This window comes from Hippoglossus stenolepis, chromosome 11 (assembly GCF_022539355.2).
Source record: "Hippoglossus stenolepis isolate QCI-W04-F060 chromosome 11, HSTE1.2, whole genome shotgun sequence".
Taxonomy (NCBI): Eukaryota; Metazoa; Chordata; class Actinopteri; order Pleuronectiformes; family Pleuronectidae; genus Hippoglossus; species Hippoglossus stenolepis.
The window spans coordinates 11250240-11515938 of NC_061493.1; the positions used below are offsets into that span (position 1 = coordinate 11250240).

At 42.3% G+C, this 265699-nt stretch overlaps 21 protein-coding genes across 30 annotated transcripts in view; 9 read left to right on the top strand and 12 right to left on the bottom strand.

Annotated features, from left to right (window-relative positions):
- Nucleotides 1–304: 304 nt before the first annotated feature.
- Nucleotides 305–3269, bottom strand: gpr35b (G-protein coupled receptor 35 b). Its single transcript, XM_047342044.1, has 2 exons — nucleotides 3192–3269; nucleotides 305–2086 (listed from the first exon to the last, which is right to left on the bottom strand). Exon 2 carries the CDS (start codon nucleotides 2078–2080, stop codon nucleotides 1235–1237), a length of 846 nt encoding a protein of 281 aa, XP_047198000.1. The 5' UTR covers nucleotides 2081–2086; nucleotides 3192–3269; the 3' UTR covers nucleotides 305–1234.
- An 11794-nt stretch (nucleotides 3270–15063) lies between these two features.
- On the top strand, nucleotides 15064–30445 carry LOC118118348 (nuclear receptor ROR-beta). Its single transcript, XM_035171508.2, has 10 exons — nucleotides 15064–15825; nucleotides 22473–22558; nucleotides 22775–22916; nucleotides 23453–23977; nucleotides 24976–25097; nucleotides 25285–25417; nucleotides 25678–25785; nucleotides 26704–26814; nucleotides 27654–27766; nucleotides 27862–30445. Exons 1-10 carry the CDS (start codon nucleotides 15819–15821, stop codon nucleotides 28021–28023), a joined length of 1509 nt encoding a protein of 502 aa, XP_035027399.1. The 5' UTR covers nucleotides 15064–15818; the 3' UTR covers nucleotides 28024–30445.
- A 1460-nt stretch (nucleotides 30446–31905) lies between these two features.
- Nucleotides 31906–41897, top strand: LOC118118349 (endophilin-A2). 2 transcript variants are annotated; one of them, XM_035171509.2, is made up of 9 exons: nucleotides 31906–32242; nucleotides 34906–34974; nucleotides 35153–35369; nucleotides 35598–35731; nucleotides 35955–36113; nucleotides 37388–37491; nucleotides 37871–38004; nucleotides 38156–38212; nucleotides 38977–41897. In XM_035171509.2, exons 1-9 carry the CDS (start codon nucleotides 32198–32200, stop codon nucleotides 39162–39164), a joined length of 1107 nt encoding a protein of 368 aa, XP_035027400.1. In that variant the 5' UTR covers nucleotides 31906–32197; the 3' UTR covers nucleotides 39165–41897. The 2 variants fall into 2 exon arrangements, with proteins under 2 accessions (XP_035027400.1, XP_035027402.1); XM_035171511.2 differs by lacking the exon at nucleotides 38156–38212 and having other exon boundaries at nucleotides 31915–32242.
- Nucleotides 41898–42151: 254 nt separating this feature from the next.
- stap2a (signal transducing adaptor family member 2a) lies at nucleotides 42152–48051 on the top strand. The gene is made up of 11 exons (XM_035169256.2): nucleotides 42152–42406; nucleotides 43380–43451; nucleotides 43544–43663; nucleotides 44071–44127; nucleotides 44223–44374; nucleotides 44458–44589; nucleotides 44695–44764; nucleotides 45250–45352; nucleotides 45445–45540; nucleotides 46605–46736; nucleotides 46823–48051. Exons 1-11 carry the CDS (start codon nucleotides 42299–42301, stop codon nucleotides 46876–46878), a joined length of 1098 nt encoding a protein of 365 aa, XP_035025147.1. The 5' UTR covers nucleotides 42152–42298; the 3' UTR covers nucleotides 46879–48051.
- Nucleotides 48052–49788: 1737 nt separating this feature from the next.
- On the top strand, nucleotides 49789–57451 carry sema4e (semaphorin 4e). Of its 2 annotated transcripts, none has more exons than XM_035169633.2 (15): nucleotides 49789–49914; nucleotides 52001–52313; nucleotides 52453–52598; nucleotides 52995–53057; nucleotides 53140–53238; nucleotides 53329–53428; nucleotides 53807–53917; nucleotides 54034–54185; nucleotides 54348–54526; nucleotides 54645–54801; nucleotides 55104–55326; nucleotides 55483–55598; nucleotides 55719–55876; nucleotides 55961–56013; nucleotides 56359–57451. In XM_035169633.2, exons 2-15 carry the CDS (start codon nucleotides 52205–52207, stop codon nucleotides 56970–56972), a joined length of 2280 nt encoding a protein of 759 aa, XP_035025524.1. In that variant the 5' UTR covers nucleotides 49789–49914; nucleotides 52001–52204; the 3' UTR covers nucleotides 56973–57451. The 2 variants fall into 2 exon arrangements, with proteins under 2 accessions (XP_035025524.1, XP_035025522.1); XM_035169631.2 differs by lacking the exon at nucleotides 49789–49914 and adding an exon at nucleotides 49925–50315.
- A 236-nt stretch (nucleotides 57452–57687) lies between these two features.
- On the bottom strand, nucleotides 57688–63533 carry cactin. Its single transcript, XM_035169630.2, has 10 exons — nucleotides 63189–63533; nucleotides 62156–62810; nucleotides 61944–62039; nucleotides 61706–61851; nucleotides 60742–60904; nucleotides 59932–60046; nucleotides 59630–59822; nucleotides 59108–59230; nucleotides 58562–58923; nucleotides 57688–58379 (listed from the first exon to the last, which is right to left on the bottom strand). The coding sequence occupies exons 1-10, from the start codon at nucleotides 63491–63493 to the stop codon at nucleotides 57889–57891; spliced, it is 2649 nt and encodes an 882-aa protein (XP_035025521.2). The 5' UTR covers nucleotides 63494–63533; the 3' UTR covers nucleotides 57688–57888.
- Nucleotides 63534–64179: 646 nt separating this feature from the next.
- Nucleotides 64180–69572, top strand: cdc34b (cell division cycle 34 homolog (S. cerevisiae) b). Its single transcript, XM_035169634.2, has 5 exons — nucleotides 64180–64929; nucleotides 66156–66242; nucleotides 66364–66461; nucleotides 67504–67638; nucleotides 67721–69572. The coding sequence occupies exons 1-5, from the start codon at nucleotides 64744–64746 to the stop codon at nucleotides 67929–67931; spliced, it is 717 nt and encodes a 238-aa protein (XP_035025525.1). The 5' UTR covers nucleotides 64180–64743; the 3' UTR covers nucleotides 67932–69572.
- Nucleotides 69573–70391: 819 nt separating this feature from the next.
- Nucleotides 70392–79677, top strand: sirt6 (sirtuin 6). The gene is made up of 8 exons (XM_047342138.1): nucleotides 70392–70571; nucleotides 71578–71705; nucleotides 74295–74477; nucleotides 75715–75774; nucleotides 76592–76687; nucleotides 76779–76859; nucleotides 77690–77813; nucleotides 78520–79677. The coding sequence occupies exons 1-8, from the start codon at nucleotides 70392–70394 to the stop codon at nucleotides 78835–78837; spliced, it is 1170 nt and encodes a 389-aa protein (XP_047198094.1). The 3' UTR covers nucleotides 78838–79677.
- Nucleotides 79678–85013: 5336 nt separating this feature from the next.
- Nucleotides 85014–88026, bottom strand: LOC118117966 (relaxin-3 receptor 1). The gene is made up of 3 exons (XM_035170674.2): nucleotides 87455–88026; nucleotides 86572–87015; nucleotides 85014–86476 (listed from the first exon to the last, which is right to left on the bottom strand). Exons 1-3 carry the CDS (start codon nucleotides 87647–87649, stop codon nucleotides 85865–85867), a joined length of 1251 nt encoding a protein of 416 aa, XP_035026565.1. The 5' UTR covers nucleotides 87650–88026; the 3' UTR covers nucleotides 85014–85864.
- Nucleotides 88027–92260: 4234 nt separating this feature from the next.
- Nucleotides 92261–98221, bottom strand: LOC118117369 (cyclic AMP-responsive element-binding protein 3-like protein 3-A). Its single transcript, XM_047341849.1, has 10 exons — nucleotides 98201–98221; nucleotides 97863–97961; nucleotides 97288–97525; nucleotides 96518–96648; nucleotides 96156–96266; nucleotides 95863–95969; nucleotides 94062–94130; nucleotides 93047–93131; nucleotides 92563–92656; nucleotides 92261–92477 (listed from the first exon to the last, which is right to left on the bottom strand). The coding sequence occupies exons 1-10, from the start codon at nucleotides 98219–98221 to the stop codon at nucleotides 92290–92292; spliced, it is 1143 nt and encodes a 380-aa protein (XP_047197805.1). The 3' UTR covers nucleotides 92261–92289.
- A 7791-nt stretch (nucleotides 98222–106012) lies between these two features.
- On the top strand, nucleotides 106013–114984 carry LOC118117437 (elongation factor 2). The gene is made up of 14 exons (XM_035169642.2): nucleotides 106013–106184; nucleotides 107519–107733; nucleotides 108625–108806; nucleotides 108890–109101; nucleotides 109210–109388; nucleotides 109466–109571; nucleotides 109805–110057; nucleotides 110151–110346; nucleotides 110452–110575; nucleotides 111073–111315; nucleotides 112453–112806; nucleotides 112908–113090; nucleotides 113356–113488; nucleotides 114324–114984. Exons 1-14 carry the CDS (start codon nucleotides 106182–106184, stop codon nucleotides 114515–114517), a joined length of 2577 nt encoding a protein of 858 aa, XP_035025533.2. The 5' UTR covers nucleotides 106013–106181; the 3' UTR covers nucleotides 114518–114984.
- Nucleotides 114985–116167: 1183 nt separating this feature from the next.
- Nucleotides 116168–121478, bottom strand: LOC118117438 (BTB/POZ domain-containing protein 2). Its single transcript, XM_035169643.2, has 9 exons — nucleotides 120925–121478; nucleotides 120707–120826; nucleotides 119409–119565; nucleotides 118871–118976; nucleotides 118568–118765; nucleotides 118268–118460; nucleotides 117939–118026; nucleotides 117433–117579; nucleotides 116168–117252 (listed from the first exon to the last, which is right to left on the bottom strand). Exons 1-9 carry the CDS (start codon nucleotides 121440–121442, stop codon nucleotides 117091–117093), a joined length of 1689 nt encoding a protein of 562 aa, XP_035025534.1. The 5' UTR covers nucleotides 121443–121478; the 3' UTR covers nucleotides 116168–117090.
- A 1662-nt stretch (nucleotides 121479–123140) lies between these two features.
- Nucleotides 123141–155564, top strand: LOC118117436 (protein unc-13 homolog A). 3 transcript variants are annotated; one of them, XM_035169637.2, is made up of 44 exons: nucleotides 123141–123479; nucleotides 127939–127968; nucleotides 128217–128316; nucleotides 130369–130486; nucleotides 130626–130749; nucleotides 131351–131421; nucleotides 131633–131687; nucleotides 132103–132132; nucleotides 133618–133831; nucleotides 135553–136644; nucleotides 136759–136861; nucleotides 138351–138394; nucleotides 138976–139054; nucleotides 139239–139256; nucleotides 139480–139485; nucleotides 139582–139656; nucleotides 139760–139979; nucleotides 140664–140891; nucleotides 141169–141310; nucleotides 141523–141692; nucleotides 141862–141977; nucleotides 142613–142776; nucleotides 143003–143156; nucleotides 143385–143453; nucleotides 143765–143854; nucleotides 144179–144313; nucleotides 144428–144555; nucleotides 145250–145335; nucleotides 145518–145644; nucleotides 145740–145836; nucleotides 146841–146984; nucleotides 147112–147189; nucleotides 147694–147771; nucleotides 147855–147943; nucleotides 148043–148186; nucleotides 148672–148795; nucleotides 148955–148960; nucleotides 149366–149422; nucleotides 149508–149588; nucleotides 150242–150389; nucleotides 150797–150853; nucleotides 151356–151442; nucleotides 151571–151727; nucleotides 152401–155564. In XM_035169637.2, the coding sequence occupies exons 1-44, from the start codon at nucleotides 123458–123460 to the stop codon at nucleotides 152687–152689; spliced, it is 5646 nt and encodes a 1881-aa protein (XP_035025528.2). In that variant the 5' UTR covers nucleotides 123141–123457; the 3' UTR covers nucleotides 152690–155564. The 3 variants fall into 3 exon arrangements, with proteins under 3 accessions (XP_035025528.2, XP_035025529.2, XP_035025531.2); XM_035169638.2 differs by lacking the exon at nucleotides 148955–148960; XM_035169640.2 differs by lacking the exons at nucleotides 139239–139256; nucleotides 148955–148960 and having other exon boundaries at nucleotides 123142–123479.
- Nucleotides 155565–156760: 1196 nt separating this feature from the next.
- Nucleotides 156761–165524, bottom strand: LOC118118168 (RNA-binding protein MEX3B). Its single transcript, XM_047342092.1, has 4 exons — nucleotides 164914–165524; nucleotides 163798–164351; nucleotides 161825–162066; nucleotides 156761–161651 (listed from the first exon to the last, which is right to left on the bottom strand). Exons 2-4 carry the CDS (start codon nucleotides 164285–164287, stop codon nucleotides 160434–160436), a joined length of 1950 nt encoding a protein of 649 aa, XP_047198048.1. The 5' UTR covers nucleotides 164288–164351; nucleotides 164914–165524; the 3' UTR covers nucleotides 156761–160433.
- A 1364-nt stretch (nucleotides 165525–166888) lies between these two features.
- Nucleotides 166889–175441, bottom strand: mbd3a (methyl-CpG binding domain protein 3a). The gene is made up of 7 exons (XM_035170970.2): nucleotides 175185–175441; nucleotides 173330–173495; nucleotides 171171–171308; nucleotides 170791–170881; nucleotides 170514–170691; nucleotides 169626–169784; nucleotides 166889–169488 (listed from the first exon to the last, which is right to left on the bottom strand). The coding sequence occupies exons 1-6, from the start codon at nucleotides 175196–175198 to the stop codon at nucleotides 169631–169633; spliced, it is 741 nt and encodes a 246-aa protein (XP_035026861.1). The 5' UTR covers nucleotides 175199–175441; the 3' UTR covers nucleotides 166889–169488; nucleotides 169626–169630.
- A 682-nt stretch (nucleotides 175442–176123) lies between these two features.
- LOC118118111 (cytochrome b-c1 complex subunit 10) lies at nucleotides 176124–179258 on the bottom strand. The gene is made up of 3 exons (XM_035170971.2): nucleotides 179110–179258; nucleotides 178284–178414; nucleotides 176124–176534 (listed from the first exon to the last, which is right to left on the bottom strand). Exons 1-2 carry the CDS (start codon nucleotides 179157–179159, stop codon nucleotides 178294–178296), a joined length of 171 nt encoding a protein of 56 aa, XP_035026862.1. The 5' UTR covers nucleotides 179160–179258; the 3' UTR covers nucleotides 176124–176534; nucleotides 178284–178293.
- A 945-nt stretch (nucleotides 179259–180203) lies between these two features.
- On the bottom strand, nucleotides 180204–203717 carry tcf3a (transcription factor 3a). 6 transcript variants are annotated; one of them, XM_035170966.2, is made up of 20 exons: nucleotides 203234–203717; nucleotides 199713–199809; nucleotides 199315–199387; nucleotides 194140–194213; nucleotides 192950–193025; nucleotides 192252–192292; nucleotides 192019–192154; nucleotides 191198–191247; nucleotides 189722–189821; nucleotides 189264–189400; nucleotides 188981–189131; nucleotides 188789–188847; nucleotides 188580–188658; nucleotides 187148–187224; nucleotides 186838–187011; nucleotides 186557–186665; nucleotides 186276–186408; nucleotides 183348–183661; nucleotides 182938–183084; nucleotides 180204–182817 (listed from the first exon to the last, which is right to left on the bottom strand). In XM_035170966.2, the coding sequence occupies exons 2-19, from the start codon at nucleotides 199764–199766 to the stop codon at nucleotides 182945–182947; spliced, it is 1977 nt and encodes a 658-aa protein (XP_035026857.2). In that variant the 5' UTR covers nucleotides 199767–199809; nucleotides 203234–203717; the 3' UTR covers nucleotides 180204–182817; nucleotides 182938–182944. The 6 variants fall into 6 exon arrangements, with proteins under 6 accessions (XP_035026857.2, XP_035026855.2, XP_035026860.2 ...); XM_035170964.2 differs by having other exon boundaries at nucleotides 183348–183664; nucleotides 203234–203716; XM_035170969.2 differs by having other exon boundaries at nucleotides 183420–183661; nucleotides 203234–203713.
- Nucleotides 203718–208279: 4562 nt separating this feature from the next.
- On the bottom strand, nucleotides 208280–212265 carry map2k2b (mitogen-activated protein kinase kinase 2b). Its single transcript, XM_035169556.2, is given in 8 exon segments — nucleotides 208280–209852; nucleotides 210103–210144; nucleotides 210455–210532; nucleotides 211680–211747; nucleotides 211750–211798; nucleotides 211888–212012; nucleotides 212015–212071; nucleotides 212220–212265. Coding segments are annotated over 7 exon segments (438 nt in total). The 3' UTR covers nucleotides 208280–209852; nucleotides 210103–210129.
- Nucleotides 212266–213966: 1701 nt separating this feature from the next.
- Nucleotides 213967–221191, bottom strand: LOC118118294 (solute carrier family 22 member 5). Its single transcript, XM_035171351.2, has 10 exons — nucleotides 220681–221191; nucleotides 219457–219560; nucleotides 218676–218830; nucleotides 218203–218374; nucleotides 217418–217556; nucleotides 217211–217305; nucleotides 216540–216754; nucleotides 216277–216459; nucleotides 215297–215432; nucleotides 213967–215033 (listed from the first exon to the last, which is right to left on the bottom strand). The coding sequence occupies exons 1-10, from the start codon at nucleotides 221050–221052 to the stop codon at nucleotides 214943–214945; spliced, it is 1662 nt and encodes a 553-aa protein (XP_035027242.2). The 5' UTR covers nucleotides 221053–221191; the 3' UTR covers nucleotides 213967–214942.
- Nucleotides 221192–232095: 10904 nt separating this feature from the next.
- Nucleotides 232096–243181, top strand: onecut3b (one cut homeobox 3b). Its single transcript, XM_035170771.2, has 2 exons — nucleotides 232096–233176; nucleotides 242829–243181. The coding sequence occupies exons 1-2, from the start codon at nucleotides 232096–232098 to the stop codon at nucleotides 243179–243181; spliced, it is 1434 nt and encodes a 477-aa protein (XP_035026662.1).
- A 6661-nt stretch (nucleotides 243182–249842) lies between these two features.
- Nucleotides 249843–265699, bottom strand: part of LOC118117865 (leucine-rich repeat and immunoglobulin-like domain-containing nogo receptor-interacting protein 3) — a 38975-nt gene continuing 23118 nt past the window's right edge. The window contains exons 2-4 of the mRNA XM_035170484.2: nucleotides 259513–260122; nucleotides 257755–258498; nucleotides 249843–257545 (exon numbers count right to left, since the gene is read on the bottom strand). Coding sequence (XP_035026375.1) covers nucleotides 256976–257545; nucleotides 257755–258498; nucleotides 259513–260067 — 1869 coding nt within the window. The 5' untranslated portion in view covers nucleotides 260068–260122 and the 3' untranslated portion in view covers nucleotides 249843–256975. The remainder of the gene's footprint in view (nucleotides 257546–257754; nucleotides 258499–259512; nucleotides 260123–265699) is intronic.

The following is a 265699-nucleotide window of genomic DNA, read 5'->3' on the forward strand; positions in this document are numbered from 1 at the left end:
CCGGACATCGTCTGTCTGTGCAGCTAAGCTTGACTCAGACAGCTGTTTCGTTGAAAGGTCTGGAGCAGAGACGAGAATAGCCCTCGTTCACTGCTCTGATGTAACGCTCTGTCCATCGTGCAGGCAGCACTCACTTGCCGATCAATGCAAATTTAACATGAACCAAAACCTTAACACAGACTGAAAACATGTCTTCACCTTAAAAGTCACTGATTTATGTTATTAGAACTTGCTTTTGTCCCCACAAGGAAAACACGTCCTCATAATGTGAACCAGCTCATACAGCAACCTTGGAATTTAGGAGTCACATGGAAAACTGGATTTTTACTTTAGTAATATACATAACTTACATTTTCTGAGAATAAATCATATCATACAAAAATGTAAAATAATAATCATCACAAGCAAGGCCAGATTACGACAGAGTATTAGGGCCATATGTATTTTAATTAGAAAAGTCATAATATTACTGTGCTTGCCGAAGTTCTACTCCTTCTGGATCCAAACCCGTGGACCATTGTTTTCGTGAGAAGCTACGAACCCTCTTATTTACCTCACAGTCGAACACCGGCAAACATTTCCTCCATCACAAAACAGGCAATTCCCTCCTGGTCTGTGTGGTTCTTCTGTCAGCATAGACTCAGTTTCTTGCACAATTTCTTCAAAGCCCTGATTATGTGATGCCTAAAGATTAAATATTTAATTATTTGTGCTAATTTAATAGGATGCTCAATATTCCTCATTCGATAAGGCGATAAGATGATCCTTTGATATTTCTCCTCTAACATGACACGTGGAATATGACCTTATTCTCATGATATTGCTTTTCTTTCGAGATCTAAGATTTTTCTTCTTTCGTGTTTCACTAATACTCCTTCGTATCAGACACTTATGGCATGGTGCTAATTAAAGGGTTAGCATTAAGCTAATTTAAAGGGCCACCCAAGATTTTTTGTGTTGCATAAATGATAAAATTGGGGATCTCACAAAAGAAAGATTAATTTGAAAAAATGTCTAAATCAAAGCAGTGGAGGTTGTAACATCCTAAATTTTAGACCCTTGACTGTATCAAGCTGCAGAAACACTGGATCCTACAATTCCCATAAATCAACAGTGTTTTTCATTCATCCTCCCCAAAGAGTCTCAAGCCCAAACAGAGACGACCTTGATGACATCATGAAAGTGATTTTTTGATTTTACTTCTGTGGAGCACTTCTTTTATGCTAACACTGACTTATGAATAAAAGTGTTTCAACAAGAAATAATAGCTGATGGAATCAAAGCAGCAGTTTGTGGCGGCAATCCATTCACACACAAGTAAATATACATGTGCAGGCAAATTTACAAGCTGCCAGTTTGGAGGTGGAGTGGAAAAGAAGTTGACGAGGAAGCCAATGTGGATCGGTGTGTAGCAGACGATGAACACGATCATGTTTGCTGAAACCAGACCAACAATGCTTTTCTTTTCCTCTGACTTGTCATCCGTCTTTGACAGAATAGAGATGATTTGACTGGAACAAAAGAAAATGATCACCAGTGGAGTGAGGAAGCCGAGGATGACCATAATCAGGATGGACTGTATATGAAGCGGGAGATTCTTGCATCTTTCATAACACGTCCAGAGTTTCTCCGGGTAGTTCTCCTTTCGGAAAACCACAGATCCTGTCACCATAAGTCCCCAAATAACCACGCACACGGCAACAGCTACCATCTTCTTCCTCCTCCACCATCGGGCCTGCAGGGGGAACCTCACAGCCAGGTAGCGGTGGACACTGATGGCGGTCGTGGTCATGATGCTGGCGTACATGTTGGTGAAGTGAACGTTCATGAGGAAAGTACACAAGGTGGTCTTTGGCAGGCAGAAGTAGGCGTCGAAGATCCTGAAGGGAAGGAAGAGGACGAGGGCAGAGTCAGCTATAGCCAGGTTGAACATGTAGATGTGGGTGTCCGTCCAGGAGTCTCGCTTTGCGATGAAGGCGCGCAGAGCTGCAGCGTTGATGAGGAAACCAAGGAGGAACAAAAGAGTGTAAGCCAAACCCTGGAGGTGCTCTACCTTGCAGCTGGTGTCGGTGATGTTCATGTTTTCCTGAAAGAAGTTATGCCATTGGAGTATGTTAGACTAGAGAAAAGCATAATTATTGAGATACAACAAAAAGCTGAGCATATAAAACATACAACAATAAGTACTAATTCAGTAATAATACTAATACTAATAAAAATAAACGGATTACCATGAAACCTAGTGGAGAATGTGTAAGGAACCAAAGGTAGATTTCTTCCACTTAACATTGAGATAAGCATTGATTTCTTTCGAATAACAACAGAAGACAAACAAACCGGGTCCCGATTCATGTTTCCTGAAAAAGTTATGCCATTGGAGTATGTTAGACTAGAGAAAAGCATAATTATTGAGATACAACAAAAAGCTGAGCATATAAAACATACAACAATAAGTACTAATTCAGTAATAATACTAATACTAATAAAAATAAACGGATTACCATGAAACCTAGTGGAGGAATGCGATATGTGTCAGGGAAGGAACCGTTAAATTCGTGTGTAGATTTCTTTCCACTTAACATTGGGAGATAAGGCATTTCTGGACATTTTGACTGATTTCCCAGGGAATAATCAGTGAATCTTGATGAAAAATAATCAGGCGTATTTAAAGGGTGGATATTTACGAGTGTTTTGGGTTGTTGGTATCACAAAGGTGCACAGTGGAGCCACAGCATTTTACTGTTATTGCACCTGAACATTTAATGCCTCTGGGCAGTTTGGACAAGATCAAAGTTTACCAAAAGCAAAAACCTGAAAATAGGGACATTGGATTGTTGTTTTGCAACAGATGTGGGTGAAAAGAGAAGCTCTCTTGTGGTCAAAGTTATAGTTCCGTAACTTCACAACTACATGCAATTAGTTTATATTATCACAGCCGAACTCAAAATCAACAACTCTGTGAATCTACTAGTTGAATTACTGTGTATATTATAAAACCATTTTGAACTCTCGCTTTTATGAAGCAGGGGGACATCAGCCAATTTACATGGTTGCAAAAGTCTCAGTTTCCTGATAATATTACACACACACACACACACACACACACACACACACACACACACACACACACACACATATAAAGTTTAGGTAAAAAGAAGCAAGCAGTAAAACATTTATGTTGCTGTACTTACCAAGTGAGCTGAAAACCTCACTGCACTTGACACACTTGACACAGACGCGCATCTGTGTCAAGTGTGTCTTTTTATTTGCAGGATTCTGAGTAAACGTCTGTGAACGTAACACCCTTTCCTCTGTGGTCTGTCGTCTTTTTCTATTTCAGTAGATGCCGGAAATTATTATGGAGACTTACTTACAAGGGTAATTTGAAAGTTGTGTAAGCTGGTGTGAACAGAGGTTGTGATAGTGCAGCACTTGGTTGTAGCACATCTGTTTCCTGTTTGCCTTTTTAGTCAATCCTGCTGAATATACATTTTTGAATTTAAAAAAAAACGTGTGAAGTAGAAAGAGAGACAACGTCTCACACGCACACACACGAGGTGAAAGCACAAAGTCAAGAAAGAGCTGCAGATTGGAAAAGGAAATAGCATGATGTCCCTGAGCAGCAGGAGGCACGATTTTAAACACAGAGTAATCACTCATCGACATCTAATGAAGAGAAATGGGTCAAGGTTTTGTTCTGTCGGATGAAACAAGCAAGAAATTTCTGCATAAAGCAACATGAAGGTGCTGGGCTTTTGCTTGGAAAATGTGTGTCAGTGTGTCAGCACGCTGACTGGGAAAATGTTTGTCCCACACAATATTTTCCATTGTCATTCATCAATTGAGGAGCAAAAAATAGCCTGCAATTTCTCCTTAAGCTTGTCGACAACTGACAGCCTCAGTGGAACAGCCACAGCCCGCCGATCGAAACCCCTGTTTGTGGAAGAACCTTTGTAAATAAAGGTCTGGATTCAATAAGACAGATAGCTGGAACAGATTGAGTAATCTTGGAGACATCTGCAGGCCTGTCACTGCCTTCACGCAGCTCTGGCCGATCTGCTCCGTATTCCTGAGTTATTTTGTCAATATCTCCTCAGCAGAGTGTTTCTGTCCAGGCAGACAGATGGGGGCTGAGGGGAGCTGGACTCCGGTTCAGCTGAAACTCACACACACGAGGCAGACACTGCACAATGACACTTAATGAGCACTTAATTAGAAATGACTTAGAACCCGGTCATACGGTATTTCGTATACTGTATGTGCTGATAAACACATGTGAATGAAGGGTGGATAGATAGATAGATAGATAGATAGATAGATAGATAGATAGATAGATAGATAGATAGATAGATAGACAGATAGATAGATAGATAGATAGATGGATAGATGTGTGTAGTTGTGATGGTTTAGGTTAGGGTAAGGGGTTAGTGAATACATTATGTCAATGAGTGTCCTCACAACTATTGAAAGACATGCATGTGTGTGTGTGTGTGTGTGTGTGTGTGTGTGTGTGTGTGTGTGTGTGTGTGTGTGTGTGTGTGTGTGTGTGTATGTGTGTGTGTGTGTATGTGTGTGTGTGTGGTTTTGCTTTGTTTATATCACTGTAACTATGTCTTACAGTGATTATGAGCCTGTGTCTCTCGTGGGGTCTGAATCACTTGTTGATCACAGACGAAGTATATTCACTTTGTGTTCCACGACACAAAACCCTGAATTCTGATTGAACGTTATGTCCGAGTCAACCTTTGAAAAATTCAGTTTGAGTGATATTCAGTTCACGAGTATTTAGGATTGACAACATTGAAATGGATTGGGAGCAGAGGACCTTACTGTCAAGAACAAAGACGAAAAAAACGATAAAGAGAGACTGAAACTGCTTGTCCAAAATAATCATGAACCTTGACCAGACTGCACAGATGAATGATTGTCTGCACTCTTATCATTATCGTACAAACACTGCACTCATACAATCATGTAATAATAAAGAAAGGTACTCTGAGGTTGTCGCACACAGGCCTTCAACTTGGAGAGATGAGGTCATGGTTGCAAAACAACATAAAAGAAACATTGAGAAAATGAAAAAGAAAGACTGGTTCTGGCTCCTGGCGACACTGAGCACAACGACTCTCTCTGTAACACTAACCTTAAATGTTTAATACAGAAGAATGGTTTAGTTTGAGAGGAATAAATTGATTTTAAGAGGAAAAAGAGGTCTGTTTTAGTGAGGGAGGACAGTGATACAAAGATCCACATTGTAGGCTCAGAGCTCTCTGTGTATTTTTCATCACTGATCATAGTTAAAATTAGAATTAAAGTGTCATATGATTAAAAAAAGTGTTGTACAACTAAACCCAAATCTGGATTTTGTAAGTGTTGCTACAAAGGTCCAGTGTTTTAAGCTACTTTCAGTCAAAATACATCAATGTGAGCAAAGTGCAAAGACGATACAAATTTCAGCCTTAAAGCATAGATTTCAGAATCAAAATGCGAAACCAGCCAGCACAGGAAATCAATTGACAGAGAGAAACCAAGCGTGAATATCTGAGGAGCTGTTATTGAAAAAGAAAATGACGGAAATCTGAAAACCTGATCTGTAAAACAGAAAAAATCCTGACGGGCTAAATGGAACAGTTGAGAACACACGGCACAAAAACAGATGTCAGAGAATGAAGGTTTTGGAGAATGAAGTTGCCCTTTTTACTTGTTGTTTGGTGTAGTCAAATCTATTTTTAGTGGATACAATTTGGTTTCAGGAAAGTTTTTGGCTTGGCCTTTCTAGACAGAGGAGTCGACCCGCTCCATTAAGTCTGCGGCCTCTGAACTGTAATGTAGACTATTTAAAGCCAGAGGGGGAAACCATCAGCCCATTAGAGAAAAGGCTGAAGGTTAAGGTGATGCCGCCTGCAGCTCTGGAGATGCAGTGGCTTGTAAATTGTTTGTAATTAACATATTAATGCATGTTCACACTGAAATGATCTTCACAATTAAGACATGTACAAGGAGCCGCCTGCAAGGCAGCGGAAACCATGGATTAAATCCAGTTTATGAGTAATCACAGCTTGTTTTTCTGCCAGTTATTGCATTCTTTGTTTCTGAGATTTTATTAAAAGCTGCTCTTTGCTTTATTCTCTGAAAGTAAAGGCATAAATCTAATATTGAACAGGATATGAAGGGGGTTCAGTGTTTCGGATGCAGCCTGTTGTTATCATTAATTTGTTTTCAATTCTTTTAGGCCGACTCTGTTTTCACAGAGATATTTTCCAGATCTAGCCGGATGTGGTGTGTCGTTGCAGATATGTTTGTGTGCTGTAGTCTTGGTCTCTCTCTCTCATTTTTTCTTGACTCATGTCTGCCTGTCTGTTGGCGTGCACCCCCTCCCCTCCCTCCCCTCCCCTCGCCTCGCCTGTCTCTCTCTAACCGTCCAGCTATCTCTCCTTCCTGCCTCCCTGCATTCATTCCTGTTTGTCTGGTGCTGTTTGAAAGTGCCCTTTACACGACAGTATAGTGAGGCGGGGGCGGTAGGTGGATGAGCATTTGGAAGGTGGCTGTGGTGGTGGTGGTGGAGGTGGCGGAGGTGGGGGGGATTCCATGGCTCTAACTAGGTCAGTGAAGACACACCCCTCTCTCCCCTTGCTGTGCCCCTGCTCTCCACCCTCCTGTCTCCTTTCCCTCCATTTTTTCCCCCTCTGCCCCCCCACTGTGACGCAATGCAGACTTTCTGCACAGGCCTGCTGTTTCTCCCCTCTGATACCTCTGAATCTGAAAAACACACAGTGCACTCTTACACTTCATTCCATGACAGTGATGCACGCTGCAAAATCAGCATATAAGCAAACCAGGCAGCAGGCGTACAAACTTGCACTTTTTCACAAATGTCAGTCAAACTGGCTGAATCAGCTGCACCACATGGATCCAGTGTTCAGCTCAGAGTTCCAGTGATTTGGCCACTGCTTTTTGTTGTGATTACAAAATGCCCACAGCGTTGCATAATGTTTGAGGGGGATGTCAATCTGCAATTAGGCACTTTCACATTCGGAGTGGCGGTGAGGTGCTGCCGTCAGAAACTCTGTCACTGTTACTGTGCAACTGCTTTGGCAACACACTTTTTATTTTATAGACACTCTTCCTGTGTGCTGATGTGTGTGTGTGTGCACATGTGTGTGTGTGTGTCAGAGATAAAAAAAGAACAATCGCCGTATTCATCTGCAGTTTTTTTAAAGCCCATTAAATACTCAACTTGTGACTTATCATGCGTCTGCGCGCTCTTTTGACAATAATTATGAAATGTGCATGCTAAAGAGCAAACTCCAAGTATTACATAAGCCCTGCATACCGTACAACGATCCAAACACTAGATGGCTCTGTTTGTGCCGGCTGTGCTGTGATGACTCATCCAGGCGGTTACATATGAACTGAATGCTAAATCACCAATTCTCACTCATGCTTGATCCTCAGATGCAATGGGGGTACTTCAGTAAACAAGTGGGACATGAGGATGCAGTGATTTATATGTGACGTACAGATGAAAACAAAAATGTGGGTCGTGAATGTGATTAACATGTTCTGAAATTAGCTGCAAGACAAAATCCAAACATGAAAGTGATGCATGACGTATGAACATGAAGCGGTCATCACAAAAGGAGGATTTTGCTATTTCTCTCTTCCCTCGTTAGATCATTTTACACGGAAAAAGGATTGACGAGAAAAAAAGGCCGTGGTGTTCCATTGAAATGAAAGAGAATAGAGGATGTGAGGGAATAAGGGAGGATGAAAATAAAATGGAGGATGAAAGAGGAGTGAGATAAGGAGTGTATGGGTGTCCAGTGCCCTGTGGATGGCACATAGCAAATGTAGGTCATCAGACCAAAGACGGAGAAAGCAAGATGTGCGAAGCGGAAGTGAGAATAATCACAGTTGTACGATTCTGGGAATAACTCTTCATGTGGATAGAAACATCTTGGCTTCCATGTGGGAGTGCATATGCATGTGGCACATATATAACCCAGTGCGTGTGTGTGTGTCCATTCACACTCCCTTGGGTGTAAATGGGTCGGTTCACATGGCAGAGCACGTTGATTCACACCGGAGATAAACACAAACCAGTTGCCGTGGAAACCTCTTTTTTAGTCTTTGCATGGCTCATATTTGTGTTTGCATCAGATTTCTGTGACGATGTCCACACAGAGAAAAGCAGCACAGCTTTTTCCACACTGAGGCAAACAGGCACTTTAAGGCACTGATCATGAAAAGGTTCTGATCTTCAATCTCTCATGAGTGGCTTTTGTTTTGAAAATCTATCAACTATATTAAAGCACTGTGAATGTGTCAGCACCTCGTGGTCCTCCCTCTATTCAAGAGGTTGTGGGAGTGGTCGCTCGTTTGTGAGGAAACAAAGGAGGAGAGATGTAGAAGGGTGGAGGAGAGAGAGTGAGATAATTAGTGACAGGGAGAGAGAGAGAGAGAGAGAGAGAGAGAGAGAGAGAGAGAGAGAGAGAGAGATATTCACTGTCTGTCAAGACAAGACTGGACATACTGCAGACATTTCAGCACAGTTTAAACTCTGTATGTGTCAGCATGTTCCTCACACGCACAAGCAGCCATGAAGAACATTTCAGTGAAGACGTGCAGCCGGAATTGAGCAGCATGTATGAAGTGGAGTTCTGATTAGAGGGTTGCTAAGTTTGATTCATGTGACTATTTGTGCAGGGCAATCTTCCCCTGTTCAGCAGAGTAGAGGACCCTCCAACAGGCAATAAATGTTCATGTGCAATAGCAGTTAAATGCTACGGTTGCATCGTGCAACTCAGTAGAAGGCCGATCAGTAGAGAACACATACCTCCGCCAAGACCAAACAGTCCCCTAATGAAACCACATTTAAATTCACTAAATCCACATTTTTTATTTGGATCTGCACCGAACTGCACACACTTGTAAAAATCTGTCCCCGACATACGCCTGCTTTTTTTCATCAAGATCCATGAATTATTCTCTGAGAAATTTAGGAAAATGTTGAAAAGCGTTTTTTTGAAAGTGAAAAAAGTCTTGGATCTGCACCAAAATGTAATGGCTTCTTGCTTCACCCATACCGCATCCTTCCACTGAGTGTCATGGGAATTGGATGAGTATTTTTTGCGTAATGATGCTTAATAACAAACAAACTGATGAAAACATAACCTCCTTGGTGGAGTTAAATATAATGAATCAATGTTAGTAACTGCGTTTGGAGAGAGCAGGTACAATTATAAGAGAAATTATAAATTCATTCAACCAATATCACACATCATAACCATCAGAATAAAATGTGCCTGCTGCACTCATCACTTCAAACCAGTGATAAGCGCTCAGAGGAAAAAATTATGAAATCTCTCATGTAAAACAACCAAAACTGCTTATGTAGGAGTTTATACAGGATTACGCGTTAAGAAGCGGAGTTATCCAAGAAGAGTTGAATCAAGGACAAAATCCTTGGTTGTTTTTTCAAGTATCAAGTCAATAATCAGGTCCAGTTGCCCTAAATTCAACTCTCCTTGGATGACCTGGATGAGGGAGGAACAAGGTTTCAGAGTCTTTTTTGTCGAGGAAATCCTCATTTCACCGCCGGGTAGTGGTCAGGGGTCAAATTCAGGTGAAAAGATGTTCATGACAAATGATTATTAACAGAGGTCTGACTCTGGAATGCTTCTTCCTTCATTGCATTCAGGTTTTACTTGATTCATCCAGTGCAAGCTGTGCAGAGAACCTGAAACACTTGTTGAATGTCCAGATTTTGGCACAAGCTTCACATTAGCTCATTTTCAGTGGTGTATCGGAGAGTTGGCAGCCCTGACACTACAAAAATACACATTTTTCTTCCTGTAGGACTCTGGGGAGTGCCTATGCTCATCGAGATAAATCTGTACATAATGACCTGTGATTGAACTCATATCTAATTTATACTGCAGAGTTATCGCACTGGAGAGCGGTGCGGTGGGTAAAAAATGAAACTGATAAGGAGAAACTGAGAGTGAAGAAGAAACAGATGTGCTTGAGTGAAGAGAGGCAACAGAGGCTTAAACAATAAAAAAAGAAAGAACATGGAATGAAATGTATAGAATATGGAGATGGTACGTGGATGTGAGGTGAAGCTGAGTGGAGGAGGATGAGCGGGTCGTGACAGGAGGGAACAGTGTTTTCACTCGGTCCGACACACTGACCTAGTGACGCAGCAGAGCTCACAGCTCCGGATTACAGAGCAGTGGCTGCAGGGGAGGGAGGGAGAGGAATTAATTGGGACTTCAGAGAGGAGAAAACAGGGAGATTAACCAAATGAGGAAAGAGGGAGTGGGGGATTACAGCTCTGTTGATGGCAGCCTGAGCTGGAGCCTGAAATAATCTCAGGCACAGTCCAGTAGATTTTTATGTGCATGGATGTGTTTCTGCCTGTTGCGGATGTGACATTCAAATGAGCACAAGGAAGGAAATGAAAGGATACGAGGGTGTGAGCATTATGTGTGATAGTTGCACGTTAAATCAACGCTGTTCGTACACGAATGCATGCAAACCTTTTGTTTTTTTCAACATGCCATGTGAGAAACTTCACTGGAATGTAAGGAGTCGATGCTGCTAAGGCGGAGAGAGAGACTGGCCATGGGGCCCCACTGAAACCATGTGCGGCCAATCAGTTACAGTTGGTCCCTCATCCCCACAAAGACTCTTTGATGTGAGCGAGGCCTTTAAATTCAACCCAGGGGAGTCACAAGGCTGCACTGGCTGTTTGATCTGAGTCAGGAGAAACCTTATTCCGTCCCTGACAACAAGACGTTCTGCAGCACAACAACAAAATGGCCAGACATTAAAGGAGTCAGTGATATTCATCCTCGGCTGGGAAAATCTGAAAAGCAGCCGTGCACTGCACTGATCAAAAGAATGAATATGCTGCATGTGATGGTTCTTGCTACACGATGTTGATGTGTCTGGTCAAGTGACACTGTCAACTAACAGCTCCCATGCCTAATTGTCTCATGCACAATAAGAGAGAAGGTTGAATCTTATCCTTCAAGGTTGCAGTGTAGAAAGAGAGATATTTTACAGATTGTTATCTCAGAGAGCCTCGAGTGATTCCAGGAGGTATGAAAAGGAAATATATCTTTTTTTTTTTACAGGGCAGCCTTGAAGCATACACTTCGACCTATAGTAGAATCTCTTTGCTTGTTGTGCATAAGAAAAAATATGGGATGGAAGCTATAGATTAAAAGTGTCACTTGACCAGTGTTATGCTGGGCAGACACATTAACATATTCCGGACGTCTGTCCTTCAAGGCTGCAGTGTAATAAAATATATATTTTACAGTGGGTTATATCTCAGAGAGCCTAAAGTGATCCCAGCAGGAACGAACAGGAGAGATATGATGATAATGATTCTCTGCAGGGATCATCTCCGTCCTTCCCTGGCTGCACAGATGTGTCACCTTACATGTGCTGCTTTGGTAACATGTTTTTCTAAACCAAAGAGGACTTAAGGCACATTGGACATTCACCCCCGGTGTGTGCGTCGCAGCTCTGCTTGTGGTCAAAAGGCCTATGACGTAAATGTCCGTCCCTTTATATATAATTTCAGCCGGGCTCCCACATCTGCTCCCTCATCCTGTTATGCTGCAGCTGGCAGCCTCCCAAAAAATCTCCTCCCAGCGCCTCTGAGCCGCTCCTTCTTCTTCCTTGGCTCTTCTTTCACCTCTTTTACTTTATCATAAGGCAACAAAATGTCTGCCATATACAAACCCATGCAGAAGACCTCTTCTTCCTCTTCCTCTTCCTCCTCCCGTTTCCCTCTCTCTCTCTGCTCTGGCGTCTAACCGAGTTGCACGGCGGTTACATAAGAGCTAAGGTCAAAGTGTCACTGGCGTTGTCAAGGGAGACATAGAACAGAGGGGCTTTAGAGGAGATGTGTACATGGCGCGAGAGACAGAGAGGGAAAAAACAGCAGACACAAACGGCAGAGCAGGAAAAAAATATGCAGGAAATGCCAGCAAAAATAAGGATTTGAGCATGTGTGCACGAACAAAAACATCCAAATGTTATTATTCACTTCACTGTTGCTGACGTGAAGGAGTGTACAAATAAAGAATAAAGGGGATTATGTATGAAAAACAAGGAGGAGGAAGAGGGGAAAGGGTTCGGAGAGGAAACAACAAAAGAATGTGAGTCTCTGTGTGTTTCTGTGGGGGTGCGTGTGTACGTGTGGGCCTGTGTGTGAGTGTGTGTGTGTGTGTGTGTGTGAGGAACAGAAAAAGAATCTGTGACTGTAGGTGCTCTGTGCTCGCCTGTTCCACTAACCTAGTTTGAGTAATCTCTGCCTTCATGCTGTTTCATAACACCGCTGCTGGAGCATTGCATCATAAGTCCACCCGCTCCAGCACACATACACCCTCCCTAAGAACTCACCCACCTCCCCATCAGCACCAACAGCCACACACTATCCTTACATCAGAACGTCAATCCCCCTCCTATCCATTCATAGATTAAAGCCGCAAAGATGAGCTGAAAACGTCCCTTTTAAAATGCAGGAGATTATTCATATGAGGGGAAAAAACATAGGATAATTGCTGGAAAATTACCAACCGGTGCAGGCAACATACTAATACATAAGTTAAATAGATAAGATGCAAATATCACAGTGTTATTGCTGCTATACTGACGACTGCCAGGTGTCTGCTGGGTGCAACCTCGGGAGCAACGTCCACTCCACAGAAAGTAAACTGAGAGGTGGTGAGCAATCGTTGGGAATGCAGCTGAGGATTATTTATTTTTCTGGCCTATTCTTCCTAGTGCAGCAGAGCGTACAGGAACAAAGCTCGTTGGAGTGCACGAGCTCAAATAAATATTTTACAGGCCCAACAAAGTCCCCGCAGCGGCACTACTTTGTATATTTACTACCAATAAAATTATACTCACTCTCATTTCATCAGAAGACATGTGTTTCTCTTTGTTAACAGCGCACTGTGTCATGAATATTATGACAAACAATCACACTGAAGAAATTGTGTCGTCTTTCATTAATGTGTTGGATGTTTGGGGAGTGGGAGGGGGTGTGTGTGTGGCGGACTTCTGCTACACTGTAAAGAATATAACCCGTTAAATTATAGTAAACTATTGGCAGCCACAATCGCCAGTAAGATAACGTTATTTTACAGTGTACCTACTGTATTCTAAAACAACAGTTCATTACCATAAAAAATATTACAGTGCTATACTGTGTATTTAAATGTTTTACGAGATAATGCTGTAATGTTCTGTTACCGTTATACAGTTTTTTTTATCATACTTCTTACTGTAATTTCCATTTACGGAGTGTTGCCATAAAATGTATTAAAATACTATAAAATCTGATTTTACAATATAACATTTCAAGAAGCTAATGATTAACTAGTTTTACATTTCACAATGATGTCCTTTAAAACTGCAAAAATAAAAAGGGTTCGGACAAGAATTGGCCTTGAAATGTTTTTTTGGCTTCAACTACTGATTCGAGAAGTTATGTTTTTGTCTTTGGTTGTTTGTTAGTTAGCAGGATTACACAAAAACTACTGGACTGATGACCATGGAACTTGGTGGAAGGATGGTTGGTGGCTATGGACCAGGGAAGAATCCATAAATGTTGGTGCGGATCCAAATTAAGGGGCTTTCTTTCTTTACTTTCTTTAACATTGCAAGATAAGGCCTCTCTCCACAATGATTTCTCAAAAATAATTCATGGATCTTGGTGGAAAAAAAATCTGGCATATTTAGAGGCCTTATATATGAGTGTGGGTAATGTGGTGCAGTTTGATTGAATTTAAAGAGACTGTTGGGCCTTGATGGAGGTATGTGTTCTCTGAGTGCCATTCTACTTATAGGTTATGTTTTCGTCTTGTGGGACATGACCCAAGGAAGAACCCATTGAATTTTGATAAAGATCTGGATCAGGGGGCTCCACATTTTCTTCTTGGAGAATAATTAATGGATCAGGACCAGGCATGTTTAAGGGACTGATATTTATGAGTGTGTGCAATTGAAAGAGAATCCAAATAAAAACACAGATCTAGCAAATCTAAACGTGGTTTCATGAGGGGACTGCTGGGCCTTGGAGGAGGTATATACTATACTGATAACCATTGTAGTTTTCTATATTCGGTGAAGTAATGAATCAAATATCATCGCTATAAATTCTACTCACTAGTCACTTTCAACCTCATGTTTTTAGAGGGAAGTTAACTTGTACTCAAACGCTTACACTGTGTTCCAGGTCAACACAATTAAAGCAAATACAGAAAGACACTGTGTTCATAAGGTGCAGGCTCTCTGGTAAGCAAAGAACCTGTTCAACAGCTTCTTCCTGTTTGTTTGTTGGAGATATTTTTTCCAGCAACACCTAATAAAACAAGTATGAATCTTAAAGGGATAGTTCACCCAAAAATGAAAAGTCACTCATTATCTACTCACCACTATGGCCATGGAGGTGGTGGGTGAAGTGTTTGAGTCCACAAAACTATTTCGGAGTTTCAGGGGTAAACAGCGATGCAGCCAAATCCAATACAATTGAAGTAAATGGTGACCAAGTGCCTCCATGCTGCTCCTGTGATGTCATCAAAGTGTTCGTAAGCCCCGACATTCAAATTCAACTCGAAACGGTGTCATTTCAACATGTTTTTAGCCTAAATGTCCACTGAGATCCTTCTCTGCAGCCGCGCTCACGCATGGACCACAGAGGACATTTATGCTTAAAACATGGTGTAAATGACGCTGTTTCGAACAATTTGAATGTCGGGGCTTACAGACACATGGATGACACAACAGGAGCAGCATGGAGCCATTTAATGTTTTTTTCTGGGGTTTTTTTTTTTTACGTTTGAGGAAGTGGTCACGATTTACTTCAATTGTATTGGATTTGGCTGCAACGCTGTTGACCCCTTGAACTCCAAAAGTGTGTTCCCTCCATCAGCATAGTGATGAGTAGATAATGAATTTTTGGGGGGGAACTATCCCTTTAAAGACGGATAAATAGGCTGCGTGCTGCACTGGCTGCATGCTGCTAAGTCAGGGAAGTGGGAGAGGAAGGTGTCTGTTTGAAAGGAGAACTGATTGTGTTTTTTTTTTATCTACCTTCCTGTCGCCTGTTGGAAGTGACAGCAGTTTGTTTCTCATCACTGGGAGAGAAGAAGTGACCAGCACCAGCACCAGCACCAGCACCAGCACCAGCACCAGCACCAGCAGCACAGTCTGGTCACTATCTGCCAGCAGCCACCTTAAACTCGCTCCCGAAGGCGCGCCCCCGCCAGTGATGTGAGCGGAGCTGTCGGCAGTGAGATCATGTGAGAGTCCACGCTTGGAGAAAGTAGGTTAGCAGGGTAGACTGAGAGGAAGGCAGGCGGACAATCACAGCTCGGAGAGAGAGAGAGAGCAGCATACAGAGAGGGGGGGGGGAGTCGCCGATCGCCAGCACTCTGCCACCGTGGGACTATTCTGTCAGAAAAGAAAAACAGAAAGAAAGTTCATCCGAATCTATTCGTCCTGCGCGTTTAGGATGCGATCCAAAGCGACTTCCTGCACTCTTTTATTCTGTTCGGACCCGACCGAGCGATAAAGGCGAAGGAGAAGAGTTACAGGGTTTTTTTTTTCTTCTTCTTCTTCTTCCTCCATCTTCTTGTTTTTGTGAAAGCTGCAGCCGGGACCAGGTGAATACTGACAGAGCCAGCGTCCTCTGGCTCCTGCGCTTTTTTCTCCTCCTCGGTCCTGTCACCTCCAGTCGCCACATGTAGTCGAGTTTTTCTTCGCCCTGATCCAGAGACAAGAAAACACCAACCATGAGGGGTGAGTTGATTCTTGTGTCATAATACAACTGTTTAGTTGAACTTGGGGAGGAAACGTCGCGGGTTTTTGTTGTGCGTGTGTTGTTTGTTTTTTTGAAGTGTCTTGTGCGGCCACATGTGTGAGAACACGAGTTGAAGTGCGTTTTCCTCCCAAGTGCGCATTAATCCCTCATGACTGGATTATCTGTGCACAGAGCCCCTGGGGCTGCACGCTCCACTGACGTCCACGCGATCATAAAGACATGGAGCCACTCTTATCCTCCATTCTGTCATATGTTATTACAACAAAAGTATCGTTCAACTGCGTGCACAGCGGGGAAGTGGCTGCAGAGGCGCACACATGTGTTGTTTGTGGAGACATGGGAGTCACGTCGCACCTGTGGGTCCTGCTGTAAAATGAGCCGGGGGATTCATGTTCGAGTTATGCAATAAGGGGAGGGAGGGGCGTGAGGGGAGCTTGTTGTTAACCCAAACTAGAATTATGTAATCGAGATGATATTCGGGTTTGTCCGGTTTCTTATCAGGTGAATTTTAAAAACGAAAACAGACAACGTTTTCGCACCAGTTGCATAAAAAAAACACACCAAATATAGCAATTTTCCTGGTATTTATTTACACTCAACCATCTTATTTTTCTTATATTTGTTAGAATTAAACCTCCCTGAGGAGTGTTTGAAGTTTGTACCGTAGTGATTTATGAAAACGTGGACGTGGGCAGTGTGGTTGTGAGGCTGCAGAGCTGTTGTTGTGATGTGGTGACTGTGCCAGCATGGTCGACAGTGTGATGGTACAGGGGGAGAGAGGGACCTGGCTGTTCCACTGACCTAGTTGTGTCACCCAGCATTATACAGCACTGGCAGCGGAGGGAGGGGGAGCGACTGTGGGAAGCGCCGCGCGGCCCGGACGTGCAGCGCCATGTGCGGGGTTACAGGCGGCTGAGTGACGGGCCCGCACGTCGACGTGTCGCCCCCTGACACAGGCCGAACTTGAACTTGCGGGCAGCAGATGGGTGTTATTGACAAGGCAGGCTGTTTGTAGACAGACCGTGAAGAACAAACTGACGGATCATAAATCAATGATTCATACAAAATACTAAAATAGGCTTAAATGTCACATGGAAATCACATTTATTTGAAATGTGTATTTTCTGTGCATGCATTAGATCCACATGGCTGCAACCTCTTCAACTTGCATTCACCTGCATCCACTTCTGATTCATTTAAAATTTACAAATCAATTAATCAATCACACTTCATTATAAGTGTTGTATTTTTCAGTTGCTTTGTTTGGTTCGGCTCTCCTGTTGCGTTCCTTGGTTTTTGGTCTGAGCATGGCCAACATTACAGTCCTTTGTTCTGCTGATCAGATAAAGAAATTATTGGCAAGTTGTTGTTTTTTTATTGGGGAGCAAAGAGATGAATGTTTGCACTGAAAAGGGGGAGGGATGAGAGAAGCAGAGGGGGCCTCTGGTGGAGGGAGGTTCCCTTTCTGGCAGGATATCCAAAGGTAAACAAACCTTGGCCCTTTCTTAGCCCTTGGCTTTGAAAATGGAGGTTAGTCACTCAGCTTGCTGTTTCCTCACCCCCCTCATAAAGGAGCGTCAGCATTTTATTTCTTTAAGCCTCAGTTTTAAACACGCTTTGCAATCACGCATCATTTTTTTTATAGAGTCCTTTCAGACATTTTGGCACGTTGACAAGACTTTTTTTGGTTGATGTCTGGACCTTGGACGCTTCCTGGACAGAAGAGCGCACTTTGGTTAGAACGTGTAAACACAGTGAGAGATCATGGGACTCATGTCATACACTGACACCCGCTGCATGGGGCCTATGAAATTCTTAGCTCTCTAATCCCCCCCACCCTCTCTGTGGGCCTCAACTTGGCCTCCACTGGTATTTGCATCTTTTTAAAATAGAGCCTATTGATTTGAATGCTCTGGCAGCCAGACTGTGTACATGCATTTAGTGTCGAGACTCAACACCATTGTTCTGTTTCAAGGAGAACCATCGACAGGGAGGGAAAAGAAAAGATTACTACGACGTATAAAGGGGAATCAGTGAGAAGATCGGATAACAAATAAGCTTTTGTCAAACATCTGAGAATGTAATAGAGGTAACTGAATAATATGGGGATTTAAATATAGAAATAATATAGAACCACTCTCTGAACATGATTTCCAAAGAGAAGGAAAAGACACAACTGCAGTGAATTGTTGTGATACATCTCCGTGCTGAACTGTAGGCCTACACCCAACTGTGAGGCATGACACAACAAGTGCTTCAGACGTACACAGCCCGAGCACACAAGGCCCCCACTCGGAGTGTCTCCACATGCTCAGCCTCCTTATGAGCAGGTCATGAGCAACATTCAAGCACGCCACAGAGAGTTGATCTGTTGCTTGTCTGCATAGTATCGTGACGCACGTTATAAGCAAACACGAACAACCTGTACCTGGCTTAAAACTGTTTGTGAAATTTTAAAGAGAGAAGTCGTGCACCGAGGATTTCTGCGCATGTGGGGGGTTAAAATGCATTATTCTGTTCGTCACGCCACTGTCACTGACTGGAGAGTACATTAGATGCAGAGAATTGAACTGTTGCAAGGTACAGTCAATGATTTTTTTCTCACTGCCTGTCCCAACACCACCTTACTGAATTAGGCTTTCAGAGATAACACAGGTTACACATTTAGCTGGTTGATAAACACACTGGGGGCAACCTGTTTGCAGCAGAGCTTGTAAAGTGTCTCCTCCCGAGTTCATTTTGTGAAAAGGCCTTGGGTGTGCCGCACAAAGTTGTGGTCACGCTGCTTAAACACCTTTCTTTGTTTGCCATTTGAATGCGGAATTACACGTTATTGAGTGCATTTCCTGCAAACACCTTTAAAACGTTAACGTGTCAGTGGTTGATAAATGTAAAGCACTGCATGTATGAGTCTTCATGCATCATGTTGGCAAAATGAAAAAAGGAGAAGTGGGGTTGATCTTCTCGGAACACGAGGTCTCTCTGGGGAGCAAACAGTGAGATGTCTCAGGCTGATGTTTTAGGTCAACAATGATATTCAGGTTAAAGGTAAACGTTAGTGTGGCTCCTGCTGCTGCTATTGTTGGTTGAATTTGACACGTTTGTTTAGTAGGTTTTAATTGGGTATTTACACCTTCACAACAATAGTTGCCAATTAGTTATTTAATAGATAAGTCAATACATACAGCCTACAACTAACTGGCAAATTTTCTGACAATCATTTACGTCACTATTGAGGCAAAAAGTACTGAAAATGCACTGTTGCAGCTTCTTGTGATTTTATTAGTTACAATATGATAATAAACAGAATACAACTGTGTTGTTGACACAGTTGGTCCAAAGTTTAAATATGTTGACTTTGGCTCCAGGACTTTTTTCACGTTTTTTTCAGAGCAAACAATCAATTAATCAAGAAAAAATGGATAACAGAATTCTATCACTGAAATAATAGTTACTTGCAGCCATAGTTTTTCTGTCTCTGCTGGTTCAGCGACACACACAAGCTACCTCTGTTAAATTTCTGCACTATTAATTATTTTTATGTCTATAATTGGTCTAACTGTGTGACAATTTTTCATTCTTCAGGTTATAAAAGATGAAATGACATCAAATGAAGGAACATCAGGGAGATGAATCTCAGTTTGCTGTCAGCGGGTTGCGTTAGAATATCTGCGGAGAGTCAAGAGAAGTGAATGTGTGGTTGTAGCAGCAGGGGTGGGTGGCTGGGCATCTGTGTAATTCTGGCTTCCAGCACAGGACAAGAATAGAACAGGTTGAGGCAGAAGCTCAATGTCAAAGAGAGGGGAGGGGGCCGGATAGCTGACATTCAAGTCCTGAGTTTGTCTGCTTTGGAGCGGACTGTGGCCAGGCATAGAAGGGGCTGTTTGAGTCCACATGAAATATGTTTTTTCTCTCGCAGCACAATGTTGGATTATTGCATAAACATCAGCACATACAGAAATAGACTTAATTGTAAATCAGAGATGTGTCTTGTGTTAGAACTGAACTGGTAAGTGCAGTTCTTCTAGCCTCATCACCGCAGCCTCTCTTGGTTCATTTTGCTGTTACATAACACGGACCAATTTTCTAATGCAACTTATGAGCCTTCAGGGAAATGTTTTATAGGGGAAGTCTGAGCGTCGTCCAGATCCACCTTAAAACTGGTCTGCGGAGAGACCTCCTCCCTCTCCCCCTGCAGTGGGAAAGTGTGTCAGTAGGACAGAATGTCCACATGAGCTGACAGGCCACAGCGCGGACTGACAGATGACTCAGCCAATGCCGAGGAGGCTGGGACAGCGCTCAACCACTATGAAAGGGGAGAGTCGGCAGAGGGCGGGTCCTCGGTGTTGCTAGAGTGAGCCCTGAATGAGTGTTGTGAGGAATGCTCACAGACTAGAGTTATATAATTAAGAGATGAGGGAGGGGTGGAGGGGAACCTGAGAGAAAAAGAGGAAGGGAGGGCGGGAGGGGGAAGAGGGAGATATTTTTCCATTGCATGCCTGCAGCTGCCCTGATCAGTTAGAGTATTTTAGTTTCAGCAGAGAGAGACGGCCGACTGCGGCGTTTAAGGAGGTGGAAATTTGTGTTTTCCAATACCTAAGAGTGCAGCAATTCCTCCTCAATCAGTGGTTTTCCACACATCGTCCCAACACAACCGAAAAGGCACAAATACATATTTTAATAAATCAGATGACAAGGCGAAGAAGCAGCAATCATACGATATAGTTGCTGTTGTTGTTTTCACCTCAATCGAGAAAGAAGGAGTCTTTGTTATATGTGCAAGGGTCATGTGATTCCCTATCTGTTTGTGTACTCTGTTCCCTCATGGGGGCCACATGAAGGGTGCAGACAAACACAGTTCACAGCAAGTTATCGCCTCTTGTACTTGTTGTGGGAGGGTTTTTCTGCAAGGTTGTTATTTTCAAGAGAAAAAGATAAAAAATATATATAAATACACTGTATATGACCTATTTGATGCTATTACATCCTGTTTTAGTTTTTTTCATTGTCACACTCGGGTGCAAAGTGCAGGATTTGACTCAAGCACTGATGTGTTTTAAGTTTCTTAACTGTGTTAATAATTAGATAATAATAATAATAAAATATTTTAGTGCTTTTCAGTTAGTCACATGTTTCACAGACACAACGCAGCAGGGTTCAGGGGTCATTCAGCATCGTAAAAGAGAGACAGGAAAGACATAAGAAATAGTCAAAGATCGGTGGACAAAAGGTTGTATTAAAAGCCTCCAGGTGAAAGAAGTCAGTGCTGTTTGCTATCATGACATTTACAGAAACACATGATCACCCCTGGTCATGAGATAATGTCTTAAGAAGAAGACTGACCTCAGGAGAACAGGAGCTATTACACTGTCAGTAAAATATTACATTAAAATCTGTGAACAGGAGCCTGTGTCTGAACCTGTAACACTGTCAGTAAAATATTAAATTACAATCTAAAAACATAAGGCCTCCTAGGGACAGGAGGCGAGGAGAGGTGCAACATAACAAAAGCCTCGCAGATGCATTTTGTATCAGTCGGAGGCCGGAAATAGACTTCTTATTGAGCCCAGAGTACATGGGGGGATACAGTAGTCTGACTGTGACTAGATAAAAGCATAGGGCAACCTTTTTCAAGGATGACAGAAGATACAAAGGAGCGACTGTAATCTTGCCAAGGCTTATAGCCGGAGAAAACAACATGATAGCGCAACAGAAGCAGGACAGGATCAGAGGGGAGAGGCCTGAAATAATTAGGTTAGGGGAAAAAGTAATAAAAGGATGACAGATTTTATGTGTGCAAGCAAGGACAATCTGCTACATGTCACACTTTAAATCAAATATACAATATACAACACACATAGTGTTTATCATTAGCATTGGAAATTGTCTATTTGTCCAAAGGGCTACAAAGAAATGGAAAATATTAAGGGTTAATAAATGATTCACTGGGTAAGACTAGAAAAGGAAGAAAGAGGAAGAAACAAATAAAATAGAAAAAGAGACTTCAATTTTACGCATCAACACTGATATAAACAACACAACCAGCTGTTTCTAAAGCAGAGCCCAGATCGAGGAGGATTCAGTACATCATTTACAAGTCGAGAACAATATTTATAAAATATATTTTTGGCCATTTCGCCTTAACCGCCAGGACAGTAACTTGAGAGAATGTGGGGAAGACATGCAGCAAAGGGCTGGGTCGGAACCGAACCCATGGTCGCTGCAGGAGGAACCAAGCCTTCTTCGCAAGTTAAGAACAGTTGTAGCGCAGCGTAGACGTGTCACAATCAAAGTTACACAACATCTTGGATTAAATCAGTAGTTCAGACAAGTCCCACTGACTCCCCTCAGAGTGAAGCAGGCACGGAATAAATGCCAAATATGGGCTTCTGTGAAAGTGTTTTGTCTGAATGGATGTATCATGTTACCGAGTTGTGTTAGTGTATAGTTATTAACTATACTTTGGCAAAAGTCCACAATATGACTCAAGCCAAAGAGGTAACTCCTGAGCAGATGTTTGAGACTGACTTTCCAATCTGATGTGCAGCTTTCTATGTTCGTTTGAGTCACATGAGGCTGCAGCTTTCTGACCCCTCTCTCGTCCCCCTTGTTTTGTGTCCTGCAGCTCAGATAGAGGTCATCCCCTGTAAGATCTGTGGGGACAAGTCCTCAGGAATCCACTACGGAGTCATCACCTGCGAAGGCTGCAAGGTGAGGAGGAAACCCGGAGGCTGCCGGACCTAAATTTTAATCAACCTGTTTTATTTAAAATGTGCAGGCACTCATTGTGTGTGTGTGTGTGTGTGTGTGTGTGTGTGTGTGTGTGTGTGTGTGTGTGTGTGTGTGTGTGTGTGTGTGTGTGTGTGTGTGTGTGTGTGTGTGTGTGTGTGTGTGTGTGTGTGTGTGTGTGTGTGTGTGTTTGTCTAGGGTTTCTTTCGGCGCAGCCAGCAGAACAATGCCATGTACTCATGTTCCCGCCAGAGGAACTGCCTGATTGACCGAACTAACCGTAACCGCTGCCAGCACTGCCGCCTACAGAAGTGTCTGGCTTTGGGCATGAGCAGAGATGGTAAACACAACGCACTGTAACCACAACATTTATTTAAACTGAAGCTTTGACTTACAAAGGACAGGTTTAGTGGAGATTTGTGTGTGTGTGCGCCTTTAATTTAAAGCTGATACCTGGAGAATTCGAAGCCCTCAGCAGTAATGTTCCACAGCTGTTGTAGCAGAGCTCGCCACACGTTCCCCTCTCCTGTGGACCGCAGAGAGAAAACAAATATGGTATATGGACTGAGGAGGTGATGGACTGTCATCATTCAAACTGGATATAGAAACTGGAACATACAGTACTTGCAGATAAGGTGGCAGAAGGAATCTCATGTGAGCCAGGAATATCTCACAGTTGGACTGAGGTCACAGCTACAGATGTGAAGGTTTTAGTTTGACGACAATAAATTGCAAATATCCCTGCACAAATGCAAAAACTAAAAATGGACTTAGTTTTATCAAAATAAACACATCTCAACCATGCAGTGTGAAGTTACAGTTGAGATTAGGTTCCATTTTAATAAAAACAAATGCATTTTCTTTTTCTCTCTGCAGCCGTGAAGTTTGGTCGCATGTCGAAGAAGCAGCGCGACAGCCTCTACGCTGAAGTGCAGAAGCACCAGAAGGCCCAGGAGTGTGCGGGCTCTGGAGGCAAAGGCTCCACCACTCTGTCTTTACCCAGGGACGATGGAGTCTGCGGAGGCAGTGGGGAGGACGGTGAAGAGGGCCTGAGCCGGTCCTACAGCAGCGGGGGCTCCAGCTCCACCATCAGCGACCTAGACGACATCGCAGCGCTGCCTGACCTGTTCGATCTGCCGCTGACCCCCGAGGAGGCCAGCGAGTACTGCAGCCTGGAGCTGCTCGGCGGGGGCACAAGCACCGGCAACACCTCCAACTCATCGTCCTCCTCTTCTTCCTCCTCCTCATCCTTGTCCAATCAGAATTCCCCACAGCAGACTGTACTGGACGGGACGGACGGCACTGGGATACAACTCCTGCACACAAACTCTCACACGCATGTGCTGCTGGGACACACACTGCTGGACCATCTGCCTGATGACTGCTCAATAACAGACCTTGGTGAGTAGTATCACTGAATTCTCCTTTTATCCCCACTTTACAAACAGTGTGTGTATTAGTTATTCTCAGTGTATATTAGCAAGCCCTTTGCAACTTAGTAGAAAATCAGGCCCCAATACAAGGTGGCGGTTTTTGTATGGTCTGCTTTTTGTAATGTGTCATATTGCTCACATTTTTCACTTCCTGCTTTGTGCTCTGCAAACTAAAAACTTCTGTAAAATGATTCACATTAAAACTGTCCTGAGCAGCTCAGGGACCATAAATCCTTTATTGTGAAACATTTACTGCAACTGCGTAGTATTTATAAGAGCAGTAAACACGGCAAAACAGAATGAATCATAAATAATAAATCAATGACCGAGAAGAGACTTTCTCTGTAAAGAGACTATGGCAAGGGGATGCTCTACGGGGAACAAACTGCTCTACAAATGTCATATGGGTAGTGTTCATTTACTTTAGTTTCATTACCTGACCATTATCTGAGTACTGGATCTTATTAGGGACCTTACAGTACATTATCAGGGGCAGATCAAGCAATAAAGCTGTAGTGGTATTTATTTTTAAGAGGTTGGAGACATTTTTCAGAGCTGGTGTCTCTGGAGACCTTGAGGGAGAATGCATTTGTGTTTTATTTTACATCTTGTCGGCAACAACAAACCGCAAGGAGGTTTTAAAAGGGTCTCTGGGGACTTTTAAAAGAAGCTGTAGGTAAATATTGCGGCTGCTGGATATAATAAGTGCAGGAGGTGTAGGAGATGCTAACTTCTGCTAAAATAAGCTGATGAGCCAGTAGTACTCTGTATGTCTTTTTCGGGGCCAACAGCATTGCAAAGCTCATTAGTTCCTTACTCAAGATCACACCAATGCCCTGCTCTGTGAATAGGTGCAGTAAACAACACCCAAGTTCCACCCTGCCGCTATCTCTCAAACCTACCACCACCAAAAATAATCTGTGTGAGTGTGACAACACTGATGTTTGTGCTTATTTTGTTCCACAGAGCGCATCACTCAGAGTATTGTTAAGTCTCACTTAGAGACGTGTCAGTACAGCGCTGAAGACATGAAGAGATTCACCTGGGTACAATACACTCCTGAGGAAACACGTGCTTTTCAGAACAAGGTACACGATCAAGCCCAAAGCTGTTTGTCACAATCATCAGTAACATGTATTATTATTAACTCCTGCTTCTAAAACATCTTGTTGTTGGGTAGAGATTAAATATCTTCCACTGAAAATATCTGTTATCTGTTTTGTCTGTGCACGCACTGAAGCTGATTGTGTATTTCCGATTATGTCACTGTTTCAGTCAGCTGAGTGGATGTGGCAGCAGTGTGCCCACCACATCACCAACGCCATCCAGTACGTGGTGGAGTTTGCAAAACGCATCACTGGCTTTATGGACCTATGCCAGAACGATCAGATAATACTGCTCAAAGCAGGTGAGTGCACAGTCTAAAGTACTCCCAATAAATACTTCAGCAGACTTAATCCATACAAAGGAAACAAAGGAATTAATTCTCTGAAACTTGCTAACTTTAGTTCCTTCCTCTGCTTTGTCTCCAACCTTCTATCTTTGCCTTTTTTATGCCATCTTTTCATTTGTTTTAATATGGACCTTCTATGTCCCTCCTCTTTCCTCTTCTGTCTCCATCTCTACATCTCTCCATGTCTGTGCCTCTATCTGTGGCTGACCTTTCAGGCTGCCTGGAGGTGCTGCTGATACGTATGTGCCGAGCGTTCAACGTCAACAACAATACCATCTTCTTCAACGGAAAGTTCGCTCCGGCCCAGTTCTTCAAAGCTCTTGGTGAGGAGCAGATCGGGTGGGAATGTAAATTGTGTCACCTCTAAGACATTCAGATTATTGACGGGGTCACACACTGAAGCATCTTATGCATCTCGTGCCTTATGTAAGCTGGAGAGTCTTTTTCATTCGCACTGTGCCCTAATTGCTGTCAGAACACACCAGCTGTGTATGAAAATGCCAGGGCTCTCACTGTTCTCAATCCATTATTGACACTGATGCCTCTGCAATGACTCATCATTTGAAATAACACATACCATAACTGTGCTTATTCTTCTGAAAATGTTTCTGGAAGAAAGTCGTTTCAGTTTCCGTCTCGTCAACAGCAGTTTGTTAAAGCTGAATCGTGTCGGTTCCATTAACTGTTTAACAATACACCCTAATGGAGGAATTGAAAAAAACACTTGAGCGCACATGAAAACAGTGTGATAAACTAATTTAAGGAACAATTTGCCATGTCTAATTTTAAATGATGAATAGTGTCTGTCAGTACAGCAATTCTGTCTCTGCTGTCGTCATGACATTTCACAACATTTTCATAGCATCAAATTAAATCCAAAGTTATATTTGATGTTTACTTTTACTTTTTAGTTAGGTACATGTCCCATCAATTAACATGGAGGAGGCAGGATTTCTAACCTGTACTGCAGCCAGCCACCAGCTGGTGATTGAGACACTTTGGCTTCACTTTTAGGGAGCAGTCATGCAGTCCATCTTTATAAACACTCTATGAGTCAGACAGACGTTATTGGCATTAAGAAAGACGTGTACATTTGAATTGTGGTATTTTCATTGTCGGCCACAGTAGCTCAGTGATTACACACCAGTATCTCCTACATCAGTTGTCATTTTAAGGACCATTTAGGTCTTCAGACTGTTGTTTTTGACAGTGAATTAAATCAAAATCCTGTGTTTTTGCAGGTTGTGATGACCTGGTCAGTGCAGTGATCGACCTTGGAAAAGGACTCTGCCGTCTACAGCTGTCTGATGAAGAGATGGCTCTGTTAAGCGCTGCCGTCCTTCTTTCCTCAGGTGAATATTCTTCCTTCTATTTCTATTTCTCGCCCACAAATACTTTCATAAGCACAAACATGGTCAAGAGGGAAGCAGCTATTATATTATGGAATAACAGCAGTCCATTTGTTTTGTCCTTGCTAAAGGAAGAAACACTGACTATAAGATGTCCATTTTCAACATAAATATTCTAAACAATATGCTTTTTGTTGTCGATATCTTTCACATGTAGGTTTTCAGTTCACTATTGCAGATTGATATACTTTTAATGAATTTGCATTGTAAAAATTGTCTCTTTTTTTTGGAGTATCAAAGTATTCACATTAGGTCATTTTTAAATTTGTGGGGGATTCCAAAAGCTGTCACCTTAGGTTTGAATATTTTACTCATTGTCAAGATCATATTATATCAATCAAATAAACCTAAATACATAAACACTTTAACACTTAAATACACATGGAATATTTTTTTTATATTATTCATCATACTCATCTATATCAGTCACTTTACTGCAAGTGTGTGTTCTTTGCACCCTTGTTACCTTCGACTTGTGTTTACTTATATTGAAGAACTTTATTTTATACTTCTTTTGCTTATTTTTACATTTTATTAATATTGTTATTATTATTGACAATTTGATTTGAGGATGATACTTTTTAATGGTTTTTTGATTTATGGTAATTTTGTTGTACTTAATGCAGGATGACTTAATGAAGTTCTTGAATGTTGAATGAAGGGCTTACACAGAATACAGACAGCATGGTGTACGGTCATTTGATTTTAACAGCCGTAAAGCTACTTAAGGAGAATTAAACAGAGGAAACTGTATGTTAACGGTAAATGCTTTTCTCCTGTAGATCGACCCTGGTTGACAGAAGGCCAAAAGATTCAGAAACTCCAGGACAAAGTCTACCTGGCTCTGCAGCACAGTCTACAGAAGAGCGGTGCTTCTGACGAGAAACTGGACAAGGTAAAGCCAAACAGTCGCAACTTCTACTTCTTTAACATGTACAGTTTTGTGACAGACCCAGAAATTTACCTTGTGTATCTCCTCTGTCCCCACAGATGATGTCCAAGCTGCCCATAATGAAGTCTATCTGTAACCTCCACATCGACAAACTGGAGTTTTTCCGTTTGGTTCACCCAGAGACTGCCTTCAGCTTCCCGCCACTGTACCGGGAAGTTTTTGGCAGCGAGATGTCTCTGCCGGACTCCACAGACAGCTAGACAGATAGATAAACACACAAGAGAGATGGAGAGAGTGTATTGAGGGGTAGGGAAGCAAAAAGCAGGGACAAAGAAGGATAGAGATGTTGAAGCTCAAAAACCAGCAGTTAAGAGACAATCCAGGACTTGTAATACTTCGTCTCCCATGATCCCAAACTATACCTCCACTTTCCCAGCAGGCAAAGCACCTTACACTACAGACCACACATGCTTATGGTCCTCTGCATATTGTAGCATTAACAACGAGCGGATGGACACCGTAAGATAATGACAACACAGCAGCCCGCTTAGCATGAAACAGCTCCAAGCTCTAGGACTTGTTTTAAGATCAGATCCGCTGTGGATCACCCAAACAGTTATGAATGTACCTCATTGATGAGCACCAGTGCACAAGCCAGAACCCAACAACCGTGAATGTACGATCCCTGCCACTCCAAGACACATTGTGTTAGAATGAAGTCATATTGATCACCAGGTCTCGCAGTTAATACAGCTCTCAGTCAGTAGTTCTCTCTGTAATAAAGCATCTCAGTATGATACACCTGTGTATTCATACAGACAATATCTGACCATTACTTAGGGACCAAGATCACAAGTCATTTTCTCTGCTATAAAACGAAAACACAGATACGATATGACTCGTGGCTTAGGCCGACCTCCCACATCATTCGAGAACCAGTCTCACACACATTTAGACGGTGTTCGGTGCTGCCTTTTTTTGTAGGCTCTTGTAATGCAATGAGAAACCTCAGTCCCACACACCCCTTTCCTTGTAAATGCCACTTAGAGACAGGACAAGAAGAAATTATCTTTAATTTATATACACATTTATAAACAAATATTTTAAATAAGAATGTAAATAGATGACTATATAAGTATATGGAGAGAGTCAGAGTGTGTGTTCAGAGAGAAAGGCAGAGGAGTGGATCGTGAGTTGTAAAGGAGGGAAAGAAAAGATGGATGCGTGAGGATAGCTGATTTTTTTTGGACTCAAATGATTTTTCTGGACTATTTTTCCTCTCTTTGAAGGACTCTCAGGTTTTCGTGACAAAAGACCCCAGCAAACCCAGCTGGGGGGTTACGCGCGGTCATCAGGCAAGCAACGGGGTGGACACTTGTTGCTGATGCAACACAGCAGGGGAGGCAGTGTGCCCAAACAAAGGCAAAACAAAGAGAAAAACATTGCCGTCTTCTTGCATTTGAACTGGGAATTTTCAGTTTGCACTGTGGCTGCACCCGCGCCCCTGCCTAAAGAGACAAGAGGACAAACAGGACACTAAGGAGAAGAGAAAGCGAGGCAAAAGATGACTTCATGAACTGTAAAATAAAAGCAGACACAAAGGGTCTGCCCCCCTGTTTCTAACCAGCAGTCAGAAGAGTAGGTGTAGTATAATTATCTTTCACTCATAATGTTTCAGTTAGTTAAAGGCTGGGACAATGATGGTCCTCAGTGTGTATCATAAACCCTTCCTGCTGGTTGGAGCAACTGTATTATTGTGTACATTTGCTGTTCCTCTCTCCTTTAGTCCGAAAACCCAGCACTTGTCAGAGTACCAAGCACTTATACTTTCCTCTTTCTCACTGGACACTAGTCTAAGACCAGACAGAGCTACCAGCTGCCCCCCTGAGTTGGGCCTCAATGCCAGTAAGACTCAACCATTTTTAGTCTGTTTGATTACTTTTGTGTTTTATTCCACGTCTGTCACACAACGTCACCCGTAACAGTTTAGATTTGTCATGTACATAAAGTAACACACTTCTGGAAGGTTGTAAAAGCATTGAGAAAATTAAAATGTCTTACTTGGGTTGCTGTGAAGTTCTCGAGCAGAGTCCGGGGGGACCTGCCGTTAGCCGCTCAGGGAGCTAGCTGTGATCTCTCGTCCCTTTATTACCAGTGTCGTCTTTTAGCCTTGTACTCCTCACACCTTTGCACCTAAGATGAGACCCATAACCATAATCACTGTGGACGTAAGTTCTATTTTTGTGAATGTTACTCACAAAGTGTCGAAGCCCTTCCCGTTTGTCCTAATATTGTAACATTAAATTTAAGAAGCTGAAATTTTAAAAAAAAGAAATCAGTTAGAGTTCAAAAATGGATTTCATTATTGGGTTTAATGTTTCTTTTGCTGTGATTTTCATTGATTTGTCGGTCTTTATCCACCTTTTTTCTTTACGTGTCCCCACTTTTTGTCTTGTAAATTCTGTGATCTATTTTTTTTTAATTGAAGAAAGATTAGGAAGGGTACAAACAACAAAAGAATAGTTTGTCTTCCTTCTCTTTCTCTCTATGACAAAATGTACAAGAGGTATATTACTAGTCCAAAAGTATCTGAGTCACACAGCTCGATATATATTGTTGTCCAATGGGATACCTTATATGTGGTTTTAAGAATGTAATAAATTGTTTCATTTTCTTTTGAAATGTTTCACTGAGTCTCATTTAATCTTGAGTTTTTGCTTTCATATCAGTAAATATGTAGCTTGTCTCTGCATGTTAACTTAACCGATGGTCTCTCAAATCATTTGATCTAATATTATACTGTGCATACTCTATTCTATCCATGCCATTCATTTTAACTGTTATTGGATTGTCAAAAAATTAATCAGCAGCAATTGATCCGCAGCTCATTTGAGGCATCAATCGATCAAGAACTCCAAGAAGAATGTTTTGACTGCAGCTTCTTATATACTAGGATTTGCTGTCAGGGCTTGGCATAACCAATACCAGTAATTGTTGCAATATCATTTTCATCAGTAGCAATATAACAAAGCTCCAATATCAACATAATGCGTATGCATTGTGTAAGCACAGTGAGGAGGTATAGCACATAATTGATCTACCTCAGATTTGTAATATGTTTTAATGCATTCCTCATTCTCTGAAATATAAAAGAATTTCAATCCGGACTTAAAAGAAATAATGTGAAATGTATCACTATAATTATTGATTGATATGAAACATTTTATCCATGTGATGGGCCTTTTTACAACCATTTTTGACATTTCATATGTTCCTTGGAATAATTTGACATAGCATAGCTTTATTCACACGTTTAGTTGTGTGAAAGAACAACACAAGCAAGAGTTCTTAAGTTATTAGGCGTGTAGACAATTTTGGAGTTTCAGGGGTAAACAGCGTTACAGCCAAATCCAATACAATTGAAATAATGCTGACCACTTCTTCAAACGTAAAAAAAAGGACATCATAAAATGGCTCCATACTTCCCCTGTGGTGTCATCCATGTGTCAGTAAGCACTGAGCACATTTACACCACGTTTTTAGCCTAAATGTCCACTGTGATCCTCCTCCGGAACCGCGTTGGCTTAAAACAGTGTGTAAATGTACTCTATTTCGAGTCGAATATAGATGTCAGGGCTTACAGACACTTGGACACCACAGGAGCAGTATGGAGGCATTTTATGTTTATTTCTGTTGGGGGTTTTTTTACGTTTGAAGAAGTGGTCACCATTACTTCATTTGTATTGGATTGGACTCGAACGCTTCACCCGCCCCTCCATCAGCACAGTGGTGAGTAGATAATGAGTCAATTTTCATTTTGGGGTGAACTATCCCTTTAAGTTGCAGAGCTACATCATTATAAATTGCTAGTTACCTTTTACAAATGTCCTATAAATATAAAATGGAACATTTTTTCAAAAGTCGTTTTGCTGTTTTGTTTATTATAAACATAAAGAAGGTAGTAGCTAAAGACAGAATCAGCAAGTGTGTGTGCGTGTTTCTGTACTTATACCTTTGTGAGGACAAAACTACACTGGACATTTTGATCAGTCCTCACTTTTCCAATGGGATGTTTGAGGGATAAGACTTTTAGGTCTTGGGGTTAGGGTCCGGATTAGGTTAGTGTTCGGCATTTAGTTTGGATGGTTAAGGTCGGGGCTGGCAAATGTGTCATGTCAATGAGTGTCCTCACAAACGTGTGGGTGTGTGTGTGTTGACCCACTTTAGTCCACCAGGATGGAGCCTCCCACACGCAGCCCGGTCCAGGAAACTGAGGTTGCTTAGCAAGTTTTTCTCATCCACGGTGCAAAGTTTGCAGGCGCGCCGCTCTGCTGCTGTTTGTGTTGTAAACCACAGACCCACGTCGACTATTATAAAACACACACCTCGTCCCCTCCGCCGAGCTCCAGGTGGCAACAACACAGACGGTGCAAGATGTCCGTCGCAGGATTCAAGAAGCAGTTTTACAAAGCGAGCCAGGTAAACTAGCCAACCCTCCTAACGCTAGCCGATAGCTAAACAGGCTAGCTGACAGTATCTGGAGTTGAACTGCGCTAGCTTCGGGCTAGCTGGAAAACGTCGTGAAAAAGAAAGCGATAAACGCGGTGTCTTGTTTGAACACTGTGCTTTAACTCGTTGAGACGTAAACGACTAGTTATGGTGTTGTTAAACTCGTCAGTAACTGTGCTGTGTGTGTGTTGTGGCTCACACGTAACGTCAAAGTTAACCCTTCACCGAAACTAGCTAATGCTAATGTGGAGACTTGGCAAGTTAACGTCAGGAGCGTAACAGTCCAAACAACGTTTAAAATACCTATTTACAGCCGACTTCAGGAAAGTACGCACGTATTTACGCATTTTCTTTCCTTCAAGTGTTTTTAATTTAGTCGCAGGTAGGTTAGTTGTTAGTTAGCATTAGCCAGGTTAGTCAAACTTAAAGATGGACGCTAACCTGTTAAAGTTTCTATTGTTATAAACAAGGATCCTCTGATGGTGTGTGTGTGTGTGTGTGTGATTATAGGAGTGTGTTTTTGTTGTGTTTTGCTGTGATCTAAGTGTTAATGCTCTAAAGTGGTGATGGTGTTTGTTATGTGCAGGATTACCCAGCGTTTTCAAAACACTTGTCTGAAGACAAAATTGTGTTGAGGTGACACCATAGTTCTCATGTGACAACATGACACTGTGGCACGATTCATAGACAATGTTGTCATCTCTTAAGTGTTTCCTGTGTTGAAGTTAGCTGACCTGTGGGTGCCCCCGTGTAGCTGGTCAATGTTCATATATCTGAATTACATAAAGATCTATGATGTCAATCAGGAACAAATGTTGCAAACCATCATATGAATTACAAAGTAGTTTTTTCTTGTTTTAAATTGTAAGTGTTTCCGGTTCTCTTTTTGTAATATAACTTCTGCCCTGTGGGTGTGTACCTTTTAGGAATCCTACTTATGTGAGTACTCTGCCCAAACCAGCTTCCAGCTACCAAAGTACACCAGGAGACACAGATGTGGTCAGTCTGTTGACAACACAGCAAGAAAAACACACTTCTGAATCTGAATGCACACGCATCTCACATTCTTTTGTATCTTAAATCTTTCATTCTTTTAGAACAATTTACTCTGGCACTGGTATTGGGCAAATCCCACTATGAATAATTCAGCTATTGGGAGACACGGTAGAGCTCTCAGCTGTGAAATGTAGAACCGTCCTATACAGAACATCCTGCCCTCCTTTAGCACAAGGCCTGGTCAACAAGTGGCATTCAGGCTGTGAAATGATAGAGGACGGGTGAAGGGAGGATAATCAGTTGTGTAAGTTAGTTCAGTCAGACAACTCGCATTCAAACATTTATTGCAGCATTAGAACAGGTTTAGTGTTTTAGAGCCGTCTAGGCTCCAACGTAATCACTCCCCCATATGATTACACAGGAATGATGGGAGTGATGAGCAAATACTTGTAACCCCCCCGTTGGAGCCTACAGGTGGATGCTGGGGTGGTGGAGGGGCTGAAGCAACTGGTAGCAATACTGCAGCAGCAGTGCAAGCAAAGGGGATGATGGGAAATTTGTCTCTGCTTAAATAGACCACCTGATAAGGTGGGTGTGTATTATAGATGGTTGTGGAGAGTGAGGTATGTCACATGATGTACAGTATGTCACATGATTGGCGCAGCGCAGCTCGAGTTGGCTGCCTGAGCTAGCTCGCAGAACTTGAATCTAGTTAATTTAAATGTGTTTTCATTTGGGTAGCTTGGGGCATTGGTGGAGGTTTATGCTCTCTGAGTGCGATTGTAGTTGAAATTAAAATGCTGTACATTAGACTTGATTATTTGGGAATGCATGGTGCTGTATTATGTCCTATGAACCAGGTAGCAGTAGGTACTTTGAACAAGAGCCACTTGCCAGGCCTGTGCATTATATAAAGGGGAGAGATTGATTGATGCATCTGGTCATAGGGTTTTATGTGCAATGTGGTGCTAACAGCTGCACCAAATAAAGAAGCACACTTGCTCAACAAGTCTCTGTATGGCCTGCCAGACAACTGGGCAGGATTTTAGAGTTTGTTTGTCTGATGAGAAATGGAGAATGTATGCGCCATGTGTTAGTGAGCATATGCATTTGTGAGTGAGAGCCAGATGAAGTTACCATCTGTGTTTAGTAAAAGTATCCATGGATATGGTTGAAGTGTAGGAAACTGCAGTGTGTGTGCTGACCTGATGGAAAAGAGGAAAACGCTTCAGTATAATTCCTTATGAATCGAGACTCTCAGTGCAGAGGAAAGTCTAGTTTGCAGAACTCGTTCCCTGATGCAGAATTTAGATGGAAAACATGGGCATGAGCATTCTTGGAAAAAAGAAAGTGGTGGAAGATATTAAATACCCCTTAAAGTTTGTAAACAGCAAAAGGGAGGTATAAGTTTAACCTTATTTGAAAACAAGATCCTGCCGTGCAAGAACCAGAAATTCAGTTCTGAAGAAAAAAGAAGACTAACTGGAAAAAACAATAAATAATTAAGTAAATATTCAGTTTGTCATGATGGAGTCCAAATGCGTGTAATTAATGTGTGTATTCATAATCTTACATTGAGACAAGTGAACAATATGAGTGAAGTCAGCCTCATTGCTCTGTTTGCTCTGTCATCACAGTTGATGAGCGAAAAGGTTGGAGGTGCAGAGGGAACCAAACTGGATGAAGACTTCAGGGACCTCGAGAGGGTAATTCATAACTTTTTAAGACCACGCACATAGTTCATGTGGAGTAACAATATCCTCATATGTTGGGCTGTAAAATCGTGTCCATCACAGCTCCTACACACTTGTAAATAGTGTAAAGGCCATACAACTCCGTATATGCACTCTGGTATCAATGTCTCTCCCCGACTTGTATCACCAGAGAGCAGATATTACCAGCAAAGCAGTGGTGGAAGTCATCAATAAAACATCGGAGTATCTGCAGCCCAACCCAGCAACCAGAGCTAAGCTTTCCATGCTCACCACAGTGTCCAAAATGCGCGGACAGCTGAATAGTCCTGGCTACCCACAGCCTGAGGGCCTCCTGGGGGAGTGCATGACAAAGTATGGACGGGATATGGGCGAAGACACTAACTTTGGTAAGCAAGATGGTGTCGGGGAGAGAAGGAGATCAACTTGGATTACAGTAGTGTAATATAATGGTGCATGTTAAAAATGAATTATTTTCCTATTGTTAGAAATAATCTGAATCGTCACTTGTAGTTTTTCATGTTTTCCACCTTACTCACAGAGCTGGTAATTGTTATTATATCCCACACCGTCTAATGCGGGTGTTTTGCATGTTTGTGCTTGTGTGTGCTCTGCAGGTGGGGCTCTTGTAGACATAGGGGAGTCCATGAAGAGGATGGCTGAGGTCAAGGACTCTCTGGATATCGACGTGAAGCAGAACTTTATTGACCCACTGCAGGCGGTTGCTGAGAAGGATATCAAAGACATTCAGGTAGAATCAAAGCATCGGTATGCTTCTGCACGTAGAGTCCAGGCATTGACCAATGAGCTCCACAGTCTGTGTCAGCTGCAGTAATATGAAGTCCAGATGCATGACAGCTGAACTGCATGTGTGTTTGAATCACACTAATGGCATAGTAATTAAAAAAAGGTTATAAACAAGAGAAAATCTGAAAATCCTCATCCTCCCATTTCCAACTTGCTCTCTCTCTCAGCACCACCTGAAGAAGCTGGAGGGTCGTCGTCTGGACTATGATTATAAAAAGAAACGTCAAGGTAAAATCCAGGATGAGGAGATCAGACAGTCCCTGGAGAAGTTCCATGAGTCCAAAGAGATGGCTGAGAGCTCCATGCATAACCTGCTGGAAACAGATGTGAGTGTCCTGTAGACTAAGCACACTAAGATCTGTCAGACCTGTTTTTAATGCAATAAGTTCATATAAAAACATGTATCAGTTTACCTTCATTACCTTCATCAACAGTCGGTAAACCTGACTGTTATTAATGACACTGAACCAAATTAATATTCCCGTTAGTAATGGAGTCATATACTGAGAGATGCGTGTGCAGTCAGGTTAGTGAGTCTGTCCTTGTTATTCTACTAGGTGAAAGAACACAGGCAACAGCAGTCATATTGAACCATATGTACCAATATTTACATCTCACAATGTTAAAAAAACATATCATTCTTGGCCCAAGTCCAATACTTCCACCGTGTTTCAAGGAAATCTGTTTATTGGTTTTTGCGTAATTCTGCTTGAAAAACAAACAAATCACATTATACAGTTAAATTTGATTGACAGTAATCTGACAGTGTTTTCTTTCCAAAAATATTGTTATTTTTGAATTATTTTAGCCACAATAATCATATAATTAACATATGTTATAATTACACAGACAAAATATATTATTGCTTGTCCGGCCTCCAGAATAACCTTTTTTACCACTGTCCTGGGACCACCCTGAAAAAAACCCACAATTTAAACCATCCCAAAGTAATTGTAAGGTGTCTGGTGGTATTATTATCAATATTGTTATTTATGCCTGTTCCAGAGAGAGAGTGTCTAATTTTAAAAAAGCCTGATCTTCTCTTTCTTTTTTTTTGTTTAATCCATTTTACGTTTTAACCATCATAATTTTACAATATTCAAGTCTCAATTAAGAATTGAACAGTGTTTACACTTTTTCTCTTATATTCCACTCTCCTCTTTTTACCCAACATATTTCTCGGCCTGTTGTCTCTCGGCTTGTCTCTCCCCTGTGTTTGTATCTCGCTCTCTGACTTGACTCACACTGATTTCTGTGACTACAACAATTGTTAACGCATGGTGTTCGCTGCTCTAAGCTTCTCAGTCAGACAAAAGGACAGAATGTGTCAGGCGACATGCATTCTTATTTTCTTAAGTGCTTAAGTGTGAGCCAGTTAAACCTGTTTTATTGTGTTTATGTCATAATGAGGTGTTTCATGGCTTTTGAGTGACGTGATTGACAGAAAGTGCCGTAGTGATAAACAAATGATTGAGATTAGAGACATGAAAAGAAATGGAATGATAACAATTAATCGTTGGATCCTTTTACTGAAAGACCCGAGCTGTTCCAGTGTTTGGTCTCCTTCTAAAATAGTTTCTGTGTGCGTGTGTGTGTGTAGGTGGAGCAGGTGAGTCAGCTGTCCTCCTTTGTGGAGTCTCTGCTGCAGTACCACAAACAGGCCTCGCAGGTCCTGGAGGAGCTTTCCGACAAACTGAGAGAAAGGTCAGCGCCATGACTGCTTTGTGAAAACGACATGCCTTCTGTATGTGTCCTCTGGCTTGTGACGCAGGATGATTCAGCCTTCTTTTCCTGTACTGATCTGATTACAAGTAACGGATGTCAAACAGCAGCAGTGACTGATGCTGAGCTAAAATATTTTTTTTACTGAATCATATCAATTTAGAAAACAATGGGTTTTTTTGGGCACAGACAATTCTGTTATAATCTGTTTTTCTTCCATTAGAATATCAATCTTTCTTTCGAATAACACAAAATAAATAAGGTTGGTTTTGCTTTTAACAATTTACTAGAAATTGTATTAATTGGTGCATCTCCTACTTATAAGCTCAGACATAATGTTTCTTTCTTCTTTCGTATTCAGGGTGAATGACGCTCAGAACCGTCCAAGACGTGAATACGTACCCAAACCCAGACCAGAATTTGACTATGGAGACTTGGAGCCATCCAACGGAGGATACTCACCTGCTGCAATAAACCCTCCGGCTTACTCTCCAGGTAAATTTTACACAGCATATCCTGTGAGAGCTTTGTGAGTTTTCTCGAACATCTGTATGTGTATGTGTGCCAGGCCTGCACCGAGAAGGAATACATGCAAGTCCAATCCTTCTTTACGACTGATGTGTCTTTCCATTGTGACATGAACCAGATCCAGAACAATATCATGGTACTTCCTTCCAAAGAAACTCCGTCAGGAGCAAGCCACGTGAGTGGGTAGATGAAGATGTCACTTAACACAGAACTACAATGCGTCTCTCACCTTCACTCACTCTGTTGCACATGCGTGTGGCAGAGGGGTGCACGCTTGTCTGTGTCAACTATTGCACTAACATTGTTGAAGGGTATTTGTTGGGTCCAGTGTCTGCCAGGATCTCAGAACGAGATGGGGCTCGTCAGTATAAGCATTACTGTCTTACCAAGCTGTAGAGACATACAAGCTTTAGCAAACCATTCTCTTGTTGTTGTTATAAATGATCGGTGACTGTGGTATTTTAATGATAATTCAAAGTCAAATTAAAACAAATGATAACAACCATTTTTACCCATAGTCATGGTTTTGCTGAACTGTATGTATCTTACAACCTGTTCCCAGACTGAAACTTCTGAACCTTAAGAAAAATCACTGCCACTGGGTTAACTTTACAGGGAGTGAATCTAATGTCATTCACCTCTGCAGTCCACTGAAAAATGGTCGTTATGATTGGAATGAATTAGTTCACATAGTATCAGTAGCTTGATTTTGATCTTAAGCTTCAGAAGGATTCTTCTCCTCCACCTCCTACTCCACTGATGACTAACTTCCAAACCTTCCATGTTTCATGACTTCACTTGTCACTGGTCTATACCAGAGTCCTACTGGAAAACATACTGGAGACACACTTCCTCTTATGATCTCCTTTTACGGGAGAATATATTAATTCCTTTTTTTCCCTCTCCCTCCTTGCATCTCTCTACCTTTTCTTTCTGCAGCCGAGCCATGCTGTAAAGCCCTGTATGACTTCGAACCAGAGAACGAAGGTGAGCTGGGCTTCCACGAGGGTGACATCATCACCTTGGTCAGTCAAATCGATGAGAACTGGTTCGAGGGCACCTTGCATGGAAAGTCAGGATACTTCCCCAACAACTACGTCGAAGTGGTGGTGCCGATAACGCACTAAAATACAGCAAGGCAAGAGGGGGACGGCAGAGGATGGAAAGGGGGAATGATAAGAGGGTTGTTGACTCTCATTAACCAAAAAATATCTTTTGTTTATTGTAATTAAAGGTAATCATCTCAAGACAGGGACCTTATTTTGAATCCAGGAGTTATTTGACCAAAGCTTTTTCATTATAAGATTGAAAGGATTTTTAAAGATGGTAAGACTGGAGGGATGTTCAACCAGAGAAATGATCACCTGACATCTGAGTGCATATACCACATCCTGAATCTTTATATTCCATCTCTATGCACCTGTGCACTTTGTACACGACACCTCCAACAAAAGGACTGATGAAGAATGATCAAGATCTGTAATAACCTGTTCGGCAGTATCCACAAACACTAAGAAGTGCAACTACTTTATTCCTATATTACTATTTTATATCCACAATATGAACTGTTCTGTGTATTTCTGATATTGGTACTTCACACATGCACGTATACGCATGTATTTTTCTAAGCACTGTTTTCTACACCCCCACTTTTCACCACTGTGCCTCTGCGTTTGTACTGTCGACATCAACATGGAGGACAGGCCGCCTTTTGTTGATGTCCAAATCTATCCTCTGCTGACACCTGCTGGTGCTACAGATTTCTAGCTGTTAGAGCGGTGTTCTCATGGCTTATAATATATATGTGTAGACATTAGGGCTGCAACGAGGTTTTGTTTTTTTATGGAAAAAAAGTAAATTCTCTGATTTCAGTTTCTTATGTGAATATTTTCTGGTTTCTTTGCTGCTTTAATAGCAGTAAAGTGAATCTCTTTAGTTAATGGACAAAATAAGAAATTAGAGGAGTCCATCTTTGGGTTCAGGAAACTCATATGAACATTTTATGGACCAAACATTGCTTAATCGAGAAATTAATCAGCAGATTAAGCGATAATGAATATAATCACGGCCCTAATATACATATATATTAGCTGAGTTTATTTTAGACCAAAAAGTTGTTTGAGGGTCTATGTCTGAAGGACTGTAAGGGTCCATAAATACACTTCATTTTAATTACATGTATTAGTTAGTTAGTTTATTTACCTAAACTTCAACCATTGTTTTTCAGTGCACGCCACCCTCTTATCTCTTAATACTAGAGAAAGGCTGCACACACTCCCAAACTGTTTATGGCTGCTGCTTGTCAGCAAAAAGGTATTTTATACAGCCTTATTTACAAAATGCCTCAAAGTTTATCATTTAACTATATGTAAACATGTGTTTTCCTTTTTATTTACCTCACAGAAGCAGACATTTGTGTCCATCGCAGTGCAGCTCACTTAATAACGCAACATCATTTTCCCACACCCCGACCTATTTGCATTACACCAAAGCCATAAGCATCAGCCCCTCTGTTTTCTCAGCCTCTAGTGATGCTGCTGGCAGTGTCAGTCACAGTGTTTTGTTGGCTTTCACTCGACTGTTTGTCAGTGAATTTTCAATCATGTGATTTATTTTCTCCCTCAGCATTTGGGATTAAGCTCCTGCTTTAGTGCTCTTAACCTAAAATTCGGAGCATGTAAATGAATTTGATGTGTTTTGGCTTGTTTTTTGTGGCTGCCTCACGTTTCAGGCTGAAACTGCACCAGACCTGACAGAAAACGCTCGCTCCCAACTATTGTGTTCAGAGTTTACTAATAACGAGTGCAGCCTCTACACAATGGCTGGTTTGAGTTTCATTTAAGCCCATTTACGAGCATGACTATGAACTGCGAGGGTTTGTTCTTTTCACCGAAAAATGCCAACTTTCTCCTCTTGTCATGATCGCCTTGTTAGACCGCCCCCACCCCACTCATCTCTCCCATCTCTATTTAAAGTGGGAGCGGAACAGACAGGTCTTTTCAGCAGGGAAGGGCACACAGCAGTGGATTATGCTCCCTCCATCCCCCCAACTAGTCTTTATTCACCACCTGCCCCCTGTACCCCTTCCCCCTTTCCTCATTATCTGCTCCCATCCCTATCCCATGGTGCCTCTGGAGCCCGGTCCCCTGGTCCATCCCTGCAATAATCTCCTTGTTATCATAGTATGTGCCTCCTAATGTTATGTTTGCATGTGTCCTATATGTTAGTCGTGCTATGTTTTGGGCTGAAGTGTTTGGCTGTGCTGAATAATAACCGTGTGGTTCAGGTGTGGCTTCTCATGCCTCATTATACTAAATCAAAAGCCGGGAGTAGGAGAGGGGAGCGGAGGGTCAGGGGCTCAGGTTGAGCTATTATGTCGCTTGTATAATGTTGATGATTAATGTCGTGGAACAAAGGACTAAGATCAATTTTTGTGTGCTGTGGCTGTCACAGCTGAAATAGTTGTCTTGACTGCTGCGTACTGACATTTATTGCGGCCCAGTGATGGTTTGTTAAGCACCCATACCCATAAGTGTCCCAACGATATAAGACTATATAAATGAAAGAAGTATTATTGGCCTTTAAAAGATACCTTTACTATGCACAATCGTTTTGTGTGTTTAAGTGTAACCGCTTTGCATGTGTCTTCATTACAGCTGCTGCGTCTGAGGCAATGCCTTCCTTTTGTAACTGTGACTGTGGGGAGACTAAAAGTGGGATTATCCTGGATTATCTATAGGATATGTGGTTTACCTCTATACTTAATGTAATCATATGTGTGTATTGTATATTTTCGTTATTATGTAAAGGTGAATGGATGCTGTTCATTTGCTTCTTCAAATAAATGTTAAATAATTTGGCTCCCGTGTGTCTGACTCCTTACAGAAAATTACAGCCATGCAACTAAAATGATCTTTTAAATACAATGATAAAATCCTGCAGAAAATATGGTTTCTGTATGTTTATCTATTTTAACATGTAGCCTTCACAGTTCTCATTTAAAATCTCATTTCATTCATCTTTACACATCTGCACAGATGTTCATTTGTGTTCAGTGAACATCTCTATATATTGGACGTTTATCCCCCTGCAGCCATTTTTAATCTGCCCAACCACCCGCCCGCATGACCCCCGAGACACAGCAGGCTCCGGCAGCCAGCTGTTGGATTAGTGCCACAGCACTATCTCATCGAGGAAGGCGTGTCACTCCCCCAGAATCTCTCGGATCCCCTTTGTCCTCGGTGCCCAGCCAGCGACACTCATGGCGGCTGCACCCATCAGACAGCGGCCCGGGCCGGGGGGAGCCCGGGCGCCGCTCCCGCCTTGCTACTACGAGGGATACCTGGAGAAGCGAGGACCGAAAGAAAAGGTAGGCGCTGCCGGTGCCGACGTAGAGCCATGTTGTTCCAGCGCATGCTACTGATAGACAGGATCTGTGTGTATGTATGCACCGGCTGATGCCCCCCCCTCGCATTCCCACAGAGCTGTCAACTTCCTTATTATGGTGGATTGGGCGAGGCGACACTCGGGATCTTTCACATAGCGGATCAGAGATTCATTATCAGTCTGTTTTCTGAAGAGACTGTGAAGCAATCACGACGTGAGAATCGAGGAAAACCCGATTGCTGTCAAAACGATGCGTGTCATTTCAATCACATCACATGGACGATCTGTGGCTGGGATCCACTCACTGTATCTCACACACACACACACACATGTCTGCCAAGCAGTTTTATCTCCCACGATTCACTGCTGACTCAGAGGAACACTCTTCTTTTCACGTTATTGACCTGACAGCCTGGACTGTGCATCTCCAGTATGTCTAATACAAAGTTACACCCAGTCAAGTCATTCATTTTTATGAAATATGAATGTTCACATACAATATCAGAAACACTAAAAGCGGAAGAAAGAGCTGTGTCTTATTTGTTTAGATTAATAATACAATTAGTATAATTCAGCATTGGTTTGGAGTCAGTGGGTCACATGACATGGAAGCTATTGAAATAAAATACTTCACCATCGTTCTTTTGCATGTGTTACATACATACAGATACATATAAGGTAAGAGACAAAGAACGGGACACATGGACTTCCTCCCTCTCATTATGCTCATTTTAATGTATACAGACATGTAATATGAGCCGGGCTCAGGTGCAGGATATCCCAGTGATCCATGGTCACAGATTGACCACAGCTGGGGCTCCCCTCTCTATCCATCTCTTGGGACAGGAAATGTGAGAGTGATAAAGAAGGGAAGGATCCATTAAATTACGGATGTGGGAAACAGCCCAGTTGTTGTCCCAGCTCTCTCTCTATCTGCTTATTTCCATGTGTGACAGGCATCCAGGCGACTGTGGACATGTCTCTGCGGGAATTCACTGTATTTCTTCAATAACCCCAAGGACACTCATGTAAGTGTGTATACCTTGTATACATGCAAGTGTGCGTCATGGTGTGTTGATGCTAACACGCGTTTATGTGTGTGTGTATGGGGGTGTTGCAGTTCGTAGAGAAGATGGATCTCAGTGGATTTGTGTCCCTGAAGGACGACTGCAGCCGGGACAGAAACCTGGAGGCGGCCAGACTCATCCTACGCATGAAGGATGGGGAAACCAAACTTACAGTAACTAGCCCCTTACCTTAACCTTAACCATTACAACTAAATGACTTACCCTTACCCTTAAACCAAGTCTTCACCCTCAAACAGCTCACTGAAAAAGTGCAAAATGTCTTCACTATATAGGGCCTATTCTCAAAATGCTCCTCACAAAGATATAAATACAAGTACACACACACACACACGTCTCCAGTGGAAATTACATAAACTTAAAATGATTTCCTGGAGACTTACTCTAACCATGACCATAATTATTACTTCCATAATCCTAATCTTAACCTTAACCTAACCTAGCATGTCTTCAGCTTATTATGTCATCATTTATGTTATGGGGACATATTATGACGTTATTATAAAAATAATAATAAAATGAACTGTTTTTACCAGGTGTTAAGTGCTCTTGTCTTTTCCAGGCACCTAACCTAGAATCAAGGGAGCTGTGGAAAGGTTTCCTCTACTCTGTGATTGATGTAAATATTCATCTTTTTCTCACCAGCATTCCTCTTTCCAGTGTCTGCCTCTTGAGCCGTGTAATTAAACAAATCTGCCTTCCACCCAATCACAGCTCAATGTGCCGTCCTGTCTGACGTTGCTGCCGGGCCAGCTGCAGATGCTGAAGGAGGTGGTGGACAAAGAGAGGTCCAGGCGGAGGATTCGAACACCTACACGTGCTCCTCCCTCCCCGCTCTCTGTGCCTTTAGTAGGAGAGATCCCAGCGTGAGTCCTGCTCTGTGTTGAGAGCAACCGTTTTGGAGTGTGTGAACATGAGTGTCATCCTCCTCTGTGTGTGGGGCGTGCAGGTGCTTTCGCCCAGTGTCGCGGACAGAGGCTGAAGTCCTCCTGGAGCGACACCCAGACAGTGGCAACATGCTGCTCCGTCCAGGCAGAGATGGATGCTCGCTGGCTGTCACCACTCGACAAGACCTCAACGGGTAAAACACCTGCTGGACATCTGGACACCGCAGCTGCAAATTGACACAGACAGACGCCATCTTCACAGCAAAATGTCTGAACTTTCTATTTGTCTTTGGCTCCAGGTCGGTGTTCAGACATTACCGTGTGACTCAGAGGGACCAAGGCGGTTATGTCATCGATGTAGAAAATCCTGTAAGTGTGTAATAAATGTATAATACATACACAATTCATATTTGACAAAATAAAAAGGATGTGGATTTCTTAAATTCAAAGTTCTTATGATTGACTTATATATGTTCACTGTTCTTATCATAAAACATAATTTCATGGTTACATAATTAGGTATGAGTTTGGTGTACCTCTACCATAGGGTTAAATATTCAAAATGATAGGAAATACACTACATCACATTTATTAAGTGGAAAGTAAAGATTAGATGCTGTTAATATCTCATCTCTCTCTGTCTGAGTGACAATTTGTCAGAACTAACTAACTGTATTCACATTTTTCTTTATGACTTTGATTTGAGTTTTCAGGTTGAGTGAGGACGTGGTTACAGTTGAGCACACAGATGATCTTAAACACTGACTGTAAAAATGAATGACAAATGGGTTTTTAACATCATTAATAATCCATCAGATTTTTTACATATAATTCAACTGTTTTCCTCTTTTCAGATTCCCTGTGCTACACTTCACGAGGTCATTGACGCCCTGGTAGAGAAGACGGCAGGAACTCTTCAACCGTTCCTACTGGAGGAGCCATATGAGGAGAATATCAGTGAGGCACACTTTACTTCTTCTGCTTTTTTATCTTTCTCTCACCATAAATCTATTAGTCCAACATTATTATTACTTCTTTTATGTCACCAGCATACGTTTCTGCCAATGATGAGAATGGAGAAAGGATCCTCCACACTGCCCCCACCAGCCCCCTTCCAAAGGCTCCTGCCCTGCCGCCAAAACAAGGTTTGTCTCTTCAACATGACGCACAGACAGATCATCAGAGACAGTCACAGACAGACAGCCTTAGGGTGCTTCACACCTGCATTTGGTCCAGACTTTTCAGTTTAGTTAGAAACAAAAATAAAAGGTGACTCGGACCATGGTTCTAACCAAATTACCTATATTTATTCCAAGTGGAAATCTCTGTCTGTATCAAACAGATCCATGGTTCGTTTTCCTTCTCAGTGTGAAAACGCTTTTTGGGGTAGTTCAGACTTTCAGACCAATTACAGGAAGTTGAGACATCATTAAACAATGGACGATAAAAAAGGAACAGCAGAGAAGCAGAAATGAGCTGTGGTGCCAAATGGGGGAAGGAGGACATCAAATGTTTAATTTCAATGTGTTCTGAGGAAGTTATAAAAACCCTCATATAAGACATAAAAATGCAGCCCACGTAGATGATGACGATGTTAGTATGTCACACAAAAGTCTAACTTGCAATGTGAAACTACAGACTGTAAAGATGAACGGCATGACAACTTATCAAAAGGGAAGCCAAAGTGTCTCAATCACCACCTGGTGGCTGGTTGCAGTATAGGTTATTAACCTCACCTTCTCCATGTTAGTGCATGGGACATGGACCAAACTATAAAGTCAAAGTACACATCAAATATATATTTTTTAAAGGTGGTCATTTTTAACCCACTGGAAATTTGGTTTCAAATTGTTATTTGATGCTATAAAAATGGGGTGACATCTGAGACTGACTCCTGATTGGTCCAACACGTGGACACGACTGGACCTCCCCCCTGCAGCTCCATCCCCTGATTGCTACTGTGCAGACTCTGGCTCCAAATGTGCAAGATGGCAGCATTTGTATCTGGGGTATTCTAGATTAATTTCTGGAAAGTGGGAGGCAGTGGAGACGTGTCATCCATCTTCATACACAGACTGTGTAGGAAACCAAATCTAACCAGATAAAATGTGAACAACGTAACAAGACATGGATCTTGGTTTGGACCTTCGTCTGGACCTTCAGGTGTGAAAACACTTAGTGATCACTGCATGCTTTCATTCTGGTGCAGATCGGTGGTGCAGCAGTAGTCCCCTGTCCAGGTCCCCCGCCCCAGACCGCCGTATCCTGACCACGTCTGTACCGGCCTCGCCCACCAACCCGATGAGACGACTCATCCTTTCTCCTTCACCTCTTGCACAGAGTGAGTAGATAAAGTGCAGACGTCACCTGCAGCAGTCGATCCTCAGTCGTATCAGCTCAAAGTGTTTATCCTCTGTCTCTCCGCAGCGCTCAACGAGGAACTCAAAATGAAGCTGGAGATGAGACGAGCCAGTCAGGACTGATTTCACTCGGGAGGAACTACTTCCTGTCACAGCGAACTCAATCTTCAGTGCCAAACCCCTTCTCACCGCAGCTATGTACTCATCCTGTGCCTTCTAGGCGGAAGACAAGGGACTACAAACACCGCCACTTTCTTTTAGTGGTTCGTCCACATGCATAAAACTGTTTACAAACCACCGTCCCAACAAATGATTACTTTCCCTTCTCTGAATCAATGTGACTGGCAACTAAAACCTCCAGGAGAAACCATTGACACACTCGGACCACCAACAGAGCCGAATGTTTTCCTGTCTGAGCCCGTGTCTGTTTGTGCTGACCTGCTGATGTCACTGCCGCACCTGAGACACTTTATCTGCTCTGAAAGTAAAATAAACCAGGCGCGCTCAGGTTTCAGCTCAGCGGCCCTCCACCTTCCCCCTCATCTAACATCTAGTAATCATGTGAATACAGTGGAGCTGGCCTGAAAGTGAAACCTGCACAGTCTCTGCCTGCTGCTCTGAGTGTTATATGTGGTTAATAAGCATTGATGACCATTAATATGTTGTCGATCGATACAACGACACCACTGTGGTTCATTTCAAACCCAAATTTGACTGTAATGTCGGTGCTGATTTTAAAGTGTTTCCTTATTCTCTGCTACTGTGTATATGTGCTACTGTATGGTGCTACGACTCACCAGTGCTCAGACCTGCTCGGAGACTCCGCTGTTCCCCTTCAAGAAAATCTATCTGCTGTGTGTGAGGGTGCCCTCTAGTGGAAGGGCTGTAAACTAAAGAGACAGAACACTATTTAAGTATTAAGTACACAAGAACCAGAAACTTGGCAAAGACCAAAAGTTTTATTTTGCAGATTGAACCCACAAAGGGTTTTGGTTATCACAGTATTATACCCTACCTATTTGCCTTCAGTAACAAAATGATAATGTATTACAGATCTGAGGATCGTTTTTTCTACATGGGAAACATTATTTGACATATCTGTCAATTGGCCAGTCCGAGCAGATTTGATATGTGTCTGAGCACTCGTGGAAAACTGTGATCAACTGACTTGAGTCTTCTTACAATGATCGGTTTCTCGTACATGTATGTTTGTACAATATGTGATGTGTCCACTTGATCACTATTGAAGAATAGTGTTTGTTAGATATTGAGGGCATTAAATTGTTTTTGCATGGATCTCAGTCATTCCTCATCTGGAGTTGAAAGTATGACCCCCTTAATTGCTACCACGAGTGGCTGGTTCGGGAGATGATCCATAATCGAGATATTTTACCACAAATAAATAGAAGGAAAAAAGTATTTTAGTAAAAGTTTACTTTTTCTACACTTCAGTAGGGAAGTATATTTCCACATTCCATCTGTGATCTCACAAACTAATACACACATATATACAGATTATACTGAATATAAAGATGGACGACCTGACAGCCTGCTCCTCTAAAGCGAAGCCAAAGTGTCTCCATCGCCCACTGTTGTCTGGTTGCAGTAGATCTTAAACCCTGCTCCTTTATGTTACTTTATGCTAAACTAAACCAAAGGTATATGTCAAATAACTTTTTCTCTGAGATAGTTTCTGTCATTTTAGGTACTTATCCTACTGTTTGTCAAGTGTTACTTTTTCTGGTAAGTTTGGTTTTAATAAGTTATTTTGATGCTATAAAAATGGGGGCCACGTCGTGATTAACAGCAAAGACTGATTTATGATTAGTTGAGTGGTTGGACTCATTTCTGGATTGTGGGAGGAAGTGGAGATGGGTTTGTGTGACAGATTTACACTGATGCTATTTTCATCAGTAAAAGTGTATACTGTCTTACACAGTTCTTCTACTACTTAGCCGAAACCAATCATCTGTAGAAATACATGTTCCTCTTTCATTTCTTAGTCTGCAAACCCCCTGCTATTTCTTTCAAAACCACCTGAACTCAAATTTGAAAACGGAACTAACATGAACCAAAGAAGAACAAACAAAGAACAGTGCATATATGGACGATGTAAGATGGAGGCAGGGGTATTACAAGAGGGGCATAGGCAAAGCATTCATCTGCTGAGCAGAAAGGGCGCCCTAAGAATGGCTGATCCACAGCAACAATCATTTTGTGAGGACCTCCTTAAATTCTATAATTTTGTGTATGTACAGGAGACAATAACTGCACCATAATCCTGAAGAAGAACATTTTCAAGGTTTGGTTGAAGACTGGAATGTCTGTTGTGCATTATGAGTTTCTTGGGCGAGAGGCCCCCATACCCCGAGTTCCTTTGTCTGGAGCCCCCAAGTCCTTTGTAGCGCTACTGGCTTGAGGACCTTGATGTTCACACATAAAAACCTGAGATAAGTAAGATATCCATCCGTCCATTATCTCTACTGTTTTACAGGAAGCTGGAGCCAGTCCCAGCTGACACTGGTCTAGAGGCGTGGCACGCTCTGCACAGGTCGCCAGCGTCTTACGTAATATGTGGCCTGTCAGGTATATGTATATGAATAGGGTGTAATACGCTTAAATCCAATTCTGTGTATTTGTATTAAACACTTTTTGGGAATTCACAACACTGGGTTTTGCTGATATTTTGTAACAGAGGGATGTAATTTGGATTTGTTTTGTTTGTATTGAATTTGGCTGCATTGCACCATAAGTCTGCCCTGTGGGCAAAACAACAAGTAGCTGCAAGTTTGGACTTTTTGCACGATGTGGAAGTTGCATCAACCAAATTCATATGAAAGTGATTATGACTCCATTATCTGTAGGTGATTTTTTTTATGTATAGATTATGTGTGTGCAGGTGCAACAGTATTACACTGGATGTGATAAGAATATGAGAAGAATTGAAATAATGGCTCCTCTTGTGCAAGACAGAAAACACTGGGTTACACCATCTCTCCTGTCTGGACATGTTGGCTCTGTTTGAAAACAGCAGCTTTCATCATTCACCTCGCCCATCTGGAGTCAGCTGTGTCCTCTGCTCTCAAACACTCAGGTGGACTGGACGAGTTTTAATCTGACCAGAGATCAGCGTCTTTCCGCCGCGTCAGCCTGAAGGAGGTAACAACAAAAACACAACTAGCAGAGCTGCCATTGAGACGCTTCTCACCGCGGGCTGAGAGCCGGGGGTCTGTCCAGTGACGGAGCTCCGCAGTGTCTCAGAGGGGACACACAAAGACAGACAGACACAAAGACAGACAGACACAGACAGACGCTACTTCTTTCCTGTTTCCGCACGTTTAACCTTTAACTTACTTGCGCGCTTCTTTCTCGTCAGCGGCTCTTGTGCTGGGTTTATTTCTCGTTTTTGGTTTTTGTTCATCTTCACCCTGAACTCGTCTTCACACCAACCTGCAGCGTAACGTCGCCGTAATCCTTCAGAAAACTGCGCAGAGCTCACAGGTGCTGGGACTACTTTACCGAATGGAGGCGCACACAGTCTCGGGCGTGTCAGCGCGCAGGTAAGTGTTGTGTTGAACCTGCTGAGCGGCTGAGTTTACAGCTTTACTACATGCAGTAAAATAACCACTTGTGTTTTAATTAAAGTGAAACAAACTACTAGCTTACTGCTAAACAGTTTTCTGTGTCGCGTTACTAACACAACAGCGTGGTTCCAACAACCTATTATTATCAACTGGCAGTTTAATGCTTCTAATCGAGCTGACTTTTCATTGCTGGGGGCCATATGGCGCAAAAGTGCAGTGAGTATGTGTGTGGGTGTGGGTGTGGGTGTGTGTTTCAGGTCCAGGTATTCCTCATGTTGTGGGGACCTGAATGTAGTTACACAGTCACACTATGGGGACAAAGCATGTCCGTGTATGTGAATAATACCAGTTTAAGTTAGGTTGAGGCTAAGTTTAGCATTGAATTAGGTTTAGGCAAGTAGTGAGGAAAGAGGAAATCCCCATGAAATCAATGTAAATCAACGCAATGTCCTCTGAAGTCATGGAGACACAACTGTGTGTGTGCACATGTCTATCTATGGTTCAATACCATCATTGTGAGGACATTTTGATCAGTCCTCACAAATGCAAAGGGCTGTTTGAGGGTTGAGACTTGGTTTTAGGGTTAGGCATTCAGTTATGATCGTTAGGGTAAGGGGTTAGAGAATGCATTATGCTAATGAGTGTCCTCACTGTAGAGAGACTTGTGTGTGTGTCCTCATTTTTCCTTTTCCAGCATAAACACAGACCTTATCAGGTCCAGTAAACCTCATGAGGACCTACAGCCCAGTCCTAATTAGGTAAAACATCATTTCTGAGCTCCTGATTAAGGTTAGGGATAAGATGGAACTGGAGGTTAGGGTTAGGCATGAATTGGTCATGGTTAAGGATAAGGTTTTGGCTCGGCTGACAACAATCAATGGAAGTCAGTGCAAAGTCCTAGTAAGGATAGCTGCACAAACCAGTGTGCGTGTGTGTGTTGAGTGAAGCTGGCTATGGCCCCCAGGGACAAATACGTGAAACATCTTATCAGAGCTGCATTCTCTGACATGCTGCAGCTCATCGGTGAAACGCAGCACATCTCTGTTTGGAAAGAAGCCCCTTCATTGGTTCACACCTACTCCGCAGGTCGTAGTAACACTGTCTGCAGGACAAGATCACTTGTGACAACAGCTGTCATTTTTACAGCTCCGTGATCTAAGCAGGCGGAGGAAGCGCAGGATTTCTTATCTGAGGTGCAATGGTGACTCAAACCATAGTGTTTCCTGTCGGTTCATGTAAAACTGCTCTTGCAACCAACTCGGTCCCCGGCGCTCATCTGCACCACACTTTTGGCAGCGTCTGTGCATCTCATTGTGTGCTTGTGTTTGGTGCTGCAGGAGAGCTGAGGTTGACATGCCTGCACCCTGCTGAATGCCTTTCATGGCCCTGCATTAACATCACTATGGCACTGACAGAATTACTGCTGTGCTGACTTTAGCTCACTCTGCTCCCTCTGGCCATTCCTCTACTTTTTCTCTCTTTTTTTTCTTTGTGTCTTTCACTTTGTTTTCAACACATCTTTAAGGATTCTCCTCACATCTCATTTCCCCCATTTGTTTTGTGTCTCTCTTTACACATCCTAAGATTTTTTATTTTTTCATCTTTCAGGTCTCACGTTTGGTGAATTGATTGTGATACCCATCCAACCTTGTCTCTTTCAGCCTTCCTCTGCTTTGTCTCTTTGGTGTGGGCCATCTATCTCACCATGGACAGCCTGCTGAGCGGAGCCAGTGAAGGGGCCAGGGCTCTTCAGCCTGCACAGACCTCACCACGTCATAGATGCCACTTGCTGTCTTTACCTCTGTGAGAGTGACTGTTGGGGAAACAATAAAGCGTAAATTCCTCTCAGCTTGAACAAAGGAGCCATGCATCCGCTGCTCTCCCTCTGCGTCTTTTGGCTGCTGCCCGTGGCCTCGGTGCTGGAAGACGCCTCACCACTGGACTGTGTTCCCCGCAAAACTGTGCCCCATGATAGTGAGTGTTACTGCCTGTCTTGTATAACCTTAGCTTACAGTGTGTCATCCCATATTGGCACACACAGTTACACTAGGGATAGACTCATTGGGAAACAGGGTGGTTGCTCAATGATGAATCAGTCATGTTCTGTCACTAGGGGTCAAGGCTCACCTGTTTCACGAGAAAGGTGTTTTCAACTACTCCACCATGTTGTTGAGAGAAGACCTGGATCTGCTGCTGCTGGGTGCCAGGGAGGCAGTGTATGCTCTTGACCTCAACGACATCTCCAAGAAACATGCCTCAGTAAGAACACCCTTTGTTAACTATGCGGTTCTGGCCAGTTCCATCTTGGAGCAAGGCCCGTTGATTGTTAGCTTTTGGAATTTTCTTATCAGAGATTTCTTGGATGACGGCCAGAATTTTTTTATAACCACAAACTTCTGCGTTGGGCCCGACTCTGTGACCTGAATTTAACCTCTCAGGCTTACGTTGCTCTTGGGTTTTAATCTTGTCCAAACAAACTTTGAAATGCAAGCGTGGAGTTTGGAGGTAATGTTTTAACTTAACACAGAAAAACAACTAGCTTATGGTGAAAATTACCTCACTGATTTCAACTACTGCTAGCATTGCGTTTCTCAACCTCTATGATGGGAAACACATTGTGGTGGAGTGTGTAACAAAAACTGTTGTAACTCCTAGGTGAAATGGGAAGTGACGAAAGAGCAAAAAGATGAGTGCACAAACAAAGGCAAAGATCCTGAGGTGGGTCCCTTCTGGTTTTTCTCACTAGAACTGACTGTGCATTGAGCAGATGTAGTAATTGCTTTTTGATATGTATTTACAGAAGGACTGCATGAACTATATAAGGATATTACATAAGATGGAGGATAACAGGATGTATGTGTGTGGAACCAATGCCTTCGATCCAGAGTGTGATTACATGGTAAGACAAATTCAGAGCCGCTTGTCATTTTGTACAAACTAAACTGCCGTATGAGTTTTCCATCAAATTAAATGCTGTGTGTCAATGCAGTCCTATGCAGATGGGAAGCTGACTCTCGAGAACAAAGGAGAGGATGGCAAAGGGAAGTGTCCATTTGATCCTTCTCAGAGATACACCTCCATCATGGTTGGTGAGTAGCTGTTCAACAACGGATAAAGAAATTAAGATTGTTTAAAGGAGACATATTATAAAAAGCCTAAAGTCCACAGTAAACCCAAAGAAAACACTGCTCCAGGAACGTCCTTATCAGGAGTTTGGTCGTTACTTTTGGGGTCACGTGACATCACAATGCCCTACATTTGCATAATGCATGCCTAGCGGCTAGTGTGGCATGGCCGCTAGCAAAGCCACATTTCCTACATGTGCTGGAGGCTGATGACCAATCACAACAGAGGCGGCTAGCTGGCCAATGAGAGCAGACTGGGCTTTATTGGAAGTGGGGCCTTAAAGAGACAGGACATTAAACATTTTAATTTGTATTTTTGTGTTTTCTGTCTTATTTCAATAGATAACAACCTATACTCAGCCACTTCAATTAACTTCCTGGGCTCTGAACCAATCCTGATGCGCAGCTCTCCTGTCTCCATACGCACCGAGTTCAAGACTTCCTGGCTTAACGGTAAGATGTTACTTTTTTATAATTAATGTTTGGACTTCACTGTCTCTGCACTGAACTTGTTGAGCTTTGCTTGATAGCTGAGTCAAAGTTAATGTCTTTTCTCTTTTATACACCAGAGCCCCATTTTGTTTCTATGGCTCAGATGCCAGAGAGTGACAAAAATGAGGACGGAGATGACGACAAGGTTTACTTGTTCTTCAGTGAGACAGCTGTGGAGTGCGACTGCTACAACAAACTGATGGTCTCCCGTGTGGCCCGCGTCTGCAAGGTGATAAAGAGCTCACCATGCATGTGCTTATTTTAAACAGCTCCATTTACCAACACAATAGTATATAAACAGTGCTTCCTCAGTTATGCTCGTTCCGCCCTGTTCCGTTGTTTGATTGGAGGTTCCGTTTGTATGGAATTAACGGTGTGTCTGTGCCCACAGGGGGATCTTGGAGGTCAGAGGACTTTGCAGAAGAAGTGGACATCCTTCCTGAAGGCCAGGATGGACTGTCCGGTGCTGGAGTCTCAGCTGCCGCACATAATCCAGGACACTTACCTCTGGTGTGACCCCCAGCAGCACTGGAAGAACTGTTTGTTCTATGCCATCTTCACACCACAGTGGTGCGTTTGATTTACCAGACGTGTTAGTGTGTTTGTCCAAGAGGAAGGAGGGTTGCTTTTTTTCTTTAATGGTCTTTGGCACACCGCTTGGCTCACATTTTCTGTGTTTGTGTTTCAGGGGCACATCAGACCTGTCTGCAGTGTGTGCGTACCAGGTGTCTGACATCAGCAAAGTGTTTGCCCAGGGGAAGTACAAGACTCCAGTCCCCGTAGAAACCTCTTTTGTTAAGTGGGTGATGTATAGCGGAGATGTCCCCGTCCCTCGGCCTGGAGCTGTGAGTGTGCCCACTGTGTGTGTGTGTGTGTGTGTGTGTGTGTGTGTGTGTGTGTGTGTGTGTGTGTGTGTGTGTGTGTGTGTGTGTGTGTGTGTGTGTGTGTGTGTGTGTGTGTGTGTGTGTGTGTGTGTGTGTGTGTGTGTGTGTGTGTGTGTGTGTGTGTGTGAGAGAAAAAAAACAAAATCTCAAAAAGCAACTCCTTTTTGTTTTTAACGAGTGGCCCAGCAGGAAGCTGATTCCTTTTGTACTCTGACTCCGTTGTTCTCCCTTTTCTCTTTCCTTGCCCTCCTCTCTCTCGCCAGTGCATAAACAACGAGGCTCGTAAAGCGGGTATAAATCAGACTCTGGACCTCCCTGATCGGACCCTTCAATTTATCAAAGATAGGCCTCTCATGGACCAGTCTATCCAGCCAATAGGAGACAAGCCACTGCTGGTGCGAAGGGGAGCTACATTCACACGCATCATAGTCAATGAAATGCAGGCCGCAGATGGCGAGAAGTATCACGTGATGTTTGTTGGTACAGGTGTGTGTGGTCAGGCTTTTATAAATGCTGCAAACTGCCACTTCCTGTGTGTATTTCAATTTACTGCTTTTAAAAAGTGGACAAGATGAGTGTTACACGTGAGGCCATTTGCGTTAGTGTATAATACGGTAGGTTTTTCTGTTTTTATACGAAAAGACGAGGGCACCATGCTGAAAGCGGTGAACTACGATGGAGAGATGTTCATCATAGAGGAAATACAACTTTTCCAGCCCCCGGAGCCAATCAAGATTCTGAAGTTTTCTAATGTCACGGTAATTTGAAACCCAAACACAGTGAAAAATATATCACTTATTACATTAATGTAACTATTCATGTCCATTGTATATTTCTGCACATACAACAGTGTGATTGTTCTGCGTCTGTGTGCACAGGCTCAGCTCTATGCAGGTTCAGACTACGGAGCAGCACAGATCCCACTGGCCAGCTGTGAGAGGTCCTCATCCTGCATGGACTGCGTTCTAGCAAGAGACCCTTACTGTGGCTGGGACAATGTTGTTCGGAAATGCGTTGCCCTCTCGAGTTCACAAAGGTATAGGCAGCTCTTCAGACAAGCAGTGTTGTGATCTGTTTCAGCCAAACTAAATTTCCGTTATTTTTGCATCTTCTGCTTTAGAAAGCTGATCCAAAGTGTGAAAAAAGGAGACGCCTCTCTTTGCCCAGCTGCTGGTGAGTCAGAGCACAGTTAAACCGACGCAGTGTGATCAGCACATTTATTAGGATCCTGAATAAAACTGAATGTGTCAGGGTTTGCATTTTTTCCTTCTTAAGGCTCATTAATGCTAAACATAAATTACAGCCTCAGTATGTACTCTGCGTTCCTTTCATCTGTATTTGTGCACATCTTCTGAAAGCTTACAGACATGAATGGAGCAGATGAAACAGAGCAGTGCCCTAGGAAATCACAGGGCAGGGGGGCGGCAGTGTAGCCAATAGTCCAAGAGAGACAAGCATTAGACACAAGGAAGATTAACTCATCATAATTGAGGTCATTTGTGTCTGTTTGGTTTTCAGATCCTTTTAAACCAGTGAATCAGACCATCTGGCCTGGTAGCAACACGAAGCTCCATTGCCCTTCGCCTTCCAACTTGGCAGAAGCCAGGTGGGAGCGGGACAAAAAACCTCTGACCCCCTCAGACCGTTTTCAGCTACTGCAAGACGGACTGTTTATCTTCAACGCCTCAGACAGAGATGGTGGTCGCTACCGCTGCCTGTCTGTGGAGCGCTCGAAAACCAACGAGTACACAACCACTGTGGCAGAGTACCAGCTCACAATAGCCACAGCAGGCAAGGGCAAGGGCGTTGATATATTGTCTCCACAAGCCCAGAAGGACGGCCCCTCTGTGGCTGGACTGCAGGCCGTAGTAGTCATCCTGGTAATTTCCCTACTTGCTCTTTTGGCCTGGAACTTTTACAAAGGGCACATACCACTTCCCTGTAAGTGTGGGAAGAAAAATGGCAAACAATCCCACGAGGAGGGGGGGCTGAACTCTGAGCGCTACCAAGAGGCACAGAGGTCTGCGCCGGCAGAGGACAAGCCCATGGTGTCTGTAAGAGACAACGGCAGAAGCAATAACAACCACACCAGAGAGGAGGTGGAGTTCCGTGCTGCAGGGGAGAATGAATAACCAGAGTCAGAAATTGGAAAATGACAAGCAAATCATTCAGTTTACTCTTGAGGGGAGTTTTAAGTTTAAAAATGAGTGGGTAAGGCAGAAAACTTTTGTTTCAAAGCACAAATAGATTCATCGGTTCGTCTGTAATATCTGGGCTGAGACGTTGATTTCCATAAGAATTACATTAGGTTGGAGTAAAAGGGAATTTCCAGGTTAACGAAACCTTATTTTGAGAATCTATGAACTGTGACACCAAAAGTTCCTTTTTGTACAAATGAGTTGCTTGAATTTCAACAGTAGAATGTACATTTTAATAAGTATGTTTTTAGTTTTTTACTAATTGTTGTAAATTCTGTTATGGGTTGAATTTTCTTGTAAAGATTGGTGTGGTTTTTGACAGGGAATGTACAATGACTAAAATTGAGCCAATTAATTCCTAACCACTAAATGCAAAGATTTGTTTTGTTGTATTAAAACCTTTTTCTACCAGATGCATGTGTTGTTGCAGTGAATCCAAATATTAGCAACAGGGTTTTTACTAGTTTTCTACGAGACAGGACTTGACATGAATGTGAAGAACAGATGTGGACGTTAATCACACTTCTAAATCATCTTGGTACTTTTACAGTTTTGAACATAGAATCTCTTGAATAGACACCCAAGTGTTATGACTCTGAAATCTGATGTTGTAAATTGGCAGACAACCATCACTCAGACACAGCTTGCATAGAGTAAAAATCATCTTTAATGTGTAATTTGCAAACTACATTACAATTGACTTTTTAAAACAACAGTACAGAAATTATTTGTAACTTTAACAAATTGGCTTTTCTGAAACGATACAACAATGCAGATACAGCATAAATCATAAACTGCGTGTGTTTAAAACCCAGGGACTGGGCTCTTGGTCCATCCTCTTACGTGGCGTCTATCTCCTGTAGCGGTACCTCTTGAAGTGGAACCACAGCTGGAAGATCCCATTGGCAAACTGACAGCGGAAGCCATGCCGGTGAGAGTACTCCCACTCCCTGTTCACGATCTTGAAGGCGATGTCCTCGTACGGAGGCCCTGCGTGGAATCTTAATATCCCAAAGTCCTTGTTGTCGGGACTGGGCTCGAGGAAGTACTGGGGGGTGGAGCGCTTGTCGATCAGGTCCGGATAGAAAATGTTGAACTTGTATCCCTGGACGATCTTGGGCGGAGGGTTGTCGAAGTCGTAATGCGTCTGGTTGTATTTGTTCCACTCAAAGCCTGTGTGCACCCGATTGAAGAAGCGGGGTTTCCTGGGGCGATATTTGTCTGCCCACAGGTACATCTTCCCCGTGACTGGGAACTCTACACTGAACTGGGCCTCATCATTACCCATGCCCTCTTTGGCACGACGAACAAAGGCGTCCTCGGCGCTCTCGCTTGCTTCGCCTGATGGACAGAGAAATCAAAGAAGCAGCAGTTAGTGAAATATCTGCGCCACATTAACACATATTTTACACTTCTACTGCTTGGAATTGACTCTTCTAGATGTTCTCTTACAACTGGCAACACAATTTATTATCTTAATACACATCTTGTTTTTGTGTGTGTGTTTTTATAAGGTCTCATACCGGTAACTTGGAGCTGTGTGCGTGCCAGCTGCAGTCGGTGTGCGTCCTCCTCCGGGGTGATGGTGTGCGTGTCCAGCGGCAGCTCAGACTGCGTAAGCAGCGTAGGACTGTAGCGGCCTGAGTCATACTCTGCCTGGCTCTGCTGGATCAGGTCCTCCTCTGTCAATACGGCCTCCACCACCTCGCCCTTCTCCTCTCCACCCTTTTCTCTTCCCTCCTCATCTTGTTTTCCTGTTGGGGATTTGGATGGTCCCGCCTCTTCGTCCTTGCCATCCGTTTCTCTGTTCTTATTTTTTGTGGAGGACAAAGATGACGACTGTCCGGGTTCTTCTGTTGCAGTCTCTCTGGTTCTCGCTCTCTCCCTGTGGTTAAAAAAATATATATATATATACATTTCGATGCATCCACAATTAATGTTTGCATACATTTCAGTGAGAACTAATGCAGCCTGATGGGAAATTTGACCCCGGGCCACAGTAACTGACCGAGCCTACGGGTCTCTACAGTTTCTGGATGTGTGCAGCATGTGCTGTGTGGGTAACTTACTCATCTTCGTCATTGTCTGGCTCCTCTTTGATGATGGGGAACAACGGCTCACTTTCCACTCCTTGTTCCTGTTTGAGCTTGAAAAGCTTCTGACGCAGCACATCTTGGTGTCGCTCTCTCAACCTGATACATAAAAAAACACACACACACACACACACAAATAAGCGATTATTTCTACTCCAAATCTGTACAACTCCAAATCTGTACAACTTCTAGCAAAATGTACAAAATTACTATGTAATTACTATGTAATTACTATGTTTTTGCCATTTTAAAATTAGCTCAGTAATTGTATAGTTTAATCAAAGAATAGTGGGGTTCATTTTCAACATCGCACAGTAACATTCAGTCAGGGGTAAGGTTAGGGTCTTGACAACCACTCATCCACTTCCCAGCGTCCTCAGCAACAACAATATCAAGTTTGATGTCAATCGGATGAGTGTTTGCCAAGACAATTTAATGACAGAAAGACAGATTTCTGAATTAATTAGGATTTCAGGAGCAGAGGAACAGTGGGCGTACCTGGCTCTGGCCATGTAGACCCTGACTTGCTGCAGCAGGCTCTCCCAGTAACCAATATCAAGGTTGGATCCTCCAGCCCGAATCTTTGTCTCTATGTTCAGGTGCAGAGCCTGCAACTGGCTGTACGTCTTTCCTTTGAACACTATCTGGACGTCAGTGCTCACAGCTGTGTTGATGCCCTCACGCCGGTCTCCTGGGGTTTCACAAAGATTGCATTAAGAAAAGAAAAAGAATGTGTGGCTGAGCATAGCTTCCTGTGGCATTCACTACTGTTTGATGATAATGTGGGAAAAATCAAGTACCCGGTCCTTTCCCAGAGGCCTCCAGTTTTCTCAGTTTGCTGATCTCGTCCTCAGTGATGGTCGTCATGTCTCTCCAGAAGTCCACGTTTTTGCCTTGCTCCAACTCCATATACACCTGTCGGTATGACAGCACTTACAATGAGAGTCCGTTTTAACTATAAAAGGTGCAAAGCAACAAATAACATGTCCTCTGTTGTGTTTAGGGTCAGAACATCTCTACTGAGTTCACACTCATTCATGGTTAATGTTGTGTCTACATTTGACTGTATTGCGGCACAATTAAAAGTAACAGAACGCTGTGCACCAGATTCACATCTATATGAATAATTAAATTATGGAATTTTTTTAACATATTACAGAGCCTGACATCTCAAATATGAAGAAGCAATACTTTTTGAATATGTGGGCGTTTGGCACCCCTCAGTGGCAATTACAGGAAATAGTCATGAAAGAAAACAGATTGCTGTGATTGTTGGTAGATTTGGCCTTTTTTTAAACATATCTCACTCTTTAGTAAAGACAGGAGACAGACTACATAAAAAAATAACAATGATCAAACCCATGCAAATTCAGCAGAAGGTCCAGTTGCTAAAGAAGTGATGCATTTCTAATCACAGTATTGAGTTTGTTTATTTCAACAGGATGCATTTTATATGAATATGTATTTACTGGGTATTGTTCCTGCAATCTTTATCTTTTTCACAGTACTCTGTTTAATACACTATCCCCCCTTTAAAATCAAGCCTGACTGGAGCTATGCTAAGCTACAGCTATACCAGTTTGACCTTGGAATGTAACATAACAACACACCTTGATGTCCTCCAGCAGGTCATCCATGTCGGTGACTGTGAGCCCATTGAGGAAGGTGTAAGGTTCATGCATCTCCACAGCGAGATCGTCATCCTCCGCACTGATGTACTTCGCCAAAAGATCAATGGGTTTGGCGCGACCATCACGAATTCGAATCTTTGATCTAAAAACACAGCGCACAGGGATTTTCAGAAAATGCGTGCAAGTATTCAGGAACTGGTGCAGGAGCCTGGAACTGGACTGGAATAGTGCAAACAAACTGATACACACATACACATGTGGTAAATCATAGTAAAAGAGAACTCCTCTGTGACATGATAAGGGGACTCTGTCAGAATGTATATTAAATACTAGCAAACTAGTACGAGAATTATTAATACGGCCAGTAAAAAATTCTAGGGGAGTCATGTCAAGCTTTTGGACATTTATAATAAGCAGGTCCTTAAGAGGTCCCATGCTATCTTGGACTTTTAAGACATTTCACTCCAAAAGGGAGTTTCAGTGATCGGTCTGTGAGATTGTACCGTCAAAACATCCCACGTTAAGATTATCTTTTAACATAACTCCATTTCTCTGTGATGTGTTTCTGCTGGAGAGCATGACAACCCGACCCAAACCTGAAGGGACGCGCCGGGTCCGGCCCTGTCTGAACACCTGTCAGGCTTGGGTCGGGCTTGGCCTCTACTCTACCACAGCAAACCCTGACTAATAGGCTTCGTGCGTTGTATAATGGTCTTGTATATTTACAATCTGCAATTTTTCCATTCCTAATTCTATGCACATTTGTACTAAAGCTTACTGGCACTTTTGTACTTGGTGTGAATTTATATTCTATATACCAGCTCTATATTTTTAGTGTTTTTAGTGTTGTCACACTCAATGTTTATTTGTTTAGAGTGAACTCAAGCAGGACAGTAAAGACGACCATGAACCTTAAACCTTGTAATTGTTGCTGGAGACTTACCGTAGTTTGGCCTGGTGCAAGTGGAAGTTGTCTTCCTGTTCGGCCCAGGTCTTGAAATGCTCCGCCTCTTTCTCTCTCTGCAGCATCTCCAGCTCAGTCTCTCTCATGGCTTTCTCTCGCTCCCGCTCCAGACGAAGTTGTTTAACCTACACAATTATAATATTTCATTAAGACGCTGTTTCTCATAACTCTGTAACATTACATGACCACAAACAAATATATAACCTCGTGCTCATACCTTCTGCAGCTCTCTGCGGTTCTCCTCCTGAATATGTTTGTTCCTGTCTTTGAGATCTTTTTCTCCGAGATGACCGATGCCTTTCATATCCAACGCCTGAAAACCACACACACACAAACATATTTACACAATAATCAAGTTTTGGAAAGAAAAGTTCCAAACTACTCTGACTGAGTGGATCAGTAGCTACTGGGCGCTGCTCCCCAACTCACCTTCTGCCATTTAAATGTTCCTAACAAGTTGTTGTCACCGAAGGGATTGTCTGCATTGGTGTACCCCATGTACTCCTCGCTCCAGCCCATCTTTTCTCTCCTTTTCTTCTCCTTTGTTTCCTTCTTTGCCAGTCTTCTGGACCTCTTCTCCTCTGGTGTCTCCAGAGCTTTCAGCATGTCCTTCTGTTTCTTCCTATCCTCCTTCACTTTAACTGCACGGCCCTCTTGATCAGAACCTGAGCTATCAGATGACTCGGGGGAGCTGGAACGCTGCCTCCCTCTATCTCTGTAGACTCTATCCCTGTCGACCCTCTCTCTGTCACTCTCTCTGCTTTGTTCGCTTCTCCCTTGCTCTCTGTCCTCGCTCCTCTTCCTTTGCTCTTGGCTTTTGTCTCCCTCTGCTTTTCTCTCCCTGTCTCTGCTGCTGCTCCTCTTCCTCTCTCTGTCTCTATCTCCATCTCGCTCCTTTCTCTGTCTACCCTGAGCTGGACTCCGTCTGTCAGGACTTCTCCTTCTTCTTCTTTCTCTATCACTGCTTCCATCATGGGAGTCAGAGCTGGACCCAGACTTTCTCCTCGTCCTGTCATGAGATGGTCCTCTCCTCGTCTCCATTTCCTTTCTCCTTCTCATCATTTTAGGATCATCTGAATCAGAACTGGGACAAAAAATATTCAGCTGCAACCTGAAACGTCACCACTAGATGTCTTTAAATTCTACACACGGAACCTTTAAGTACATTTGTGCTCCTTTATGAGAAACCATGGTCTTACGTATTCAGCAGAGATATGTTAACAGGCTCTAATAAAGAACATATTCAGAGATGTATAGATGTTATAGAATATAGATGTTTTAGTATTAAGAAGTTATCCCTAAATCTTTGAAAAGTTTAACTAATGCTCTGGTGACTTTTCTCAAACTGTGACGGATCAGAAACTCTGACAGTCAGTAACTGATCCACCTGATGCGTTGTAACCGCAGGTCACCGGGACTCGATGAGAAGCAGCACTGACAGTGAATAGAAGAAGACCGTTACCTGGATGTCCGACCCCTGGACTTGCTCCTGGGCCGGTGTGCTCCCGGCCTCATGTCGCTCTCAGAGCCGCTTCTGGAGCCGGGACGGTCCTTGTGTTGAGGCCGACGCCGGGCAGGGGATCCGCCGCTGGAGTTCCTGCTGACGGACCGCACGCGGCCACGGGCGGTTCTTTTCGCGTCCGCGGACCGACTGCGGTCTCTCCGGTCCTCTGGAGACCGAGACCTGCTCACTTTGGACCGGTTCCGCGGCTCCCGGCCCCGGCTTCTGGACCTGGAGCGGGACCGACGTCGTGACTTCGAACTCATCGCGAAGTTCTTCTCAGTGCGGGGTCCTGGAAGTCCCGAGTCGCGTAAATAAGAGGTAACAAAGACATCGGTTTACTGACCCCACGGTGTAAATACAACACAGTTTAAATTTTAAAAAACAGTCAATTTGTGACACACATATGTAAATATTCGTGTTGACCGCAACAAATTCCTCAAAACAATATGATATTTGTATGGTTATAAATTAACTACTCAGGCTGTTAAAAGGCCAGCTCAGGGGGGCTTTCTACACTGTGGCGCATATTACTGACGTCAGGTGCATAGCTGGCGAAAAATAAATAACAAATAAATTAGCGTTAAGTTTAAATGCAGTTTTTACAGCACATGAAACATCCGGAGCAGATTTAGCGTCACTTACACGTGGTCCTCTGTTAAAACAACCTGAGAATGAAAATAGGTCAGAGCCGCTTCTCTCAAACACAAACAACATCGCGTTTTGGTGACGTCATGTCATTGATAAATGAAGTTCTCCCAGTTTCCCCTTTAAATAACTATTCAAGAAATAATGGTCGTAACAAAACGATTCACACGTGTTTGACTTTAATGTGATACAACACAGTGCATGTATGTGAAGCCGTGTGGCTTGTCTGTTGTTTTCCGTGGAAAAAATGAAGGCTGCAGATTAAGTTGAACTACAAATACCAGAAGCCAAGGCGGCCATTGCCTGTTTTGATGGGAGAGGGGGGACTTCTTTCAACAACACTGTTCTTCACCCGGTGATGTGTTGGGACATTAGCAGCTTCATATCTGACAGGAGCGAACCAGCGGCTGTTTTCTCTTCCGCTCCGGTGATCTCAGGGAGCTGAACGCGGTCGGTTCCTCGGTGAAGTGGCCTCCAGCTGCCCGTGAAAGGAACAGCTTTGTCGGCTAGCTCACATTAGCCAGCCCGTTACCAGTAGATTTACGGCGGCTTATGTCCGGCGGCTGCCCTGCCAGGTAGATCAACTAAAGCCGGAGGGTCAGCCACCATGGTTCAGCCACTTCACCAGAGACCGAGTGTTGACGTTTGAGAGCAATTCATTTAGATTATTTTGGGGGGAACAAACGCGACCTTTTGCTTGCGTGTGCGCAGCCGGGCTGGTTTGGCCTGTTTTCATTGTCTGCGAACATCGAGAACACACAAGTTGTTGTTGTTTGGCCGGTGAGTGGTTCACTTAAAGCCGCGTTGCTGTAAACAACCCCCGTCAGCTGTCCACTCCTCCACCGTCCTGAGAGCCAGCAGGTCCAGGATGGCGCAACACAACTCCACTCATGTAGCCAGCTCTCAGAAGGCACTCATGTTGGAGATGAAGAGTCTTCAGGAGGAGCCCGTCGAGGGCTTCAAAATAACACTGGTGGACGAGGCGGATCTCTACAACTGGGAAGTGGCCATTTTCGGACCCCCAAACACTCACTATGAAGGGGGCTACTTCAAGGTAAGACGAGGAAGGAATACCATTTTACCAGACATGTTTCTAGACTCATCTAACAGTTCATTAAAACACACACAGCACATCAATCAGTCAAATGTATGTGTATAGCCAATATTCACAAATCCTCTTTGGCTCATGGGGCTGAACAAGGTGTCGAAATCATCTGTCCTCAACCCTCGACTAGACTGAGATAGAAAAAAACAATTTAAACAAAAATCAGAAATCCTTCAAGTACAATAAATGTAGATTGTAACATCAACTAAATAACAATATTTACAACTTTCAAGACAGCATCTAACCTAAATGGAGAGGATCCATGTTTAAAGTATGTATACAAAAAAAAAAAAATTTCAGACACCGAGTAAGGACGCAGTAATGACAACTGTAATGAGAGCAATATTGCCAGTCATAGATCCCACTGCGTTTCATGATCACAATGTGGCCGCAGCCATGATCCTATATATGCAACAAGTAAGCACAAGGACTCCAGAGAAGAAGTTGAGTCAGTGACAAGCTGCACTATATTTCACACACTCATAGATAACAGTCACCTAAATGTGCTTGATTCATTTAATCAAGATCCATCCATTAATCTTGAGATAAGGTTGAAAATGTCGAAAACGCCCTATCTAACAATGTTAAGGAAAGTAAAAAAACCTGGATCCGCACCAATATTTAATGGCTTCTTCCCTGACCCATACCGCATCCTTCCACCAGGTTTTGTGGAAATCTGTTCAGTTGTTTCTGTGTAATCTCAGAAACAAACCCACAAACAAATGGACAGGGGTCAAAGCCTCGTTGGCAGAGGTAAACCGGAGATTTTCTAAGACTTTAAGTCTAACAGTTTCCAGTTTGTTGTGACTGTTCCCTCAGGATACACAGAGACTTCCTGCTCACCTTCTGTTTCCACAAAGCCCACAATTACCTCTGCTACCATCTGATTAGTTTGCTGGACAACCCCTGCAGCTTGAGCCTGTTGTCACTTTCCAGGTTGCTGCACTCATGCAGTGAAATGAGACATTTCCAGGACTCCACAGCTATTCAGTAGTTTGAGCAGATAAACAAACACACCTCTTAAAACCGTATTCAGCGTCCACAGAGGAAAAGGTGTAAAGGTAGAACTCGTAAGGCGCCGCCGTCATTAAAACTCAAGCCTGTTAATGAAAACTGTAGCGGCACAGTGTACAGTTACATGTAAATGTCCTTCTTGTATCTGTTTTGTGCCCCAGGCTCGGATCAAGTTCCCTATGGACTACCCGTACTCCCCACCCTCCTTCCGATTCCTCACCAAGATGTGGCACCCCAACATCTATGAGGTGTGGTATCACAGTCTGGCTCAACTTTATATGAACTTGTGTGTGTTCTCTTGATATTGTATTTGATTTAAATAGCTGCCCTACACGTGAAAATGAAAAGAGTCAATTTCCTTTGTTTCAGAATGGAGATGTGTGTATTTCTATATTGCACCCTCCAGTGGACGACCCGCAGAGTGGAGAGCTTCCTTCAGAGAGATGGAATCCCACCCAGAATGTCCGGTTAGCACCCACCTTCAATATCTCCCCTCCTATATCTCCTGTTTCTGGTTACCTCCCTGCTTTGTGCTCTTGAAAACCACCTGACTCGTACCTTTAGCTCATGACGTTTGTCTTCAGAATATACAATATTCTATACTATAGACTAACAATGAATCCATATGCAGGGATTCTACACCGCATGTGCAACTGGATCTTTTTTGGGCCCGAGCTGTCGATAGGTGCCATTCTTTCGCAACTCATCCATTATTTGTAGAATCGTAAAATTTGTAGAGACTAAAGCTCAGTTTAAAACATATTTTTATTTCTTTGTTGAAACAGCCACCACAAAGGTGGGATATTATTCATTATGGATTGTATAGTTGTACCTTGTAAAGAGGTCAGGGGGCTGTTTTCTCTTCCGCTCCGGTGATCTCAGGGAGCTGAACACGGTCGGTTCCTCGGTGAAGTGGCCTCCAGCTGCCTGTGAAAGGAACAGCTTTTTTCGGCTAGCTCTGCATTAGCTTCAGTGTTCACACTAGAGCTGAAATGATTAGTCAGTTAACTGATTAGCTGGAAACACTTATTCATAGCATTCATAAGCAGAATATAAACATTTAATAAGTAGATTATTACACACTAACATGGAGTGTTAGTGGAGGCTGGTGTATAAACAGATAATACATGACAGTAATACAGTAAAACACAGTTGTATCATGTCTTCAGATGAGACATCATTAATATGGATGAAATCTACACATTAGTAAACATTAACAATGTCCTTATAGTTGGGTAGTTGATAGTAATAAATTTTTTGAAAAAGTAATTGGCAATTAAATAAGTTGTTGAAAAAAATCCTTAGTTGCAGAACAAATTCAGATAGCTCAAAAGAAGCAGTTCCAAGAAAACTGGCATTAAAGACAAAGTTGACAAAATGTATTTTTCAAATGAATAATTAATGTGTTTGTGTTCTTTAAAAATGGGCTAATACGTAATTTCAGGAAGATATTTTTTCACCCTGAATTAATTAAACACATTCTCTTTTAACTCGTGTGTTTTTCTCCAGGACCATTTTACTGAGCGTGATCTCGCTGCTGAATGAACCCAACACCTTCTCTCCTGCTAACGTGGACGCTTCTGTCATGTACCGTAAATGGAGGGACAGCAAGGGCAAGGACCGTGAATACGTAGAAATCATCAGGTAAAATTTCGAACTGTGTTTTCACAGGCTAAGCTCTTCCTGAGGAGTCAGTGTGTGAGTGTTTTCTTAATTTCTCCCTCAGGAAACAGGTTTTGGCCACTAAAGCAGAAGCAGAGCGCGACGGCGTGAAAGTCCCAATCACACTAGCAGAGTACTGCGTCCGCACACGCGTCCCGGCCCCTGATGAAGGCTCCGACCTCTTCTATGACTATTACTATGACGACGACGATGTGGAGGACGAGGACGGTGACTGCTGCTACGATGAGGACGACTCAGGCAACGAGGAGTCATGACATGCTTTATGACAGCAACGCAGTCTAGCTGACATATGCTACCCCCTTTTTTTCTGCCCGGGTTGCCAGATATTCGAGGCCTACAACCAAGAAAGATTTGAAGCTTCCCACTTCTCAACTAATGAAATGAGCTGTTTTACCTAAACCTCTCAGGAGGATTGAATCGATGCGTCGTTGTGGAAGGGTCAGACCTGGTTAAGATTTCCACCAGCACAATAGTCACCAATTTCGCCAGTTTCGCAGTTTTCATCACCACCTCAAACCTTATTTTGAGAGAATAACTTCAACTATCGCTTTATCCCATTGAGTTGTCCAGTCCACTGTACAGTTTAAGGTGTTGTTGGATCCACATCAGCAACATTTGCTCTGGTGCAAACACTTCCAAACGTTTCTCAGCCTCTCTCCTGCATATCTTTATTTCCTTAATTGTAATTAGATAGCGCTGCCCAGTAGTTGGTCTATATGACTGACGAATGAAGAGGACTTACAGGAGCCTGACTGTGTTGAGCAGTTTACTGCAAACACATTGAATCAGACATTTCCGAGTTTCACAGTCTCCTCTCGCTGCGACAGGACGGGATATGATTTGACACGGGCCGTGTTTTCCAAGTTCCTGTGCATGCCTGAACACTTATGGAAGCGTTGTGTGTCTTTGACTGAAGGACGATTCCCCTCCATCGTGATCTGATCTCAGCTTGCTGATGACCAGCACTTGTAATAATGGGGGACGGTGTCGGTGGCTCAAAGTTCTCATGAACATTTTTTTTGCTAACGTTGATCTTTGCCGTGTTTCTTCTGGTTACTGTTGGATGTGTTTCTCTGTCATTTTGAGTGGGGGTTCTGTTATTTGAAGTAGCTCAGATGTAAGAGTCGTGTAGGATGACCATGTTTTTCAGGGTGGGGGTGGTGGTGGTGGTGTTGGGCAGAAATAATTAATGATCCGAGCTGTATTTCTCCTCAGGTTTGTGGCCTTAAAGAGCCAACAACCCGAAACCAGTGTAAAAGGAAGCCCAAAATATTTCATGACTGTTTGTTGTATTCTTGTCTTCTTTTTGTTCTCTTGCAAGCTTTGTTATTTTACTCTCTTTCTTTGGGTAGACATTATGCCTGCAGTCTCTGCTTGAGAATGTTTCTTTTGTTGTGATCAGATTTTTAGCTTTAATTGGCAAAAAAAAGCTTCTGTAGGAAAAAGTGTCTTTCACAAGGTGTTGTTGCAGTTTCAGTCAAGATTATCACAGTTTTTTAGCCCTGGACATGAAGAAGAGGAAGGACATCATGATTTATTTTAATTTCAGTTCTTTGTGTTGGCCGAGAGTCGACAGGTTTTGGCATAATACGTTTTAAAGCGTATGGGTGTCCTCTGTGCATTTTTGCGTATTGATCTTGATTGTTTGCTTAAATGTGGACTTCATACTGAATTTCTCAGGATAATGAATTACATTATGACGAATTCAATTCACTTCAGACAAGCAGATATTTGTCATTTTTTAGGTTTTCTTCATGATTTACAGCTTCAACTGGAACCATAACTGATATGCACATGTAGCTGTATGGGTGATTACCATGTTGTTTTACTCACCTGCGTTTATTTTTTATTTTCTGCTATTAAAAACTGAAAAATAAAAATGTATTGGAAAGAGATAAACAGAGTCTTGAAAGTTTATTAACAGTAACCTGTTATTTTAGGCTTCATCTGGGGATGAGTTCTGTTCTATCAGAAAAGCCTTGAAGACTTCATGAATGTTTTCAAAGAAGATTTAGGGGGTGCACCTTTCAAGTTAGCCTTTCATAAACATAAGTGAATTTACTGTTAAGTTGGTATTTATCCACATTAAATAACTCTTTACATCACTAATAATATATGTTAAGTGCTGCAAATAACTATCATAAATGAACACGTGTTTTTTAAAGAGAAAGGGGTTATCGTACAGTTTATGAGAACACTGACCTTTCATTTGTAAGGCTTCAGCTAGGTAAAATCTGTTAATTCTAAATCAGTATGGATTCCTACAGGACAAGAACGTGTTTCTTTTTCTTGAAACATACATAAAACACATACAAAACTTCCAGAGAGCATTTACATAAAGACAAAGATTATATCAAAGTTGTCAAACATATGAAAGGGGGATATTTAGACTAGAAACTAAACACATGTGGTTACAAACCTCCACCCACTGGACCTCCATAAGGGGGGACATGAATTAAAATAACAAGAATGTACATACATCTTTATACAAATTCATTGCCACAGTGCATTTTCTTTAGTGATAAAAAAAATCATCTAAAATCATTTGAAAGCCAATCAAAAGAGGGCTTTGCTTTTCTCCACTTACTACTATGAAACTAAGTTAAATTCACACATAATTATTATCCTGTTAACAATGTCAGAATATGATGAATTTAGATTGGGCCAATAAAAAGGCATATGTCTGTACTCTGTAATCTCAATGAACGCAGCATATGTCGTCGCCCAGTGATGACGTCAGCCAAACAGCGCCGCTAGCATCCCACTGTGTAGAAAACACACAGGAAGAGATTTCTAAAACCAAAACAACACGGACCAAAACGTCAGTCATGTCTGTGAATTACGCCGCGGGCCTCTCTCCGTATGCGGACAAAGGTGTCTGCGGACTCCCTGAGGTAAATTCACACGCACAAAGCGGAGCTACATCTCATAAAGAGGCGGCTAACGGAGCTAGCATGTTAGCCGAGGATGTCTGGTTCATGCATGTTTGGGATGTGAAGGGAGAAGAAGATTTAGGTCCTTTTATAAACGTTTGAAGACTTTAACACAAATACCCATATTAAAGGTTTTAGGTAAAAACGAGTAGGGAGATGAGTGTTGTTTGTGTCAAGGCTGGGCAATAGAACAATATCAATAATTACTGTAGTATAATTCTCATCAGTAGCAATAAAAGAAAGGGCCAATATAAGTCGATATGATGGTTATGGTTATGCATTGTGTAAACACAGTGAGGAGATATAATCTACCTCAGATTTATAAAACGTTTTTCTCTTTATCAAGTGTTTGTCATTCTCTGCTCATCAGGGGCAAACATCACTCTTAAAACTTCAACGAAAAAAAAAAGTGACATTTTTCGTGATAGGTATCGGTATCTGTTGTTATGACATTTTTAATCTTGATACCATTTTTGGCCATTTTTACCTTGTGTTATGTAACGGTTATTAATTTAATGGATGATGCCCAGATAGGGGGTAAAGCCGTAAAGAAGAGAGTTAAGTTTTTATCTCTCCAAACTGTAGATATGTAGTTATTCTTTAATATGAAAAGCTCATTTGCATTTTTTAAGAAAGCAGCTCCTAATTAAACTAGAAGTTCACACAAAAGAGTTGAACCAGTGACACCACTTCTTGAAACCAGTTGAAATATTTAATACTTTATAATGCCATTACCTTTTGAGATCATGTTTCCTGAAGCAAATGGATGGATCTAAAAAATGTCAAATGTCTTATTTGCAGGCTTCATATCTATCATTAGATACAATATTTTGATCTTAATTTACTGTTCAAGCTGTGTGAAATATAAAGTTATGTCTCGCTTGCACCTTACTATTCTTTCTCAGATACTATATAACTCGTCCCTCATGTAGAAAAGCATCTGATTGAGTATTTTGTGCTGTGGCAGACGTTTGACAGTGCTGAAGAGGCGAAGGTGAAGGTGGAGACTCTCGCCCAGTTGATTAAAGAGTCTCAGTTCTTGGTCGTCCACTCTGGAGCTGGAATCAGCACCTCAGCAGGAATTCCCGACTTCAGGTGAGGCACAAAACCAAGTCATTACCGTTTCTTTTTCACCATTTACTGTTACTGCGCATATTTGGTGGGGAAAAAGCAAACCTCACACCTGCTAAACAACATTCACTGACAAATGATACAACGAAACAACATATGTATAACAATAGGTGATACCTGCGAACATGAACAGGGGCCATCCTGCTATTCTTTGTAACTCTGTTTCAACACAGAGCCCCTGCTGCTGCACATCTTCAGGCTGGACAGGAAACTGACTAAATGGGTCCTCTTATTACAGTGACCTCAGTTTTTAAAGTGAAGGTTGTGTGAAGTTGAGCTGCAGCCTTGTGTCGTTTTAAAGAAAAATGGATAAAGAAATCAGGCATTTTTGCACGTTCCATGCATGAGGTGGTGCTAATTCTCCATTCAGGTGCTATTATGCAACTGCAGCAGAAGACAGTGCGATGAGATGACTTCATTAAAAGAGTGCTTATCAAACTTCAAACTAAGACAAGCCACGGATTTGTTTGCATGATGGAGAGCTTGGTGACAGAGATCACAATATGTTTGTTTCTTGTATCAATTCAAGGAACTTTGCAGTTTCCTCATCGTCCACACATGCCTGATGTTTTCATCTCCTCTGGGGCAGACGCTTGAGTGATATTAACTCACGTGATTTCAGTCCATCATTATTCATTTGTTGAATCTATTTTCTTATTCACGTTTACCTTTTGTCAAAACACAGAGTTTTCCACATATTCCAAGTGTACAATTAATTGTTTTCCACTCGAGTTAGACTTAAACATCTATCAAAGGTTTTTGTGTATGATGAATCAGAAAACCCACTATTCTGTGTTTATTTCATGGACCCACAAACAAATTCAAACACATCCTTTAGTTGTACTCAATCCATAACATTTTCCTAAACAGTTTTTACACTATCGTGGTGTTTCGAGGGTTATCTTCTTCTTCCTTGAACATAAATTATGGGGAAGAGAAAATATTTCTGGGACTCTGGTATTTATTTATTCCTGTCCTATTTGAAATAGGTATTAAATTTCATTCATTATGGCCTTAAAAAATCTTAAATTGAAGTTAAACTTGCAGAATCCCTGGTGCAGTACCACTGTTTGAGCAGATGAGGGTGGTACAGCTTTTTGTAAGATTGAGACTGCTTTGTTTTCGTCTTTTATAGAGTATTAATTTTCTTTGTTTGCCTCCAACAACTGAGCTTTGACACATAAAATAAAGAATCAATGACATTTTATTTGTATAGCCCATATTCCCAAATCACAATTTGACTCATAGGGGTTAACAAGGTGTGACATCCTCCGTCCTTAACCCTCAACAAGAGTAAGAAAAAACTACCAAAACAAAACCCTATTAACAGGGGGGAAGAACGTAGAGACCTCAGAGAGCCACATGTGAGGGATCCCTCTCCCAGGACGGACAGAAGTGCAATAGATGCCGCATGTAACTTGCAAGAACTTATATTATTTTACTCATTCTCTCATTCATTCTTTTTTACTCATGGTTCAGCTAGTGGGAATGACAGATGTTTGCATGTGTGAATTCAGATAAATATGCTTGGCGATGGACACTCGACTATTTAATATTTGATTGGTCGATGGCAGGACGACACGACCTTGGACAGCCTCATCATTAAAGCCCGTTTTTTGCATCAGGAAAACTATCGCAAACCATATTCACACACACACACACACACACACACACACACACACACACACACACACACACACACACACACACACACACACACACACACACACACAAACATGTTCCAGCTGAGAGTAAGACAGTCAGTACCTCCCCCACCTCTGCCTTATTTACCAGCATTACAGATCCTCTGTGGCTTTCATGTCTTTCAACATCTCTCATGGTGATAAGCATGTAATAAATGATGTAGGTGCCTCTCCGTTAATGCTGGTATGTCTTTGAACTGGTGTTGGCAGAGCAGGCAGTGAATCATATTGGCGATGAGAGAAAGGGAGAGATGACACTGTTGTGACTGCATCAGAGGATTCACAGGCTGCGTTCCCTTGTTTGATGCATAGAGATAAGTTGTGTGTCCCTGAAGTAACTTGCGGCAGCGAGGTTGTCATACGGCACCAGCACTGTCAGCAGCGCTGTGTTCATCCTTCATTCAGACGCACAAGACTCAATGGGTAATTGTAGAAGCATGAAGTGAATGATGGTGGATTGTACACCAGATTTAATGTATTTCACCATGAAAACATGCAGCTCTATGCTGTGAGACATTTTTCTGTCATGTTCGATCTTTGTTGCTTTTGTGAAACATCTGTATGGATAATTTTATTTAATATGCTTTCTCCAATTTTCTTTGTCAATCTCAGTTTGTTTTTTTGTCCCTGGTATTGTCAGTGGGCTCCAACTTGCAGCATTTGACAGTGCATTGTCAGTTTGGTACACAAACTTTCCAGAAATCCTCCAATAACATCATTAACACTGTGTGTGTGTGTGTGTGTGGGAATAAAAACCCACACACACACATTAGTTGAAGCCAGATAAAGCCTCCTGTCCACTCACTGCATCCAAACCTTATACTTAATTCATCACTATCCTCCGTTCCAGGGGTCCAAAGGGAGTGTGGACGTTAGAAGAAAAGGGTGAGTCACCTCGCTTTGACATCACGTTTGAAGACGCCCAGCCCAGCCTGACTCACATGGCGCTCGTGGGCCTGCAGAGGGCCGGATACCTTAAGTATCTCATCAGCCAGAATGTGGATGGCCTGCACGTCCGCTCCGGCTTCCCCAGGTATCTCCACTCTGCCTCCTGTCCTGCAGCATGATATACTCTCTTCACTAACACTAAACCACTAGCTTTCAAACCAGTATGAATGTTTATACACAAAATTGGGGCAGGAGAAACTCCAGAGAAAGTTCAAGAGTCCTCTCTCCTGTATGCCAAGGGAGGAGCTCTTACCTGCACTAACAAAGACACACTTCAACTGCACAGAGGCGCTGCTCTTTGTTACAAATTAAAATGTTGGAGAGAAGTGAATGTTCCCAAGTGTGGTTAGACTTCGGTAGAGTCGATGCTCGTTGCCACAAATGCAACATGTAATTTACATGTGAGGAGGGAAACATGAGCGATGTGTCCAAACCATGGACTGTATGGACAACATGGCTGCCCATTAAAAGTGAAGCCAAAGTGCCTCGATCCCCACTGGGTGGCTGACTTCAGTAAAGGTCATAAACCCTGCCTCCTCCAGGTTAGTGAATGGGACATGGGCCAAACCAAAAAGTCAAAGTACTCGTGCAGTAATTTTTTTCTCTCATTTTTGGCCGTTTTCATCACACTGGTCATGTCGAATTTATGAACTCACCCATAAATAAACGAAAGATAAGAATACAGTGTGATGGTGCTGGATCAATAAGCAGTATTGATTGGAGGTGTAGTATTGTTAAAATATTAACGACAACCTTCCCCACTTCAGTTTTGTTTTTAACATTTTCCAAACCAAAGTATGCAGCTTATGTAAATGTGTGAGATCTCACATTGTTTTTTACATGTGTGGTTATGACTCATTGTTTTAATGTGAAGCTGCTGCTGCTTCACGATAACAGCTGCAACAGCGCCAGACATGAAACGCTCTTCAAACGCTGCTCAAATAATTCTCAGTGTAAGGAAAATAATCCAAATTTTCATTTAGTACTCAGACCCACACTTTCCTTGAAGCCACCTTGGCTCTGCCTCTCTCCTCCATCAGTCAGGCAGCAAAGTGGAAACTCACTGAGGAAATCGCAGACTGCAGACTAACTGGTGAAGTAAACTGGTTGACACTTCTACTTGCAGGTGCCAGAACTCAAAAGAACATTAAGTAGAAGTACTCAGAATATTTATATCGCAGGTTGATTTGCAGAGAAGCACTGAGAAAATGCTGGGCTGAAGACTCCTGTTATAACTATTAACTTTAGCAACGATCTAAATCAATGTCTTCTTTCTGATTCTTTTCTGCCTTTGTGTAATTTATTTCCTCTCACTCCGTTAGGGATTTGTTATCAGAGCTTCATGGAAACATGTTTGTGGAGGAGTGTGAGAAGTGCGGCCGGTACGTACCCACACACACACACACACACACACACACACACGTACACACACACACGCTCGCTCCAAACACCAACATTTTTAAACTCTTGACTATTCTCATCTTTACAAGCTTCACTTTGGGGTATTTTCATTAGGCACACTCAGTAGGCAATTTGTTTATTGGTTCTGACACAATAAACATAATAGAAAGAGAACAAATTGGAAAAATATACTGCAGATATTGCGATAGGATGCTACATCTGCACACGCAGCCCTGTCTCTCATAGGAGTGGCTGAGAGGGGATGGCAGAATTGGCAGGTTATTAAGGTAGAGGTATTTTTGGTCATTTTGGATGCTATCCCCCTTCAACCCCCTACAAATTACCAACTGGGTACACTTGAAACAGGAAGAGTTTCTGTCACTGTTCACCACACAGCACACACAGTATCTCAGCTTTCTTGCATCTTGTGGTGTTGTTGGTGCCAGATGTGGTGTTAGCATCTAAATAAATAAAAAAAATAAACCACAGTCAATGGCAACTCTGAAATTGAAAACATCTCATCAATAAGAGAAATCAGAGGAGAAAGGCCAGACTTGTTAAAGATCACAGGAAGTCTAGAAGAGAACAGGTAATAACTTGTGCAGGAGAGCATTCTGAACACACAGTTGTTGAAATCTGACGCAGATACACTGCAGCAGCAGCAGAGAAACCTTTTCACAACTGTAGAATAAGAATAAGGAGAAGAAAACTGAAATTATTCCTGGAGCATGTCAGCAGCCGTGTTTTCTAGTAAACTAAGGTTTCTCTGGTTAAACCGTGTTGTTTTTGGCTTTCCAGGCAGTATGTCAGAGAAAAGGTGATCGGTGTGATGGGCCTGAAGCCGACAGGACGTTACTGTGACGTGATGCGCTCCAGAGGACTCAGAGCCTGCAGGTAACGCGTACGCACTTGGATCATTCGGAAATGATGGTTTACCATTTGTGATTTATTAACCGTGTGTTTCTTACATTCTTTCCTGCAACAGAGGGAAGCTTATCAGCACCATACTGGACTGGGAGGATGCTCTTCCTGACGGAGACCTGGACAAAGCAGAAAATGCCGGCAGGTGAGACAGATACTATTGCTGCAGTTTGTGCTCAATTGTTTCCCTTTTACATTTTATAACTGGCCCTTTTGTTTTCGATTTAGAGTCTGCCTTGATAAACCATTAACAAACATTTTTAATTATCCTGACTTCCTTTCTTTAGCGCTTTGTTTTTTTTAGCTTCCTGACACGCAGCACAGTCTGCTTTATTTTTCCTTTCGCCTCTTTCAGCTTCAACATTTTCTATCCTTTAGCTTTATTACAGTTTATTATTTCTCTACACAACGGCAAGATTAATTGAATTTATGTGCTGCATCTTGATGTATTGTTTGTAGCCCATACCAGGTTAATAGTTACTGTTTAACTGTAGTCACTACTCTAGTAACTACATCACCTGCGATATCCACTGAACATGATGCCTGAACAGAAGGTTCAGCTTTGATGCAGCTTTTAAATGGAATGAGCTGCAATTTGTCCTTCAACTGCAGTCTCACATTCCCCTTGGCAATTTTAAATATTTGTTCTGTGATGTTTCCGTGATTCTTGTATTTGTTTCAATTAAGTCCTTATTGTGTTGCTTTTATTTATTAACTCTCTATTGGGTTTTATTTGCTGATCGTGAATGTCACCACATGTATTTTGAAAAAGAGATCAGAAATCTCAATGAGACGGCCTGATTAAAAGAGATTAAATAAATGATTAAATATAAAAAACATTGTACAAACAACTATATTTAAAGTCTGAATACTTTAGTCATTGGTTTTAATGTTGATTTATGTCTTTCTTCAGTTTTTAAAGAGTTTATTCTGAACCATTTATGTGTGACGTATTTCTCTACTGTTGACTTGCAGACGAGCAGACCTGGCACTGACCCTCGGCACGTCTTTGCAGATCAAACCCAGTGGAAACCTTCCGCTCCTAACCAAACGCAAAGGAGGGAAAATTGTCATTGTCAACCTGCAGCCTACGAAGCATGTGAGTCTCAATCATACGACATAACCTCACCCACATATTTACATGCGGAAGCATCCAATGGCAGTCACTTCTTGTGTGATAGAGTGCAAGGCCCATATTGAACTATACAAAATCTTATATTACAAGTATAACGTCATTATATTACAAGAATCTAGAAAAACATTTCTTGGGGGAAACCCATGCTGGCCGGGGTTGCACTCCTTCTGGATCCAAAATCTTGAACCAATCTCAGTGTTTCTTGAGAAACACAGATGTAACCAACGTTAACTCAGAGTCAAACACGACCTAACATTTCCTCCTCCACAGGCAAATTCACACAAAGTCTGTGTGGTTCTTTCTCCAAAACAGACACTGTTTATTACACAATCCTTTCAGACTCCTGATACTCATGATAACATGGTGCTGATGTGACAAAATATTAATTATCTTGTTATTTGCGAAACCTACACTAAAGTATTTCCTAACTAGCTGCTCCTCATTCCTCATTTTAACGCAGGTGACAGGCTAATCTCCTGATGTTCCCCCTCTGATATGATACGTAGCCTAAAATTACGACTTCCTTCTTGCAATATTATTACTTTTTCTCGTAATTTTGGGACTTTATTCTCAAAATCGCATTTTGACCCCTTTAATTGGCCCTAAAAATTTTGCGGATGCCTTCTTGTTTTTTGTTTCACATTTTTTGTTGTAATATTTTGTCTTATAGGACAAGCATGCGCACATTCGTATCAACGGTTACGTGGACGAGGTCATGAAACAGGTGATGGAGCTGCTGGGATTGGACATCCCAAAGTGGGAAGGGCCGACGGTCTGCGAAAGCTCCACCGGCGCCTCAGAGGCCGCCCAAGATGTCAAACCACCGCGTGCTCTTCCTGCAAAAGGGAGGGTGAAAAAGACCCTTGTTAAGGATGAAAGGAAGAGAGAAGCTGCACAGCTAACAGACAATGGGAGCGTGAAGGAGGAGATGCTTTCAGTAAAGAGAGAGAGAGGAGACTCCCCAGTGGTGAAAAATGAAGAGAAATAGCCTCAGGTATTTTTTTTCTTTCAACTGCGTCTCAACACAAACCCATCCAGAAACAAAGTTTACATGTGAGGCTGCTCGGTTTCATCAGTTTCACAGATGATGGAGGTTCTACTCATCTTACGCCCTCGTGGTTTTGGTCAATCCTAGATTTTGTACACTTACCATCACAGTCACAATGAACAGCAAAGAGAAGTTAGTCTCTGTAAAAAAGACTCTACATGAGAATATGTAGAATGTGGAGGTGAGGGACAAGATTTGGGGGCTGGAAGCCTTCTGGTTTCCTGATTTTAGTTTGACCAATCATGTTGGAGCAGGCTTTGGCTGCACGCAGGTAAACAGTCCGTGTGGAGAACAAAAGACATGAAACACATTGACCACATTGAAAACTGTTCATAGAGATTAGCCAAAATGTCGCCTGGACCCAAATCACCTACAAAAAGTAGAATGCGAAGAATCGTTTGACTCGTGTGATAAAAGAAGAACAGAAGACGGAGTCTAGGCCTGGATATCCACTGTCTACACCAGAAGCTCCCGAAGTACTGGCCGTACGTCCTGCTACTGTAAGAACACGAATGATGTACCTTTACTTTAGGACAATGCAATGAGAACTAGAACACAGTGATAAGTGAAGCTTTTATCGAGGTGTGTAAAATTGCAGCACCCCGTTAAAAGCTTTTCCCATGTGCTTCTACTGATTAGCTGTAAATGGACCGTAATCACATGTTGTGTTTGTTTGTAAGACAGTGTTTTTATCTCAGGAAAAAGCCTTGTACTTTGTCTGCCATTTTACTGTTTTTTGTATATATATATAGGTAAAGGCATTAAAGATAGTAACTACTACCTGTGTTCTGTGCTTTGTTCTATGTGTGCTGTATAAGTGCTGGCAGCCAGCAGTGGCTTAGTTGCAAATGCCAACCTGTTTTTCAAAGGAAATGGAGAAAAGCACGTATGAGTCTTTGTCTGCCGTGTCGCTTCCTCACCATCACTGAGGACAGAATCTATACACCGCTAGTTAAAAGATTCATTACCCATCACTGCATCGTGAATGAAGGTGGTAATCGAACCTGCTGTCTGTAAAGAAAACATGTTGTCAATGGGAAGAGCCTCCACCTTGTAAATACAGATTCCAGGATAAAAAACAAAACCCTGCACTTTAATTGCACCTTAGTTTCCTTTTCTTTAGTAAATAAGATCATTCATTCCCCAATGCCACGGCTGCACAGTGGGACACAGGTGCAGATCACGTCGCTGCATGTCTGATGTTGAATATGCTTCGGCCTATTAAGGCACTTTGTTTTCCTCGACATGAGCAACAGATGGAACAGTCGGACAATGCAACAGCTGTTACTCCTACACACGCTCACTCCAACTGCCTGCTCTGTGAATGGTCCTCATCACGGCTCTGGAGACGACACCGCTTAGTGTTCACGGGCAGAAATGACGTGCGTGTGTTTTTGCATATTGAGTGGGGGAGTGAGATCTCATCACAAGTGGTCACTCCAGACACGTAGAGGTGCATTCTAATGCATGTGTGAACTGACGTACTCTGAGCTTTTCACTGATATTAATACCAGGTCTCAAGTGGACCTTATACTTGTTTGATGTACTTTTTTAGGCCTAATTTTACAAGAGGAAAAGAGAAATTAGAGAAATGTAATATTTGTTTTTTATTTTTATATTTAAATTTGATTCTGTTATGGTAAATTTACTAAAAACACAGTTTCTCAGGCCCAACAGAGGACAGTGAGGATCAGAGCCATGTTCTCGTTGGCGCTTGTGAGTTTCAGTCAGAATAGTGAGGAATGGTTTCTGAAAAGTTCTCAGACTCCATCATTATAAACTGGAAAAGCTCATATAGCAGCAGACTATCTACTGCTACAATGGCACAGAAAGGCCACAGGGAGCCAGTCAGCGGCGGCACGGCTTGAGTGGGCACAAAGGGACTAGACGACTGTTGATCTTGCGGTCTGACGAAGCCATAATCAAGTCTGGAGGAGAGCTTATTAACTATGTAACACTCTGCTGTGGAGCTCCGTGGCACTTTTGAGGAAAGTGAGAACAATGAATGTAGCCAAAAAGGTCAGACTAACCTGTAAAGCAGTGTTAATGACTTCTTAGACTGAAGAGTTTAGGCTCCCTAAAGGTTGTGGCACCAGACCGTTGGAGGAAATCATTAACGGAATCAGACAGCGGGTGTGTTGAGTCCTTGAATCTCATTAGAGTGACTTGATGATGGTTGTTAACAGTGTTTATAGATGCTCCCCCCCCTTCAGCATGAGCGAGCTTGAGCAAGTCTCTGAGGAAGCAAAGTGACGTTTTCATAGGCGTGATACTGCAAATGGGATGAAGATGAAGAACGTGACGCTTCAGGGTAAAATCAGCTTTAAAAACAGTGTTCATTTTGTCTCAATTTTAATGGCCCATAACTGCCTCTCTGGGTTTAAAACACTGTCAACATATCCTCTGCGATGAGTCCAGTGAACCTGAAAACCAACGTTTGATGTCCGAATTCAGAAGAATCTCCTTCAGATGCCAGCAGGAGCAGATTCATAGATTGAATATATTTGCTTTTACGTCAAACGAAATGAAGTGCTGGGAAATTGTAACGAGTAAAGCCAAAAGTTCGGACAATTTACGAGCCATTAGAGACAGTTTTGAGTGGTTTTCCTCGACACCTGAAGGTTTGAGTCTCCAGAAAAGAGAAAAGAGAGATAAGTAGCTGTAATTTACTCGTAAATTGGAAGTAAACATTTTCAAAAACACTCTAAATTGAGCGGAACTGATTTTATCACAAGCTCGCTCTTTGACACAGGCTGATAATGTTTTTTTTTTTTTTAATTAGCAGGGGCGTCGGGAACCTGCTTCTCCACGTGCAGGAACCATTTCCAGGGCAGTCACTCCCACTCTTTGCTCTTCTTGAAGGAGGAACACAACATTATCAATGTCCTTTTAAGACACTTGCATCTTAATTGTAACGTGACTAAGTCGTGCTGCTACAACAGCACTAACAGCTGCATCCGGATTCATCGCCACTGTTCTCGACAAATGATTCTCCAGTGTTGAAAACAGCATAAATTGACTTGATGTTCACTTAAAGCAGTCGACGCTACAAGTCACACACACACACACACATTCATTCTATTTATAGCACTTAACCAATCAAACTGCAGTTCGGGGTTTAGTGTCTTGTCCAAGGACACTTTGAAATATGAACTGGAGGAGCTAAGAATCGAACCACCGGCCTTCTGATTAGTGAACGACCCGTGCTACCTCCCAAGCACAACATCCCGCTAACTGAGGAGAAAGAGTGGTTTTGAATGTCGGGTTATATGATAATTTAACTCTCTCATACAGATGAAGTGTCCTTGAGTAGTGGAGCTCAGGCAGATTCTGGGTGTGAATGTTTGTTACTCTAGGGAAGCCAGGGACATGTTCACAGCTTTCTTCCTCACAATTTAGTGGTGATGAAGAAGACCAGCAGAGGGGATTGAAAGCTGAATATCATGGGACTGTCAAAGACTCTCTCAACATCTCTATCAGACCGAATCGAGAAGGCTGTACTATCTAGAAAAAAAGCTAATAATTAAGAGAGACCATGAGGCGCAGTTGTAATTTGATCTTAAATTAAGAGTTAAGAGCGAATGTGGTTGAATGCTCTTTTAGACCTAAAAGAGGAATTCTGGTATTTTTCAACATGGGCCCTATGTTTATAAATGCTGGTGTGTAAATTGATTTTACTCGCAAAAACGTTTGGAATCGGACCAATAGATCACGTCCATCTTATGGGGCAACTGCGACAGTGTAAGAAACGTCCACTTGTTGTTATTCTGGGTCTTTGCTGAAGCAGTTGAGCTTTCAGCCGGAGCTGTCAACTGCGACTCCTAGTCAGGAAAACTGAGATGCAGTTAAAAGGTTTTCATGTTGGAGACAAAACAGCTGGAATTTCCCCTCGATGAAAATCAATAAAAGCTTTCTGTGTCCAAAGCTTTTCAACTGCAGCGCTTGGTCTTCATGCTGTGACTGATCGAAGAGCATGGGTCTAACACACGTTTTCACGATGAAAACTGGGGGATGTGGCTGAAAGCAGATTGACAATGAGCTTTCAGCTGGAGCTTTCAACCGCGTCTCATTAAGTCTTCATCCCAAAGACTGAAGCTCTGTGTGATCAGCATCATGAGAATCGGTTGAAAGCTCGACATGATGATGACCGTATTAAGCAGTCGAGCCTTCAGACATCTCAGCTGCAGCCTGTGGCATTATTGATGAAAACTGGGAAACGTGGTTACAATCTTCTCATGTTCAAGACCATTAGAAGTGGTTTCACCCATCATGGTTAAGACGTTTGGAAGCAGTTTAAATTGAAAGCTTTCAACTACAACTCTTGTTCTTCAGGCCGAGGACAATGAGCTCATAACAAGAGCTTTAACTTCAAGTCCTGTGGAAAATTGTGAGATGCGGCTAAAAGCACCAGAAAAAGCTGAATTTAGATTTAAGACTAAGTGGAGCTCTGAAAGTGGACTCCTCCTCTTGTAGATTATTTTCTCTTGTACAACATTGACATGTAGTTTGGCATTTGTTGTTCACAGAAAGAGCAGAACTGACCAATCTTTAAAAGCTTGCACATTACAATAGTCAGAAATAATATTGTACTTTTCTTCAGTGGGAGCTTTTGTGCTGTTTTGCAAACATCTTTGCATACTGAGATGCAAACATGCATCATGTCTATACTTAGTGCTTTTCATAGTATCACCTCCAAGTGTGACTGACTTTGACCTATTTCTGTTTCTTTTTATACATCACACGACAGCACGGTGGTGCAGTGATTGGCACTGGGACTTCACAAGGAGAAAAATCTTTTTGTGTGGAGTTTGCTCCCAGTTTGCTCCCAGTGCCTCCATATTCTCTGGCTACTCAGTACACCGACATCAGTAACTTCCTCAAGTGGTTTTCATCAGCGCCAGGATCACTACACCTGTCAGATTGTTTTTCTTTTTAACCAGGCCTAAAAATATGTGATCGAGTTACAGAGCTGACTCTGTAGTTAACTATGTCCCCGCTATGATCTGCAGCAAGTCTATCAGAGGTTCCCAAAATCAGCCGGGGGGAATACAATTCGTAGACGCAGCTTTAATAAATTACACTCGATTACACTCGCAGACAAGCTAGTTCAGTAAATGTCTTTAAAAGAAAACATAAAACTTCTCTCTTTGCTTCCACCATTAACTAGATCTTGCACTTGCCCTCACTCCTTTTCTTTTATATGTTATTTTAACATCTCTACTTATTGCAATTACATTTTAAAACGTTTTTATTGTTATGTATGTATATTGTATGTAAATCCCTTTGAGCTGCATTTCTTGTATGAAAGGGGCTATACAAATATAACTTATTATTATTATTAATACCATACGTAAGTGCATTTTTCACATAGCTGTATTTTACTTAAGTAGATTTAGTTTCAGGTACTTTTCACTTTTGCACCACTGCATATATCAGCAAATATCTTTACTTTCTTCTACTCTCCAGTTTAACTATGGATTGCAGTAATGTTCACAAGTTTTTGCAAAGTAATCAATAATGGGAGGGGGATTTGTCCTACTCAGCAAGTACTATTACTTTTAATACTTCAAGTATATTTAAAAGTAATTACTTACTTCTTGTACTCAAGTACAAAAATTAACGCAGTACTTTTACTCGAGTACATTAAAGTCTATTTTTTTTGTACTTTTACTTAAGTAAAATGTTTGAGTCCTTCCTTCAAACTTGATGCTCTGGATGTCCGTTTCCAGCTTGATAAAATAGAAAACCCCAAATCAGCGGAAACGATAATAGATGTGCGACAGCGACATAAGACTTTCTCCGATATCACAGTGAACATTTCGGGCAGTAAGCTGAAGGAGAACTGACTCTACTTCTTTTGACTGTTTTCTGTTCGTGGCAGGAAGATGCAGGTTCCCTCAGTGACCCACTGGCCCAACTTTGGTGTATGCGTCTGTGTTTGTGTGTGTGGCAGGTGCCCTTATCAGTGTGCAGCTGAAGATATTTATCCATGTGCAGACTATAAAGGTTGCAAAAAGGGCAAAAGTATGGCAGCTTTTGTGCGGCTGCCTAATTTTGCCACGTCTCTGCAGTTTCGTGGCTGCAGGAGAGATTAACTTCCTCAGACGTCACTAGACTCTTTTGTCCTCTCCTTTTATTTAATGTCACAGAACACACGTGTATCCACAAAACATTTCACAGAAGCACAGCAAGGCGGACACAAAGAGACGTGGAAATGGCAGACAGCGTCATGCTCTATCAAACACTACCGACACTGAAAAAAAAATATATATATATCCTGGAGTTAAGTTTAACTGCGAATGACAAATGAAGAGTGACAGATTCCAATGCCCTAACTGAGTTAGCTATAATAACACAGATATTAAACACATCAGTCATAATGGAAATCTGACAATCTCAAATAGTACACTGCACTTTGCTTGATTGTGTGGGAAAAAGGAAAAGAAAAAAACCTGTTTGGAAAAATGGCACCATAAAAAAGGGCACACAAGTTTTAGGTAAAGTTCGACATTTACGAAAATATGCTGCCTGCCTTTCTCACTGAGAGGTAGATGAGAGGATTGATACCACACATGTCTCTGTGCAAATATGAGGCTACAGCAGCTAGTTAGCTTAGCTTAGCATAACGACTGGAAACACAGGGAGCCAACATGGTGACAAGGTTCATTCATTAGCACCCAGTAATTAACACCTAGCCTTATTATTTGTTGAACAAAAACAACCGCACCAGGAAATAACTGGTCCCGTCCAAGAAATAGTCTGACATATAAACCTACGTAAAACAGCGAGCGGCCATTTTGGGGTTTTATGTTAAATCCTGGCTATTTTAGCGCTTGATGCTAAGTTAAGTTAACCAGGTGCTGGCTGTAGCTTCCTATTTCATGTTCTAACATGAGAGGGAGATCAATCTTCTCCTTCAACTCTTAGCAAGTAAAAAGTGAATGAGCACTTTTCCTCCGACAGTGAATCACATGTTGATGTCTTTGTGTATCCCGACCAGGCTGGATGGTGCCTCCTCCACTCGTCTCCCTCTCAGAGCCAGAGTGAGGACGTGTTGGACGGAGTGAGACACCCTGAGCAGAAGCTCCTTCAGTCCAGCTCTGTACTCCCGTCGGATCAGGCAGTAGAGCACCGGGTTGAGGCAGCTGTTGGCGTGGGCCAGGCACACAGTCAGGGGGAAGGCGTAGGCCTGTGCGTTGTAGAAGGCTTTACTGAAGGGCACCATGTCAAACTTGATTAACACCCCCCACATGGTGAGAGCCTGGTTGGGCAGCCAGCAGATGAAAAAGGACAGAACTACGATGGTGACGGAGCGGGTGACCTTGGAGCGGCGGCGGTGGCGTCCCCTCTCGCTCTCTGACTTCTCGGTTTCGCTTCCACTGACCACACTGCCAACGATGCGTCGGCTCAGGATGAACCTCAGGAGCAGGAGGTAGCACACACTGATGATAATCAAGGGCACGACAAATCCTAAGAGGACCTTTTGCGTTTGATAGAGTCCGAGCAGGACTTGTGGATCCCAGTGGCCTGAGTCGGAGTCAGAGAACCGCACCAAGCACAGCTCGTCATCAGCAGATATCTGTAAAAGCAACAACTGCATCAGAGGCTGTTCGCCCACAACAGACAATACACTGTAAGCAAATCAAATCAGGGATGATAGATGAGTCTCAAAACCTGGACTGTGGTGGAGTAGAACGCATGAGGCAGCGTAGCCACCAGTGACACCACCCAGATGGTTAAACTGCCCCACTTGGCCCGAGCAGTGGCGATCCTAGGGCTTTCCATCTTCAGTGAGGTAACCAGGGAGCGGTAGCGGGTCACACTCATGGCGGTGAGGAAATAGACGCTGGCGTACATGTTCATGGTGGTGACCGAGCTGACGATCTTGCACATGATGCGTCCGAAAGGCCAGCGGAAGTCTAGCACCGTGTCTATGGCCCAGAATGGCAAGGTGAGGACGAACTGGAGGTCCGTCAGCGCCAGGCTCATCACGTAGCAGTCAATGGAGGAGTGGTGGTGGCCCCGGCGGCGGGAGTGGAGCAAGAAGAGTGCCAGGAAGTTACCCACAAGCCCCAGCACACACACCACTAGGTAGACCAGGGCGATGAGGACTCGCACCTGTCAGACAACAACACTCGGATTTAGTGTTTTCTCTTAAAGAGGATCAAACAAAAATTGCACATAAGGAAATTAAAGCCAAAACCCGACATGCAGAAAAGAAAAAAGTGTTTGAAGCATGTTTTTCATGTATAATCACAAACTTTACAGAAACTTGTACATTTTATAAGTACAACATATTACATGTATGTTTTGAATTGCATTAAATATAACTGTTCTTAGAGTGTGTTTTCATCTAATTTGATTAAAAATTATAATATTGCTTTTGTAGCTTTTAAAGTCTTGATGGCATCTTGCTGTCCACATTGTTATTCGTGTTGTCTTTTCTTGGCTCATGATTGGGAAGCACTTAGAGCTGCACTATAACCTGCATGAAGGTCTCTGTACAAATATAGTTGGATTACTGTTTGATTGATAAGTATGCGATAATCAAACCTACGGCCAGGTTGGCGCCGTCTCCGTGCAGGTCCAGGGAGGACTCCTTGGAGAGGACGTGCAGCCAGCAGCTCAGGGAGATGTTGAGAGTAGCCAGGTTGGAGGCTGCTCCTGTGGGACTGACCACTTTGGAGAGCTCGCGCTCGTCCTCCTCTCCACACGCGCTCAGGGCTGCGGAGGCGCTGCTGTTGCTCTGCATGATGAAGCAGCTGCGGAGGGGAAATACGAAATAAACGGGGACAAGTTACTTTTTAAAGCGATAAGTTGCGCAGGTTTCCCTCCTCTTGTCGGGCTCAGTCTCGGATGCACAAATCCCCATCGTCCCCGTCCTGCTGCATTTAAGGTTCAAAGTCCCAGCGGGAGATCCCAGCTTTATTCGAGTGGTTTCTAGAAGCTCATCTGCGTTGTTGTTGTTGTTGTTGTTGTTGTTGTTGTTGTTGTTGTTGTTGTTGTTTCCAGTTGTGGAGGAAAGAATAAAAAGCTTAACGATAGGAGCTGTTGAATGTGAAGGAGTCTACTTTGGAGCCTGAAGTGCGACAGCAGCCTCCTCTTCTCTCACTGATGCTCGCAGCATCCACACACTGGAGGCTTTTATAGTCGCGGGGCTCAGCTCCACCGCCTGGTGGCGCTCATGAGTGGCCCTGTCGTGCAACATGCGCTTCGTGAAGATATCAACTACAGGGAAAACCATTTCTTCTTTTCTACTTCCAGTAAAATCAGGTGTATTTTTACAGTAAATAATCAGGGGGGAAAGATGTATGTATGCTGTATGGTAACATTAATTATGTATTATTATTATTATTATTAATAATAATAATAATAATAACAATAATAATCTTTATTGGTATGGCACTTTTTATGACAGAGTTACAAAGTGTTTTACAAGAGGATAAAAACGCAAAACAAAATTAACATAAATAATTGTAAAAAATTAAGTATGATAAATATAATTTCACAGAGAGATTAAAGTCATTTTCTTTCTTTTTCTTTATATTTTCTGTTTTGTAGGAATCGTATGGGACCAGAGGTGGGCAGATAAAATATAAAAAATCAATACCCATTGAATGAATGTAAAATTAAATATTGAAGTAAAAAAAGCATGTTGTAAAAAGTGATTTAAAAACAGTAGAAGACGTAGCATTTCTGATCTCATCTGGAATACGTCATTCCAGAGATTTGGGGGCCCTTATACTGCAAAAGCATGATGGCCTCAGGTCACCAGATGGCGTGCAGGCTCATAGGGAGTGAATAAAACCGTGATATACACAGGGGTTTCAATGCAAAACAAACAGGAGGCCAATGCAGCGAGGCTAGAATTGGTGCCTTTTTCCAATCTTGATGACTTGCACAGTTTTGCCATTCACTCAACCGGAATGATGGGAAAATGGTATCTAACTGCCAGCCTTGTATCTCCTGGGGTTTTCTTGAAGCAGTAATAATCCTAGCATGAGTAATACCATAGCAGGAAATCTAGCCAGGACAAGATAAAGACATCGACAAACTTGAGTAGTCCTCAAATGTGAAAAAAGGATTTTATCTTTGACATTAAGTGTAGGTGGAAAAAAACAGGAGTGGACAATTTACTTTTCTTGGACCTCAAAACGAATTTTCATTGAGGAGGTTGTGTTGTTTTTAACGGAATATATAACTGTGCGATATATAACTAGGCCACTGCAGAACTTTTCCGAGTCATTTTTAATTCTTGTTTACCTCATTTAAAGTTTGCTCAGAGTTTCTGCTTCCTTTGAACTGAGTTGCAGCCGGGCCATCTCTTCCCATCTTACATTATCAGAATGGCGTCGGCTATAACCTCACATTTCATCGTTGTGCTCTGATATAACCGTTAGAAATCCCTGAATATGATGTGCAGCTAAAGTACAAGGGTGGTATTTCCAGGAAAGGTTTGTTTAGCCTACGAGGATTTGATGTTATGCATCAGAAATGCACATCAGAAGAATGATAATTAGATTTCAAACAGCCTGTAGTCTTTGTCAGGGAGCCAGAGGAGGGAGAGAGGGAGAGTTGTTTGTTTTCGATTTGCATTTCTTATAGGTCAGTGTTGGTATTCACATAAAGCAGCGGTGTGGCCACCTGTATACACATCAGAGAGAAAGGAGCAGGATGGGTGAAGCTGGCTCAGACGCTCTGTCATTTTCTCAATCCTCAACAGGCAGGACTGGACTCGCTCGGACGCTCTGTGACTTATCAGTTTCCAAAAATCTTTCACATGCGTTTTTTAAAGAATTTGTCCAAAGGCAGCATCTGACACCTCTGTGATTCAACAACAACACATCAACAGTTTGCCACGAGGGACATCTTCAAATGGTCGGATTTAAAGGCCTGTCAAGACAGCTGGAGACAATTTATTCTCTTCTCTTAGTCCCTATAGCCAGTCAAGGCAACCCTGAAATAAAATCTTATGTAATTACAAATATCGATGGATAATTCTATGTATAACATTCAAACTAACTGCACAACAAACTTAAATACTACACCTGATAAAAACAAGCAAACAACCCATGAATAAAATATAACAAAATAAAATACAATTCAAAGCCACGAATACAAAGCGGAATACATAATAATATTATTTAGTATTTACCAAATTTACCAGATATTGTTGGCATCTTACCCAAAGCTCTCTGTGAACAGTCTGTGTAAGAAGGGCTGAGAGATATGGCCTAAAATTCTATCAAGTCAAAAATATTTCCAAATTGGTCATTATTGCTAATTATCAAGATACACGTCACAAGATTATTTCTTTTAAGTTTAAATTCTCTTCTACTGAGTGAACGTTGTAGTTTTAAACTCTTCTTTATGAGCACATAACACTTGCAGTACAACATATCACAAATCTGCGGTTGATCAATTAGGTGTTAAACCTCATAATGCTTACGAAATGTGCAAACATTATATCAATATATATTGGACTTGTGGTACATGCTATTCGTGGAAACTATATCGATATGATTTTTGAATTTTATTGCATCCCAACAAACACAAAACACATTATCCATTCTTCAGTATATGAAATGAACCATCTCACATAAATAATACTTCATACATGAACCGTCATCATCATTTGCATTCTGCTGAATCTTTAAAAGCTGTTTAAAGATGTTTAATTTAAATCTCATTAGTTTGTCTTTGTGTTGTGTGACACTGAGGGCTTCTTTTTGTCTGCAAGTCCCGATAAAGCCCAGAGGGAAGTGCATGTACCCTGACTTTTAATTCTATCATATTTAAATCAGATTAAATTTACATGAGGAGAGAGATAATTGTTAGAGATTATAATGAATGAGAGAAGCCTGGAATGAACTCGGCCACTGACAAGAGCTTTTCATCATTCGTCATTACCGTTCAGAAGTTCTACTCAGAATCACTTAACTGTGCTCTCTGTTATTCACGTACAGATTCAGGGCTGAGTACATCCAGTGGCCATCTTCTTTGTCAGTCTATGTGGAAAGAGCATCACGCAGACGAAGCCATTTGAATTCACAATCTGAATGATTCCCTTTGCATTTCTGCAATGCAAAACATATAGCAGCAGTGACAGTCAGGTTTTCAAACTGCGCCCTTTTCAGAGAGGTGACAAATTCGTTTTTAATAAAGGTCCTCTTGCGAGTAATGACTTTAGACATCGGTGTATGGGTAAAAATATCACAGTCATCATAAAGGGAGCAACATGTGCAGATTGCCACAGCCACCAGTTTGCAGAATTAATGATATTTCTGCTTCTATCCTCAAAAGCTCATGGAACCGCAGACAAACTGAGCTCGTAGAGAAAAGCAGGATAAATTATCTTTTCGTCCTGTTACCTCTTTTCACCCCCGGCCAGCAGTATCTCTGCTCAGCCCTTACATGATTGTTATTCATATAGAATTTCTACCTACATCCATATCTTTATCACACCACTGCATCCCGCTGCTTAAAGCAACCTGATCAATAATTCATTTCTCGCTCCCTCTGTGGATAGTGTACTTGCATTTTTTTGGTTCAGGTTTGCTTGAATTTATTCTGTTTAGAATTTTTAAGTTTTGTCTGTCCTCTCAGTTTTTGATAATAACTAATAATGACAACATATTTCTTTGAACCAACTATAAAAGGTCTCGCAACATAGATCTAATTTCCACAGACAGTATAGCAATGAATACTTTTAAACAATTTAAACATATATACATATATAACAAATATATAAAATATAATATCTACTATAAAAAACAGGCAGAGTTTCTTTTGACATGAAAGTGAGGCTTGGTTTTATTGAAGTGAGAAGTCATGCAGCAGTTTTTACTTATATATTTGAGGGGACGAAATTGTAGTTTTACGATATTGCCTCATTATTTTTGGGGATGCACATCTCTTCCAAACTCGACTTAAAAGAAATAAAACACAAAGTCACTCAGAAAACATTTTAATCCTTAAATTATGTTCTTGCTCATATACATTAAAGTTAATAATAAAATACAGCAGTAAATTGACATTTGTCTTCTTTTCCAAATCATACTGCAAATACCTATATCATGCAGTAGTACGTCAGCAATAAAGTATCTGCCAGGTCCTTGAGGCTCCGTTCATCCAAAGAAAGGAGATAAAGAAAGAAAGAAAAAATGCATCTGTGCGGATGACCTCCTCCCCGACCTCCATCTGAGTGAGTGAATTCCAGTTAGAAAAATATTTTATTTGTGTGTTAGGGTGGGTGGCAAACACACCATGACACCTCACTCGGTCTCTGAACAGACGCTAAAAAAGCAATAAAATTGCTAATTTGGATGCTGTATCTGCAAGCAAGGCTGCACTGCTTCGCTGCTATCTTTCCTCCTGTGAGGCCCGAGGAGCTCAGTGATTGTCCCGGTGCCTGTGATCCTGGTGGTAAGAGGACTGGACGTCTACCATGGGGAAATCTGCCCAGGTCCAGAGCTTCTCGGTCAGGCTGCTCAAGGCCTCAAAGCCCCTGAAGACAGTGAGGAGTGGAGGAGGAGGGACGTCTTGCACTTCATCCACTGACTGCAGGGAGCGGGATGGCACTGAGGGGGCAGAGGCATGGTGGAGAGGTGTAAGTGTATGTGTGTGTGTTAGAGAAAGACAGTGGGTGTATGCATGCCTACAGACCTTTGGTCTCTGTGTACTCCGCCTGGCTGAGATGGCTGTAAGGGTCTGGCTGAAAATTTGAGGAAATAAGGAGAGAGAAAGAGAGGAGCAGAACCTGGACACGAACACAGACAGCAGGACAAAAACAGGCCAAGCACAGTGAGCAGAGGGAAACAACAGAAAGCACAGGGGTGAGGAAAAGGTGGTATTAAGCATAACCAACACACAACTGTGAACAAAAGATGAGCGCAGGTGCAACTCAAACATTTCATTCGATTAACATCTTAAATATAAATGCAACAGTGGAAAACAGGCTGTGACTTTTGATGATGAACTTGCATAAAAATCCCAGTTTTTTTGAATATATAATTAATATCAGATTTTCTTTAATACATACACAGAACTGAGCCTCTGTCTCTTGTGTATTATATCCACATGTGCCTATTATGGTTGCAGGATATGCCGTCTGGGCAGATGTGCAAATGCAGTGTGTAATCTGTCTCACCAGGATGCAGGTCCCTTTTTGCGTTGTCTTGCTGGAGCTGCTGGAAAGCAGAGCCTGCGCCTGGTTTAACTGCTCCAACAGAGCACTGTAATATAAATGCAGACAGAAAGACGAAAGAGGCTGTGTAAAAAAAGAATTGTTCACAGGGGAGATGCACAGGTTCCTTGATGTGCAGGCATCATTTGTCATGATCACTGGCAACTAAAACAACAAAAAGAAGAGCACGAGCATGCAGCGTCTTCCCACGTTAGTCTTCCCAGCAGCATCAGGAAGAAAGCAGCCTAATGAGGAAGCAGGATGCGGAGGAAGCGGAGCCAAATAACAGCATTTCAGGTTTCAAATTTGTAGAGGGCTTTGTATTCTGGCAATATGAGGAATGTCTGTTTGCCTTTTAAGAGGGGCCAAGGGACAAAATCGATACAGATGAAACACTGACAGATGCATTGCAACTCCCAACAAAAGATACTCAGTGTAGCTGCTTGGAAACGAATCCCAACAGTGAGATAAAAACAGCAAACAAAAAAATGAACCTAAGTCATTAAAGTATTCCAATCAGCATTTAAAGTTGTTTTGTTTGGTTCATTCAGTTGTTTAAGATGATGCCCACAATGGAATCCATATCGATAGGGTGAAGCTGATGTGAGTACTGTTTTTACCGCCACCACTTAATTGGCTCTAGAGCTAAGGATCATTGAGAAACATGTATTTGACGTGTGCTTTGACTTTACAGTTTGATCCATGTCCTATCCACTAACATGGAGGAGGCCGGATTTATAACCTATACTGCAACCAACCACAAGGGAGCGATGGCTTGACTTTTGGGGAGCAGTCATGTCATCCATCTACAGTCAATGGTCAATACCTTGTCATCTTTGGTTGATGTAAAAAGTTTTTTTCAATTTTCTCTCCACCCTTTAAAGTTATAAGCAGAACAACGGGAAATAATCCATGGATAAATCAATAATGAGGGCACATCGTTAGTTGGAGGCCTTGTTTGGCTCATTTGAGGACTCACTGGTTGGTCTCCTCCAACTGCTGGATCTTTCTCTGCAGCTCCAGGTTGTGAGCGCTGCATGCAGACATCCTACGGAGAGAGACAGCGAGGAAGTAAGTGGAAGAGAAAATAAACATATATTAGGAGGATATTAATAGGCCTTAAGCACTGTGTGTTCCTTCAATTCTCCTTTAGCCAATATCCATCTGCTGAGTGTTATCTCGCACCCATTCTGAAATCTTGGGGCTCCACTCTACCCCCCTCCCCCCGACCCCATTCTACTGCTGTCTCTCTGGTTTCTTGAGTCACTATGAGTCACCCTCCATTAAGGCAGACAGACTGAGCTGAAGCATCAATAAGTGATAACCCAGTTGATACACTCTGCTTGCAGTGAGTTTGATTAAAGCAACAACAGCCGACTCTGCTCAATGCAAACTTTTGTGATCCAGGGGAAACAGAGGTCGAGGTGGGATGAGATGTTCATAGCACACTATTAAATGTAAAAAAAACTCCTATAAGATAATGAAGGATTTTAAAAGTTATTGAAATATGCACAAAGGGTTGTTTGGGGATTTTGAGGCACAGAAAGACAATGTGTTCTATGTATTCATTAAGGTATATAACACTAGGGCTTCTTGTTTCTTTTTTTGGTCTCTAGACCACAAACTCTCTGCCAATTTTTTCTTTACCACTCTGATGTCAGATTTGACTACGGTCCACAGCTCCCTCGGTTTAATGACTCCTTTGTTCTGAGATGAATCAATGATGGGGAATTTAAGAGTCCAGTGGTGCAAGTATAACCATCTGAAGCTCAGCATCAGTGCAATCGAGCAGTGCTGAAAATACACTGGCACTGCTTATGAACAATACATTTTTGGAATCTGTCAAAACAGCAACATGCAGGGGAATTGAGGACTGCACTTCTTTTAAGGTGTTATTCGTCATATGAATCAAAGTACAGGCTTAAACATGCCGCATCGTTTGTGGAGGTGGGATGGGTGGAAGAGCCAACGTGGGGGTGGCAGGCAGGATTAATACATCTGGTGACAAAGGACGCCTGGCTGTGTAGTAAGGTTGATTCTCCACCACCTGGAGGTAGCGGAGGAGGAAGAGGAGGAGGACAAGGACTAAACTGAGCTCCATTGCAAGCAAACATTGTGAGATACTGCATCAATGCACCATCTTCAGTATAAAGCCAAGCAAGTGGAATATCACGACATGTTTGGCTATGTTTTGTCACCGAATATCTCGACAATAGACAGCATTTCAGGATTTCTCAACAGTGATAAACAGTCACATTGGTTATGTAGGTGAGGCCTCGACACATCCATGACAGTTTGTTAAAGGGATAGGTCACCCAAAAATGAAAATTCACAAGTGTTCTGATATCCTCCTCCGGAACAGCCTTCGCGAGTGGATAACAACGGACATTTTGAATAAGAACATGGTGTAAATTAATTTGAATATCAGGGCATACGGACCCTTGGATGACACCACAGGAGCAGTATGGAGGCATTTAAAAAACAAAATCTGTTGTTTTTTACGTTGGAAGAAGTGATCACCATTTACTTCAATCGAGACTCAAGAAGTGTTTTGTGGACTCAAACACTCCCCCCATCAGCATAGTGGTGCGTAAGATAATGAGTGCATTTTAATTCTTGGGTGAACTATCCCTTTAAAGTTACTGACAAAATACTCTAATTTTAAAGTGCTTCAGAGTACAACAGATGGCTGCAGATTAAAGCTTAATTTGCCCAGGCCGAGGAATGTGCATGAAATAATGTTGTGCTGAGTGAGGATGCCTGGAGCAGCCGGCTCGTACCTTCCCTCCAGACAATCGACATATTCCCTCTTCTTCTTCCGACTTTCCTGAGCCGAGCGCTTGTTGCGGATTTTCCGCCGGATCTTCTTTAAAACCTTCTCTTCAATCTTGTCAGGGAGAAAAAACACATGGGAGGATAGGGAGAAGACAGAATAAGAAAGAAAAAGGGTGAGTGAGAGGAAACTATGTGTGTGTGTGTGTGTGTGTGTGTGTGTGTGTGTGTGTGTGTGTGTGTGTGTGTGTGTGTGTGTGTGCCCCATATACGTGTTTGAGTGTGTGTCCTGCTCATGTACCTTGGACAGGGGCAGTTTGCCCGGCAGGTTCAAACCCTCTTTAGCCAGAAGTGTCTTCTCATCCTCGTCAAGCTGAAGCTCTGGCAGGGAATGCTGGGGGAATTGTTGTGCCTGTGAACCATGCGGACAGAATATTGGAATATTGGAGTTTAAGTGACTGTCTGGGCAGCTCACCCAGAGAAAGCACTGCAGTGTAGCTCAGGAAATGTTGTTGATATCGTGCAAAGGTGGCTCTTGTGTGGGACAGGTAAGCAGGGGACCATGAAGTGCAATTATCGAAAACATTGAACTCAATTATTTTTAATTAACACCCCTCATTGGTTTAAAAGCTGGGGGAAAAAAATAATTATCTCTCTACTCACTTTCTGTCCCAGGTTCGACAACAGCAGGTCCTTCACTGTGAGCGTCTGACTGGACAACAGAGCAGAGCTTTGGTTCGTCGTGAGGTAGTATGCGATTCCAAACTGCTCCTGCAGGTTGCTGGACTCCCGACCTTGGGATTGAATGAGTTATACAGCAGGTGATGCTTCGCTTAAATAAAAATTTCCACCGTGTGCCGTTCAAAGAAAAACATTAAGTGTTTAGGTTGCTGCCTGCATCTGAGACCGCCGTGTGTGCTGCACCCCGCTGTGCTGCACAGTCCACTGCCACAACAAAATGCATGTCACACTTTTCTCTGTTTGAAATGTCCTTGTGTTGTTGCGGATGTGGTTTATGTGCATAAACCACATCTAAACACATCTAAAAAATGTTTAGCACCGAGGAGGTCAACCATCAGCATTGTGAAAAGGGACATTTATTCAAAAGACTTTCCCCTCAAAAGACAACTTCCTCGTGTTATGAATGACAATTGCACAGCCTTTTATCCTTTGCAGATGCTCATAAATGGGAAAAACAAATTATTTGCTCTTTGAAAGGTGCCTTTAGCCTTTAGAAGCTCACTCAAAAGCCACCATTATTCTGCAGCACAACGTTTTATACCTGGCAGGGCTGCAGTGACCTGGATCACATTGTTCCTGTGGGTTTGTGTGTCTCTAAACGCTGTACTGTTTCATGTGGCTGTAAGCCTCAGAGATGTTCCTTGCCAGTCCAAAATACCAGAATATAACTGTCACTGTTAATCCAGTCTTACTTTGATCAATGGAGGCAGTTTTTTCACTGGCTGGCAGCTGATTTCCTGGAGCCTGAGGGATAGCCGGTGCGTCAAAGGTTGGGTGAGGGCTCTCCGTGTGATCCATCAGGGGGTCCTCATTGATGCCACTGTCGGTCGTGCAAGGTGACCACAGTGGGGACGCCGGCGTGGAGGAGTCACTCCCCCCCAGCAGGGAGTCCAGGAAATCATCAGCAGAGCTTCTCTCTGGACTCTGTGCCTGAGGTGGAGGAAGAGAGTATATGTATACATAATCCCATCATCTTCTTGCCATTGACTTAATCAGAAAATCATATTCTCTCACACGAGCACAGAAAAGAACATTCAATTCCTCCAGCTCATTTCCTTGCGAGTCTCATCTCATCACTGTCTGTCATTCAGCTGCATGTATACATGAAGCTGTAAATGAGCTCACATGCATGCTTCCATTAACACGACACATGACCCTTGTTATATACAGATCCCACTCGGCCATCACACTTTCATAATGAGATTCTGTGTTTGCTTTTGGGATTATTATGTCCCCTTAGTGAACTGTGCACAACGATCATACTCACATCATTAAATGTGATAGTCCACGATTGGTTGCTGTGGTAACCAATGGTTTCATCAGTGTTCCTGAGCAGGAGGTCAATGAAGTCCAACCCAGGGTGCGCCTGAAATGAACAACCAGTCTGAGTGAAGATTGAGAGTCAAGGTTTTTCTCAGTTCTGCCTGATTTTACAAAATATGATTCACATCTTCAGTTCAAATTTCTCTCGCTCAATCCCACACTTGCCTTTAAAAAAGACTCAAATCAATATATATCCATTTTTACCTTCTGTAATAGCTTTTTTCTTCCACTGCTCAGGCGGAATCTTTCTCTTACGGAAATAACGATAGTTGTATGTCTTACCTTCTCTGTTTTCAGTGCCATAATTCTAATAATAAATCAGCTGCTGATGAAATTTCAGTGAAACCTTCCAGCAGGAATTAAAACACAACACACAACTAGATCAAGACGATCCTCTGTGAGGCTCTGTGTCCAGGAGCAAACCTTGAGTCTGTCTCAAGGGACAAAGTTGAAATGTCATAAGCATTACCCCATCCCAGCTGATCACTGTCCAATCCGCTGTTTAGCACACAGCTGGGAGAGCCAATCAGCACAAGACGAAGGCTCTCTGATAGATTTATTGGTCAAAGTTTCTTCTAGAGTGACATTTGATGTCCTCATCACAAGTCGCTGTTGGCTTCACATTGAATACTTTGTTGGACAGGATTGATTTACAGCTCATTTTTATTGCTTTCAAAGGCAGGGGGCGGACTGAGTCATGATTATCTTTATCTGTTAGTGACAATTAGTTCATCAGTTCAAACCACAACAACAAAAAATGTGCCAACACATATTAGCAGCATGGCTGTAAGGATGTTATTTTTGATGGACTGAAAGTTATCATCACTATTGGGATGGGAATGAATATAATTTAAATTAAAGGGGAACCTGACCAATCGTCTACATTATAATCCTACTGCATAAATGAAAAAACTGAATAAAGTAAAGAAAATAAGAATTACAATGATAATACATTTCATTTATGTATCACTTTTCTTAACAATATTACAAAGTGCTTTAAAAGGAAGAAACTATGAGAATAAAACAATAGAACAGGAGTGGAGAAAAAAACTCAACAGATATAATTAATTACTAAAATATATAGATAGTTATAATGAGTGAGGGTATATAAGAGCCAATGTCAATTCTTTATAAAAGCTTTAATATAAAGACAAGTTTTGATAAGGGATTTAAAAGAATCTATTGAATTAGTCTGTCTAAGTTCAACTGGGAGTAACCAGACGATCTCCGTCCACTGATCTTAGCTCAAGAGGGTAAATACCAGGTCAATGATTCTGAAAGGTACGTAGGTCCCCGACAGGGAGCCAGTGTAAGGGGTGATGTGGTCCTCCTTTTTTGTCACAATGAAAAGGCAGTAGCAGCGTTTTGCATCAATTGAAAACGATGTTGGGAGCTCTGGATGATACCAGAAGTGAAATCCATTACAGCAAATCACAGCAAGATGAAATAAAAGCATGAACAACTTTGTGCAAATCAGCAATTGACTTAATTTTGGAGATTGCGCTTGAGGTGAAAGAAACAGGATTGAACAACTTTCTTCATTTGAGGCTTGAGGCTACTCACATAAACACGTGAACACACCTGGAACTCCATCCAAACCGTCTGCGTTTGTGTTGCAATGTGGGTAATGTATGCATCAGATCAGGCCTGTAACTTAGAATCATGTCAAATTTTGACTTTGGTTTGCTCAATATGTCAGGCTATCATTAACAAGGTTTTCAGCTCAGCTGTGTTGTTGTGTACTTATTTGAAAACGTTAACATTCGGACAGGATCAAACACAGACTGTATTTATAGATGGACGACGTGTCTCCACTTCCTCCCACTCTCCAGAAATTAAGGTAACATATTCCAGATCAAAATGCTGCCATCTTGTCTATTTAGAGCCAGAGTGTGCGCAGGAACAATTGGGGGAGGGAGCCGTGGTTGCCATACATGCGCTTGACCATTCGCAACTCATTCTCAGCTGTCAATCGTGACGTTTAACAGCATAAAATAAATATTTCAAACCAAATTTACCAAAAATAATTAGCACTTGAACAATAATCAGGGTTACAAGAACTCCCTAAAATAACAGAAAGCATCCTGTAGAAAAATGTATTTGACGTGTACTTGGACTTTTTAGTATTGTGCATGTCCCATCCCCAAACATGGAGGAGAGGGGATTTGAGATACTTTGGCTTTAGTTTTTGGGAGCGGTCATGTTGTCCATCTTTACGCCTATGATAAGGAGAGGCTCAACATACAATAGAGTTTTGAAGTTTTCTCTGTAGTGTCTAGAAAGCTATAAGCAAACAGACTTTTTGTCTTGTCCATCTCCCATCCACAAACATGGAGGATTCAGTCAAGAGGCTTTGGCTTCGACTATTGGGGAGCTGTCATGTGCAGACATTGCTTTGATTCAAAGGCACAGAAGAAAAACAAAGTTTGGAATAACAACACAATCACACACTTATTAATGAATCTGTCAAACCAAAGTCCTCGATGCAGAAATTGTCAAAATTGTTCCAACTATCCTTTCATCTGGAAAACACTCCCTCTGGTTCTTTGTGTACGTTCATGAGGCACTTGTTATTATTCAGTTTCTGTGAACAATGACATTATTTAGCTTTTCTCTGGCACAACCACCACTGTGCGCCTCACAGTGTCTTATATTTATAGCCATAATTAGAAGCATCTGTTTCGTACCATTACAAAACATACAATCCATAAAGCAAAGGGATTACATAACATATTCTGGCAACAGAAACACAAAATGTCTAGCGATTATCACAGTGGGGGAAGAGATTTGATCAATGGCAGAGCTATTAAACTTCTCCGCAGTTCAGAAAAAAGTAGAATCAACTGGCTGATGAATAGCAACATACTGTAATTCCTCCACCACTGGCTTGACTTCAAAGCACGTCTGAGGAAAGACATTCATTTTCCTTTCTCTTCAGATGAATTCTTTGACATTTTTCCTTCATCAGACACTACATTATTATTTTGAATCTTTTCTTTTGTAAGTTTCTTTTCTCTGGGATGTGGTTGCCTTTACTAAACCATTAAAAAGAGCGGGGAGGGACATGCACGTCAGAATCAGACCTGCTTGGGGTTTGTGTGGCACACAGCTGAGTCCGCAGACTCTCATTTTCTGTACAAACTGTAAAGACGGGGTAAATATTCCCTTTGTTTCCCAGGCGTGTGTGTGTCAGGCGTGTCCCATAATGTTGATAAATCAAACTTGCTGAAGCAGTTTTGATCTTTGATTTCAACCCCGGGGAGACAGACATGAATTTTACAGCTCCCTCAGGCTTTTCAGAAGTACACAAGTCAAGAATCTCTAATGTTCAGAAATAAGGTTATGTTAGGAAAATGAAATTTTGGCAGAGCTGGTGTGAATTATGGTTTCCCTGATTCACTCAGGAAACAATAGATTCAGAGCAATTTTAATAATTGTATTTGTAACCCCTGTACGAAACCTGATCCTTTAATCTTTCAAGAACTTGCCTCTTAACTGTAGCCTATTTGTTGCATTAAACTCAACTTACCTACGCCATAGAGCCCAGTTTTATCAGTACTGTATTACCCCTAATTGCATGGCAGCGGGGCGGCGCTATCTTTATTGTGGCTCTATCTTCAGATTAGAGAGTTTCAAAGTACACGCAGAGGTTATCTAGCCAGAACATTTTAAGCACATCTCTGGATACCAAGAATTTGGCTGCAGCCCAGTACTGATAATTGCAGTGTTATTGCATATGATGTCATACTGTAAATATGCATTATCACGTCCATTTGGATGCACGCTACTTAGGGTTACTGAGAGGTACATCCACTGTTTAGGATTTAAGGAAAAGGAAAAATGTATATATTCTAAAATTCTGTAACTTTATCCAACCTACACATATACAATATGCATGGGTGTGAACAAATATGAACCGTTGACACATTTCCTTGAGAAGACGAAGTATGAAATTGAAAAGGCATGTCTTGAAAACACCAGGCTGAGCTCTTCTCATGAAAAAAAAATAGATCCGCTGGGGGGGGGAACAAAAATAGGTTACACAGCTTCTGAGATCAACCCAGATACTGTTTATCTTTTTATATGGACAGGTGAGAAGCAGAGAGCATGCTCTGAGTACACAGCCTTATCACCACAGTGAAATGCATGTTGGATGGCCCGTATCTGAAGGTCAGTGATAACTATGATGTGCACAAAATGATTCACCTGCAGATTGTGGGAAATTACCAATGCATCACACACGTATAAGAGAAATGAAAGCGATTCAGGGCTTGGTGGAATGAAGCTCATACCGTATTTGCTGCACGTACCCAAACTAGTAAAAGCCAAAATTCAGCTGCAGGAAAGGAAGATGAAACACTACACGAGCAGGTGCCAGCTCAGTATGGCAGCAACTTGGCACTTGATTTTATTTCCTATTACTCTTTAACAACATTGAAATCATCAAAATGTTTCTACATCCTTAGCTGACACATTATTTAATAGCCGGAGCTGATAAATTATTTTGGAGTGAATTGGACAAAGAGCAAAGCAATCAATTTTCCAGCTCCTCTGCAACTCCCAGAGCGGAGAGAGCTGGGTATGACAGGAGTAGAGCTGAGCAATGCGGGCAAAAAATATACCTTTATAAAATCAATAATCATCACGATAAATATCAAGAGGGGGTGGGGGTGTTTGGGGTTAACGTTGTTGCTGTCTCAATGTTGTCACACTCTATCAATATTGTATGAAATAAATAATTTAAATGGGTAAAAAGAAACCAAAAGCTTCTCCGTCAGCTCTGAGCGACAAGTGCCACAGCAAGCTTCGTGTATAGTGTCTTTTCAAATCAGCGACGACGACGACGGCGATGATGATGATGATGATGATGATGATGATGATGATGATGATGATGATGATGATGATGATGATGACGATGATGATGATGATGATGATATCCACATTGCTGACAGATATGTCAACGTACATGTGATACTATAATGTTGTAAATTTGTTTTCATCACTTTCATCAAATCTAATCTTCACTTGTTCTATTAAATTCAGGAATCACTTCTCTACATTTGCAAATCCGTTTGTGGTGACTGAAGGGAGCAGATTTCTCCTCTTTTTATATTTGCATACACAGCTTGTTTTGACAGTCAACAGCCTACAGGGGGGAGCTTCAAGGACACATCAGCTGTACATAGAATATAAGAAATAATTCATGATGCCATAAATCAGGCACAGTTTTGTTTCTTGACGTGAAGCGTAATCTGTGCTCATCTCCTTGAGTGACTGCACACACCTCTAAACAGAGCTGTTTTTAGTAGGTCAGCTCCACTGGTGGAAACGTGACACAGTGCACAGTCGTGTTGCAATGAAATGAGAAAATATCTGTATCTGTTGACACGGCCTCAGAAATGATTGGATTTTGAACACAAACTTTAATATGTTCCTTCCCTTGTGTTTATAAATGTTGTGCTTGTTTCCCTCTGATTCACTTTTGTGTGTTCTCTGTGACCTGTTGAGAAAAAAAGAAAAAGAAAAGACAGTTCCACTTTCTAATGTTCATACAGGGTTGTTTTAAGTTAATGAATGGGATTTTTCATGGTTAAAAATTAATTGATACTTTATAGATCAGTTATCAGTCGATGTTAATTGCAAGCTGGTGGTTTCAGGTAATAAAAAACAGATATGCTTGGTTAATTCCTCCTCCAGCAATAATTAGGGCCTGAGCACCTCCGGTGGGAGGCCCTATTGTATTTCGAAGGATTTGTATTTCCCTTTTGGGGCTTTTTCAGGACCTAGACATGCTCAAATTGTTACCAAAGTTTGCAGGGAATTCAAAACCCCAAAAAGTAATTGTATTCTGGAGTAATTTGAAATGGGCGTGGAAAAATGGCTCAACAGCGCCATCTAAGGAAAAGCTCCTCAGTTAGCTTTCACCGATCTTCACAAAAATTGTAGCCCAGGTGTATCATGACCAGACAAACAAAAAAGTCAGAGGTGCAATTGGAAAAAAGCAACAGGAAGCCCACCATTTTGACTTTAGTGTGACCGTGGCGTGGCATCAAAGTTTGATTACACGCCATCAAAACATGAGGTTCTGTATCTCTGACATATTTGTTCCAATCGAGTTCCAAACTAGACATGTAAGACAAGAGTCCCGGCCTGATGACATCTACACAGAAATCTTGACTTAAAATCACAGCGCCCCCTGGTGGCTACAGGAAGTGACATGTGTTTACTTTGATGAACTGCTCCTGGCTGCTTTACAATATACAGCTCAAAAAAGCTCAGTCAAGTCATTGGATCATGGTCAGAATTGTGACATTTCCTCAAACCGTGTAAACATTGAGGTGCGGCGAAGGATCATCCTTCGCCAAAAGAGACGATGTTGTCATAAGTCCAGTGTGCATAGTCCTACCACTGCCAAACTGATGTCTCATGATCAGAGACCAAGCCTGAACAGCTCTATGTGTCAATATTTCCTCAGTGTCATAGCGCCACCTACTGATTCGCCATGAAACAGGAAGTACTTTGTAAATCCACTCTGCATTATCCAACCGGCTCCGAACTACTGACCTATGATCACAATCCTGACCTGAACACATCCATATATTAATATTAGTTCAGGGTCATAGCGCCACCTACGTTACGTTACTTTACGTTACTTTACGTAACTTTTCGTTACTTTTAGTTACTTTTAGTTACTTTAGTTACTTTTCGTTACTTTTCGTTACTTTTTAGTTACTTTTCGTTACTTTTCGTTACTTTTTAGTTACTTTTGTACTTTTAGTTACTTTTTAGTTACTTTTGTACATTTAGTTACTTTTTAGTTACTTTTGTACTTTTAGTTACTTTTGTACTTTTTAGTTACTTTCGTACTTTTAGTTACTTTTTAGTTACTTTTGTACTTTTAGTTACTTTTTTGTTCCTCTACAGCATTAATCTATGAAGTCAGGAACTCAGCCGCTCTCTTGTGGGCCCATTATGTCTGCGATGCTGCATCTGTGAAGAATGTATATTTCAGAGCAGAGCTGTCTTTCTCCTCTAAGCACGTAGAATTGAGTGCACAGAGGAAACAGAAATCATCCAAGTCCCCTTCACATACATGTTCATATGTAAGTGAAGGTCCCCCCCCCCCTCATTTCAGTTTCTCTCAACCTCCCCTATAGATGCTTGGTGTTGCTCTGCCCTCAGCTGGCAGACAACTGCTCCTGCATCCTGAAGTGGTAAAACCTCAGATGATCTTTGACAAGGAAGAATGAACCCAACCGCTGTGTTGTTGCTGCAAGTGGTAGATGTTCTTTTGGGCTTCTTTCATCTGGTTAAATTTCAGTAACACAAATGATCATTTTCCACCCTCTCACTATTTAATTCAAAAGCGATATAGTGACAAAAAAGCATGGATATCAACAGACATCATTAGATGTATCTGCATTATAACTGTTATTTATTATTTTTGTATGTATAGTGAAGTTTTCTATATTTGTATTTCATCCATAGGAGTCTAGGTAAATATCCCCCGCATTAAGTTTGTAAATTTGCCCCTGAATCATTTTGTGTACAGTTTTATCATTTGCATCTTAATTCAAGAAATAAACATCCGCATAAATAATCCCCTGAATATGACTCACTGATGAAAATGAAGTCTAACTGATGTGTAGAAGTGACTGAGTCAGAAAAGCTGAGTCATATATGAACTGAATTAGTCTATGTAAAGTGTATAAACATTTTGAATGTAGGTGTCAATGTGCCTTTTTTGAATGGTCCAAAACTTATAAAGATCTCGCCACCATGGCAACATAGCCCGATCACTACTGACTGCGATTGTGCAAGATGGCAGCATTCATATCGATTTTGGCTTCATTTCTGTATAGTGGCAGGCAGTGGCGACGCTTCTTCCATCTTTACACACAGAATACGAGATAAACTTACTCAAACTAAAAGGAATAAAGCCAACATTGTGCCTTCGTTCTTCCAAGGAAAAATCAAAGAGAGTTGGGTGTGACGTTGCTATGAAGACTAACTTTTTAAATAATGAAAACAGCATACAAAGAGAATAACGAAAACGCACTAACATTCCCAGCAGGGACTGAATGGTGCAGCAGTGCGTTCGCACAGCCACACAAACACGCACGCACACACACTGTATCTCATCAGCGCCCCCTGCTGCAGCTTCTTCCCTGCAGCAGCAGCAGCAGCAGCACCGGGACTGCCTGTCCTCAAGAGTTCACAGCAATAAACCGTCTCACACGAAGACCAACCACCTGCAGACAAAATGGTGAGTCAACAGTGTTTGTGCGTGTGCTCTTATTGTGTATTTGATATGTTTGAAGCAGGAGAAAGAAAACCAGGCTGTCAGCGGCTCCTCTGGATCTTTATGACGTTTGAGTGCAACAAGCTGCGGAGGCTGTCAGGGGCGAGTGCGGCTCCCACGGATGCCGATGCCCGGTGTTTTGTGACGTGATGAGTGTGTTCAGATGGAGGATCGGGGTGTGTGTTTGTGTGTGTTTGTGTGTGTGTGTTATATACGCAGCAGCTGATTAGAAGCAGGGCTGTGGCCTAAAAGCTGCCTGGGCCTCAGTGACGTTCACAGCACATCTTTTAATATCAAGCTGTGTCAGGATGTGAGGGGACATGGTCCTGACTGCTCTCATGTGAAATGTCGGTGAATCCTGCAATCACCATAAACCGCAGATTTAGACCGGTCTAGAGGGGGCGACAGAAATATGTAGTTAAATATATGTAGGCCTCCAATAAAGACGTCACCTACACAGAGCTGCAGCACTGCCTCACCATGGTGGATGGCTTCAAATGGCCTTAAATCATCTATGACTATGATATTACTCAGCCTGGATATCTAGGATTAGGATCATGGAATTGTTATATAAATTAATGCTAGAATTATGTTAGATATCTATACTATCAATGTTTGGCCCTTGCTTTTCTGTCATATTAGTTAGTAGTTTTATAATAGGTCAATTTAAACCCACTATGGTGATTTATTTTTTAAATAATATTTTCATGGTCTTAAAAGTCCCCTAATTTATGCAAACATCAATTTTATTTCTCAATTTATGCCCCACCTTTATTTTGCCAGATCTGCATGAAATTGTAATGGGTTCTTCCCTGACCTGTACCACACTCTTTCACCAAGTTCCGTGTTAATCCGTCCAGTATTTTTTGTGTAGTCTTGCTCACATACAAACATACAAACCAATCAACAAACAAAGGGACGACTGGGAAAACATAACCTCCAGATCAGAATAAACTGATTATATATAATATTATAAAGCAGTTTAAGCCCTCAATCATTATGCACATATTGAAACACATATGTTTTGTCTGTTAATTAATATTTCAAATCATTATTTGGCGTATTTTTATATATTTGCAACATTTTAATTGTAATTTAAGGTCTAACATTGATAACATTCTGCTCCCTGCATGATTGAGAAATCTAGTGCTAGTGATTCAGTACTTCTGGTGTTGGTCAGAGACCAGAAGGTGAAGTCTTCATGCGGTGTTGATCAGGCCCATGGATTCAGTTACAGACATGTCTTTCTTTTTATAACTCCACTCGGACCCCTCACCCTCCCTCTCCTTCTCCACCAGGTGAACTTCACAGTGGATCAGATCCGTGCCATCATGGACAAGAAGTCCAACATCAGAAACATGTCCGTGATCGCCCACGTGGATCACGGCAAGTCCACGCTGACTGACTCGCTGGTGTCCAAGGCCGGGATCATCGCATCGTCCCGGGCAGGGGAGACGCGTTTCACAGACACGCGCAAAGACGAGCAGGAGCGCTGCATCACCATCAAATCAACGTGCGTTGCCTCAGAGCAGAGGGCTCAGAAACAGCTCCTGGTTTTTGTGCAAAACAGTGAAGGTCCTGAAAACTTGGTTGGAAGTCCCAAGAATTCTTAATTGTTTTGTAATATTAATCAAAAAGTGTGCAATAACTTTATTTCAATTTTGGGTGGGGAAACATACTTAGGTATCATTTATGAATTTTACCCTTAGAAATACATCTGAGCTTCATCAGGACCTTGGCTGTGGGTTGATCAGATTGATTGACAACATGAGAAAACCACTGCACAACTGACTCTCGGGGCCTTTAATTTTCAGATCAATCTGTGTCTACAACATCACAGAAGAAAGAAACATTGACACAGAATCACATTGGGCCTGTTATTAATATGAAATACTATTAATAATATAAATATCGTTTCAGCTAGAGCCCAACAGATTTTTGGGGCTGATGACGATACTAATTCAGTAAATGTGTGTGTGTATACAGATTTATATCCTACATACAGAATTATCTATTAAGTAGAACAATCTCAACTTTGATGTTTGTCCCAAGAAATCATTAATCTAGCTTTCTAGTTCCTTTAATAAAATGTACATTTTAAAGATGTTTAGAGAAGACACATTGGTTTTTATAAAAATTCACCCAAGATGTTTCAATCTGAAGCCAGTAAATGTATCAGCACTGACACTGATTTGCTTTTATAAATACTCACTGAAACAGTTTGAGTTGGGTCAGTGAATAAGACTTGAACTTAGCTCGTCAGCCTCTCTTGACTCACTGAAGAAAAGTATTCAGTTTAATTTATTCTTTTTTGTATTCATTCCTTATACTTATTTTAAGATGAATTGGTGTTGATAGACAAACACATGTCCAGACTTTAAATGACGCCCTCTCTGTGACTCAGGGCCATCTCCTTGTACTACGAGCTCGAAGACAATGACTTGGCGTTTATCAAGCAGAGTAAAGACGGCAACGGCTTCCTCATCAACCTCATTGATTCTCCGGGTCACGTTGACTTCTCCTCTGAGGTCACCGCTGCCCTCAGGGTGACTGACGGAGCCCTGGTGGTGGTGGACTGTGTCTCAGGTAATCGCACAATGTTTCACGTCTTTGCGTCCCCCATCTCACACGTGCCCTTCACACGCTCACCTGCTTGCTTCCTCTGCCAGGCGTGTGTGTACAAACGGAGACCGTGCTGCGGCAGGCCATCGCTGAGCGTATCAAACCGGTTCTGATGATGAACAAGATGGACCGCGCTCTGCTCGAGCTGCAGCTGAAGCCCGAAGAGCTCTTCCAGACTTTCCAGCGTATTGTGGAGAACGTCAATGTCATTATCTCCACCTATGGAGAGGACGAGGGAGGACCCATGGGAAGCATCATGGTACGGCACATGCACCACAGACACACACTTGTGCACTAATACAGCTTGAATTTAAAGAAACAGCATTTTATTTGTGATAGCAAAGACGAATGGGCTCTTCTCTCTCAGATTGACCCTATCATCGGCACAGTCGGGTTCGGCTCTGGCCTCCACGGCTGGGCATTCACCCTAAAGCAGTTTGCTGAGATGTACGTGGCGAAGTTTGCTTCTAAAGGATATGCTCAGCTGGGACCAGCAGAGAGGTGTAAGAAAGTGGAGGACATGATGAAGAAGCTGTGGGGAGAGAGGTAAACACAAGTGCATTGATAGAGAAAGGTTGCCAGGCTGTAAAGCATGGTTGTTAAATATTTTATGCCTCTTCCAGATATTTTGATCCAAGTGTCGGCAAATTCAGTAAGACAGCCACCGGTCCCGATGGTCAGAAACTCCCTCGCACCTTTTCCCAGCTTGTTTTGGACCCCATCTTCAAGGTAACTGAAAATACATCTTGAAAAACCTAGAGTTTAATAAGAGCTTAATTTATCTGATGAATTTTCCAGAGTTCCTGTCTGGAAACGGCTTTAGACTGCACCAGTTTTCATGAGTATTGTTTCATTTCTCTGCCAACAAAAAGTAATCATTAAACTATTACGTCATCATAATAACTAAATAAATAAAAGAGGATGTCTTGATTTGTATTCGCCCTCTCTCATTTTCCTCTTAGGTGTTCGATGCCATCATGAACTTCAACAAGGACGAGGCGGCCAAACTCATTGAGAAGCTGGACGTCAAACTGGACTCGGAGGACAGGGAGAAGGAGGGGAAGCCCCTGCTGAAGGCCGTGATGCGTCGCTGGCTGCCGGCTGGAGAGGCCCTGCTCCAGATGATCACCATCCACCTGCCCTCCCCCGTCACTGCACAGAGATACCGCTGTGAGCTGCTGTACGAGGGGCCAGGAGACGACGAGGTTGCCATGGGTCAGTGCAACATGGATGAGACATCATTTAATTAGGAGCAACTTGACAATTACTTCATTTAGATGTTGAGCTGAACATATTCTCTCTTTTCAGGTATCAAGAACTGTGACCCCAAGGCTCCGCTGATGATGTACATCTCCAAGATGGTGCCAACCACCGACAAGGGTCGTTTCTACGCCTTTGGCCGTGTGTTCTCTGGATGTGTGTCCACTGGTCAGAAAGTTCGTATCATGGGGCCAAACTTCACCCCCGGCAAGAAAGAGGACCTCTACTGCAAACCCATCCAGCGGTGAGCGTGTCTTGTTTAGAAACTAGAGCATCTCTGCTCCTCTTGTGTTTCCAGGTTATTTGTTGGCAACTTGTTCATCAAACGTAATTCTCTTCTTTTATCCAGGACCATTCTGATGATGGGCCGCTATGTGGAGCCTATTGAAGACGTCCCATGCGGCAACATCGTGGGTCTTGTTGGAGTCGACCAGTACCTTATTAAGACAGGGACCATTACCACCTTTGAACAAGTATTGCTTTTTTCCTCCCTCCTTCATGCAACAAACAGTGGTGTGGCCTGTCCCGATTCCTCTCCCTTGGCCCTACCCCTAGATATGAGGGGCCCCTTGCTGGGTAGGGTCCCCTCCAAACAGAGCCACAAGGGGTAGGGCTAGAACATCTTCCCCTAGGAGCTGGGACACCACTTGCTATGTCAACAGCAGCCAACCAACGTTATTACAGTGACAAACAATATCAACTAACGTTATATTAATTCTGGCATTCTTCAGCATGTTTAGGGGGGGTCCTAAATACACTATGTTTGAAAGGGTGTTTGAAGAGCTAGATGGCCACTACCTCTACATCACATAGAGAAGTGAGACAACACCACGCCTTCATGGCCATGTTCAAAACAAAGGGTTTAGACCAAGTGGTAGGGCTAAGGGGTGAACTGGGACATGCCCTTTCTGTACAGTGTGTTTATAATGAGGTATTGTCACAATTGTTAACTTGGTGGCTCTGTCCACAGGCCCACAACATGAGGGTGATGAAGTTTAGCGTGAGCCCAGTGGTCAGAGTCGCTGTGGAGGCCAGGAACCCTGCTGACCTGCCCAAGCTGGTGGAGGGTCTGAAGCGCCTGGCCAAGTCCGACCCCATGGTGCAGTGCATCATCGAGGAGTCCGGGGAGCACATCGTCGCCGGGGCGGGGGAGCTGCACCTGGAGATCTGCCTGAAAGACCTGGAGGAGGACCACGCCTGCATTCCACTGAAGGTGAGACGGCCTGAACAGAGGGACAGAGGTCTTTCAATAAGATGTGCAGGTTAATGTTATTAAGCTGAATCAGAAACGAATTCAACATGTATTTATTTACATGGAACCAGTTACATGAGGTGAAAAACATGTCAAGCTTCTTCACCCGACTGATATCAGATATTTCCGATTCCCCAACAAATTCAAGCACACTACTTCAAATTCAAAAACATCAAATATTGTCATAGCTAAATTATGTAAAGTAGAATATCACTAAATCTGATCTGCACCAAATTACACACTCATAAGTATCAGTCCCCGAGACATGCCTGATTTTTATCATCAATATCCATGTATTATTTGTGAGAGATCAATGAAAATGTTAAAAATCGCCCTATCTCACAATGTTACGATAAAATTCCTGCATCCCGGTTCTTCCTTTGGTTCATGCCCCACCCCTCCACAAAACGTCATGGAAATCTGTTGTGTAGTGTTTGCTCAATCCTGCTTAATCCTGCTAACTAATAAACAAACAAATGCAGTTGAAAGCAATTGAAAGACAAAAATGTTTAAATTCCTAAACTTCAGGATGTTGAACATTTTTTTTTTCTTGTGATGCTTACAAAGTGTTTGAATATAAAGTTTTGTAAAACAAGTCTCATCTGAACACAGTAAATTAAAATAAGAGCCAAGACCTGGCACATATTTGAGCCTCGCTGCTCAGACTTAAAGGTTCAGTGTGTATGATTTAGGTGAAAAGGATCTATTGGCAGAAATTGAATATATAATAATCCTAGTGATGTTTTCACTAATGTGTAATCAACTACATTATATGAATTGTTGTTTTCTTTACCCTAGAATCAGCCCTTTATATTTAAACACTTTATATTTACATCAGGAGCGGGTCCTCTCTATGGAGGCCGCCATGTTTTTTACCTTCAAAACACCTTTTTATGACAACTGGAGACTACCACAGGTTCTCTTTCATGTTTGGAAGGAGAGAGTGTGATGAGGGTTATTCTGCAACATTCAACTTCACCACTAGATGTCACCAAGTTCTACACACTGAACCTTTAAATTAACTCATATGATCCTCACCTTAGTGCACTACCACCCCTATTCTCAAGTCTGATGTCCTCTCTCTTCATCTCTCTCCAGAAATCAGACCCAGTCGTGTCTTACAGAGAGACAGTGTCAGAAGAATCAGACCAGATGTGTTTGTCCAAGTCGCCCAACAAGCACAATCGTCTCTTCATGAAGTCCCGTCCTTTCCCCGACGGCCTGGGTGAGGATATCGAGAAGGGGGACGTCAGCGCTCGGCAGGAGCTGAAGGTTCGCGCTCGTTACCTTGCTGACAAGTACGAGTGGGAGGTGACGGAGGCCAGGAAGATCTGGTGCTTCGGTCCAGATGGGTCCGGGCCCAACCTGCTGATAGACATGACGAAGGGAGTTCAGTACCTCAACGAGATCAAGGACAGTGTGGTGGCCGGTTTCCAGTGGGCAACCAAAGAGGTGGGCAGCGATTCATTGTGACTGCAGTTACATTTCACTACTTGGACATGTGCTCGCATCCTCCAGAAAATAATGATGCATTCTCTGTCTTCATCCTGCAGGGCGCGCTGTGTGAGGAAAACATGCGATCAATTCGCTTCGACATTTATGACGTGACGCTGCACACAGACGCCATCCACCGTGGTGGAGGACAGATTATTCCCACAGCTCGTAGGGTCCTGTACGCCTGCCAGCTCACCGCTCAGCCCCGTCTCATGGAGCCCATTTACCTGGTGGAGATACAGGTATGTGTGGAGGCGGGCGACCTCCAAAACAAAGTGATAAAACAAGACTGTTAATTCTGTAAATCTATGACCCTTCATGTCGATATATTCTAGACTACATTTTCTGTGAGTATATTTGAACAGATAGAGAATCATACCTTACACACACTAAGCATACAATCCCCATAAAATGTTAAACATTAATCAAGTATCTTGCTATTTATGTTCAACTGCTTCGAGCCAGTTTAACGGGTATTTCTGACCGCTGTGCCTCGTATTTGTACAGTGCCCCGAGCAGGTGGTCGGTGGGATCTATGGCGTGTTAAACAGGAAACGAGGTCACGTGTTCGAGGAATCCCAGGTGATGGGAACTCCCATGTTCGTGGTGAAAGCCTTCCTGCCCGTCAACGAGTCATTTGGTGAGTTTGTGTATCAGTCTGTGAATCTGTTGTTGTTGGATCTAACTATTAAACCTGTAGTTTCATGATAAAATGGTATTTCACTAGTTTGACCCAATAGAGTTGAATAAAATGAAGTATGAATAGATTAAATATGCACTTTGAAGTGTCTGTACATGAAGATCCATGTTAGAGTTTTAATTGTGATTATTTTAAATATTGTAAAATTATATGAAGAAGGACACTGAAAAATGTTCGTGCGTATCATAGACTGTTTATAAAGATGGACGATTGACCTCCTCCCACTATCAAGAAACGAAGCAAAAAAATCCTGGAGCCAGAGTCTGTGCAGTAGTGATCGGGGTATTGAACCACGGTAGCGAGGTCCCTCCGATACACTTGCTAGACGAATCACGAGTCAGTCTCTTCATGACGCTTCACCCTGTTTTTAATAGCATCAGATAATTCATTAAAACTAAACTGACTGAAAAATTAGCACTTGAACAAACACCAGTATTATAACGACCAACTAAAATGACAGAAAGCTTTGTTTGAGAAAAATGTATTTGACTTATACTTTGGTGTTTTAGTTAAATTTCTTCCATGTCCTATTAACTAATAGGCAGGATTAATGACCTATACGGCAGCCAGCCACCAGGTGGCGATCAAGATACCTTGGCTTAGTTTTTAGGCGGCAGTCATGTCATCCATATATATTTTCAGTCTATGATGCATCCTCAGATTCATTTGTTTACAACAAACCAAACTTGATGAAGATGTTAAGCAATTCCAGCTGATCAGAGTCACATGGTTGGCAGAGAGAGCAGTTCTATTTATATGTGTTTATTTGCTCCAGGGTTCACAGCTGACCTGCGCAGTAACACTGGAGGACAGGCCTTCCCTCAGTGCGTGTTTGACCACTGGCAGATTCTCCAGGGGGACCCCAGTGACCCCACCTGCAGATCCCACCAAGTTGTTGCTGAAATTAGGAAACGCAAAGGCCTGAAAGAAGGCATCCCCCTCCTCGACAACTACTTGGACAAACTGTAAACTCTGACCCTGGATTAAAAAGATAAAAACCAAATCATTCTCTAAACCCTACCCCGTGGGCACTTTAAAATCTTTGCACAGGCTTATAGATACGTTGCACAAAATTGTTTGGCTATGAGTCCGGAGCAGAAACAATGCTTAAGTATTCGTTTGAGGCTAGTGGAAGCCGCAATGCTATCTTTTTTTTCATTTCACAGCTACAGGACACCAAGTGCCTAGGGCAAGGGTTTTGGGGAACAATTAGATTAAAGCAGTAGTATTATAAATTCCTTGTTTCTTCTATTCCTCCACATCCCTGTTCAGTGCACTGTGATACTGCTGCAATAACGCGTATTTAAATGGGTCATGGCCAGATAAAACCATCAAAAATGGGAATTACATTAAAGTGTTACAGAATTTAAAGCTTCCTGGATTGCACCTTTGTTCAGTGATGTACTGAATTAAAACATTTAACTCATGATGAAAAATGTGACTCCTGAAATTGTGTTATTGCGTCAGTCAGCTGAGAGAAGCTGAAGGGAAGGTTTGACATTTTGAGATATAAGAATATTGACTTTCTGACAGTGAGTTAGACAACACTATTGATACTGATTAATCTCTGAGGGGCCCCTGTTGACCCCCAATATATGTGTCAGTGTTTCCCCAGACACCCAGAAAACCACCAGTACACTAGATTTAAAAAAAATGTGTTGATTGATTTAAATGTTGATGACAGAAAGGAAACGATAAGCGATTAAACATTTATTGTATTTTTTAGGAAAAATACAACAATTCAACAGCATTGGCTTCTCAGATGTGAATATTTGCCAGGCTGTCGCTTCAGTGACAATTTCCACAATTACCAGCGTAATAGTAAATAATGATGGATTGCTATTTCTTATTTCATGGGTTATTGGGGTTGTTGTGGTAATGCATATACTGTATAATAATTACAGCAAAGAAAAATAAGATTCAAATACTGATAAGGCAACTGTCGAAGCTTCAATATTCAAGTCGGCCCTGCTAATTCTCAGTTAATGGAAACTAAAAACTCAAGGAATAATAGTGGGCTATTTCATTATTTTTATATTTTAAATACTCAATTCATCAAAGTCAATAACTGTCAGGTAGAGTGATGATAACATAATTGTTGGTTACATCTTACCTAAGGTTTTTGTGCTAATTACACGACAGAGAGAAACTTGATTAAACACAACATCCCTCTACAAGATGGAGGGCAGGTCATAGTCGATCTTGTACATCATTAAAGGCATAGTTCACTGAAAAATTAAAATTCACTCATTCACTTAATTCATTCCTGCATACTTTTACTTCCCTAATACTTCTGTACCACTGGCATTTCCGTCTCAGGATTTTACTTATCAACTTTTTAATGTAATTTCACATTTCATCCCATGAAAAAAAGAACATAGATTAGTGAACTTTTAAAGGTGCTGATAGATGTTTTTTGTTACGTTAGACAAAGCCAAGCTTTCCCTATTTCCTGTCTTTATGCTCAGCTATGTTAACCATTTGCTGGGCTTAACCCACTGTTACATTTAAAGGTCAGACACTACAAGAAGAACCAATCCTCAATGACTGTCTACAAGAAAGCTAATTTCTCAAAATATGTAATTTTAACTTGAAGAGTTAAAGAAACAAGCATCACAATATGTTTTCCTCACTCTTTAATCAATAGTTATTTCAAGTTACATATATAATGTTAATAAATGCCACTTTAATATACAACCCTTTAACTTCCGCACCAAGAAGGAAAGTTCTTCCCCAACACTTTTTAAAACAAAGCTAAATAGAAACATATCCGAAGAATCAGTGTGCATCCATAGAACAACCAATGAACATATGCAAGGCCAAGAAGTGCAAGGTATCTTGGTTATAGGCAACTACCAAGCAAGGACACAAGATATCACAGATTGTACTGTATGTAGAAACCCGAAAATTGCTTACCATAACCATATTGTTAAGATTAGTATGAAGTTTGGTTCGAATTTGCCAAGAATCCGTTAAGCCTACGAGGTCTGCAAGTCTATGGAAGTCATGTCAGTGAAATGCTGGTCTATACTGAACAATGGTGAGGATCGTTTCTTGGCAAAATGTGATATTACTGTACATTCATACAGTTGCGACTCTCCTTCGCACAAATGCTGCAGAGTACAGGAAGGGGAATCATACAGCTTAAGAAGAATTCAGTGTCAAGCCTTATGCTGTCAATCCACAGCAGTGACATGGATACTGTGATTGATCTAAGAGGCTCCTCCCTCCCTCTCTGCTTCCCCCGTGGAGTCTGTTACAGTCATGTCTGTTTCAGAGACTGGCACCACTACAACACAATGGGATAAAAAGAAGTCACTAAGAAAGAGAGACAGCATCTCAAATGACGAGCTACACCCCATGTAGTGACCTACATCGCCTCACAGCAAGTTGTCTTCCCATGTGGCCGACGGTAGGACACTATATGGAGGGAACAGTATGATGTCTGACAGATTAGTCCCCAGTTGGGCTGCTGAGGTGTGGCCCTGCGCTGGTGTCAGTCAGTCACATTTGATGGAAAATCGTTGCCATGTCGGAGGTGACTATGTGTAGAAGATGACCTCAGGAATCTGTCCGTCCTCTACGGAAGTGCCGTTGTTGTTGCCCGCTGCGTAGCAGAAGGTGAAACAGGTCTTTGTGCCGGTGGATGATGACTCATATGTAACCTTTCGCATTCCCTTCGTCCCATAATGAGAGTCTGGACCCTGTACGTCAGAAAGAGGAGGAAGAGGAAACTGAATACTCAATAGAAGCAAATTAGATTTTCTTATTATAACCATTAAGGGGGAAAATAAAACATCCTATACTCCAGTGCACTGCTGAATAGCATTGTGCAAGTTTAATGATTTATATTATTTATTCATTATTCACAAAAATTCCCAAACCTTAAGTGTTGCGCAGGCAGTGTAGTTGACGTTGGGTAGAATCTCCACTGGTTCTTTGAACATGACTCTGAATGTGTTAGCTGAGCCGTCACAGCTGAAGCCTGTGTCGTTCTGTCCCAGCACCGTGTTACTGTCTGTGTGAATTATCTGCATGAAGAGAAGGTTTCACAAACATCCAAAATATGTTAAACAGGATCAGACACGCTATAAAAGAAAGACAAACCACTTCTGAAAAGAAAAGTCTGAAACACCAAAGATGGCAGTTGTATCACAAATATAGCACCAAGCCGATCATGTTGTTGCACTGATGCAAATATTTCATATATTAATGTTTTTTCTTGATTTAATGCAATGTTATTTGATTTTACTGATAATTTTGTACATGCAGTTTTTATTTCCCAGTGACCATTAAAATTGCATCTGTGGCTCTTGAAATAAATACTAGGGTTTTGCCTAGATGGCTGCCAAGTGATGAGACTTTCATCTGAATTCTGAAGGGTTCATACCTGTATGTTGACCTGGTAGTCTGTGGGTCCGTGTATGGAGCCATAGAGGCCGAAACCAACCACAAATATCCTTCTGTTTACTGAGAAGCTGAGAGGAAACAGGGAACAGGAACACATTAAGAAAGGTTTTGATGAGTCTATTGTGGAGTAGACATATTTTCATTGACTACACTGTAATTATATTGGCAGACGAAATCATAGGCCAATTGCATCTGTAAATCACACATTAATATTAATTAATATGCCACAACATCTCAATTCATTCAGTTTGTATTTTTGTTAAAAGCCTAAGGCTGTAAAATTCTTAAAATGTTCTGCTCCTCTCTCACCGTATGCGATCGCTTGTCCCGCTGTACCCCCAGCGGCTCTCCACCTGTCCAAAACGTGTGATGCTGCACTCCTTCCCGCGGAGGCAGCAGCGAGGCCGGTCGATGAACTCTACACGGGGCTTAGGGTTTACTGTGAAGTGGAGAAAGAGACTCACCACCTCTCTGTCAGTGAGAATACTGGACTGGGCTGGACCTGAAGAGACATTGACAAAACCAACAGACAATAATCAAGAGTCTCGCCAAAGAGCGAGAGCAGTAAATTTTTTTAAAAAAGGGAAAGTTTACTCTATTGTCGTTTACCTGCAGCAAACTCCTCGATGGTCATGAGGGGAAAGCGGATGAGTGTGAGCGCTTTGCCCAGGACTTTGCGTTTGTTTTCAGGTGTCGGCTGCAACTGCTGCCTATGAGCCTCAGCCTCCGCCCAACGCACCGCAGCTCCGAACAAACGCACCTCCCTCACCCCAAGAGTATCCCGCTCCAGCACAGCCACCAATGTATCTAAAGGAGGGAGACATAAAAATCAATGGCCTGCTACACAACACATTGAAACAAATAGCCTTCAAAAAGGAACAGCAAGATCGAGTGTGAGAGTGCAGAATTTACCCAGGTCTATGTCTGTAAAGCCCTCAGCAGCAAGAGCGTCTCCAGTGTTTTTATCAATGTTTTCTAGACAAAGGCTGGCGAGCTGTGGCTCATCAAACAGCCGAGCCTGGGAAAAAAAAACAAAACATCACAGTTTGAGAAATGCATTTGTACATATGTAGATGACAAACTCACAAAACTGACAACGGGAGTTAAAAGAGTTTATGATTAAATAAGTAGAGATGTTCCGATACCAGCATTGGAAATTCCTCAGATACTGCCGAATATGCTGAGTGGGGCATCGGCGAGTTTATGAATCAATGGATCAGATTCACGTCTTTAAAGTAGATTAGTTTCACATCGATAAAACTGCAATTCTCTAGTCCAAGAAATCCCTTCTCTATTTCTCTAGCTATATAGCTATACAGGGGATGTCATTGTTGTGTATTTATAGATTTATTTATTTGTGTTCAGTGATGACGGTCAAACTAGATAATAAAAGAAGTTCCATGGCATGTATTCTCTGTATGTATTTGTTTTTCAAAGGGTTTAACCTGACCTGTGTAAGCAGCATGAAAGCGTTGTCTGCTCTCAGGTTCTTCTTGAGGAACTCCACACAGTGAGCCTCCAGGGCCGGCACTGCGTACTTCTTAGCCGTGTAGAGCGTGGTCATCACTGTCTCAGGCCCGATCTGGACTTCATCAGAGTAGAGGAACCTGCGGGAGAATCCACGTGTTAGTGAGGCTCCCTTTATGTCTTGAAAATGCCACTCAAGCTTTTGAGTCCAATCAAATAGGCTTCAACAAAACCCTGTAGTCCAGGTGCATCGTTTTAAGAAGTTTACTGAAATATTCTCTTCAAATGAAAAATGATGACAATGTACTTAAAACAAAATACACAAGCATAATAAGTACACAAAGCTTAGATAGAGTCATCATTGGTACCACTTAAACATTAAGCTGCAATGGAGCTGCTTATCCTTAGCAAATCAAGCATGCCAAAAATTATATTTACAACTCTTTTACAAGTTGCTCTAACACAACAATTTATACATGACCGACCAATTTTACTATGTCACTAATTTATTGATTTGGAAGCTTAACCTGATTGATGTTGCATTGTCTGAGCTTACATTTAGATGCCAGTTATAACATTACCAGCTGCTTATTCATTACAGTACAAGCAATCCACAAAGCCACTAGATTTCTCATGAGGTCAAATAGATGGTTACAATTCAGTTTAAAATTCTCACCCTCACATATCCATCACTGCACCACCAGGCTCCTCCATATATCTAACAGATCTAATCTCCCCTTATTCATCTGCTTGCTCTCTCAGATCCAATAAGATAAATCTATCTATCCTATGCATCTGTCTTATGACTTGTGGAAACAGGGCTTTTGAGGCAATAGCACCAAAGCTGTGGAACACCCAACCTACATCTTTTAGATTTGCTGATTCATTCAAAAACCAGTTAAAAACATACGAGGCAATCGGTTAAATTATACGTACCAGCTCTGTCCCCATGTGCACTTTACTTTTAGAAAATCGTCTAAGTGGGCAGATAAAAAATGCTTTTTTATCCATATTTTACTCATATATTACATCCCATATTTACATAGAAAAGTAACTATTTTGAGTAAAAGGCTAAAATATTAAGAAATATTTTTGACCAAATATTGTGCTTAATTTTATATAACTGCACAAAACTGAGTTCTTGCCCATGTTTAAATAATATAATAACATACTATAAAATATACCATAATAACATGACAAAATATTGTATGTAACAACAACAACACACGTCCACTTTAATGACAGGCAGGTCATCAGTTCACATGATCTGTCCTTCCTTACTTCAGCAGGGCGAGAAAAGCAGCTGGTTCCACATCTGGAAGCTCGATTTCCGTTGAGGTCGTCGCCATCCCACCGTTAAACATGGCATCGAACACAGCGCTCCCCACAGCCAGAACAAACCTGACGGTGTCAACAAGCAGCGGCACACGGGTCAACACATGACGCCTTACACATTCAGAAGTAGCCGGTAGACATTGTTCCCATATTGCTCCTCTTACCTGTGTGCAGGTATCCTCTGGACCCCCATTCCTTTGCCCACTAGAAAATGAACGTCGCTCAGCACCTCGTTGTTGAACAGGAAAGCAAACCGCTCCTTCACGGTGCTCTTCGTAGCCTGCCAGTTGTAGACCGGCTCCCGGTACACCAGCACGGACGCGGCCGCCGGAGTGGCGGTCGGCGCGGCCGCCTGCAACGCGTTCGACGCTGCGGTTGCCATGTTGGACGCCTGGGTGGCCATGGCTCCGCTTGCCGCAGCACCTGCCGCAGCGGACTGCTGCAGGGAGTTCTGCGCAGTCGGCGGTGCTCCGGTCGCGACACCGTTGCTGTCGCCGCCGCCAGGCCCCAGCTGCGGGTTAGGACGCCTCGCGACTCCCGACGCTCCCCCGGCCGCACCGACCCCTCCGCCGTTGGAGGCAGGCATCGAAAAAACGCTGTTACTGGGCTGGCTGTTTCCCAAAGGACCCGCGCTGGAGAAATTAAGGCAAGGAGGCCTGCCGCTGTTGTCTCCAGCAGCCATCTTGAACTTAGCGTATGCGTAAACAACACACTTCGTCGTTTTGTGTATTTCCAGTCACTATAACAGTCACTGCCTCAACCTGCTGCCCCCTGATGTTTACTATTGGTACTACAAGCAGCTCTCCACCTCTTCCCCTCAAACCAGAATTTAGACGTTTGTTTGTTTAATTATGAGTAAAATGACACATTTTATATTAACGGTGAATCAGATGCTGTGTCTGTTACTGTTTTGATTCAGTCAACAGTTTGAAACCTGATGTGTGTTCAATAATGGAACACAGAACAGGAACAATATTAATGCCTGACCCACAATGCATCAAATAATTACATGTATTGCAGCCATTATTTTCTGCCCTGAGAATAAATGATTAATGACCTATTTGTTGTTTTTAATCACAGTATTTGAGTTTACAAAAGTAAAAAGGTCTGGCGGCAAAACTTTTTTTAAAAGTCCACAATATGAAAAGTGTCACTGGCCATGTAGTTACAATAAGTAAATTGAAAAGTACTATTTTACTAAGAGGAAAGATGACAACAACAGTGGTGATGATGAAGATGATGATATTTGCAGTTTTTGATCATGTTAGGCTTAATATATACTGCAAGGTTTATGTGTATACTCTCTGTAGTGTCTGCTCTGAACACTGTGTTTCATCTCCACATTTTGATTTGCACAAATCCTGTCAAACTCTTTGGTGCTGAGCCTCCTTTTTGGTCTGATTCTTCATCATTTCTCAACGTGCTCCGCCTCTCTTTCTTGTCATCTTCTGACTGACTCAGCACTCATGGGATTCATATTTGATGTTTCCCATTCCCCGGGAGGGCTCAGGATCTTTATTTAATCCACTTTCTTGCCAGTGTAACAAAATAAGATATATTCACATTGCCCACATACTGACTCACATCTATTCTTAGACATGCACATCCTGAACATCGGATACTGGTAAGTTAATTTGAGTCGGTGAGCAGCATCACTCTGTGTAAAAAGTAAATGAGAAACAATTTACCAGTGTTTCCAGTAAGGAGAATTTATTTTAATTTCATTTCTACAGCTTACAGAAGGCTTTTTTGAGAATAATATAAACTAAAAATATAAGTGTGAAATTGATTAATTGCACGAAACCAATCTGCAAGTTGGATTGCTATTTCCCAGATACATTTTGAATTTATCAAATTACAAAATGTGCATGCCAGTTATTTTCTTGTAAAACGGGAGCAGACTTTTGTTAGTTTGGTTGCAGGACAAGTTCAAGCTTTATCATTGTTGAGCTCACATAAACCCCAGCATAGATGTCACTGATGTTACAAGCTGCAGATCCTCAGGCCAGGAGTATCTGAGCCTTGACATCTTTGACTCTGCAAACATGGCCTTTTATTCTATAATGAGCAAAAATGAAGGATTGAGGATTAAGGAGGATTTGGGGCCCTGGAGATCTGGAGCGTTTGGTCTCCTGGAAGTCTGGAACCATGAGATTTGGCGCTTTTGGGGCCCTCGGAAGTCTGGAGCCCAGAAGTCTGGGACTTTTGGGACCAAGGATGTGGTTAATAATCCAAACAGCGTTGGATGGAAATGAATGAAATCTGTCGCCACATTGCTCATCGGGTAAATTACACTCATAGCATCCCCCCATCCTCCTGCCTGCTACTCATCAACCGTGACGTCAGGGGCGGCGCGGCGCGGCGGAGCTGTCCTCGCGCGCAGGGGTGCCGCCTGCCGCTGAAACAAGATGGCTGTGCGCGCAGGAGGAGCAGCGGAGGAGAGCTGAGGCAATGCAGAGGAGGAAAGAGAGGGGGGCCAGGGTTTTCACTCCCGTGCGTGCGTGTGTGTATATATGTGTGTGTGCGTGTCTCGTCCTGCCCGTAAAAAGAGCAACAGAGGAAAACAAAGCGAGAAGGACCGCTGACACGATGCCGGCTCGTCTCCCTTACCAGTTTGAGTGTTTGTCCCAGTAACCAGGAGACTAACGGAGCAAACAAACCCCGGAGCTGTCAGCAGAGGACAGAGGACAGCCAGAGATGTCCCTGCTGTGCGTGGGAGGTAAGAGAGGACACCGGTGTGTGTGTGTGTGTGTGTGTGTTATGGAAGTGTTCCCTGGTGGAGCTGCAGCAGTTGTCCGACAGACAGGCTCCGGCTGCGGGCTGTCAGCACCGCGGGAAAGTCGGTGTGGACCGAGCGGCGCAGGGTTTGTGCTGAATAGTCATGAAACCCCACAGCGGCGCGGTAACGGAGCGGAGGCGACACCGGGACACCTTTACCGCCTCTGCTGCTGCCGGACGACATGTTTGCTCCATCCACTGTTTGACCTCAAGCAGAGATGTGTTGCATGTTGGTGATTGAGGTGACAGCAGGGAAAGAGACATTAATGCCACACGGCTAGCGCAGGTGTGACTGCTGGTGCTGTTAGCTTACAGGCTGTTTGAGTTTCTTAATGTGTCCATGCGGAGGAGGAGGAAAACCGCTGTTTGCTTCCCCTACGTGTTTGTGTGTATGTGTGTATGTGTGTGTGTGTGTGTGTGTATGTGTGTGTGTTTGTATGTGTGTGTGTGTGTGTGTGTTTGTGTGTCAGTGTGTGCGTGTGTGAGATCCACTCTGCTCATTCATGCGTGGGTAGCCAGAGGAGGAGGATGAGGAAAAGCCCCTGCCGCTGCCGCACCGCACCGCACCGCTTTGCCGCCTCCGCCGCTCTGCTGTAGTCGTGAGGGAATACTCAGCATCCGACTGGAGCTGCGCGTCATTTCTCCACGTCCCCCAACCCCCACCCCAAGCGATGCGTCACCTCCTCCCACCAGACTCTCCCTGACAGCACCTGATGATGCTGCTGGTGTCCGTCAGTGCGATGAATAAGCATCTGCTGTGACTGCTCCGGAACAACACCCCCAACTTCACACCCAGTAATAGGAGAGGCAGGACCCCCTCGGAAACGCTGTTGTGCCTCAAAAGTAAAGGCTGTCACTTTCAGCAAAAGTTTTCTCCTTCGTTATTTCCCCCTTTGGAGTCAGAGAAAACGCCAAACGGTCCAAGAGGAATCTAATCAGAGCTGCAACTAAGAATGGTTTTCATGGTTGATTAGTTTCTCAGTTGACAATGGCAGAAATAAAAAGTGAAGCATGAGTCGACCCATAGAAAATCAACAGCTATGCTTTGATAATCCATTCATTGTTTGATTAATTTGGATTCTTTATTCGTCTGTGTGTAGGGAAATCTGTTTGCAGCAACAATTTAACATCGCAAAAAAAACTCAACTGACACCTTAAGAGAGACATTTGGTCCAAATCAGTTGGACATCCTCATTTTTAAAGTTCCTGTTGGAATAGAGGACATTTATATATATATTTTCAATGGAAGGGACAATAACGTTGTCCATAGGGGAGCAGTTTAAATGTGGAAGTCAGAGGATGCACAAAACCAAGTTTCAGGTTCCATCTCTTATATTTTTGAATTCTCTAATAAAGTGAATCATTTGGGGGTACAGACAGTTGATGAAAACAAGACAATGTGAAGATTTAAACTTGGGATAGGATACTGTGATGACATCTTAAACATTTTCTAGACCAAACCACTCATTGATTTGTTGAGAACAATTTGGCAGATGAATCAACAATTTAAATAATCATTCCGTGCAGCCCCAGTTATAATCACAACTGGCTAAATCCCAAGGGGAAATCCTCAAACTGCTTGTTTGAGCAGTCCAAAACCTAAAGATGCTCAGTCCTTGATCACTGAAGGCCAAACGTGAAACTACAGAATATTTGGCTTTTTTGTGTATAGAAAAATGACTTTTATATTATTTATCAAAAGTAAATGAGTGTGAGGGGGTGTGGAGGTGGGCTCTGGACATTTGTTGTAGATGGAATAATGGTAATGTGTGGACGAAGGGAAGGTTTGAGGGCTTTCAAAGTCACCTTCTCTATGTCCGACCCATTACAGATGCCCACCTCATTCCATCCCACCAGGTCCACCCACTGACGGCTCCTGCTCTGAGTCAGCCCCGGGTGTCATTAGTACCCCGGGTGTTATTCATTCATAAGCACTGGCTGCGACTGTCAGTGTCGTAAGGCTACGAGACTTGGCAGACAGCCCTCTTTCTCTTCCTGTTACATCATTCATGCTTACCTGACTGGAGCTATTTCTGGCCTCCACAGTACTTTGTGCCTCTTGAATAGGCAGCCTTTTCTTTGGAGCATCTGCAGATGAAGCAGAATTCAGACACAGATTAACTCTGAAAAACTTCTTCCTGCAGATATCCTACTTATATACTTTCAAGTCCCTGTCTGGATTTGGACAATAAATCATGAAATGAAACGTCTTGGTCGGCGACCGCAAGGACTGCTGCTGCAGATCTGCGTGTGTATGATCCTTCAGAATAAGGCGCTGTCCCTGTGAATCACGTCAGGCCTGGTTTTGTTGCTGCATGGCTGAACTCAGCTCACCCTCTCCCTACTTTACATTCCCTGATAGTTCGAGTTGAAGGGTTTGCTTGATTCCCTGTCGAGTCTCTGTTTCCTCGCCAATCTGCTCCGTTCCCATAAGTCAGAGTCTGCTGTGTCAGAGCTACTTCCTGAATGATCTCTGCTCCAAAAAAAGGCATTGCACATAATTTATTACCGGGTTTTACAGACTGCGCTATGCATCCTCTGATTAAAGAAAAAAAAACTATGCAGCCACACTTTGATTTGTTATGCCCCTTCACTCATTTAATCAGATGGTGATAGATGGTTATAGCTCTGACCTCGTTTCCTGAATCTAGGCTACTCACCCATAACCTACATTTCAGCCAATTGATCCAGTGCTACAGCCCTTCACAGGCTTATTGTTTATGAGACATAGCCACATAAGTGAACAGTACGTGCTTGGTGGGGTCATCTTGGCTGCTTAGATACATGCACTTGTAACAAAATATTGTGTTGTGTGTGAGGACATGGAGACATTTCTCATCGTAACTCACGCAGTCAGAGAGATTTATGACTGTGTGCTATTATTAAATTTCAGCCTTCCACTGTTGAAAATCCAATTCCTTTTTTATTGATCCTCCTGATGTAGCGATACATTTCCATGGCTGTTTTAGTGTTGACACCAAAACACTGCAAGTAGCAGGTACTGACGTGATCCGCCTAAACAATTACAACATTTTCGTCAGTTACATTTTTGTCTTCTTGATATTACATTCAATTATTTCATTTCTGTTTTGAAAGCTGGACTTGACTTTAAATGCATGTTGAATCCGAGCAGATTTTGGCCTTTAGTAAACACACATGCATGTGTTTTCATGTGTGTGGTTGTGTTGAGTTGACATTAAGGTGGCTTAGGTGTGAATGGTAGCAGAGATTTATATGCTTTCGTCACTGCTGCAGGTGGATGTGAGTCAGTCACTGCAGTTGAGTGTGCATGTGCATGAGAGTGTGTGTTTCTGTACCTGCTGATGTAACAGCATGGCACTTAAGCTGCCGAGGTAGCCTGAGTGTGCGTGTTGCATGAAAGAAATATGAAGTAAAAGAAGTGAGAGTCAGAAAAAAAAGTGCTTACTGACTCAGAGTTATTTTTCATCAACTTTTCATTTTAGTGTCGGTTACTATGGCAACGGATTACAATGAGGAGAGTATTTTGGGATAAGTCATGAATTGCCGTTCATATTGAATTTCTCAGAGGGGTTTGGGTTTGGTAACATAACACGTTAAGCTTACGTTTTGCATTCACTGATACAGGAGTGTGTTCACGGTGTGTGCACATCTGCAGCGTGGTGTGTAGATCTGCTGGAGTGTGTGTGTGTGTGTGTGTGTGTGGTGGACAGCAACGGATTGTAGAGCATTAAAGATGTATGTGTGAGTTACGTCAAAGCTGGTAAAAAGGTGCTGCAGAGAGAATCTGGGCTTTAACTGTACACTGAAAAATCCTCCAACACCTTCCCCTTTGAATGCTTATACAGCAAAGAGATCTGCGAAGTTATATGTGGAACTATTTAGCAAATCCTAAATAATTAAATACCCACACCCACCTACAATTATAATTCCTGCTGACAAAAATTATAAAATACTGCAGTTATCTGTTAATTCTGAAATATACTGTAGCCTTTTAATTGCATGTACTGTAGTTGAACTGTACAGTGTTTTTCTGTTTCTTTGTCTCATTCTGATGAAGCACAGCAGGAAGGATGCTCGTGTTTTTCCAGCACTGTGTGTTTCTGGGTTTTGCTCTGGACCTGAGCACTTAGTCCAAATCTGCATAGTTGCACTTTTAGTTTCCTGAGTCCACACTCGTGCAGAATGTGAATTTGTACTGTCAGTGCAGAGACAGGAAAATATGTCTCAAATGTGCTGAAATTCCCTTTCTGCATATACTGTAGAGTTTCATGTAGCATATTCAAATTCACGGTGATTTATACTTCTTATACTGTTTTGTTGCCTGTTCTCTGTGTAAGAGCAAAAATAGAGGAGCCTTCAGAGAAAAAAAACAGATGGCGCTCCTGTGTGTGACTTTGTCTCTCTCTGTGTGTCCACAGTGAAGAAAGCCAAACTGGATGGACCCCAAGGTAAGACCTGGAAACCTGGAAATGGAAAGCGGTAGATCCCTCAGGGGGAGAGCACTCGCTGTTATGTGACATAAAACTTTAAGGAGACAGAGTACATGTTACATGGTTCAGCTATAAATGGAAATAAAGGAATGGGCAGGTGGATAATGGATAGAAGACTATTTCTGCAGGAACTGACGCTGAGGTTATTGTTGTTTTTCGAACTCACAGGTGTTTCATCCATTTCTTCATCCTTCTTTCCTTAACAGAGAAGTTCAACACGTACGTGACTCTGAAGGTACAAAATGTGAAGAGCACAACCATTGCTGTCAGGGGCGACTTGCCCAGTTGGGAGCAAGACTTCATGTTGTGAGTCCTTCATCATCAAATCTATCTCTTGTCTTTATCTACCTCCCTCTCCCTTCCTCTTTCCTATGTGTTCCTTTTTCATCCTCTCATCTCTTCCTCCATTTCAGCTGCTTGAGTGCTTTTGTGTTTTTTTCCTCTCGCTTGCTTTCGATCAACCTTCCTCCCCTCTTTTTTACTCCTCCGTCCCAAGTGCCCTTTATCCCTGTATTGTTTCTCATAGCTCTTCCTCTCTGCATCTGCACCCCGTCCTGCACCTTTTTCATCTGCTCTCCATCAGCACTTCTGCTCCTCTCATCCTCCCTCTCCACCTTGGATACCTTCCAGCCCCTCTTTTTCTCCCTCCTCTGTCACTTCCTCTAAACACAGCTTCTTGATCTTTATTTGCTCAGCCCCTCCTCTTCCTCATCCTCCTCCTCTCCCCATTTCAACCTCACTTTCTACCCCATATTCTCCTTCCCCTCTCCTCATATTTCTGCTCTCCAGGCCTCATAAGCAGCTTTTCCCACTTTCAAATGACTTAGTCTGAGCTTGTGTTTCAGTGGAATCTTTAAATAATTACTCAACAGTGGGTGTTTGACATGCAGAGCGATACAGTGTGGTATTGACAATGCAGTCCTGTGCATTCGTATGATGTTCGGAGGCGTTGAACGTTGTGCTGGGGTTGCATCAGTGAAGCTGGGTTATGTAATGTTTGGGCTGCAGAGAAAGCCTCATCCCCTCCTTCAAAATGCCTTTGAATGACTGTGCCCCCTCAGTCACAACCATGAATCAAACAGGCACTTCTTAAAAGGAGTCACCACTGAGACGGGAAATCCAGTCCCCCTATTTCTTAATTAAAGTTCCCACATTGTTGCTCCAGGCATGCGATACTATCACCTCCTCCACAGCCATCCTCACACTCATCCCTCCCGTCATTCATCTCTCTCTCCCTCTCTCTCTCTCTCTCTCTCTCTCTCTCTCTCTCTCTCTCTCTCTCTCTCTCTCTCTCTCTCCTCCCTCCTCCTCTCCCTTCCTGTTTATAATGTTCTATGTAAGATTCTCTGAGGATTGCAACCACAGAGGTGTGCGCCCACAAGTAATTACTGTGCATCTTATGTGTGGATGAGGGCCTGTGTGTGTTAAGCAGTTCTCTTTAAACAGAGTGGAACAGTGGTGAAGGAAGTATTTAGATCCTTTACATAGAAGTACCAGTGCAACAGTGCTTAAATACTTGATCACAATGCAAAAGGACCATGTATTTACAAATATAGGTACTATCAGCAGAATATCATCAAAAGACAATTTGTATTAAAAAAATGGGCCCTGTGAAGGACTTTTTGTGTATTAGTCAAGTTATTTTATATGGCACATTTAATATGACAAGCATAGACTCAATGTGCTTCAAGATAAAAAACAAACGATATATATATATATATATATATATATATTTCAATACGTGTATATATGTATATGTATTAATAATAATTAATGAGTAAGTGAAAAATTAAGATAAAGTAGATAAATATTGATTGATAGTAAAAATGGGGAAGATTAAAAGTATAATACAGTCATTAAAAAGGAAAGTGAACATTTTTTTTATTCAGCATTAAATAAAGTAGAGAGGTTCACGTTAACCACATGCTAATTAAAAGATTATTTTTAATCAGACTTTAAAAGAAGAAGCTGTTATAGAAGGCCTTACGGCATATGTTACATTATTTGATAATTTTACATCTTTTAATGGAATCACATAGCTGCTAGTAACTCAAAGCCACCTGGAATGTGACAGCAGATGACAAATAGACACTACTGTTTTGTAAAAGGGTCAAGAGCCAATAAGTGAAGGTGCCACTCATTGATGATGGACTGTATTTTATATTCTCTTATGTAAATTATTAATTTGTAAATTGACTGTAGCTCTCAGGTAAACGATTTGAGTCTGAACTGTGGTGCTATAAAGTATAAAGTATGGAAATAGTCAAGTGAATACAAACAACTCAAAATGTGCTTGCAGTTAAGTTAGTTATTTTCCTTCATGTAAGTTAACTTTTCTCTCTTTCTTTCCCTTCGTAGTGAAATTAGCCGCCTCGACCTGGGTCTGACAGTAGAGGTGTGGAACAAAGGGTTAATCTGGGACACCATGGTCGGCACTGTGTGGATTCCCCTCCGTAGCATCCGACAGTCAAATGAGGTTTGCTACTAACCACCACCACCACTTGAGAAAGGCTGTAGCTGAACACTCTGTTCTCAGTCACACTTCAGGGGATTACGGCAGAGTTTCTGGTCGCACTTGCTATTTGTGTGTCATCTGCATGTCTGTCTGTGCACAGGAAGGTCCAGGGGAGTGGCTCACACTGGACTCTCAGGTCATCATGTCTGATAATGAGATCTGTGGCACCAAAGATCCCACTCTCCACCTGGTGCTACTCGACACACGCTTCGAGCTGCCTCTCGGTGAGAAAATCTATACGTAAATAAAAATCAGGAATCCTGAGAAGGGGGAAGAAATGAGAATATCAAGGTATAGGAAATCGTCAACCCTCGAGGAAAGGGGAGAGTCTCATGAATACATTATATATGTCTGCGTATTTTCACAGCATACAGTGATAAATGAACACCAATAATTTCTGACTGATTAATTAAGCTGAACTACTTTACAGCGGAATGTGCTCAAGGCTGTTTGTGTTTGCATCAGTGTCAGAAGAGAGGAGTGATTGTGTCCTTTCTTTCTCAGTGATCAAGCTCTTAGCATTGATTAGGTGTCATTTTCATACTGTTTCCTCTTCCTCTAGTCAATATCCTACACCTGACTCCCCCATTCGTGAACTTTGTCTATTTAAAGAGGGTTTGGCTTTTGGGCTACAAGTTAAAAGTCAAATTTTCAATGTCACAATGTTCTTAAAAATAGGTTGTTTTACTTTAATTTGTCATCACATGGATTTAATTTATTAAATAGGACAAAACGCTGTTTCAGGAGTAACTATTTTTAGAGTTTTTGTTCTTTTTTAAGAGTTTTTTTGTACCTAATTTTGTTTGTGTGGCTTGTGGTTTTCAGATATCCCAGAGGATGAGGCAAGGTACTGGGCCAAAAAACTGGAGCAGCTCAACGCCATGCGGGACCAAGATGTAAGCTGTCACCCTGTTTGATTTAATACCCCAGCATAGCCTCACATTTTAGGAACATACCTAGAGGATTCATATGTGGATTAAGAGAAGGAATCTAACCATACATTTGCCTTTCTCTACACCCAAACCTTGTATATAGTTAAAGACCTTTCTCTCTTTCTCTGTCACCAGCTGAGCATTTTTCATTAATGTGCATTTTTAATTTCTCTAGTATTCATACCAAGAGGATCAGGAACGCCCTCTCCGTGTACCAAGCACCCAGTGCTGTAAGTGACCGATCAATATTTGCCTAAACCAATCGTTTGTTTGTGCTGAACAAGAGAATTATGCGTGTAGCTGTTGAGTTATAATTAGATTACTTAAGCTCAGCGTGTGCATTATGTGTGTAACCACACATGGGTTGTTTTGTGTTCGAGGGGAAAAAAGGGGCCTGGATCGTTGCACTGTAAGGGATCAATAGCAGTATCAGATGTCTGGAGGCGAGCTGCTCCAGGATGCTTCTGTGTCGCTGGCCCTGTCTGCTGTGCTTGCTGAGCCAGCGGTGTGGGGCAGGTGGAAAGCACTCCTGTGCTTTCTTATCATTCGCCGGCTCCATTGAAGCATTAATAAAGAAAAATGAATGTTTATATTTAGACATCAGTTCAAATCCAGACTGACACCCCCTCCCCCCTTTCATTGCAGGTAACTGGAATCTATGGGGAGAACAACAAAGTAAGAACTAACTAACTTCCCCCTAGTGTAATCTAGCCATGCAGATAAGTTTTATTTGCCAAGGTTCATCATTCACTGGAATTTCCACTGTCCCTGCAAAAAAAATGAAGCTAATTTGTGGAGCTCACATCAGCATTAAAAATTGCATTTAAAAATGTAACGTTACCAGATCTTTGTGTCCTTGTTACTCTTGATAATTAACAAACTGCAATGACGGCAGCTTTCAGTGGCTTTGGTAGAAGATAGTTGCAATGAAAGACTGAGGTTTGTGGAGTATTCTGATGCGTGAACTGATCCTTTAAGACCAATGGTTCCTTCATTTTTAATCCAATATGCTGCAGTACAGAGACACTATAAGGGAAAAATGTGTCACTGTCCAAATACTTATGGACTGCACTGTCCATACTGCTCACAGAAACATATAGTACATGAAAAATACAAACATATGCATCAATGGAAAAAAAAGCCTTCCATGTATCTCTCTCTCTCTCTCTCTCTCTCTCTCTCTCTCTCTCTCTCTCTCTCTCTCTCTCCCCTCCCCCTCCCTCCTTCCTTGTCTATGTCTCTCTCTCTCCCTTCCTGTCTGTCTCCTTCTCTATCTCTCTCAATCTGCCTGTCTCCCTCCCTGTCTATCTCTCTCTCTCATGCTGTGATGAACAGATGGTCTTATATAAGCGCCTCACCCACACCACTGCAGCGATTTATCTCATCTCTGTTCACTCAAAAGAAAAAAGGAAAAGGAAAGAAAGAGCAGGGGTGTAGTGATAGATGGTGAGCCAGTGCAGTGAGTGAGACAGAGAGGGATGCAGGGAGTGAGCGAGGCATGCAGGGACATGGGTGACGAGAGAAACAAAGTTCGATGCCTGTAATTAGTGTTTACACGCCCAGACAGATGGAGATGAAGGTGTAAGCATGGCACCAAGCGCCCCTGCCCCTCCCTCCTCAAAGTGGGAGAAACGGTGATGGATAATGATGAATGATTGATAGATGGTGGTTTCGCTTTCGACTGATTCAGCAGTGTTAAAGTCTCTCATCACTTCCCTATGGGGTGTTAAGCTCTGATCTATGGGCACCACAGAAAACTGAAGCATCTCCTTAGTGTGCAGAACGGATTTATGGTCAGTTATGGTGATGGAAAGAGAAGGAAGTCCCTGATGATTTCCATCATGTGCTCCATCTGTGGCTGCACTCTGAATGACCTATATGGTTTTCAGCAGTGGCACACTGCCACCTCATCTATGTTATCTTTAATTACCATAGTACTACAAGATTGGTTCAGTGCTGATTACAGTCGCTTATCTCTGCACCACATGACAATGTCGACTGGGATCACCACTCTCCTATTTGTTCCTCTTTCTCTTGCTGTTATTTTGTTAAAATCTTGAACTTCCTCCCGTCTCGCGTTGCTTAACTCTATGGAAACAACATACAGTAAAAAAGCTATTAATCTTTTCTAATATTATGACTCTATGTGCCTTTGTGTAGATGAGGATCCAGACAGTGCTGTGGACGACAGGGACAGTGACTATCGCAGTGAAACCAGTAACAGCATCCCCCCTCCCTACTACAGCACATCTCAGCCCAACGCCTCTGTCCACCAATATCCCATCAGCCACCAGCACCGCAGCTCCAGAAGCCCCTCTTACCCACACTCGGGCAACAGCCAGGACCCCGACTTCAACAATCAGAGGACTGTCAGGTGTGTGACGGCTTCTGGAAGTCATCGCTCATTGTCAATTAATCTGTCAATAATGAATCAATTAATCATTTGGTCCAAGAAACGTCAGAAAACTGTGAGGAATGCTGATTTAAATTTCCCAGAACCCGAGGTGGTATCAGATAGTTTGTTTTGTTCAGCTAATGGTTAAATTCTGATTCAGTTCACGATTATTTGAAGCAGTAACACAACAGCGTCTCACATTTGAGCTTGGTTTGGTTTGAGCTTATATATTTCTGCTTGATAAATATTTGAATGCGAGACTATGTAATTTATGAAAGAAGAAATAAGACAATCTTGCTTTTACAAATTAAGAACTTAAATGCACACATGTTAAAATGAAACACAGCTAAATTCAAAACACTTAGTAGTAGCTCATGGTGGCTAATGATAGCCAGTGGGCTTTAAGGACAATTTGTTTGGTGATAAATTGAGAAAAAGCTTATTTTAGGTTAGAAACAAAGTTAAAACAAGACTTTGTGTTTTAGTACTAGTGGATCAGGTTTGACTTAGCTGAAGGCCCTTTTCACGGATGACATTTTGACTTGCCATATAAGGACAAGCACATGGATAATGTCTATGTCCCTGAACAGAACCTGAAAGGGACCCATAAACTGAAGCAGCTTTATTATTTCCACCTTTGCTTTTCCTACTGTTAAATTAAAAAAAATATCTTCTTTGAAAAAGGCCCATAATGAATACACTCAGTGAAATTCTGCCAAGTGTGCATATGTGAGCCCCTCACTTGTTCCACCATACTAAGGTGTGGAGACTTGGTTCGGACAAAACTTTTGAAATTATATTCAGGTCAGGTTTGATCACGTTGGCTCTACTGGATTTTTCACAAAAAAATAAAAAATAGGTTCAGGTCGGGTTTGGACTAAAAAAAAAGAAAACCTCGAACTCGGTCGTCCCTACCAAACCTCTCCTTCTTCAGATCTGTGTACAATTGTAGAATTTCTGGGCCTTCACTTACACATTTCTCACACACAAAGAATGAAATTCCTTCTTCATCAATTATTCAACCAGCAACCTAATGGTCAATACTTAAGATTATAGCTGCTTGTGTATGTTTATCGGACAGGGCAACTTCCCCCCAGTCCATCCTTCTTCACCCCCTCTTAGCTCTCTCTACTCATTATTTCTTCCCTGCCTTCTCTCCCTCTATTTTATATCCATGCTCCCTCCCTCCCTTCCTGTCCACGCTCTCCTCTCTCGACCCTCTCCACCATCCATCCTCCCTTCTCTCTGTGCCAATTTTCTTTTTTTTAAAGTCTCATTCATCAAAGAATATAAATACTTTTTTCCTCTGCGATGCCTATCTGAGTGTGTTCCTTTTTCTTTTGTCAGCTTTCTGGAGATCTGTCACCTTCCTGTTCTGCTCTATTTCTTGCTCCTAGTCTGCTACACTTGTATCCCCTGTGCTTTACATTGATTAGCCATCAGCTTTATTCCTGGTTACCTCAAGACATGTAGAAAAGTGTCTAGTAGAGTACACAGTGTACAGGCTATGTTGTAATGAGTGCTGTGTAAGATTATGTTTCATAAAGGTATGGTAAACCATTTATTTTACATATGTGTACATGTTAATTAGTTCACATATAACATGGCAATAATAACGTGGTTGAGTGACTCTCTTCTCTTCTCTTCTCTTCTCTTCTCTTCTCTTCTCTTCTCTTCTCTTCTCTTCTCTTCTCTTGCAGCCCCACGGGGAGCTATGCATCGTCTGCAGAGTTGAGTCGGTGCAGCAGTCAGCTGAGCGAGGAGGATTATGTCGTTGAGTATGGAGAGAGGGACCCTTACGACGAGAACGACTCGTACCACTCCTGCCATTCCTCAGTCAGCTGCAGCAAAGGCTCTCCTGACTGGGACCCTGATGAGACTCAGGGGGCGTACAGCGATGAGGGTGGTTACAGCAAAGACGGAGGAGAGGAGGTGGCTCTGTACGAGGAGGAGGATGGCGGACTGTATGAGGGAGAAGAGGATGGCCTCTATGAGGATGAGGAGATGTTGTATGATGATGAGGATTTGTACAACTTGGAAGGGACTCTCAGTGAGGACATGGAGCCTCCTTTCACTCCCACGCCAACGTCAACTGTCCCTCCAACTCTCGATGTTCCTAACTCCAGACCTCCTCTAGAAAAACAGCCGTCCCTCCACCAACAGCAGCCTGCTACTAAGCCCTCTAACCAAACATCCAACCAGGCTCATCCTCCTGGCGTGGCCGCAGCAGCACAGCCCCAATCTGCTCAACCAACAGCCCAACCACCTAAACAGCCCCAAGCACAGCCACAGCCAGCCCCATCAGCTACTTCCTTCTTTTCAATGGCCAAACCTCTTACAGCTGCAGTCACAGGCTTGGCCTCTACTTTCCTCTCCTCGGTTCCCACCGCCCAACCCGCCCAGTCTCAACCTCCAGCCTCTGCCGTATCGCAACAGCACCAGTCTGTTGCAGCCAACTCTGTCCCTCCATCCCACCTGTCCACCGTGACTAACTCAGCCTCTCAGCACCCCTCCACCGCCACGGGTCCCTCATCCAAACAGATCCCAGCATCTGCAGAGCCCCAATCCCAATTCAGTGATCCTGCCACCACACAGTCGGCTGCCCACGAGGACCAGGCTCCCCAGCTTGAGGAAGAACTGTGGCTAGAGGAGGAAATGATTTTGGAGAGTGAGGAAAGGACCCCCCCAGCCCAGCCGGAGGAGATGCTCCCCATGGAGGAGGAGGAGGAGGAGCAGTTTGAAGAGAGCAGACCCCCGACGCCAGGAGAGTTGGAAGAGATACCACCTGAGAGGTAGGAGATGGGGATTAAAGGGAATGAGAAGACAAACAATGCAGTTATCACGAATCCCAGAAGGGTGTCAGACATTTTTGATAAAAATCTAAAACAAGTGTTGTTTTCTTTTAGCCCTCCAGTTATAGAAGAGCCCAAAGAGCCAGTCGATCCAGCAGTCAGAGCCAAAGAGAACTGGCTCAGGCTTTACAACAAGGTCTTACAGCAGCTGCGGGAGGTAAGGTCATAGGTTTATCAAAGTTTCACTCACTCCAAACTTCAGTCCACAACAGTCTAGTCCACTTCTTGAGTTGTGCGCCCCCTGATTAAGCTCTACCCAGTAATCTAAAAGATATTTCTGAGTTCAAGAGCCTCTAAAAGTCTGTACCAAGTCTTTGAAATATGTATCTGTGGTGCATTATTCATGTGCAAAGACAGGGTACATACAGGAAGTTCTTGAGTTCTATTTTGATAAGGTTTCTTTTTTTGCTAGACACCAGGAAGCAGTCTTAATGTGTTTCATCTTCTATAATTGATCCCTTTTGGTTTTCTTGAAATAAAAACACTTGACAGACAGCAGACATTTTATTTTATTTTTGCAGCACCACGCCATTGCTTGACAAAAGTACTGTTTGATTGAGTTGTATACGTTTAGTTTTGCTTGGTCAGTTTTCACTTGCATATTTTGTTCATAAATTATGTTGCTATTCATTACCTTTGAATTCAGTTGTGCAGATGATTAATCACTTGCTTCAATGTTTATGTTGATGTATGTCACGTTTCATTTTTGTGCACTTGGCTTCCTTTTGTTTGTCCTTTTTTGTTTGTTTGTGGCAACCCACTTTGTTTTCTTTCTAGTTTCATGTCATTGCCATAGCGACACTCGCATGCACTTTGCTCGGCCATCATTGGAGCATGTTGAGAGGTAGGTACAACCTGACCTGGTTGCTTGAGAGAAAGAAGGAAATGCATGGTATCATCACAGTACACTGATAACAGCACAGGCAGTGAAGACACAATCACAGACAGGCTGACGCAGTGATGCTAATTTTGATGTTTAATAAAAGGGGCAGACAGATGTGAGTCATGAGACAGGAAGGTAACAAAACCCTGGTAGAATACACAAAGGGAACGGAAGCAGATTAACTGAAAAGGAACTGGTGACAAGGTGAAGGTTACAGACTGGGGTGATGAAATAACACGCAGGAGTTGAGAGAGGTCACGGGTACACAGGGAAGCACAACTGTGAGACAGGTGAGCAGGTGGATGAGACCACAAAACAAAGTCTGGGGACATCTGGTGGGTGGCTGAAGAACGGCAGGTCCGGGGAAATGAAGGGGAAAACATGGCCTGGCAGAAGGGAGCAAGGGCTGGAGACAGGTGGGAGGAAGTGGGAAGCAGACGGTGACCGTAGCAGATGTCTTGTTTTACTCCCTACTGTCTTCAAACAGGCACATTCACTCTATACATTCATATTTACAACAATTGTATCTTTTCTCTTGTATCTTCAAAGAGCTGTCATCCAGTTTGATAGGACAGGACATACATGGGGCAGGATTTTAGATGTGAGGAGTCTGGTAAAGCAGTTTCATAAGCAGATAACTTTTGGTCTAGCTATTCAGCTTTATTCATATTGCATACGAAGACTAGAAAATGAAAACTAGAAAAACTAAAAACTTAAGTTAGTAAGTTTCTTTTACTGAGATCACTTCTGCTTCTTCTCTCAGGCTCGAGGAGAGACTTCCAACTCACTGTGGTTCGGTAAAGGAGGGTGAGTGTCCACTGCCAATTCTTCCCGTAACACACAATACATCACACAGTGTCAAGTTATTACAATAACTATAGAGGTTAAACTCCATAAAAATCCTCCTCAGCTCATCGTGGAATCCTGCCAGCGTTCCTTAAGATTGAAAATGCCCTTTCTTTAGTCTGGGAATCCTCCTTTCTCATTCACTGGCACTCAGCCAGTGAGTATTGAACTGCAGAAGGCTGTCCTGACTTAGCTGGCAGGTCATTTGTAGATGAGGCAGACCTCGGAGTGGAACTGGGGCTGCATACTGAAGAAGGGCTAAGTTTGCCAAATAGAAACCCAGCAATTAAACCCAGGTGTATGGAGTCATTCCCACTATTTGAGATGAGGCAGTCAGTGTAATTAAACTTTCCAGTGAAGTCCTTGAGAAGTCCTTGACTGGAGTCGCATTAGAAACAATGACTGAGGGAAATGCATCAGATTTATGGTAACAAAATCCGATTTCATGGCAAGAAATTGTGATGAATAATAAAGGATTTGATGAATTATTTGACCAACTGTAAATACTGATGATTATATAATGCCTTACTTTTCTTATTCAGAATGGGAGGTGCACTCTACAGCATTGACAGCATGCCTGACCTTCGCAAAAGGAAAGCCATTCCTCTTGTCAGAGATCTGGTGAGAAACACACACACACACACACAATATGCACTTGTCTTGTGGGGTTCCCTGAAATCAATTTTGTTGCAGACATTATTTGTTTCTCTGAAAGTTTTACTATTTTTCTGCCTCTTGTGCATTGTTGTTACATTTTCTTAAAAAACATCTGAACCTGATCTTTCTCTTACCTTTTTTCTCGCAGGCTAACCATGTTGATTTGGTCTGTATTTGACTTGCATATGAATTTAGAGCTCACATACTGTATGTGTAGTGTTAATGTAATAACATTAATTAATCAATTCACACTAGTGGTCAAAGCATACCTGTCATGGCACAGTGATGTGCACATACACATGCACACAATGTACAAAAAGTCTCACTTGATATTCCTAACTTATGTTCACATCTGTTTCTTTTTTTTCTCTCTCCTCCTGTTTCTTCAGGCCATGGTGAGTCTCTCACATAAATCAAATATAAATCTGACTTCCACATAGTAGTTAGCATTCCGAGATAAACACCCTTTCTCTTCACCCTCTTTTTCACAGTCTCTGGTGCAGAACTCTCGTAAAGCTGGCATCACATCAGCCATGGCTTCCACCACTCTTGGAAATGAAGAGTTGGTGGGTTTCCTCCTCCCTGTTTCATTTTTCAGAACTCTGTCCAGGGTTTTCCAACATCTAATCAGTATCAAACTTACATTTCTTTTCTCTGTGACCTTTGCAGAAGAGCCATGTCTATAAAAAGACTCTACAGGCTCTGATCTACCCCATCTCCTCCACTACTCCTCATAACTTTGAGGTGTGGACAGCCACCACCCCCACCTACTGCTATGAATGTGAGGGGCTGCTGTGGGGTATCGCCCGCCAAGGCATGCGCTGCTCCGAGTGCGGCGTCAAATGCCACGATAAGTGCCAGGACCTACTCAATGCCGACTGTCTGCAGAGTAAGGATGCGCACATTTTTGCACACATGCACAAGTTAAACACTGTAAAGCACGTGCACCTCTTCTGAATGAGGTATACACACACCCAGTCCTCCACACAGACCCAAACCTATTTAGCTCCTCTTCTGTATCCTTCTGCCCGATTGACATCCCATTATTCTTGTCCTCTATCCACTCTCACATTCTCCTCCCTCTTCCTTTCCAATTTATCTCCTGAGTAATGTGCTGTCATACCTCTGCCTCTCACCTCTCTCTCTTCCAGCCCTAGCCTTTGCATCTACACACAAGAGGAGACTTATCTAATTCCATGCTGATTTTGGAGTTAATCTATACAATGCATAATTCATCGCTCTCCTCTCTTCAAAGAGTCTTTTAAAATCTTGGTGCCAAATCATCTGTTGGTCCTCTACACTGTGAATATCTAATGTTTTCCTGACCAGGTCAGGGGTTAAGTGAATATAGTTTCTGCCATAACATTGGGAGGTTTGGGGTTTGATCCACAGCCATGAAATGTAAAAGTATTTCAAAATTGATGTGATGCCAACTTAGCTCGGCTTTAAATAGATGGACTGCAAGGAACCGGGAGATAAGCCCCTGTGCCTATGAGCCATGTTACCTTGAATATATTTTACACTGTCCTCATATTCTTCCTACATCCCTCACTTTATTCATCGGTCTCATCAGGAGCTGCAGAGAAGAGCTCCAAGCACGGGGCTGAGGACCGGACCCAGAACATCATCATGGTCCTGAAGGACCGCATGAAGATCAGAGAGAGGAACAAACCGGAGATCTTTGAGCAGATACAGGAAGTGTTTGCCCTCGACAAATCCACACATGCCACGCACATGAAGCAGATCAAGCAGAGCGTGCTTGACGGGACCTCAAAATGGTCGGCAAAGATCAGCATCACTGGTTAGTTTATTCCTTATCTGAATTATGGATTTAAGGAGAGAGGGACATGCGGGACAGCTTGTACAGCCCATTCGTTATTTTGAGCTGTATAAATAAAACTGATTTGCTGTCAATAATTTCTGTTGCGGATGAAGATACTATAATGTCTTACAACAGTGGTCTTGTTTTCTTTGTTAAACTATTGATGAGAACAATTTATCTGATTATTATGACCTGATTTGTACATTGTCAGACAGCTGCCAGGGTTTTGTTTGAATGTCTCCTGTCTCTTCCTCAGTGGTGTGTGCTCAGGGCTTGCAGGCTAAAGACAAAACAGGCTCCAGTGACCCGTATGTCACTGTTCAAGTTGGGAAGACCAAGAAGAGAACCAAGACTATCTATGGCAACCTCAACCCTGTCTGGGAAGAAAATTTCCACTTGTAAGTGCGGTGTTTCCCAAGATGATGTGTTATTTTATGTCCATTTTATTATGTTACCCAAGGTTATTGATACCTATGTATTTGGATCACAAGATACCGTACTGTACTTACAAATTAACCTTTTCTCATATAGTCCACAATCGGGATTTGTTCCTCTGCACAGACGTTGACTTCTTCTCTTTGACAACATTTTCTGTCTCTGCCTCATCTAGCGAGTGCCATAACTCGTCCGACCGGATCAAGGTCCGCGTGTGGGACGAGGACGATGACATCAAGTCTCGTGTGAAACAGAGGTTCAAACGTGAGAGCGATGACTTCCTGGGTCAAACCATCATTGAAGTCCGCACTCTGAGCGGGGAGATGGATGTCTGGTACAACCTGGGTGAGTTTTGCAAGATAAGAGAAAAAGGCGATGGAGAGTTAGAGGTGGATAAGAGAAACCGTCAGTCACACAGAGATAGCAAAAAAGAAACGCGTTGTTGAAGTGCTTGTCTCTAGATAAAAATATATTTCAGACAACTAAGCAATACGTTTTTTTCTTTTTTCGACAGACAAGAGAACAGATAAGTCTGCTGTGTCGGGAGCCATCCGGATGCACATAAGTGTGGAAATCAAAGGGGAGGAGACGGTAGCTCCGTACCATGTCCAGTACACCTGTCTACATGAGGTCAGTCTGATTTGATCTGGATGAAATGTTCCAAGTATTTTCATTATTATTTACACTTGAAAAAAAACATTAAATAAGCAAGAGCAGCTCTCTCTTTCTAGTTCAGTAGTTCTAGTTAATTTCTCTCAGTTTCAGTTAGTGTCTTTTTTTAAATTCTCTTCTTCTGTCTTTGTCCTTTGAGACTTTATCATTAATAATTTGTCTGGGGTTACTGAGCCTTTTTCACCAGTGTATAGGGGGATATGGAAATCCATATGAGACTGTCATGAAGGCCTATAGACTATTTCACAGTTTAATTATAATCCTGTTACCCTGCAGGATTGTGAGTGACAACCAGAAAATTGGTAAAGAACAGAGAAACAGTCTTGGTGGGCAGCTTTGTTCAAATGGCTGAACAGCAAAATCTGAATCAAGCTGGATTCAAACACATTTTCAGTTTCCTTTTGTTTTCAACATTGTGCTACATCACGAAAAACAACTGTCTGAAAAGATGCATTTGAAATTGATCCTTTTGCAAATATGAAATTCTTTATAATACATTTAAATTCTTCAACTGCTTCAACCTAATACTAACACAACTGCAATTGGTACCGCTACACAAGAATATACTTATACTGCCCTTTCTCCATGTTCAGCATCTGTTCCAGTACACCACTGAGGAGCAGAACGGCGGTGTAGTAAAAATCCCTGATGCCAAAGGAGATGATGCCTGGAAGGTGTATTTTGAGGAGACGGCTCAGGAGATAGTGGACGAGTTCGCCATGAGATACGGAGTCGAGTCCATCTACCAGGCCATGACGTCAGTCCCTCTAACATCACACAATGTTTAATTTTGAGAGTAACAGTAATTGGAGGAGATTAAATCAGAAATTAGAGTAATTGATTTTGTTTTACTTGCGACCAAAATAGCTTTAGCTTTTTGATTTTAGACAGATAATGACTAGATGCTGTTTATTTATTCATTAATACAGTGAAGTAGAGGAAGTAAATTAGTATGTCTTCTTTTTTCCACTTCCACCCCGCAGCCACTTTGCCTGCTTATCGTCCAAGTACATGTGCCCAGGAGTGCCCGCTGTGATGAGCACCCTGCTGGCCAACATCAACGCTTACTACGCCCACACCACCCAGTCGTCCAACAACGTTTCTGCCTCGGACAGATTTGCTGCATCAAACTTTGGCGTGAGTCCCTGAGAAATACTTTATTATACATAATAATAAATACTGATATTATGTTCCTTCTCCGTAAATGTGACAGAAAATGACATTAATGACTTTAAAGTGGCCCAGCCTTCTCCCCCAAACATCCTGTTAGCTACCGCCTTAGATTTGTGTAGTCAAATGTAACAGTCTGTCGGGTGCGGCTTGTTTCTGAGAGGTTTGTTCTGTTTTTGTGTATTTTCCTCTTAGAAGGAGAGGTTTGTCAAACTGCTGGATCAGCTGCACAACTCCCTGAGGATCGACCTGTCCATGTACCGGGTACTGACACTTTCTCTCTACCCTAACAAATGCAAAAACATTTTGTTTGTACTTACTTCTACAGTCTCTTGGTTGCTGTTTGCAAACCAACTCATATTGGCCACATCTGTTTATGCTGTTTCTGTGTGAACATGAGTATGAGACTGTCTTTTCTCTGTTTTGACTCAGATGAAAATGCTAACATTCACGTTCTTTGTCTTTCTAGAGATCTAAACATGGGTGGACTTTTTATGCATTTTCTAATCATTGCTGTGTGTGTGTGTGTGTGTGTGTGTGTGTGTGTGTGTGTGTGTGTGTGTGTGTGTTTTCAGAATAACTTCCCTGCCAGCAGTCCTGAAAGACTACAAGATCTCAAGTCTACTGTTGATCTCTTGACAAGCATCACATTCTTCAGGATGAAGGTAAGAATAATTTTTTCATTTCTTTTCTTTCTTTGCCTTTTCACACCAGCTTGTTACTTTAAGATAAGCATGGGACACCAGTCAGTTAATTAAGTAAAGTCACCTCAGGCACAAGCTGAGAATAAACTTAACATTTCCCTATCCAAACTGAAGCTATTATCAGAAACTCAGGGTGTTAATGTATGTTGTTGCAATTCGTGCAGCACAGTGAGTTTTTGGTTAAATTCCCTCAGAGACGACCCCCTGCTAAGACTGTGTGTCTCTGACAAACACTTTTTGTGGAGTTTTCGATTTACCCAGATGTTGTGTAACATTTGCTTTCAGGTCCAGGAGCTGCAGAGTCCCCCGAGGGCGAGCCAGGTGGTGAAGGACTGCGTGAAAGCCTGTCTCAACTCCACCTACGAGTATATCTTCAACAACTGTCACGACCTCTACAATAGGGAATATCAGACAGACCCTGTAAGTCTGAGTGTGTGAAGCACAAGTACTGCAGTATTCTTACTTATTAACACCTCTACTTTGCTGTCATCTGTTAGAAAACTGTGTGAATCCTCAACCTATTTCTGTCTCCAGTCAAAGGCAGTGCCTCCAGATGAGCAGGGGCCCAACATCAAGAACCTCGACTTCTGGTCCAAACTCATCACTCTCATCGTCTCCATCATAGAAGAGGACAAAAACTCCTACACGCCTTGTCTTAATCAGTGAGTGTCTCCTCACAACATCAGTTTACTTCTTCTAATGTATCATGTGAAGACAGTGATGGAGATCTTAAGGCCAGTTTAGGAGAATATAGGGCTTTAAAAACACACAACACTAAAGCACAAAATACCAAGCAATAGAATGTGAGGAGGAGTGTCAGAGCATCAAGAGAAAAACAAACAGGTCAAACAGGCAGACAAACATTCTTTGTTTGTTTTGAAGCCCCAAGCTGTGTCATGTCCGTTCAGAAATAAAGAAGATAAAGTATAAAGAACATAAAGATTTGTCTAAGAACGTCAGACTGTAACAAACAAAGCATCAAAGTTTACAAAAGACAACAATATATTATATTGCTGTGTATGATTTTTATCTGCAATGTACCCTCAGCCTGTACGTATAGTCCTTTCTTTACAGCTTCCGTGGGTGCGTGGCCGTGTTTGGATTTGGATCCCAGGCCTTTTTGAAAAACTGTAAATTCAATAGTATGATAATGAGAATTTGATTGAACTCAGTTGAGTTCTTTTGGGAGACAATGAGGACAATGTCTTGGTAATTTAATATTTTCTCTGATGCATTTTTCTCTCTGTAGCAGCTAAAAATATACAGAGGACAAAATGACCGAGTTGTCTTGTTAAATAATAATCTACCATTAATGGGTATAGAGCCTGATTCAAGCCTGAGTTCTGCCTCTTCTAGGTTTCCCCAGGAACTGAATGTGGGCAAGATTAGCGCTGAGGTCATGTGGAATATGTTTGCACAAGATATGAAATATGCCATGGAGGGTAAGTTTTGTATGTGTGTGTCTGTGTGTGTTAGGATGTTGAGGTCACAGACCTGGGTGGATCATTAGTTTGTGTCATGAATGTGTTTTCAAGTAATGTTGTTTTATTATGTGTAAACTACATTTGAAGAACGAGTGGAGAGGTGGGACCTTTCTCATCCTGTCTTTCTCTTTGATATTCAGAGCACGAGAAGAACCGCCTGTGTAAAAGTGCAGATTATATGAACTTGCACTTCAAGGTGAAGTGGCTCTATAATGAATACTGCAAGGAGCTGACCACTTTCCAGAAGCACGTCCCTGAATATCCAGCGTGAGTATCGTCCATACAGCATGCACACTTTTCCTGCTACGTTTGCCACAGTATTCGAAAGACTAACGTTGCACGTTCTTTTTTTCCTTCTGTAGCTGGTTTGAGCCATTTGTCATCATGTGGTTGGATGAAAATGAGGAGGTGTCCAGAGATTTTCTTCATGGAGCCCTGGAGAGGGACAAAAAAGATGGGGTAATTGCTTTTATCTTCACCTTTCACTTGTAAAATATGCTTCCTGGCATACGAACGGGTGCTTGCTGTTGCTTCAGCAGGAAAAGGCATACATGCATTTCCCAGAATGTCAAACTACTGCTATAACAACCAATTTCAGCTTTCTTACAAAGTATTTTAAAAAATGTGGATCTAAAAGCAGAGAAAATAGAGACGAAAGTTTGAGTCAAATTAATCAATTCAATCCTGTTGAGGCAGCGATAAAAAACAACCTGAAAGCTTAAATGGGACCTACCTGCATCACCCCCCCCCCCAAAAAAAAAAATATATTCATGCATTTCTCATGCAGATTCTGGCAGTTCACATCATTCCTCCTGACTCAGCACATTCCAGGCTAAGAGGGGCAGGTTGAATGTCTCAATGCAATCAATAATGACTCGATACCAAAGGCAACTGGAAAAAACTTCTCTGCAGAGAGGAGCACATGCTACAGTACAAGTCGATGTGTACTCATACACACACACCATGTAGCGTCTCACAATTCGTCACGCTCACGCCTACATATCCATGCAGCAATGAGGTCGATACAAAGCAGCTGAAGATTCTCCTGGCTCATATGTCAGGGATCCTTTGGGACCAATTAATGTCGCCCGAGGCAGCTTCTGCTTTCCTGTGTCAGCGGAACCGCGGTCTACAGGCCCAGTCATACACCAGAACACTGTTCACTTTTAGGCTAATGGCCGGCCTGTTAATGAGAGCACTGCTCCTCATCATAACTCTCTGATCACCTCCATCGCTCTAACACAAAGGCTTTCAGGGGAATCTTCCCGACAATCTTTTGCTGATAAAGAGGGACTAATGTCATTGTCTGTGATGTGTAACAACACTGTGAACTTTCCCCACGGGGTCGCCCTCAGTGGGAATTGAACCCCCGGTAATTTCAGTGTTAGTCAGTTCACATCAGCACCATGAAGCGGCCTCTCATACTTTTCCCCCTGGTCCCGTTCTTTCTTCTCGTTCTCCAGTTCCAGGTCACATCAGAGCACGCTTTGTTCTCCTGCTCGGTGGTGGACGTGTTCTCTCAGCTCAATCAAAGCTTTGAAATCATCCGCAAGCTGGAGTGTCCTGACCCGCAGATTGTTGGGAACTACATGAAGAGATTCGCCAAGGTGACTTTGGCCTCCTAAATGTTCACAAAAAACTTTTTACCTCAGCTATCACTGCTTAAAAATATTTTACATGTAATTTCTCGCCGTGTTATGCTCTGATAACATTCTTTTTATTTTTCTCTCTTAGACCATCGGCAATGTCCTGTTGTCTTATGCTGACATCATAGCGAAAGACTTCCATAATCATGTCAAGAAGGAGAAAGTGGTAGGCGTTTGAGATATTTCAATGTAGAAGACCTTATGATGTTATAGACAGAAATGTTTGGTTAACAAGGTAGCAGATACAAATTTGTGTTGGCACAAAAATAAAGGGCAGTGAATAATACTGAATAGTTTCATTTGAGCTGCTCCATCAAGGCTTTGTACCAGTTTGGTGTACGTGGCCAGGCTGATTAATTTCAGCACAATAAATCACTCCTCAGTGTAACAGCCGTGCCCAGGTTGCAGTGTTTCAGAGTGAATTAGGGCCGTGTAATTAGCTGAATGTGGCGTAGACTCGGGGAAAGTGGGCTGCACTCCCAGAGAGACCAGGAGACCTCGGAGGAGCAGTAATTACTGAAATCCCCTTCTTCTCCTGTCCTGCATCACCAAGTGTTTTCGCCTACGAAGCTATAAAAAAAGTTAGGAGGACTAACCTTGATTGATTACAGCAAAATGCTGTGTCTGTGTGTGTGTTTGTGTGTAATGATTTTTCTCTCTCTCTGCTCAGCCGTGTATCATCATCAATAACATCCAGCAGCTCAGGGTTCAGTTGGAGAAGATGTTTGAGGCCATGGGAGGCAAAGATGTAAGTTTCCACACACACCGTTATCGTTGGGATTTCGCTAATATGACATGACCCTTGTATAAGTTCTATCCATCTTCTTCCAGCTCAACTTGGAGGCCAGTGACTTCCTGAAGGAGCTGCAGAACAAACTCAACAGCGTCATGGATGACCTCAGCCGCATTTTTGCAGTCAGGTTTGTGTGTTGATTTACTGCCTGAAAACAGATGCGATGCTACAACCAGCATCTCCAGCGGATGATTTTCATGTTGTTTGTTTGTTGGTGGTGTTGCAGTTTCCAGCCCCAGATTGAGGACAACGTGAGGCAGATGGGGGATATCCTGGCTCAAGTCAAAGGTCAGACTGTACCAGCCAATGGCAGCGTGGTTCAGGAGGCCGACAACGTCCTACAGCCCATCATGGACTTCCTGGACAGCAAGTGAGAATCTCAGCACTTTTTAAGAAACAACAGACTTGTGTTTCCACGGTTTCCATCAAATCTTTGGACAGATTCTTCATCTTGGAAACTCTTAAATCAGATATTTCCTGATTTTAAGCAAATTTCTGCTTTTCCAAATATTACATCTAATATTTAGTGAATTAAATACATTTACAATTACAATTCAAGTATTATTCTGGAACTGGAATTAAAAAATACAAAAAAAGTTCATGAAACTCAAATGGCACTAGCGCTCATACCTGCCCCAAGGCCCAACAGTCCCCTCACGAAACCACATTATTTCCTGACCCATATCTCATCCTTCAGCGAAGATTCGGTGTAATCGGTTAAGTTGGTTTTGCGTAATCTTGCTAAGAAACAAACGAACAGATAAAGGGTGAAGACATAATCTCCTTGATGGAGGTAAATATAAGCTTTAGTTGTGTCTTCATATCAGTAAGTGAGAGTCTGTTTCTGTGTTTCAGTCTGTCGCTGTTTGCTAAGATCTGTGAAAAGACCGTCCTGAAGAGAGTGCTGAAAGAGCTGTGGAAACTGGTGATGAACACAATGGAAAAAACAATTGTTCTTCCAACTCTCACTGATCAGACGGTATGTAATGATACTAGTATTAAAAAGACATCACTCCTATTTATTTCCTTCTTTCCTTCTGATTTTCATTGCTTTTCATTGCTGCTTTCCATCGTTACTGTACATTAACTCATCTATCCTGCCATTATCCCATTCTCTCTACTCTCCTGCTTTTCATAGGTTAATGTAAGTATGTGTGAGTGTGAGTGTGCTTATGTTGGTGTGTATCTGTGTGTGTGTGTAGCCTCTGTGAGCATGACATGACACTTATTTAACAGGAGCCGTAACACCACTATCAGTGCATTAGAACTTGATTTTAGGTGCACAGTGCACTGGTGACAACGTAACACATTCAAAATATATTTTCCATTTAGTTTTCACTCAAGTTCACATGAAGAGAAAACAAAATTTAGCGTAGCGTTTGTAGTTTGACTCTTTTGCCGTTCACTCCTCAAACTCATTTCTTGTGTTTGCAGCTGCTTGTTCTCACTTCACCTCCTGAACTCACCTCCCACTTTACAAACCACCTGATCTCTTAAATGTCACTTTGACTTTACTCACGCGTCTGTGTGTCCGTCTTCTCCTCGACAGGGCACCCAGATGATCTTCAATGCTGCTAAGGAGCTGGGCCAGCTTTCTAAGCTCAAGGTGATGAAAATATAAGGCAGCAACAGTGACAGAACAGCACAAATATGAAGTGTTGACTGAATCCTGTGTTTGATTTGTCCTGCAGGAGCACATGGGGCGAGAGGAGGCCAAAGCTCTGACTCCTAAACAGTGTGCAGTTATAGAGCTGGCACTGGACACCATTAAGGTATTGCAACATAACACCATCAACCTCCGCCAAACAGTCAACTTATGAAACCAAATTCGAATTCCCTACATCTGGATTTTTCTTATTTGGATCTGGACCAACTTGCACACACTCATAAATATCAGTCCCCTGAAGCTTTTTCTCATCAAGATCTATGAATTATTCTCTGAGAAATCATTGAAAATGTTGAAAAACGCCCTATCTCACAATGTTAAAAATACGTGGGGAAAAAATCCTGGATCCACCCTCTGATCTGCATCCGAACCAAGATTTAACATGTTCTTCACCGACCGGAACCACATCCTTCAAACAAATTTCACGTTAATCCATCCAGGAGTTTTTGTGTAATCCTGCTAAATACAAACAAACCAATGCTGATGAAAACATAACCTCCTTGCTAAGGTAATAATGAAAAATGATTCTAACTCTCTAAACATCAGAGTGTAAGTATATTATTGTTAGCTTCAGTCTGTCTGTATGTAACACCAACATAGCTGTTTGCTTTACATTAGTGCCGCTTCAGAGATGTTTGAGTTACCCAACCAGTTTCCAAACCAGTCAAACTTGAGCATTTGCTATGTTGATTTTCTCTGTGTGTCTCTCTCCTCATCTCCACTCTAATAAGTGTGCGTTTGTCACATCTGTTTGCGCAGCAATACTTTCATGCTGGTGGCGTGGGCCTGAAGAAAACGTTCTTGGAGAAGAGTCCAGACCTGCAGTCTCTGCGCTACGCCTTGTCTCTGTACACGCAGGCCACGGACAAACTCATCAGGAAGTTTGTCCTCTCGCAGAACGCTCAGGGTAAAACTTTAATCTGCAATAACACACACACACACACACACACACACACACACACACACACACACACACAGAGAGCAAGTTCAAATAGTTTCACACAAGTGCGCTGTCAAAGAGCTCTGGTGCTTATTCTCACTGTTAGTACGGTTTATGGAATTAAATGGGATTAAGGGATTAAATAGAGTAACTTGCTTACAGTGTTGGGAGAAATGTTTAATCCATTGCTTCACTGAGTTATAGCAAAAATACTGCATTGCATTTATATATACCGTATATCTAGTTATATACAGAACATTTTAAATACTTAAGAATAGTTTACACAGTACTTGGCCTGGTGTTTAAACCAGTATCCATGACTCACTCTGTAGAACTGTATTTACATCTTTTAATGCTGCTCTCTGTCTCTTCAGTCCACGGAGGGAAAGGGGTCAGGTACTCGGCAAACGAAGACACACCGCCAGAGAAAGGTACGTGTCAGCAGTGCTGCGATGTAAAGTCTGTATGTCCCCCAGATCAAGTGGAGGCTGAGAGTTTTTCCCGGTGAATGAAACAAGAGCTTTTTACTCCAAAAAACTTGTGTCACAGTTTGGATTCTCTCATCAAGGGTCAATAGTGTCAAGAATGAATTACCAGCTATTATTACATTACAGTTTGCCATTTGCTTAGAATAAGAGCGGGCACACAAGCTGCTTTACCCAGCCAAACGCGGCTCATCTGATTATCACAGAGAAGGTGTGTGTGTGTGTGTGTGTGTGTGTGTGTGTGTGTGCGTAGTTTCTGCATGTTTAAATATAGTTCACAATCTGCTGATCCCAGCTCTTCAAGTTGTATATCTCAGCTATACTTATTTGCAGACTGCAAAAAACCCAGGTTTTGGCCAAAGACAAATGGGCACAATGCAAACACACACACACACACACACACACACACACACACGTGATCAGTCCCTCACTGAGTTTGTCTCTGTAGCATCTGGAGTGGACTCAGTTGGCGAAGTGATCATGAACGTGGATATCTTACCCCAACCTAATGGAGAACACAAGATCAATGTGAAAGGTACAGAACAGACTTCATCAGTGTCCTGTGTTCTAACATCTGTCAGCTATTTATCTGTATCTGTTCTTCTTCTGCACCTCCTCCTACCTTCCCTTTTGTGCCTGACCTGACGTGCCCTTGTTTTCCAGTGGTGGCTGCAAATGACCTGAAGTGGAGGGCGCAGGGCTTCAGGCCTTTCGTGGAGGTTTACATCATCGGCCCTCACCTCAGTGACAAGAAGAGGAAATTTGCCACCAAGTCCAAGAACAACAGCTGGTCTCCAAAGTTCAGCGAGAGCTTCCAGTAGTGAGTACCAACTCCACCTGCTTCACTTCAGTTTGAGACACATTTAGGTAGTTCAGAGAAGTTTTGACCAGATGATCCAGATCCACCAGTGTTTTTATTTGTATTATGTTTCTGGGTTGTCTGTCCGTCTCATTCTTGTGAACGCAGTATCTCACGAATGCTTTGAGGGAATATCTTCAAATTTGGTGCAGGCATTCGCTTGGACTCAAATATGAGCTAATTAGATTTGGTTGGTCAGAGGTCAAAGATCAAGGTCACAGTGGCCTCACAGAATGTGTGTTTTGGCCTCTTGAATATGATATTGCAAGTCTGCCTTTAGGGAAAAGGGTTAGGGTTAGGGTTAGTCAGTGAGATGAGAGAGAGCGCCTCACTTTTCAGAGTGTTGTGATATTGAACATGACGCACTGGGGGAAAACAACCTCCTACTGACGATGGGAAAGAAGTCAATCTCCTTTTTAGCGGATTTACCTGCATTTTGAAAAACCCACCTATATTTTGGTGTGAAACAAGTACAATTTAACTTGGACTCAAACATTAAGTTCAATAGATTCCAGTGCTCAAAGGTCACAGTTACCTCATATGAGTCTAGGCATAAAATGTATGTCATCTGAAACTGCAGTGGTTGCAGAGACAAACAGCCACAGGGTGATAATTCTATTTTGTGTTGTTTCAGCTCCCTCGGCACTGAGGTGGGTCCAGAGAGCTACGAGCTGCAAGTTTGTGTGAAGGACTACTGCTTCGCCAGGGAGGACCGCACCGTGGGAATGGCCCTGCTGCAGGTGAAGGAAATAGCCAGCAAGAGCAGCATCACCTGCTGGATGCCGCTGGGAAGACGTGTCCACATGGACGAGACGGGCCTGACGGTGCTGCGCATCCTCTCTCAGCGCAACAACGACGACGTGGCAAAGGAGTTTGTGAAGCTCAAGTCGGACCAGCGCTCGGCTGAGGAGGGCCGCAGCTGAGGGAGGAGGAGGAGAGAGCGAGGACACGCGTGTGCACAAGAACAGCAGAGACCTGAGCGACATAGTATTATGCACACATGTCGTAGTCACACCCACATAGATAGGCAACCATGTGCAATACACAAGCACACACATGAAAACGCTCTATTGTACATATATCTGCATACATTATGCAACATTTACATAGCAATGGTATCAATGCAAACACCAAGGAATAGGTTTTTAAAAAATCCCATTTCATTTTGAATATTTCAACAGCTCGACTCAAACCTCTCAGTTTAACGTTAGCCTCACATTAGCAAGCACCTGTCACTCACTCTTTCCTACAGCGCATCGCACCTTTTTATACGCTGTAAATTTCGATGTGATAAAACGCAACGCAGAACAACGACCGTGTGAATAGTTTGAGAGAGACCACTTTGCACTTTGCTTCTGTGTCTTCAGGAGGCCCGTCCCCACCCTGCTACGATCTGTCCGTCTGCTTGCCGGTGTTGTCTCCCCCCCACTCCCCTCCCCCATTGTTTCATCTGCTTCGTCTCCTCACGGTGTGGTGACGTGATGTGTGAGGCACAGATCTAAGATCACAAAACAGAGAAAACACTGACCTTAGATCAGTGTCCAAAGGGGAAACATCTCTGCCAGTCTGTCCTGTAATGTACTAAAGTCCTGCATGTTGACTCCAGGACACTGTGATTGGCTCTGCTGTAACCATGGCAACCACTCCCCTCCCACACACAAAAAAAAAAAGGACGCCTCCAATATTTGACCTGTGCGAGCATGGTGCACATAACCCTGGTACCGTAACGTTTTTATAGATCAGACCCGACGAGACTTTGTGATCCTGGAGGAAACGCCAACAGTGGAACGGGGACGAGCCTCACGTGTGATGTGTCCATAAAAGCAAAGGTTTTGGCCACAGTGTGCTTTTTTAAAAGAAAAAAACTCTAATTGCTTCACATCACCAAACGAGGCAACACTCCAGCATCGAACACGTCCACACCCCTGGAGAGCACATGACCTCTAGGAAGGGCTACGGGATCCGTGGACTGGGATGTGACTTTACGCACCGAGGTCGATGCTTCTGTTGGCAGACGGCGGCTCTGCCACAGACACACACAGTCTTTCATCAGTGACACTGTGGAACTTGAAAAAATAAATATAATAATCCACCTGAAGCCTAAAAGGACACATCCCCCTGTGGAACACTCTCCTCCTGGTCGCCTGCACACGCACCCAAACCCTCCTCTTCAAGGCAATAGTGTGTGTTTGTACGTCCACTGACGCTCGTGGTTTTTAGCACTAAAAGAACCCTGTGTGAACACTGCTGTGTCTTTTGTTAGTGTGTGTGTGCATGTGCGTGAAGGTGTGAGTGTGTGTGCGCGTGGGCCGACTGTCACACCTGCAAAATGGGCTCGGAGATTGTGAGCAATATACTGTCCCTACATACCCCAAATGTCTGCGCTGTCAGTTTAACTACAGGAGCACCGACTGCAATATCCAGATCCAAGGAATGGGAAACTTACGATTCTTTTCTTCTTTCTTTTTTTTACTTATATATTTTCTTTATGGACTCATGAAAAGCTTTTCCTCACATATTTTGGATACGAGAGAAGGAAAGTGTCTGTTGCTATTTTTGCCTTCAGCAGGACCAAATTTGCACGAACCAGGGCTCATGTTTGTTTGTTTGTTTGTTTGTTTCTCAGAGAAAGAAGCCATCGGAGTCACCGCCGAGCAGGGGCGGGGTTCAAGTATCAGTCTCGCCATGTGCTTTCGATGAACCCCTTTATCGTTCGCTCGCCAAAAAAAAAGGTTTCACAGTCACGGTCTGGCTCATGGTTCAGCGTGAGAAAGTGGAACTTCATGATGTCGGTAACACTGAGTAAACGCTGCAGGAGGTTTTTTCTTTTCCTGTCAGACATCACTGCTGGCCTGTCACATGTTGTCTTTACTCAATACTGTTGAATGCTACCAAAAACAAATCTTCTGAATGTTATTGATCCCCAGCAGAGCCGTCTTTCTTTCTACGACCAACTAATCAGCTAAATCTAAAACCAAGACCTTGTCGGGAACTCGCCAACTCATGCCTTTTGATCGAGGCCTCCAAATTTCCCTGAAATCAATGGATCATGTTTCAGTCATGCTTGTGTTTGTGTGTGTTTCTTGAGGGGGAGGGGTGAACTAGCGTTTTAGAAGGAGCCTTCCTCCCCTTCTTTTGTGACACACAGTGCAGTTACATTCTTCTTCATGTGTTAACTAAGTAATCCCAGGGCTCAAGAGGAAACTTGACGAAAAAGCAACAAAAAATAAAATGAAGGTCCACTTCGGGGCTCAGTCGGTTGCCTGCTTCATGTATTTACGCATACAGACACCACTGCACACACACACACACACACACACACACACACACACACACATCTCTGCTCAAGCACAAAAGGGCACATGTCGGATGACACACATGCATGCATGCACGCCGACACAACTCTGTTGAGACCAAACGATGCCCACTCTGTGAATAGAACCAACTTACAATTGCATGATGGGAAACTTTATTGTGCCAGCACGTGTCTCTTCGATGTGACTTGACTCTTGTTTTACATTTCTCCTTGTTTTTTAATTTCCTGAGCTATGTAATAACGATGACTCATCAATGTTGTTTCTTTTTTCTGTTTTTCAAAATGGCTTGTGAATACGTCTCCTGTAACCAATATGAATGTGAACACAGAACTCGCATGAGAGAATTATTTTCTACCGAGGATTGTTTCTAATTTGTTTCTTATCATTATCGATCGTTCTTTAATGAGGATGAATTGGAACTGGAATGCAGCCTGATTGTGATCTGCTTCCTATTAAAAGGACATTTATGTCACAATCTAAACGACTGCTTTGATTATTGTTTGTGTTCACGAATGTGTATTTGTTCTGTTATTACCAAATTAAAGCATCTGAGCCTTTAAAGAAAAGAGGTTTTAATCCACATATTAAAAAGCCATGAATCAGAGCAGTGTTTGAGCAGACGCTGTGTGCGCTCACATGGAGACAGCTGTGTGTTATGTTGACACAAACCTGCAGCTGGAACAACTGGCTTCCACTGCAGAGAGCGCTGAGTCTGTTCTGTGTGACCTCTGACCTCCCTGTGGAGGGGGGGGGGGGACCATCACACATCACCATTTCAGACAAGTCGAACCACATGTTGGAGACGCTCAGACCACAGAGGAGAGAGGAAGCTTGTGAAACGACAAGAATGTGTTCATGTTTTTTGGTTTGTTGTTTGTATTGAAACATTAGAAAACAAGTTGAGTAAACACAGATGTGCTTTGAACCAGAACAGGACTGATTCCTAGTTTGATTCAGGGCTGTTAACTAACAAATATGTCTATTATCAATTCATCTTCCAGGTCTTTTCTGTATGATTTAAACATGAGGTCTATAGAAAGTCAGAAAATAGCAAAAATACAGATTTCAATCCCTCACCAATTAGATACAACAGCAAACTCTTGCATTGATGCAATCTTATATTTTATAATATTTATACTCTATATATTTGTCACTTGTGCTTAAAATATCACAATTGTTGCCAATTAATTTGTTGTGGATTTATCTCATCAATCATATTTCTTTATAAAATATTGTGAAAAAGGCCTTAGATCATTTTTATCTACATTTGTTAGTTATCAGGATTGTGTGGCGGGTGCAGGACGACCCAAGGAAGATTATTCTCATTATGATCCATTTTTCATGTTGAACAGAGAAAAACTCAGAGTTCTTCCAATACAAAGGCTTCATGAGAGAATTTAATCAAATAGATTTTTAGTAAAGTTTCCTTCGACGCAACATTTCTGCATCGCGCTGACAAACCTGGATTTCTATTCAAACATTAGATTCAGGCTCTTGTATCATTTAATATTTGTAAAGAGAGAAATGTGTGAGCTGCAGATTTCACACCCATATTAGTCATAGTTGGATCTGCGGCTCTGATGCAGGCATCTCTACTGCCACCATGTGGTGAAGAGGGCAGCTGCTCCACTCTGCCGCACTCAGCAGAAAAAGAAGAAGAAAGACACAAACTACAAGTTTCTTATTTTACAGTAAAAAATGAAACCAAAAACAAGACTTTATTAAAGAAGCATAAAAAATAAAACTCTTGATACATTTCTCATAACCGTCAAGTCAGCTCAAATTATATGATTATACAATTTTCCCGGGTCACGGTTAAAAGGTCCATAAACTTTCAAATAAAATATATTTCAATTTTAAAATTTCTTCAATAGTTTTCTCATTTTGTTATAAATTGCCTATATGTAGTACACAGGAAATAAGGAAAATAAAAAATGGAAAATAAAAATAAATTTGAAGTAATAAAAAGGGTCACATTATTGTCTGGGATATTTAGGTAAGCAAATAAATTGTAAAAAATAAAATGTATAAAAAGTTTTTTTTTCTTTTAAATCTTAAAAATTATTAGCTAATGCCAGGTGGCTTGAAGACATGCAGATGGTTAACTTACAAATAATGATACATGTTCTTTAGAAACTACACTTATCTTCAATTAAGTCATTTTGCCTTTGAAAACGAGATCCCAATGATTGTATTCAGGGTATTTACACACACACATATGCACACACGCACAGGTCAGGACTGAAACCTAGTTAGCCGACGTTTTACATTTTGGTTCTGCATACAAAGAGACTTAAAGCAAAAATAGGAGAGCGGAGGCTTGAGGGGAGTGTGTCACCCCTTACTGGCATAGCTCTCTTTGCATCCCCCCTCTAATCACAAAAAAGGTCAGAGGTCACTGGCTAGCATGCCTCAGGAAACCCTGTTTTCAAACCTTTAGGAAGGAAATGGGGGAGGGGGAACGTTTGGCTAAAAAAGTAAAATCAGCAGTCAATCTGAAAAAAAAAAATGGTACCTTTTTCTTTTAAACAATTAATCTACTGTACATTAAAACCCTAACATTCTCTCATTGGCCAGAAACGTCCCAGTGCAGCACCAGGAATCTCAATAAACCTATCTGGCAAAAAAACACAACACATTTTTATTTCTTTAACACGGCGACTTGGACAGTTTGGAGATGGGCTTTGAGATCGGCCTCAACAGACGCACGCAGCGGTCAAAGCTGATCTGGTCACTCAGACACATTCGCAGCCCTGGGTCTGATCTGAGCGTGCACGGGTACGGGGCTCGACACTCGAGATCAGAGCCCGGCGAGGGGATGGGTTACCGGTTTCGACGAGAATGAGAAACAGGGGTTGTCGGGTCTATGGTGGGACGCTGCGGGAGATTCTTCAGAGAACTTAAACTCTCCCGCTATCAACTGCGGTTCATTGGTTTGTCAGCGGCTTTCAGTAGGGAGTTGCACCAAAGCACCATGGGATAACCTTCAGGCAGACGACCAGTTCAGCTCCTGGGCCGATTTGTTCCTACATGTGTGGAATCTAAATGAATCGTCTGCTGCGCTCGACCAGGACAGCTGCTTATTAGATTCCCACTGCCCCCGTCACCAAAGCAGCACACAGACAGTCAAGACAGCAAATAAGTTGAAGGTCGCGCTGGCTGGAGCACCAGAGCACAGCAGTTACTGCCCGTTTTCACCAATTATTACTCAAGTATAGATTACCCTTTTTCCCTTGATATTAAAAACCCCGCCCTGATCTGCGAGCACGTCTGGGGAGCAGGACGCACTGTGACTGCGTTGCCCTGTACTCAACAGGATCTGAATGTGATGACTGTGAAGGGACAATCAAAGAAAAAACAGCGGAATAAGAAGCAAAACATTCTGCAGCTGCTGGGATTTGAACACAGAGTGTCTGGAAGCCCTGGATGACCTAGCTACTAGCTGCCATAAAAGATACGTTGATTCTTTTCCTACTGTGTGAAACATGTGATTGCGTGTGTGTGTTTGTGTCAGAGGAAGCCCTTAAGAATTAGGTGTGTGTCGTTTGAATTAAATCGTCATGGCTTGTCTCATTGTATGAGCTGATTCCATGAAATGTTCGGAAGGGCCACAAAAACGTACCGTGGCGGCGACGTCGCCCCAAATTGTCCGTACAGTATTAACACTATAGGAGGCAGTTACTGCAAACTCTTTAAAAACACAAAGACAAAAACAGGACACGACCGCCTCAGGAGTTACCCAGTAATGCTATGAAACACAGGACAAATCGCAAACAGCTAACCATATAGTGCACTACATTTGGCCAGGAGTACAGCGCTATATGGGCATGACAGTGTGTCATCTGAGAGAGTGCCATACAGCTTTGCTGTGAGAGTGGGGTGGAAGACCAAAACTTAACAAAAACAGTAAGAGCTGTTTCTTTTTGGCTAGTTTTTTTTTTTTAGTTTTTTTTTTTTACATTTTGCTTTTTTTGAGGGGCTGAGGATTACAGTGCATGAAAAAAAAAAATGCTTCAAATCGAGCCCCTTGTTATTGTTTCATGTGGGAGGAGCGAACGTCTCTCCTTAACCTGGACAAAAACATTCACGTGTGACATCAGAAAAGCCCTATCTGATCCTAGAGTTCAAAACATGTCTGTAAGCCACACACTCGACAGTCAAGAGTCAAACACAAGTAGAAAACACGAAATGAGTCGATCTGAGTGTAACAGACAGGATGTGAGAGGAAAGTGTCCCGGTGTGGATGGATCAGAGCGTCGGCTTCCTATAGGAGTGAGCGTGAAGCTGGGGGGGGGGTAACAATGCAGAGGTGAAGAACAGCATGAGCGGGCATTACTCTCACACTTGTACGTGCGAGAGAGAGATGTGAAGTGATTGTCAGGCAGCCCATACGTACAGACCTCAGACACATGCCTTCATTATCACTAATGGTACGTTTCTGACTTATTCAAGAGGATAAAATGAATATGAATCGATGCAGCGGCCACATTTGAAATGTGGGGCAGACTCATCCAAATTCATCCAACACGTTATTGAGTTTGATCTAGAATAACAAGACGTCTATTTATAGCATTCATTTGGCATCACTGATGGCTAATTTTTCTTCTGTGGCAACGAGAAACAAGGAATTCATCCTTAAGAGGTCCCTCGGGCACATTGTTCCACTAGGTGCCTGACTACATGCCGACCTTTGTCAAAGTTCCAAGCTTAAGAGGATAACAGCCACCCCGCCGCTTCGTGTCACAAACAGCATGAATGAGAGCGGAGGAGAAATTCGAGTGGTGGTGGTGTGGGGGGAGGTTGGTTGCAACCGTTTGCGTCTTGTCAAGAACATTAAAATAAGGAGTAGAAAAGTGCAGGCCTCAGTGACAGCTTCATCGAAAAATATCTGTTAAGTACAAAAGTGTCAAAAAGGAAAGGCTGTGAGAGAGAAAGCAGGCAGAGATCTGAAGAAGCCAGGATGAAGAAATGTGGAGACGGACCGGCGGCCAGTGGTGCACGCTGCTCCGGCTCAAAATGAAGGCCTGAAGAGAGATAAGACACTAGTTTCCTTCCATAAAGTTCACCGCCGAGAGACTGTCTGAGCCCCAATGTCTGCAGACCAGTTTCTAGTAACTTCACTCTTAAAATAAGTCATTATTATTATTGTTATTATTCATCTTGACAGATATCAGTAATAAATCAACATCCGTATAGTATCATCATCTCTATTAATGTATTTATTATGGTCCGTCATGTGTGTGAAGGGTTTTAGTGTGAATCCTTCCATCGCCACCGCCACAGCTGGTGCCCCACCCCAGTCCTCTTCCTGCCCCCCACCCCTCTTATTACACCCCCCATCCCCGATCTCTTAGGAGAAGATGCGGATGCACTGTGTGGTGGGGGTGTGGCAGACAGGGCACTCCGGCTCAGTTGACTGGCAGATTTGCCCGGCACACTCCATGCAGAACAGGTTGTGGCCGCAAGGCACCAGGGCTGCCGTCACCTCGCTCTCAAAACACACGAAGCAGTCCCTGTTGACCCCGGGGCCGACGCCGACCAGGCCCGCCACCCCAGAGCCGCCTTTCAGTCGACTCAGGATCCCAGAGCTGAGGCCCACGCCACTGCTGCCTCCCTCGGAGTCAGTTGGGGAGCCGCCGGGCAGGGAGGAGGCCGAGCAGGAGGAGTAACCTGTTGACGAGCCCCCGGAGCTGGAGCTGGATGCTCCAGAGAAGGAGCCGCCTCCTGCGCTGCCTGACTGGAGCCAGGAGAGAGTGCTGAGGGGATCACTTTGTGCACGACGGGCCAGAGGGTGATCCATAGGGCCCACACCTGCGTCCTGAGGCAGAGTTGGAGACAATCGTGGAGTGATGGCGCCGCCACTGAGCCCGCTGCTGTTGCGACGTAGAGGCTGCTGCTGCTGGGAGGAGCCGGCTGTCTTATTGCCTGTTCCACCATTTGCAAAAGGAGCCCAGATATTGGCAGCACTGAACTCAAAGCCCAGTTCATCTGAGGAGGGCAGCCCCGGGGTGGAGTCACCCCCGAACGTGAACCCTCCTCCAGTGCTGCTGGAGCCTGTGCTAAAAGGGCTAGTGGGACTGCCTCCCTCGTTGGCTTTCCGGGCGGTGCTGAAGCTTTCCGCCGAGTTCATACCGCCATTGTGCGCTTGGTAGGTGGATGAGGAGGACACCTTCCGGCTGGAGGAGTGGTGCATGGACATGGGAGCAGTGGCAGGAGGGGAGGATGTAGGGGGAGGAGGGCCAGAATGGTGGTTGTTAGCCCTGGACCACAGAGACGCTGGCAGCCCGCCGTTCAGAGAGCCCAGGCCTTCCAGGCTGACATCGGTGCCATTGGAGTGGAAGTCATTGTCTCCCTGCAGGTCGACAAAGGTTCCAGTTCGCAGGGTGATGTGGGTCTCGATCTCCTCTCTCGCTCGGTCCACGTTTTCCGGCATCCCGGTCACCTCGAACACGGGGTCCTTCTCTCGACTGGGCGTCACGATGTAGGTGTGAGTCTGCTGCTGGATGCGCTTGATAGTTGCTCCCTTTGGTCCAACAACTAAACCAACAACTCTGTAGGGCACCCTCACCTGGATCAACGATACACAAAGAAGGACTGACTTTAATGACTGAAAAACTAAAACTTTACTTCGTAGAGATGATAATAAAACAAACATCAAATAATTTCTTTATTAGTTGGCAAGAGTAAGACAAAAAAAAAGAAGAAAAGAGGATGATAACTAAGTCCCAGGGGTTTCTGTACCTGTATGGTGGTCTGTCCAGGAAGGTGTGGTGGTCCAGGAAGAGAGCCTCCCCCTCCGGGTGCGCCAGCTTTGCAGCGGGACGCCCGGATCATAGAGAAATGCTCGGCCGCAGAGACAATTTCACGTTTGGCCATCTCCACATCCTCTCTGCGTCCTGTCACGATGAAGACGGGTTCCTCGCCCCTCACTGGAGTCTTTATGTAGGTGTTTGTTTTGGCACGCAAGGCCTTGATCTTACAACCTGGAAGATGGCGAGAGAAGAAGCAAAGACATTGGTTTTATGAGTTAAACACAAAAACACTCAAATAACCACATGTGTGTCATTATGTTGTGTAAACAAAGTGTTTATTAACACTCAGTCAACCATTTATTAAAACGAATGATACAAGAGCCCTGCAACAAATCTTTTCACTGAGGTCGCAAGGTCCAGTTTTTGTGATTTTTAGTTTGTGATGCTATTGTTTCTATTTAATCTCCCCTCACTAAAACAAACTGGGCATTAAACGACTTCTCAACTCTAAGCAGCAGAGTTCAAAAGTGCAATAAACCACAGCCTTTAAAATGACAAGTTGAATGAAAACCACGATAAAAAACCGCTGAGACAAAAACCAAACGTTTATTGAAGGACTATTGTTTAACCTGCCTGCACCTATAAATAAGTGTGAAAATGTGGACAAATAGTGAATCAGCGCAGTGGAATCCATTGTGTATAAATCATAGTTTAGAAAAACAAATTCTAGAGAGGTGGAACTCCTGCAGATGTCATATTTAATATCAGGACTAATCATATTCAAATGTATGTATTTACAGATAAATCAATCTGCAACACTCAAAATATGTCTTTGTGCACTTCCTGCTGCAAATACACCAAATATATGCAAATCAATTCATATGAATATTACATAAACATATTTTATGTTATTTACATTTTGTGCAGTTTTGCTGTTATATTTGAAACAATGCTGCTGTAACATGGGAATTTCCCTATAGATCTGTAACCGGGGCAAGTAAAAGCAGCATGTCTGCACTTATATATATATAATAAATAAATAAATATATAGTGTTCAATGGCTGCTGCACTGCTTGTGTCAACTCATGTCGCCTCCTCCAGCGGCGCCTCCTCCCGTGTGCTCCTGTTTCTTTAAATATGGACGCTCGGTTCCCGGCGACCAATAGGACGCTCGGAGTGTGATGTCATTGTGGGAAGCAGAAAGCATGGCTTTTTCAAACAAAGAGAACAATGCCATAACGCTGCCGCGGCCGCCACAGGTAAAACCACAGCCCCACAGCCCGGGCCGCGGTTAAAGAGTGGTGCACGTGTGGATGAGAAACAATAGAGACGCGTGAAGTGGGAGAAATGAAGGCTGCGTCTCGGAGGCGAGCGGCAGCGGCAGCAGACTGGGTGCAGGGCGTAACACCGCCCAGTCCCGTGTTTGTGTTTCTGCCTAAATCTGCTCAGCTCAGACAACAAAGATCTGACACACGTATCACAGAGTTGTGAATATGAGCTCAATGTGCCCCTTCTGCTGTGTTGAGGGCTAAACGAGCAGGTCTCGGTGTGTTTCCTTTGTTTGGTGCAGGCAGCTAGACATGTCCAGACTCCCGACAATCTGCCGCTTTGTCTGACCCTCTCCCACCCCTCCCCCTCCCTCCCTCCTACTCCCCAACCACACACTCTTGTCAACGCATTGTCTGGATATCGCTCAAAAGCACATGTAAATACAGCAGGTTTGGCTTTTTAACGGAGTGATCGCGTTATGGTGGCGTTAAAGACACATGCTGTTAGTGCAGGGAGAGCAGGGTAGCGAGAGCAGGCTAATTCAACTTCACAGATCCCCCCCTCCTCCCCCTCCAAAACAAGGAGCCACCCAAACAAAGAACCACCAGGCTGCATGCTGCCTCAACAAGCTGCACATACACGTACACAACGTATCATCATCACCACAACAACACAAAGACACACTCATCTTACCTTGTCTTCCTACTATTTCAGCCACATGCTCGGAGCTGGGCACAGGCACACATTCAGTCATGTTGACACTTCTTTTCCTGCTGCAGAGGACGGAGCTTTGTTCCCCGTGGAGCATGGGGTGCGAGCCGGTCATGTGGTACCCGCCCGAGCCGTAGTACTCCGGGGATGGGGAGCAGGATGAGGGCGAGTCCCGCGACCCACCGGGATGCTCCAGCATCTGTAGGTCCATGTAGCCCCCTCCACCGACGCCGTTGCAGCCCTCCGAAGCGGGACCCGAGGTCCCGTCCAGAGAGTCGGCCAGTCCGCCCCCACAGTCCACTTTCTCCAGGGCCATGAGTGACAGCTGGTCCAGGGCGAAGCGGAGCGCCTCTTGGTGATCCTCATCCCGGGACTCATGGTCCGTCTCTCGGGGCAGACCGACCCCATTGTGCTGGCTGCTGATCACCACGTCGTGGTCCATAATCTCGGGGTGGAATAAAGGGCTAGGCATAGTGTCTCCGTGGATCTCACATCAGATCACGGATGCCTGTTTGTTGGGAGTGATCTCTTTCCACCTGAAAAAAAATACAAAATAATAATAATAATAATAATAATAATAATAATAATAATAAGTTAAGAGTTTAGTTTCTCGTTAATAACAAGGTGGCGGTGAGCAGCGTGAAGCCGCGGATCATTCATAAACACCAGCAGACTGTAGTAGTGTTGATTTGGGCGCCTCGCTTTGTCTGTTGTTGCTTCTTGTCTGACAACTGAGACCATCCGGGCTGCTTGTGTTTCCAGAATAAAGCTGAACCTGCTTTGACACAAGTCAACAAACTACCTCGAGACACCGACATGAAAGCCCTTCGTGTTTCTAACTGCAGCTGCTGCTGTGTGAGCCGCTGCTTCTAACAACATGTAAATAAAACGAGGAGACGAGCTGTTGTTAGCTCCAGCAGCCGAAGCTAGCAGGCTAACTCCACACAGTCGGCACTCAGTCACGTTGTCGACCCCTTTGTTTGGGAGCACCGCAGCTAGCTGCTAGCTCCGCGCTGTCAGTCCAACTTGGGCTCTTTCTCAAAGGCAGCCGAGCTAAATTTTCTAAATTAAACAAGTACTGAAACCACACGAACTTACTTTCTCTTGCCTTTGTCGACGGACTCCTGTCTTCGGCTGCAGTCCAGCTCTCGGTGGGGGGAAAGATGAGAAGCAGCCAGGAGGAGGAGACCGGAGCTCAGCGGCGCTAGGGAGCTAGCGGGCTAGCTAACTAGCTAAATGGGGGGCGTAGGAGAAAATCGTTTAAAAACGCAAAGAGGGCACCGTTGTGTTGTTTTCTGTCTGGAGAGAGAAGCCTTTCCTCCGAGCACAGTCACTGGCTCCGCATGCGGTTCACCGTCAGGGACACAGCGGCTGGAGGGTAGCAGTTACCTTTTAGTTAAAAAATAAAGCAGTGATTCTCGGCTCCGCGCTGCTGCTGCTGCTTCTGCCGCCGCCGCTGCCGCTGTTGCTGTTGCTGCTGCTGCTGCTGCTGCCTGACCCCGGTCGCTCCGCCGCCTTTGTCTCGCCAGGCGCACGCCGCTCCGTCTCCCGCACACGGCACTGACGTCACCCGCGACACAACAATGGGTTCAAAGGCCACATGCAGCAGGAGGAGAGCAGCATCCACGCAAAGCCACTGTCACAGCCATTGTGTCTGCGGGACGCTGGTTGTTCGATCCCCCTCCTGTTGGTGCGGGTCCCGATAAATTGTGCTCACGGCTGGGTGTGTTCATCATGGCTTCCAATGAGATGTTTGGGGCTGCTCCTGCACTGGAGGATGCTCATGCAGTGTGTGCGTGTGCATTTATGTAAAAATTAAAATATCACAGATGGGCATTTATTTCATGTCAAAACGTAAGAATTACAAATAAATGACCCAAAGCACCGCCCATTCTAGTGTCATGAGTAAAATATATCAGTTATATGTGAGGTTTATGTCTATACTCGCATGCCGATACAACAAAGAGTTGTGTAACGATAACAATGAACTGCAGTTTTATAGCACCTTTACAAAACACAGTTACAAGGTGGTTCATTTAAAACTGAAACAATACAAAATAATTTAAAAGCAATTTGATGGATCACACAGCATTACAGCACGGATACAGAAATAAAACATGTTTCAGACGAGAAAAGAGTAGAAATAAGATAACATGAAATAATTAAAATATTTGCAAAGATCAGAATTTTCAAAAAGCATAAAGCATAAAGATTTGTTTTTAAGAGGCAATTTAAGAGGAGAAGGCGTTTGTCAGACAGAGATTGTTCCAGAGTGGGAGCTCTGACAGAAAAGGCCCAGTCACCTCTGGTTCTTGGGACTGAGGATGGTGAGCAGGGCCTTCCCCTCCGTGTACACTGTGTTCCTGTTCAATGTGATTATTCCTCCTGTGCATGCTTGCCTGTTAAATGATGCCTTTCTTTATTTGTGCCAAAATCACTCTTTGAGGACACAAATAATTTACTATTAAAAAAGACACATTCTTGTTTTGCCTCATCTTACCTGTGTCGGAAGGCTGTGGATTTATTTTTCCTTCATTTCAGAAGTTTATATGAGTATCATTTTCAGACAGGCTTGAAAATGTAATGATGACCTTTAAAGAAAACAACCCTCCGGCCTAAAATGAGAATCCATCTTCCTCAGCCTCCAAAGTATATGAAAGGTAATAACAAAGGAGAAAACCCCCCACTAGAATGTCACTCAGTAAAGCACATTACTCCACCCAGTGTATCAGTCCCCTTATGAATCCACATTTAAATTCACTAGATCCAGATTTTTATTTGGATCTGCACCAAATTGCTCACACTCATAAATATCAGTCCCATAAACAAATCAATGACATTTTGAAAAATGGCCCATCTCACATATTTAAAGAAAGTGAAAAACTAAAATAATAGATACACTACCTAGTTCGCACAAAAACTTAATGGATGCTTTCTTGTGTTATGCCCCACCCCTCCACAAAATTTCACAGAAATCAGTTTTGCAGATGTTGCATGATCCTGCTGAATAACAAACAAACGCATACAAAAACATGACCTACTTTGATGAGGTAATAACTGACCCACACACCAATAACAAAACAGCTGTATTTATTCAACAGTGTCACAGTGATACAGAGACAAAAATGAATCTTGTAATGAGGTACAGTACACCAGGTTATGAGGTACATGAGCGTTGCATTTGTTGTTTTGTATTTTCTTACGGTACACACATTTTCCTTTACTGAATAAAATCAAACATGGCAAAACAATACTGACAATTTTTCTGTCAGAACAAATAACATGGCTTAAACCAGGGGTGGGGGACCTACGGCCTCCGAGCCCTATAAGCCCGTCAGACAATTTATAAATATTTTAAAAAAGGGAACAATTTTTTTTTTCTTTCAATAAAACAAAAATAATAGCAGAATATTGTGTCCTTCAGTCTGGCCCTTTCTGGTTGTATGCCAGTCAGGTCCCAGACACACCTCTAGACACACACATTACGAATCATTGCTGACAAGCATCATGGCAACTCTCAAGAGAAGCAGATGCAGATGCTTTCCAAGAGAAATGGACAAAAAGGAAAGAAAATTGAAGTGAAAAGACAAGCAGGTGTGTTTAGTATGTGGGGTCAATTCTCAATGTTTAACAAGTCTGATCTCGAGCATCATCACAGCTGGAAACATGTTTAACTAGAAGAGTTGCAAGGACAAAAGCTCTTGGATAAAGTAAACACTCTTGAGCAGAGTTCACAAGAAAGTGACATATAGACAGTTTTTGTGGTGAACAGGCTAATTGCTAAGTAAAGTATTCCAGTTTGCCAGTTTGTTGAAAAAAAGCTTCTGCAAAACAGATTACTGATATGGCACAAGATATATAAAAAACAGAAAAAAAAAACACTTGACGACAGCACAAGAAACTCCCAGTTTTTTCTCTCTGGCCTGCGATGAAACAACAGACATAACAAACACATTTTTGTGCGTGGGATCACTGCTGATTAGGACGTGAGGGAGGAATGGCTGTCTTAGCAAGCCATGCACAGCACTATGATAGGTGGGGATTAACTTTAATACGATTTTGATTTGCAACAAGGTCTCAGCCATGGCAGAAGGGAATTCGTGGCATTGGTCAAAACATTAAATAATCTTAGTATCAATGAAAGTGATTTAGATGTATGCTACTGTCTCAAACAAACACATCAGTCATATTCCCTGGATCACACTGGTATTATGACAACGTGAGGGCCGTACAGCTGCCAGTTCAAGAGGCTAATGAGGCAGCCTGAGAGTTCAAAGGTCTGGTTTATCATTGAGATGTGCGATGGTTGAATCAAGGCAATATGCTAACACTGCCAGGGAGAAAGTAAAACACTTCATGGAGACGAAGGGAAAACCTGTCATGCAACTGAGTGATAGCAAGTGGCAGAGTGATCTGGCTTTCATGGCAGACATTACCAACAACCTCAAGCTCCAAAGTCCCCACCAGCCTCTAAGCTCTTTGCTTTCAAACGTGGGGCAATTACAGCTGTGGTAACTGCAACTAGAAAGGGGGCAACACTGAACTTTCCTGCTCTGCAACAACAAAAGCCTGCTAGGACATCTGAATACGCTGGAGAGTCTGCAAAACTCCTTCAGGCGTTTGATGATTGTTTCAGGACATGAAAGGTAAACAAACATCACATTCGCTAAGCTGTTTAATGTGGAACCAGCTGATGTGCCTGACAACCTATAACATAAAATGATCAAACTGCAAAGCAACAATGAGCTCAAAGCCACCACAATTTCTGCGGGAGTTTTATAAATTGTATGTGCGTCCTGAGGAAATTCCTAATTCTGAGCAGACATGTAGTGACGTTTGCATCTCAGTTTGTGACAACATGTGGCTGAGAGCAGCGTTTTCAAAGCTGAACCTTGCAAAGACTGTGTTCCGCTCAAGACTGACCATCACGAACCTAAAAAACCAGCTGCGAGTTGCATGATCACTACCATCTGACATCAGACGTCATCAGAGAGGTTAGTGTGATATTTGCATTCAATCATTTAGTTTGCCTCTTGAAGGATTTTCTCAAAATTAAATGGGCCCACCCCGGACTTAAACTTGGAAAACCATGTAAACACAGGTTATCAGGAGAAATAACAGCACTTTGAACTGTAAAACCTTTATCAAATGAGCTCAATATGATTATTCACAGCCACATGAGTGCTGCGTGCATGTAAACATACTGCAACCTACACAACACTACCTACAGTGCCAGAGTTCAAATATAAGAGCAACATATTCTTCTTGAACAGTTAAAAAGGAACACACTTGAGGTTCTGAACATGAACTGATACGTCTCTCTCACACACACACACAAACACGCACACACACACACACACACACACTTTTCATTCACATACATCAGGTTTGTGTTTTTAACTTTGAGCTTGAACAGCTGTTAACTGAGTGTAACACTGCATTGAGCACCATCCAAAACTGTCATACAGAGGTAAAAATTTAAACTCAAAGTACCCTTTCAGGGTTACATAGTCAAATATAAAAAAGAAGAAAAGAAACAGATTTTTGTGTATGTTAACAAGACTTGCAGAACTTCTGCTTAGGGTCTACTTCGTGTAAACATTTATAAAAAAATCTTCATGGAGCCAATTGTGGGAAAATAAAACCAGTTTACCAGCAAACGTCACGTCGGGCCTGTAGGAGAGATGAGAAAGAGACAGGTTACAGGTTTAGCTGAGTACTTAAGCTTTTTAGAGTGTAAGATAATCAAAGTTTGTACATGGATAGAGAAACACAAGATGATGGCAGCTACACACTAATCATTAGCGTACCTTGGCTATGATTCCTCCTTGTCCACCTGCTCAACCTTCTCTTCTACTTTGTCTGCTGCTGCTGCGGCTGCAGTGGTGTCCTCTATATGAGCCAACATGTCGGCCATGAGAGCCTCCTCGAGCCGCCGCCTCACACTCTGCACCATGTCCTCCTGCTTCCTGTAATAAATAAATAATAATAAATAAATAAAACTTAGCAGCAAGGAATTACAAACCTATCATGGGAAATACTTGAGGTGCAAAAGGATTTCGTTACAACATCCTCATAAGAACTGCATGTATAGCTATTTCATGTTTTTAGTCACTGTGCACAATATTTACTCGGTTGTTTTAAATCACATCCCAGCAAAACACAGACAGTGCAATTTAAGCCTTAAGTTTTGGTTTGAGTGACAGCAGGGACACTCACCACACTGAACCAGATTTAAAGCAGCAAGACAGGACAACAACAGCACAGTGGATCTTCCACAGCCAGTCAGACTATGTACTTGATTAAAGTCGAGTCAGTTATTACCAAAACATGTTCTGCAAAATCTATTTTATAGCGGTGGATCGCCGCTTCAGGATTGGGGCAGACACACATTGGGCAGACACTTGGTATCTAGAATTTATGAGGGGCGCATTTAAACAGTGAACTATGGGGGTCAGACTTGTCAAGTACTTTTATTCTGAATATTTTAAGTATATTTTGAAAGCATATTTACTTACAAAAAAAGTTGAAATATATTTCTACCTTACATAACAAAATATAATGTGGTACTTTTGAGTACATTTTTATCTATGTATTTGTACTCGAGTAAATGTTTGCGTACTTCCTGCACCACTGGTACCAACTACTTGCCATAGATCAATGATGGTACCGCTGTGTTGCACATGTGAACCTCTTACCTGATGTCATCATCAGTCACTACGAAGGCTTTACAAAGAGGCTGGGATGTGTTCAGCCACACTCCAGGATTTTTCTCCACCGCAGCAGTGAGCTGTCCGGTGACGGGTGCAGGGCTGGTGTGCAGCGCGCTGGCGATGGAAGAAAGCAGTGTTTTATCTGAACATGCAGGCCCAACACCTAAGGACAGTAAAACAAAAAAGCAGAGGGACATGTTAAGCTTGTAGAAAACTCTTACTTTGAATTATACATGGCAGTCATGTTGTCTGTTACTCTCACCCTGTAAACCTTTGGGAAGATCCATAGTTTTCACCAGTTCCTCCGCAATATCAAATGCATTTAAGCCGCTCAGCTTCCTCTCCCAGAACAGCTGAAGATTGAAGCAAACCAAGAAAACAAAGGGCCTTGTTAGGTTTTTAACACAATGTTCTCCAAACTGAAATAATGCGTTTTTGTGAAGTGTATACAGATATCTGCTTCAGGGCAAATTAACCCTTCAATACTAAAAAGAAAGTCCTGACAAATCACCAGGCTTTCCACTCTGAGGAAATGACTCAAATTTCAATTTGCAGGTAAAGCTGATTCCTTTAACTCTCATGCAGTTTAACTTTTTACTGAGAGAGAACTGAAATGTGCACGTTGACTGCTCTCAGACTTACTTGCTTGGGTTGGTCCACAGCTTTCTGCGGGTCTGTCTTCACTTTGTTGTTGGGGTGATTTGTTACCTTGGTCACCGGCTGTTTGAAGATGGATGCTGTCTGTCGAACTGGTAGTGTTGTGTTTAAATCAGGTTTGAGCTGTAAGGAAAATGACAACATGAATCATTTAACCAATTTTTTTATCATGATTAAATAAACCTTTTCAGAGAAATATTAAAATGACGTGAGTTGTACATGGTACTGAATATCTCCTGTGGCAAAGTCTCATGACATCTTAGCTATTGTTTGCCAGAGGGCACGTGGGAAACTTAGGAAAAATAATGTTGTTTGGTACAATGAAAGTGTTCATACCTGGCATTAACAAGTGTCTTAGTTGAGAGGATAGCTTTTAAGTACAGGTGCATTGAGGATGCACTGGAATAGACAGGGTCTGTATTGTTCGGATTTCTCCTTTTTGTAATTTCCAGCAGACAAGGTACGAGAAGTACATTGCTTCCTCAAACCTTTTAGAGTCAATAATAAATTTGGTCTTTGCAAATAGAAACGATGCAGTTACCCCCCCCTCCCAAACACATGGGAACAGCGGGGCCAATTATTTTGGTTTTGATGCACACCGAGATTTGTGTTTAAAGATCCAAAGATGAATATGTAACATGAGTTCAGAGTTTCAGCTTTAATTTATTGGTACAGTATTTACAACTTGATAAAAAGCTTTGGAAAAAAACACCTTTTCTATCAGGCTGCCCTGTTTTTAGGTGAGCAAAAGTTAAGTAACATATGGTTGCACTTTTAATTCAGTCTCCTCTTCAGGACATGAAATGCTGCTCTATTGGGTTGAAGTCTAGTGACTATAGGAATCTCATCACAGACATGCTTCTATGTTCTGGATCATGACTGGATCCCTTCTTTCTTCACACTTTGGCCTTTTGAAAACTTTGCTAGAAGTTAATCTTTGTCTCACCAGTCAATAAAACTCTGTTACAGAATGTTTGCGGCTCATCTCTGTACTTCTTTGGCCTTCCCATTTTTTACTGCTGGCGAGTGTTTTGCACCTTGTGATATGGCCTTTATATTTCTGCTGTCAGCGACTTATTCAGAGGGTGGATTGTGATACTTTCCCTCCTGCCCTGTGGAGGTTGGTGGTGATGTCAGACTGTCGTTTTGCATTTTTCTTCACAATGTTTCTGTCATCTTTTAACATTTTTTGTCCTTGGCCGACCCGGCTCAGTACAGCAGGGGTTTTCCACTGCAAATTGTTGTGGTCCGTGGCTCATTTTCTTAATTCTGAACAGAATGACTCTTAACAGCCAATTCACATGGTTGAAAGGATAAAACGTTTTTGATTTATTTTTGATCAACAAGTAACAATATGCTCAGTTATCTGGAAACAAAATGACCTATCAGGATTTTGGTCATTTTGTACAGCCCCATTTTCAACACATGAACTTATTCTGTAGGTCTTTTTCAAAAAGCACAATAAAAACCACTGTGATTAAATTATGTAAAACAATAACATGAAGAGGTCTAAGGGGTGGTTTATATATAAAGACATTGTACACACTATTGTTATCGTAAAATGTTACAGCGCAGAACATGTAATTTTTGTGGTAGATTGAAACAGTCGTAGATATTGACTTGTGTTTGCACTAGAAGAATATCCAAGAGGAAAAAAGTATTCGAGAAATATTGTGTGAAACCCTCATTGACAGACTTTTTGTGGATGTGCACATTTTGTCCACGACTTCAGACTCTTGCTTACAGGTGTGTGAATGTGTTTTGAACCATATTTGCTGCAGCAACTGTACCAAAAAAACATGAGAGCAGGAGTTTCTCAGATTGGGATTCGTAAACCAGGGTTTATGGACTTGTAATGACGAATTTGATGTGAAACTTTTGTGTTGCATCTATGGGAGAGAAAAGACAACCTACATGTTTGCAACTCCTAAGGCATTTTTATCTAACTTCAATTATACACACACACAGACGCGTGTGACTACATTCTACATCAAAAAATTCCTCTCCAGAAGTACAAATTCCATTGTCACATGTGCTCAGTTGGTTTGCAACAAAAATAACCTTCATACCTTAATTTCTGTTGAAGGGTATATTTTCCCTCCACTTGAGGCATTTATGCTCCATAATACAAAACACAGTCTCACCCTGATTTGATGGTTGGTTTCGTAGTGATGCTTGTGCCTGCTGCGCTGCACTTTGGTCAGGAGAGACCTTCCAGCCCGGGAGTGGCTGGCATTCACATCTGGGTGTAGGTTTCCACTCAGACCACGGACTAACTGGGGCTTGTTGAGAATGCACTTAACGGGTATACTAGAAAGAAAAACAGAAAAAACAGCATCACATGACTATTCGCAGCAAGAAAGGCCCTGGTTCGAATCTTGGTTTGTGTCTTTCTCTGTGAAGTTTGCATGGTCTCTCCACGTGTTTGTGGGATTTCCCCAGGTACTCCAGCTTCCTCCCACCATCCAAAGACATGCTGATCAGGGTTAAGATGGTTTGGAGACTCTAAATGGACTGTAGGTGTGAATGTGAGAGTGAATGCTTGTTTGTCTCTGTATATTTCGTGCATCCCTCAAACAATAAGTGGTGTAGATGATGGATGGATCATAACACTTCACAACCATACCATTATTCGATTAAATAACCAAACAATAACATTAAAAAGTAACACTGTGAATTGTCTTACCAACCCATGTTGTTGCCATGTCCCCAATCCCACCCAGTCACAGCACTGGGCAGCTCCTTCATTGACAGACCAATTAACCTTAAGTGTCTAAAGGAGACGTATAGCAGGTCTTTCCTACCTGCACCTGTTAGGTTGTATAATCATCTCTGCTCCCAGTAGAGCACAGAGCACACAAACCAATTCTGGGACTGCGCTAAAAATCAGGTTTAACAGGTTTTACTGTGAAACACTCATTCCGTATGTGCCATTCAATGGCTGATGTGCACATCGTCACACTGTAAATATTGTGTTTACATTATATATTTCAATTCCATCTTTATATTCCCTTGTGTATATACTGCATATTTACTTATTTATTACCGATGCCTATTTTTTGACTGTGCTCTTTGCTGCTGAAACGCGTCTCATTTCCTTATTGTGGGACCAATCAGGGATTATCTTATCTTTTATTGCCTGTTTGAGTTGGCAACGACTTATCAAAATCATAACAATAATGATAATAAACGATGGTATAGATTAACCTTCTTCATAGCTGAGGCCACTTCTCAGTTCATTCTGATTGTGGAGACTTCTTCACAGGCTCAAGTTGGATTAAGTTTTCTACGGTCAGCTCACTGTGAACAATCTCCGAAAGGGATCAGGAGGGGAAGGTTTTCCCTCCATTACAGACGCAATGACAAGGAGTCAGATGTCACAGAGCACATTAGTACGAACCCACACAGTGTTTCAAAGTGGAGAATAAGTAGAAACACTCGAGTGGATGTTCTTCAGGCGATTCAGATAAGACGATCTGAGGTGGATTCATTAGCTGATGCGGTTTGCTAATTGAGAAACAGACTCGCTGCCCCTTAAAATTGTGAATTATAGATGTTTCAGAGACTTGCGGGCAGATTGCACAACAGTGTGCTACACGTGGGACGACATATTCTTTGTCTCCGTGTTGTATCCTGGATGTTTCTGTCCGAGCTGCGGTGAGAGTGGCGGGGCCCGTCGCACCGCCAGTCAAGCGTGTGTAAACAATGAAACTTAGCTAGCTAATCAAGCTAGCAGCGCCGCTAACGTCAATAACGTCAGCGTAACCGGCGGCTAGCATATCAATTAGTGCAGTTTAAAGTTTCCCGGTGTGGTGAAACTACAACTCCCTGCAGCCAAAGTTGAGCTACATTGACTTGTAGTGTAAATAAATAAGACGGACGCGTTCATTAGCAGCTGAGTGTTTCCCCATTACAGGACGTGTGTGTGTGTGTGTGCATGCGTCTATTTCCTGCACGCAAACTTTCACCGTAACATCTGCGCCTTTTTAAAAGTCCCACCTTTTCCTCTCCATGGTCCCGCTGCGTCCCGCTTTCCTCGCCTGTACCGGGGGCTCACGGCAGATCTGAAGCCAGCTCTGTGCTCCTCGTCCCGGTCATGAATTTTCTCACCGAGTTCCGTTTGTTATCGATCCCACTGTCTGTCTCCGCGACCTGTGCCGCTGTGGATCACTCCGCCGGCCCCGTCACAGAACGAGCGCCGCAAATCCATCCGCCACACCCCCGTAAAGGCTAGTCCGCACAATGAGCTCACATACAGCAGCGCGATCTTCTTCTGGTGTAATGTGGCAGTGTACGCGCTCCCAGGTGCATTACTGCCCCCTGCAGGATAAAGTCTAATTGACACTAATATACTGGAATCATCAAACTGAATTTATGATTTATTCTCATTTTGACTAAATAAGTGTTTTTTTTAAAACAAATCTTTATTGCACCAGTACAACAGTGACAAATTATGAATATTTTGTTTTTGTTTTTAAATGCCCCCTCCCAATAGTTCCCCTCCTACAACCCACCCTGGGGTCTTCCATGGACTGTTCAACCATAATTTAACAAGAGGTGAAACATGGTGGTCCTCTGCTCATGCACAAAGAAGATTATCTTATATTTTCTCTGCTGCATGCGTCTCCAGAGTGGAGGGTTTCACTTTATTAATTTGGGCAGTCGACAGCTCACGTTACATAATGTCATGAAAATGTTTCCTGATGCTGAGATCACGTGGGTCTCACAGTAGCAACTTGATATGACTCAGATATGACTTCTACATAAAAGGAAGCAGTGGTACGGTGACATCATTGGTGACCAAAGCTAAGCTCCACTCATGTGTCTGCATTGTGGAAACGATAAATGTAATTTGACATGATATTGAGAGCAGGGAAACAATGAACATCATAATCAGTTAACCCATTGTAAGTGGAATAAATATGCACAAATGCAATACAGGATAAATCTCATATATTTTACTTATTCTCATCAAAACAATTACAGCATGACATAAAGGACAGATTTGTATTTTGTGAATCCGGTTTGATCCACGGCACACACAGAACTGATGATTAAAAATAAATACCTGACCCCAAACTGAACAGGAAAAGAAAAAACTAAGAGTCCATTTATCACCCCCGTTTACATTTTCCTTCCATTCATGTTTTGGCAGAGGAAAAGTTGAAATGCCAAATCGTGGTGCATTTCAGCTGGATGTTGGTGGTGAATAGGTCGATGTTGACTGAGCTGCAGGGTGAAGATGACCGGCTTCCAGTGGCCTGGCATGCAGGTGGACAACAGTGCAAGGTACCGGCTGCAGCAGCTTCTGTTCATTATTTAAGTCTTTGAGTAAAAAGTAGTACTGACCTGGAAGCAGAGAAAAAATAAAATGAATAAGGAACAGGCCAATCAAACATCAAGGCTAGAAAGAACGTTTGAGTGATTTCGTTAAAATTGGGGTGTAAGGAGACACATGATTTGTACAGACACTTTTCCGAAGCCGCCACAGAGAAAATGAACCCAAGCCTGACCTACACCCGACATCTTTCTTTATTTTGTATCCGAACTGATCGAACTGGTTTCCCTGATTACAGCCACACGCAGCAGAAAGCCGGTGGAAGAAACAGCCAACCTTACGGAACCCAAATATCATTTCAATCACTTTCTCAAATCATTTTCGAACCCACCAGACTAAGTCGGGTATCCACACTCTAATAACAAACACCATCAGTGTTTTTATAGCTGCAGATGAGCGGCCGTAGTCAGTTACGAGAACACAGGTTTTAAAAAGACATGCTCAAATAATTGAGCCACCAAATATATTTTTTTATCTACTTTTGCAGATCTACTTTATTAGTAAGTTGCCGCATTGTTAAAGACTTTAAGAATGGCAGTCGTTTAATGTTTTGTAGCAGTTTAAAGATCTAAATACGTCTAGTGGTCAAAGGTGTTTTAGACATTTCTTTCTTATTAGAAGCTACTACATGCATACACTGTCCTGGATTCTGGTCTACTGACTGGTCTAAATGCCTGGTTTCTTGACTCTGAGTTTAACTCAATTCTCGAGTCCCAGCTGAAGACATGTAACCCTCAAGTATCTTGCCAACGTGATTGTTCTAAAAAATAAGCCATCTGATTATATAACTTTTTTTTCAGAGGTAGCCCATGGTATTCATGTTAAAGACTCATTAATATGTCTAATTGATGATGCATTGTGAGGTGGAAACATTCACAGCAGGCCTCTATGGGGCTGTAAAGACCTGAAGGCCAAAGGCCAGTGGACAGACATGTCCTTTATTTCCATCATCTTTTTATAAAAGAAATGTTATAGGTACTCTTTTTTATTGTATTAAGTATGTATACAAGGAAGTGCGTCCCTGAGCATGCAGCACTACAACCCCAACTATGCTCGCTGAAATAAATAAATATGTCACAATGCTACAATATGGCTGTGATATGTGCTTCACAGTTTTTGGAAAGTATTTCTGTCAGATGGAGGCATGAGGTCATTTCAGGCAATGGCCAGTAAGGATTAATATCAGAAATTGGGTTGAATCTCCATCCACTGCTGCCTGTGGTGTCCATATGCAGGTCTGCCCCAGTTTATAAAATGTAAACAGCCTGTGTGAGAGGTACTACCCTTGTGTGTCATTTTTGCAGGAGAAAGATCTGTACCCAACAAACACAAGCACCGCCTTGCATAGTTACACAATAGACCTTGATGCTGCACGTAGATGGGTGTGGGCCTTATCAAAATCAAACACCCCGTAAATTTGCAGAAAAACAATTTGCAGAACTTGTTATACATTTGCTGAGTAATTATCTTTTACTATCCAGCTTTCCAGAAACAGATCGATCAAGAGCATTTTGAATTGATTCAATAATACAGCGTGAAAGAAATATGACTGAATAGTTTTAACAGTCAAAAACTAATTTAGATGTACAACAACAGACAGCAGTGCCAGTGTATTGTCTCCGGCTTGAAAAGTGAGTGCAGAAGTAACAGTGGATCCATTTCCAAAAACAAATATGATACTATCTACACATGATAATGTTTTCCTTACTCAGCAGTCCCACCTCTACTAACACTGAACACCTGAAGTCATCATCTCTTACCTGGCTGCCATTACTCATCGTTTTTGAATTTGCCATTGATGATGGGAACATAATCCAAAAACAACCTCCAGTCTGTGAAGTGGACAAGAGCGACACCTCCAACGCCGCCCCATATAGCCAGGGTGGGGATCCTGTCAAGATGGTGAAGATTTACCACACTGATCATATTTAAAGTGAATGTAAAATAAAATCAACCAAAGTGATCGTAGAAAGTTCAATGCACAATTATGCTGTTGGTGAGATTCTATGGAACCGGCACAAATGCTAATATTACTCAAGGTCAAGCTAAAGACACAGACTGTTTGGTTCTGAGAGGAAAGATCCAGTCGATTTGTCAACAGGGAAGTTATTCTTTGCACAATGAATATCAAAACACCAAGCAACAAACATTTCTTTAATATAATTCAATAAAGCTAAATTAACCTAAATAATAGTTTGTTTATTGTCTTGAATACTAATAGGATTTCTTATTATAGCTTCACATAGAAAAGGTTGCTAGTTCCTTTCCACTTCACCTCAGCTGCCCTCAGACCAGTAAACATTTTGAGACACAGATGGTTAATCCACTATTTTTTCCTGTCTTATCTTGAACAATAACACCAGCATCAACTCTTCGAGTGAGACCACTCAGCTCGTTTGATTTAAAGTGGTCGTGTTGAGTTTTAACCTGACGTTAGCTGACAGGAAGCTAAAGTTAGCTCGTCCCTACAGCTATGACCTCGGCTAAGCTAACAGCTAATGTTAGACAAGGACACGTTGAGATTCTGGCGGTCCTGAGTCTGTTCCTTCACTTCTTTACGAACACGATGTTAAAAGGAAATCTTACCATGACTTGGCGATGGCCACGTACTTCTGACCGATGACTTTAGTCAACATTTTGTCTGTGATGTTTCCTCCTGACGCCCGACGCGCGGCTGGAAGAGCTCAAAGGAAGAAACGAGTTTGGTTTGATGACAACTACTGCGCATGTGCACAGTGTACTTCCTGTTGTTACCAAAATAAAAGACCCATTTTCACAGTACAAGCTGGAGAAAACTGAATGGCGGCCCATAGTTATTACACTGGTCTCAGCTAAGGGATGGAGCCCTGAGTCAAAATAACTTATATACACCCCAGTTTACATTATGTGCATACAAAGAGAATGTTGCTACAGAAATGAGTGCTAAAGTTCACCCAAAAATAAAAATGTAAGTGTTTGAGTCCATAAAACCCTTTTGAAGTTTCAGGGGTAAACCACGTTGCAGCCAAATCAAACACAATTAAAATAAATGGTGATCAATTCTTCAAATGTGAAGAAAAAAACAGTAAAATAAAACATAAAACGCCTCCATTTTGCTCCTTTGGTGTGCGTTCTTGTGAGAACTGCTATGAGGAGGAGAACAGCGGAAATTTAAGTCTAAAAACAGTGTAAATGACGCCGTTTCGAGTTGAAATTGAATGTCTGGGCTATAGGACACTTGGATGACAACACAGGAGCAGTATGGAGGCATTTTGTATGTTTTTTTCTGAATCGTACACCATTTACTTCAATTGCATTGGATTTGGTTTTTGTTTGGTGGACTCAAACAGTTAACCCACCTCTCCATCAGCATAGTGGTGAGCAGATAATAAGTGAATTTTCTTTTTTGGTGAACAATCCCTCTAACTCAAATTAACATTTTTTACTTTACCCACAGCAAACCTCAAACCAGTAAGTACTCCAGCACTGGAATAACCTATTTGCTTCTATGGCTTTGTGCAAAATATAATGAAGCTGCAATGTGCATTAGACTGTGCAGTGTTTTACACAGTGCTGCTCATGCATGCCCTCTAGTGAACAATTTAGTTCTAAGAGTCTTTATTGGATAAACTCAAATAAAATATTAGATGCATGAACTCGATCCTGGTTCACTTGCATTACCGGAAAAGGAAAATCAAATCAAGTGTTATTTGATTTATTGAAAAAGTCACTGGAAAAAATGCGCTTTGTTATGAAAAATGGCACATTTATTGCTACATTAGACACAACAGTCCTCGGTATCTACTTTATATATAAAAAATAGGAAACTGGAGGCACTTTGAGGACATAGCCTACATAGATGTTGTCCCCAAACATGAGTGAAGACAGAGATATGTTGCAGGTCACCTGCTGTGCAGGACAGAAAAGGGTTTGTCAACAAAGAATATCAGGTGTGTGTCTTGAAACTTGGATACTGTAGACAAACATATCTGTCATGTTAAGAAATAAATGCACAGGTCTTCAGTAGCGATTTCCCATATCACAACAACACCACATTTTTCCTGCAGAATGGGTAGGGTAACTGACAAAGAAAATAATGTTTGGGGCTAGTCCATGGGGCAAGATTTGCAAAGAACTGACAGGTAGAGGTAAAACAAATACTGTCACATATCAGTATCGGCTTACGATAATGATTAAGCAGATAAGGACACATCATACAGCTGTACATACATATCAATGCACATGCCAGTCAAGACCAAAATTATATTTAACAGAACTAGTACATAATACATGAGAAGTTTTAAGTTTTTTCAGTGTCAGGTCGAAGACCAGGTTATTACTCATCTTACATCTAATGACGGACACTCAAGCAGTGAGCATCGATGAGTGTAATTCTTCATTTAGATGTTCAGAGACACTGTCAGATGTTACTGAAGTATATATGTTTTTATACATCTGTATTATAGAAAAGGTACAACTTATAAATCCTTAAATGCAACATTATCCACCATGAAGCAGAGAAGTATTCAGGCACTGGTGAGTAACCATTATCAAAACTCCCAAAGTCAGGGAAATGACTAAGGCCACCCTTTTTGATTCATTTTATGCTTCATATCATAATGAAACACTGAATTATGTTGCAGATTGACCAACCCCTTCTGCCCCTTTCTCAAACCAGGCAACAAGCTCATCACAGAGTTGCACGTCAGGGAGAAGACAGGGGTGTATGCAGAAGAAAAGAATTGTTGTGTCATTCAAAGAAAAACTGTTGCAAACACCAGAACAATTCACTTACAACTGGCCTGACGGGTTTGTGTTCAAATGCATTTTCTTTCTTAAAAAAAAAAGAGCAATATCACAACATGTGATGGTACAGCCAGATCATTTTGTCATTTCTAACATTTCTAAGCACCTGGCACGAAAAAATAAAACACCTCACTTTGTTCCTGGAATCTAAACTGAGAGTCATCTTACATTTAATCAATGTAAACAAAAAAAGGAAAGAATATTCCAAATGATAAAAACAAAACTCATACATCTATATTACAAAGTAAAAAATAAAACAGAAGAGAAGGGAAACGTCGAATCAGTTCTAAAATAGGAAGATCCTTACAACATGATTTGCAATTGTTCGAAAGGGAAAGAAATAAACAAATCCCTAAATGCTCAACAAGGAGCAACAACAAGAACAAGTCAGTCAATGGCAAAGTTAGCAGTAACACTCATGACCCCTTCAATACTCTGAAACTGCTCTGAGACTTACATGATGCATGTTGAACACGTTGTAACAGTGTCTTTACATGATTTGTTGTGGGCAGGCTGATGTGAGTCAGAGGCTTTATGATGAGCACACGGCGGAGACTGAGTGACTGACTTGATGAAGGTTTAAGATTTGAGGATGACGCTTGTGTGCTCGAGTCCAACAGCAGCCTCACAGAGGGAAGGTTGGGATGTCCACATCTAATTAAACATGCGTGTGGATTCATTTTGTAAAGAGTCTTTGCTTGTGCCAGTGGTGGGTCTCTCTCTCCATTCCACTTACATGGCAGTGACAATAACGCATGTACAGGACATAAAGAGATAGGAATCAGGGATACACGGTTGAAAAGAAAAAATTTCGACCACATGTTTAAGTAGCTGACTGTGGAACTTTTTTAGCAAAGCATCAAATAAAAAAAAAAAATACAGCCAGGATTACCAGCATATCAAAAAGAAGAGTCAGCTCTGTGATTGGCCACTCGATCCTCCCTCTGTGTCTCCAAACCTGCCTCAGTTATTCAGTCATTACATTAGAGGATAGCAATGGTGACTGTTTTTTTAAATCTTCAACAAACACTATGGCCTGTGTCTTTAAACAGGTATTTGTTCAGACATAACATAAACTCAGATGTCCGTCTTTGCTTCTATAGAATGTAAGACCTTCTTTTCAGATGGGAATGCCAATAATTATCCAACGATGAAAATCCTAACTCTGCTCACATGAGCAGTTGATCCAAAAGTTTTATTTGATCCAAACAAGTTTTGCTCCCAACATGTAATGCATTTTTCAAAATGTTTTACAAAACATCACAAGAAAGTCCTGTATCATGTCCAATTTCCACAGTCTCCAAACCAGAGTCCTTGTAGTAAAATGGATGAGTGTGCTTCTTCATCAGGGATGTGGCCACCTGCGTTGTCAGTATTTGTGGTGTGTGTGTATGTGTGTGTGTATGTGTGTGTGTGTCACACACTTTCCAAAAGTTGCTTAACATACCGAGATGCATGACAATGATGGATTAAGGCCACGTGTTCTAAGGGCTGTATAATCAACAGGAACTGGAAAAAAAAGGAGAAAGAAATTAATAACATTCTCACAAAAAACACAACAAAAATATATTTTGTTCATTGTAGTATCTCACAAATGTGACCAATCCCACTGTTGAGATGAAGACTGACCTGAGAATTACATATGGCTAACAGGGTTGTGTCCATCTCCACCCAATCCAGGGTGACCCCCACCAAGCTGCATCTGGGGGTCCACACCTGACACTTTCTCCTCCTCTCTCCTCTTGAGGCAGGCAGCCTTTGGATTCAAATTGCGTTCTTTTTGATAAAAAAAAAGGACAAATATACTGATTAAAGTCACAATTGAGGAAACTTGAACTGATCGCTTAGTGCTGAAAAGAAAGCAGAGCTTCAGACATACAAAAGTGCCAAAGTAGACAGAGGGAAACCTAATGGGTAAAAAGCAAGACAGGAAAATGAAAAGAAGGATGAGAAATACAGGGATTTGGCAGAAGGGAGATAATTCCTCCAAAAGTCTCCCTTTCTCCTATTACTCATTTTTCAAAGTGTGTGACTAGCACCTTCCATCCAGTGATGATGAGAGGCGGTTGGTTGTCCAGGTGGATGGGACTGTCCTGTGTTTACCGACCTACCTCGCACCTGCTTCTCAAGGCCTATGATGACCTGGACAGCCTGCTGCAGGATGATGAGCTTTGTCTGGGCCTTGTCGGTCTGCTGGTGGACCTGAACCATCCTGCCCAGGTCTCTGAAGGCTCCGTTAATGTCGCGAACACGCACCCTCTCCCTAGTGTTGTTGGCGTGGCGGCGCTCTCGCTCCCTCTGCTCCTTCTCCTCGGCAGTGAGGTTTTCATCAGTCACAGAGACAATGCTGCAGCTGCTAGGAGAACGGAGGAGGGGGGGTTGGAGGGGCTGGTTAACAAACCCAAATCACAACCCTGGCTGAACCTTGGCTAAAACTTTAGTTATACTAGTTTAAACCTCAAGTATAAGACAGTGTTTTATTGTTTATCGTCATCAGAATTGTTCTAGTATTTAGAAATAGTTTTATCTTTTTGTGTCTGTGTAAGTATGAGGCTGACTTTAAGCCCTTGGTCTAGATGAGACAAGATGAGTGAGATTGCTGAGGAAAATCCCAGTGGAGTCTTTGCAGTGTTGCAGAAGAGGGAACAAACGCATGGAATAAATTCATAATAAATATTATTCCTTTATAAAAAAATAATTGACATGAGCGAGTTCAACAATAAATGATTTTAAGCGAAGAACAGATAAACTGGCGATCAAGATACTACAGTTGACTAGAGCGACCGGGTCTAATGAATCTTTCGTCTTTTACACGGAATTTATTTTCAGTTTCGTCATTGGGGTCCAGGATGGAAGTGGAGGGGATGTGGTGACTGTCCAGCAAAATGAAGATATGAGAGAAAGGGAGAGCAAGGAAGCAACACCCTCTGCCAAGTACAGTACATAGAGAGAAACACAGAGATAAAGCCGAGGGGAGAGACAGAAGGCACCGTGTTAAATACATCAGCAGTAAGAGATGCATTTATCTGAATGTGAGGAGAAGAGAATCACTGTTGCCATCTGTAAAAACGAAAAATGACAGGGGGAAAGGGGAGTAAATGAATGAATGTAAAGGGTTGTTGAAGCACAGACACAGCAACATAGCTGAAGATGGGTTGATACACGTAACGACAGACAACCCTGCTTTCATGCACTAACACTCACTATGGGTCAAAGGTTAGAAAAAAAAAAAAAAATCCGAAATGAAAATGACTTAATCGTTTAAAGCATAATGAGGCAGCAGTATATTCAGAAAAATGAATAAATGAATAGATGTTAATCCAGTCAAAGGGAGAAGCAGACAGATGTGTAAACATTTTCAAAGTGGAGACAGACAGGCAGCTGTGAGACAGGCCAACACATCAGAACAAACAGCCGTTCTGTGTGTGTAACCAGAGGACAACAACCTCAGAAGATGAGCTGGAGAATGGGCATGTTTCAAAAACAGTCACGCAGCTTCATTTCTTTTTCTCTCCATGGTTCGGTTTGATCGTTTTTAGGATCAAGTGGAAAAAGTGTAATGCATAAAGCTGTATTTATTAACCACCACGTGTAAAGTGAAGTTAACTGACACACGTTATTCAAAAAGATTTTAAACGTCCAACATAACGTTATGTCATGAGCTGAGAAGTGAAGCTGTGTGGAAGTTTTCGATTTTTAAAGAGATGCTTTCCCTCCTTCCTCCCTGGACACCCACTGACCTCGAACTTGCTGCTCCAGGTTGACTATAACGTTAACGGCCTGTTGCAGTACGATCAATTTGGTCTGCTGTTTCTCATAGCTCAGGTGGAGCTGACACATGCGGCCCAGCTCCTTAAAAGCCTCGTTGATGTCCCGCACACGTAGCCGCTCGCGGGTGTTGTTTGCCATCCTCCGCACTTTCTCCCGCTCAACCTTAACCTCCACTGGCAGATCTTCGTCATCCTCATCATCCTCATCATCATCCAGACTAGTGAAAAACCAATGGCAGATGAGAAGGGTAGCAAGCAACAGTTGGGTACAATTCACTGACAATTACTTCCATTCGTTTGATGAATTCGTTGAGCAATCAAATTTGCTACAAATGTGAGCATATTGTTAAAAACTCTAAAAAAAAAGGGTGGATCACATTACAGTTTCGTTTTAGAAATATGGCTTTTCTTGACCAAACAAGAAGAATATGGACAACAATGAAGCGCAGCAGTTAAGCTGTAACTGCCAGAAAAATTAAAATATTTATGGCTCAAATTATGTAATTTCCAGCTGCAGCACTGTTTGCGATTATCACTTTAATACTGTCAAGCTTAGTTCCCATTTCATGAGGGGTTGATCATTGGCCATGTAACTGTCTCATCTGTAGTTGAATTTAATGGATTGGTGCATTTTGTTTCCACTTGTTAGAGTAAAAGACGACTCCAATCCAACCACTGAGTACTGGGTGACAAGAACATGGATGACATATGTAAGTATTTTAGGTAGAAAATAGGAACCTGACTGGTTCAGTATAAATCTTTAAAATCAAAGTAAAACTACTGAAATGGTGTTAGAGTAAAACTTGAAATTACATCTAAGTTTACAGTTGTTGTGACTTAATTTGAATAAAACTGGTGTTGATTTTACAAGGACTGTTAATAGGTTAATATGACTAACATGACTGTTTGAAGTCTTGCTCATCTTCATGTGATGATAAAGGGTAAAAAACATTACAATAATATATGTATAACGATCAGTCTCTATAAACATGCAAAATAACAAGCACATAGACTGGTATCCTTAGGTCTAATGTTGAAATACATGAGAAATGAATTAGGTAGGAAGCAAGACATGTTGAAAGGTTTAAAGACTGTTCTCATAAAAAATTATACTAACCTACTGCAGCATCATACAGTATGGCATATGTTATGCATTGATCAATATGTTCCTGAAAAGAATTGTAGGTTTAGCGACACCTTGTATGAAGTCGGGACTTCATGTCTTTTTTCTCATCATCTGACTTGTCAGTAAGGGAGCAGTTGTCATCGTCCTCCTTGCCTTCTCTTTTAATATCTGAAGAACTGGAACGATTTAGGCTGCTGGTCAGGCCTGCAAACAGAATTCACACACAATGGTACAGATATCAGTTAGACCCATACATGTATTACCTACCAGTTCAACAATAGGAACTGGGATGATTGCCCACAGTCTGATATGAAAACTAATCAGAGAGGAAAAGAGCAACAGAAAGTCTCACCAGTAAAACCTTCAGCCTGAGAGCCTGGAACAGATGTGGAGCCGTGGTGACCATGCAGAAGTCCTCCACTAGAGGGCAGACCAACAGAGTCCTCGTGGTGACCGGACACCTTACAGGAAACAATACAACTATTTTTCAATTCCCTTGTTGAAGTTTGTAAAATTGGCAAAAGTACAACATAATAATGATAACCCCTCTGACTTTGTGCCCACTGTAACAAATGTTAAATTTATTCAGTCATTGGTGGATAGATTTCTTTTGCTACTATTCACTTTTCTCACCAGTCCAGGAAGGCGACTGGCCAATCCAAGTGCTGCAGTGTTGAAGCCAGGAGGAAGCCCTAACCCAGACGTCAGCAGACTGTGCATTTCAGCCAATCCTGGAACTCCTTGGCTGTTGGTGTGGCGCTGAAGAACATTGATGACTTCTTCCAGACGGTCCTCCATTTTGCTCTGCTAGGGAGGGTGAAAAACAATGAACAAAGAACCAGATGCACAATTCTAGAATTGTTTGTATATCTTTGACATACTGAGACAATATTTTGTTCGATGTTTCAGACAAGAAAGAAAAAAAAGAGGAACACGGACTCACCATGGTCTGAATGCCACTGTCAAAGTTAGGTGAAGGTGTGGCCTGGCCAGAGGACCGAGCCCACTGAGACGCAGAGCCTGGAGAAAAAGATGAGGATCACAAGGTTCATTCAGACATTTGAGCACTGAAAAAGTATCAGCTGAGCTTATATTATATAAACATTTTAAAACAGAAGTAATACTCACTGCACTCAGCTGTTAATTTTTGTTGACCTATTTATCCTAATGGATATTACATTTTTGCTGGAGACTTGGAAATGATCTGTTTTTCATGTGCTGCACTGGTATATTTTCTTACAGGCCCTTGTTATGACAAATTGTATCATTGCCTTTACCTTATCGTCACTAGTGCATTGTACACACTTGATGTAATTGTTGCACTGTCCTTCAACTATAAGTCATGTTGCAAACCTGTTTTAGCTCACCTGGGAAACTGTAGAAAATAGATCAGAGAATCTGTTCACTCCCTGTGAGACTGGAACTAAACTGTGTTTGTAGGTATCAGAACACAGATTAATGTATGTTATAATAATGAATTCTTTCTTAATGTGTGATGAGTCAATTCAGAGACAAATAGGGAAGCGACCCCACCCTCTTTTTATTTTCTCTTCCTCTCTCATAGGTTATATTTGGGTGGTGTGTGCGTGTGCGCGTGTGTGTGTGTGTGTGTGTGTGTGTGTGTGTGTGTGTGTGTGTGTGTGTGTGTGTGTGTGTGTGTGTGTGTGTGTGTGTGTGTGTGTGTGGCTGTGGATGCGTGTACTCATAGTTCCACTTGCATTATGTACAGAGAAAAACCCCATTGTCTATGTAATTTTCATAATTGCTCCAGAACATAAAACACCCAGAAATTCAATAAAAACATGGATATAATACCAGCATATGTGCCCTTTAAATCTTTATCGCTGAGACATTTCTTACAACTACCATACTACTATATCAGATGACCTAAATTTCCAGATAGTCTCGCCTGCCAAACTTATCTCAGTTCTATGTTTGTTCAGTGCTAGCACATAAAAAAAGGTCTGACTGAACTCAGTGACACAAGTGCGAAAAAACAATCTGGGTTATTTAAATTATGTAGACCAATCTGATCTATCAAGGGTGGTCCTTAACTGTGCCAAGCTCATGTTTATAAGATAGCAGTGAGATATATTCTGTTTATTTTGACTACTATGCTTCACTGACAATACTGATACTGATCATAATGGAATTTGCACCAGAGAAATTAAAGGTCTATCAAAAATAAAGAATCTAAACATGTTTCCTTCCACATTTCACCCAATAGATGGAGCTACATTGTCACTATGAACCATTCACAGTCTGAATGAGAACAATACATTCGTCAAAGAATGGAAAGTTTATTGAAACAGCAGTCTATAAGAGCCAGCTGACCTTTAAACCTCAGGTCAAAATGACTGCAGGTACTGACTCACCTGAAACAGCTTGAGGTGAGCAAGAGGGAGTAGATGGGGATGGAGGAAAGCCGTTACTGTTCGGGTCTGAAGGATAGATCTGGACACAGAAGTTTTTGTTATTAATCAAATAAACACAATGTGCTAATTTATATTCTTTAAGTTAAAGAAATTTAAAGTTTTGTGTGTAAGAATGTTGCCTATAAATATGCGTTTTTATCATTACTTACAGATGCCAGAGCCTTTCCGATCTCATCACCTGAGCTTCCAGGTGCTTGTCCCCGATTGGCTTGATGGAGAAGGAGCACATAGGATTTTGCTCAGAACTTGTGCTCAATAACAACTCAACTATGTCACAGAATAACATGAAAACATTTAGAGCACATTTTTACAAAGAAAGGAGCACAAACTTAAGGGTTTACCCATAATAGAGTCACTTCCAACAATAGGGGGTGTGTGGTTGGAAACACCAAAGCTGCTGGAGCCAGAGTGGAAGCCAGCGGGATGAGCCCCATTCACCTCACTGCCATGCAGGGGGTAGTTTTGTGGAGAGAGGGGCAGTGGCTGCCGTTTCTAGTAAGCAAAAACAGCAAACGAAATGAAATCCACAGACAGAGGCCCTCGATGATACATTTGTCAAAAAGTGTCAAAAACCTCATTATGTCTACATAGAAAACAAGTCCAGAGTGTGAGGGCAGGGCTCACCAGTCTGTCTTGGGGGTTAATGGCTGTGAAGGGTCCATGCTGGCTCATATGGGGGGTGTTGCCCAGCATGGAAGAAAAACCCGGCTGAACCATCGACCCGGCAGAGCCCCATGGATCGGAGGGTGGGTGGAGGCCTTCTGTCAGGGGGCATCAAGTGAAGGAGTGGGGGGCAAGAAGGGCGAGGGATAACCAGCCACAGCAGATGAAAAGACAATGAAGGCCACAGATGAGACATGTCACATTACTGTGATAACTTCATTTAACTAGGATGCACCATTTAAAACTCTGGCTTTAACACCTACATGTAGACTTCCAGAAGGAACAATTAAAACTATATTGGTAACACAAGGAAGCTTTAATCAACTAATCTATGTAGTTGCACAGTGCTTTATCCTTATTTACCAAAACTGTCTCCCAACACAACACAATGAAGGGGAGGCAAATAATGTTTAACTGACCTTGCATGTAGAAAGGTGGTGGGTAGGGGTTTCCTGCCTTGGAGGATGTGTAACCAGCATTGTCCCTGTTAAATTCCTCTCCTGAGGCTGATGCATAAACCTACAGAAAATACACAAAGAAAGAGAGAGAACATTTCAGCCTTGTGCTTAAAAATCTTCTTAAAAATTATACATGACTATAAAAAAGATGAACTGTGTATCAAACTATAAAACCCAAGTATTGCATGTGTGGAATTTGTGTTACTTCATAAGGAAGTTATGTAGGAGCATCCTTGTGCTTTTGTAGGTGGGAGAAATTATGATAAATAATGAATTATTTATCCTTAGAAAATAGTATCAAGACCTGTTTGAGTTAAGACTTCAAAATAAAAGAATTATGTTTATTCATTAAATACCCGATTAAACACAGCTCTAAAATGTATAAGTTCCCTCTTAGGAATCTTAAAAAAATCTTTTGTTACTATCTAGTTTTATTACTTAACTCAATAAACAGACTGCGGCAACATTTCTGCAGACTGGAGCACTGAGCTTTAAGTATTGAATGTGCAGTGTCAGTGATTTTATTGGGTCCTGTCTACCATTTCAGTGAGGCTTTTATTTACTATCCTGTTAAATAAAAACATGCAGAGAATGGTCTACAGATACAAAATTCTATCTTTTTAACACAGTGAGATGTGACCATATAGTGGGATCTGCTGTTGGATTCAGTCGACTTTCGAATGCCTATAAAGGCACCAATGTTCTGAACAACCGATCCTTCTCAATCGAGTCTATTCTAGACGGAAATCAAGTATCAAAATGCGTCCGAAAAAAAACTTATATCCAAATGGACTCAAGTTGTCTCCTGTAATTTGATTAAATGGAGAGAAAAGGAGAGGAAAAAAGAGGGGAGAGGAGAGGAGGGAACGGAGAGATGCACTCCTAATTACTGAACCATCTGTCGAGTCCTGGACGGCAGCCAACTCTACTGGCAGCTGGGAAAGAGGGATGGGGGAGGGAGAGAAAAAAGGGGAGGGCTGTTGTTCGTGGTGGTGGTGGTGAGGGGGGAGGAAATAGGGTGCCCAGAGAGCGAGAGTGAGAGAGAAAAAATGAGGTGGAGTAAGAACCATCAAACCCCAGTATAAATTCCCTCCAGTGATCTGACGAGTGCACTTGGCTGAGAAGAAGAAACGTGGCCATAAAGTAAAGGGCCTACAAATACAACACACTATAAATACATACTGCAGATGAGTGACTGGCTAAACAAGTGGCTTTTCCCCCCATTTTTTTCTTTGCCGCACTGGTGAAGATACACAGCTGTAAGGCTGGACGACCTGTATTGCAGCTATTCTACTGCTATGCAAGCCAAGGAGAGGTTTAAGATGCCAAACGGGATGTGAAAATGAACAGAAACATGAAAACATGGGCTCCCACGGACAGAATACAAGGTCTGAAATGAAGTTCAGGGCTGCAGCCTTTCTGGAGGTTAGTACTCACTGATGAGGGCAGGCCAGGGGGCACCTTCCTGATCTTTTTTGGCTGGGATTCTGAGGGTAGAGAGACAAATCACATAAGCATACTTACACAAACATCAAAACTTATTGCAGGATTGAATTATACAACAACCAATGAAGAGATTCATATGGTTGGGGGGGGTTTGGGTACCTAATGAAGATATCTTTCTTGGTTCTGAAGTAATTTGTCTATCTGGCTTTGGGACTACTCGTTAATGTCTAATAAATAGTTATTCTATGCCAATAAGATTCAAATATTTCTTCAGCGAGAACAGATTTTACTTTCTCTTATTAAGAAGAAGAAGTGAGAATTCTCAGACACTTTTTAAAACCACATCAGGAGAAGTGATGATACACGTCAACATCATTTTACATAAAGGAAATTTAAGTTTTTCTGATATAAAACAAACAAGGTCAGCAGGATTATGCAAAAACGACTAAACAGATTTTCACAAAACTTGGTGGAAGGATGGAACGTGGAACAAGAAAGAACCCAATTAAATTTGAGGCAGATCAGCACTAAGGGGCAGATCCAGGATTTTTGTATCACTTTCTACACCATTGCATTGCAATATTTTTGGGCATTCTTACCGATTTTAAAGAGAATACCTATAGATCGTGATGAAAAGTAATCCGGCATTTTAGGGGGACTGATATATGAGCGTGTACAATTTGACACATTGTATTTTAAAGGAATCTAGTGGATTTAACCGTGGTCTCATGAGGGGACTGTTGGGCCTATGCTTTCTACTAAGTGCCATTCTACTTCTGTGTTCCACTTGAGACAGTCCTTTAGCGTCTTACCAATGGGGTCCTGTGAGGGTCTCCTGCGAGGGTTGCTCCCCTCATAGGAGGAATAAAACTGGGAGTTGGACTTCAGGCCAGACGGGGAGAGGGGATCAGGACTGGGCATCGGTAATCCATTGGGCATAAAGCCAGGCTAAAGACAGTGTCAAAGAAAACAAACGCTGTTGCAGTGTAACAGGACAGGTATGAAAGAAAATCTGATACTAATACAGCAATTCGGACAAATTTACCTGTGCTGCAAATGACGAGTACGGCCCTCGCTCAGCCTTCCCTGTTAGGAGGTAGGAATATAAAAATCAGGTCATGAACGTGAGAAGTAGGCTTTTATGTCAATATTAAATCACAATCTGGCAATTCCCTATTCCTCTATTTCAGTGCCTCCATCTGCTGTGTGAGTATACATGATGATGTGTAGTATTTATGGCTGTGAAATAAAAAACAACAACAAATTGGACCATTATAAATGGTTCAGGGGCAATTGTGCCCAACCTCTGTCCCCTCCCCTGACAGTTAAACAGAGGAGAGCTATAGCCACAGTCCCGGGGGAGAGCCTTGTTTGTGCATGGGTGCCCTTTACACCCCCCCTGCCCACACTGAACACACAAACTGGAACACACAAACAAACCCCTCCTCCACATCCTCCCTGATTACCCTGCTCCCTTCATCCATTGCCACCAAACCATAAAAATGCTTTGCTCTGAAGGGGTACATTATCGTCTAACCTGTGAAAGGCAGCTCTCTCAAACAAACAACTCATTGCTTTAGCTCAGTCACACTGTCCATTGAAATATATATGTGTATTTCATGTTCTTCAGTTGTTACGTCCTTTTATTAGAAACACAGAACCGTGAATGTCCCTGTTTAAAAAAAGATGTGAAAGTTGTGGTTTCTGTGCTTAAACAGCTTAGTTCTACTTAAACCTTCTTACCAACAATCCCAGGTCCAAATATGGGGGCAGAGGCCATACCCTGCTGTTCACTGTAAAGACCTTCTTCTCCATAAGCCTGAGGGAGAGACAGCAGAGGCTTTAGGGATATAAATATAGATGAATTAAATCAAATAAAGCCAATTAAATGATGTAATGAAACAAACTGTGAATTGGTTAGTAAACATTGGCCAGTTTTGATGTGAACACTTAAAACAGGTCGGACACTAGTCTGATCTGGCATTAAAGGTGAATATGGGATTCTTAAGCAGATACAGGGTTTGTGTAGTATTAATACTTGATTACCATAGAAATACACAAATTACATTAACAAAAAGAGTTTCTTTTAAATACATTACATCTGTGAGTGCACATCACTTAATCTTCTTTAATTGTGTGATGTAATGTCATAAAATCTGTACAAAGATTTCAATAGAAACTTAGCTAATTATTTTCCTAATCCTAAATTAGCTTGCGAGCATTATGTCTTAAAGCTGATTCTCAGATGTCCTGGGGTGATTACCAAAATGAATTCTCAACATGTAGGAAATACTTCACTATATCAATGAAAACATACATGTAGGTGGTTGCATTTCATTTTTATGAAGTGTACAAATGAAAAAACTAAATCCAAGTGCATCAGTCCAGTAGATGCACCATCACAGTGCAAAACTTACTCATTACTCTTTTCCTTCCGGGCAAAAACCAGGTTTGGTGTAGCCTTGTCAGAACATGGGTTGAGCTCAGAATATCTGGTACTTTAAGCTGTCTATTGATGTAAACCTGTCATTTGATGGTAAACTAAACTTGGGCTGTTCCAATAACTGAAAACCTGTTTGATAAAGTATCAGAAATAATCTAGACTGGAAAATTGAGGCTCTCTGAGCTGAACAAGTGGACATACCCACTGAAATACAAACCAATGATCTATGAGATATACAAATGAGAAACTCATTATTGTGGCAGAGGTGGTTCATAACTCCTTCTGAAAGGTGTAATGTGTAAGGTGACATAATTTTATCGTTCACTGTGAATATGTTTATGCTGTTGTTCAGAGATCATGTGTAAAATGTTCCCAGTGTGCACAAACTGGTGCTTTATTAAAGGTAAAATGCAGGGTTAGCACTTGATCATCTCATAGTATACAATGTGTTAGACAAAGTTTCAGTGTAGTAAATGAGGATGAATCGTACCCGTCCCTGGTTGAAAGGCGGACTGTTCTGTTGTCCTGGTCCCCAGTGACTGGACCCACTCCTCTCATCTATACCTGGAAGACAGAGATTAGGCCCATTAACCTCCGACACATTCCTCAAAGGTGTTGGAGCTTTGCTTTGGAAAACTAAGTTCAAATTCGGAGAACGATGACCTGCGTTGATACAGGTTTTTCAGGTCGCTCAGAGTAACCTTCACTGAAGAGCCTCACTTCACAGCTCACACAGAGACAGCACAGTGACAGTCACATAACATGGATATGAGCTGTGGGAAGTTTGAATAATTAACACCCAGTATGAAGCTTCCCGAATCATCCTCGACATTCTTCATTCTCCCACTCCACTCCTTCACATTTTCCATGGCAACAGTCATTCATCAGCCATCTATTCTCTCACATTTGGCCGACACCTTCGTCTTAACGCAGACGCTAAGTCTCAATCTTACATGGCCGACACACAAGTTGTCCCTGGCCAGAGCACTGCAGCTTCCACAGAGGCCAGCGTGTTTAAAATTTGTGATTTTTAAAGATTGGTGAAGCAGAAATTTCTGCCCGTCCCCTTCCTCTCCATCTCCTCTCATACTGCTACACACCATCTCTAGGGGAAAGCTGAAGCTTAATTGCGTACTGATTTGCATAATTGTGCATATTAATGAAGCTTGGCTCTATGAATATTCATATTTTTGTTTTGTTGTCTAATTAAAAAGCGGAGAGGGGAGGGGGATGGGGTAGAGGCGGGATCGAATCATGACAGGATCAGCAGTAGAACAGAGTGATGGGTCCACAGCAGTGAGAGCTGCTAGATTGCCGTGACAACTGTGATCTATACGCACGACACCAGCAGAATAAGAGATGAAGGAGGCAATGTCTTGTCCCATGTCTATGGCTGACTGTCACTCTCCCTGTCAATCAAATACAATAAAGAAAACGCATGAACCATTTGTTTCTGCTGGAACTCATGAGTATCTGAGTTTCAGACAAGAAAAGGCTCCTAATCAATATCTCCTGTTCCTGATGCTTTTGTGTATTAGAAGTAAGATTTTCAACATGTTAACTAACCGCACAGAATTATATACTGCATATTTAAGGAGTCTAAGTTAATCCTATGTATTTATATTCTGAATGTAAAGCGGCCAGCTAGCATCAGTATCGACACACTAAATAAATGTATGTTTACAGACAGTAGGACTAAGATTTTTAAGTCTACATTACACACCTAGGTTTTTACCATGTATCCATGCAGCCTAACAGAACCGTCCTGCTAATTAGAAAGACATCAACATGTGATATTTTCTCCTCTTTGCTTGTAAGCCAAGAAAGGTAAACTGTCACCATCCATTCCACAAATAGCAGGATAAGTGCAGCGCTTACTGTCTCCACAGCCATCTTCTATAAGAAAACCTTTCTCCAGCCAGGTGAGAGGTAGAAGGCGTAATGCATGACTGGCTGTGAGGAAAATAATCTGAGAACTAATGAAAATTCACACCTGGAGGAATGGTGTTGTGAGATAAATGTTAATGGTACATGGAAGAGTAGACACGTGAAATATAAGGTGTTAAAGAATTTTAAATAGATGTAAATTAACTCACTTAATGAGCTGATCTGATGACAAGTAGAGGAACAGAACTGAAGGGATATTTCAGCAGGTTTTCAAAATTGCTGCAAATAATACTGATAACTTAACTTAATTAAGGTAATCACAAAAAGATAAACAGTGAGAGTAGGGAGATGGTCTCTAATCATAAACTCCCTCTAAACTCAAATCTGTTTTGCCTGTAATATCACATTGTAATATTTACAAACACTATAATATTATAATGCAGGTTTATATGCCATCAGTGCTGCTTGCAACTTTTTGAAGGCATCACAGAGTATAGTTAAATCGAAACTAAGTATAATGTGTGTATAATATGTGAAAACCCATTATGGTTTGGGTTTTTGTCCCTTGGCCTGTTCCACCGTGCTGGGCAGAGACTTGGAGTAATAAAAGAGTTATAACAGATCACAGTGCAAATTATTATCACATATAAATTAGACATGGGACCACAGAGGTATGAATGTAATTCACATTTCGACTTGAGTGACAAAATGACTTTGCCAGAACAAACAAGTTTTATTAGCGCCGTGATCATTTTCAAAACCTTGAGGAAAAACATGAGTAGTGCAGCGCTCAGACAGACTACCAGGACTGGAAAAAGAAAAACGAAGAAAAGGGTGAGTAACATCAGACAAATTCTCTGGTGAACCCCAATGCACTTCTCCTCCCAGCATGCAACGCCCCTTTAAGCATGGATGGTCTATAATTACACAGGAAGAAAAACTGGAAACAGACAGCCAGTCTGAGTCATAGGCTTTATGAGCAAAACCTCTTGAAACATACATTGACCAAACTTGCAGACATGTCTTTTTTTCACAGGAACACTGCCCCAGGCACCTATAACTGAGTGTACCGTTTTGTCTACACACCTTCTTCCTTCCCTTGGCAAAGTGACTCACACAGACACAAAGCATGATGTCAGATCAACTCTCAGGAGAGTGAACACTGTAAATGAAATACTGAACAATGTACAATAACACAGGCCAGGCTGCTGTAACCCGTGAGTCACTGGAGACTTCTCAAACACAACCCACTGTGCCCTAACCCACTAAAACAGCTTAGAGCCGTTGTACTTACTATGTGTTAAATTACAAATGCACACATTTGTCAGGAGCTCCCTTTTTAAACTCCAAATCTATTGTAACTTTAACACTCTTGAGTTCTGGGTGTTTAGTTCACATCTGTTTGAAAAATGGAACATTTCATGCAAATTTGAAACTACCCCCCTCCTACGTCTGCCCATACCAAAGTTTAAAAATATATTTTAGGACTCTCGGTTTCCAGTGACCAAAAAATGAAAGTGAGCTGAAAATGACTTTAACTGACTGGTAAAGGGATTGAACAGGCACATTAAGACCAGAGCGGAGATATTATCATCACTGGAAGCGCTGGCAGGGAGGATCCCCACAGCCACACATGTTAAACCTCCACATAACCAAAACCTTACCCATTCTGAGGTAAAAAAAAAAAAAAATGGCAACCAAGTCTGAATGGAAAACATGTCGCAGCTGCTCCACAAAAAGCAGGAATACAGATTGAGTTCAAATAAATGTATGAATATGTACGATCGTATGAAAAACTTTTCATACGATTGCTGCATCATTATCTCTTTCTCTACAATCAGATGTGTGTATGTATGATGCAGGACAGCTGTCCATATTTCTGAATGTAGTAACATTTATTTTCCTTTGGTAAAAACACATATTTTCATGCTGATACAGGAAGCTGTTCTTCATGAAGAAGCAAACGACAGATATTTCACAGATAGGAAGAGAGGCTGCTTGATGCTCCAAGGGTAGATTTTGGTCGGAGAAAATGTTAAGGCAAAGGGACAATGCCATGAAGGGCCGCTGGATTGAACATCTGAGTCTCTTTTAAAAGCATGCACCTTGGCTTGACAAAAGAACGTGCAAGTGGCTCTCAAATGAAAAGAAATAGAGCCCCATTCCCCCACCCTGTCAATGCTTGCCTTGTCTTTCATTTTAATTCAATATTCTGTTTCATAATATGGCCAGTCAGGAAAAGAGCTACTGCACATCTATAGATACAAAGGTGACAGTGGAAGGTTTGCGTAGTGCAAGTGGCTGTGTAATTGTAGAAACAGACCCAGAAATGTTTAAAAGTTAACACATTGTTGTATATGTCAGCAATACCAAAAAAAAAAAAAAGGGATGTTTATTAATAGTATCTAAATGTATTTCTTAAAACTTGAGGTAAGTGCTGGGATGGCAATGTTTTTAATGAGGATGGATAATAATACACTGGGTGAAAATTTGTTATATGAAGAGTAGAAGTAGGGTGGGAGTAGGATGAGAGAAAAAACTTTTTCACAGAGAGGTTCAAAGAGAGGAGATTAATTGAGCTGTTCCCATCAACCCCCACCACTTCTGCCTTTGTCTTTAGCTGACTGAATGGCAACAGCTGAGAAGGTGAGGGAAGGGACACGTGCAAGGGGAGGGTGGGGAGGTAAAGAGGAGATGACACTTGGTCTAAATTACATAAATTAAGCGTACCATTTCTCCTGAGTTTCTTTCCAATAATCTGTGATCAATAATCAAATCTTTTCTATTACAGCCTTTTATATTGTCTGTAGTTTTATTATTATATGAATAATATTATAATCACAAGGGGCTTTAAAAAACAAAAAAGGCCCCCATTTCTAGCTATGGGTGAGAGAAAAGACAAATAGCTTGTATTTTCTTTGCAACAATTTTCTTTTGACTAGATCACTAAAGGAAAAGCATTTATTCTATTAACATTGCACAGACGAAGAAATCTAGAAAAACCAAGAAAGAAAGAAAGCCGGCAAAACAAAAACGATTAAAAAACAGATACTTAAAGGTCCAGTGTGTAAGATTTAGGTTTAAAGGGATCTAGTGGCAGAAATTGAATATAAAATAGTGATGTTTTCACTAATGTGTTACAATCTAAATGGTACGAATTGTTGTTTTCTTTACCCTAGAATGGGTCCTTTATATTTAAATACTTTATATTTACATCGTGAACGGGTCGTCTCTACGAGGCTGCCATGTTTTTTTATAGTAGCCCAGACTGGACAAACTAAACACCTTTTGATTTTTTATGATGACTGAAGGCTGCCCCCGGTTCTCTTTCATGTTAGGAAGGGGAGGGTGAGGTGAGGGGGTATTCAGCTGCAACCTGAAACTTCACCACTAGATGTTACTACATTTTACACACTGAACCTTTAAGCCCTGCCCACACTAATGTGGATATTTTGCAAAATTAACTTTCCTCTGCATTTGGGCATCTTGTCCAAATGCAAATTTTTACAATTTGACAAACACCTTCCAAAGAGCCGATCTCTGTTTATCTGCCTTGCAGAATTACTTGGACGACAGCATTCTTCTCTGGTATTTGATTGCCTTTGACATTGACTTGATCGCTACATACTGGCCCAGAATGCTAGCGTTTGCAGTCATTTTTGTGTTGGTGATATTTTGTGGAACAATATATTTTAAAATAACATATCTGCAGTAATGCAGACAAGGCATTAAACTATAGGACCCACATGGACAGCAGGAATAAATGTATTGGTCTTACCTGAACCTCCAAACTGACTGCTGGCGAGAGTAGTCGGCCGGTTCTTGCCGTTTAAGGCTGGAGGCGCAAACATCTAAAATGAGAGGAATGAAATGGTTAAAAAAAACAGTGGGAGTTCATTTAAGAGTTTAATGAGTTGACCCCTATCGTATAATATCCAGTATCCTATTTAGCCAACTGCTACAATGGGCTAAAGCAGTATACGTATTCCAGCATTGGAAGTCTCGTAAAAAAGGTGGTGGATGTACGCGCTTCAGTCCCTGACTGGCTGACCCATTCAGGGATGCCTCGATGTTCATGCACATTTAAACCTGCTTGACAACAAATCAAGTCATTTGTAGTTCTGGTAGCATAATGAACTGTATAAGATGCATACTGAATCTTCAGAGGGATCTTACCGCGCTAAAATCCAGCAAGTCGTTGAGCTCCTTGTCGGTTTCCACTGCAGCCATGCTCTGCTGCTGTTCACTTGGCCCTTTCAGTCTCAGCAAGTGACTATAAGCAGAGGTAAGGAGAATATGAGTATATTTTCCCATTTGTAAGATGTTGAATATTATCACCAGCAAAGGTACAGAAAAGTTAGATGTCCGCAAAATCAAGTATCAGGATCTTTTGATACCTTGATTAAGATTATGTGACAATGTAATAGCTATGACTATTGGTGTAGTTCAGTGTCTAATCTAAAGTAAAGGAGGGTGATATAGTCTGACTACCCAATACATGGAGCTGGAGATAGACCTATTGTTGACTCCACTCAACGGTTTTCAAGAAATGTTATAACTTAACAATTACACAGTGTTAAAACTGAAAGTTTTCATTTTATAAACAACGTGTTATTTTAATTGTTGTTTGTGATTCCTGTTCACAACATTGTATTCACCAGTTAACCCGCTGAGATTTTAGTGTCCTTAGTCCTTAGACAAACCACACTGTCAGACAGAGCTTTGAAACAACGTCCACATAGGCAATCAGAGATCAGTTTAAAATAAGTCTGGTTTGAAAAAATTTCATTGAAAAAGTTTCACTAGAGATAAAAATAAAGACTAAAATGAACAGTCAAACTGTAAAGGCCCAAATGATGAAGCAGAACTGATTCAAGGTAAAAACCTCCCATGTTTGTGGTAGTAGATTTAAAATATGGGTTTTGGAGGCTTAGTAAGTCAAATATCTTAATGAATAGGAGTAATGATCAAAATTATAAAAGCAATACCTAAATTGTAAGAAATGCTTTATGACCATTTAATATAGTGATACATATACTCCTAGGCAAAATCGACACTTACAATGCCAATATAATATTGATCATTCAATCTCTAAACAGTAGATGGTGATTCAAGTGGATGAGACTCAATTAATTCAGGCACATAAACTACAACCTCACTCAATCCGCTTTTAAGGGAGGGTTATGCAGGCACATGTAAACTTTCAATGACACATTTTTAACAGTAATTAATCACTTATAACTATGTCATAAAAGTAGCCCATCCTTGCCTGAGACAAAGTGAGAGTTTGTCTGAAAGCCAATATCTAACATGGGTGACAGTGGTTCATCCACAGGCCACACTGTGCTTTGGCTGCTTCTTCTCCCTCATAAACCACCCTGCTCTGACAGCTCTTTTGAATAACTCACAGTCATAAGACAACTTGTTGGAGTCTCGAAAAGGCAATTCACTGTCAAGTTCACAAGTGGATCTGCATCAAGTAAATGCAGGCCGTGTGTAAAATATCTAAATATATTATTTCTACATGAGTTGGACAAACCAGCAGAAACACTTAGCAATAGACAAGCACTTCTATTAAAAGGTGGTTAAAGGTGTTGATTAAATTCGAAGTTCAATTTTTCAGACCCTAGCTTGTGTTTTCATCAAGCAAATATATGTTTACAGGTGGTTCAGCTAGTGTTGTTAAAGGTTTACTTGTTGCCACTGGAGTGTGTTGTCATTATTTTGGATGGTTGCCACTTTAAATAATGATGCAGAGTGTGTGTACCTCTGCAGGTTGCCCTAAAAACTGTTTACATGTTCCTTTTCTCTGTCCGTAACATGGTTATTGTCAGAATTTCTTGGTGGAAAAACTTGGTGGAAGGATGCGGCATTGGGTCAGGAAAGAAGCCGTTATATTTTGGTGCAGTGAATTTAAATGTGTTCTGATAAGGAGATTGTTGGGCCTTGGCAGGGGTGTGCACTCCACTGAGTGCCAATCTAGTTTGTCATTGATCTGTTTTGCAAATAGTTTGCAAAAGAACAAATAGTACAATAAATATATTATAGCTTAAGGGATTTAAACAGTTTAATCTCCAAACCCTCTGTTTATAATCCAGTGAAAAACATGAGAAAGACAACATGGAAAAATAAGATTTTTTAAAAAAAAATGTAAAGCTGATAACTCCAAACTAAATAACTGTACCTGATTTTATTGAATAAAGTACTTGTACAGTATACACTTGACCATTTGGTTTTACACTTGCATCCTCTAATATATAGAGTAAATGGTATATAATGCACATAGTATTGGATTGGATTTTAATTTTGAGCTCTTTTGCTTTACTTAAATGTACTTTATGTAAAATCTCTCCTCTCTTTTAACTTTCTTTATATTCACACGTGACTGAGGCTGATCTGTCCTTCTTGTCCAAAACTTTTCTTTGTATCGTTGACCCTCATGTATGACAACATGAAAACTTGACACTGCAACTAGATCAAGACTAATGGAGAAGCAGTGTGAACAGGGGTACAATGGTACCACAGTTGCTCAAAGACAGATGCACACAGTAATGACCCATTTACTGAATAATGTGTTAGATAGCTAGCTAGCTGGCTACTTTATTGATCTCAAAGGGGAATTTATGATCTGAGATCAAGCCAAAATGTGTGGACTCTACATCATCTAGTAGTTTCTGTGTCAGTGAGCTGAGGTCAAAATGGGGGATAAGTGTTTTAGCCCCTCCTAACAAATGGAAGTGGCTTGTCTGGAGCACCCCCACCTTGGGCCTAGCCCATTTGGAGAAAACTTTAGAAGCATGAACGGCCAAACAAAATGTCACACCTGATGTCAAGACAGGGGACGGTGTGATATCGAGAGACCGTGTTTTCATAGCCCATCGATGGGTTACACGGTTTCACGTTTACGAACTTTAACTAAAAAAACCTGTTGCCTGCGCTCACGTCGAGCAGGAGACCGAGGCACCGATGAACACAAAGACTGGGGCTGCCCAAGTTAAAGCTGAGGAGTCAAAAACACAAGAAAACCTCACAAAACATCAAAAATGTCTTTAAAAAGTTGGACTACTTGTATATAAAACCATGCAGGGTGGACAGAATGTAGCTTTGGTCGCATTCTTGCACCGTGTTTGTTTGTTGTTGGCGAATGTGCGTGAAAAAATAACACTTCTGAGTTACACTTTTAACACGGGTTTTATTAGCATTGCTCCATTTGGTTGTTTACACTTAATCCGAGTGTCCGAAGCTACATTGGTAAAGCAGTAGAATATGTAACGTAAACGTGTGGCCGTGTGCAATTTTAGCTAAAAACGCGTCTAATGCGTTTTTTTTCAACTGTTACGTTAACGTCTCGATGCTAACATTTGTTTGTGGGGGAGCTACTGGTGCTTCAGACAGCTAAACCCCGAGGGGAGCTAACTCAGTCTGGTAACATGCTAACGTGCTGTAACGTTATAGCCACTTCAAGTGAACAAAGAAGTCTTTACCCGCACGTACCGGCGGCTAATACGGAGTAATAACACCGCAAAAAAAACCTCGCTCAGGCCGAGGGGGAGACAAACCCTGAGACCCCGCTCTTCCCGGCGGAGGCTCCCACTCAGCGCAACTTAACGATGCGCGTAAAACTTGATTATTACTCCGGTAACAACGAGACACGCAACTTCTGTTCCGCATGCACGAGTGTGTGTTGATCCATTTACCTGGATTCAGTGATGTGGCATCCAACAGGGAGAAATCAACGACTGGAGTGGAGCGAGGAAAAAACACAAAGTTATGGAGAGGGTCCTTCCTTCCCCCCGTGGTCCGGACTCACTGCCGCGGGTTTGATATGGATGACGAAAGGCGAAACGAATCACTCCTCCGCCGCCTCACCTCGCTGCCGTCTTCGTCACAAAACTGAAATCACGTCTCCGACACGAACCATTACTCTGATGTTACTCGGGTCCTCGGATCGTTAGAGAAAAAGCTCGCGTCTCATTCCCCGAGAAGACATTTTAACAGCCTCCACATTGTCGGGTTCCAGTGTGGTATCCCTCCGCAGCGCAGCCCACGGGAGGACGCTGAAACATCAGCGGTGTCCAGTTTCAGCTCAAACCGTGCGAGGCAGTTTTCGACGTTGTTGATGTCGATGCGATTCGGTGAAAAACTGTACAAAATGTCCCCGTGTCGCGTCTGCGGAAAGAAAAACACGGAACGGTAGGAGCACCGATTTGCTGGGGGTCTATTTCCACTGGCGGAAGGAGACAGCGGAAAAGCCCCACAGAGCCGACCACCAGAAGATGGAATGATAATATCGGAGGGAGGAACCAATTGGATGCGAGGAACATTTGACTGACAGGAGGGACGTCCAAATATGTTTCAGCATCACCCTGTAGGGGCGGTTCCCTCCGCCTGCGGCTGCTCGCCTTTAAATGTTGTTCTCAAACCCCGAGATAATGTTCATATCGTGTGCGTGTTCATAATGTCACACAATGATAATAATGCTATTATGTTTCAATAGGATTTATGTATTTAATGTTGAAGATACTGACATAAGATCAAAGTATGGGGTGACCTTGCTATAAACAACATAAACATTATTGCAATGAAAAACATGAAAATACATATCCCAACAGCCTAAAATATCCCCTTATATTAATGATTTCACTCTTTTATCCTGTAGTTTATTAAGTCCAATGTTACTTTAAACATTACACACACACACACTACGAACATTACAGGTATCTTAGAGAATGTTAATTACAGTGTCTTATGTGTATTGACATTATTACAACAAATATTGTTAATATTAAATGCTATGTTCTATTAACTAAAACCAAGTTTTCTTGTTTATACCAGCATTTAATGCGAAAATAACATATGTAGTTACAAACTGATATGAGCGTATCTGAGCAATATTTCTAGCCATCATAATGCCCTACAATGATAATATTAGAAATCTTTCCATATGTTGTTACATATTAAGAATTTGTGCAATAGTTTTGGTTTAGTGTTTGGGTACAGGGAAAATAAAGCATTTGCAGTTGCAGGAGTCCCTGACGTGTTGAGTATAAAAGTAGCAGGCAAAAGACAATATCCTCCTCTCTTTCTCAAACTGGAATCAAAAGACTGAGTTTCCAGCATGAGTTCACAGAAGTGGCATGGCTGCTGTTATTTCTTGAGTTGTATATCGGGTGGTTATGTAAACAGGGCTGCAGTTAATGTCAGTGTTTGTTTTGAGACCTTCTAGAGAAAACCTCAACTGGTTTGAGGGGGGAAACAACCTAAATAACATCTGTGCCGGCCTTTACGAGAAAACGCAGCCATCCACTGCACTTTGTGGTTCACAACACATGCACATATGGTTAGCAGCATGCGTTGCACACATGCAACTCACACCTGTATGCCATCAACTGAGGGACTAATATGTTTTACCTTCAGAACAAAGTCAAGTAAAACGCTGAATACATAAAATCAGAAAATGCATGCTTTGAATTCTACAGCCAAAGACGAATGGAGTCGGATGAGAAAAGCTGCAAGAGCTTCATATGTTTTCAGCGGGTTGAGGCGCATTCAGTCAGTGTGAGCACATCAACCTCATTATGACAAAACTGGTCTCATGTCACCGCTTCACTTGTGACACTCCCACAGTACACCTGGGGAAAGCTGGCACATGTATTTGCCATGGAAGTGATCATATCGCAGCTCCACACGAAAACATCAAACAATGTTTGGTTTGTCGCCTTTAAAAAAGTAGGACAAACGACATGGAGGCAAAACAACATCAAGGTTGAACCGTGAGGTGCAAGACTCAAGAGGAAAAGCTATATTTAGATTGGAACACCATTTTCCTAACCCCAAAGTGTGCACCCCATTCTCCACCCACTCTTTCCTGGGTTCTCTCTACTTCTAGACGAGCACTAAAGCTTTGTAAATGGGTTACCCCCATGCAGCCACCCACGCATCAGGTACAGTATGAAAAACCTAGGGCATCCTGTTATGACTTTTGGTTTCCTGTTTCCTGTGAAAAATACAGCTCCCCCTCTCTCTCTTTCACACTCACACACACACAAACACACTCACATACTCATCACACACCAAACAAGAGCAGGGCTGGGATCAGCCTTCCCAAATATATCAGTTTTAGTGTTTGTACTTAGAATCCTGGCTCGAGTATTTTTGGAATATGTTTGAGATAAACATCATGCATGCCTATGTAAATGATGAGGTGGCATGTTTTAACCTTTTGAATGAGTATCACTCATATGTAGTGCTCTCGTGGTCAGCTTTGAGAAATATAAAAAGCCGCAGTGTTGCGAGGAAGTCATTATGCTATAAGGTGACAGGAGCAGCTGTTTTCCCCCCGTTCTTCACAACATTTAATTTGTTTTTACTCCGTGTATACATCTTCTCATCTCACATGCCAGGGAGGAAGATGCACAAGTGTCAAGGGACCACTGAAACAGCAATAACAGCGGTGTGTGCTCGTGTGTGAACCAGCAAACCCCCCCATCCACATACACTATCACACACACGTTAGCCCAAAATATAAAAATAACACTGTTTGTGACACACAACATGCGGCCTCTGCCACCCCCCCTGCCGAGATACCTGAGCATTCTTCTCTACAGGGGTCAGACCCATCACTCATTGATAATGAGCAGGAATCTTTCTACGTTCCTGCCGTGGCTCTAGTCTGCCATGCTCAGTGACGCTGGTTAATTGTCTTGGCACAAACTCAGAACCCCATTTCCTCCTCTTTTTATGTTGTGGCTTTCATTGATGCTGGAAAACAATTTTGAACATACTACATTTATTAGTGCATTTTCCGACCAAAGAATGTTTTGCATCAGTTTCAGAAGGCTGTTGTCATCTTGTTTACGCTTGATTAGTCTAAAAGCAGCAATGTTCAGTAGTTGTGTAATAATCAAAGCATCATTTATTCTTTTTAACCAGGCTTCCACTTTCTAAAGAGTCTTCACACATTGTATTTCACATTTCTTTCTGCAGGAGAAAGCACAATGACACATCCTGCTTTTTCCTAATTTTTAGCTCATCATCCCCTCCCCCTTTCTTGCAGATTGGAATTCATTAGCAATCAAAGAGCCACTGACAAACGCCCAATCCTAATTACCCTCTCATTTGCATGTTTGCATATTAATGACTGCAGACATTGCTGTTTTTCTGCTGCAGTGGTACCCCCTTCCCTCCCGTCAACGCTGCTCAGAGCCACTCTACATACTGCAACACTGTCTCTCTCAGAGCTCGAGGCCTCACACTTTCAGACTGAAGTTCAGCGACACTAAAGGGAAGACGTTTCATGATCACTCCAGACATTATACAAAGCTCAAATAGAGTAAAAATAGTGCCATTCAAATATATATATTCTGTTTGTAAATATTATTTCAATTCTATTTTCTTATTTCCTCTCGATTTATATTGCATGTTTACTAATCTATCACTTTTACTGATGTCTTTGACTGTCCTCTTTGCTGCTGCAACTCAGCCAATTTCCCTCTAATGGGACTAATTAAGGATTATCTTATCTTATCTTTCGCTATTAACCCATTCTCACACACACACACACACTTATCCAGACAATGCATCTATGTGCAGCACTTTCTCCATCATACATAACTCATAAAAAGCCAGTATTTGGGGTTCATTATCTTTCCCAAGGACACTTCAGAACATGGTATGGGGGAGAAATAGATGGAACCGCTGACCTGGTCAGTGGACGGCCCACACTACCCTCCTGAGCCACAGCCACCCACATCTCATCTTATATGACTAATGTATTTCATCAGTTACCTTGGTTGCAACGATGTACACAATTCACCACTCAGCCATGGTATGTTATTTATCTCGAAGCCCACACAGCCATATGGCTAATATGCTGCCCCCATCTGGTGAAACAAGCGTGAGACAGAAGTAATATTCCAGCAAATGAGGAAATCATGTTGGCATATTACAATACATACAATTTATTGACAATTAGGACTTAATGAAGACAAAATGGTGGACGGTTTTACCATAAAGCATCTATTGTATTTAAAAAGAGGACATACACAAAATGAATAAATCTAAGGGAGTGAAATGCCCAAATCCTGACAAATCCTAACGTAGAGGGCACTTGAATGGCAAATCCGTGGTCTGTTTGTTTTTTTAAAATACAAAGAAATTAGTCAGCTGCGAGCGACTGCAGTGAATCATAACACAGCTTGCTAAGGAGATTAATAAATCAGTCTTGTAACAGAAGCTTCTTTTCAAGGTCTGAATCTCTGGTCTTTACAAAGGCAGCCTCGGCCTCAGCGTCGCTTATCTGAAGCCATTGATACCAGAACAAGCTGAGGACGCCATTTTCAGTAACTAATAAACAACCCCAACACACAGAGAGAGCAGAGGGTGCATTTGAAGCTTTGTCGTGAGCGTCATACAAAAATGTTTTAAACACTATGCTGAAGAAATCAGTCACATCAACAAATGGATTTAAACATTTCCTGGACTTACTCATCTCTTGCTAACACAGACACACATAACCTGAACTGTTCAGTAAAATTATATCATTCTTACACTTCTGTTTGCATAGCATGTTAAAAAAAAACGAATGTATAAATCAGATGTTTCTGTCTGTACACATGTACCGATACTTAACCATGATTGTAATAACTGGGGCTGACACACTACTGGAAGCCTCAGAACCATTCGGAGAAACAAGACGAGAAAAACCAACACTGAAAAAGAGACACGGAAATTATGCAGAGCTATTGTATTTATCTATTTTATTATTATTAGAAGAGATGAATCTTCCAGTTTTGATATAGTACAATCTGTATGACTGCAGGGTTTTAACAGTTTACCTGAAGGAGGACGTGGCACACAAGACGTGTATGTGTACGGTTTTAGGCAGCAGCTTCTCCGTGTTTTTACATAGTGTGTGAAGGGCAAGTAGATTGTGTGTTCAGTCTGCAGTGTACGTGGGAGTGCTTGGTTGGTTCAGCCCCGTAGTTTTACAAAGCCAGCCAGCAGAATCTTCCTCCTCCACCTCAGAACGCTGATAAACGTGTGGTTCTGCAACAAAACAATCCCAGATAAAATAACCCTAACCCTTATACTGCACAATCAAAATTTAAAGGTCGAAATGAACAAAGATTGTGGTGCTGACAATGACTCTTCAGTGAGTATGAATGTTAATTCATGTTAATGAATCAGCAACAGCAACGTTGAGTGTTAAGTGTATGTTAATAAAGGACACCTAACCAATGTTGTCAGGCTATAATTCTCTCTCATCGCTCTGTGACAAAGTCCTGGAATTCAGAGGTGAAAACACCATGTGGTAGTTTAGGAGGAGGCTGAAATACAGTAGAAAGCTGAATGAACATTTGATCCTATCACCAGCAGCAGAGAGGGACACCATCCTGATTTAGCCAGGATCACAGTTAATCCCAAATTGAATCAGAGGGCCATTATTATCCATTCTTAGATTCTTACCTCATTTACTATGTGGACCAGGAGTTCAAAGATAGACATGACTCTACCGTGACCTGGGATAGGATTCAAGAGTTTTATTATCAACATGTCAAACAAGACTGAAGTAAAAACACAGGTTCTATTGATGTGTGTGCGTTGGTCTTGCTGACTGCTGACAGGTCTACCCGGTTGCCTGGGTTGCGGAGAAGTGCTGTGTGTCTCTCCCTCACCACCGTCCAAGATGGGTCGTCCAAATATGGCCTCCAGTTCTTTAGTATCAGGAGGAGGGATGGGGTAGCGACAGATCGACAGACTGCACAGAACAGAGGGGTCCCTGGAGTCTCTCGGGCTTAACAGTACACAGCAAAGTCTATTGTGTAGGATTTAGTGTCATCTATTGGCAGAAATTCACTATGATATTCATAGTTATGTTTGCATTAGTGTATAATTACTTAAAACTAAGAATTGCTACATTAGAAGGGGCCATTTATATCTACATGGGGAGCAGATCCACTTCCACCATGGGAGTCCACCATGTTTCCTCAGTAGCCCAGAATGGACAGATCCAACACTGGTTCTAGAGAGGACCTCTGATACCATTACTATTCATATTTTGTTGTAATATGCAACTTCGCCACTAGATGTCCCTAAATCTTACACATGAGGTTATTGATGTGACTTTCAAAAGGTCAGAGAGATGGTGAAGATCTGAAAAGAGTTCATGTTTTCATAGCATAAAACTTACCGACCTTAGGAATAACGTCTCCACAAAGGAATTGGCCATTGAGTCTATGAGCTGCCCACTCACACCAAAATCACACAACTTGATCTCACCACGTGAATTCACCGGCATGTTGGAAGGCGTCACATCTGTTGGTAAAAAGTTTATGCTAGGAAAACTTCAACTGACTGGACTTTCATAACAACATGCTACAGTATATGACAATTATTTACATAAACACGAATTAGTCACTTAGATTTTATCTGTCTTTGGTACGTGGTAAGTAATACAAATGCTTTTCCAAAATTTGAATAAACTCAATATTGTGCGTTACGCCTCAGAGAGGAAACTGTTATGACACACAAAAATCTATAATCAACTTAATGAAAATTCTCACACCTCTATGCATGATTTGGTGTTTTTCTCTCAGGTAGGCAAGGCCTAAGGAAAGAAATTATTCAGGTCAATAACTGTAAATAAGCATAATGTGAAAACAGAGCCAGGAACAAGCATGAAACCCCTCCAGGCCAATGACGTGTGTGTCTGCATATAAAGTCCATGATTTATTTTGAGCTCGATACAGTAAACAGTAAAGCAATACAGTAAACTGAAAGACTGATATGATGAAGAAAATGTTTTTTCAAGACTTCATGAAACTGCTTTATCTAAACAGAACACTTTAGGCAAGCCACTGTTTCATTAATACCAAGAATGTCACATCATATAATATGACAATAAAGCATGTACTCACAGCAATGCTGACTTTGCCCAGAATCTCTTCTGGGATCCTCTGTGCTTCTTTCAGCACCTGGTCCACAGATCCACCATCCTGGACAACAAAGAGAAAAACAAAGAAAACGATGGGAAATCACAAAAAAACACAACATTTCAAAGGTGCATATCTTTACTGTGACTGTAATGTGCACTTACAGTGTGGTGAAGCTATTGAAAAGGTACAGGGGGTCTCAACCGGTGGAATGCACAAACAGGGTTTTCCCTAACATATATAACACTCAGGGGCAGTGATTTAATCATATGAACGGGAGAACTATCTGCTGCTCAGGAGAAGGATGATACCATATTCACCCTGATATAAGACAAATTCTTGTCTCAAACTCAGTAGATATCGTTTTTGAATGAAGACAGTATTAGAAACAACATAATAACGCATATACGTGTTATATGTAGCGTTACTATGTTGCTGGGCTCACGTGTGTTTGAACACATCTACTCTGAGTTTTTCACAGTTAATCAGCGTTTAAAGTGTTTGGTTAGTCCAGATTAACCTGCAGGAGCTTCTGAAGGCTGCTCTCACATGTTCTGCTGCCACAAAGGAAACATAGAAAATCTCCCTGTGTCTTAACTGCAGAAATAAACCAGGGTAAAAAATGCATCATACAGCTAAGAGGGATGTCTGTCACAGATGGTGAAAAGTGTGAAAAAAAATCAGAGAAAATAATTATGCAAGAGGAATGATAGTGAGGAATCGACTCAGTATGGTAACAAACTTCAGTTGACGAAAGCCAAGGATTAAAGGACATTAGTTTTCACTTAGTGATTATATTTGTTTTACTCCTCTTGCTAATGTCTGTGTGTGCTGTGACAAACTGTAACCTGTGTTGTGCCTTTATAAATATTGTAATGATAGGAGTCCAATACACAAAACGCCCTGACCAACAACCCCCTCCCAAATAACTCTGACAATTATATGTTCTTCAAGATGTTACTGCTACCACAACTAAGTCGCACAGCATTGAGACACTGAGACCGGACTTTTCACTTCTTAACAATATATCCCAACAATATATGTGCTGTTGTTACAAGATGATCAATATCAATCACTTCATCTGTCAGTGGTCATAATATTTTGGCTCAATAGTGCAAGAACAATTGGGAAAGATAAAAAAAAATCAATTTAGGGATGAATGGATAAATACAGAATTACACACACAGGCGGCCTTCTCCAATTCTCTCACCACGTGCTCCATGCAGATCTCTCCATTGCTGTGAAAGCCCACAGTGTAGGGAGGGTTGCACCCATATGCTCTCGGACAATCTGGTTCCCGATGGCAGGTTTAATGTCTCGATGAATGAGCTGAATAGAAAAGAGAGTTTAGATAGAGGATGTATTCAGAATTTATCAGTTTTATATTATTATTTATATCAGAAAGGTTTCTAGCTCACCTTTGTGGCCATGATTATTCCCGATGGTCTGTGGCACTCCATGCTGACTACACCTCCATTGCCCACATCCAGCTCGCAGATACGATGGAAGTCCTCATCTTTCAGCTTTTGTCCTTGGCCTTCTACTGCTGTTCATCTAAGTCCAGCTCCTCCAGTATTTTCTTAAGTGCCTCTAAATTAACCCCTTAGAATGGGAACAAACCCTCTTTCAGATTGAATTGACAAATGGCTGTTTCACATCTCATTGAGTACATGATGTTAATAATTTGGTCAGTATAGGATAACTTGCTCTGACGCAACATCTGTGTTGGTGGAGGTGGTTAATCCATTACCAGTAGGAGCAACGTTTAAGGGAACTGGTCTCTTTTTAGGGCCCATGATTAACTATGGATTCACTACAGGCTGGGGTGAAGTGACACTTTGCTCTGGGTCACAAATATGAATTTACTAAGTCTGTACAGAAGGTATTGTCATTTGTGATCAGCATTAGGATTTCACTGGGCTGGGAAGTTAACTAACTAGTTATCTTATAGAGGATATTTGGATTAAATGAACTTATTTTCCTGTCAGCTGTCAGAGAGTTCGTTAACCCGGGTGAACTATAATCAACACCACGCATGGGTTTGTTTAAATTATTATTTCCCGAGAAGAGCTGCAAATCACTACATACTGGGAAGGTGTGATGCTGCCTCTAGCTAAAGTTATCGTTAGCTGGGTTAGTGGTGTCACGTTCAACGATGACACAGAAGCACGGTCATCATGATGGTCACTGTCTCAATGTGGAGTAAATACTTTGGAACTGGATCTACACAGAACTGAGCACTGGCAGAACTACATCGCTCTCCGCTAGCTAACTTCATCTGCTAGCTGACCACGTTCAACGCTAGCTGTTAGCGAGCCACTGTTTCAGTTCCCTTCCAGCACCATTGTCCAACCCGGCTGTTTGAATCACAAACACCCGCTTGTAGGCGCTGTGGTCTCGGTCAGTTTGTCTCCTCGTCCCTCAGCCACCGGCTGTGTGGAGGCTGTGACGGACACACAGACAGACAGACAGACGCCGGGTCCGCGGCTCAGCAGCGGGCAGAAGGCACGGTGGAAGAAGACCCGCCCTTAGCTTACCTCTGATTGGTTAATTTTAGGCGTGAAGAGTGGTGATTGGTTTAAATTTCCGACGGTTATCAAGATAAGCCAATGATAGTCACGACAGGGTGGGCTTTGTTCCATCGAGCCGAATCCCTCAATATCGACCTGTTGAGGGATAGAATCTCGCGATGTTTCAGAGGTGGACAGTCAGCTGTGCAGGAGCAGTAAACGAGATTATGTAATAACTCTATTACCAACAACACTGTTCACTATTGTAGGTTAATAATAAGTAATATGTGTTTTCTTACTATTTTAAAAACATTTAGCTGATATCAGCTCCAGAGAAGGATACTGCAATACTCTATAAATAGGCCACAGATAACCAACGCAGTCTAATCCAGCAGTCCTGTAATAAATCCAATCTTCATGAAATTGGTATAATGCTCAGTTTATGTTGAGATGGTGTGAGAGAGGTGTTGATCCAACTTGACGATCATGTCGGAGGGTGCAGTGTGTGGTGCTGCTGAACTGTAAGTGTGCGACAGAGCCACATATATACTTGAATGAAGTGGACAAAATAATAGAAAGAACAATATTATACACAAGTACAATACAGTGAAGCAGCATTACAAACTGCAGCATTGTATTACAGGACTTGTATCAGGCTGCATTCATTTTAGTTAGGTGTACCTAATAAATTAACATATTCATAAACCTACACAGGGTTGGGTTTATGAATTAGGTTCCCATCAGGCAGCATATGATATGTCAGCGCCTAAACACCTGCACGTATGTGGCACCAATACTGCTGCTACTGGACTCATAGCTGTCTTGAGGTTTTTTTTGTGTGTCCATTAGCTTGTGGTATTTTGTTTTTTAAGAATATGCTTCTTATAATATGTATACATACTATATATAGAGTATAAATGATAAATAAATTGCAAATGCACATGGACACAGCGGCAATCTACAAGAAAGGACCACAGGATTCTTATACAGGATGTTCAAGGTTTATTAAGTATAGCACCTAAGGGTAAATCAACCCAGTTACCTCTCCATGTACATAACAGTTACAAATTTTAGCAAATCTAATAATTCAGCTTATTCTGTGGTGTTTGGAAAGAGAATGTTTCACCATCACCTAAGAAACACTATTTTTACAGGATGTTGTTGGTTCATTTATGGGAAATTCCGTATCATGTCCCCAAATGCTACAGCAACACCCAGCAGACATTACACATAATTAATAACGTTAACAACAATAACACCCGAGGATATCTCACAAACATGATCAAACAATGATGTGCCGTCTTATTCAGTGCTGCTAAGCTGCACGCACAAGGCTTTTGACCTGTTACATCTTATCGACCTGAACCTGTGACCTGATGATATTACATTAAAGTGTCAGTTGAGTGGGTGAGTGGTGTCCTGTGGTCCTGAGGTCGTGATGCCAGTGATGGCCTCACAGTTTAAATAATAGAAGTTGGGAGTGAGAAGACTTGTGCATTTTAAAGAAAACAAATGGAACAGCAAAGCAGGATGGGTTGGACGATACTTTTACACAGCAGAAGGAGAAGATAGGGAGGCTGTGTCTCAGGAGATATAGAGTGGGTCGTCTCCTGCCAGAAATGCGGTTTGATCCCAGTCTACCACATTCTGCATGCTTAAATTTCTTTGCAAGATACTCAACCCCAATTGGCCCCTGATGGCTGTGCTGACGTGATGTGTAATAGAGAAAGTGTGAATGGCAAAAACTGTACTGTAAAGCAGTATAAGTACCATTTATAAAGCGATTTGGGGGCAGATCCAATTTAATATATATATATATATATATACATATTTCTACTATAAGAACTAAACAGTAATGTGCAGGATTGTTCAGCCTTGTCTGAGGTTATCTGCTCTACTAAGAGCTCTTCTGGTTTTGAAGGCTTTTTCTGTCATCACTCAACTCTTGCTTTGTGATTTTCCTTCAGCAGGTGGCACTCTTGTCCATTTTCTTACAGCCTTCAGTTGTATGCTCCTGGGCTGTAGCTGTTTCCTTTGGACAGCAGCAGTGGCAGCTATAAGAAAACAAGAGAAACAGAGGCAGAAGAATCAGAAACAAGATGTGGTGAGTACGCTAACATTCAGTTTAATCTAAAACATTTCTGCACCCTTTGTGGTCAACATCTCTGAGACTGAAAATGCTGCTGCAGACCTGCTCCTCATGCAATGAGGTCTACAAAGTCCAATTTAGGTGACAAGATTTCATTGTATCACTTTCACAGAATTACGGCTTAAAGAATATAGATAATTATTTCTGTTGGTCATATTTCACACATACCTTCTGATGGGTTGGGTCTGGCTGATGAGGTCCGGAAGTTTGCTGTTTCTGGTGTTCGGCAGCAATATGCTAAAAACAGCAGCCATGATGCTGAATGTGCCGAAAATCAAATATGGCAGGATCTTGCTGTAAACACCTGCAATCAGAACATCAGGCGCTCTTTGTCATTGATCTGTTTATTTCAATGGGTTGCATCCATAGCCCTTTATCACTGCTGACATTTCAAACATTTCTTGTAATAAACATTATTAACGGGTGCATTAGCACAGAGCCATCATTAATGGGATTAGTTGAATCTGAGTATCGTCCAGTCAAAATATCTGCGACATATTAAAGATACCCATGAATCTGATTCTTTTTGGGATGAACCGAAAGAAACACTGCCCTGATGCTAAAAATTGAATTAAACCTCCGGATAGCAAATTCTACACAGAAAGCTAAATGACAATGCACAATATGAAACAACTATGGAAAATATGTCAAGCTAAAGAAAAATATGAATAAATCTTATGGTTTTAAAATGTTGGGATTTCTTGACCATGACAGAAAAGATAACCCTCTGCCCCACCTGACACAATCTCATGACAGTTGTCTCCTGAATGTGGTAAATAAAATCTTAATATTTACATGCAGCAAAGGTAGGAGGATACCAAATTCATACAGTTTCTTGGGAGATTATATACTGTATGTGTGTATATAAATTCTGTAGTGTCACATATCAAAATTGTATTAATGACTTGGCAAGAAGGACATTTTTAGATTAAGTTAAGTTGCAGCTGCTGTTACTCCATCTATGTTTTTGTATATAAATGGTCTGCATTTATTACATTATTATTTATCTATATTTTTGGTATTTACAGTTTAATTGGACTTTCCTCTGAATATGTGTAACCAGTATTAAGTATACAGTATGTTCACTCATGTGTATCCCAACCTCTATCTCTCTCAAAGTACTTTGGTTTAAACTCAGAAACACTTACCTAAGTAAATCACATATGGAGAAATGATGTTGCCTATTCGTGCACCTGTGGAGTTGACCCCTAGTCCCATGTTCCTGACGACAGTGGGGATCAGCTCAGTGAAGAACATGAACATAAAGCTGTAAGCAGCAGACACGCCCATCCGCCCCAGCAAGCCCAACACCTGAAACATGAGATGCATGTCTGAGGATAAAAAAAGAAAGAAAACATTAAGAAAAGAGCCCAGATTGAATGTGTTGTACTTGTGTGTATACAGTACAAACCCTCAGGAACCAGCTTGATGATCAGAAGCATGATGCCACAAAACATCATTGAGGAGAAGAGGAAAATGGGTCTCGGAGCCCGGTTCACCAGCAGCCAAGTGGCTAAGTACATCCCAATGTCGATGGCTGCAGAGATGAAGCAGTTGACGTAGATGTTTCCATTCAAGTTACTAGTATTGAGAGCGAGGCCATAAAAGACCATGGCCACCGACATCCTGCAGAAATACAAAATCAGGATGGAATTAATATGGAATGCAGTGTTTTAGTAACAACAACAACATCAACAATAATATTAATAATAATTTCTTATATAACACTTATAAAAAAGCTCAAAAGATAGTTGCCCCAGCCGAAATCCAGTGTTCTCATACTGATACCATTTATGCAAGTTCTTTTCAGAAGCTACAGTTTACATAATTTGACTTTGGAATTAAAATTTCTTTTCACATCTGTAAAAACTGATTACCACAGCAGTACAACAGTGCAAACTTATCATATATCTTATCTTGGTAAGATACGTTATTTCTAAAAAATCTAATTACAAGCACTGTGTCTTATGTAAATAATGATGCAAACACTGTCCAATGGCATTGTTCAGAATATTTTTTTTAAAACGTGTGTATCATACATGTGTAGTACAGAGATTTGAAATGAAGAAAACTTTATATTACCATATGAAAACACCTAGAATTGTAATATTCCTCATGTTACGGGTGCGTATCAGGTCCATATATGTGAATGTCTGCTGGGCTTCATCTTGAGGTTGCTGACGCAGACATGAAGATGGAGTACAGGAAAAGTACAGCCTGATTACAAGTTCAGATGTACTTTAAACTAAAAACACAATGGCTTTCACATATGTGGAGGGAAATCAGCACCAGCTCTGAGCACTCTCCAGCCTTGAATAAGACCTCAGGGACGGGGACTCGGTTCATTTTTGCAGCATTGCGTATGACGAGCTCAGCCTCCTCCACCCGACCTTTCTGCAAAAGCCAACGTGGAGACTCAGGAATCAGCCTGAGTGGAGAGACAAACAAGAGATCATTGAACATGTAATAAAATGTGTGACTTTTATATATGATTTTTTCATACAGTATGGAATCAGACCATGTGAATGTGAATATACAGCATTCACACTGACAAAGACTGAAATCAGTATTTGGAAACAGCGACAGGAAGACGCAGGAATGGGAGACAGCTTTACTCCTCTCTCCAAATAGCATATTTGCTACAGCTTATTTGCAAGCTCAGCTGGCCAAAGAGTTTTTATTTCGCAGAGAACTCTCTCTTTAGTGAAAACTGATGCAGGTTAACTAGTACACATTTCACCCAAAGTCTGCCCTGAAGTTATTTGACTGTAATGACAATAATTTCATCTCCTCTGAATTTCATTAGCTAGTGTTGTGTTTGTGAACAGTGGTAAAGTTGGAGGAATTCTTGGTTCTGAAGGATGTGAAAAAAAACTTACAGACTCTAAAGCACATGCTCCCCAAATTCTTGTGTTTTTGATGTTGTTATGTATCTCTTTGTAGTCACTTGAGTCCCTACTGCGTCCATTTGGTGTCTGTCTGTGGTTTTGCTTCGCTTCATTTTCTTGGAGGATCCACTCAGAGATACTTCCATGGGTTAATACATTGATTCGCCAACTTTCACTGAGACTTACCACCATGTCGGAACAATCAGGAGGCCGGGAATGGCGGAAGCAACCAGCAGCATCCTCCAGCCTCGTATGAAGTAGGCAAAGAGCGGCAACAAAGCATAACCGAGGCCAAAACCCAGACTATGGCCCAGAAAAGTGTAGCTCACCCTGGCAGACTCACTCAGCATCTCGGCCCCTGACCAAGAGGAGGATCAAGAGCATGGCATTGATGAGAGAAAACAACAGGGTCAAGCCACAAAAGCAATCTTACTTCATCCTATTGGTTAGTATTTTAATGGGAGCATGGGAAATAGTTGAAGCTGTCTGTAGCCAGTGGTGTTTGTATGTGAAGCTCTACTATGAACAGCCTCAGCAAAGTTCAATGACTTTCTACTACTTGTCTAAGGTTAGAGCAAAAACATACCACTGCCACACTGCTAAAAGTTAGCTCCACTTTTGTCACAGGACGATTTTGAGACCAGTGGAAGTGCATGTACCCAGTACGAGCGACGTGAGGTAATTGGATATCGTGACAACTCCTTTCAGACAGTTGAAGATACAGAACATGACCCAGCTGACAGAGGTGGCCTGGATCAAGGCAGTGACTGGGATGAAGACCAAGGTGAAAAAAAACACAGGCTTTCTGCCAAACCTGTAACACAATGCACAAAAACAACAGAGCAGCATGAATATACCTGGTGTAATGTCAGTAAAGTGGTACTGTTGGTCAGTAATCACAAAGGAGCCAGAAGGTCTAGTCATTCAGATTCTAAGAAAACCCCTTACTGATTGTTTGGTTGGCTGTTACTGTGTAACTTTGGCATGCCCTGCTCCTATATGGTCCTATAATCTATCTACTAATGGAGTAATCTCTGTCTGTGTGTATTTTGACTTTTTTTTTTTTAACTCTTCCAATACGATTGGCTTCAAACTTTGCCGGTGCATTGCTGAGAACCTACAAAAGTGCAGTGTCAACTGTGAAGTTCCAGAAAGAGCTTTTAACGTTGCTTTTATTAATGTTACTTGACTTGCAGAGAAATGTCAGAATGACACTACGAGGGCAGTGCAGCACCCAAATCTACCACATGCACATGTCAGGGCTTTAAGAAGCTCCTCTGCATTTTCTATGTGTCACCCAGACACGATTGGAGCGGAGCAAAAAAATCCAGCAGTAACAAAGACGACTGATCCCACACATACACAGACACACTACAGGGTGTATTGCTCAGGACCCAAGGAAGTGTGGTGTTGAGTTTTTTAGTTATTAAAAGGACTCACCGGTCTGAGAAGTGGCCACTAATAAAGGATCCAAACAGGCCTCCAACAAAATATAGGGACGTGGAAAAAGGGACCTTCCATGCATTGTCACACACCAGTTCCCACTTCAAATCAACAGGAGAGGACATGTTTAATTCAGGTTACTGCGAGACAAATTTCATAGAAAGCACAAAATACATATTCATATATTCACATTCATATTCTAATCTAATCCAAAAACCAACAAAGTCAAAACTACCAAAAATAAAAAAACAATAGAAAGGTTCAGCTGTAACCAAAAGTTTTAAGAAAACCAAAGAAGAGATAAAGTGTTATTATTAAAAGTATTATAAAGCGTCAATAATGTTAACGCAAAAGTGCAACACAAGTCAACCTCATCATCCTTCTCAATTGCTCAGAGCTGATTACATTCATGAAATTTATAAGCAAAAGGCTAAAAATCCAAATTTCAATCATATGATTCATAATTAGACCCATTCAGTAAACACACACTCAGAGTGTTGAAGTTCTCCGGTATTAATTGTAAAGAAAATGCAGAGTGTTTGAAATGAATTTGCTGAGGTCTTTTACTGAAAACTAGAAGTAGGTAGGTTTTAATAAATGAAGAATCCAAACTACAAGAGGAAAATAAAGAAAAAGCTGGATCCTGGTTGAAAACTGCCGGAGGGAGGATCCTAACCCTGAGGACCTAAGTACTTAAACAGCAGCCATACAGGTCCTACACTAAGTGACTGGAGGCAGGATTTCTGGTTTTCTGCATCATGTAGAACTAGTTTTAAACAAGGAAATACATTAGTCTGTAGTTATATTACAAGTTAACATAAATAAATTCAGCCGATGGACAATAGTCTCTCTCTCTCTCTCTCTCTCTCACACACACACACACACACACACACACACACACACACACACACACACACACACACATACTTGATGCGCAATGGGTAAAAAACTCAAATTTCGGGCCACATTGATGACACAAAACTTATTGCAGCCAGTGTGTCCATGATAGGTCACCTTCTGTCCTGCTTGTAAAGTCTGAACCATGTTAACAGGGGTGAAATATAAAGGCCATCCTTATAATTTTGCCAAAAATGGAGAAGAAAAAGTTAATTTAATATATACCTTGTTAAAAGATAACATTAGATTAATTGTGCTGGGCCCTTGGAATCGTCCCAACCGCCCCTGAGCAGAGCCCGCCACTCAGAGGAAATGTACACATACCTCAGACACAATGGTGGCAGTGTATCTCTCAGTGCTGTAGACCCAACCATCCACACACTCCTCCGTGTCATTGCCCAGCTCCACTGGCCCCGTCCAGTTGGCGCGCACTTTGTACCGCGAACAGCTGTCAGGTCCGATCCAGCTGCTGCGCTCGTGGAAGGGCGGCTCGACGTGCGCGCCGTCGATCGTGGAGTTGCTCCACACTTTACAGTGGTGCTCGGGTGTATCCGAAACAAAAACCACGATCACGCCCATGTATCCGCAAGGAAGCCCACTTAATCCGAGCAGAACAATTATAAGAATTTGAAAAGACCCGTAGTTGCCCAGAAACGACGTGGTCTCGTCGTAGTCGCTCATTTTTGGATTCGGCATGTGTGGCTGCAAAAAAAGCTGCAGCAAACTGCTCAGGTAAATCTACCCACAGGAAGATGAGGCGAATGGCCTGCAGATCCAAGGTCTGCGCCTTAACAATCTCGAGCTAACTTAACCGGTTGTCCTTCTTGCATCAGTTCGTGTCATTGTAAATGCTTTAATTATCACTGTGATAATACACTGGGGCGGGCGGGGCGGGGGGGCAGGTATTATTCAGCACACCACTCCAGCACTCCCAGCTCCCTGTAATAACTCACGTCTAAACTCTCTTGTCAAAGCACAAACAACAAGTTGCCACACACTGCTTTTAAATCCTTCACTGTATTATCCTCTGAGTCCTGACATGTTAGGACTACGTGTCCTACTGCAGGTTCACGGTGCATTCAGGGACAAGTGTTTTTAATGCCCTGATCTTCCAACAGATAACTGATAAAAGGTTATTGTTACACAACATTTTCCCTCTAGCTTATATGTTGCATAGTCGTACAAAAAGCCAGTGAACTGGTTACATGGCTATGACAGTAAAGAGTCCTCAGGGTTTGGCAAGATGTTGTTACTGTATCATGCACATTATGACAATGATAAAGTGTTAGCAGTCACAGTGACATCAACAGTGTCTCTCACACCATTACCTGTGTGTGTGTGTGTGTTTGTGTGTGTTCCAGGTATTACTTGTGTAGTGGGGACCTAAATCCGTTTACAGAGTCACATTATGGGGACTTGTCCTCCCTATTGGGGACAAAAAGCAAGTCCCCATAATGTGAATCGTTTTTGGGTTCGGTTTAAGTTAAGGTCAGGTTAATAGGTTTAGCTTAAGGTTGGTATAGTTATGGTTAAGGTTTAGGTTTAGGTTTAGATTAAAGGTTCAGTGTGTAGAATTTAGAGACATCTAGTGGTGAAGTTGCATGTTGCAGCAGAACACCCCTCACCTCACCCTCCCCTTCCAAACATGAAAGAGAACCTGTGGTAGCCTTCACTTGCCATAAAAACTCAAAAGATGTTTAGTTTCATGTTTGGACTACTGTAAATAACATGGCGGCCTCCGTAAAGAGCACCCGCTCCTGATGTAAATATAAGTATTTAAATATAAAGGGCCTATTTTTGGGTAAAGCAAACCACAATTCGTACAGTTTAGATGAAACACACTAAGATTATCTTATATAAAATTTCTGCCAATACATCCCTTTCACTCAAATCTTACATTGGACCTTTAGGGTTAGGGTTAAATTAATGTAAGTCAATGTAATGTCCTCTAAACTCTGTCAACTCTGTGTGTGTCTGTGTGTGTGTGACTTGTGTAGAAATGGCACTTCTTTCTGTTTTTTGGTATAATTTATCCCCAAAAATTAAATATAAATTTCCAGAAGTTTGTGAGATTAGGTTGAAAGCCAGGTCATTTGTCAAACATCCACCAATGACTGATAATTAATACACTACCACTGGTGATATATCAGATGAATTGTTCTGATAGTGAAACTCTAAAACAGGTTCAACCATGTCTACAATATAAGTGATGATTCATAAGACTCCCCTGAGGCGCTAAGTTTAAACTGGGTGAGGACATTGTGCTAACAAGGCTATTCAAACAGAACAGAGAGGGAAACTCCATGTAAGTAAACAGCCTGCCAGTATGCAGAGAAACCCATTAACAATCCCAAACTGTAGTTAGAACAACCAAGATGATGCAACAGAATATGTATTATACTGTATTTTCATATTAAAGCAGTGGTGTAGCAGTATTCTGAAGTTACCAATACCACAACATTGATATTGTAAAGGTCCGCTCACAAAACCGCTCAAATAAAAGTGCAAAAGTATCACATAAACTTATTTACTCTGCAGAGGAACAACATTTTTAGATGCTACTGAACTCAAAGTTTCTGACAGGTTATGTGAAGTTCTACTGCATTAATTCAGCCACAGAAAGAAGTTATAATATTGGAAAGGTGTAGCAAGCCAAAAAGTTTGGGAACAACTTCCAGATGAATATTAAAAATTACAACATTTGCCTCTATAAGTATCATAAAATACAAAAAAGTCATGAAAACTGACACAAAACAGTATATAAAGTGTATTTGATTTACACATAAGATATATCCGCATAATTACGTTAAACATTTTCATTTCTGGGATGCAGCTTAAACAAGTTGAGTAGCATCACACAGCTCTGTCCATCCGTGGCGACCCCTCGCCTCCTGAACGTCACACCTTGCGATCCTTTGGCCAGAGTGGTAACCATGGCAACACCTCTCTGGTCTGTGCATGGCTATGCCCTCTGACCCCCAGAGAGGTGACCTTTGGCCTCAGGGTCATCAAATGGGGTCAGGGGGGTCAGCTCCTGCTAGAAGACAGTAAAAGGACTATCATTTGCCCTTTCCATACCCTCGTCTATGTAATTGGCGTATTGACCAACTGGCCCCTTTGCACATTGTTAGAAGCACCTTATCCCGTTTGCATAGTATGAAGTGGAGAGTGTTAATGATATTTACACACCAGTATTTTAAAGTTGGGTCTGTGCGTGTAAATCTTATGTCCTCACATATTTTCCCCATCTCGCCTCCACCTCTAACGCTTTCTGAATCACAAGAGGGAAGTGGTGGTAACTTAACTAACGAAGGCTTTTTGAGATTTAGTCTATAACTCTGGCACTTAGATGAACATGTAATCTTCTGGGTAACAATGGGGGAAACCTCTCCATTCACGAGGTACAGTTGAGCCTGGCCTCATCCCACATTGCTTCTCCTCTCCCTCCTGATGATCTATGCCTCGCAGGCCCATCACTTGTCAATAACTCTACATTAATTTGAGAGACTGCGTGGCAGCGGGGACGCTGTATGTGGGGGCAGGGCTCTCGGAGCAGGTATGGATGGAGGCACAGAGGGGGAGCAGTGGCATATACAGGAGACAAGGACATAGGAAGGAGACGGGCGGGTGGAGGAGGAGAACAGAGAGGAAAATTAGGAAATGGAAGCAGGATGAAGGATTGGAGAGCATGGACTGGACAAAGAGGTTGTGTTTCGCCCATCAACCATTCTTACACACGACTTGACTCAAATATCAAAAACCCCTGTTCATTTGTCCAAATGAGTGCTGGAGTCAGCAGGATTCGTGATGTTTATCATAGCTGTTTGAGAGCAGAGCCCCTGACATGAGGGGGAATCCATCACTCTCTTCCATCAAACCCCTGCAAACAGGGAGCGTAGTGCAGACGTGATTCACGACATGAGAAGGGCTGTGTTTTTTATTTCAACACGGAGCCATCAAGCACCTGCACCAGATCCTACTGAATCCGTTCCAGATGCTTTGACCCCACCTGCCAGAGAAAAACTTCCGGTGTATGGGAGCTGACAATAAAAATGATGGCTTGTTCAATAACCATCTTCTCCTCTGTCGCACTGACATCAGTCCTTTGGGCTCGGTGGTATTTTCAAAGAGGGAGTGAACCTTCACCTCTCACCCCTCAACTCTGACCCCATAGTGCGTTGGGCGGATTACACCAGGGAGTGACAAACCTTGTCACATCATGACCTCTTTTCAAGTGACACAGAAATATACTGTACACACACACACACACACACACACACACACACACACACACACACACACACACACACACACACACACACACACACACACACACACACACACACACACACGTTTGTACTTATATCTTAGTGAGGAAATTCATTGGCATAAGGCATTCCCTAGCCCCTTACCCTAACCCTAACCCTAAAACCAAGTCTTAACCCTCAATGCTCTTTGAATAAACTGGCCAAAACTTTCCCAAAAAAATGTCCTCACTTAGTAGGGTCTGTGCTTAAAATGGTTCACACACTGCAATCAACTGATGTTATTAAAGCTCAGCGCGGATAACATTTAAACAATATATATTTTCTCGCAGTATTAATTTTTCAAACTGTAATTAACGTTGGTTGTGAGGAGGCTTGAGGGACTGTTTCCAAGCATCTTAGTATTTTCACTATAACCTATATGAGTTTGCTATTTAATGCTCCAAACAGAGAGTGTGCACTGATCACACACACACACACACACACACACACACACACACACACACACACACACACACACACACACACACACACACACACACACACACACTGTTAGATACAACGTGTTTACTATTTTGTATAAAAGATCTAGAGAAGATTTGGGGCTTTCTTTCTTTTCGGGACTGTTTGCCATCATCTCCGCATTTTCACTGTATAATTTAGCTGTTTAATGCTCCAAACAGGGAATATGCGCTGATGACACACACTCTGTTGGACGCAACGTGTTAACTATTTTGTAAAAAAGATCCAGGTGGAAGACTTTGAACTTTCTTTTCTTTCTCTGCTATTGTTCGTCTTTAGATTTGTCACCTATTTCTAATAGACTTATTGCAGAACATTTTAAAAGGCTTCGGGGTGAGTATCGAGTGTGACTTGCTTCAGTGAATATTTCAGCCTAGAGGAATTCTTTGAAGTAATGGTCTGCTAAGTAACTTCACTGCATTGAGCTCAATAGTTCCTCCACACTACTTACAGAAATGATTTTCCTTTTGCATGCATCCATTTGGGAAAAATCGTAGCACGCATATTTGAAAATGAGAAATTATGTGCCACGTTAAGTAAATGCAAAGGTGTGTGTGTATATACATATATTTATATGTGTGCGTGTGTGCAGCAGAAAGGATTTCCAGATTTTCCAGCTCTCCTGCAAACTAATGGGTTATTTGTCATCTGCAGAGTAAAGGATTTTTAAAAGTCAAGCCAGGACCGACTCCCTCCCTATCCTTTCTCTCGCCCTCCCTCTCTTTCCCACTACCCCCCTGACACTCGCAATGGGAGATCGATAGGTTATTGATCAACTCTCTCTATCGCCAACCCACCAGACTAATCACCTTAACACCAGCCCAACTCTCTCTCTCTCTCTATCTCTCTCTTTCTCTCTCCTTCCCTGTTGCTCTCTGTTTCCGTCTCTCGCTCTGTTGCTCTGTCTCACACTCATTTGCAGTGTAAACATCGCTTTTTCTCCATTTGGAGCTCAAAGCTGGCTTGATGAGTGTTTTCCACCCTCTTTGAGGTAAACACACACACAGAGGCTTTTAAATTATCCAGATATTAAATTCACATCTTTGTATCTCCTTCTCCATTTGTCAATAATTAACAAACAGAATCTATGTAGCTGCGCATTTGATAAAACAAGAAGATTTACCACTGTGGCCGAGTGCTCTTCATCCATCTCTCATTTCTCGCACTCCTCCTCTCCTGCACTCCCCTGCCTCCATCTCTCTATGTCTGTCTTTGTTCGAGGGCAAAATCGATGAGAGGTATGAAACTAGCATATTTCTCTCGCTGTGCTGAGGAGACCTGAGGGAAGCAGACACGGAGAAGATGGTTTACTGTACATTTATTTTTGTCTTGTGAATGCCTCTTTTTGGGTTAGGGTCAATTTCTTAAACACGGTAAGATCATGGTAGATGCTGTTAAGGCTTTCAGAGCAAAAATCTCCAATCTTTTCAGGGAGAAGCTAGAAAGAAAAAGCTGAGAGAAGTGTGTTTTGACTGTGACCCTCACATGGCCTTAAAATGATATATGTGAACACAGGAAAATAGCTCAAAATGAAAAAATTTGATTTCTAAAACTGCACATCTGTTCTTAGACCTTAACCGCCCTCCACATACATAAATAATGAATGATCAGAAACCCAGCTCCTATTCAAACCCATCATAAATTATACAATTGACTAATCCAACAAAACATTAGCACAAAGAGAAGGGAACAGGAACAACAAAGTCTACGGACACAGAGGTCAGGAATGTTGTTGTTTTTTCTTTCTTTTCTTTCCGGCGCTGCTGTCGATCCAGGCCAAGCAAATGAAGTCCGATGCATCCCTTTTGGGTACAGGCAGCGTGAGGTTTTCCAGTGGCCCTTCCGACTTATAATCTGTTGCATTGCCTCTGTAAGGGGAAGATAAGAGTTTCCCCTTATAAGCCTTTAAATGCATTGAATGATGTGATGAAAAGCAGATAATCCCTCGAGGAGGCATCAGGTGACCTGTGACCTTTGGATATAAAATGCTTGAAGATGATATTGTTCTCACGGGGTAGCTGGGGAACTGTCCCGGAAGTGGTGTACATTTAAACCATAATCTCCTTTACAAGAAGATGAAAATAAAGGAATATTTTATACTTGAATTCCCTCCATATAGCTTTGAAAACACACATATACTCCAAGCCAGCAAACTCAACTGCAGAAACAATATGGCTGTGCAACACACACACACACACACACACACACACACACACACACACACACACACACACACACACACACACACACACACACACACACAGACACACTAACCTCGCAGGAGAATTGATTGACTATTCTGTCTCAATACATCTCTCCTTCTGTTACTTAGCAACCGGTGCCTGGGAGGCTATGGATGGTGGAGAAGTTGTACCACTGTGCATTTTCAGTTGATAAAGAGATATGATTAGCGAAAATGTCACCATTACTGTTGCATGTGGTGAAAAGCAGAAAAAACCCAATCACTAATGAAAGAGGAAACATGAACTTCTGGTCTTGTTGTTATTTTAAACTCCAACCCCTAAATTCTGGACTTTAAAGACACCACAGGAGAATTATAATCAATGACAAAAACATCACAGTTTGGTGCCTCAGTATTGTGCCAATTAAGCAAGTAGATTAAGTTGTTTAGTTCCTTTAACCAATGGGATCTTTTGAATTAATTAAGGTAAAAACAAGCTGTTTTGTGTAGGCACGTTCACTTTACTGTCATAAGGCTGACGTATTTTCTTTTACTTTGAAAATCTTGATAACAGACTGACTATATTTTAAGATCATTTTTAAAAAAAAGTTTTTAGACTTTACGCTTTGGCTTCAACACCTAAAGAGGAACGTAATCCATTTAACCACTTCCGTGATACAAACAATGAACTGCAAAGTAAATGTTTAAATCAAAATGTGATGAGGTTTATTAAACCCATAATATTGTTTTAACCTGGTCTTAAAAACAGTGGAGATCAAATTACTTTACTTGATATGCACATCGTGCAGTAAAACACTTTCAGTCAAGTATCTAAATGAAAACAATTTGTCTTGTGCGCTGTATGAGAGCATCAAATCATTACACATCTAAACCTTTCATTATTTCACATATAAATAAAAATCTAATATGGACAAACAGTAATTTATCCAACACAAGTAATGTTTTGATAAAATTTGCAACACAAATATATATGAAATGATCACCTTGTTGTTCGATACTAAAATCTAAAAAAAATTAAGTGACAAATAAACAATTATAACAAATAAATATATTGATTCACCATGTTGTTTCACACAATTGTGAGAGGCTGAGTTTGGGCCGATCAACAGCAGGATATTTGGTGGGTAAAAAATCTTTCTTCCTTCCTATGTTGTAAATTCCTTAGATGTATCTGACAGTTCACTTGAATCCGAGTATGTCAGCTTTCAGCCAACACACATTTTGTGTTTATTGCTGAGTCTTCTCACAGTAAAATTAATTAATAGCCTATTTTTGCAAAACATAAACATGCAATTAGTTCCACAAGTCATTGTTATCTGTGGACATGTTAGGTTGTTTTTATAGATCACTTTATTTCTAATGAAGCTGTATTTGCACACATATTGAAAATAAGCTGCGGTGTTCCTCTGTGATACAAGCAGTGCAAAATCGTGAATGCTTTTACTGCTGAATGGGATTTTCTTTGCTCTGTTCTTTTTGGACTTTTAATTTGTTTTTCTGTGGGTTTATTTATTGAAAAGGCCTCTTTTATTATATATACATTATAACAATCAATTAGCCTGTAATTGCCTGTCTGTGATGAATATGTGGGTAACCAAAAGTTGTAGAAAATAGGAAATCACAAAAACTTCTTGGATGGTAGCTATGGGAACTTTGCACATAAATCCTCATAAACAAGATCATCAATGTAAGGTTACAGTAAAAATAGGCTAAGAGACGTAATCAAAACTTCAATTCAAATCTAGCCTCATTAAGATTTTCAAGCTCTGCATCACACACACACACACACACACGTACACACACGTACACGCACACAAACACACACACACACACACACACACAGCGAGAGACATGCCACAAACTAGTTGATTATTAGAATCAGATCAATGACCTCACCATCATCACATAGGCCTGTACTAATATAACCTACATGTTTTAACACTAAAATAACTCAAACACAATTTTAACCAAAACCAAAACAATAAAGGGTTCATTTCAGTTTTTTTCTATTAAATAAACAAAATCATATTCATTATCAAACATATTAATCATAATCAAAATAACCTCTTGCTGTTGAACCACATCGATGTAAGAAGCTGAATTACAAGCAAACACGGATCTGATGATTAACCCCATTTGAAGGAGGAGGAGGAGGAATAAAACAACACGGCTGACATTTATTTTTCCTCCGTATATTTGTGGTGTCAGTCATTCATGTGCCACAGGTCAGAGCCTGACCGCTGAAACCAGCGCACACCACTGCTTCTGCTTAGGAAACAGCGCCGAGTGGGAATGAAGGAATCGATGATCAATATATCGAACGTAGCGATCAATTTCTGAACTTTAGGGGAAACAGCTTAATCACGGAGCTTTATGACATCCAGAAATAACAGTCTGTGTAAATGTCCCTCTTTAATTTATGGGCTGCACTTCGGTAAAATGATGTTTGGCTCATGACAATATTTATATTGTGTGAATAAAATCTGGCAAGTAAAATTAAAGAAGCTGCAATAAGAACATTGGGTTCAGTTTTTTATCTTTTGGGAGTGTTTTGTGTGGGAGGACATGAGGCTCACAGAGGACTCAATACATAACGAGCGCGCGTGTGTATGTGTGTGTTTCCGTTTCTCCTCACTCATGTTCTTTATTTCCTAAAAACTGCGAGGACTTAAATAATAACCTGTAATTGAATTAATAATTATTATTTAATTTAAGATTTTATTAGAAAATTGCAATTTTGAATTATTAAGAAAAAGTAATATGCAGCAGTTAAACTTCTACAGGTAAATGTTGCATTTCTTCATGTTTGCACAGTGTAAATGTATTACAACGTATTGGCTGTAAGTTTCAAAACATATTTTTTTAAAGCTCTATTTTTGTTGACCTTTGAATCAAAGACAGAATCTGCAATTCCCTCTTAATGTTTAATAAACTAACTTAATAATAGCCTACGTAGTGAAATAATTGTTTGTCTTTCTTTTCGATTATTTCTTTATTTGTCCAGAAAATTAAATAAACGAGAACCTTTTAAACAGCAATGAAAATTAAAAAGACAAACAGACTATTGACGCAACGAATCGACACAACTGGTTTAAAGCTTCTCACTTTTCCTTCCCACACACACACACACACACACACACACACACACACACACACACACACACACACACACACACACACACACACACACCCGGACAGTCAGATAAAAAGGTTGCCGTGAGAAGTGAGCGGTTGTAACGTGCATCAATCACCGGCACTGAGCTCGGTGCTGATGTGTGTCCGTTTGTTGCTGTTTGTTTGTGAACACACTGATCACAGCAAAACTACTGAGCATGTGACCACACTTAATTTATATAGCACTTTTTAAAAATAGAGCTTACAAAGTGCAAGAAAAGTAAATAGGCCTATAAGAGAAATAACATATATAAATAATATAAATGTCAGTAAAAAGTAATGTGGTTATATTATTGGTATCATTATCATTGTTATTATTATTATCATTATTATCATTAGTAGTTGTATTTGTATTGGCATAGTCTACTATTTTTTCAGATATCCAAATGATTGATTCAGCACACACTCCAAAATGACAAAACTGCCTCATAAGACTTATCCATTATCTTGAGAGTTTATTTATTCTTTTAAAACCTATAGTAACCTATATTTATAACAATATAACAGCAACAATACTAATATTGAATAATAATAAATATAATATATATATATAAGAAATAGGAGTGTTAATAATTTTTTTGTATATTCAAAAAATATTGTTTCATATTGACGTGGAATGAATTTAATATTATTTTGTGCAGCCTGTATAAACTCTGTGAGGATAAAACCACAAACTGAGGCTGGTATCTGGTCTTGGTAAACTTCAAATGAACCAAACCAGCGCGTCAGTGTCCTTTCAAGTCTGCAGCGTCTGGGATCCTAACTTTGTGACCTCCTGCCCCCTCCTCTTTCTCTAACCGGCCTGCGCCACGTCATTAATCTCTGTCAATCAATACTTCGATCAGGTTTATCACTAAGCGCATAAATGCAAAACCATACAGTCCGTGGGAAAACAAAGTTTATCTGTAAGGAACTCCTGCGTCCGGAAACTGATGCTGACTGTATTTCACCCAAAAATTCGCGACGCATATGGGCCATCATCACCTGTCTGTTTCTGTCACAAGTGCACAGGCAGCTTGACATGCACACATGCACACGCTCAGGTATAAATGTGGACGAGGATTTGACTTCTCTCAAAACAAAAATGTAAATACAGGATGGGTTCAAACTGTGAAACATCCAAAGTGGGACGTTGTCTCCAGCTCGTTTTCATCCAGGTGAAGGAAAACTATTAAGAATCCCCTGCTCGTACCCGCCCCACATTTTAAATACACAGAGGCGCGCTCCCATGTCTCTGACACGTGGCTCAGCCTGCTCCTAGTGGAAGCGCTGTTGGTCCAGAGATGAGATATCGCCCTGGAGAGCTCCCGTCCACATGAACGCATAAAGCGCAAAGACGCCGCGGAGTCGTTCGGTTCTGAGGCTGCATCGGAACAAGAGAACCAATATCTCCACCGCACCGGATTGATCGGGGAATTTGTAATCAATGGATTGGCGTTCAAACGTAATTTTATCGCTCCAGGAGAGTTAGAGGGTTAAGAGCGAGAGAGCGCGTCGCTGAGTGAGAGACAGGAGCGAGAGACAGGGGGAGAGGGTGGGGAGGGTGGGACTGGGGGGAAATATATCGTTTCAGCCATGGAGCTCACCATGGAGAACATTCACAGCGTCTCCTCGCACTCCCAGGTGGGAGACCTCATGAGCTCTCATCACGTACGACCGTCTCCGTCCCCCAGCTCCACACCCAGGAATCTGGTCTCGCACGCCCCCGGCGCACGGTCAGCCATGGTCACCGGCATGGGCTCGCTCCTGGATGGCTCCGGCGGGGATTACCGGACAGACCCGTCCGGGCTCTCCGGTCACCTGCACCCGTCCATCAGCATGTGCGAGAACGGGATGAGCCTCAGCAACACGTACACCACCCTGACGCCCCTGCAGCATCTACCTCCGATATCCACCGTCTCGGATAAGTTCCACCACCCGCACTCGCACCACCACGCTGCCGCCCATCAACGACTCTCTGCCGGGAACGTCAGCGGCAGCTTCACGCTGATGCGGGAGGACCACCGGGGGCTCGCCTCCATGGGCAACCTGTACAGTCACTACCCCAAAGAGATGTCCGTTTCTGGAATGGGCCACGGCTCGCTCTCCCCTCTGTCTAGCGGACTGGGCTCTTTGCACAACTCCCAGCAACCGCTTTCAGCATACGGTCCGAGTGCGCACCTCTCCGCCGACGCCAAGATGATCTCTCCGGTGACAGGTTTTGAGTCCCACGCCTCCATGCTGTCCCGAAGTGACCAAGATCACCTGGCGAGGAGTTTAGGCGGTCACGGCCACAGCATGATCCCCAACCTCAACGGCATGCACCACCACCCGCACAGTCATCTCCACTCCCAGGTGAATGGCGCGGTGATGCTCGGGGACCGGGATAGGCACGGCCACGGAGCCGGCCAGGGAGTAGCAGGGTCGAACACCCAAGCGGAGGAGATCAACACAAAGGAGGTAGCTCAGAGGATAACGGCCGAGTTGAAGCGATACTCCATCCCGCAGGCCATATTCGCCCAGAGGATCTTGAGCCGGTCGCAGGGGACCCTCTCAGACCTCCTACGGAACCCCAAACCCTGGAGTAAGCTCAAGTCAGGCCGGGAGACCTTCAGGAGGATGTGGAAGTGGCTGCAGGAGCCCGAGTTTCAGCGGATGTCTGCTCTCCGGCTCGCCGGTAAGATACTTCCCTCTCTGAATTAATATTTCACAATACACATAATCAGTCTTAAGTAACAACCAGCCCCCTCCCACCGTTACTTTTTAAACTATAAACAGGAACTAAAGCAGTTCTAAAAGATTCAGCACCACGGACAGCTCCACCGGCCAAAATAAAGGGCACAGCGGCTTCACCACTGAAATGAACTCCCTCTCTGTTTCCTACAACCCGAAACCAACACGTCTATACAAAATATAACAACAAGAGAGCAGGTTTAATTGTAGTTCATTTAGATCTCTGGAGACCAGTGATGTTTATGACTGCTTTGGGCGTGTACATTTGCGTTTAAGCGGGCTGTTGTTGTCTAAAATCGTAGGTCTATATTTTTGATCGGCACATAGCAAATCGCCATTGATTCACAATAAACCTCGAAATAGTTGCCCTCCCTCAACGCCTTCTCTCTCCCCCTCTGTCTCTCTCTGTCGGACCATAAACACAGCCGCGGCGGTGGTGCGACCACTGGGCCAACCAGTTGCGCGCAGGAGAAACGGGGTGACCCCAGGCTGCCTGATCAATACGCCAGTTCCCACTCTCCCTTTTAAATGTGGCACACGGATCGATACTCATATCGGAGCTGAAAGACGCAATAACCGCACGGTCTCTCCGGCTTTTCATTTAGTACTCTGGTGTAAAAGCTCTAAATTTAGACACTGTATGATCGCTCCAACTTATTAGTGTGAGGGTTTTACGCACGGACAGACGCGTCCTCCACATGCGTTGTCAGTGGAGACCAAATTCAAATGTGACTTCAAATATCAGCAGAATGTCACTGAATGAATGCATGATGCAGTTATTGCAATTGCAGATTAAAAAAAACTACTAAAAGACACAGGTTGTGTTATTGAAAATGTAAGTCCAACCCAGCCAATATGATCCCTGGATCTGTTTCAAGGCAACGTTAAGCTGCATGAACAGTTGTGATGAAATATTGATTGTAGCTGGGACTGGGATTGGTAACAGGGACAAGGTATATGGACAAGAGAATATACAGAAGGTTTGAGTTTTTTATCTTATTTTAGATGCTAAAAAACAAAAACCTGGGTGATGAGAATAAGGAAAACATTAGTGCAAATTTTCAATCACAACAGTGACACAGTGGTGAAAAAATGGTTTCATCAACTCAGAAGAATAAATGTCTAATGAGTAAATAGATATATTGATAGATAAATTATTAAGTTAACACGTAAACATGCAATCGTGATGTTTTGCATTTGATTCATCTCTTAATTCAAGCTCTTATTTTGGAGAACAGCCTCACTTTGTTTTGAAGACAGACAGATAGATAGATAGATAGATAGATAGATAGATAGATAGATAGATAGATAGATAAGGATTAGAAGCCGAGGCTGTGAGTGTCAATTATAGTGTAGCTCTGTCCTATCAGTGTTTGTTTCTCTTAATTCAAGCTCTTATTTTGGAGAACAGCCTCACTTTGTTTTGAAGATAGATAGATAGATATACAGATAAATAGATAGATAGATAGATAGATAGATAGATGATAGATAGATAGATAGATAGATAGATAGATAGATGAATAGATAGATAGATAGATAGATAGATAGATAGATAGATAGATAGATAGATAGATAGATAGATAGATAAGGATTAGAAGCCGAGGCTGTGAGTGTCATTAATAGTGTAGCTCTGTCCTTTCAGTGTTTGCCTGGCTTTGCACATAGGAGATCAATACGGCTGTTTCCCCTTCCCAACCCCCTTCTCTTCCTCTCCTTGGTGCTCTCCCTCTCTGTTTTTCTTTCTCTCCCTCTCTCTTTCTCTCCGCAGCATATGAAAATAACATCACTAATTTTTTACTGGTTAACCTGGCAACAGGCTGGCAGGTTGCTGGGCTTGAAAATATCAAAAAGCCAAACAATTGACAGGAGGGCGAGGAGAACATGTTTCATAAAGTCAAACAATGCACACAGCCATTTTCCGCCCTTCCTGCTCCCTTTCTCTCTCTCTGTCTCTCTCTGTCTCTCTCTTATACCAGCTCCATCTTTGAATGCCCATCAAACTTGCTTGTGCCATGAAAGATTAATGCCAGTCTGCCGTTCCTCATGTTTTCTGAAGATTTCAAATGGACCAAATTGGGATGTACAAAACTTCCGTCGGCACCCGCTGCTTAAGTGCAAAAGTGAGAAAAAGCTAAACTGGCATGTGGAAAAAGAGCTGGAAGAGCTGGGGAGATGCCATTGATTGAGTGAGGGCAGGCCGGTTTGGGCTTTGTGTGAACAGCCAGATAGAGGCAGGGTAGTGAAAGGATCAATACCGACCTTAATAATTGATAAGTATAAGGGAGAAGGAGAGGGGGGAGGAAAGAGAGTGGTAGTGGTAGTGTTAGCGCATGTAACAGCATCTTCTAGGTAAGCAAAGTCAGATCTGTGGTTAACAGTGGAGGACCACACACCATGGTATCGCTGCCTAAACACCACGGCTGAGGGCGTGTAAGTGGTTTTGAAGAACGCTGTTTACACCCCAAACATCCTGTGAAATATCAATAGCACAGATCTGACACCATGTGGGGATAGTGTAGACTTACAGAGCTGAAAACTCACATCAGAACACAAAGCAAGAAAACAAACCTATCTGGGAATTTGCTGGAAAGAGGTTGTAATATTTATAGTGAAACCTGCAGGGCAGGGAGGCTGATGTGTTAACACCAACATGAGAAGAGCATCTTACAGTAGACAAAGAGCATCAGAGCATCCAGTTGCCTATCGAGTTGTAGTAATGAGTGTTTTCTGCTCATGTCAGCGAATCCTTAAAGCAATCCAAGGTTGTGATGTCATTTGATTTTAAAGGTTGCTATGCTTTATGGGGATTGTAATATGTCTTTATGGAGGCATGCAAACACGTGTGTGTGTGTGTGTGTGTGTGTGTGTGTGTGTGTGTGTGTGTGTGTGTGTGTGTGTGTGTGTGTGTGTGTGTGTGTGTGTGTGTGTGTGTGTCTGTGTGAGTGCTTCCACATGCACATATGTGTGTGTGACTGGGTTATAGAGTGTGTCTGCACTATACATTGTTCAGGCTTATCTGACTCGTTCTGAATCGGTATTGATTTCCTCTCTTCTGCTCTCTTCGGCTCTCTCATTCTCTCTCTCTCTCTCTCTCTCCTTCCCTCCCTGCCTCCCCCCTTCTGGCTCTTCTGGCTCTGAACCAGCATCAGCAAAGCAGATCCTCTGCCTTCCACCCTGATTTCATCGCTGCTCTCTGGTCATCCCTGTCTCTGTAACAGGCATACCTCATCTTGCATAGCCATCACACTGGCACACAGCACGCTGTGAAATATTTGGACACTCAGTAAATAAGGGTTAACGTGTCACGACCTATAAAATCTACAGACTTTATAACATACTCAGTGAACAAGCTCGACATGCAGTAGCATATACAAACTGTAAAACAACCTCAAGCCCAACATTTGAAACACCCTTTTGTATCATGCACCTAATGAAATAAGATAGTTGTGGCACTAAATAACCATGAGCCAATCATTCTAATCACAGCATATGTTTTATGCATGCAACATTTCAGGAGGTAGAAATATTTGAACCAGTTCCTCACAGATATTCAATCCCCCCTCCATTTTCCCTTGAGGTGTGATTTAAATCATTAAGATAAGATGCAAACATGCCGCAGCGATGTTGTGCATTTGATGCATTTGTTAATTCAAGCTCTAATTTTGGAGAACAGCTTCACTTTGTTTTGAAAAACCTCGGTTAACTATACCTTCATGTCTCACACAGTTTGGGGTTAAAGATGAAAACACCAGACAAACATTTAGAGTTTTCTGATGATAAAAGTAGAACATTTTCCAATTTCAACTTTAATATCCTCAACCCCGGGAAATTTATTACACAGGAAAATGGTTTCATTATTATATTATACAGGCTATAGTTCTATGTAGGAGAGACTTTATTGACATAAACACAGACAGGTTGAATATATTTTTGCATTTGAGCCTCATTTTAACACCATATCATACAAATTCCCCTTTTCATTTATTAAAAGAGAAAATTTCACAAATTTTATAAGTGAACAATTATAATTGGAATACACAATTTGAATTTTTACCCAGATTTACATTCAAAATCTGAGATTTTACATTTATTAGTTTTTAGAGTGTATGGCTTCACACGGGCTTACATTCATATTTCAAACAGCAGGTTGTAGGTATTCTGCCACAGGCCGCACATTTCTTTGTATTTCAGCCAAACATTGTTGTCACTATTCTCCGCAAATGAAAGATCCCACGTTTTTTTTTACGGAAAAGAAGACCAAATTAAATATTAAAATTTAAAATCCCTCGCATTTAAACCCCTGTATACATCGACCACATCAGCAGCCTGACTAAGACAAAATGCATCTTTTGTTTAATATCACACTTTTATGAAATGTTTTAAGCGTTTCAGAAACTATTTTTTACGAGATTCGTTAAAAAAAATCGAAACTCCGCATGTCTGACAGAAGCCTGTGCTCTCTGTGGGGAAATGTAACATTCATATTTTGTGATTTCCGTGTTAAATAGAGCAGACGGGGGGGAAGTATGGATCAGCAGAGGTTTTATAGACTGTAGGTGTGCATGTGACGGACTGTGCAGCTGCCCATCACTCGTCTCAACAAGACAACACAGGCTTTACATCGACAAAGAAACGAAAGCTTTCAAATAACCCGATCCTGGTCAATGGGGGAGTGTTTTAAGGCTGAAGGGACGCTTTGGTTTCTCCGCTGCTGTGTGTTGTTGTAATGCGGGTGTGGAGGGGGGGGGGCAATTCGAGCGTCTTTTATTTTTTTTATTTTTTTAACTTCCCATCAATGAATGGGCCTATAATATGATCAATTTAATCAATAACCGTATCCATCTGAGGGGTGTGATTGACGCCAAACTGTTTCTCGCCTGCAGTAGTCCGTCCAGGGCGGGAGAGGGCCCGTCTCACCGCACACAAAGCCCGATCTCATCCCTCCGTCCAGGCGTCGACTACCACTAGCAGCAGCACGGTGCGGTTAGTTCACCGTCTGCCACCCCCAACATCCCTCCCCTCATGTCTCATCTGTACACACACACACACATACACACACACACCTATTAACCTTTTCTTTTTTCTTTAATTGTTGTGTTTTTGTTTCTATGTGTTTGGAGCATCAGGCCCACATCTCAGTTTCATGTGTGTGTAATGTCAACGAGACACCTTAAATGACATCTCGCTGCCATGTGACATCCACACATTCTCACAGAAAGATGGCCGAGTTCAAGTCTGTGGTCCTGTTGTTGTGTAATTCCGCCTGTTACACACTGTAGCTATAATCAACTGTTGTTATTCTTGACTGCGAGTGTGAGGAACTGAGAGTGAAAGGCCTCCTCTTATCAAAAATATATGTTTTTGCAGATAGATGAATTTGCAGAAAGCTGCATTGAAACTCATATGTTGAAGAGGGAAAGATTTTCTATGTGAACAAGTCTGTTGATCTGGAGACAGTGATAATGGACATTTCAGTGACGAAGGACTCATGTTTCTGGTAAAAAAAAACACATTTTGCATGTGAATTTTTTATTTTTCAATTAAAGGGCAGCAATACATGTAGTTGTGAATTTGCTATTCGGTAATCAAACCAAATTGAGGAAACATGAAACATACTGAATGAACAGCAGTGGGTTTTGCTTTTGGTTGTAAATTCCTCTCACATACTGACATGTGCTGCAATAACAGGCAAAAAAAAACCAACATCCACCCACTCGTCTTCACATGTAAGTGCACGGTCGGGACAATAGCAGCCACTTAAGTGATAAAGCAGAGCTGCTCTTAAAAGGAGCCACGAGTGCAACTTAACACGCTGCACAGCTAGCGAGTTAATCTTTGGACCCACAAGAGGTCGAGATTAAGCAAAGTGGCAGTTGGCTGATACCTTTAGCATCGTTGACACCAGGGGCGTATGAAAGAGGCGACGTGAGCAAGTGCCACTTGAGACCGCCGAGTCGTCCCCTGCCTTGTCTCTTCAGAAAAGCTCATTTGGTAATGAGGCACCTAAAGATAGCCCACAAACGTGTGCTGCTCGTCTCCTGAGGGGTGTCTTTAATGAGCAGCTCCCTCTTTTCCCTTCCCCGTGGTCCTATTTATTGCTGGGGATGTCCACGGGGCCAGAGGACTCTCATTTGATATGGACCTATTGATTATCTGCAATATGTATTGACCATGCAGGTTCGCAGGCCTTTTGCTAACTCCCCTGGCTTCACTTGGTTAGGACGGCGGATGTGTTGCTGTGGAGGCCTCCGAGCCACGGAGCCGCACTCGGGCTGATGGAGGAGAACCAGAGTGGTGTTGGCATTGTAAAATGGCCGGTAGCACGAGTTGTTCGAAAACAGGCATTACATATTAAATTATCACTATATTAGCACTAGCATTCAGTCATTACATTAGGGAGTATTGAGTTGGGTTGGAGACAGCACTTAAAGAGCCGTGAGGAGATTCTGGCATGGCTGGGCCTGAACCAATTGAATAAACGTTCCATGAAATGGTTCTGAAGTGCAGATCAATCAATATGGGGGGCTATCAATCTGAGGGCAAATTAAAACAATTGAGAAAAACAAGCAGAGTTGAAGAAGTCGACGAGGGATGGAGTGATGTATCAGTGGAGGCTCTGCTGCTGCAGGGACAAACACGTCACCTCCATGTGCTGCCGTTGGGGTGGGGGTGGGGGTGGGGGGTTCTTGTAATTATGCTTTGCTTGCAGTAACAAAGCATGAACAATGGCAATTCAAACACATGCACGCTCACACACAGGCATGCATGCATACACATGTGCACATTTATATTGATCCCCCCCCCACCCCACTCACAGTCAAATCTGTTTACTGCTGTTGTCTAAACCTGCTGTAAAGTCATCAATCATTTGCATACACCACCTCCACACTGGAGCCAGCTTTATTCCCTCTCTTCCCCTTCATCTCATCCCCCCCCCTTTCCTCCTCCACACATGTGCACCAACACGTCAGGACTTTGTTTATTTCTCTCACGCACGCCCACAGACCATACCTCGTGCACACGCACACTTTTCTCCATTCTTAATAGCCCCAAATAAAAAACAACCAGGGTCACAGATGAGAGACATTGTTGTGTCCTCCTCCAGAGCTCTCAGACTGGATGACTGCCACATCTCTCTTTTGTTCTTCCACGGATAAACAATTTCTATCTGTCTGTCACGAAGCGCGCTCTTGAGCTATATTACCCAACACACACATACAGGCACGCACGCACGCACACACACACACACCTCGGGTCTCGCGGATCGATGGGGATCGATCGGGTGGGGAAGGGAGCCCTGATTACTGGACCACGTGTTCGGGAGAAAACCGCGGAAAATCGATCATTGCAGCTTTTTAGGGCAGCAGAACAGAACAGACTCCCTCCAGTCTCCACAGCCGGAGAGCCGAGCCATCTGACGGTGCATCCAGGCACGGAGGAGCGCTTCTTTGTCAGCATTTCACATCACGCTCCTCCGGTTTCAACACACAGGCCCACAGTGAAAACAATTTACCCCCCATAGCCTCATTTAGCCCCAGGAGAATTTCATCATTACAGAGTGAAGTTAGTTAAGATATATTTCACACTCATATAGGTCCATATCGCTATAAATATAGAATAAATGAATTACAATACACAGCACTAAAATATACAATCACCACACTTTACAAGTCTGCAGGGATTAAAAGCACATACACACTTTTGTTTGATCCAAGTGTTTCCAAGATGAGTACCCTGTGTCAGCATATGGATGTGGGCCACTTCAGGCAGTGATGATGCACTCCCAAAACAAATGTCGGCCTTTCTTGGCAAAAGGGCGGTGATCTAGGCAAAGGTTAATCTGCATGTGAACCTTAAGTGGCCGACTTGTTAAATAGCAAATGTAGCTCAAATGTCCCAAAAACAAATGTGGGCCTTTTTTGACAAACTAGCAGTGCTCTAGGTCAGGTGTAATCCGTGGTAAATGGTGAATATGGCCCAAATAGCACAAAACTAATTCTGGCCAACGTTGACACCTTTGGTTGACATGTGATAGTGCTATGGCTTACATGAAAAGTGGGAACATTATTAACACAAACATGTGACTCGCACTTGTTCCATCTTGGAAACTTGAGCAAAAGGACCTTACATTACATAACATTTAATTTAGCTGACGCTTTTATCCAAAGCTACTTACAATAAGTGCATTCAACCATGACGGTACAAACCCACAACAACAAGAATCATGTACGTTCTGATTCTAATTGCATCATTATTATGTGCCACCCGAACCTTTTTGCATCGCTATAGCCACACCACAAGTACACAGCAGGCTCTAAAAAGTGCTCTTCTGTGCATAAAGAACATTTGGGTGCAGAATAAAATTACACTGAATAGTTCAAACAGAATATAGACATATAAACTCGTGCTTCCTCCACATTGTGGCCACTGCACTGACTGTAAATGATGCTTGTTGTGGTTTTCTAAGTTGTGGTCCATTATCCACCCACTTTATATCACTGATATCTATCTGCTTATAGCTTAGTGCCCTCTGTAAGTTTTTAGATTGATTTCACATCCTACAGACTGACCTCTGTTTTCCCTTCATGTCACTGCACTGTGAAAATTGACTTCTAGAGGTTTGAATCTTAAATTATCATCCTCGACATTTTTGCCAGCTGTAAACAGACAGGGGACATAAAGAAAGTGATCTAAGGAGAGCTCGACATCTGGATGCTGATGCTCAGTTGCTCAAAAATATGCAATTTTGCATCCACAAGCTTTATTATGAGTGTAGAGTTCATGTTCGTGGAAAAAAGTATGATTTAATTAGTTTGTCTCTTAGGTGCAAAACAAACAAACAAACAAACAAACAACAGAGTCTTGAATCTGCGATGTTGGAGTGTACTCGAACACACCAACACAAAGAGCTGTCTCACCAGTTTGAAGCTGCTGTGGACAAAAACCTAGTCCACATTTAAAAGTGACAAGAAGATAAAGACAATTGACTGTCGAGCAGGTTTCAGATGTCTTTTAATGCTATTGTGAAAAACAATTTAAAGGCTTAATAATGCAAAAGCCGCTGTAAGTCTTTGAAGGTGGTCTGGTGCTTGGGGAGACTGGTTTAAGTGAGATTTCATGATAAAATATCTCTGATTTTGACATTCAGAATGTGACCATCTGCCATCTTGCTTTCCTTTCTGCCTTTTCACTTTCCACTCTCTCTTTTTTGTCGCCTGCATCCTCTACCGTCACATTATAAGCTCATGATATAGGCCTACTTTACATTTGAACAAGTAATCAAACCCATTTAAATGAAATATTACAATTCACAGAACATTAAACATTCATTATTTTTCATATTCAATCTTGCATCTTGCTTTCACCCTCGGATTACTCCCTCACTCAGTTCAATGTCTTTGTTATTTTCCTTTAGATCATCATCAGGCCCCTAAAACATCCAACCCTGACCATGTCCTCATATGTTGCATCATTTGTTTCTCTTCTAAAGATGATCTATTCTGGAACTTTACAGGAGCTTTGAATATCTCAGTAGCAATAAAACTCTCCTCTCTGTCCGTCTTCTCTCCTCTGCCTGTCCCCCCCTCTCTCTCCAGCATGTAAACGTAAGGAGGAGGACCGAGGACGAGAGCGTAGCCAAGTGCCAAAGAAGCAGCGACTGGTCTTCACCGACCTGCAGCGTCGCACCTTGGTAGCCATCTTCAGAGAGAACCGCCGCCCCTCCAAAGAGATGCAGATCACCATCTCCCAGCAGCTGGGCCTTGAGCTCACCACCGTCTCCAACTTCTTCATGAACTCACGCCGCCGCTGTACGGACCGCTGGGGCACCACAGAGGAGCTTGGCCACGGGATGCACGGCCATGTGCACACGCCTCACGGCAACAGCAACAACAACACCTCACAGATCCAACCCGGTACCTCCTCTGCGACCACGTTTTCTAAGGCCTGACGGTGGCAGGACAGATTGTTGCACGGATGCACGGGGGATGGAGGGGAGGGGGGCGGGGGTTCTCACTAAACCAATGGGCTGTAACTCTGATCCTGCAGCGCTTTAGGATGTGTACTTCAGATCATCTGATTCACCTGCTCACAGTGCTGAGGACTTGTGCAGATGAATCAGATCTTCTCAAAGCTCCTCGTGTTTTTTTATGAATCTGAATGTTATTCTCGTAGGGGCCTCACACGCATCTCAAATTGTGACTCCTCAAACCAAAGATCCAGTAGCTTTCCACTCGTGGCTCTTAAAAGAATCCACCTGAAAACCAAAGAAAATCCATCCACACTCAAACACCGCACCGTGGGCCTGTGTTTGAGCCTCGAAAGGGGAGGAGGGGAGGGGGTGTCAGGATTTTAAACACACCAAAGAATCACTCATGACAAGGAACCGGTAGCTTTGAGACAGGGAACCTGTGCCGCACGTTGCTCTTCACAAATCAGCCAGAAATCACACAGCACACGTTTCTGCTGGGCCGTGATCAACCACTCGTCATTTCAGTAACACGCACTGTGGCTGATTGAAAGCTGCGTGTGCGTGGGTGTCAATTGGCCAGGTCCTTTTGACCCTCTTACCACACACACACACACACACACACACACTTCAACTTAGCAGCTCTGCATCACTGCGTGCGTGTGTGTGTGTGTGCGTGTGCCATGCGTGTGCAATGTTCACGTCCTGCATGTGATCCAGGGCTGTAATTCCTCTGCAGTGATTCCCCTTGCTCCACTTCAGAGTAACAGTGCCACCTGCTGTCCATTCAAACCACCTCTGGACATGTTGAGAGCATGTTGCCGTAGTTACAGCTCACATCTCCAGCAGGCCCACATCACAGCCTGCACTGCAGATTTCTAACAGGACACGGGTACCAATACTCGACTCAAGCATAAGTGTAGCCCCGCAGACACCAAACACACATGACATCCTTTTATACATATTAGAACGTTTATTTCTTAAGACTTGTTGTATGGCTACACATGGCCACAGCCCGTGTAGCCACATGAGAGGATAATTTCAGGTTAAGAGGAGAACAATCAAACTGGGACGACGCTCCCCACGTTCCAAAGGTGTCGTCCCGGAGTGTAGGGAGTAAACGGAGGGAGGGAGGGGGGAGGGGGGAGGGGGGGTCTGCTCTGTTCTAGTGGCCAAACACAGAGGTCAAACGTCACAATATAGGATCCCGAGTGCCAATGATGTTTGCCTCTTTATGATAATCAGAGAACAGGCGCGGCCCGCTCCTTCGCCACGAGCCCCACTGTGTCTGGCCTGCGTCATTACAACCTTCAGACTGCGAGCACTATACGGGCATGTAGCCTATTCCATACCTCAGAACCAAACATTGACGCGGCGTGAAACACAATGAAAAATGTCTGTAAATAATCTTTGAGTTCATCTCTCTCTTGTCTTATCTATTCTCTATTTATCTACTCTCTTGCTAACCCCCCTCCTGTTGTGACTTTCTCTTTCGTTTTCCCTCCTTACTATTGATGCGGGTAATATCAGTACCATAGACACATGGTTTCTCTCATGACTATTGTGCTATGCTGTGCTGAAACTATATGTAAAGAAGCACCTTGTCAACCAAATGTAAAAAAACTTCAATATTGAAAAAAAAAAGAAGAATCAACACGTCATAGACTGATCCTATGCACAGACAAGGAGGAGATACCACAAGTGACTAACTGTGCATATTTGTGAATACCTGTGTGATGGACTGTCTGGACGAAAAGGACCTCTTCCTTGATCTCTGAACTTTGACCCCTTTTGAACTGGACTGTCACTGCATTCCTCTGCTGATAGCGTTTTTTGGTTACCATGAGAACCGCCTCATTTTATCTATGCCTTTTTATTTATTTGTTTCGTGGGCTAAGCCACTGGTTGTGTAGCATCTTGTAGCGGGAGATAATCATATTAGAGAGGAGAAGCAGACAGAAGGAAGAAGGGGGCAGCCGAGGAGGCAGGAGCACCAGGCAGGAGGCCCGTCATCAGACTGGTAGGAACCATCCGGATGACATTCCTCTGTAGATCAGGTTCTGGTCGTGATGTGGTGCACTATAACTGATTCCATGTCCGAGGTGTCATGCAGGACTTCTACTAGAGTTCAGATGGGGAAAACATTGTAGACTTTTAGTGCAGATGATTGAAAATCAGACACAAATCCATAAACTGTAAAAAAAGATGGACGACACGTCTGTACTTTCTCCCACTATCTGGAGATGAAGCCAAAATATTCTGGATATGAACGCTGCCATCTTGCAAATTTGGAGGCAGAGTCTGGTGCAGTAGCAATCGGGGGATGGACCTGTGATAGGGAGGTCCCATCGATATACATGCTCGACCAATCATGAGGCAATCTGAGCTGTCATTCACATACCGTCAAATAACGAATTAAATCCAAACCTACCTGAAAATGGACACTTGGACATACATCAGTGTGATAAGACCAACCTACAATGACCAAAACCATCTTTGTGAAAAATGTATTTAACAAGTACTTTGACTTTTTCATTTGGTTCATATTCAATCAATTAACATGGAGGAGGCAGGGTTTATGGATTATGCTGCAAACAGCCACTGTAGGTGGCGATCCAGATGCTTTGGCTTCTTTCTTAGGGAGAAATTTTGTCGTCTGTCTATACATACAGTCTATGCCCAAAACCAAAGAGTCATGGAAACAGCTGTGTGCATGTGTGTGTGTGTGTGTGTGCGCGCGTGTGTGTGTGTGTGTGTTTGTGTGTGGCTTCCCTCTCAGAATAGAGTGGACTGTGACACAGCCATCAATACCAAAGATACTTCAAGCCTGCTGAGTTCACACTGGACTTGGGACATGCACACAAGCAAACACAACACGAATGCCAAGACACACAATGCAGATTCCATGATGGGTGCAGATATGCTCCTATGTGCACGTACACACACACACACACACACACACACACACACACACACACACACACACACACACACACACACACAACACACACACACAAACAGAGCAGTCGTGCCGCATGGCAAACACACAGAGGTGTTTGTTATGTGGGAAGAGTTGAGTGCCTTTTTCCTTCAACCAGGGTTGGACTGCTCTGAACACACACACACACACACCACAGGTGATCACACAAGTAAAGGGGGGCACACACTGGGTGAAGGGGGGAGAAACACTGGAGGGCTCCTCATGACATTAAAAAGCCACTTTTGTTCTGAAAGAACTTTTTTTTTCTCACAATTATGGGAAAAGATTGCTTACCGCCATTTTTTAAAAACATATTGATAAGATGTCATCTAACTGAGTCCCCTCCATGATACACACACGCACACACACTCCCACCAGAGATATTTTTGTGTAATTTATAATCGGAGTGTGGGTGTGTCTGTGTATCTGGCAGTTTACAAAGCCCTCTGATTACACGGACTCAAATCTAAACCTTCTCTAAAATCAACCAATGAGCACCCACCGGTGACCCCCCCCATCCACCCAAAACCTCTTAGCTGGTCCCTGCGTCCAGGGTGGCATCGCAGCGAGGCAGGCACGTGTAGACAATTCATCTCGATATACCTCAAATCTTTATTGTAAAGGTAATGTAGTGAAACAATAATGACAATGTTTAGCAATGAGAGTGACATTGAAGTCACACGGCGACATGATTGTTCTGTTTTGTATTTCTTTAAAGGAGAGTGTGTCTTATGGTTTAACATCTTTTTTAGCCATTGTTGTAGGTTTGCACGCCGTCCTTTAAGAGAGAGACTAAGAAAGAAACAGTTGGGAGGAGTATACAGGGAAAAGATGGAGGGTAATTAATCATATGTGACCAAGAAAGAAAGAAATCAGAAAATGTATCATGAATAATAATTGAAAACATCAAATAAGACGTCAAGGACACACTCCTTTCTGTTTTGCATCATTTTTTGGCTTCTTTTGTGTTTGAAGATTGTCTCCTATGTGTGTTAAAGTGATTTCCCATATTAAAAAAAGAGATCCAACCGAAGCACCTCTGTTATTAGGGGTGTGATGAGCAATTCTTTTATGCATGGATACTATGTAAGTGTATATAAACTGCAGGATGAACTGTACCTCTACAGGTGGAGGAGAGGGGGAGAAACAGGGAGAAATCTACTGGTCTTGGTTTCCAAATGATCTTTACATTCTTTTTTTTAGCTTTGTTGTCTTTTATGTGCTTTCTGTGTATTTGTATAAAAATGTGTATTTGTATGTGTATCAGCTTCATCACTGTGTCTCTCTCTCTCCCCCTGTTGTAACCCCCTCTTCACACTTCCTCTGTCTGTATCTGTATTTACCGCTTGTTTCATCACATAAGTGTGAGCATGAGTCTGTGTTTGAGTTGCTCTGTTTTGTTCCCGTGTTTCGGCTCCAATCTGAATTCGATCGGCCCGGGTGTTTGCCTGCTTTAGGAGGCTAAACAAACAGACAGCCGGGCAGCTGAAATACGGTTTCTTCCGCTGCATCAAAATGGGATCATTTGCTTTTTTTCCCCCTTCAGACAGACCACATAGCTCTGGAAGCCCCAGTGTCGATGTTCTCTTCCTCTTCCCTTACCAATCAATCAATCAGAACCAAGTGTCTTTGTGATGGTAGAAGACAATCAATTTCAAATAGAGCAGAGACCGAGTGGGGGAAAATGGAGGGAGAGAGAAAGAGAGCGATGGAGGAGGGCAGAGAACCTGACTGCACAGGAGAGATGGGAAGAACGGAGGAAGGACGGCTCTCAGATGGATCGGTGTGTGTGTGTGTGTGTGTGTGTGTGTGTGTGTGGGGTAACCTTTAACCTCTTCAGAATGACCTCTACAGTGGGGGCCAAGGCACCTAGGACCCTCCCCCGGCTATGAGGGAGGTGGTGGTGGGGGTCTGGCTTGTTAAGTGGACAACTAATCGAAGATGTTGATCAAATGCCTGCACACACACACACACACACACACACATACACACACACACACACACACACACACACACACACACACACACACACACACACACACACACAGAGCCTTTCTTCTGACGCTCATCTCAGAGATACAGTGAATCTGTCAGCTCTGCCCTCAGCCTGTGGAGTTAGAATCAAGTCATGGGACAATTAATACACTAAGTGAAAACCAGTATGGGTAAATTGTGTGTTTTGACTAAAACAAATAAAAAAACAAGCAATTGGCTGACTGGCCTTTCATTTTCTGTCTGATGGTCTCTTACTGTGGTGCTCTTTTGCCATCTGGTGGCGAACATCTGTACATCATATGACGTACATAGGACTATTATGTACTTTTGGTCAAGGGCTTCATGGTTTGGTCTAAAATCAGTTGTTCAAACTAGAATGGCACTAAGTATTTCACACACTCATTAATATCAGTTTTCTAAACGTGTCTAATTTTTTCACTCGATTCATGAATTATTCTCTGGGAAATCATTGAAAATGTTGAAATATATCCTACCTCACAATTCCTGGATTCACCCCCTTATTTGCTCTTCCCAGAACCACACTGCATCCCCCCCACCAAGTTTCGTGGTAATTCAGTCGTTTTAGTGTAGTCTTGTAAGAAACACACATGCAGACCAACCAACCAACAAACAGACAGGGGTGAAAACATAACCTTATATTAAAGGAAACTTAATGCTTCAGCACCAGGTGGCCCTTTAAATCCATCACACAGCTACATTTTGAGCAGAATCCTAAAAGAAGGTTTATCATCTCATATGGATTTTATATTTTTTATTAAAATTCTGGGGAAGATATTGAGAAATTTGTATTTATTATTACTTATTTGGTTTAACAATTGTAAAATAAAAAAATGCTGATTCTAAATCTGTAATGAAGGGTTAGGGTCAAAGTGTCAGTTTAAATATACAACTTTTTTTGTCTGTTTGACAGCAGGGGAAATGAGCTGTTAATACAACACTGGCATGTCATCAACTTTAAGGCTTGTTTAGACATTTGTAGGCAAATAGTTACTTATGTACACATCCAGCAGTTAAAGAACAACACTAACATTCTTCTGGACTTGGCTTTACTCCTCTTTTAGTTTTTGGTCAACACCAACTCCTGAAGGAAACGTCTGACCCTCCAGCTAAATGCTGCACAACGTTCACCAGCTATAATTGATATCTGTCTCTGTAATGTAGCTTTTTGGTTGAAAACTGTTTCCTGCTGCTGCCTACATGAGAATGTTGAATAATGTTGCTTATTAAACCAATGACCCTAGAGATGTTGAAAACCTCCTGAGAGCTGAGGACACTTCTGTGTGGTTTTGTCAAAATGAGCAACCTCTTTCACACACAAGTGGTATGTTCCACTATTAACCAAAAACTACTCATTATAGCAGCTTTAAATGTAGCGTGTATCTATTGAACACATCATTTATATCTACATATATCTATATTTATATTATCTTTTGTTTTTAATTTTCAACACTTTCAGTTTCACATTTATTCTCAAACATTCAACAATCATATTAAAGTAGTGTAACATGTGTGTGTGTGTGTGTGTGTGTGTGTGTGTGTGTGTGTGTGTGTGTGTGTGTGTGTGTGTGTGTGTTTTCTTAACCTCAGCCCTTTGGTTTGAACGTCAGGTGACACAAGCCGACAACAAAGAGGGACACAGGACGCAGCTGACAGAGTCACATCATGCTTTTATGACGAAAAAGGAGTTAATTTACAAGACAGACGGTATATAAAACACACATTGAAATAAAAAAAAGAACTCGTGTGTGTCTTTTATAGACAAGTACATTATTGTCCTATCCTTCCCTTTGAGACCAAGCAGCCATGGGACTGAGCACAATGTGGGTGATCCCTGGAGAAAAGAAGCAGCATGTTAAATCCTATATATTTCTATACCTACACTATTTACAGTTCAACAGTCATTTTCCTCTGTCAGACATGGCAAGGAGGTCTACAGATTGGATGACGTGATATGGCTAATATACCTAATATGTACACTTTCTGTTTCTTCCCGTCCAAGGATCAACACATCCAGAATAGAAATGTGACAACTGAGGTGCAGTGAGATGTGCGTGAAGCCAGAGAGGAGGAGAGTCCAAATTTGTTTCTTGCTGTATAACAGTCACTATTGTGACATTTACAACGTTTCTGCATATATTAGCTCTGTATTTAATTGGAGCGCTCAGCACCCATTCCTAGGTTTCAGAAGTCAGTAACGGACGCGTAAAATATGCACAAGTGCAAAAATAAAGTGATCGATGAAACATTTTCTGAAATGTATAACGAGGTCGGTGCCAGGCTGATAGAGAGAAAAAAAAAGAGAGAGAGAGAGAGAGAGAGAGAGAGAGAGAGAGAGAGAGAGAGAGAGGCAGAGAGGGAGAGAGGGAGAGAGGGAGAGGATAAGTGGACCCCATCCGAATTTGAGAGATACACTTCAGTGTTTTCCATTAGGGGGCTCCAACAAATACAGAGCTAAACCAAAGACACTTTCCTCTGAGGAGTAGGGGAGGCGAGAGAGCGTCACGTCGGCTCAGACCTGGAGAATAAAGTCGGAATCCGGCACCATCTCGTTCTTAAAGGAGGAAAATTGTCTTGAAACGGTATAATGGAAACCTAGGAATGAGTGCCAACCAGGTCTGGGAGAGCTCTGTACACCTCCTCCTACTCCAGATGGATTCTGGGTCAGTGACGAGGTTCAAGATAGATCAATGCAAGTATGCCATTAATAATCCTATCCCCCATACTGCATTGATCAGTCCCACCGTCCTGCTTGGAATATCAATCGCTTTATCTACAGTTTACATATTTGAACGGATCCTCTGTGTGTGTGTGTGTGTGTGTGTGTGTGTGTGTGTGTGTGTGTGTGTGTGTGTGTGTGTGTGTGTGTGTGTGTGTGTGTGTGTGTCTGTTCAATCATCCCAAGTGAAGAAAGAAAAAAGTTTCTCTCGTGAGATGAACGCTCATTTAAGTATTGGTGAACGCAGGTGCAACACATTTGGATGGCCTCACATGCTCTTTTTCCACCAGTCCCATGGCCAGCGACAATGGCACCCATCGCTCTCCGTACAAGTGCAGGTGAGAGTTTGGCAAGACCAATCACTGTTTACAAAAGGCATGCATAGATTAAACCTGCTAAGACCACCAGAGAGAAAGAACCGGTCAGTTGGCGACCAGCTCTCGGTCCTGTACAGAGAAACAATGATGCAGTGATATTTTAGTCAGAAGGGGGGGGGGGATCATTTGTCAAGCATTTGTCTAGAACCAGGCCAGGTTTGTTGCTCTTGACCAGACGGGGAGGCCTGTCCCGATAATGCCTCTGCCCACACAGGCGGCCCGAGAGCAAGGCTTTGCTCCGAGACACCCAGAGCGCAGAGGAGATCGTCACTTTATGGCTATAACACAATCAGCGAAGTACTGACCCGTGAAACTAACAGTCAATTCGCTCTCTTAAAGTGTTTCACTGTATGAGACCCAGAGCTGTTGGTTTATTTTCCTTCCACATACAATACTGGTACATCAGCTGCAACAGTATGGTCCCAAGTTTTTGCCCGTTGCTCCCTTTGACCACTGGGGGTCAGTATTGCCACGTAGAAAGGGGGGGGTGGGCACTCGCACTTGCTCTGGTCAAGGTTAAGATGGAGCGGTCACTGTCCAAGGTGCTCTAGATAAAAGAATCCTTCAGCAGTGCTCCGCTACATGTCGGGTCATACGTGACATGTCGTATTTACATATTTCTACTCAACAGATGTGAAAGAGCTGAGATACCAGCATGGATTCAGCCTCCAGTGTTTGTGCGACACCCTTTTTAAAAAAAAAGAGGTATGCTATGGAAATGAGCCTAACAAGCCAAGTAATCACCCAGTCAGCTGAGCACACTCCTCCGTCATCCCATTAATGCTCCTCTCAGCTCGGATAATTCATCTCAAGTCTAATCCAATCACAACAGCAGCTGTAGGATCCGGAGTAAGAGATGGATTCATTTAGAGCTAATATGGAGTCAGGAATGACAGAAGGCTGTAGAGATGCCGTCTTAAGGGTGAGGCTAACATTTTTACAAAGCCCCCTTAAAAATGTACCATTCAAAAACTGATGAATCATACATGTTTGGCTGGTAAGGACGCTCTGGTTGTCAGCGTCTGAGGGTTTGTCTTATTTTGGTCTGCATATCTGAAGCGTCCCCCCCCCCCTGGAAGGCATCCCTAATAGTACCGCTGCTGCTGTATATGGGGCGTCTAGACTACGCTACACCAACCCGAGGCAAGGTCGAACCACAGGAGGTAGCGGGGGGATTGCTCAGCCTACTTTCTCAAGAATCACGACGCAGGAGAAGAATCAGGCTCGAGCTTTTTCGCCGGCAACTACAAACACCAAAGAGTCTGCTTTGCTGCAAAAGCCACGCACACTGGCATTTTTTTCTTCTGAGGAGAACTGCTGAAGAATCGACCTTGCTGAATCAATTAAATGACTAACGTAATCCAAAAACTTGAAAAATAATTTAAGTAGCAGGAGCATTTAGTAGGAAGGGAAATGAGTGCCTTCCACTTTCAAGGACTTGTGGAGCCTCAAATTATAAAAAGTGCTCATTTCCAACCCTGACCAAAGGTTTGTGTGAATAGTCTGCTCTCTTAACAAGTGCAGGAAGTGACTGAGGCCCCACAGCAACCCAACTGAAGACCCCCTTTCTACATGTGACAGTTAAAGTGACAAGATGTCAGCAGAGAAAATACATACATTTACAGTCCATGGGTTTTCATATCCAGAGAAAGGTCCCCGAGTGGCACTGTGCAGAGCGGGAAAGTTCCAGAAATGGTCTGTAGGAATGGGCAGGGTGTGAAATGGGAATCAATGTTCATTCTTTTTTTATCTTTTTTTTTTTTTTTTTAGGAACCTGGGTCACCCCTTTCATCTTTTGTCTCCACCGATCCAACCGATGCTCCATGTTCGATGGCACCACGGGGAGCAACAAATCACAGCACGACAACACCGACTCACCGACCACACAGAACACGTGTCTACTACCACACAACCATACTCCAGCCTAATACTGTGAACAGGGACAACGAGGGGTCGGGAAGAAATGCGGGGGAAGACGGGAAACATTAAAGAGGGGAGGAGGAAGGAGGGAGAAGGACAAGATCATAAAATGAAACACACCCTCATCTAAGCTTACATTTGTGATTGATGCCTACACAATAACACCATCAACAATCACTACAGACATTCTCATTGTCTTCTAAACCTACGTTCCACTGAGAAATACCAGGGAATGGAAACATAAAACAGGGGGTTGGCTCAGGGAGGGGAAACGTCTGTGAGGGCAGCGTCCTGTTCTCAACACCGGGCGAGCCGAAAACCGGCCGTCGACAATGTTAAAAGCGTTGTTAAAAAAAATAAACCAGGCCAATGTATTCATCTATTCTCATTTGGCCTCATGAATTTTTAACGAGTGTTCAGTTATTCATCCGGACACAGAAGTCGAGGTTTCATCATTCTTCACCAGGGACAAAAATGGAGATTGCCGGATCTATTTTGCAAAAAGTTTTAAGATTTGAGTTTCACTTATACATGGGCCAAATTAATCCCAACCCGCTTAAACTGTGTTGGACGTGTGCTTTAGATCAGTGGATCAACTTTTTAATAGTCTGATCCTTTAAAGTGAAACAAGACTATTAGAAATCCCTATAATGAACAATAAGAGTCTTTCTTCTATTGCCATTTAGCCATTTAATGTTATTTAAAAAATATTATAGAATTGGAGGAATGCAATTTTGAATCTGAAGTTTACATCAATCTTAAATAACATTTTGATTAATGGCCTTTGTACATGAACGGCAAGACAAATAAATGTCACAAAATAGCGAATGCGAATTTTGACTCGCGTGTCAATTCACTTCAACCGCAATGAATACATCATGAGAATTTAAAAATAAAAGGGATCATCATGATAATCTGGTGCGTTTAATTTTATTTTTTTTCAGGATGTCCGTATTACAGGATGTCTGTCGGACATCGAAGAACTGCTGCAACAGCTGGCACCGTAGTTTTATCTTAAGTATTGGATAAGAAGGATTTGAAGAAGGTCCCGTCAGTCTCGGCTGTTCATTCAGCTCAAGTGGTTGATTTATTATCTCTGACAGGAGTTGGGTCACTCGCAAGTAAGTATCCTTTTAAAGACAAACATATTAAATAAATCAGAGGAGTACTGTTACTGCTTCAAAATGTGACATTATCAACAATATGCATTCTGATTGGTTGGTTCGCAAAATAGCTTCGCGAAATAATCTCACGGATTTAAAAGGCTGCATTGACAGGTTTGCTTATAATGTGCAAATTAATCGCGAGACAAAAATGCATCTAGTGTGCAAAAGCCTTATGTGCCAGGTGAGGTAAGGTTTGTCTTAATCTTCAGTCTAAACAAGGAATAAGCTTAGTGTGGGAAATCCTTCCTTAGTTCCTGAGAAGCTCTCAAGTGACTTTAAACTGGTGGCGCCGTTAAACGTAGGAAATAACCGACTAAAGACGAGCTGGGAAATGTCTGTCAGATGTTCCTTGATCTTGCTATAGCTCTTCCTAGTTTCAGTTGATCGGGGGGTCAAGTGGACTCAAATGATTTGGTCTTGAGAACAGAACAGTCCCTCACGGAGGACAAGGAGCCTTAAAGGGGTCGACAGCCAAAAGGCCACGGAGAACAACAACTGAGGAAAATAAAAATGGAGGACTAACAGGAAACAAAGGATCACTTCAAAGAATCTTTTTTGTCTTTTTGTTGTTGTTGCGTTTTAAAACCACAGTACTACTCTCCACTATACGATGCACATGGCGTGGGTAGGGTTAACACGACTTCATTTACATTTGAATCCTCGATCTCCAGCCAGGGACCCCTCCCAAAGGAGGACCCAGTGGGGGGTGTGTGGTGGTTGGGGGTTTAGGGGTGTGGGTGAGGAGGGGGGAATGCACTGGGCTAGGGGGGCAGAGACATTTTGCGCATTTGCCGTCTCAGAGGCAGACAGAGATCAGTTGGCGGCACACTCGGCGATGGGGCTGCGGCGTGTTGTCAATTTGTATGTTTATTCATGTGTGACGGTGATTGTTGTTTCCTCCAATTCAAACAACCTTTATGTTGGTTTTGTGTGAGCGTGTGTGTTACGAGGTACAACGCTGCGCAGGCCCGGTGACAGCAGATGGCCTTTTGATCATCGCGACAGCTTGTAAGATGGCAGTGGCAGTAATATTATTTCATATAACTAAATCATACACACACTAGTATAAAAATAAACATACAGATCCTATGGCTTTGTTTCTTCACTCACAGATTTACCTCAGTTCTCTCTGATTTGGCTTCATGGTTCTACAAACAGTATTGCTGGAATGTAATACTTTAACACAGCATGTGTTGTCACACGCGCTCTGTTGGCTAGTTATTTCACTTTTCCTGAGAAAAGGTGCTATACATGTGTTGCTATGTGTGGGTTCCACTGCTTGGATGAGTGTGTAGGTGAACACCTCCATAGTGTTGCTGTGTGTCCTCTATCTGCCTCTGAGTGTGACCCGACTCTCCAGGCTGCTCCCCCCTGGCAGCACTGGGAAGGTCAGATGCCCACCAACACAGCAGAGGGCAGGGACAGGGGAGCGGAGGCCGGTGGGTCGTCCCTCTCCTGTTGATGAAAGAGCACGATCGGGGCTTGTGATCTAAGGGAGGGGAAGCAGAGGTCACACTGACTTCTTTTTCTTCCCTCCCCCTTTCCACGAGCAACCCTCCTATGGCCACCATGCCCTGTCCCTCCCCTGCTCTCTATTGTATTGGTTGCTATGGCTACTGTAGCAGCCCGTGCACGTCGGTCTTGACTTCCTTACCAAACCCTCCGGGCCACGGGCAGCCACAGCAGCTCATGGCTAGTGCGCTCGTCCCAAACTCACACAGCAAATGTTGTTGAATAATCTCGCAAAGAAAAGGCCAATATTTTGACGGATTGTCATTTAGGTGAATGATCCCAATCCATTCCTTCTTACAAGATATTACACTCAGATAATCGTCTACATCCCCTGAGCCTTTGTTCATTGAAACAATTGACACATGATAATGTTAATACAGTGTTTGACCCAATATCATCCTCCTCACTGCTCAGATGTGGTCAGAATCGATAAAGCTGGTTGTTTGACTGAATTTATTTAAAAACCATGTGTTTTGTTTAGCGATATCAATTTACAACTTAACTCTCGAATGAAACTCTACATGCACGACTCTTAACAAGAGCATAGTTACAAACTCTACATGTGGATGGTGACCAGGTCTCCGTGCATCACACTAAAATCTGCACACAACACAATAGAGAAAATGTTTGATTCAAAAGAATTGCTTTTTTATTTCTTCATTAATATAACTGAAAGACAGGACCACCAGTTTTCCACAGCTCAGTAATCAAACCAGTTCACAACCTATCTCCTATAATGCTTAATGTTATTATTCTTATCAAGCATGGACAACAAGCAGCTCTTTCAAATCTTTCAACACTCTAGTTCCTTACAATACCACTCAAACATGTTTCTCACCACATGCTGAATAAAACCACAGAGAGACAGGGAGATCAGGATCATTTTGTTTTCACTCACAGATCAAACCAAATCACTTCATGGCTCCGTTTTTTATGCGGGCACTCAAATTTTGAATGGAGCCATGGACGGGAAGTTGGATTGTGCTTTTAAACTTCTTTGCGAGTCAGTGGCTGTGTGCGTTTGCGTGTGTCAAACACGTTTTTGGGACGTGCTCATGCCTCCCCCGAGGGAACCCTGGCTGCGTTGTTTCATATCATTTTCATGTTGAATTTCCTCATCCCTCCCGAGGTGGGCCCGGTGGCGGGTTCAGATTTCCGGAAAGAGTACTCCACTGTGAAGTTGTTCTTGCGTTGGCCGCGTCCCCGGCTCCACACGAACAACAGCAGGAAACAGAAGAGGACCACCCCCAGAAAGGTGATGCAGCCCATCGCCGTGGAGACCAAGATGGTGGTCAGGTCCAAGGTGAACTTGAGGAATACCCGTGTGTTGTTCAGATTTGTGTCGTTCAAGAACTCACCGCTGTACAGCGAGCGGTTGAGAAAGAAGGCTGAGGCGGCGTCCAGCGGCTGGCCACGCACTGTGAGCGTAGCGAAGTAGGTGTCATTGCCACCGGCATTGCTGGCAATGCAGATGTAGGTTCCGCTGTCAGTGAGTTGGGCGTAGCGGATCTCCAGGGTGCCACTTGGGAGGACAATGATACGCCCTGAACTCTTAGTTGTGATCCGTCTGCGCTGTGGGGAAATCCAGACAATAGCAGGTGCAGGTTCTCCTTCGGCTCGACACAGAAAATTCACAGGCTGGCCTTCACGAGCCGTTACCTGCGGGAGGTGGAGAAAAGGAGCGCATGGACTAATAAATGTTGGAGAGTCAGAAAATACAGAAGAATTTGTACACATGATGATACGTTTTGTTTCAGAAAACTTTCCGTGCTTGAAGAAGATATAAACTTAACCTCAGTTATCAAACTATATACATTTATAGATTTGTTTTGCCAAGTATTAAACATGAACGTAATCATCTTCGTTACCTGCTGCATCTTACGGTTGCGAATCTTAGGTTTCTGGCATGTAAAGTGATCGAAGAGTGCAGAATCGGTGAAGGTGCTGAGGCTGACCCCTTGCACCTCCACCGGCCCCGCACACACCGGCACTCTGCCGTCAAAGTTGAGGGTCTTGCGTCTTTGCAGGATCCACAACAGACGGCAGTCACACATCAGGGGGTTCCCATCCACTCTGAGGGTCTCCAGACTGTTGACAGAGTGGAAGGAGCCCTCCTCCAGGGTCTGCAGGTCGTTGGAAGAGAAGTTGAGGACCCGGATCTGTCGGAGGCCTCCAAAGGCATGGGGCTCCACTGTCACCAACCCTGTGTTTACCATGATGAGCTCCTTCAGCCTCAGTAGGTCCTTGAAGGCCCAGGGCTCTAGTGAGGGGATGGGGTTGTAGGACAGGTTGAGGTGGGTGAGGTGCACCAGGTTCTTGAAGGAGGCGGAGGGGACAGAGGTGATGTTGGTGTTAGTGATGGAGAGCCAGTGGAGGTCCAAACCCTGGAAACTCAGAGGGGAGATGTATTCCAGGTACGGCCAGTGATCGATGTCCAGACCCCGCAGGTTGGAGAGCTTGCGGAAGTTCTGGTCCTCCAGGGCAGTGACGCTGAGGTGGTGTAGGCGAAGAGTGACCAGGCTGCGGAGATAGGACAGTGTCTGACCAGAGATGGATGTCAGGTTGCAGCGCTCTATTGTGAGATCCTCCAGCCCCAGCAGCCCTGAGAAAGCCTGGAAGATACAGAGGGCAGAGGAGTGAAGGATGTTTACACACCTGAACGTCTGGACCATGATCCAAATCAAGGTTCATGTCTTAGTTACATTGTTTACATTTTATCCAGTTAGATTTGGTTCCACTACTTCTACATGTACTGCATCTACCTATACTTGACATGTATTGGTTTGTAGATGGGCGTGCATCTGACGGTGGCCTGTTGTCAATTCAGATATTGTATTTGCTTACTTTTTGAATAAATATATATCATCAGAGGTGAAGATTACAAACAATCCTGCAAGCTGCAAACACTTAATGCTGTCTCGACTTCCTGCGATTGGTCCGAACGATCCAAATAAAACGTTTTCACACTGAAAACAAACCAAACCATTGTTCAGTTTGATCCAGACCGAGATCACCTGGTTTGTTTGTACCTTTTCACACCTGTTGTTTTGGTTTGGACACTGAAAACTGAGCTGTATGAGCCCCCTTAATGTCAATGTTAAATCTTAAGGAGGAAGGTGTTAACACCTAACTACTGACTGAAACTCAAGGTCCATTACCATGATATGAGTGAGTACATCTCTTGTATAATACACATTATAAATCGTAGGAGTTTGCGGGGCCATAATTACTGTGAAAAGAGCTCTGAAATTCAAAATGCTCAATCCTTGTTTCCACAGAAACACTGGACGTGCTTGCATGCTTATTGATTAAATTAGTTTTGTTTTCCCTTTTTCATGATTAACACATAATGGTCTTTTGTTAAATGAATAGTTCAGCATTAAGAAGGTGAATTTCCCAATACGTTGAAATATACTTATTATTCCTGGGTGAAACCATTGCTACAGATACTACAGTGGGTAAATAGCTGCTTGGTACTGCTGTCTTTTTAACAGCAGAATATATTCTACTGCTATTAGTATGAAAGTCTGATCCTCTGGAATCCAAGGAGAAATCTTCTTTTTTAAATGAAGTAAACGTTCCTCCATTCAGTCACCTACTGACTGACAGGATGCTGCAGAGCTTACCTTGTGGGATATGTAAACCAGGTCGTTGTCTCCAACCTCCAGATGTTTCAGATTTCTCAGATCCTGGAAGGTGTAGTCCAGTAAAATCACCATCTTGTTCTCGCTCAGGTCCAGGCTGGTCAGATTGCCCAGCTTGGCGAAGGCCCCCATGGGCACTAACTTCAGCTGGTTTCCCCTTAACTTCAGCACTTTAAGACTCTGGAGGGTGGCGAAGGCATTGGGCTCTAATGTGGCAATGAGGTTCTCGCTGAGATCCACTTCCTCCAGCCGTGGGTAAGGTGCCAGGTCGCCTGCATGCACCCAGTGGAGCCGGTTCTTGCTGAGGTCCAGGAGCTGTGTCTCGGTGGGAATGCCCTCTGGGATGTTGGTGAGCCGCCGCCGTTGGCACGACACCGACCTCAGCTGAGCCGAGCAATCGCACCGTGGCGGACAGGCCTGGCTACTTCCTGGCAGCATCAAGTTTATCATGACAACCAGAGAAACAGCCAGGACCCACCGCCACACCCTCGGCCATGGCACTAAGGCACGCCCACCAGGGCCAGGGGAGCCAATCATGGCCCTGGTCCTCTGACTCCTCGCCTGTGGCAGGCAGGGTCAGTACACCATACACCTGCAGGATGAGGGGGAGGGAGGCAGAGAAACAGAAAGGAAAAGAGAAGTGTGAGTAACAACAGGAAGAGGATGTGAAAAAGAGGGATGGAGCCTATCATCCATCATCTGCAGGCTCATAACGATTACATCAACATGGCGGTAAATTATCGGTCCTGCAGTTTGAGTAATGTTGTGCCTAAAGCTGTTGAGATTTGAGGCATGTCATGACACAACATTAAAAAATACCACTTACAAGGCCCCGTAAGAGGAACACTGATCCGTTTAAGATATTTAAGATAATTTGTGTTTTCACTAATTCATCTGTGGTTTCAGTCGGAGAACTGGGACACTGGGAACTTCTTACTTCAGCTGAATTCATGCATGTTGCATCTCCTCTGCTCTCTATGCAGCACTGAGACCGTCTGCTCCATTTTGACAAACACAATGAATTTATTATCACCACGCATAAACACAGACTGAGCTGCCTGGCGCTCATTATCATGCCTCGGATCTGCGCGCGCCGTGCCGATGAAATGTGAGGAGGAAAAGGTGTTTGAGTGACTGGTGCCTAAGTCATATATTACGTGTTTGATCAGGTACGTGTTGATGCGTGTGTTGCGGGGGACTTGGCATTTTGCTGGGCATGAATTAAAAGGCCTTTTTGGTCCTTCTCGCACGAAGATGAGATGAATCACTCAAGCTTTAACGTTCCTTCAGGCAACCTGTCATCTCTCCCACACACTGTTTTCAACTCAGAGGCGGTGGAGGAGCACATGGCATCGGATCTGGAACACAACTCGGTGTCTGTCCAGTTAGAAGCAAAAGCTATAGGAACACTTAATAAGAAGTCGTTGAAAGAAGTGGGTTTTTTGGAGGGATTTCACAAACTGCTTACCGGAAATCCCAGAAGCTAAACTCCACACTTGGCTGTTTGTTTTTCAGATGAAGTGGAAATGAGAGAGGATCTATCATCATCACCAGGGAGTATCATGTTAATATGCACTCTTGTGCTGGCAGTGGAAGGAGGAGGAGCCAAAGAGATGAATTATATATTGGCTGCTTTGATTTTAATGGGCAGTGTTCAGAGTCTCACAGTTAGAAGAGCCAAAAGTTGCCAGCTTCCCTCTTTGCTCTGGGCTTCGCCTCAACTCTCATTCCAGCAAGTTGGATTCAGCAAACAGTCTCTTGAAAGCCTAATCATATCAGACTGTTTCAATGCTTCGGCATCAATGGGATCAAATGGGATGAAATGGGATTAAAGCTAAATTTAAATGATGGCAGACATGAAATCTTCATACACTTGCACGACGCTCCTATTTCACACATGAAACTGCAGTGAAATCCCCAGAGATTGTGTCTCCTTTACTAAGCCTCAGGGTGGATAAGTCCCACGGTGTTCGACAGGGCCCAGAAAACACTGTTTACAGAGCTTGCATCTGAAGGATCTGGTAGAAATCTGGCGCGATTTTCCCTTTTTCGCTGGGGGACAAAACGCAGACACAGAGAGGCTTCTGTGCAGGCTGCTGCACAAACTGACCCATTTCTCAGCTACAACTCCGCCTCGCACTGTCAACCAGCAGCAGCTCACCGATGACCACAACAAAAGAGCAGCAAACCTCGGCGTCCCCGTGAAAGGGAGCCCAGGAGAGGAGCTGAGAGAGATTTGAAAAACAAACACGAGCATACAGATGTTCTGGAATGACGAGCTATTTATAGGACAAAATCAAACTAAATTTTGCGTCTGAGTCATTGCACCGTCTGGATCTTTTTTCCGCGTGGCAGTGACACATTTCCACTTCTCGCAGCTTTTTCTCCACTAAACGTTGATCAAGGAAAAACGTTTTTTGGCCGTATCAGTAGCACTGCTGTCTGGATGACCGCTTTGGTTCAGACTCAAATTTCTTCAAAACTGTTTGATGGGTGGCCATGAAATTTTGTGCAGACATTCATTGTCCCCTGAGGATAAAACCTAATGACTCTAATGGTCTCATGATTTTTCCTCTAGTGCCACAAGGAGACTGACATTTGTGCTTATGAGGGAAATATCTTGACAATTAAAATGATTAGATGATTTGCCTTTCAATTTGGATCAGACTTTTAGGGTTTCTTGAGGGAAATTCTCCTCATATCTTTCCTCTACTGACAGCAAGAGATCAAACTTTTCACTTTTACCTCTTTTATACTAAAATTACTGCGTGCAGGGGATTTATAAAATGCAGGTGAACCATCAAAGAAAGGCGACTGACTCCTCTCCCATTGCCACAGGAGTTTGCCTTTCGGCTTTTTTTCCTTGGTTCGACGTCGCTAACGTGCGGAAAACAGAGAAACTCTCTCACCTCGCTGTCTTGCCAGTGTTGCCTGTTGCTCGATAAAGGGAGAAATCACTGTTGCACATTGTTAAGTACACAAAAGCTCATGGCTATTTATGCACATATACACCATGTCATGCAGAAAATGTGCAGTGTCAGCATCTAGACTACCAAAATAAAGAAGAGGAAGAAATTAACGCATTCACCCGAGTATTATGTTTCCATCACTGCTGATCGGAGCCCGAGCTGATAAAAAGACGTGACCTACATTTGACCTGACACTGAGCGCTGATTGTATCCATTCACATTGCAGACAGTGGCTTTACACACTGAAATATCTCAACATCTATTAAATGCATTGGTGCGAATATTTGTGCAGACAATCATGTAATGAACCTTTGATGATAACCTGGCCTTATGTACTAATGCCACCATGAAATTCAAGTTTGTTTTTCATTGAATTATCTCTAACTGTTGGGTAGATTGACAAATTTGGTTTAATCTTACACCGTCTTAAGGTCTGATTTTCAGTTTTCAGTACCTTGGTTAGTTTGATCTGTTTACGAGCATCAGCTGTAGTTTGTGTTTATCGCTTATTTGTAAATAAAAAGGATTTGTTTGGGATATAACTGCTCAAACTCGCATGTTAGCCTGCTGACAATGGCATTCAACTCAAAGCACTGCGAGCACGGCTATAAACTCTGAGTTTTGCGTTCTGCTGAGTGTATAGTGTGTGTGTGTGTCAGTGCACATCTGCCCAGCGCTGTAGTGCGATGGATGCAATCTGTCTCCGTGCCCCCCTGAGAGTCATCCTATGGGTCAGTGGCAGAGGCGCAGCATGAATCAGTGAACTGACATCGTAGCAGCAGACAAGGTCCACACTGCTTGATTCAAGGACAGGCGGGGATCCTTAAAAAACACGCACACACTCTGCATCAAACACACACTCAGAGGAATATGCGCATAATGCATTGAGCAGACGAATAAATATAAATCTTTACTCTCACTCCCATGCCAAATACAGAGGATGCTTTTTTCTTCTATATTGTTGCTGCAGGTGGGAGAGTCTTACAGGAAGATCCTACACCTTGAGAGCTCACACACTCACACCCAAAACCACACTCTGAAAAGTAACATCAGCCAGATGTTAGGTCCACAGCAGAGGTGAAACCTACAACTATCCAGACGGGTCAGTTGTCCTTGGAGAAAAAGGGAAAAGAGGAAAATCAGCCCAGAAGCTAAAAATAACTAACTTTTAGATAGCTGACCTGATAAACAGATGTTAGGGGAGCAACACACCTGCCTGATCATATGTGCATCATCCCAACACTCATGACCAGCGCCAGATGTTTGAAACACCAGTTGTTTCACCTGATTTTTTCCAGCGTTGCCAAGAAAAGACGCTTCCCAATTATTCTCTCGAGAAAAGAAAGGCTGTGGACGTCGTCTGGTTTGTGTGTTTGTGAGGCAGTGGGTCCGATGGTAAATAGGTCACCCATGCTCACTGGCAGACTTTATAAGTCTTTATATTTGGCCAGCAGAGCATGGGCATCCTCAACACAAACACACATTCTATTATTGCAAGACATTTTTTACTTCCAGAGGAAAGCTGACAGTTTGTACTTTCCAATGCTAAGTAGTTATAAGTCCAATAATAAATCTGTGCTTAGTCGCTTCATTTTAAGCCCATTGCAAGTGTCGAATACAACTTAGCAGCTCTTTGGTAAAACTGCACTGAAGGAGGCAGGAGAGGGTGAGTCAATGCAAAGATTTAAGATTTTATGAAAGTCTGAAATTCAAATCTATCTACAGTAATCTACAGGATCAACTTATCCAAGTCAAAAGTATTTTGAGTCCCTTTTATTCAAAGTTTAAGTCTCAATGAGAATTCACAAGTCTTCCATTGTAAAAAGAACAAACCAAGAAAAAAGGAAAGAAAACAAAATCCACATTGCCGAAGACACTTGGGATAACAAAGGAAAACTGTCAACATAATTAGGGAAGAATCACTTAATAGAGCAGGATCCTCTGAGTGCGGCGTGCGCCTGGAGGGGGAATACAAAGATAAAGTACAAATAAAAAAATAAAAAATAAAAAACTGGAGCAGAAAAGTAAACAGAACATAAACACATTCACAAACTTTTGGTCACTTGCTTACATCAAAACAATCGTTGCAGTGACAAGACGAGGAACCACGGCTCCCGATGTTCAACAAAAGTTCAGCTGGCATCAGCTCAGTGAGCAGCAGCGTGTGACATGAGGGACGCTGCAGTTGTTTTGAGTTTGCAAAGAGAGACGATCCTCATGACGGCGCTCGGTGCCGTGAAATCCTCTCCCCTCAGCCTCACCCTCCTCTAAGAACTAAGAGTCACTGACGCAGTGAGTGTGACTGACGTGCTGCTTGTTATTACCTTTGGCTGATTAGAGACCAAAATACCTAAACCTGTGATGGTGCAGCCGCAGTAGGGTAACATTTGACAGCACATCGCGTTATATAGTGTTTTGATATTTAAATATTCAAAGATGTGAAATCATACTGTCAAAAGAAATCACAACGAAGTATTTAGTTTCACCTGTTTCAGAAGGTTTTTTTCAGTTGACTCTGCAATACTAAAATTACATCTTAAGTTTCAGCCATAGACTGTATATAAACAAACAGCAGCTAGACATTGTTGGCTGTGACTGACGTACCCTCAGGAGTTGGTGGAAATCAAAACAGAGCTAAATAAGGAGTGAATATTGGACTTGATAATGTTGTATAAGCATAATGGCTTTATTAGCAACTATTTGTAACAACCTCATCAAATCAGATAAAATGTAACTAATTACAACATATAGTATTTTATTCATTTATCAGTTTGTGTAAAATATCACACACATTTATGGTGTTGAGATCTATGAGTTTGTTAAATCTGGTGCAGATCATTAGACTATTTGCTTTTTCCTTTATGTTCCTAATATAAGTGCTGGACAGATTGTGATCGAGGGATGAACTCTAATAAGAATTTTGCAAACAAGAGTAATTCCTAATTCTTATAAATTTGACGTATATCGGCTTATGTCTCTCTCTCTCTCTCTCTCTCTCTCTCTTAGACACACACACACACACACACACACACACACACACACACACACACACACACACACACACACACACACACACACACACACACACACACATTGAGTATACGTTTTGAGCTGAGGATGCAGGTTAACGTATTTGGTAAAAATCCTCTAACAACATGTACAACATGGGTCTTTAACACATCAAGAGACTTAAACACACA

Bases quoted from the DNA above. Each gene is read 5' to 3' on its own strand.
- stap2a (XM_035169256.2), top strand. From the start codon at position 42,299: ATGGCGGCTGCACCCATCAGACAGCGGCCCGGGCCGGGGGGAGCCCGG. The intron at 44,128-44,222 runs GTAAATATTCAT...ACCCAATCACAG, and splicing joins TCCTCTACTCTGTGATTGAT to CTCAATGTGCCGTCCTGTCT. The intron at 44,590-44,694 runs GTAAAACACCTG...CTTTGGCTCCAG, and splicing joins ACTCGACAAGACCTCAACGG to GTCGGTGTTCAGACATTACC.
- LOC118117437 (XM_035169642.2), top strand. The intron at 109,572-109,804 runs GTAACTGAAAAT...TTTTCCTCTTAG, and splicing joins TTTTGGACCCCATCTTCAAG to GTGTTCGATGCCATCATGAA. The intron at 110,347-110,451 runs GTGAGCGTGTCT...TCTTTTATCCAG, and splicing joins TACTGCAAACCCATCCAGCG to GACCATTCTGATGATGGGCC.
- LOC118117966 (XM_035170674.2), bottom strand. From the start codon at position 87,649: ATGCAGAGCAACAGCAGCGCCTCCGCAGCCCTGAGCGCGTGTGGAGAG. The intron at 87,016-87,454 runs GTAGGTTTGATT...GTTGTCTGACAG, and splicing joins GAGACGGCGCCAACCTGGCC to GTGCGAGTCCTCATCGCCCT. The intron at 86,477-86,571 runs GTTTTGAGACTC...TTGCTTTTACAG, and splicing joins TCTACTCCACCACAGTCCAG to ATATCTGCTGATGACGAGCT.
- LOC118118111 (XM_035170971.2), bottom strand. From the start codon at position 179,159: ATGTTGACTAAAGTCATCGGTCAGAAGTACGTGGCCATCGCCAAGTCA. The intron at 178,415-179,109 runs GTAAGATTTCCT...CCATCTTGACAG, and splicing joins GTGGCCATCGCCAAGTCATG to GATCCCCACCCTGGCTATAT.
- LOC118117369 (XM_047341849.1), bottom strand. From the start codon at position 98,221: ATGGCACTGAAAACAGAGAAG. The intron at 96,267-96,517 runs GTGAGTAGAGAG...CATGGTTCACAG, and splicing joins TGTCGAACCTGGGACAGAAA to GCACAACAATTCCCCCAGCA. The intron at 92,657-93,046 runs GTGAGACAGATT...GTTCGTGTCCAG, and splicing joins AAAAAGGGACCTGCATCCTG to GTTCTGCTCCTCTCTTTCTC.
- sema4e (XM_035169633.2), top strand. From the start codon at position 52,205: ATGCATCCGCTGCTCTCCCTCTGCGTCTTTTGGCTGCTGCCCGTGGCC. The intron at 55,599-55,718 runs GTAATTTGAAAC...CTGTGTGCACAG, and splicing joins TGAAGTTTTCTAATGTCACG to GCTCAGCTCTATGCAGGTTC. The intron at 55,877-55,960 runs GTATAGGCAGCT...CTTCTGCTTTAG, and splicing joins GCCCTCTCGAGTTCACAAAG to AAAGCTGATCCAAAGTGTGA.
- cdc34b (XM_035169634.2), top strand. From the start codon at position 64,744: ATGGCGCAACACAACTCCACTCATGTAGCCAGCTCTCAGAAGGCACTC. The intron at 64,930-66,155 runs GTAAGACGAGGA...TTTGTGCCCCAG, and splicing joins ATGAAGGGGGCTACTTCAAG to GCTCGGATCAAGTTCCCTAT. The intron at 66,462-67,503 runs GTTAGCACCCAC...GTTTTTCTCCAG, and splicing joins AATCCCACCCAGAATGTCCG to GACCATTTTACTGAGCGTGA.
- onecut3b (XM_035170771.2), top strand. From the start codon at position 232,096: ATGGAGCTCACCATGGAGAACATTCACAGCGTCTCCTCGCACTCCCAG. The intron at 233,177-242,828 runs GTAAGATACTTC...CTCTCTCTCCAG, and splicing joins GTCTGCTCTCCGGCTCGCCG to CATGTAAACGTAAGGAGGAG.
- LOC118118294 (XM_035171351.2), bottom strand. From the start codon at position 221,052: ATGCCGAATCCAAAAATGAGCGACTACGACGAGACCACGTCGTTTCTG. The intron at 218,831-219,456 runs GTGAGTCCTTTT...ATTGTGTTACAG, and splicing joins AGTGGCCACTTCTCAGACCG to GTTTGGCAGAAAGCCTGTGT. The intron at 218,375-218,675 runs GTACATGCACTT...CCTCTTGGTCAG, and splicing joins CCTCACGTCGCTCGTACTGG to GGGCCGAGATGCTGAGTGAG.
- sirt6 (XM_047342138.1), top strand. From the start codon at position 70,392: ATGTCGTCGCCCAGTGATGACGTCAGCCAAACAGCGCCGCTAGCATCC. The intron at 70,572-71,577 runs GTAAATTCACAC...GTGCTGTGGCAG, and splicing joins GTGTCTGCGGACTCCCTGAG to ACGTTTGACAGTGCTGAAGA. The intron at 76,860-77,689 runs GTGAGACAGATA...GTTGACTTGCAG, and splicing joins AAAGCAGAAAATGCCGGCAG to ACGAGCAGACCTGGCACTGA.
- LOC118118348 (XM_035171508.2), top strand. The intron at 23,978-24,975 runs GTGAGTAGTATC...TTTGTTCCACAG, and splicing joins CTGCTCAATAACAGACCTTG to AGCGCATCACTCAGAGTATT. The intron at 25,786-26,703 runs GTGAGGAGCAGA...GTGTTTTTGCAG, and splicing joins CCAGTTCTTCAAAGCTCTTG to GTTGTGATGACCTGGTCAGT.
- tcf3a (XM_035170964.2), bottom strand. From the start codon at position 199,766: ATGGCTGCAGTGGAAACCGACAAGGAGCTCAACGACTTGCTGGATTTT. The intron at 189,132-189,263 runs GTGAGCCCTGCC...TTTGCTTACTAG, and splicing joins TTAACCCCCAAGACAGACTG to AAACGGCAGCCACTGCCCCT. The intron at 183,085-183,347 runs GTGCTAGTCACA...TTTATCAAAAAG, and splicing joins TCATCATCACTGGATGGAAG to AACGCAATTTGAATCCAAAG.
- gpr35b (XM_047342044.1), bottom strand. From the start codon at position 2,080: ATGAACATCACCGACACCAGCTGCAAGGTAGAGCACCTCCAGGGTTTG.
- cactin (XM_035169630.2), bottom strand. From the start codon at position 63,493: ATGAGTTCGAAGTCACGACGTCGGTCCCGCTCCAGGTCCAGAAGCCGG. The intron at 58,924-59,107 runs GTAAGTTACCCA...TTTTAACCACAG, and splicing joins CCAGACAATGACGAAGATGA to GGAGAGAGCGAGAACCAGAG. The intron at 58,380-58,561 runs GTATGAGACCTT...TCTGTCCATCAG, and splicing joins CACACAGCTCCAAGTTACCG to GCGAAGCAAGCGAGAGCGCC.
- LOC118118168 (XM_047342092.1), bottom strand. From the start codon at position 164,287: ATGCCTAGCCCTTTATTCCACCCCGAGATTATGGACCACGACGTGGTG. The intron at 162,067-163,797 runs GTAAGATGAGTG...GCCATCTTCCAG, and splicing joins TGAAATAGTAGGAAGACAAG to GTTGTAAGATCAAGGCCTTG. The intron at 161,652-161,824 runs GTACAGAAACCC...TCGTTGATCCAG, and splicing joins CTGGACAGACCACCATACAG to GTGAGGGTGCCCTACAGAGT.
- LOC118118349 (XM_035171509.2), top strand. From the start codon at position 32,198: ATGTCCGTCGCAGGATTCAAGAAGCAGTTTTACAAAGCGAGCCAG. The intron at 35,370-35,597 runs GTAAGCAAGATG...TGTGCTCTGCAG, and splicing joins GGGCGAAGACACTAACTTTG to GTGGGGCTCTTGTAGACATA. The intron at 37,492-37,870 runs GTCAGCGCCATG...TTTCGTATTCAG, and splicing joins TCCGACAAACTGAGAGAAAG to GGTGAATGACGCTCAGAACC.
- mbd3a (XM_035170970.2), bottom strand. The intron at 170,882-171,170 runs GTAAGTCTGAGA...TTCAATCTTCAG, and splicing joins CTGTGGACCAACCCAAGCAA to CTGTTCTGGGAGAGGAAGCT. The intron at 170,692-170,790 runs GTGAGAGTAACA...TACTGTCCTTAG, and splicing joins TCTTCCCAAAGGTTTACAGG to GTGTTGGGCCTGCATGTTCA.
- LOC118117436 (XM_035169637.2), top strand. From the start codon at position 123,458: ATGTCCCTGCTGTGCGTGGGAG. The intron at 130,750-131,350 runs GTGAGAAAATCT...TGTGGTTTTCAG, and splicing joins ACGCTTCGAGCTGCCTCTCG to ATATCCCAGAGGATGAGGCA. The intron at 143,454-143,764 runs GTACTGACACTT...GTGTGTTTTCAG, and splicing joins TCGACCTGTCCATGTACCGG to AATAACTTCCCTGCCAGCAG.
- LOC118117438 (XM_035169643.2), bottom strand. From the start codon at position 121,442: ATGGCTGCTGGAGACAACAGCGGCAGGCCTCCTTGCCTTAATTTCTCC. The intron at 120,827-120,924 runs GTAAGAGGAGCA...TGACACCGTCAG, and splicing joins CAGAGGATACCTGCACACAG to GTTTGTTCTGGCTGTGGGGA. The intron at 118,461-118,567 runs GTAAACGACAAT...ATGTCTCTTCAG, and splicing joins CATCGAGGAGTTTGCTGCAG to GTCCAGCCCAGTCCAGTATT.